The following is a 271,303-nucleotide window of genomic DNA, read 5'->3' as shown; positions in this document are numbered from 1 at the left end:
AATCTGCTGTCAGTGCCCTTCCACTTGTTCAAAGTAATCACCTGCTTTTAGCAAAAGGCACCCAATCCCACTGCCTGCAGTGCAAGCTTTAGTGCTAATGAAGTGTTTGCAGGCTAACCATGGCATCTGAATCTCCTCCTGCAAGGAGCAACTGCCCCATGAGCGCAAGATTTGGATTGATAGCCATCCTGAGTGAATCCAGACTTGCTTCTGATACACTCCAGCACTTGCAGCATGTCCAAACTGTTAGCTACAGTACTACCATGAGCAGTGTAGAAGTCAGATAATCAGAAATTTTTACCATTTCTGTTAGCAAGTAACTGTGTGTCAGATTACTGCAGTAGTAATCAGCAGGAAGAAAGGACTCTGCTTCATTCTACTTGTTCTTACCAAAGTGAGCCACCCAAGTACCTGCTATTCAGACACCAAGTCTCCTCTAACAAGGCCAGATGCACTGCTGTTGGGCTGGCCGAGATGCTCCTTTGCAATAGTAGCTTCAGCCTTCAGGAGAACCCGGTGGTGTTTTGATGCTGAAAACATTTTGTTTTGCTCCAGAGCCATTTCATGGTGAAGTCTCTATTTCCAGACCAAAGCTTCCCCAAAGCCTCTGCTCAAAGAAACTGCTCTCCTAAAAGCTGCTCTTCCTTAAGTTGCTCCAAAACATGCATTTATCCCACACCAAAACCAGAAGTAGCTGACCTAAGCCCTGCTTTGTAATTAGACAATTACAGCCCATGAGGAGGCTGAATAAGCAGTTCAGAACCATGGAGATGCCACTGGAAATGAACAGAACTTATACTCTGCTCCCTTCCTTCCTCCTCCTGTCCTCTCTGGCCTTCCCAACTGAAGTACTTGGGTAAGTATCTGTTTCTGGTATGGAAAAACACTAGTAAGGTCATCATCATCTCATACAGCCCAGCTAAAATGAATTTGACTTCTGATTTTTAAGCTACAAACCATAAAGTCTGTGAAATCCAAGCTGTTCTATGTAGCCCTTGGACACCTTGAACAACGAAACGACAAGACTTTATGTACATGAAACCAAATAGTCAGGCATTACTCAGATTATGAATGAAAAAATATGACTAGAAATCACACTTTCATATGAAAAAGGAAGTTAAGCCATCATTCAGTGAAAAATAGAATCTGTTAAGTATAGAGTTAGATCTAGATCTGTAAGGGCACCACTCATCACCACTGAGTCAGCTGGAACTGTTTGGGGGCAGGAGCTGATACATGCTCTGTTCTACAGCAGGTGCAATACATAATATGCATTAGATGAAGATACATTTTTGTCTGAATGAGGAATGGAAGGAGCCTTCTGGATACAGTGGGAAGAGACAAGGAATAAATCCATATTGATTTCAGGGTAGCTTAATTTAACACACTGAGAAATGATGCCACTTGTTTTACTTGCTGTAATAGCACTTTAAGTAACATAACTCACACTAAAACCGTCTTGCTTAGGATTAGTTTTCTTTCATGAAAGAAATACCCTGTGCAGTGCCAGACAGCCCTGATGGTGTTATGGCAATGCTGCTAGAAGAATTAGCCCCATTACAATTGTCAGTTGTCTTCTGGAGAGCAGTATTTATGAACAGATCTGTACTGAGTGACAGCTCTTTCCCCTTGCTAGATGTAGTCCAAACGTCAGTCTTCAAATACCTTCCTGATTGGATTTGAAGACATTAAGGATGCTCAATCTCTGCCTGTGTTTAATAACTGAATGTCTGCAGTTCTGAGGATACGATGAATGATAAATGAGATTTAAGTGATGACTTTCCAGCTTCTTAAATGGAAGATAATCCCCTTTGGAGCAATGGTTCAAACCACTGCAGATGATCAGCACAGAGGGAGTACAGCCCAGAGAAAAGAACAGAAACACAGAAAGACAAAACTAATCTCAACCACCAATACAATAAAAGATACCAACACAACAAGCTGAATTGTATGTGAAGACTGACTCGACGACTGTTTTAACAGCACGAAAGAGGTGCAAGGAGGAAAACCGATGGCTCCACCTTGCCTGTGCTTCCCATCCCAGCTGCTGCAAGGGGCCTAGCACCCTGTCTGCAAAGCCTTAACCCTTGCTCCATCTGCTCTGAGGCAAGAGGCCCAGGCCCTGGAGGTGAAAAGAGAAACTGCACCCTCTGCTCCGAGGTTCCAGGCAGTCCCTGACTCGCCCCCCACTGGTATCCGCATCCAATGCACAACCAGCTTGTGCCTGTCCTGCTGACAGGGGTTTCCTGGTAAATACCCATCCTTCCTTCCTAACACAGCCCACCGACTGTTGCTTCATTCCTAGTTATCTACTACACAGGAGTACGTGGGTATGTCCCACCCCAAGGACTTCAGGTAAGTGACAGACGTCACCATTTTCCTCTGCAGAGAGGAACGTCTTAACCCAGCCAACATTCTTCCCACTATGTCTGTATGGCATCCCTTGCTCCGTGTGATTTCCTGAGCTCCAACTGAGCCCAAGCAGTCCCACTCACTTTGGGACTACAGCCATGCTCCTTCGTAGGATCTCATCTCTGCTCAGAGTGTGCCTACTAACCTTTCAGCTTCCCCACATGGAGGCAAGTGTTAAAAGCAGCTTTATTTCCCAGCAGTTCTTAAGCTCTTTTGCAACCAAGCCTGCGTTGTTGGGGTGGGTTTGTACGTAAATACACTTGTATCTCTTGAGCTCTAGAAATCCCTGTACAGCCTCAAGGGAACTAAGGATGCTGCAATTCTCTCAACTTCACCACTGTGTCTTTTCCCTTTTGAAGATAAATAACAAAAATAATTGTTTAAATGATTCCTGTTAAAAGTGCACAACTGATTTATTCCTCAATTTTTGCCCTTCCCAACAGATTCTGATTTCTGGTCACAGAAGGGAATGAATTCTTCCTATTTTAGGATCAATTTTGAAGCTACAGATGTCAAATATAAAGGAATAAGAAGAAAACCCTACTCCATTCTATAAAGCTAGAACCCTGTCATAAAAGAATTCAATGCCTGCAACCAAATTATGGTACTTAGCAATTCTTCATATTATTTCCTTCTCCATTTCCCTCTGTGGAGAGAGCTGCTGGTTTTATTTCTCTGTGTCTATAGATGGAGGGGAAAAAATACTGATAATAATACTTAGGGAAAAATTATATAGAATTCAAACTAAGTTTTGACATGGAACATCTTCAACTGAAAGAAGCAACTTGATGCTTTCCATTTCAGGAGAGCAGGCTGTAATAAAGCTAATTGATCTGAAAAGCTACGTATAAAACACCACTAAATGCATGAAAGATTCATGCAGAAGGGAGGCGAGCTGTGTACAAAAATACATCTATCTCACATTCCCTCTGCTCTCAGTCTTCCTGCAATGCAGCTCTTTTTATATTAATAAACAGCGAAGAAGCACAGCAGAGAGATGCCTTTCAAAAACAGTCACTAATTTCCATCACAAACCTTTACCCTTCTGCAGCACTTCATGAAAACTGGAGGTTCACAACCACTTAGTAATGGTAAGAGACAGCAACAAGTTCTGGCTCCTGTTTTATTTAGGAGATAGCACATATTAGAGTGATAGCCACATGTGATATGTGGACGTATCACACATTAGAATTCTAGAACTCTATTTCAAACATCACTTTTGATAAGTGTCTTCATTAACTATTAACCAGCATTTAACTAACCACTAAATATAGCAGCAGATATGAAAATTAACCCTCTATGCTTCTTGGCTATTTCTAGTCCCACCCATTCCCACCTGAATATCATGCACAGACCTGGTACAGAGCATTCAGGGACATCAGATCTTCCAACCAGGTCCTCCTGTGACACTCTGGAAGATAAAGTGTTTAAAGGCCCTAAAATGACACTATCATATCTGTATTATACTATATGTACCATGTATCTCTCACATCTCAGGGGAATGATAAAATGGAATGAAGCTCTAGACTGCTGAAGACCACAGACTTTGTACCAGTAGACATTTCCAAACTAGAACTTTAGTGGAAAGGGAACTCCATCCAGAAATGAAGCTGGAGATTTATTTAGTTTAAGTTAGTGAAATTCTTACTTAACACACAGAATATTATTTTCCACTATCCATAAACATTGGTCGTTAGGTGGGACTTTGAATCCATTCAAAAGGGAGAAGATCAGATGCATGTTACACTGGAACTCACCTAGGAAGGCAGGAACAAACTGCTTCAGCAGGGAACAAATCCTCCTCTAGGAAAGCAACAACATTTGCTTTCAACCAGGAGTTCAGAGTCCCCCAGTAATGGGGATTGCAGGCTTCTGGTCGGAAGAGATTAGTAATAGAGGCACACTGAGGGAGAAGCACCTTTGTATGCTACAGCAGTCAATTCATGGGATCACATTTGTCCACATCAAAGGAACAGAAAGGTACTTAATGGTACATGCAACAAAGACAGCTGATCTTGACACCCTTTCTTTCCAAGCAACAAATGCTTACAGACTGCTGACAAAGAACAAGTGAAGATAACCCAGGAGCTCTGTGTCTGATCACTGAACAGCTGGGAAGCTGCACTTGCTGCAGCTGAGATGCTATGGCCTAACCAACAGAACATCAGAAACAAAGCAAGAGCCAGGAATTGACCCAGGAACCAAAAAAATTAAAGGGAAAAATGTTCTGTTATAGTGACCCAGTCTCCAGTCTCTCCACTTTGTGATTTCCTTTGTTTTGATCTGTCAGACAGCTGTCCTCAGAAAGAAAGAACAACTTTTGTACCTCTGAACTATCTGAAACAGGCACTCACAGCTGTTACAGACAGGTGACATGCAGAACCACTCAAGATGCCTTGTCTAGATTAGAAAGAGAAGGAATTTGCAAAACCACTTTAAGAAGTTAAGCCATGTCCTCTTTGAAAGTTATGACCCTGCCCATCATTTGAAGTTTAAAGTGTGTATTTCCTTGTATTTTTGCAGTTTAAAGCAATAAAGTGTGTCTTTTCTCTGTACTTGATGGACTTCTGCTTGTGAGACCCCTCCTCCCAAACTCTTCCTGTGCCTCTCACCTCACTTTTGCTAAGAGCCAGGAAAACAGCTCTGTGATCCCCTGCTTCTAGCACAATCCCACCTTCTTGAGAAACACACAAGGCTTCAAATGCTAATAAATGGACTGTCTGTGGATCATACATGAAGCTTCTAGTTGTGCTGCTAGGATGTGTGAATAAGCAGAGCTGGGAATTGTATTTCTGTAAAGACAGAAAGAACACGGTCAAATGCTGTGCTGAAGCATTTAAAACCTTAGCCAGCACAGAGATCTACTTCTGGCTCAGGGCATGGGAAAAGCCCAAAGGAAAACAGAGCATGAACGTGTGCACCTAATGCAAACGAGAAATTGCAATGAGGATGTAATAGGGCTGGAGGTGAACCAGACTGGGCATGCATATAGAATAAGCTCTAACTAGCACAGAGCTGGATGTATCCAAACAAGCCAAAGGTTATTTTGGGTCTCAGCATACAATATAGCACTCTCTTCACTATAGAAGAAAATCCGCTACAGTGAAGTCTTTGCAGAGTGTACCAAAATGTACAATATCAAATGAGCTCTGTTCTTCAGCTTTTCAGAGCTGGCCCTTCAGTTGTGTCACAGAGAGCCCCACCACAGACCACAGAGTAGGGCTTACTTGTGCTTAATGGCCTTGTCCAGATTCCCATTCCACAGGGGCACTGCTGTTGGAGGCTGCCAGAACACAAGTAAAGACTGAGCAAGGAGTGAAACAGGGGGGAGTTGTTCCAACTGAGCAATGCAAGGCAAGCAGCAGGCACTGGATCTCAACAAATATGGCTTCTGGGAGCTACAATCAGTAACTCCAGCTGGGCCATTTGCTCAGGCTTCCTGCCAGAAGATTTATAAAAAGAACAGTAAAGAATGTGCAATAGCTTTAAGTATGAATGTCAAATACAGCACAGCCAATATCCACATTTGTTAAGGCTTCCATCCCTCAGCTTTTCTGTAAGGCTCAGCAAGGAATGCAAGGAGTTTCTCCTGCTGATCTAATTTTATCCTCTCGGAGACATCCATCAGCACGAAGGAATGAACTAGAGCCAGTGCAGTTCCTAATTACTTCCATGTCTCAGAGAAACCCAAAAGATAGTAGGGCAGCAAGCACAACATAGCAAAGCTTATAAACCAGCCTCTAATTTGTGTGCTGCTATACATGGAGATCTTGTGATAATTCACTAATAGGTGATTCCAGCCTTTACTCGTGCCTGTCCAAGTACCATAGACATTTCTGTACACTAACTGCAACAAAGAACAGTGGCAAATGGGAATGGCTTGTTCACTTGTACATGACAAGTGAAATATACAGGTGGTTTCTCCATCAGACACATGGACTGGTTCCTCAAATACCATCAGTGACTACTTAGCAAGAAGCATGCTCTACACCTGAAACATGTTAGCATGACTGGAGGTGGGTTTATTCAAGTTCACAGAAGAGCTGGCCCTGTCTGTACCGAACCTGTGCTGGTCACAAGGAGCTTCATTACCAAGGTTCAGCAGCCTTCCAAGCACAAAAAACGAAATCCAGTAAGCAAACGAGTTTCTTCCTTGCTATGACAGATAGAACCTCACAGTGAATATCAAAAGTCACTTGTTCAAAACAACACAGAGCACAAAAATCCCACAGAGCCACTGCTATGAACAGGTCAAGTTTACAGGGAACCAAGTCATTTGATCCCTCAATTAGTATACACATAACGTCTGCTGCTTCTGCAGACACCTGTGTGAGATGGGTACTGAGCTAGAAACGTGTTAAAACAATTACAGGCTTCTGATCTAATTAATACAACAGGCTCTGTCTCCTCCTTCCATCCTCACATCTGTATGGGAGACCCAGAGACAAGTGAAAAATGTGGAGTTGGTTGTTTTAATTTCTTCTTGGTTTGAGTATCAGCCTTAAGCAGCAATTGGTACCCAGGCTACAAACCAGCTCTAGTCATACCATGATCAATAAATCCCCCCCCAACATTCAGTGTACAAACCACCTCTAATGATACCAGAATTGCTGAAATCAAAACACATGCAACCCCCTGACTAAACTGCACACTGAAGTGGTAACATAAAGAAGTTGACATAAATCCATGTTCCCCCCACAAATAGACAAGGCCTTTTAAGCAGCATGTGTACCTTCCACTGACAGGATGGGCTTCTCAGCAAGGTTTTGAAACTCTGCAAGGTCCTTCTTGCAGCGGGGCAGATCTGCTCACCATTCATCCATGGTGCTGGTCTCAGGAAGCTGGAGGCAGTCCTGCAAGACACTGAACATCTGCACGCATTTATGGCACAGGTTCTACTCCCATCTCAAGATGTTGCTGCTTTACAGACATGCTAGGAAAGATCAAGTTCAGGAACTAAGGGTTTAACAATGAGCAGGCAATGAGAGAGCTTGGGGGACGACGACAAAACCTTCTCCTACCCAAAGGTCACCAAGATGCATCCCCAAGAGAAATTTAAAAGGATTCAAATCTCTCATGGGACACACTGTCATTCTGAGCCTTATGACAGCGCCCTTATGAACAGCTCATGACACAGCACACTGTGAGGCAGGCAGCAGCAGAACTGTTTCAATACACAAAGAAAACATAAGTTTCAACCTGAAATTCCTCTGAACTCAGTGTTTTATTGCTTCATGATTATTAGTTGCACTTTGACACAATGTACTTCGGAGTAAATCAGCACCTACTACATAATTTAAAATCTTAGTATCTTACAGCTCGTATAGTTGGCACTATAGAGAAACCCCAGAGTTCTGTCATTTTGACCCAAGATTAAAAGAAAGATAAAATTATTACATCCTTTATTGTTGGCAGGTGAACTTTCACTGTGAAAGGCCCTTAAAAAGAATGAACAGAAACTAACAACGTAAACACCCTTCAAAAATGTATAAAACCAGTATCAGATAAAGCACTCCCATCTCCACACCAGTCTCTTTGCTTTGGTACTTTTAGTACCCGAGTGCACAGTAACCCACTCGGTGCACACTGAGTAATTCCCTCATCTCCTTTAAGGAAAAGGCGTAACATGGTCAAGTCTACACTGACTACTTTGGGTGATGAGAGACTCCCACACACCATCCTCATACCCGTGCAAACAGCATTTTCATCAACGGTGACATTGCCTAAGGATTTAATGCATCCCAAGAGGTTTATAAATACTTTTTTCTTTTAAAGCAATAATTATTTTGAATAAATAAATTACAGCTGCATTTGCTTTGGTGACCAATTATTTATAGGTAGCATAAATTATCTTCATAAGGCAAGTGATGAGATAGCATAAGTGAAGTCCCTGAGGATGAGCATCCCCGTGTTCAACAGGTTTGTTTCACAATGTGCACAGACAGCCTGGAAAACAATCAGTCCCAAGGCATCTGCTTTTTAATCTCCAAGCACAGCTGCATACCGCACAGGAATTATTTCTGTACCTCTTCAGCAGGCAGGAGTATGCCAGTAAACCAGAATACTTAGTAGACGGTGAGAATTAGTTCTCCTAAACCTGGACCAAGTGCTCCACCTTGTGTTAGTCCTTGGCATTCAAACCGAACTTCTCATTGCCTGCTCTGTAACAGCAGGTCCAGCAGAATAGTTTATGATTCCTTCTGCCTGTGAGGAAGTGTTGTCCATGGTGCCATACGACTGCTGCTCCTTATGGGCGAGCACCGTTCTTTCTGTAGGATGAGGATGCAAGACTTGGGGCACATACATCTGAAATGACAAGCGATAAGGATTTTACTAGTTGCTCAAATGTTGGGATATTCATCCCGGATAATTTTTCCCCTTGCAACTCTTCTTTTCATCCATTTTCCATTCTTTCCCTTAACACATAAGGCCTTTTTCACCCTAACAGAGGCTTCCTGGTGCAACTCTCACCTGTACTTGCAGACTGCTGCACAAAGGCCTCTATGAGCCTTGCATCCTTTTTAGTGACTTGGAAGATAAGACATGCTGCACGTCACAACTTCCAAAGTCACAAAGCTGTGGCAACTGACTGCTCTTGGCAGATATGCAGATGTAAGGATCTGCCTCATGTAAAGCCCAGAACACAGCATACAGAGCTGCTTAAAGTATTGTCTCAGCTACTCCAAACACATCATCCAAGGGTACTTCTGGAACACCACCTGGGAACAGTCAAGGAGCTCAGCTGCAGAACTCTCTGGTCCCACAAGGAAAGTCCCACAGTCCATTCAGATTAATACATCCTACACAAGCTCTCTGGTTAGCAGGGTGAGAAATAGAGTTTTTCGAGGAAGCATAAGAGAGTATTAACTCTTAACTTCTTACAGCAGATGTGGTGATGGTTGGTACATCTGTGTCATTTCCTCTTTCACCTTGTGTGTCTTCTACCTGTAACCAGGAACAGGTGAGGAAAGGAAGGGAGGCAATATCAAATTAATAAGTCAAAGCAATATACAGAGATGGTAAGAGCCCCAAAACCTGCACAGATAGATCTCTCTTCCCATCCTCTTGCATACTTCTTCCATACTGTTCTTCCCTCCCAAATTCAGTTCCTGCTAACACTGTGCCTAGCAGCCTACCTCTACTATCAGCCCTCTTTGCCATCTTACTGGAATGAACCTTTGTGAATACATCGCTAGTGAGAAGGCAGAAAGCATCCAACAGGAATAGCTGGTGCTACACCAAGCACATAGGTAGATGCTGAAAGGTGCTGGGTATCCATCACTTACCTTGTAATTCAATGGGCTCAGGTACTTGAAACAGCCAAAACAAGTATAAGCCAAGCAAACGGCAATTGTGATGTTGACAACTAGGAAGGTAAACATGGTTGTAGGTGCTTTAAAGCCTAGAAAAATATCCAGAAAATACAATATAAAAACACATGGCAAAAAACCCCAAACTAAACCCAACAAACAGAACTTTCGCCTCCCCATTTTTAGAGGCCAGGAAAGGTGGCTGCAGTACTTGAACTAGAAACGACTCAGAGCAGCTCTTCTCCTTCCTCAGTCTATTGATCTGTGAAATGCCACACATAGAGTCCATTGATTAATTATTATGATGGTACCAAACTGGATGGCTTGCAAGTAACCCAAATGATAGGAAATATTTACGTTGGAGGGTGGGGGCGTGGGTGGTGGTGGGGTGGAAGAGGAAATCATTAAATTGTATTTAGAAAATGTAAATAAGGGGAGATTTAGATCAGGCCTTAGGCAGAAATTCTTCCCTGTGAGGGTGCTGAGGCGCTGGCACAGGGTGCCCAGAGAAGCTGTGGCTGCCCCATCCCTGGAGTGTTCAAGGCCAGGTTGGACGGGGTTTAGAGCAACCTACTGGAAGGTGTCCCTGCCTGTGGCAGGGGGTTGGAACTGGATGAGCTTTAAGGTCCCTTCCAACCCAAACTGTTCTGTGATTCTATGAAATAACTACAATTCGGAATGAAATATGAAATGAAGACATGAGGGATAACAAGCCCTGTAGAATCGCAGAATACAGGTGATGATTACAAGCTGGAAAGTCAATAGTGTGATACTATCATAAAATATGGGCAGGAAATGGGGGGAAAGGGGGGAAAACAAGTCTTTAGTACCTATACAAAGTAATTTAGTCCTACTAAGCCTTCAACTTCAGCAGCTTTGTCTGTGTAGGACACCATGATAAAATAGGGATGTACTGGGAAGAATCCAAGGAAAAGGAACACAAGAAGAAACTGAGTAAACATGAACTAAGCTGAAAGGTAAGTTTTTCTTTCAGGGTGGGGACTGCGTGTGTGTGGTTGATAAAATGTTAATGAATGAGAACGGTATTATCACTGTACTCTGCAACCAGACTGAAATGTCCACACCAGGCAAACAATACGAAATCAATGACTAAGCAATCAAGCTTTACACACCACAATTGATTTATTTTGCAGATTAGGAAGCAGAGCACTCTTCCCCTTCCTTCTTTTTCTTTGGCACAAGAAGCAGCAGTGAAATCAATGGCTATGAAACCAAAATCTCGGGTTCCTACCCCTCAGACTCGTACTATTTGGCTAGACTGCCCTATGCACCGACAAATCATTGAGCAACATCCTGAAAACTGCATCCTCTATACTGACCAGTAATCCAGCCTGCATTTTCCATTACTAAAGTCCATCACAGATGATGGTTTTACCACAGATGCAGAACAAAAAAGCCCAGTATAATAAAGATTTATTTTTTACTATATCAGGATTTCCTTCGTAACAATTAAAGAGGCACATCAACTGCTGTGTTTGAGATGATTTTTCTAAAGCATGCTCTAATTTTGCTGTTATTTTAAAGGACATAGATTTGTTGGTCTTCCTGGTTACAGAGACATCTCTCAAAACAAGGGGAAAAAACAAGCTCTCAAATATACAAGTAATACAGGGACATCTGCTTAAACCCAAGGACAGCCTGAAGCAACAGTTTTGAGGGCCTCTTACCTCCACAGGGAGCTATCTCTAATGTTAGACAAGAGTCTGCCAACATTATCTGCCAACATTATTATTTCACTACTGGTATGCTAGCAAAACAATGCACGGTCAACCATTTGTCATCACTGCTGAGAAAGCAAAGAGGAAAATCCAGTTGGACAGCAAGGGCCTCCTTCCCAAGAAGGGAAACTCGACTCCTCCCAGCATCACTGGCATCCCTGTTCCACAGCTAAATGCTTCCTTCCTGTTTCATGGCTAAAAAGCCATAAGCTATCACCTACCTTTTCTGATGTCAAAGCTGCTAGTGCACCACAGCCAATATTATTAATGCCAAATGTTTGCAAGATACAGAACATCCCTATTTTTACAATAAATTACATACAAAACATGGATTTTATGTTACAATATGGGGAGGAGAGTCACCATCTCACTGCAGTCTGCCATGTGGAGCTTAATGGCTGATGGAAAGCACAGATCTTACAAGCATTACCCAAAATTTTAGCATTTTAAGGTTTTTTCTAATGCCATCTGTACCACAGAGGCAGTAGCCAATTCACCCAGGCAAATTAAACTTATGCACAGACTACACCAATGCAGATAGTGAAAATAGAGCCCATCTTACTAGAAACAGCTAATTCTGAATTGATTTTGGGTTGGGGTTTTTTACTGTCACTTTATAGCCCAAATGGCCAAATCAAACTCTCCAGATTTAGGGAACACATGATCTCTGGTAAAATGAAGAAATATAAAGCTCCATGCTAACAGTTTGGAGTGGACATTACCAGCTGCCTCCATCAGAGTATCTTATACAAACTTTTGTAAAGCTGCAAATGTTGGATAATTCTGTTCCACAGGTAACCACGATGACTTCCATTTACGGAAACAAGAAGAAAAGCCCACAAAGCCTCTGAAACTTGACACATAATTCAGGTAAGTTGGCAAGCTGGGAGCAGCTTTTGCATGGGAACAGGTAATACCTACCTAGCCGCAAAAAGGAGAAAAAATAGAGCCAGAAAAGGCAGAGAATCGGAGCAGCAAGGGCCTGATTCACAGCTGCAAAGTGCATCTTCTTCTCCAGCTTGGCAGGCAGATATGCATAGTAAAGGTTGTAACGGTCAACCATGTGTTTCAGGAGTATGTATATTAGACCTGGAAGGCAAAAAAGGAGAACCAAGGAGAAGCTGTGAAGGATGACTTGATAAAAAGCAGCAGAAGACTTGGTAAAAGAAGACTTGATAAAAACCTCACTTACTGGAGGAGTGAGGTCTAGATGTCAGTCACTAAACAAGTGACTGAAAATCTAGATACCAATGGCAGACACAGCTGAGTGGGGTACAGCTGCATGACAGCATCCTGCTCCTGAGGTTGTTGCGTCCCCAGCCCAAGACCCCCAGGGTCTCCCCGTCTCTCCTCCTCTCCACATACTTCTCTGTGGCTCTACTTGTCCTCCCAGAGAGGACCGAGAGCTTCTTCCTAAGCCTGGCACGTGAGGCCAAGCCAGTAGGGAAGACTTGGTAACTCCTCCACCACCGCACTGGTAAGTGAGAAAGGTCTAGCAGTGGCTTCACATCTTCCCTTAGCTTTCAACAGATTCATGACTGGATTTCAAGTCAGCTATTTCTTATCCTAAAAGAAAGCCAGTTACTGCTGTGACAGCTATGAACTGCAATAGCTCTGGTGTGCAGCAACACATTCAGATATTTACAACTGCACTTTGGGATTAGAAAGGGAAAATACCAATTCTATAAAACGGTTTCAGTACTACTTATGCCTGATAAACAGGTTTCCAGAGTGGAAATATCTGTAGCTGCTGAAATGATTCTTTATACATAATTCTTATGACAGTCCAGAATCTCTGTGAATAAAAGATGCAATAAAATAAGATGTAGATCATGTCACAGTCACTAAAGACGGACAACTCTCCATGAGTTGTAGACAGATTGCTAAGTTTCCTGTACACCCATACAGCATTTAGTGGCTGGTACAGGAAGAAGAAAGTAGCCAAGTCCAGACATATGGACAACTTGAGGCAGAAATGTTATGTTTTGTTCACGGGACAGAGATAAACCAAGTGAAACAGAAAAATGAGGTCTGTGACTCAGAGATCTGGAGACCTTCTCAGGGCCCTGTAGGACTGCAAACTCCATCTACACCACAGGGCAGCTGTATTCCACCCACATGCCCTGATCTCCTAGTGACCTGATTCATTTTACACACATCATTCCAACTTCAGGACAAAACTCATTTCAAATGTGCCAAAAGGATCTGGAGACCAGAATGTCTCAAGTCAAGTTCAGCTCCTTAAGGTGGACTTCTGGGCTGGGTATCCTCTTGCAGCTTGCTTCTCCCAGCCCTCAAGAACCCAGAGATAAAGATAATCCTCTCATCCCCAAACCGACCTAAATTCTTACGTTTAACTATTAAAAACCACCACCAGAGCCAATACACTCAAACCTGAGAAATAAAATAATCTAATAGACTTTCAACTTCTAAAGCAATACAAGAGCTAAGTCAGTCACCAGCTTCTGCCCTGTTTTTTCCCCAAGAAAGGAAGTTAGATTATTAGGGTTTTAGCTGGAATAAGCTTGCAGAACTGGGCCTTCCAGACCTCCCACATGCTCCCATCTTGCTCACACAGTGCTCACAGCTCATTGGAAAACTTACCAAATGGGACAATGATGGGACATGTAATGCTGTAGGCCATGATGACAGTGAACACACACAACATCCAGGCATACATTGCTCCAAATTCATATTCAAACGCTTGTTGCTAGGAACAAAAACAAAACACTCAAAACTCTCATGTCATCTATCAATGTGTCAGGAGTTCAGAACAGATTCACTAACACAACAATTCACCTTCTCTTAATCTCTCCCCATGAGAGATCAGTGATTTCCCCAAGCGGAATAAATGATGTAATTACAGCAATGAAGTATTCTGCATTTTAAGCATCTGTACTTACAAAAAATACACTGCTTCTTTCATAGCCTTAAAGTAATTCTTCAGGGAATCTATGTTTTCATCTACCAGAAGCAACTGCTTCAAAGTACAAGGCAGAAAATGATCATGCCAAACTCGGAACCTCCATCTTGCTGCAGATTCTATTGAATCTATACTGTTCCTTGTGTTGGCTTTCCCAGGAAAGCCAAAGGTATCAAAAGCTTTGATGCGGTCAGTATTCCCACTTCTTCCTCTTGTGATGAGGAAAGCAATGTAAGTAATTTCAACCGCAGCAAGGGGTAATACACAACAGTTAACAGAAGAGGATATCTAAAAGCATCTTTTAAATATGGAACACACCCACCCATAAAAAGAAGAACATGGGCAGCTGTAGACAGGCTTAAGTTTCCATTTTAACACCTCTGATTTCAATTTGCAAGACAACACATCACCTGCAAGTGGAAGTGCACCACTTAAAATGGAATACAGAAAGTAAGTATACATTTTGCGAGGTGTATGTTCAGATTAGTGCAAATCATACATGTCTGCAGCCTGACAGAAGGAACTAACTATAGACAGGTTGTAATTTCAAAGCCCCCGAAGTTGAGACTCTAAAATAATTATCATAATTATTCTATAAAATCCAAATCATAAAACTCTGACTTGGAGCTATGAAGAGAATAATACCTGAAGTTCAGAGCTTGGCATTTGATTATTGACCATCTCTGACTTGAATAAATACCCCCTCATTATCTGTGCTGCAAATGAAGGGAATATGAACTTGTCACGGACGAGTGAAACAAAGACCAAAAAACCACCCCCAAAATGACAGGAGATGACAGTTAATGGTGTGAAGGATGGAGGCTCCCACTATTTCTGACAAGGATCAGTCATTTAACTGCCTCTTGCTAAGGAGGTGCTCTAATACCTGTTTAATGTTTTTCCTTTCTGCTGTGGACTTGGCCATTATCATGCGTATGGTGTAAAGGATGAGGCCAGGCAGGCGCAGTAGCTCCATCCCATTGCCAACAAAAGCAGAGGCTATCACATAGTTCACAAAGAAGGCTCCCTGATCAGGTAGAAAGACACATCTGCGGGGAAAGACATCAGACACTGACTGGAAAGCAGACAAGTAAATATAGCATATATACAGTGGAGCCCTATTGCCTTTGGAAATCTCTTATGATTAGAAGTGGCTAGAAGACTTCTGATAATTTAGTTGAAAAAGGGTACTACGTGGCTATGAGTGCACTAAGTGGAGTACACTGTACAAGCCTGGCTGAGCTGCAGTTTGGATGAGGAATAAACTGTTTATGAAAAGACACAGCAGTCTGATGGGTGGCCTGATAGCAGACAAGAGCATCATTTGATGTCTGCAACCTGAGACAAGATGAGACAAGACTGCAACAGAATAATTGTCTCCTAGCTGAGTAACTCCTAATTGTATTCTTGTTACTGATTTTGAAACATTTGGAAACCTATGTCCTAATAATCGCATTCTGTTCTTTCCCTCCAGCCATAGTCACAAGAGCTTATAATAACCAATAACTGCAACTTCACAATGCTGATGTGAAAACATTCATGTTACTTAAGAACGAGAGCCAATGGATTTCAGAATGAGAACTGCTGCAGCAATTTGGTCTCACCAGAATCCTGGGAAAGATCCCCTTGTCCATGATATGCACCAATCTCAGAACATTTTCTGGTCCCCACTCACCTACCCCATATCATCCTGTTCTTTCTTCTACAAAATTTGTGAGGTTTTGGGAAGATAACTGTCTATTGAATGACTGCATGCATTAGCTAGCAGGAAAAAAGTATGGATTTCTTCAGAGCAAAATCACTTGCATTCTCCCCGCCCCATTCAGAAGCTCACCACCACCCCACAGGGCACCAACCCCAAGCACATTTTAATGAACACTAACCAAGGTTAGTCAACAGCAAAGAAAAAAAGTCCTAAGTACTCCTTTAGCAAAGAGTTGCTAATACTTACTCCAGCCTAACTGCAGAATCAGATGATTCTCTGTCAAACAGCCAACGGAAAAAGAAATCCAGGCTGAAAGAAAGATGGTTAATGTAATTCAGTCTCCAACAGCTCAGTACTGTGTAAAACTGCTTCTCTTTTAAAGTAGTTCAGATCAGGAGACTGGATAGAGAATTTAAATCAAATTATTTAACCACTACTTTAGCTTTATCACAGTAACTAACAGTCATAAGTAGGAAAAAAGATACAGAATCAAACAGAAATGTCTACTTCATACTGAAGTTCTAATGATTCATTTTTAGCAATTATTATACAGAGGAATCAAACACATGTTACCCAGTCAGCCAAGGAAACAGTCAAATACTATAAAGGTAGAAAGAAAAGGACAGCTACAACTGAAGTATAAGACATAGTCAGGAAACTTGGTTCTCACTAAGATAGGGAGTTTGGGTGACTTTCAATCAGTCATTGATATTACAAGGCCTTAAATTCCTCTGTTAAAAGTCAGCCTTTGTAAACTATAAGGGCTAGGAGGTCCTCACATGAAAGGTGAACACTGAAATCTAATGTGTAATGACAACATAACCATACACACTGTAGGGAGTGGGGGTACATCAACTATACCTCAACTAGCAACTAGAAACCAGAAGTAAGTTATTGCATGCAACAAAAATACTCAAACATTACTACGCTAAACTATGATTCTTTACCTGGTCAGACCAAGGGAGGGCAGAATCAGTACCATGAAGATCAAAAATATGTAGACTTTATGCATCATTATTCTGTTCTCTGCAGATCTACCAACATAAAAGTTATTGAGTAAGAAACTCATACGAAAGACTTCCACACATGAATGATCTTGCCTGGGGAATGTCAGTACTCATCAGACTCTCAGCTTCCCCAACCATATCACATTGCTACAAGATACTCCCAAAACAAATATCTGAAAGATATCTATTAATATTTGATAATATCTTTCAGATATTCACTAATTTGGACCAAAAAGGTTCTCAGTATCTTCTTAGGCAAAGGAGGTATTTCTGAACATTAATCCAGACCCTGGATTAGCATCATTACAGGTCTGTACCACAAGCAGGAGGATGTGTGACAATCTCGCCTGGTCTCTCATCCAATGACACTCACATCTCACAAGAGCTTGTAAACAGTTCTTCAAGTGTTATGCCAAGAGGGATCAGGCTGTTTGAAAAGGGCACCAGTGCCAAGAAACTTGACACTGAGACAAGCTACTTGACTGTCCTTACCAAGGGTCAAGTCTTTGGGAACAACATGACACTACTAATGCTACACCCCTCCCACAGTAGCAGGAATATCTATCTAGTGACATGCTGGAGCCAGAAAAGCGCAGTGACTGCTACAAACAATTCCGACTGTTAAAGGTAGTATCTCACAGGGCATTAAAACCACAGGGGTCTTATTATGGACTCGATGATCCTTGTGGGTCCGTTCCAACTTGAGATATTTACTCTATGATTATAGGATCACGTAGTCCTTGGGCACTGTGGGACGGATCAGTGTAACTATACTGAGGCTTGAAATCAGATCTGTGATCACTACACTTCAAAAAACTATTTAAACTGATTGAGAAGGGCTCAAAGTTCATGTGCCTACTGCAAGCACCAAAAAAATAAAGAGGTGATGAAAAGCATACAACTTTGATGAATAAACAGTACATTCTGGATACGATGGCTTACAAGGGAATGATGCAAGTAATTCAGAAGTAAAAAAAAAGTTTGATCTTAGAATATAAAAAAACCCAAACAAAAACTGCCTGCAGGCATTATGGGAGAAGATTGAGTGAAGCTGGGTTTCAGTGTGCAGTATCACGCTTTTATGTGACTGCACGTAAACTGGGAATGAAACCTGACATGCCAAACCAAGCTGGGCTGAGTTCAGATTAGCAGCATGTCAATGTGCTGGACATCTCTGCAGTCATACCTGAAAATCTGCTGGGCCTTGGTCCCATAGATCTCTTATCACCACTACCAATATCCAACAGCATCTAAGTTGTGTATCAAGATTTAAAATCAGACCATCTTTTTCCACACAAAAATAACAAACAGATGGACGCCCTTTCTGTAAGTAGCATATGAGCAGTTGGAGCACTTCCTGTTGAGATGGCATTCTGGGGTTCTGTGATGTTCTCAGCCTGGAGGGGATCCAAACCCACATCTCCTTCACAGACAGTGAGCTAGTTATGGAATCAGAGGCACTTCCCATGTTCCCGTTGAAGCTATACTCCCTGAGCCTGCTTATGTATTTTTCTTATTGATTAAACACAAAGAGGAGAGAGCATAAGGTCAGTTAACACTTGCTGTGCGGATGACAAATTAAACTCCAGGGTGCTGGATGTAACATTAGCAACAGACAAGAGCATGACATTCCTTGCTGCAAGAGGGTCTGTGGATTTAAAGCTTCATAAAGATAAGCACTTTCTCAATTTATTTTAGTAATTCAGCCGATAAGGCCAAAACAAAGGAAGATCTTCCTTACTTTGTCCAGTGGCACTCCAGCAAAGTTGAGTAATAGACAACTGTTGGTAGCAAAGCTGAGAAGGACCAGAGCAAGAGCGTTGGGAAAAACTGACTGACAATAGGATTCTAGAGGGGGGCAAAAAAAGGTAAAAGTATTACAAACATTTTAATGCAGCTGTGGTGGAACAGAGGCTGCAATATTTTGCTTTTTGTAAATTATAACAGGTTGGACTGTGGAAATTATATTCACATACAGTCTTAAAATGAGCAGGTGCTCAGCACTAGTGTGCAAGGCAAAAAAGAGTGGGATTGGGAATTAAATTCCATGAGAGTGAAGCATCACAAGCAGCTTGTATGTAGAAATAAAATCATGGTATTATGTTTCAGAGTTTAAAATCTGACTTCTCCTCTTCTCTTATAAAAAAAAAAAAACAAAATACAAGCTGGACTTCAAATTCCATTTTTGGCAAAGGTTTTTGATTACAGAATTTAGAATTACGTAAATCTAGAAAGCAGCTTTTTACAACAAACAAGATATTATAATATAAAATCTCATATTAAATTACTTCAGCCTACTATCGAAGCACAAAAGACCTGATTCTGATGCTGCTTTTTAATAAACAGTTATAAAGCAATTCTGATAATTTCAACTGAATTAAGTTTATAGACATTATTTCATTGTCTTACTATTCACCTATCAATTTATCAACATTTTGGTCTGATACACAGCTCTATCAAAACATATGGTGATACTCACATTGAGGTAGTGAATAGGTTTAGTGACATTGAACTTGTCCATAGTTGAGATGATGATGGAAGGGGTAGTAAGAAAAAACAGCACAATAAAAAGAAGTAAATTAATGCAAGCCCATCTGAACCACCATTTCAGTCCACGCACCGAAAGATTCTTCCTGAAAAGACATAAACCCAAGCAGAACAAGCAGAAAGCATTTGCTGTTAAAAACATACACACACAAACACACATGCTGTCAAATAACAGGTGGAACTGCTTTTTCTAACTTGAGCTTTCACAGCCTCAAAGTTATATAAGAAAGCACACAAGTTCCAGTTGTTATTAGAAATAAAGAAAACTGCAAACTTTCTCCACTGTTTGATAATACAGAAGTACTAAACAAGTCAGGACAAGAAAAGACAGAGATAAAAGAAGATCCAGAGAATTTCTGCAAGGAGAACAGCTATCAGAGGCAGAATCTACCAAGAAATTGTGATTAGAGAAAAATGAAAACCCCTTTATCCCTTCCTGCTATACTAAAACAGCATTAAACACTATAAAGAGCATCAAACCACCTTATTAAACAGGTAAAGTTCTTAAATGTCATCTGAAATTGTTCCCAAAGGATTGGAATAATTTGAACCCCAAAGCCAACTGTTTAGAACAGACCAAAGAGGGACAGAGGCTCAGTAACATCTCCAATTATGACAACATTTTGTGAACCTAAGTAACCAACTTGGCAAATCCCTGTGCCTCCTCTTCTTCCAAACATTGGAACGTTAAGATACAGACATTGACAAGTTGATACTTTTTAGCTTTAGTTAACAGGAACAGCAGGTACCAGAACTCTGTGGTGGAAAAACTCCCAGAAGCCTCCCCAAGATCAGTGAAGTACCTCAGTAATGGAAATAAAGATGCAGATCAGTCACATCCAAATACTAGATAATGTCCCAGTTTAGGGTTAAAGAAAAATGCACTCAGCCCCCTTCTCCAGCCCCCATTCTAAACCTATGTTATCATCAATAAACGGAAGCAAGGCAGAAATCTTACCAACAGATATTCTCAGGGTAAGGAGCGTATGTAACCTCCCAGCTTGATATGCACAGCTCCTTGCTGTAAGGTGATGGCTGAGGTTCTCCTTTGCACTTAATACTCTGACACTTGCAGGCATTGAAGTCCTTAAGGATACTGTAAGAGACAAAAAGAAGAGGAGGCTTTTTCCAAATAATTACACCCAAAAATGCTGCATATGTATTGAGAAGACTGGGAAGAGTAATAAAGTGCTTTTGCTTTTAATGACAGATCAAGGTAGCACCGAGACAACAACATATGCGTAACAATGGAATGACCTGGCAAAGCTGGAAACTGAAAGCACTTTTGAACTGTTCAGTGCTTCTACCAACACTAACAACAGGAGTAACTCAGTAAAATAAATAGCTAAAAAAATAAATGAAAATCTGAGAGCACTGGAAGAAATCAAGATAAAGGCTGCCAGTTCTCCAAACACTTCTTTATGGAATTACAGCTGGTGTCTTCAAATCAAGGTAGACCAAAGGATCAGTCTGCACTCTCTTTTCATTACACCCGTATCAAAATCAGCCAATTTGGACAGGACTTTTCAGAAAAAAAACTGTACCATGCTGGTATTCTCACAATTAAAAATGTTACCTGCATTCACCCACTCCTAAAATAATCACAATACTCAAGTTTATCTTCTGATGAGTTGATTGACAATCAATGTACTTAAACAAAATTTAAACATGCCCTGAATTAATGCTTTCAAAGACTTCTAAAAACACAGCAATAGTAGTTACAGGCATATACTCAGACACAGTACAGCTCTGTCTGTGTTGCTGTGCAAAAGAAGTTCCATATAGATAAGCCCTATTACACCAGCACAGAAACAGTATATATTATGTTTGAACAGGCAGACTCTGGAATTCCTGAACGTACTTGTTCCTCAGTTGTGCTTTTAACATAAAGAGAAACACACACGTAAACGCCAAACAAACAAATATAACCCCAGATTTTTACCTTACCAGAATTCTAGTAGTGGTGTCAAACTGCCAGCATCTTGCAGCAGCAAGAATTTAAGAAAGTTAATGATACTTTTTGACAGTTTAGTTAAAAACATACATACAGAGTAAGCTTTAGCACTATCAGCCATGCTGCCAAGCACCATCATTAACCCAGCTTCTACTGGCTTGATTAATGACGGTTACATTAACCTGACTCCATGAACCTCAGTCCTGGCTTCCCATTTCTCCCATCTTATTTCAGGGTTCTGTGGAGCCAAGCCTAGTAAAGGCACCAAATAACTTCCTAATTTGCTGGCAGCCTCAGCTTCACATGTCATCAAATCTAATTTTCCAGAGATTGGAGTCCACTGCATCAGTTGCAAGCTAAAATGATTAAAATCTTTTGAGTTCTTGCTAACTGAACTGCAAAGACGCCTGCAATACAGCCCAAGGAGACTAGCCCAGCAAAATAGTATATGATAAATCAGTAGCTAGAGAAGGAACTTCCGTGCTTATTTCTTCTTTCAATTTCACATCTTAAAATGTCATTTCATGCTTTATATTCCCTAAATGTGGTGTGTAACATTACAAAATCAGGAGGGGAGCAAATTTTACCACACAATTATACTCGGGTAAAGAGCAGCAAGCAAAATCTTCTGAAGCATCTCAAATTTTTGCAAGGAATTCTATACCCTAGACTTCATGGAAAAGAAGTCTGAAAGACTGGCTCTCTAACATAACTTGAGGGTCAAAAGAACGTAGACTATTTAAATCAGAGGCTGTGTTATTTTTATAAGACAAATATAATCCTGCTTCCCTTTGCCCACTTTGTGTCAGTAAAAGATGCTCACAAAGAGCCAACAGAAAACAAGAGGCTACATGCATTTTCTCTACAAATGACCAAGTAAAAAGCACTGAACAGCTTCTGATAGTAGGCCTACACATATATCTGTAATAGCAAGTAAGAGATACATAATGAGTATCTATCACCTATGACCAGGTCAGTCCCTGACTCTGCTTGGTTGAGATGACTAACTAGCAGTGTAATTTGTACCCACTGGGATCATTTGGTAATTGGACCATTTGCACAGTAGAAATGGAGAAATCAGTAACTTGTATTCAAGAGCCAATTAGTCTGGCCTACTATTAACCTACACTGAGGGACTGCATACAGAGAAGAAAAAGGCTCCTTACCCAGTAAGTGTCCAGACCCATTTAGTCCCTTAGATATATTTTCCACTCAATGCTCAGATGCTAAAAGCACACTTACAGGAAAACTTACCAAAAAACAAAGCAGCCCAAATCCACAGGATGATGAAGAAGAAGAAAGGAAAAAGAACCAACATAAGCACACAAGCGACACAAACAGGAGATCAGTTCTACTATTACAGTTCAAAGAGAACAAACAAGACAGCAGACAAAACTTACTAGGTTGCCATAGATTTCTCCTGAAATGTTACAAAAGCCATTCCCAGAGGGTTATTGTGAACAGCTTGTTCCTCTTTTGAATATTCTTCCATCAGTTTGTTTGTAACTTTGGTATAATAATCTACAGCATCCTCCTGTTGGGAAATGGATGACTGTTACATCCGAGTACCAGATGGCTAATATCTTCATTAAAATACAGCCTACACAAACCATAGTCTGTCGTCCTCATTTTACTTCATAGTCTCTCGTCCTGAAATTACTTATACAAGTACAGGCTGGGCAAAAAGCAGATTAAGAGCAACGCTGAGGAGGAGGTGTAGGCTGATGAGAAGCTCAACATGACCCAGCAACATGCGCCTAGAGCTCAGAAAGTCAACCGTGTCCTTGGCTGCATCAAAAGGAGCATGAGCAGCAGCTCAAGGGAGGTGATACTGCCCCTCTACTGTGCTCTTGTGAGACCCTCCTTGCAGTCCTGCATCCAGCTCTAGGGACCCCAACACAAGAGGGATATAGAGCTGTTGGAATGAGAACAGAGGAGGGACACAAACCTGCAACGAATGCTGGAGCAACTCTTGCTCTGGAGACAGGGGGACAGAGCCTGGCTTGTGCAGCCTGGAGAGGAGAGGGCTCCTTAAGAGAAGACCTTAGAGCAGCTTCCAAGTGCCTAAAGGGGGCCTACAGGAAATGTGGAGAGGGACAGCACAAGGGGGAATGGCTTTAACCTGCCAGGGAAGAGACTGAGATGAAATCTTAGGCAGAAGTTCTTTACTACGAGGGTGGTGAGGCACTGGCACAGGGTGCCCAGAGAAGCTGTTGCTGCCCCATCCCTGGCAGTGTTCAAGGCCAGGCTGCATTGGGCTTGGAGTAACCTGGTCTAGTGGAAGGCGTCCCCCATAGCAAGGGGTGGGAACTGGATGAACTTTAAAGTTTCTTCCAACCCAAACCATTCTATGATTCTTCCACAAATTACAAATCACGTCACAATGAGAAACAGGAAGTTTTTCTTGTACTTCAATTTTTACACTAAGATTACATTTCAAAATTTGGGGGGAATTCCATTTCTGTACAGTGCAAGAACTTGAAGGATGAGCCATCTGCAACAAAAGAATTTTCTGAAGCTCAACAAGACATCACACAAAACCTGCTCTCTACTCTTCTAACAATCTACCCAGCCATAACTAAAAATGAACATGATCTTACCCTTTCACATCCTCTAACTTCACAGCAGCAGAATTGACCACATGGTTTAGGGTTGATCTGGACCCGTTTGCCATACTTCTGATGCAGATGTTCATAGTAAGTCAGGCTTTTTTCTGCCTGTTTTCTGGACAGAAAAATACATTCATAACATTTTGCAGGAAAACAGTATCAACATCAACCTTAAGAAGATTATAATCCCCAAGAGAGAAAGTAATGTCAAGGACTGATAGCAAATTAATCAATCACCAAAGATATTCACATACACCTTGACTACTTAGAATAATCTATTTTCAAATCTAATAGCATTATACAGCCAACATTTGTGGTGAGGCTCCAGAAAAAAAAATCCTGACCAATGCTATTTCTTGTATAGCCCGAAAGTTAACACTCTTCTCTCCTGTGACCAGCATCTCTTCCAAAGAAGCAGGGCCCCTGAGTTATTAATTCAATAGTTGAGTTTTCCACTTTGCACTGCATGACAATAAATACATACATAAATGAAGTCAGCAAGTCAAAGCTTATCTTATGCAACACACAATGTATCACACAAGAAACTGACTGAACACCACAACTCACTTTAAAACAGAGCTGAATCTAACTGAAGTACAGACTAGAACTTTGAGAGCAGAATTCATTTCTAGTGTGTGCAAGCTTAGCACTAGTGGTATATGTTCATTAAGGACTGGCAAAGCATTCATGAAATTATTCTGAACTTGCGTAGCTTACAAAAACAAATACCTTTTTTTGAACAGATGTATAAGCTTGGCTACATCATAGCACAGCTGCACCTCCAGCACAGTGCAAGTTGGGTAGGCAGCACTGAAAAAGAAGCAGTACAGGAGAAATATAAGAAAGTACAATGAAGAAACTGTTCCAAAGAGTATCACTGATGTCTAACCAGTATCTCAATCAGTCACCTCATTTCTGAATAAGGTATCATACAGGGGAGACTTCCAAAGAGGCAGTTGCTAAAAATTACTTTAATGTGAGATGTCCAGCATTATTCCCAAGTAAAGGCTGTGTGGGAGCCTGGATGGAAAGCATGGATACACAAGACACTTCCTTAGATTCTCATTTTAAGATCAGCTGACTAACTTTATTGAAATATTCCTTAGACAGAATTGAGAAAAGATTACAAGATATGCTTTTAGAAGACTGACAATATAGTATGAATTTTAAACATTGCAATGGTCAAAAAAACATTTCTGTATCGGCATATAAAACTAGTAGGACAATTTTAAATCTCTTATTCCTAATGATACTACTCAAGCATGGACTTTCTACATGGGCACGTAGTGACAGGACAAGGGGGAATGGCTTTAACCTGACAGAGGGGAGATTTAGATTAGACATTAGGCAGAAATTGTTCCCTGTTAGGGTGCTGAGGCACTAGCACAGGGTGCCCAGAGAAGCTGTGGCTGCCCCATCCCTGGCAGTGTTCAAGGTCAGGGGCTTGGAGCAACCTGGTGCAGTGGAAGGTGTTCCTGCCTGTGACAGGATGTTGGAACTGGATGAGCTTTAAGGTCCTTTCCAACCCAAACCATTCTGTGATTCTATGAACTTACGTGAAATGGCCATGTACTGCCTCTTCTTTTGCATCTTTTGGAAGACCAGTTATAAACAATGTGCACTTAACCTGCAGGAGAAATTGCAATTCCAATTTCAAGAAACCACAAGCATACAAAGGTGGCAGTGACATAGCACAAGTAGCTGTGTTGTAGAGGGGAAAAAAGGTAGGAAATTTTGATTTTGATGCGAGCTGCATCTATTCAAGACAGCACCAGGTTCACCTTCTACTCTGGCAATAGGGTACACCAAAATTTCACAAATCCCTCCTCAACCCCCTTCTCTCCATTTATTTTCACAATTAATTCACTCAGTGGAGCTTTGCTTTCAGCGAGTTTCATCACATTCTAGCAAGCAGGAGGCATGTTAGTAATTTTGGGTTTTAGCATTATCCACTTGCAAACATGCTGTATGATTTTTTTTCCACCCCAAAAGAGAAACTTACTATGTTTTCTTCTTTATATGTGACATACTTCATGTGATGTCTCATGAAGACAACAGTCAGAATAAGGTAAACAACAGCAAAAACCGTGTGCAGCCAAAGAAGATTATTACTGTTGGACAAAATGTTATGAATATGAGAATTAGGAAGAACTAATCGTCCAACTGATACAAGTAGCCACTAAAATGCTAAGCAGATCAGAGCCTCTCATTGAACACAAAAATAAAGTTAGTTACAGGTAGCCAGTCACTCCTATGCAGGTGCATAGGACAGTCATTAGGGTTACTTGCTTATCATAAAATTCTACGGGTAACAGGCTTGCAGAGAATTCTGTGACATGGACATCTTGGGGCAGCATTTGCCTTGTGCCTTGTCCTTCAGATGACCAGTAGCCCACATCATGTCAATCACCAAAATGGTTTCTATTGGCCTTATTATTTACTGTGCTGAGTGAACAACTGAACTCTCCTTGAACACAATCCAATTGATAACAGCCTAATGCAGGGAGTAAATTCTGCTTCTCTGACAGCTCCTTCCTCAGAGCTTCCTGGAGTTCTGTTCTGCAAACACCTCTTAAATTTCGCAAGGAGCATTAAGAATTACAAATAACCTAAAACACAGGAACCTGTTTTACAGATAAATAACCCAACCAAGCAAGAAGTCTCCATCAGTTACTAGGCCTCGTAACATGGTTAAAAAAGCCCCAAAGTGCATTGGCAGAAACTCTGTGAGAAATAGGGTCATGGATGGATGTGATCAAGTAATAAAAGAGAAAAAATGTACAGCTTTGTACTTCAACTATTTTACAGACTGTTTTAAAACACATATAAGTAATTTTAATTGTGATCTCAGATGGGAGAGAGATGCACACACATAAAACACACAAATCTAATGTATGGGAATTGAAATCATCTGAGTTACACATTCTAGTAAAGCTGTCAGCCTTATTTTCCTATTTTCCTTCTCAAGCATGGTTTCTTTTAATGTGGAGATTTCTGAAATTTCTAGATGTGCAGTCATGAGCCAAAAGAAACATGTGGTGTAAGAAGTAAGAGCTGAGAAAGTAGGAGCCAAGCCTCTAGATTTCTTATCAGCACTGTAACTGCATAGCCTGAAGCAGAATGTATCCCAGTTTCAGCTGATGAAGAGTGAATAAGTAAATTCTACCCCATAAGCCACGCTGCAAGTATCAATTCATGTGTTAGACTATGGAAGGAAACACATAAGCATAAAAGTACTCTGAAAGATTTACTTACCCAGTTTGCAAGTTTACTATAGTTGTTCTTCCAAAACTATAGGGATCTTTATCTAAGAAGGACAAAAATAAGCAGCATGATTAACTGGTACAACATTCACATGCAATTTAGAAAGTCAGCTTTTATTCTGTTTTCTTAAAAATATTGACATGTTTCTTTTTAATGCTGAGCATATTCATTATTAAAAAGATGCAGAATCATAACCAGTGCTGGTTTACTGTATTGCATTTTAAAGCTGGGAAAAAAGCCCCAGAATTAGACCACATTCAACTCATCAAGAGAAAGATTAGTTTATTTTGAAAGCCTAAATGCTAGATCTTTCCAGGGTCTCCCTTTCTCCCTCCAATCTCCATTCATGCCCATTAGCAACACTACTCAGGGACTTGAACATATTTCCTTCACATTTTCATTCCATCTTAACTGATTTCTTATCTCAGGTTTTTAAATTGCATTAATTCAGTGTTGACAAAATGGCACTGATAACCTTACTAAGGTCAAGAAGGAAAGAGTTTATATGACATTGTTTCTCTAGACTGTCAAGTATTTAAAGAAAATGATAATGTAAGTGGAAATTGAGTACATGTTCACAAAGGAAAAAGAGCTCAGTGTATATGGAAAACTAAACAGTCTTTTAGCACAGTCTGTTGAGCCACATTGCAAGTCATCACAACAAAAAGAAACTGCAAATGCACAAAATCAACATATGGTGGAAGGGGAGGAAGAAGGGGAGAAACACTAAAACTTCATCTTTGATTTTCAGCTGTATTTCCTATCATCATAAAAGTTAATGTAGGAAAAGAGAGGCTGTATTATCCTTCTTTAGAAGGCCAGACATACTCTGACATTTGAATTAACAGAGAGCATCTACTGGTATCCAAAATACTACAACTTTTACAAACTGTAGCTAGAGAAGGACAGTGCACACAAATTTATGTGTATTACGAAATCTATTTTGGTGTAAACGTACAGGCAGAAACTAAACCAGAACAGAGAACTACATCCTGCAAGTTCTTTCAGGGCACTGGCAATCCCCTCTTCACAAATGACATAAGATAGCAACTAGGGCAGGAGCTGTATTTCATTTGATTCTGTGCAACTAGGCTGACAACACAGAGATGTAAAGCAGGGAAGGAGAAGTGACTGTGAAGTGATAAAGTGTTCTTTGAAAGAACAAAAAGAGAAATAAAATTCAAAGAAGAAAAAAAAACCAAACCAACTCAGCAACGGTCTTTAAGAAAGCAGATCTTAATATAAACAGGAAATTGATAAGAAACAGCTTATAAAAAGGAAGTCAGAGATGGCAGTTCCACAAAAAAAAAGAGTATTAAAGGCATAGGTACTAAATATTCCATTACAAATGAGGGCTAAGTCACAAAGCTCTTTAAAACACAGGTAGAAGTAAACCAAAAACAAAAACTAAGACACATTATTAAGGACAATAGGAGAGAGTAAATTATAGAGACAAAGGTCAGCAAGATTCAGTACAAAAAATAAAATGCAACTATTGTGGTATAACAACAAACAAAACACAAGTAAGCACTCTGCTTGAGAACCCCTGGGAAAACCAAATGAATTAGTGCTTTTTCTTTGCATCACTATTCACCAAGATGATTAATTACGAACAACTCTGCAAACATCATCTTGACAAGACAGTCAAAATAGGCAGATTCATACCAATGCTGTCTTAATGGGCTTGTAAGAGCTCATTATAAAAAAATAGAAGAATGTTTAAACAGAGTTTAACAGCATTCTGTCCACCAGTATTCTCATTAGCAACCTGAATGGCAGACTAGAGGACACATATACTGTATCTGTTGAGTGTGAGTTTATAATGCAAAGAGGTGTCACATTTGCAGACATAACCATGACTAGACAGCAAGAAACAGGAAATAAATCTTTTGTCTAGTCAGCACTGACACAGTCTCAGCAAGAAGATTTATCCAGTTTTGGGCTGCAAACCAAGACAGAAAGGAATAATGGGAGACAGCCTAGCTAGATTTAAAAAACTTCATAGGATGGATGATTATTTTATTGATCTTATGAGCAGCCAAATGGAAAATATTTCTCATTAATGACCAAATTAACTGGTCTGATTTATCAAAAAGATGATGAATTCATAATCATTAAGCAGTTTTAAGGATATTCAAAGAGGAAATGAATAATCTATTCTCCCCAGTGACAGGTCAAAAAATAATGATCTTAGATTGCAGCAAGAGATTTAGACTGGACACCAGGAAAAGATTTCTCAGCTGTGAAGCCAGTTTCCATTGGCAAACACCATCAATAAAAATCCTAAGGAGTGCCTAGATAAACACCAGTTAAGAGGGCACAGGTAAAGCTAATCCTGACTTGAGCCTTCTAGGTCTAGTTGTCCATGTCTGCATGTGGTTTGCCATCTAAAAGTTTTTACAATTGTATAAACCACAAAATTCTTTTCAGAATACAAAATAAAACTTCTTACCAAGTAGATCACCCGACAGGTTGACAGGTAATATGACACACACAGACAAAATGCTGACAGCAATCAGCAAACAGATGATGTGCCGCTGGAAGGCAAGGTAATGTATGGCATCTTCACCACATCTCTCATGGATCTCATCATCACTGCATCACAGACAGAAAAGCACATGATCAGTCTACTTGGTATCTTTAAGGTTCTAGGGTATGGTTTCTGAATATATACTACTTTCTTAGTCTACCCAGTGACATCTCCATCAATCCCTATCAGTTTTCAATATGGTTGTGTTCTTTCACATAGAAATTTAACCTCCAAAAGTGTTTTTTCCTTGTGCAGTATCACCACCCAAAAATTAACATGAGGGAATTGAAGATGGAAACAAGTAATCTGAAAAGCAAATAAAAATCCAAGGTCTTTTTTATCAGCCTGAAAGAGGACAAAGTCATTTGCTGTGACCTCTTGCTTTATGAGAGTCTTAGGGTTGAACATCTAGCTCTCAAAATTTAAGATCACACTGTGATGGGTGTTCATTCATCTCCATAAGGGCTCCCCATGAGGAAAATTACTATACAATCACTTTACTCTTATAACACCCAATTAACAGAAGATATGAACAGGCTTCAGAATGAACTCTCATCATCTACCCTTTTTCAGCAGGACAGATCATTAAAGTAGGAATTCTTGGAAAAGGAAGGAACTGAACTAGCAAAAATGGAGAAAGACAGCTCCAATCTCCACTCCTCCTTGTTCCAATGGACCCAAATTGGAAACTGATTTTTTAAAATCACAATTTACCAAACCCTAAGAGACATAAAGAAAGAACATTACATGCCTAATGCTCAGTTTCTGGGAAACAGTGGGATGGGTTTTTCCCCGTCAGTCATTTCCAGCCTCAACTAAACCACCAATTCTCCACAGAAATCCTTGCAGGGAAACCCCACTTGCTGCCTGAGGCCCTGCTGGCTTCAAACAGGGGAACACCCACACAGTGCTCTTTGAAGAGTGAAAGCCTAGAGCCTAGTTATCAGCTCAGAATCCATATAAATACCATAGATTCACACACTGTCACAAGATCAGGAAGTCCCTGGGCTGCCAGGAGGATAACTGCATCCTGAAGAAGTATTCCCATCAGCTGTGTTTTTATATTCTTTTGCCAGCCCATCAGAGGCACCTGTATCACTGTTTGCATTACATCCTACTAAAAAAAAAAAAAACAACCTCCACCCCAAACCATTTTTGAATGCAACCCCCCTTTTTAATTAAAAAGAGAAATATTGAGCTGTGCTGTTCTTTGCTGTTTCATTTACTTACTGCATCCGAAAAGCAGCTGTCATCCAAGAACAAAACCCCTATAAATCAAGAAGGAAGTTTTTAGGAACTAACATACAAAAACCAGTCTCTAATCTATACAATTAAGAGAAGTGTTTCCATTAAGTCAACCTCTTAGCTAAAACCCTGGCAGTCAGTTGCTCCAAAGTCATCATTTAGAAACATACAGAAAAAATACCTAAGAGTCTACATATTTTTCACAGGGTACTTCATATGTCTGTTTTCAGAGAGTATTTAAGGGTTGTTGTTTTGTTTGTTGTTCTTTTTCTCATTACTTCCATGTTTATCACTTGGGCTTCTTAAAATTTATACAAGCATGCCCAAATCCCAGTGAATGGAAGTCAAGATGAGGCTTCTAAGGATTTATTTTTAATGGATTCTTTTAGAGCAGGAAAAGTGATTATCTTTTCCAAAACCATTTCCAGATACTCTCCAATCTTAAGGATAAACTCCATGAGAGTCTAATACAAGTTAATGAGTTAAATAGCAGTTAGAAACAACACTGTGATGACATTAGCAGAAAGGCTTCGTATATACGTTTACAAATCCTCCTCTGAAACTGTACAGCAGAGATCACAACTCAATGAATGTTCCAGTACAGTTCAAAGAACACCCAAACCCTTCTCTCTCAAAAGACCTCTTCTTTCAAGCTAATAGGAGCCAAGTAAAGAGACGTTTTTATTCAACAGTTTCAGTGACAAAGTTGCTTTAGCATTTTTCAAAAGATGAAGAAAACTACACAAACAGCAGAGCAATCCTGATCAACCACCAGTGTGCTTTTGATGCTCACGCAGTTATTTAGTTGCAAAGCTAGATATTAAGTCAATGCATATATAAAAGGTTAAAACATAGGTTGCCACAATTGCACAACACTTGCATGGTTCACTCTGAAGCTGCAACACAAAATTATAGAGGTACATGAATTCAAAGACTCCAGAGAGACCAACGAGGGAACCAATTAAAAGTCTGGCCACAAAACTATCTTCCACTCCAAACCAGCCTTAATATTAAGAGTACATAGCACTATTACTGGCCTGACATTTGCAATCCAGTTTCCTCAATGTTGTGAGGAAAACAACGTATTATAAAGACCAGCTGGGTATTATTTGCAATAATGTAACTTTTTGAGCTGTTAAGTACAAAATACTTACTAGACAGCCTTTGAAATAATAGTAATAAGTAATAATAAAGATACTTAAAAACAATGACATAAGATACTGGTTTATGATACAGGAATAGTCTGTCAGGAAACAAACAGGTCCTGTAAAAACAGTAAATAATGCATCACTTATTTTTGCATATAGATGGCCTTCCAGTTTAATGACTGATTCATTGGGTTAGGTGGTATGGCAAATTACAACAGATTCCATTAAACAGCTTATATTGGAAAAACTTACCAAAATTCTACAATACTTACCTTATCATATTCAAGATCTTCAGGTACTGATGAAGATGTTGACAATCTGTTGTATCTTGATTCACTAAAATACATTAAATGCTGCTTTTAACTATCTTTAATAACAGAAGATGGAATTCCACAGAATTATTTCAACTTTAACAATCCTGAAGTAACTACAAAAACACTTTTTCACTGTATTTCACAGCTGTGGTTTTCACCTCGCAGCATATGCTTAATTACAGAAATGTGTGCTATGTCTGATCTTGAAAAGGGGGGATGTGAGCTCCTGATGTGAGAGCGTGTAACTGAACTAGAGAGAAAATAATGTTTTATTGGGCTATTAAAACCACAGTAACATAGAAGAATGTAACACGGATTTGGAAGCCTGGCAAGAATCAGATTTGCAAGCTAGCTTCCTGTTCAGATATTCCTCATTACAAAACATCACCTCTTTTCCCTCCACCTTTCTTCCTTCATCTTACAGCCACTGCTCAGAATTTCTCCACACAATTAAATTGCTTACCTGCCAAGCCACTTCCTCACACAAAACAAAGTCCTGCAGCAAGGCTAGACTCTGTAGCCCTCAAAAACAGCAGAGTACCTGTTTTCAGTTGTTGCTAACGAGAAATGTTGCAATGGTGATGTGCCCATAATTACAGGACAATACATGTTAAAATGAAGTGTATTCATAGGTGTATCTGTGATAATTTTGACCTAATGGCTCAAATCACAGTCAGCAGGGCCAGTAACATAGGCTCCTGGATGCCTGACTGCCCAATGATCTGTTTGTCCCATGCAGGCCTTTACAGACAACATGGAAGCCTATACCAGAGCATCTTCATTCTTGCTGACTGAGCCACCTGGATTGAAGCCATCTCAGTTATTGCCATTCCTTTTTTCTCCCCACCATATTCATTTCACAACTGTAATGGATTACACCTAAAACCACATTTTGAGTTTTTTCCTGATGCTTAGTTGTGAATTTACAACTTAGTTCCACCACTAATACCAGGAAGAGGCTTGCTGTTAAAGTTCATCCACTTCGTAAACAGACAGCTAGCTTTTTAACACCCTAAGACATCATCCTGCAAAAATAACATTTAAAAATAAATAATCAAAAGCTTATTTACAGTATTTCTGAAAATCAGCAAAGAATTCCAGAAACCTGCTGGTTTCTGCTAAAGAATACATTTCTTTATTTAAAAACTCCTCAGAAATTTTATAGCACAGGCTGCACAGGGAGCTCTGTGCTTGAGCCAAGATAAACAAAATAGTCAATATCTTTCTATCACAGAAACACCTTTAAAACATCAACGTGTGGGTATGTGACATGTTGGCAGACAAGCAGCCTATTTTCTTACCTCCGCTTCCTCAACCCACAACTGTAAAATGAAATTTATGATGATGTCAAGCACACAACTCTATTACTGAAACCACAAAGAGTAACTTTGAGTGGGGCCTATTTCACACAAAGCAGCACAAAGACATTTTTAACAAATACGTGCATGTGGTTCCAAACATATCTGATACAAATGCACTTCATTTAAGCCATATTTACTGTACTTAGTTCCACATTCCCCCGTTTCAACAAATCAGTCTGATTGCCTATCTTTTTTACCTTTCAGCTTCTGACACCAGAGCAACACGACCGTAGTCCCAGAATCTCTTTCTTATAACAGAAAACAGTAATATTAAAACCTAGAAAAGAAAAATAAGAATTTTGAATATCGATTTTTCCACTGTCAAAAAATGCTGTCCTGGCTCCTAAACCAATTGTCATATGCTAACCAACCCAATGGTGGCCATGCTACAAAGAACACTGGGACCAAAGGATGAGAACACCTGCCTTCCTCTTTTAATTTATAGAGGAGAACTGCATGGAAAAGTACTTCTGAACTGCAAGTATATGAAGGTTGGTGACAGGAAAAGAAGCAAGCAGTACTTGAGAGGAAGTCAGAACTTTCATAAATACACCTTTACACATTCACGACTTAATGACCAGAACTATGATGGAAGACAACAGTGATGTAAACAGGCTGCTGGGGGTTCAGCTACTTTCTCAAGTATGTGACTTATTTTTATCCCTAAAAAAGTAATGTATTATTACAACTCATAAACCCCAGAAACTTGTATTTGATCCCTGCAATGTATTTTTTTCTCTCTTCGCTGTATTTTTACTTTTTAAAAGATGACAAGAAAACAAAGATGACAATAAACCATTGTATTTCACAGATGCATTTCTTTCTTTAAAAATGAGTTGCTTTGTACACTGAAGCAATGAAACAGAAGTAACAAGGCCTGTTTTCTATGCATATGCATCACACACCCTCACCTTCCAGCCCCTCCTACATCCCATACCTGTTTGGCTAGAAAGTGGTGTAACTTACCTGGATCTATGCAAACACCGACTAGCCAGCTGGGATATGCGTCAAGATTATCTATGTGTCAGGATTACACAGCTAATTTCCACATTTCACAATAAATATAATCTTCCTATAAAAGCCTTTCCGCCAACAAGGATTATTAATTTAAATCTTCCTTCTTCAACTTGCCATTAAGTTTAACGTAAGCAGGAAAGTCTCTTTGACAACTTTGGTTGAAATTGCGTAACATGTTTTATGGTTATCAGGAGGAACTGACAGGCAAAAATGGGAAGAGTATACAATATATAAACCTCACTTCCTTAGGAAACCAGCCTAGAAATAATATTCAGAAACCCATCAACTGACAGTTACTGGGGGGATCTGCAGTAAACATGTCATGAAAACAGGAATGCAGAAGTTGCTCAATAAATTGCAGTATTTGGCACTTGAAGAAGAGAGAAGCCTTCTACACTGCATCTAACTACATAATGCTGTTTGATAGGAGAGTTCAACATCAAGGAACTCAAAAGCAGAGACTCAGTATCTTAAAAATCAACCACAGCTTAACAATTAAAGTTCTCCCAAACACTCCAACTAAATCTTACCAAACGCTGTGCCATCAGTCACACAAAACAGTAAATACTGTACATCCTCTAAAAATGGATTTATGGTAGCATGCTGCATACACCAGATCAGTAATACTTAATGCTACTCCATGACTGTTAAAAACATACTCTACATTCCCACAGAACTACCAGCTCAGATCTTAAACAGGTAGGGTTTTTTTTCTCCACAGAGGCTTTCTAGAACTCAGGAACTATGTCATCCCTTCAGTCTCATTTTACTACCACAAACCTCACTCATCAGGCTAATTTGGAGGTCTACAGCTTTTTCATGTGGCTTAAGACCATGTAGATCACAGAAATAACTAAGTTTTATTGGAGTCTCAGGCCTGTCCTGGAGCCTCCAGAGCAGCAATTAATCCTCCTTTTGTCAGGACTGAGCTGATCAGAACATTATTTCCTTAACAGCTTCATAAAATCTAATGTTTAAAAAGTTTGTGAAATGACCAATTTTGCATAGAGTATTCCCTTTGGAAAACCAATCAAGTTATTAAAGATGTTCCCTTCCTGAAAAGGTACCTAGTACTTAAACCCAGAATAAGGAAAAAATGTTGCTGCAGTTAAGACAAAACATAGGACCTTGAGCTACCACTATAAAGCTTACCATGAATCCACATACAGGCCCTCTCTCTACATCTACACATCGAACATTCGGTGGCACAGCCATCCCACATATATGGGATGCTTGTTAAAGTGTTTTGATGTTCCCAGGATGGCCCTAGCACATTTCTTACGTTGAAGATGCTCAGAAACAAATTTCCTGATAAATAAGGAGAATTCTGAAGAACCTCGCTTCTGAGAAGGCCAGAGATATTTTCAATACAAGAAACAGAAACTGGACTTACAAAAAAGAAGGTTACATCAAGCAGCAGGACAGTCGGGATTCCACCAAAAGTTACACCTTGGAGCACTGTGCTGCCCTGGGCAGTGCTGTAGCAGTATGTCTCATTTGTTGAATTGAAAGGTAGACTTCTATTCCAGAAGTAGACTAGATGAGAATGTCCAAGACCCAGGAAAAAGAAAGGGTTCATTTTGTGTTTCCTTTAAAAAAGCAGAAAAGAGAGACAACCATGTGAAAAGCCTGCCTGGTATTTGTGAGATATACTAATACTGCAAGTATAAAAACAGCAGAAAGATTCAACCAGGAAGCTACTTCGGAAAAAAAAGTTATCTTTGACAAACTTTCCCCTTCACCTGTAAAATACTTCACAGTAACTGACAGCCTCAGTTACTAGCAGTGCCCAGTGAGAGTTCCAGGCATCCAACCAACCATATTCTGTACACACACCTGAGGAAGACGACTAAAGACCTACACAAACAAAACTTCTCTGTCTTCTAAGCTCTTGTATCAAACTACTTATCCCTGCCTGGGTTCCGATTTTAGGAGTAACATGGGGCACCAAATATTCCAACAGTGACAGCTGAAGATTTTGCTCCTAGTTGATGAGCATGTGTTGAATATACCAGCTCATGAACTTTGTATTAAAAAATGTCAAGACCTAGAGATTAACTAATTTCCCACTAATGCACCATGAACAAGAAGGAACAAAGAGTATTTCTAACTAAGAGAACAGCAATCTACCTCATTTTATCAACTGACCTGCTGAGATAATGTGGTAATATAAAAGAATGAACAAGATTCGGCTGCTGATACAAATGGCTTTTTATTACCACAGGCAATTGCTCACTTATTTTGGGACTTTCCACTTCAAGCATTTCTTTTCTTGTATCTTACCAACCTGATGGCTCCAATGTAGTCTGGACAAAAGCACGTTTCATGCATAACACCCTTCTGACTGCCAAATTCATGAGGAAAGCATACTCCAAAAAAAACTACCCTCTGAAAGCAAATAAGGCATTCATCACACAGGTCCAGGGACACTGCTTGTGGGATACCAAGCCTTTGTAAGAGGAATGCACGTGTCTGATGGCAGCACTATTCTGGATGCTGAAAACAAAACCAAACCAAGATTATTTATAACTGCAAGTTCTCCCTTTAAACAGCAGGAAATCAGCATGGAGAATACTCCTTCCAAACCAGCTTTTACTAAATACTGGACTGTGTGACATGGTGGGAAAGAAGTTCTGTCCCAAATGACACGTTTCATCACAGGGAAACACATAAACAAACCAACGTGTGCCGGGGATCTATACTTGCTTTCTAAGCATGCAAATTGAGTGTTGCAAAAGAGAAGGCACTATTGAACACACTTCTGAAACCTTCCCCATAACTGCACAGACAGCACACTAAGTTTCATGTAACACACGTATCTTATCAGACACAGTTCCCAGTTCTTAAAAGCTATTATTTTTAAGTAAGCCGGCTGTCAGGAAGATAAAGAGAACGGCAAGACCTGCCACGGGTGGATTTGCGCTGCAGCAACTCGGTAAGAGGCACTTGGCCACCTTTCGAGGCAAGGCGAGCACCGCTGAGGGCTCCATAAACGAGAAACCACCTCCCTTCTCCGGGCTGGGACCCTGACAGCGGCTCCGGCCCGGGGAGGGTGTGAAACGGGGGTGTCAAGGCCCGTTTCCCGGGCGGCACACGGAAAACCCGCAGGGAGTGAATGCCCCAGCTCCTTGCTCGCCTCAGGGTAACGAACATGCGGGGGCAGCCCTCGCCCCACAGGGACGGGACGCCCCCAGGGCCGCCCGCTCCCCGCCCCGAGCCCGCCGAGGGTCCCCTGCGGGCACTGACGAGGGAGCGAGGAGGCGGCCCGGGGAAGAGGCCGGCTCCCTCAGGAGGGCCGGGCGGAGGGGAGCCGGCAGCCCCGGCCACCCGTCAGGGCTCACCTCAGCCCGATCCCCTCCCGGCGGCCACCTCAAGTAGCCTCTGCCCGGCCGGTGCCCGCACAGCGCAGCTGACAAGGGCTGCTCCCGCCCTCCCTTACCTGCACCGCGGTGGCCGCGGCCTCTCCCTTCCCTTCCCCTTCCCTCCCGGCTCGTCACCACACGGGGCGCAGCACCAAGGCACCGTCCCAAGCCCGAAGTTACGAGCTCCAGCAACAAGTCCCGGCAGCCGCGCATGCGTGACGGGTCGGGGCGGCGGCCATTGCTCGCCGTCCTCCTGTCTTCTTTGACGGGGTAGCTCGGCCCCGCAGGCAACTGTGTTTGTTGTGGGGACACGGGTGCCATTTTGTACCTTTCTTTTCCAGACCCTGGAGTGTTCTCCTTAGGGAAAGGACCACGTAGTGAAATAACCGGGGGCGAGTTGCTGTCGTTCTTTGTGTTCCATCTCATCTATCACCAACATGGCATGGCAGGGGGGAGATGCGATCCCCCGGTTTTAGTCAGCGAAGTTTTGTTTCAGACACCTGGAGCCGTGGTGGGAGCTGGGTTTATTCCCCATGCCACGAGCAAGAGCTTCAGGCTGGAGGCCTGTGTATGCCAAAGAACCTGCCTTTAAAGCACAGAATCACAGACATGGTTTGAGTTGGAAAGGATCTTAAAGATCATCTAGTTCCAGCCCCCTGCCATGAACAGCTTGAGCCAAACATTGCCTTCATGAAACAACGCTGAAATTGCATCTGCAATGGTTTACAACAGCTATTTCCGATGTTCATAGCTAAGAAAGTTTTATGCCAGATCCTACAGATAAAACCTTTGGTAAAGAATGAAGGATTTCGAAACTACTTTGTGGTTTCTCAGTGTGGGCTACAGTGCTCTGGTTTGGAGGAAGCCATTTTGTGCCTCTAGGACTCTCGTTATCCACTACCATTGAAAAAACTGAGACCCAAACAGAGCTTTTCATAGAAAAAAATAAAAAATAGTGATAATAAAAAAGAAGATATGTGAGATTTCAAGAGAGACTTCACAGTTCCCAATCTGGTGAAGTGGACAAGCGTGCAGGTACAAATGGAGCAGCCCATATGCTAAGGTAACTCTGAAAGATGTTAAGTTATGATAGTAACATGACTGTTCCACAAAATAGTCAAAGCCTTTTGTCTCCACACAGCTATACTGAGAGATAGCATTCCAATGTTGTAAATTGGAAAAAAACGAAACCTAGGCAGTTTTAACTTAATGTGCCTGTGACAGATCTGGGATGAAACTGATTCCCAGCCCACAGGATGCTGGGCATCAAGGCGTCTCTAGCAGTAGAGATGAAGAAGTCAGGCCACACTTGGAATGCTGGATGCTTAAGAACTGAGCATCCCAGCTGCCAATAAGCCAGTATCTCCTCCAGTTAACAGTCCTGCCCATGCCTCTCCATCTTCAACACTTTATGTTCATGTCTATTCAAACTATATTACTTAGGGCCCTGAATGCATACCTGCTGTTCTGCTCCCTGCCATTTTATTAATCTGCAACTGTTTCACTCCGTCAAATCCTTGTTTCACTTTTCAGGTATGGCTGCTCAATGGAAAACAGCATTTGGCTGTACATGTTACTTGCCTTCGCCCACTCGGTCCCACAGAAGGGGAAAAGTACTATTTACCTGCAGTAACAGAGACATTTTAAGATACAATTCTGTAATTTATCTAGCAGCTGCATTGTAGATAACCTGTGATTTTACACTGTTAGTTAGAAAATGCCATTAAAATTCCAGCTCAAAGCACAGTGGTTCAGATTCACTGCTGGAATAAAGAAATTCCACTGTTGTTGAATGAAGTTAATTATTTTAACTTTAAAATGCACTCTGTTCTTAGGGATATGTTGGTGCTGAAGTTGTTTGGCGTGAGTGTAGTAATTACTCCATCTTGGCTTTTCTGGACTAACTCTTCCTGTGGACAGTGTATTTTAAAACAGAAATCTAAAGTGGATTAGTTATAATTGCTTTCTTTTAAATGAAGTTTTACCGATGTAGCTGCAGCAGAGTAGACCTGCCACATAGGTGAAGCCTCAGCATATGCTCACAGCTCTTACACTGCCAGGACCAAAATTCTTTTGGTTGAGTTTCTCACCGATTTCCTTAGCTGTTCGTACTTTTGATTCTTGCCTTATTTTTCAAAATTCAGAAGGCCTTGCTCTGGCTAGATTATCTTCCTTTGGAGTGTAAAATAGCTGATATTCAGTGATCTTGACATTATAGTCTTGATGTTCTGCATTCTGAAGACTTCTGCCTGGCTACAAAATCATTTTCCCCTCTTTCTCACAAGGGTAACATCAGGCTTTTGTCATTTGGGCTTTTTTTTTCTTTCTCTGTCTAGACAGGCTCTTTAGCTAAGTGGTGTGATTTTGTTTATCTCTAATTTCAACAGCAGAGTCACATTTCCCTCTTCCCTACCTCTTGTAAATAGGGTTTTGTTTACCACTGTCTGTTCTTTTGGTGACAAAAGCCACATACTGTCATTAGTTAGCAAACGTTTCATTATGTTGCTCAAGCAGATGGAAATCCAGCCTCAGCACCTGGGGAACAGGCCAACAGAATTTCAAATTCTTCCATCTTTCCTGTATTTTGCATGTTCCATATTCACTTCAACAGCTCTTTAGCACCAAGCTGAACAAGTGTGCTGGGTGTTTACACTTAACGTGTGTGACTCTTACCTTGCTTTATTAAATGACCTTATGTCTGAAGAACTCCTCTGTCACTTTAGTTTGATTTATCACAGCAGGACTTCCCTTGATGGGTGGACTCCCAACAGGACATCAGTAGTCTCTGGATGTGAGTAGCAGGTGGCCTGATGCTTTACCATGCATGGCAGCTCCCACCGTGGTTTCCTCTCTCTGAAGAAACTCGTCAGCCCAGATTGCTGCTCCTTACTTATCTGCCTATTCAAATATATCTTAATGGATTTAATTCAGGCTTCTAGCCTGGCAGCCCTTTGCTAGCTTTTTCTCCTTCATCTAGCAATCTGTTTACAAGCCTTGATACACCAAAGGAATTGGTGTGGGCATTAAGGAGTCTTCCTTTGAAAGGCCTGAGCATTAATATGTGTCTAATAAAAACAAACCAATAATGAAATCTAGACAGATAGACAGATTTAAATGAATTATAATCATAATACAAATCAGCAAGCAGCAATGTTGGTTTAAATTAACAATGTACACTTGATTTCTCACTATACTTACTGTTTTTGTAGTGCTGCTTCACATTCATAGATAACGTTGATTTTCAGGGTAGAAATAGCCTTGCGTTAAAGTTGTAATGTATTTCTAGAATTCATTATTTTACAAAATACTTAACCAACTACAGCTATCAATATATGGTAGAAATTTGTCTTGCTTTTCTTTTACATTTTGTGTCAGATAGGAAATGGTGAATGGGGCGTTGGTACTGATGCTTGAGCATGATTGATTTTTCTCATGAGCTTTGTCAAGATAACAACTGGAGTTTTGTCAAAATGCACAAGTAACTGCAGTCAGAAATAGCAGTACTGAAAAGTGCAGGAGAAAAAAAAAGCTTATTTCAACATATTTTGCACTTAAGCTTGATTTATGAAATGGTGAATTATTGTCCCTACTTTGCACTGAGCTCATTGGTTTTGATCATCCTGGTTGTGTCTAAAGAGGCATCGCAGTGAGTGCTTCTGTACAACAGCCCAGCTATGAACACTGCCAAACTTTGCTATAGGCTAAGCCAGGCCTATGCCTTACCAGGGGACAATGCATGGACTGCCTCACCCCTGTGCATGGTGTGAGGTTTTATGCCTTTGTTTTGTGGCTGTGGAGGATCTCTTGCTGATTTTTAGGTTTATTACTAGCTCATCGAAATGCAGCCACTGTTGATGTGACACACTTCAGCACAAAACTAGGACAAGGTGATGTGAAACATGGATGACTTCATGTTTTTCTGAATATACCTATTATCTTAATGCCTATCCATGCATTAACCATATGTGTATAGAACCTGAAGGGAGTTAATGTATGGGTGGCATAGCACTAACTATAATTAAGGCAGCTCCCTGAGAGAGAGGGAGATGGAGAAACCATCTGTCACAATGTGGTCTCTCCTAGTGGAGAGGACGGCACCTGGCCACATGACTCATTGGATTTAGGTGAATAACGGAGCAGGTGTGTTTGTCACCAGTGTAAAATATAAGCCACTTACAGCTTGCTCTTGGCTACAACAGATGTTAGTTTTAGTGAAGAATTCTGGTGTCCTGTAGAGCCTCTGTGCTCCACGGCCGTCCTGATCATAAGTAGTAACTCTCGTTGTACCAGTACCAGGGTGAAAGCAAACATGAACAGACATTAAGAACATCCTGCCTTGGGTTCTGCTTTCTTTGGAGCAGAAAGCTGGATGATTGCTTGTGCAGGAGCCACAAAACACCCCAGGAGATCTTGCAGTCTAAGCCATTGGAGGGTGAAGTCAGTAGGGTTTGCTGGAAGCTTGAATTGAAAGTATATATTTTCTAACCAACCTCTCAAATCTTGGTTTTGATTAGAAAAGATTGGAAAAGGGAAAACAGGGTTTAGGTTTTTTTCAAGTACTACTCACTCTGAGCAAACTAGGTGTTACATTGAGTGCTTTATCCACTCTGTCTGCAAAGAGTCCAGTGAGATTCCCAGCTTTTAGACTTAAGAACTGGGTTTCAAGGCTTTGGTAATGGCTCTTCCTGGTTCACTGGCTTGACTTCCCTTCAGATATCAGCATCACACACATTACTTGAACCTTTATAAATGCAATTCACAGTATTTTTAAAGTGTCAAAAGCTTAAGCCTTTATACAGATTCATAGAATGGTTTGGGTTGGAAAGGACCTTAAGATCATCTAGTTCCAACCCTCTGCCGTGGGCAGGGACACCTCACACTAGACAATGTCACCCAAGGCTCTGTACAACCTGGCCTTGAGCACTGCCGGAGATGGAGCATTCACCTCTTCCCTGGGCAACCTGTTCCAATGCCTCACCACCCTCACAGTAAAGAACTTCTTCCTTACGTATTTGAATAGAGATCTGGATTAAATGATTTTTAAAGGACTTCTAAAGTGAGTAATCTTTTCTCCCTTAGGCAGGAATTCCCACTTCCCACTTCTGGACTTAGAGAGGAGCAAAATATCAGAGTGCAGACTATGAGGATTTCAAAGAGCTTTGATTTTATTTGAATCCCAGGTTCACTCAAAGCAAACCTAAAGCAGCAGAATAGTTATGCTCATTAGCTTCTTTGTTCCACCTAGGAGCTTGCACCAATAATTACCTCTGCAGATTTATGTGTGTTGGCCTTTACATCTGTTAAATTCAGATTTTGGCTTTGTGAAGAGCTGAGAAGATCTCTGTTACATTTCCCACTGCAGCAGTGACTTGGCTCCTTTGCAGATACATGCTGTAGCCAGTGAGCGCAGGGTGCCACTAATGACAGCAGGATGAGCAGGATCCTGGTGAGCCTGTGCAGGGGGTCAGGTGCCAGGTACGCCAGGCGCATTGGTGACAGGATGCAAAGTGGCTTAAGCAGGAGGCCGCGAAGAGCCATTGCAATGGCAAACAGCCTTGACTAAAGGTAGTGTGGCTCTTTCCAGCAAGGAAAATCCTGCACCCAGGGCCTGGCTTTACTGGAGCATGGCTGGAAATGGTGAGGTACTGAAGCATCCATGCCACTCGAGGCATGCTGCAGGCATGTGAGTCCTCCCTGGACACTTCATGGGGCCTCTGCTATAGGGGAGCAGTAGAGTTACCTAAATACCAGCCGTTCCTTAGCGTGTGATCACCTTTGGACATGTTATCGCCATACCTTCTGATTTTCCCATTTTCATCCCTCTCTATCCACTCTTTTGTTCCTTTTTCTGTAGTAATGTCCTCCTTCCATTCATCCTTTCTCATATTTCCTTTTCTGTGATGATTTTATTTTCTCTGAATCACTTGTTTTTCTTTCTGTTCCATCTTTCTCTTCTCAAACGGTTGCAGAGGGTATGAAGGTATTCATGTGGCCTGATCTGTGTAAAAGAGTAATGTAGTCACTGCAAGCTCAGCTTAAAGACATGGGTGATACGGGGACCAATGGAGAACTTTCTTCTGTGTACGTAAGCAGTAACAGATGGCAAGAGGGATATCTCTTGTTTTACTAAGATACTCTATGTACAGTTACTGTTAGAGTCTACTGGTGATTAGGGTTTTGTTTATAGAAGCTGTGGTTGGCTGGTGCCTTTGAAAATCAGGTTATTTATTTTGGTGTCTAAATATGGGCTTGAAAATTTTGGCCAGGGCGATTTGCTCAAGGTCATTATTCTGACTCAGGGACAGAACAGGGAAAAGAAAAACCTTTTCAGCTCTCCCTTCCTATTGATACTCTGTACAGTTTCAGTAAAGTAGATGTTTAGATACCCAGATTCAGTAAAGCGGATGTTTATATATCCAGATTATATACCAGATTATAATGAAGTGAGAGAGCAGAATTGATTCAGGAGGAGTTAAAAGCATGTCATGTAAAGTGGCACACTCACTTTGTGGAGTTTCTGGAGTGAGATGGACCCTAGAGCAGAAGAAATGCTCCATGCTGCATGGGAGCATCTAGGCAAACTATTCCTGCCTTCACAACATGGTGCACCTTTTCTTCTACATCCTGTCTGCGTCAGTTTCTGGGACTGTTTGGGCACAGCTGAGAAGAGTAGGTTGAAGCTGTCACTGCTGCACTTGGAGCCCTGAGATGAGCAGACCTGAGGTTTAAGACCCTGAATTGCCAACTGCTCCGGGGAACAGTGAGCCAGGTTGATCATAGTTCCTTTGCACTGTAGTTCCTGTTAAGATTAGAAGGGTTTCATATGTCATTGTAAGACCTTGAACTTACCATTCAATTGATCACAATGAGGGCATTTCTCAGAGGTCATGAAATTGTGTTAAGAAATCAGTTCCTTCCACTGCACTTAGGAAACAAGACAACTGTGTCTTGTAATTGCTGCTGTTTCTGAATCACTTTCAAGGGAAGCCCAGGCAATAGTATATTTTCGTCTTCCATTGTGACTTGGAGCATTTTCTTGTTTAGGACAGCATGTGTTTTAAAAGAGTTACCAGCCTGGGAACACAGGGAAGTCCAGAGGTAAACTTTCCTATCACAAGGGACTGAGAACAAATCAAGCAGTGCAGCCTCCAAAGAAATTTAAGAGCCAGTCCTCCAAATCTCCTGCACACAGTGATTTTCAAATCCCTTCCACTGGATTTGTAGAACCTGAATGTCATTGAGAATGCTGTTTTGCTGTAGTCTGCCTTTGAGGTGTCCTAACATCTGGTCAAACTAAGTAGGAATCTCACATTCATTCCTGGGCCATCTAAGTCTCTGCTTTGATTGTAGTAATTTATTTCCAGTTTTCCTGTAACAGAGGTAAGAGATTCCTCTATTTTAGAATAAAAGCAGAGAAGAGGGACTGAGCACCCAAATTTTGTCCAAATAAATGAAAAATGAATTACGAATTCCTTTTGGGGCATTTAAAAATTTTCGCCACATGTATGATTTGTCCAAAGAGCCTGGATTCTGTACTGGCAACTGCTGCAGTGGTGCTGCATAAATAAAACACATCTTAGTCACTGTCTTTACTATAGTTACTCAGCCTGGAAAGCTGACAAATACCAACTTCAAAGACATGGCATTTCCTACAGAATCCCATGTTGAATCCAAAAGTAAGGTTCAGAAATGCATTTGGTTGCTATGAGGAAATGTTGGTAATTCCTGGATTAACGCTTTTGAATAAGCAAATGGCTAGGTAAGAAAAGAAAAGACAAAAGCAACTGAAGTTTGTGTTTCACGCTTCAAGTGAGCTGGCCAAGTGTGGCTACATTCCCTTTTAAAATCAAGTGACCACGGTGCATCTCCCAGGGTCCTGTAGTATGAATGCTAAAAGGATTAAAAGTAGCCAGGTCACACAGCTGTATTTTACTCTTTACAAGGGCCATGTTAAATCCGAGACTTTATACCCCTTGTTTACATAGATATGAGTACATAGCAGGAAATTACATAATTTGACCTGTGTCATGAAATAAAATACCCCTTTCTGTAAGGAACTGTGTTTTATCCAGTGCTTTCCTACTGAAGTCTTTTTCACTAAAAAGTAATAACATACCCCAAAAAGTTACAAAAGCAATGCAATGATAATACAAGTATTTAAGTGAAAACAGCTTTGTAATAACTGCTTGAGTATAAGTGATCTATCCACACACCCTCCTTCCTGCACATTGCAGCATTGTTTGAAGGCAAAAAAAAAGTAGGAGGATCTTTTAATACTTGCTATTACGCAGTTCTCGAAGGTGTAACAGGGTACCCAATGTAGAGTGAAAGGGAATGGAATGAACAGGGAATGGAATGAACAAGACAAATAATAAATCAGCATAAGTAGGAAACAGCTCACTAGGGTCAAAAATGAGTTAATGATTTGAAATTTTATTAACAGGTCTAAAATCTTTTAAATGCATATCAAATACCCTGTAGCCCTTTAAGACCATTCTCAGAACTCTGAAGACCAGAGATACCTGCAAAGTTCAATGCAGGGTTTACAGCAAGTTAAGCCTGCATCTTTCTGTTTAAAAACAGTGACTACCAAACATGAGGATGAGGGATTATAGCCTGGTTCAGATCACCAGTTCCAAGAAGACTGTTCTGTACCTCTTGAATCTCCTGCCCCCTCTAAAGCTTCTCAGACATTCTCCCCCAGCACCAGCCCAGCTCACCCAAAGCTCAGGCAGGCAGGTCTGGTGCTGTTGCTGCATCCATTCCGAATTCCATTTCATCATCCTTCCGATCATGGCACTGATGTGCTGTTAACATCAAGGAAAACAGCCATGTGCAAGTAATTATTTGAAACTGAATACATCTATGTTCCACAGTGTAAAACCCACTGACACACAATAGCCCCTGAGTCACCTTAGCAGCAGATGTTACAGATGGAAGACAACCATACAAGTAGTGTAGCTCATTTTCCTGCTGTTGCAGGTATCTTTTTCCTATCAGTGTGTTTGCTAAGGCGCAACGCCTTAATTTTAAGTTAATTTTAAGTATCTCAGTGAGGTCTAACGGAAGCCTTTAGGCAGTTACTCCACACTCCATCTGATGCACCAAATTAGAGAAGTCTGAAGTATTTATCAGGTCTATCTTGTAATTTCTGTGCACGTTATGACTTCATTTTGTGTTCTACAGTCTTGCAGTGTTTGTTGTAATCTTCCATGCAAGGAACAGCGTTTTTTTGCACTACACTAACATTACTATATTGTATGACAGCTCACAGAGCTTTAAGCTCTGTGGTTCCTTTTAGATCTCACTCATCTTGGCCTTTCATCTTTATTTTTGGCCTGCAGAACAAAAACATATTCCAGAAAAGTTAGTAAGGCAAATTATTCAACTTTCGTTTACATGCTACTTCATAATCTTTCTGCTTTTTCAGCTTCTTTTGGTAATAGAAATAAATTACAGCTAAAATATAGTGTTATTCTTTATCTATCTGACTTGGGGAAAAAGTGGTTAATTTGCATGGCAAAAAGAGGAAATTCTGTTCAGTGAAGCAAAAGTTACTAGAGTTAAAATTAACTGGAGGCAATACGATCCAGAATTAAGCTAGGATACTTGCTGCCACATATGAAATATGAATAGTATTCCAAATGTATTAGCATGACAGGAAAATAGGGGCATTTATCAGTCACTGGAAGGTCACTCACTACACAAACTTGGCACAGAATATGTAGAGGCAATGGGACAGAGCTGTTTAGGTTAGAAAAGATCTTTAAGATCATAAAGTCCAGTTGTTAACCCAGAATTGCCAAGTGCACCCATAGAGATGGCAGCTGAGAGGGTCACACACTGAGCCCTCATGATGACATTCACTGGAGTGTGTTGGTTAAAGGCCAGCTCAGCAGCGCGCACCACCAAGAACAGGGAGAGCCTATGCAGCCACACCAGCCCTGCCTGGCCCAGAGGTGGGCTCTTACTTCCATCACTAAGGCAGGAAAAACATACTCCTAAAAAAAGGCTGATAAACTTTCACAGTGTCAACACACAGCTGCAGAGAGAGGAAAAAAGAGGCAGCATTTTAACTAGGCAGATAAATGAGATCTCATTAGAAAATTAAATGGTGCTCCTAAAAAATACAGCTATGTCTCAGTAATGGGCACATTCCTTAATGAAGTGGACTGTGGTGTAAAACAAGCAATTTAGGGACATAAGCTTATTTGTCTGATTCAGCATCATTTGCTAAATGTCAGTGGTTTTGCCTTTTCTGTAGCCATCAGAGTGGTAACAAATCCTGCTTCCCCAGCTCCAAATAAGGCACAGATAAGGGCAGTGGGGAGGAGACTGCAGAGGGGACAGAAAAAGCTGTATTTAAACAGTTGTGTTTGCTTTTCTGTTAAAAAAAAAGTCTTGGACATCTCTTTTCTGCCAGAACACTGGTACTTTGCAAATGCTGCCAACACAAACCCTGCGAGCAAGCCAGCTGACATCAGCTGACCGAGGACATGGTGGGACATTGGACGTTTTATCCATTCCTCTTAAAACAAGCAGCCTTTTGTCTGGGGTGTTTGACCAAAACAAGCCCATGAGTAAAAGCAGGAGCCTGCCTGTGGAAGGCATGCTGAAGTCAATCGATCTAAGATACATAGCACCAGGAGTTGCATGAGCTGAGCTTAAGATCAGATGAGGTTTGCAACATTTCTCAAATAAAATGGGGCGTTTACTATACTGGATGCAATACAGGATAAGTGCATAAGGGAACATTATTCCTGTTGCTGCATGGGGCTTCATCATCAGCATTTTGTGAGAGGAACCCAACAGGACATGCAATCTGTAAGACATTTCATTGGAGATAGCCAATGCAGTCTAGCGTACACAGGTGTTGAGGAAAAGCAGGCTCCTGTCCTAGCCTAGATTAAATGAATTGGATAATTTCTGTATAGCTCAAGCAGATGATTGCTCCACAAAACTTGCTAGTGAAATTGGCTCCTTAGCTGGCAGGCAGAACAAACGTTAAGGACTGAGGCTGTGGTTGCAGTGGTTTGAGTTTTGTGCACTATCAGGTCAGAATGAACATGGTTCAGCTCAGACAAGGGACACAAAATTCTGTTTCCCAGAGTCATAGAATCATAGAATACTTAGGGTTGGAAAGGACCTCAAGATCATCCAGTTCCAACCCCCCTGCCATAGGCAGGAACACCTCACACCAAACCATCCCACCCAAGGCTTCATCCAGCCTGGCCTTGAACACTGCCAGGGATGGAGCACTCACAACCCCCCTGGGCAACCGATTCCAGTGCCTCACCACCCTAACAGGAAAGAATTTCCTCCTTATATCCAATCTAAACTTCCTCTTTAATTATTTAATTCCCCTGTCATATTAGCCGGAGTCCACAATGCAGATGTAAAGTCCATGTTTATGGACCCACTCTGGGGGTGGGCTGGTGGTGCATGGAAATGCTTAGATAAGGAGAGGCACAGTCAGGCACAAAGCCTTTTGGCACAAAAATTAACATGGCCAAATTCTGGAACAAATCATGACCAGCAGAAAGGATTTAGTGCAGATCAGTGCTCTGCATTGAGTGGCTTTGCTGTTTGCAGCCTGGCCCTGGGAGCCAGATAAAAGCTGGATGTCTTGTGTTATCTGGCCATGTCTTACGAGCCTTTTCCATGCCAGGTTCTAGCAGAGTGGGCTGAGGCCGTGGGGAGCACACATGCAAACTCATGAGCTATGCTGGCCTCACCAAAATTCTGGGTGCTGTTCTTCTGACTGTGCACACTGAGCAAGCTATTCATGCTCTAATGAAAGAGCAGCTTCTCTAGAGGCAGAGAAGGACTGAAAGCCACTGCCCTGGCAAGATGGTTTCCCAGTACCTTTCAACAGGCATATCCCATTTTCATTCGTCCCTGGGATGATGGTGGTGCCCTGGCATAGGTTGTCCAGAGAAGCAGTGGCTGCCCCATCCCTGGAAGTGTTCAAGGCCAGGTTGGATGGGGCTTGGAGCAACCTGGTCTAGTGGAAGGTGTGGGGGGTTGGAACTGGATGAGCTTTAAGGTCCCTTCAAACCCAAACCATTCTGTGATTCTATGAATTAGCACTAGTTGTTTTGCATCGTCCCTGGAGCCACACAGGCTGGATGGAGTGAGGCATATACGGCCTTTCTTGCCTAAAGGCAACATCAGCGTACAGGTTTGCCTCTTTGCTGGGGGTGGGACAAGTGTTGCACTGTGTTACACCTCCAGCCATACTTGCACCGAGGGCAGGCTAAGCCATGAGTCCTCAGACAGTATTCATGAGTGAATACTGTCTGCTCACTTAGTGATATCTCAGTCTCATCCTGCACTGAAGGTGCTGTGCAGCTTGAGAGGTGGGAAATGGAAATGCTTTTTGCCTTGATCACTGTTTAGAAATTAGGCTTAAACCCAGACTGAGCAACGTGGAGCTGCTGTACGCTGGCAGTGGAGTGGCTTTCCAGCTTGGTGAGCTCCAGGTTCTGTCTGGACTTGCTTGATGCAGGGCATGTCTCTGCAGAGGAGTGGGGGTTCCACCGCCAGCACAGACTGTGCCAGTCAAGAAAGAAGCCAAAGATGCCTGTGAAATCCCACTTAAAGGTGTGTAACCTGGGTTTAAAAAGGATATCAAGTTTGAAGCACTGGCTGGTGGCTGTCATGGTGTGTTGGTGAGGCAGCACGAGAAGGGCATAATGTCATGCATCACCTGCAGTTTACTCCCACTTTTGAAACCTGTAACCCAGCACTTCACATGACCAGCTTATTCTGCGGTTGTGTGTTAGCTATGTAAACCTCAGTGTGCTTCAGACTGGAAAAGAATATGAAACAGAACCTCTGCTTGTATTCCTTTCTTGGCAAATTTATACCTGCATCTTAACTACTACTGGTTTTGCTTCCACACTCCTGGATTCAAAAGACCCTGATCTGGGGGCATATCAGACCAAAATCTACATAGAGATGTGCTCCCATCTCTGTACAACAAACCTGTTGCACAATCAGGGCATTTCTTGGAGCACACAAAAGCTGCTGCCTTTCACACCACACAGGCAAAGACGGTTCTACTATGGGCTCAATTGCAATGCAAAAGAATTGTGTCCATGGAAATTCAAATCTTGAAAATATTCAGATCCTCACTGACATACTGCAAATATATTTGAAACATTCTTGTATCCCAGGATAAGGGCTACATAAGTAGGCTAAGCCTTTCACACTTTCTCTCTGACCGTTGGATTTATTTCCCAAACCCCATTGCATAGATATGCCCAGCAAATGTCATGGAGAGCCATTTGTGATGAAATTAAAGCTTGAACATTAAGATTCTCTCTTCCCTAAACACTGGCTTTTATTAAAGCTGGGAGTTGTTCATATTTCATCCCTTGCAGCCTCTGTAAATCCTCTGTTTGACATTTTGAATGTGCCATACAGGTTCTAATACACATCACACAAAAAGACCTATTATAAAATTCCTGAGTTTTTCTTGTTTGTGTGACAAAGGGGGAATGGCAAATCCTCCAATTGGACCAGATAATCACTCTCCTGTGAAAAGCCTACAATCCACATCTTCTGTTTTCTTCTTAGCTGAGCTTCAACTGTGTTTGGTCAATAATTTTATGTGTGAAGCCCATAAATCACCTTCCAATACACACTGGACAGTGGAGAGTCCTGGTAGATTAGACATCAGCCACAGGAGAGATCACATCACGTCCGGATCCAGGAAAGCCAAGTGCTGCTGGAACATTTCCATTTCATGTTACAGTTTTCTGAAGAGCCCTTTTTACACAGTAGGACCACTCTCTGGAGTGAAAGGTGGATGGATAAAGGTTTACAGGATCCGGTCTTCTGACATGACAGAGAGACCATGACAAATCCATCAACTGCAGTTTCACTCAGGTGACTATCACTGTACAAATATAACAAGTTCATTGCTGGAACTGAGTTATGCAACACAGAGCAGATCTAAAGAAAACTTTGTCAGCCACCTGAACATTGCTTAGGTGCAGTTTGTGCCCCAAGTCTCTGAAGTGGTTCATAGTGTGACTGCATTGGTTTCATGCAATGAGAAGCAGTCATGTGCTGTTTAGCTGGGGAGGCAGTAGAGGGGGAAGAGCCAGATATACTGAGCCTTCCTAAGGGGTTGAGAGTGTCACAGAGATATCACATTGCTTGCAAGAGCAGGAGATTCTGTCAAGAGTTGAAGTTGAGGCGGTCAATGAAGTGTATATTTTTCACTGCTATTTGTGTCTTGGGAATGAATATAACAGAAAATATGGAATTGTTCAGAGGAAGATGCTCTACAAAGGAAAAGATTAAAGAATGTACTGCCTTGGGCTGTGCACAGACTGTTAGTTTGTAGTCTGTGTTTCCATTTTAGCCTTAAAACTCAATTCAGCTAAATAAGGTGCCCCTTTAACATTTAATGGAGGCTTTATCATGGTTAAGGAGACAAGTTTCTTACAAGGTTATAAAGACAAAATGTTTTCTAATGCATGTGTTTAGGCTCTTTCAGGCTACTTTGTTGCCTTCACCTGTGTACAGACCAGGCTACCTTGGCTGATGCTTGTTTTAAGGAGGGATAAACCACAGTGGGCTGCTTTTGTACAGGTTAATTTGTACAGGTATAAAGCCGCCTTCTCTTAAGCACAAGTATTATGAAACCCACAGGAATCCATAAAGAGTGATAGGACATTTTTGTAAAATGCCAGACCTGTACATCTTCCATCTTCTGTGATTCAGGAGCAGCGTAAAAGGTCATAAACCATTCAGCTGCTGTGATTCACTGCACTGATTCATGTGCTTGGTACAAATATTCAGAGATCAAAGCAGCACCTACCCCCCCAAAGAAAGATTTTAAATGATTTTTTAATGCTTGCCATAAAGATGGACTTACAGCTAAAGCATTATTCTCCTGATTGATAGTGGATATTTTAGGTAGCAAGTCCCCTACGGTAAAGATTGATGCTTCCTTTAAGAATCATATGGTGTGGTACCTAAAGCAATGTACTCTGCAGATGTGTTTCCTCCCTGACCTAGCCTGAACATGAGACACTGATCACACAGGGGTTTTCTAGGCAGAAGTTTACAGGGAGTTAAAAAAGAATGGGAACTTCTTCCCTGTGAAGGAATCTGGAAGCTCCCCTAAACTGTTTTGTATTAACTTTGCAGTGGATGAAGGTGTTAAACTGGCATGTGTCTATTGATGGGGAAGTGATCCTTTCAAGTTCTCTGCTTCATCCCCACTTGTGGAATTTGTTGTGCCAGTGGGACGAGGCTGGCTATAAAACCCCAGCATCCCGCTCAGGCAGCCTGCCACCACATCTCTGCTGAGACATCCCCCCCTTCATCTCTGCTGGGCAGGCAGCTCTTCGCTGACAGAGGAGGATGGATGTGAGGTTCACCCAGATGCTCTGCTTGCTCTGCCTGGTCATTACAGTCCGAGCATTTACCCAGGAAGGGTTCAAGGAGGTGTTGCTGAAGCAGCTGGGGCTCTCTGAGGTCCCTACACTTCATAGGAGAGACTTGGTGGATCTGGTTATCCCAGACCATGTGAGGAACAAATACATCTCCATGCTGAAGCGGCAAAGGGTGAAGCGCCGAGCTTTGCCGAGCCTGGCTGGCATCCTCAGGGGGATCCCTGGCAACGCAGGTAATGTTTCTGCTGTCACTGTTGGGAGCTTGGGAAGCATTGTACAGTTGCCACGGGATGCAACAGGATGGGCACAGGTAAACCCACAGAGGGAATGAAGTTTGGGTCTGGCTCCAAACCTGAGCTGGGTAGAAGAGGGGCAAGTAACACGCATGAGTAAGACCTTGCACCTGGAGAGCAGGTCCCACTTACAAGGGGCAGGCTGCTGCTGGGGCTTAGTAAAAGGGAAAAGCTTTGGTACCCAGGTAACATTTTGAGCAGGTGGAAAAGTGATGTTAAAAAAAAATCAGTACAAAGTGCAGATCTGGCAGTTTTTGTGTCAAAAGTCTAGAAAGTCCTCTGATAAGAATCACATCTCTTTGAGGATTTTGAGGATTTCATTCTCCCCTGTATTTTTGATTTGTTTTTGTTTGCCTGTGAAGAATATCAAGGAGGAAATCAGCTCTGCAGGCACCATGGGGTTTGTACAAGGACACTTGTTTCACTTCCAAAAGGCATACATAGCACCCTGGGCAGCAAGTGAAAACACTTTTTCATTGCAAGTGGGGCGATTTCCTGCTCTTATGCCCAGTGCCGGCACAATGTGATGTGCACCTTTTGGGGTTTGCTCAGTTTGGCGTCAAATGATATAGGAGATTTCTTTCCTTCAGATTACAGAGGCTCAGACATAGAAGAATTAGGGCATTTGCAAGACATTGATTTAAGTATGCATTAGAAAAGGTGTGTTTAGTGGCTGTCTCTGCCACAAGGGCTGATGTGGAAGCCTGGAAAGAGTGTGTTGTGATGATAATAGTGGATGAAGTGTGGGGGCTTTGCTCACTGGGATGGCAATGACAGGCTGTCTGTTATGTTCCTTGGCAGGAGAAGCCATCTACTCTGACACCACCACACGCCAGAACCTGATCTTTGACATGGAGGGCAGAATACCTGAAAACAGTGAAGTGACAATGGCTGAGCTGAAACTTTTCAAAAAGCCTCTGGACAGAGCAAACCTGCCTGCCAGGCAGTCTCACAGGCCCATCTCCAATGCCAGAGTCAGCGTGTACTGGGTGCAGCGGCAGCGCAATGGCACCAACAGGACCTCCCTGATAGACTCCAGGTAAGAAAAGGACCTCTCCTGAAGGCAGGACTCTAGTTACAGGGTATGGGTCCTCTGGGCTGGGTTTGGTTGTCATATGTTTGTGCCTCTGGTCAGTCTGATGGGGTTACATCTGTAGAATCAGGCTCTATAGCCTCTAAACCCAGAATGAGTTTATAAGAGCAGATATTAGGTTGAGACTGCAATGTATGATGATTCATTGAAATGATCTATGTCTGTGTCAAACAACGCCAGGTACTGCCAGATCTTCCCCTTCAAAACACTCCACCTGGTTCACTTCTGTCTCATTCTAACTCACAGAGGCAGCTGATATGCTTTCAATTGGCCATCTCATTGCCTGGTTTAAATAAGTAAACTATGCAAAAAGCATCTGATTCTGTAGCCTTGAGCTCTGTGGAAGTTTTACAACCCTTGAAGGCAGAATTAGACATCAAACCAATTTTCTGGGTGGGTAGAAACTTACGGCCCTGATGCAGCTAGGACAGGAGCAGAGGGGAATACTGTGCTGTTTACCAGCCTCACTAATACTGAGGCTGCATGTAACCCTGCACTGCCATATTCTGTATGAGCACGAAATAATACCTTAACATGAGCACGCACAGAGAGTTTTATTTGGCCCTTCAGCGTCTGTTAGATCCCCATGCTCCTTTCTGAGGTGTGTGTTAATTGCTGTTGTGTTCATCAGAGTGCTCAGCAAAAATTACCATGTAATCAGGGCATGTGACAATCTATGGGGAGCAAATTATTCTGCTGCAGTGACAGTGCTGCAAGCCCAGGCTTTGTGTGATGGGCTTTTCTCTAATGCCAAGCCCTTGTCGTGCAGGCTGGTTCCTATACGTGAGTCAGGCTGGAAGAACTTTGATGTGACACAGGCCGTGCATTACTGGCAGCGAAACAAGAGGCGGGAGCCAATGTTCCTGGAGGTCTGGATTGAGGGAGAAAGGGTAGGCAGCTATGCCTCAGAAATGGCCAAAGCCGTGCATTTCACCTCTCAGGACCCCAGGGATAAAGCCTTAAGCAAACCTGAACTGGTGCTTTACACCCTCGACTTGGAAGACTATGGGTACGTATGAAAGGTAAATCTGTACTGCCTCTGGTATAAGAGTGCCCCTGAATTATTGTGCTAACAAAAGGTGTGCAGCTCTCGCCCTCACAAGTAAACTGGAGGAGTTAGAGAGGTGCTGCTGAATCGCACCTCTCCTCTTCCCATATTTGTTGCCTGCCTATTCAAATGAAACCCCATCGCGGCCCCAGTTTCACGTGGCAGGGTGCTATTAACAAGGATGATTATTTCTCTCACATCCCGCTTTCCAGTTACAGCATCAGTTCTTGTTTCTCCCTTGGCACACAGGGGCCCTGGGGACTGCAGGGAGGAGGCAGTGAAGGGGAAATCCACCTGCTGCCGGCAGAAGCACTATGTGAATTTCCGTGAGCTCCCCTGGGCGCAGCACTGGGTCATCGAGCCGGCAGGATACCAGGCTTACCGGTGCTCAGGGGGCTGCCTGCGGGCCCCCAGCGCCCTGCACCGCTTCGGCTATGGGGAGCGTGCCTGTGCCGAGGTGGAGAGCTCCCCACTGCCCATGATGCTGCTGGTCAAGAGGGGCAACCGCACAGAGATTGAGGCGGCCGAGTTTCCCAACATGATCATCGAGAAGTGCGGCTGTGTGACGGATGGCATGGCACTGGTGTGAGGTGTGAGGCCAGCCAGGGTGCTACCCAGGCCCTGGCTCCTCACAGCCCTTCCCAAAGACACCCCAGGCTGCAGCCATGCAGTGATAAAGGTGCTGGGGGGACCCCCACATACCTGTGTGCAAGGGGCAGCATGCGCCCCACTACCCTGCAGAGAGCTTGCACTTAAAGCCGCTGTCCATATAGATGGGCTCAGAAGAGCATTCATCTTCATGTATAACTATGGTACCTATAGAGCCTAATGTTTCTTAGGAACCTCTTGGTGCTAGCCAAATTTCACCGAATTTGATGGACCTGCATCCAATGTATTTCAATATCCAATGTTTACAAATATGTAAAGGGTAGGTGCCAGGATGATGGAGCTAGGCTTTTTTCAGTGATATCCAGTGATAGGACAAGGGGCAATGGGTGTAAACTGGAGCATAGGAAGTTCCACGTTAACATCAGGAAGAACTTCTTTACTGTAAGAGTGACAGAGCACTGGAACAGGTTGCCCAGGGGGGTTGTGGAGTCTCCTACACTGGAGATATTCAAGGCCCGCCTGGACAAGTTCCTGTGTGATGTACTGTAGGTTACCCTGCTCTTGCAGGGGGGTTGGACTAGATGATCTTTTTAGGTCCCTTCCAACCCTTGGGATTCTGTGATTCTGTGATTCTGTATTTCAGTCCCTACCCTGGAGTATTGCAAGCAGCTACAGGCAAAGAAGGAATGATCATCACCAGATAGATAGAGAAGTAATACGTGGGTTCAGCTTTTCATTGTTAGACTCCTGGTTTTGGTCCTTGTCTGTCCAAGTCATGTTTATGATGAACCGGAGAGCAGAAGCACTTACGTGTATATATTGTATACACACACACATGTACATATATATAGTATATGAATATATGTATGCATTGTCTGCATACATATTGGATATATACATATTGTCTACATACATACATGTACATAAAATATTGTCTAGAGCTCAAAAGAACATAGATATGCACGTATGTATCATATGCATGTATACATGTAGATAAAATATTACCTGGAACACAAAGGATCATATTTTTGGCCCCTGCTCCATGTGCTTGGGAGAGTTTCAAACAGAATTTAGAGTTCTGAAGTCAGTGGGAATATTAGGACTTGGTTGGTCACACAAGTAACAGTTTGTAGAATCATAGAAGCAGTTGGGTTGGAAAAGACCTTTAAGATCATCAAGTCAACCATTACCCCAGGAAATCAGACCTTTATTTTTCTTGTTGTGTCTTGCAGTTGTTTCAATTTAGGGATATTTTTGTGTGCTTACAAACTCAAGGCAACAATAAACTACAATTATTAAAGTAGCCATGCGGTTTCTTACATTTATTCTTAGTTATTAAAGTGGAGGGGAAGAAAGTCTGTCATGTTCCTGAATGCACCCCGGTGCCCAGCTCGTGTGCAGGTACACACAGGAACAGCTCTTCTTGGTTGCCTGTGTGATCCTGCCCACTTCTGGCAAAGCTCATGTACCCAGGCAGAGACTGGCACTTGGCTGGATCTGCAGGTGCAGCAGAGCCCACACCACCTGAGCTGCTGCAGAGGTTAAGCCAAGGCTTTCTTAAAGAGAAAACCTAGAAACATACTAGTGTGTGGTGTCCCGGCCCGTGGCAGGGGGCTGGAACTTGATGATCTTAAGGTCCTTCCAACCCAACCCATTCTATGATTCTGACAGACAGGAAAGGATGCTCTGGGTGTGAGCTGCAGCAGTGCAGTGCCAGAGCCTGCAGGCAGTCACCTGGAGCTGTTCTGCAGGAAGAGATTAGCTGCTCATGCTCCTCCCTTCCCAGGTGAAGTGCTTTAACCCTGACCATTCCTTACGGAATGACATTTGACCAGCACATCTGCTGGAAAGAAGCAGTGACAATGGGGTTTGAACTGTACCGAACTGTTGGCCCAGGTGTCACCAGTGATAATGATTTCCATACTTTGTGTCAGACTTCTCAGTAGGCAAGTGGCTCTGGGGGTGAAGAGGTCACTGCTGTCCATCTCTGCAGGATGTGGTCCCCGAGGCCCTGACTGAACCTGAGGGGAGGACTCTGAAATGAGTTTGTCTGACTGGACAGGGTGGCCATGGGCCATGGGCTAGGTGAAGAGAGACCTGTTGGACTGCGGTGGCTTTGAGTCTCTCCTCGGAAAGGCTGGATGTCAAGTGTCCCTGCTGCCCTGCAGGACCCTGGTCACCCAGCATCCCTGCAACCACCATCACCTTGGCCTGTTGGTAGGCAGGCACCTTCCACTTGTGTAAATGTCTGGGGCAAAAGAAGAACTTTAAGGGGAGAGAAGGTGGCAGAAGCACAGACTCACCAGTCACGAGCGCTGGGCTACAGCACCATGGGTTACTGGAATCAGAACTGGGCGAGCCAGATTGATCCCGGGCCATTTCCTTCTCATGACTATGTAGCATCTATCTTAATGGCATTGGCATTCAGTCCCAGTTCCTCTCCTGGAACAGGGCATAGCCTGAAGGCCATGAGCTCAGATATCTTTTGAAGAACAAAGCCGGTGATTTACCAGCACTGCTCCTGGGGAAGAAAGTGTTTGAACTGGTTCCTGCCTGCGAATTAAGAGCATTAACCCTGGCTGCCCTCCAGCACTTGGACTCCAGACATCACCCCCCAGGCCTGGGAACAATCCCATCCAGTGCAGTCGGCACCAGGCTGCAGGGAGCAGAGCACTGCACCAGGGATGGACAGTGGGACCGGAGGGGTGGACAAGGACTGAGCCCTCTTCTTCTGCCCTCCACGAGGATTCTGCACCATATCTGGCTCCCCTTGCTTTACTTCTGGCTCCCTTTTGCTCTGCTGTCCTGTGGACACAAGGTACCTAAAAGCGAGCAGTGGGTCTGTGTGAATGTGGGTGATGTGGGGCGCTGGGGAGGGGGATGCAGTGGCAGAGGAGACCCACTGTTACTCTGGGGCCCCATCCAGGACCATGAGGCTGGTGGTAAGCACAGATCAGAGGCCTGGGGAGGAGATGATTTATAGAGAGCTATAAGCATAGATAGCCTGGGTGGCTGCACTCCAGGCTGGGCATCACTAACACCCATGCCCAGGGTGTGGGGAAGACTCCAGAGATTTCTACAGCACAACCCCCTCAGCAGGATGCTGCGGGTGCAGCACTGCCACCCAGGCACCAGCCCGTGCTGTGGGAAATTCTCTCTTGTCACCTTCCATCCCGGCTGCGTTTGCTGTGATACTTTCTGCGTGCTCCTCACTGCTTTTGTATCGGTACAACCTGTCACGCGTACAGAGGCTGTGGAGCTGTCATGTCATCCTTTCCATCTGAGCAGCACCCCAGTCTGTGAGGAAAGGCAGAACATCTTATGTACCTGGCAGCAGCATGGTTCAGCATTAACATCTATGCTGTGCTGTAACATAGAATCATAGAATGGTTTGGGTTGGAAGGGACCTACAAAGCTCATCCAGTCCAACACCCTGCAATGAGCAGGGATGTCTTCAACTAGATCATGTTGCCCGCAACCACATCCCGCCTGGCCTTGAAGAGCAGTGCAGCGGTGTAGTGGACCATATATAGGCAGAAATTATGTCCAAAAATGTAAAGGTGTTTTAAGGCACACCCAGTGTTGGAACACTGAGCATCCTCCTGTGCTACTGACAGTGCAGAGCACACACATAGCACTCAGGAGGGGGTGTGTGCTGCTCACAGCAAGGGATTCAGCAGCCTGTGAGTCCCAAGGTTTAAAGTTAAGCTCTTGGGTAGGTGCTAGCAGTGGCAGCATGTCTGAGTTACAGCTTACAGCAAGCCTGAGCTCTGACCTGCCTTCACGGTACTGCTCACAAGATGGTCTGTGATGTCCTGCAGTGTTTAGTGGAGCTGGACAGGAGGAAATCTGTTGGTCTTACAAGAGCTTTTCTCATGAGGGAGGCTTGGGCAGGACAGCAGCGCTTTCTCTCCATTATCGTTACATTTTTAGGAGAGATAACAGAAGATTAAAGCCATATCAAACACCACTGCTAGCTGAGTGACACTGCCTTGTCTGATCCTGACATGGTTCCATTTGAACCAGGGCTGCTCTCCCATTTTCTTTCACAAGCCAGGTGAAGTGACAGCTCTATCCTGCTGCGGACACCTTATTTCCTCTCCTCTCTTTTCCCCCCTGCCCTTTGCATTTCACAAGCTCCTACCAAGAGTGTCTGACACTTTGCCTTTCAGGCCAGCCTTCTAATTGCTGGTGTAAGTGGTAAGTCAGATTCCCAATCCACATCCCAGCAAGGGTGATAATCAGTGCAGCTCCTCTGGCTTTGGCTGGGAACAGCTGGAGTCTGGGAAAGGGGAACCCAGGACAAAGCAAACAGAACAGCACAGACAGAGATCCCACAGGACTTCAAGGTATTTAGAGGTGTCTCTGAACAGTCTCAACATCCAGTTCTTGCCATTAATTTAATGGGAAGTTACTGTGCACAGTGCTGGGTCTGCCTTTAAAAGTTTCTCTGCTTGCTGAAAATCACAGCATCACGGAGTGGGTTGGGTGGGAAGGGACCTGAAGGATCATCTCCTGTGGTCGGTTCGTCCTCACTACTTCCCAGATGACTGCCGACTTCCAGCCCAGCAGTCAGGGACTCTGCCACCCTTACAAGGTCTCACTGGTTACCTTATGCTGACTACAATATCACACAGGCCATAAGGTGCCATCTATAGCCACCAGACATTGTGTTTTCACTGATGTGTGGTATTGCCAGCAGATGTCTCACAAGCCAGCTGCCTCCTTACAAACACTGCCCTTCTTTCCATACTTCCCAGGTAGGAATGCTTCTTGCTCCTTTTTGCGCTCCAAGTTTTGTGCCAATTCAGTTCCTTGTGCCTGGTTAGAGGCACGGGGTGAATTCTTCCCTGTGAGGGTGGTGAGGCGCTGGCACAGGGTGCCCAGAAGAGCTGTGGCTGCCCCATCCCTGGCAGTGTTCAAGGCCAGGTTGGATGGATCTAAATCCAGACTAAGCATCCTGGATTAGCCAGCCCCTGGCCCTGGCAGCGCGTGGAAACAGTGGTGCCTGCCCAGCACCTCCTGGGCAGCTGGAGGAGCCAGGGCAGTTGTCACCTCCCTGCCTCTGGTGCCATTAGGTATGTTAATCTGCAAAGCCACCCTCATTGCTCAGCTGGAACTGAGGGCAAAGCTGTGTTAACTAAGCAGGGTGCAGTCCTTAACAACTCAGAGTAAATGTCTTGGAGGAACATTTAAGGCTTAAAAATAGCACCTTCCTGAGAACAAGACACCGCTATGAACAAACCTTTGAAACACCAACACTCTCCAGGAAACAAAATCTTGGATAAGAATGAATTTCATTGGGGAATCAAGGTGGTTAATTTTGGCTGTTCCTGGAATAGGCAGAGTGACCTAATATCCCACTGTGCAGCGGCACCGTGCCCATGGGGCAGGGCCTGTGGTCAGGTATTTGATCACAGGGTTGTGGGTTTCATCTGCTGCTGAAACTGGACACAGCCTCTGCTGTCAGCTCAGTGCCACCTACAGCAGGAAGTGGAAAAGTAAAGGAAGAAATACCTGCATGCTCAAAGTGGTGTTCAGGTCGGGCACCAAAGTAACTCGTGTATTTGTACACGATGGAGTGGGCTGCACAGCAAGGAAAAGGGAAAGGAGCCTTCTGGCTGGAGGCTGCCAGCTATGTCTGCTTTGTGATGACCATTCTAAACTTCCACAGCGTATTTCTCTCTCACTCATTCCCTGCTATTTTTCATGTATTACATGTACTTGTATGTCTTTGCAGGGTGTAGATGGATCTGTATGAGCTGAGGAAAAGCCCTTCCGCAGGTTTGTGCCAGTGTTTTTGCTACTTGATTTTCCTCAGTAACTCTGACATGCAACAGGAACACAAGGCAGCGCTTTGGATCTTATAGATGTTTTTAATAACTGCATAGAAGTGACACTTGAGAAGCATTCTGCAAGTCACACACTTGTTGGGGAAGTGTTTGCGTGGGAGCATGAAGATTTGCTCTTAGAAATATGTTCACAGTTTTGGTGCGTTTACAACCAGAAACACTTTGGGAATCCAAAGCTGCATTAATCCTTGGGAAAAGAAAGGTACCAGCAGGGTACTGCAAACTCTGCATTATCCATTGGACTAGAAATATCACCTGTGCTGTTGTAGGTTAATCCTTCCTGTGGATGTATCCCTGGGCACACACTTGTCTCTGTCCCTTTTTCCACCCCTTTTTTTCCCAAAATATTCCAAGACTCCTTTATAGATTAAAATTTCAGACATGTCAAGCACTTTACTACCACCAAACATCACCTTACCCTGCTGTATCAGTTACTGCGTTTAAGTCACTGCTCATCATATAAACCAGATTTTACTAACGATTGTTACATTTTAGCTGCAAAATGCTGAGTTCATCATGTTTGGATCCCATATGGAGATAAAGAGGGAATAGTTTGTGTGTGCTTTAATTTAGCCCTCAAGTGCCACAAATTTAGCTTTTCAGGACACTGTCCCAGACAGATCCAAAAGTGCTGGGTTTGTGTACGATGGTGCAGCAGTCACCACTGCAAATACCTGCCCTTCCTTGGGATGCTAACAAAGCTGATCTTGTGGATGTGAATTTAGAAGCTGGGGACACTCAGTTAAAAGGATACCATGGACTTCAATTTAACCACATCAAATAAGCCTGCAAATAGGTAGTGTCAAATACACGTTGTGGGTAGAAAAGCTGCAGTACACGCAGTACTTCTGGCTCGCTCAGATAGCGGCTGCTGTGTTAGAAATGAAGTCCGGGCTTCCCAGTTCTCACCGCTGCGCTCAGCAGGGCAGAGCCCCGTCTCCTAGAGCCATGACCCGTGCGGAACGAGAACCGCTCCGGACAGGCAGAGGGGAACACGGAGAGGGGACAGCCCGCGGCCCCGCAGCCCAGGCCCGCAGCGACACCTGCCGGTACCGGGCCCCGCACCGGGGACAGGACAGGGAGCTGCTGGGGAGAATCCTGAGGAGGCCATGATACTGCGAGGGCTGGAGCAGTTCTGCTCTGGAGACAGGCTGAGAGAGCTGGGCTTGTTCCACCTGGAGAAGAGAAGGCTCCTTAAGGGGAGACCTTAGAGCAGCTCCAGTGCCTAAAGGGACTGACAAGAAACCTGGAGAGGGGCTTTTGATACAGGCCTGTAGGAACAGGACACGGGGAATGGCTTTAAACTGACAGAGGGGAGACTGAGATGAGCTCTTAGGCAGAAGTACTTCCCTGTGAGGGTGCTGAGACGCTGGCACAGGGTGCCCAGAGAAGCTGTGGCTGCCCCATCCCTGGCAGTGTTCAAGGCCAGGCTGGATGGGGCTTGGAGCAACCTGGTCTAGTGGAAGGTGTCTCTGCCCATGGGGCTTGGAACTGGATGAGCTTTTAAGGTGCTTTCCAGCACAAATCATTCTGTGACTGTACCGCACACAAACCTGCAGGGCATTGAGCCTTCCAACGTCATTGTATAACACAGCCTGCCTGGAAAGCCGTGTTGGTGCAGGATGAACTGTCAGGTTAACCAGCATTTCGGAGCAGCTGCACCAACCCAACTGTTTAGCAGCTTGCCTGTGGAGTTCATCAGGAATAAATCCTTGAGCTTTTAACACCCTCTCACAATCCAAAACTTCCACACATCAACAAAATGACTTCTGAAGAAAGAGCCTGTAAGACTGCAAAACTGACTGAAGCATCAGATACAAACTGCTCGTGTCAGAAACAACCAATACTACAGGAGTGAACTGATTTCCCAGCATTTGAAGCCCGTTTCCTGCCAGTACTGTACTTCAAAACCTGATGAGCCAAACGGATGGTGTGACATCAGAACAGGAGAGAGAAGCTTTAATTTCTCAAGCGTCTCTACAAGACAATCTGAGAGCAGAATCTAAACACAACATTCTCCAGCATATGGTGGTAAATGTGAGATCTGAGGCACTGAACTGAACACTTTAAAGCCTCTCAAACCAGGGCTGTGGCAGCTGTACACATGAGGGGCCCTCACCACTGCACTGAAGGCTCCCAGTGCTGGGGAGAAAATACTGCTCTAGGATAAGTGATTGCAGTGGTGGTGCTTTTGGTTTTTCAGTCTATTCCATTGGTTTTAAGATAGCAAAGGAATTAAAAACCACATCCTGTATTTCCCATTCAGCTTCAGATGATCACTCTGTATCCTACTCACCTCCAGCAGCCAGCCAGTGTACATTACTTAATTCCTTAAGGATGTGATTCTCTTTTCCCTCACTCAGATACTTTTCCAGAGCAAAATAAGTAAACACCCTTGTTTAACTTCTTCTAAAAGAAATATTTACTCATATTAAGAATTTACATCATGCCTGACATCCCACAGAAAAGTAGTATTTATACTGACCTCATCCATATAAAAATGTTGGTTTTATTCAAAGAAACTTCAGCTTTTAAACCTAGATCTTAAGTTCAATATTTCTCATTTGACAGTTGTATCTGTGCTAACTGCAATTCACATTAAAGGTGATTCAATACAAAGCTAAGAAAGGATTGCTATTTTTCTTAAAATAGGGGATGACAGTGCCATAAAACCACTTTCCAGAAAACATTAAGGCTATTTATGTCCATATACAGAGAGTTTGTTTTACCTGTTGCATTAAGACTTGTTACAATCATTTGCAAAGCTGATCAAGACAGAAGTTTCACTCCCTTAATACTGAACATATTGAAATGACTAACTCCCTATCTAGCGACTCACGTTACTCAAACTTCACTGAGAATAGAAACCAAAACTATCCAGGGATGCCAAAGATTTACATGTGGCCATACAGAATTTCAGTAGAATAAGAAAAATCAAAAAGCACAGGGATAGAAAATTGAAAAAAATCACTTTTTTTTCCCTTTGGAGGGCTTTGCAAATAAGGCAGGATCGATCTGGTCTCTAGACAGACCTCGCACTGAAAACAGCCTTGCTGCTCTTTCCTTTAAAGTGCCTCCGCATTTCAGTCCTAAAGACATCAATCCCATCTTCAGTTTGTCTAAACCCAGGGCTTCCATTTCAGCAGCAGAGTTGAACATCATCAGGTCTATCGGTTCCACCTCCTGCAATGAGAAAAACATCCCGTCAGACTATTATTGTTGTCTTCCTGATTGGTCTCGGGAAGAATAAGCACAGACAGAATGCTTCATTTTATAAAAGACCTTCAATTAGGATTGTCTCAACCTCCTAATTACTCACTATAGTTGAGCAGTGTCTCAGTGTGTATCATGCTGCATATTATTAGAAGTACTTACGCTACCCAGGTAAAGTACTACTGCATCACTGTAGTAACTGAAGCTAGCCAGCAGTAAGTAACTGTAAGAGCTATAGAAGTACTCCCCAAAACCATGAATTAAACCAGCCAACCATCTCACCTAGCACTTTAGTATATAACTCTTGGCTTCCAGAGGCATGGCAAAGCCAACAGCCCCTTCTGAGCCCAACATTGAATATAACTAATACACCCCAGCAGGGGCAGGAAGGAGGACGAACAGTTATTTCTAGTGCAGTTACACTGTAATTATAGAAATATATATAAACCCACTCTCTTTTCAGTAAGATTAATCAAAAGCAAGTTCTGAACTTCACATCTCATCCTGCCACAAGAAAGTGGATTAAAATTACATCTTAAAAGGCAATCAGAATATTTGCAGAGTAATCGAGGGTGAAAGGGACCTCTACAGATTGTCTAGTCCGAGCGCAAGGCCTTGTCCACAAAAGAACATGGACAAAGACTGGATAATTCAAATGCTGGAAAACACAAAGCATGAACACTAAAAAGGACACAAAAATCTATGCCCATTTCACTAGATACTTAAAAGCGTGTATTAGTTTTACGGTACGTATCATGATGGAGTTATCAAAGAGACCTCAGACAACATAATGCCAGCAGTGGGAATAGGACCACTCCATTATGCACTCAGCAAAAACAATTAGCCCTAGCAGAATTAGAACCTTTGTCCTGCTAAGCATACAAAAAGAGACTGGTTGCCTCATTATTCTCATCCTACTTGAAAAAAAAGTATCTATCCAGGGCTATTATAAAAGTATTTCCACCTGCAATAGCAATCTGCCACAGCATTGGTGGAGTTTCCTGTTCTAGGAATAGAGCCTCACAAATACTGAGCAAAAGGTAAACAGTGAAGAATGGTAAACATCCTGTTTAAAATTTGCCAGCTCTAATAGGTACAGTAGATGACAAAGTTCTAATTTATCTCATACATCCTTGGTTGTTTTTCCATTTAACTGTATTAAACTTCCACTTATCAGAATTCAGTCATTGGAGGTGGCAGCTGATGGTAGGCTTGAATCCAAGCAACTCCTTCGCCCAAAAAATGAAGCCACATTTTGTTTTACTGCTAGAATAAGTCTAGATTCACTACCCCTAAAAATGTTTAATAGTAATATCAAGCAAGAAGCAACAAAGTATGGACATCTTTCACTGCCAAATATTAATTGGGCTTTCATCAGTTCAGTGGGAAAAGCCACAGTCTCTCTTGGCTGGAAGACTGATCCAAAGCCTCTTCAGCAAAAGAATCCCAGCCATCCTGCTGTCAGAGGAAGATGTTCCTGTTCCAGAGAAGGAACTTCATGGTCAGCCCTTCTCCTGATGTGGCTGAGGGCTGTGACACCAACCCAGACTGCCAGCGCAGATAATGGTATGGCAACAGTACAGACCTGCTTCCAACACAGATATAGCAGATGATTCATTTTAAAACTCCTCTTCCACCACCCTCTGCAGTTCAGATGAAGCCCATCATTTACACTAATCTTGTCTCTCTAGTGAGGGAGCTGCTGCTTCCAGACCTTCAACAATCCACAAAGAACTGAAGTCGGCACAAGACCACCACAGTTCTCTATGAACTAGACTCAAGCCTTTCCATAAGAAAGGCTAAGAAAGATTGATCAGCCAATTGGTTTAGGGGATGTCTACTTAGAACAACTTCTAATTTAAACACTGAGGTCAACTATAAACATTAAATTCAAATTATGTTATAAAAAAGATTAGCCACACTGGACAGTGTTTGGTAACATGCAAGAAGTATTTATAAGAGCTTTTCATTCTACAGAAGGGCTTTATTTTCCTTTTTCCCATCCATGAAGAATTTTGGATCCAGAGTGTAACTATTTATGTAGAAGAAGAAAAACCAAAAACAAAACTAAAACACCCCCAAGGAAACATGGATCTCAGGAAATACTAGACACCCAAGGGAACTGCATCTTAGTAGAAACTCTAGACTATTACAATCTTAATCTTATAACATTCTTTCTTGACCAATCCAAGCATCTTTCAAGACAATGTTACCACCCTACAATTCAACCTTGTCTATGGAGACACTGTCAATGAAGAACATTCTTTGGCTACAGTTTCCATTAACTTGATACATTCCCTTGTCCTAAGTTGTAGGATGCATCTTCAGTTAAGCTGGTTTTCCTTTTAACTTTGGGATTTTTTTGTGCTCTGAAGCAAACTTTGGAGATTCCATTAGCTTCTTAGGGAAACTATGATCATCCAAGCACACACATCTAATGCACTGAAGTCGTAGACACAAATCCCCTCCCCTTTTATGCAATCCACAAAGGGCAATGTGATTGAATAAAAGCAGCTGAAGAAAAATACACTACACATGTTGTACTGCTTCATACTTACTGTGCTCTGTAACTGGTTTGTTTCCTGTGCCTTCAGAGAAACACTTTCTTGCTCCTCTTCTTTTGGAGCTTGGGCTACTTCATTCTTTTCTTGGGCCTCTTCCTTCAGGGGCTTTGTCATTGTACTATTTCCTTCAGCTGGAATTTCAGGTTGCCCACTTGTGCTTGTCTCTCCTTGCAGATCTCTTCCACTACATTCCGGCTGCTCCAGAGGCTTCTCAGTTGCACTGGTAGCTGGGCTATCCTCTGCTGGCTCCACAGAGCTGCTTGAACATGCACTTGAATTTCCAGCATTTTCATCACACCAGCTGCCTGATGGACAACCTCCATCAGATGCATGAGGAGAATCATCTTCACTGTCATCCTCAGAGTCCGAACTGTCACAGTCATCCAGTCCTTCCAACCCCAGCCTGGCACAAACAGTATGTTACACATTAATGTTCATCTATTTTGTTTTAAAGAAAAACGTTAAAATAATTATTTTTATTGTCACATTTCTCTTCCCAAACCTCACTTCAGAGAGATCTTGTGAACTACTCTAGTTAGGACAGTTTAGTAAATGGAAGAGCTGTTAATACTGAACAGGACCCAGGATACCCCAAAAAACAGGTTGTTGGCTTGGTTTTTTTTTTTGGGTTTTTTTACAGCATTCCCAATACAGAAATGTGTGCTACCTATTGCTACTTGAAACGCTGGAATCACTAAGATTTCTCATGTATGTTACATTAGGTGAAAGATGCCAGGAATAAAAAAAAGAACTCTTTTTTCAGTTCATTGTAAATTTAATTCATTAATGAAAAAAGGACAATGGGAAGGAGCAGAATATAACCGTATTAGAAGGGTTTAGTTCAAATCAAGTTTGCCTACTCCAGCTGGGACAGAACTGTATGAACACAGCAACATTTATAGAGTTCTCCACTTTAATCAGTTCAATTTCCCTATTCCTGTTGAAGTCTATATCTAAGACATTGCTCATTTGCATGTACCTAACCTTTCATCCTGTTCAAGGCTTAATACTAGAGTATGAAAACAAGGCATAATGCTTACCAAAAACACTTTCTTTTTCGAGGTTTGGTCCCATTCTCTCCAGGTTCACCTGGACGCTTCCGAATACTGCTGCTCTCTGGTGACACCATTTTGCTTGAAGAGGCCTGCAATCCTTCAAAACAGAATTAAAAGTCTACTTCATCAGTACACAATTCATATCTTATGAATTCTACTTTCCATTTCTGATGCAATTTAAAACACTAACTGAAAATAACTGCTATTGATGCACATGTGAAGCACTCAAAGATTCAAGACTCAGTAGCAGCAAAAGCTTTTCTATATGGCTATACTAAGGCAAAGAGTGACTTCAGCTTGGAGTCCTCAACTGAACTCTCAGGTTCTACATCCCATTCAGCCTCAAGTTTCACTATCAAGCTGCCAGCAAGGGAACAATCCATGGATTAATAAAGTAACTACAAATAACAGTACAAGAAATAAGGTATTTTCTAGTTGGATTCTATTTCTAGCTTTTACACAAGACCCGTTTATATCTTACCATGTCACTAAAAATGACTGCAGAATTCTTACACCTGAAATAGCAGTACTTACAGAATTTTGCTTAAAAGCAAATAATAAATAGTGAGATAACACCATAGCACAGCAAGACAAAGCATCACTTGTATGTGTGTTATGCTGTTCAATAAGAGAATCAGCAGACAAAGGGGAAATAAATCAAGTCCAACAAATTTTACTGGAATTGAAAATTTCATTCAATTGAAAGAGTTACTGTCGGAATCAGGGTTTATTTTCTGTTTTCATACTGGAGTGAGGCTATAGGGACTTTTACTTTTCAATTTTTGAGGAGAGGAAGTGAGGTTAAACTATAATACCTTTAAGGACTGAATCTTCCAGTCTCTCAGCCATTTCATGACACTGCTGCTGGTAGTCTGGGTTGGTGAAAAAGTGCTTTGGCTCCACAAGTTTCCGCTGCAGCCTTTCCAACCGCCTCTGCTCCTTCTCTGCTTCCCGTTCTGCTTGCTGCTTCACCCATTCAGCCATCCTGCAGACGACAGAACCATGAAAATGAGTGTTTCCAGCATTTAATGTAATATCAGTTTGTTGCCTGGCAATTACTGAATGCTTCTACCACCTGCTAGGATGGGAAACAATGGGAAAAGACAACTAACAGCACCCAGGGGAATTACTGAAAAAATATATAGAGATTCTGCTACAGTGAAAGGAGTAAAGTTTATTTTGGAAGCTAGAAAGAGCAGTAAGGTCACATATCCCCAGTACCACAGTCTGCAGCTTCCAAGAGAACTGTGAGAATTCCAGATGAGAATCTCAAGAGGTGCACATCAGCCTTTCAGAAGCAGGCTGCGGTACAACCACTCCTACTCTGCACTAATGTAATTATAGTCAGAAGAATCCTGTTGGCTTCCACGCCATTTGTGCTTAAGATCTCACTTTTGCTCCTCTGTATTATTCAAAATAAAATGTCATTTCTAAAACAGGCTCTCATTTAAGCTCTTGTTAAGTGAGCTACATGGCCAGTTTATTTTATAGTTCTAGCCCCTAAGAAAATGCCTTACGCTTTCTCATGGTTGACATCTCGAAGTCTCCTTCCACTGAGATCTCTGCAAGCCTCTCTGTTTGTTGTCTTCTCAATCTGAGCACCAAGGGCTCGCAGCATAGACCCAAACCCTGAGAAAAGAGACATCAAGAATTAGCTAAGCAGAAAGAAATGGAGACGAGCTATTACACAACAAGAGTTAATTATGGATAAAGAATACAGTAAATTCAACACCTTCCTCTCCCTCAGTGCAACTGAAATAAAGGGTAGGTTGAAAGCTGGAACATGTCAGAGAACTGTCATTGGGTGAAATGCTGAAAGACTAAGTGGAAAGAAAAGGTACCCAGCATTTACCACTCATCTCAGTTGTGTACTCCTGGTATCGCAAAAGATGGACTGCAGATTTTAGAAGCTAGCCTTAACCACTTCATCAAGGTGATCATGATGTACAGTATTATGCTGGAGAGCCTCCCAAAACAGATTTATATACACTCCTCAGCCACTAATTACTTATAGGCAAGAGAGCTGATTCGTCTCACTTGGTCCCACCTTATGTTGTCTCCAGCTGGAGAAACACAGCTGTTTAACTACCTCAAAGAAACACACTGTGGATCAATACTAATATAATCCAGCCAGCAATTTGGAAGTGCCAAGCACTGTTTTTTAACAAGAAGATGAAGAAATCTATACTTTTTAGTGCCCTACAAGTACTTTTAAGGAGTATTACAGTCACCAGCCAAACAGCTCACTGTATCAGGAGGCAGAAAAAGCTTTGTGTTCAGCTAATAAAACCAACAGCTGTCATTAGTGAGGAGACTTTTTGTAGCTCATGAAACATGCTACTGAATTTTACATTCTGAAGAATGTGGACCTAGCTGCTACACCTAGACAGCTGTGTTCCCAAAACTCAGCCAAGGTCACAGGTGATAATAAAATACTCAGTTCACTTCTAAGCCCACATAATCTGTACTCTGCTGAGATCATACAGCAAGTCCCAATAGTTCTGACCTGGTTTTGTCTGCCTGGTTTTATCAGGCTTTTAAGTTACAAAGTCAAAACAAAAGGAACCCTTTAGAAGGCAAACAAAATTGTTAAAGAACAACTTCAAACTGACCCCAGTGGCACATCAGTAACACCGAGTGAATCACAGAATGCACATCGTATGTCGCATTCTGTTGTCTGTTATCCCAGGATAACTGAATCTGAGGGACAACAGGTGAGAAAGAAGCATCCTGTATTATGAACCTCTACCATATGCACCACTTTTAGGGCACTTAAAGAAACCACACCACCTCCTAAGCTATAGCAACAATATTTATTTCCAGTTCTATCCAAAACTGAAGGCAGCAAAGTAAGCTGAGCTGCAGTCTGATGCAAGGCTGCACAGGTATTCAGCACAGTACAACAACTGGAAAAATCCAAGAACTGGATTCAAAAAACAAACATGACTCCAATTACACTCAAATACTTTCCTAAACTTGCTTCACCCATCATATTCCATTGTGGGGAATGCCCACATTGCCAGTGGCTGTACTGCTTTATATGGTTGATGTACATCCTCAGTAAAATATTAGAGTTTAAATATTTTATCAATATAAGGAGTCTAGCTTAGATTGAATTCTTTAGTTCTTAGGCTACAGAGAGCTTGGAATTTATATGGGGCTTTTTTTCCAAATAAGAGAAGACAATTAGGAAATATAACATACTCAAATCACAGACTATTCACACCTGGAATATTTGTCCTACATGACCACGAATGAAACTTAGAAGCCTAAGAAGCCAGGTACTTTTAAACACAATTTCAACTCTGAAGTCACTCTAATGCACTTTACAGATGTCTACTAATAGAGCTAAGCTGACCAGGGATGCAAAGAAGAGCTATGCCAGCTACTCAATTCTCAGCTTTGCATGCAGACTTTGGTTTCAGCTCAGAGACATTATCACATTCATCCACATTACAAGAGATCTGGTATATCAGGACTGCTGCTATCAGCATAGACTACAGTATGAGAAGTTTTACAGCCTTAGAATCTAATAGATAACAAGCAGTTAAGCAACGAACCTCCTTTGCCACCACAAAGCCTTGGTTCCAGACTATAAACGGCTCCATTTTGCAACACATCCTCATCACTCGCCAGTCGTCCGTTACATTTCACATACAAACTTTCTTCAGGAATGTTCTAAAAAACAACAAAATTGAGTCACATTATGGCTGAAATCAAACATTCTTACGAAGAAATTCAGTAAGAAGCAATGCTTGGTTCCTTCCTACAGGAACAGAGGGGAAGGAAAAATCAGATGATCTTAAACGCGTGAATACCCTCTGTGGTGCTTGTTTTAATTCTTCAGTAGACAGGAATGAAGCACAGCCTAAATCAGCTGATGGGAAACATGAACGGGCAACCCCTTGCTACAAGAGAGAGACATTGAGGTGCTGGAGCAGGTCCAGAGAAGGGCAACAGAGCTGGTGAAAGACCTGGAGCAGCAGCCTCACAAGGAAAGGCTGAGGGACCTGGGGGGTTTAGTCTGGAGAAGAGAAGGCTCAGGGGGGACCTTATCGCTCTCTACAAGTGCCTGACAGGAGGATGGAGGCAGGAGGGGGCTGATCTCTGCTCCCAAGGAACAAGGGACAGGACAAGAGGGAACGGCCTCAAGCTGTGCCAGAGGAGGTTTAGACTGATACTAAGAACAATTCCTTCCCCAGAGGGCGGTCAGGCTTTGGAACAGGCTGCCCAGGGCAGCGCTGGAGTCACCGTCCCTGGAAGTGCTCACACACCGTGCAGACGAGGCGCTCCGTGCCATGGGTTAGTGGTGGCCTTGGCAGCGCTGGGAACAGCTGGATAAGCTTAAAGGTCCTTCCCAACCTTACTGATCTATGATTCTAAAAGCTGTGCTTTGGGAAAACGTACACTAAGTGCTCAAAACACTCCGTATTAAAAACAAACCCCACATTTTTTGAACCGCAAGGAACTTAAGATTGATGTATTTTACACACACACACTATCTATATAAGCGACCACAGCACTCTGTTACAGCAAACCCTCCCGCTCTGCTGAGCGACAGCCACCAGAAGCAGCGTGCCCACCGCGCTGCGAACCGCCACAGCCGCCAGCCAAATCCCACAGCGCCCGGTGGCGAGCAGCCGGCGACCGGGGCCTCCCACCACCCTCCCCACCCCATACCCCATTCCCCACCACCACCACCATCGAGGCCTGAGGGAACGCCGCTCGCTCCCTCACTCACCAGCTCCCGAGCGCGGTGGCGGAGAAGGCCGCGAACTGAGCAGTCTCCACCGGCTGCGGGCAACGACCACAGCCGCGTCCGCGCAGCCAAGGGATCCCGCACCAGCGCCGCCATTACTGCCGCGCCTCCGCCGCGCCTGCGCACAGCGACGCAGGCCCGTAACGGTGGGCGGAGCTGAGGCAGGAACGCTGAGGGAAAGGCTCGGGCCGGGTCTCGGCTTCCTGAGGCTCTGTAATGGCGAGTGAGGTAGCGGCGTCTTTTCTCTGGTGGTTTAACTGGGCTGCTTCATGTCCCTGAGCTAAATTGAGAGCTGTAAAGATTTCTGTGGGGTTCTGCTATGTGTTCGTTTTTTTTTGGTGGTGGTTTTGTTAGTTTTTTGGGGTTTTTAAGTGCTGGAGGCTCAGGCTGCATGTAAGGAAAGCTGTATTTCTGGTATTTCTAGGTCAGTCTGATGTTTCAGTCCTTTTAGGGACCCAATTTATCATTTTTACACCTGCGTTTTTTTATTATTATTATTTTACATTTTAAACTTTGGAATCAGTCTGATGTTTCAGCCCTTTTAGTTTCAGTTTATCATTTTTTAGGCACATACAGTTAAATGAGAATCCAGGTATATTTATCAGGCATTCTTTGAGACTTGAAATGCTGGAGCAACTTTTGCCTAGGATCCCACAGGATAACTCTGATCACACCATAGTCTTACACATGGTGTCCTGGTATCTTGTTTTAGGAAATGGCCCTGCGCACTGTTTGTCCACAGTGTGATGCTCAGAGAAATGTCCCTGTCACCCAGCATGATGCAAGAAGCCATCCCAGGAGGCAGTTTCTCCATGAGAGAGCCTCATTGTTCTAAGTCAGACAGCCATGTGCAGCCTACCAGCGTGTAAAGGCTTTTTACAGCCTGTAATGGGGACTCTGCAAAGGTGACAGTAACAAAAATGGACCGTGGCTCAATGGAAATGCTCATGCAGCTGGGAAGGGGCAGTGCTGCTATTGCAAAGCATTGCAGGTGTAAGAAATCTGATGGAAATGTGCAGCTCTTAATTGTCCCATCACATATGGTACAAATTTCATGTAAGGACTTGCTGGATGATGGAATCCAACTTCTTTGTCCTGCATATTCCTATGTGCATTTTAGCATATGGGTGGGGAGAGGCCCGAGATGCCGATATTTGGGGCAGATTTGGTTACACAGTCACAGATGTTTGTAAATGAGGGTGAAAGTTGAGTTGGAGCAGGAGGCAACACTCAGCTCTTCACAACATGCAGGGACTACCAGTAAGCAGGAGCCTGGAGATTTGGTTAGAAGAAAATGCATGCCTCTACCTGTCCAGGAAAGGACACACACCAAGGTGTGAGATGGCAATCCAGGTAGTGTCATTATTGTGTTCTTACGGTGGCTTCAGATCTCCTCCATGTCTTCAACATAACCATCCTTGTAGAGGATATTTGAAGGTAGGTCGCTCTTGCGGAGACTGTCGCAAGCACTAGTGAAGACCTAGGTGGGCTGTCCTGCTATCTGCAACCTGATCTAGTTGAAGATGTCCCTGCTCATTGCAGGGGGTTGGACTGGATGAGCTTTGAAGGTCCCTTCCCACCCAAACTATTCTGTGATTCTGCAGTGCAATGCACCTCTCACCTTATTTACAAAAATGACATTACATTCAGTGCCTGTTTCTTTAGTAGCAGCTTGGCCAAGGATTATTGCTTCCAACATAATCTGCCCACTTCAGCTCTGTCCTTACCCAAGAGGGAGTCCCCTGGCCAGGAGGGCGCCTGGCACCCTGAAAATCCCCTGTTGGCAAGTGAGATAGGCACTTGTGTCGAAGCCTTCAGCTAAACTCAGGTCTTAAGAATCAGCATTGCTTTAAAAGAATGGGGATTGTGTGTGAGCTGCTTGGCTGTTCAGAAAGTCCCACCCTTTTTGCTTACAAAAGAACCATGCTGCTTGGCAAGGCGTGTGTGTGCATGGATAGGTAGCTCTCATGCCTGATCATCTTAAGTCAATGTAGTAAAAAAAAGAGGATGATGGGAAACAAAGGGGTGGAGAAATGATTTGGCTTGAAGTGGGGACCTCGCTTGCAAACATAAACAAATTAGTAACAATTTAATTAAGGGGATTTCCCCAAGGGTTTGCTTTGGCCAACCCACAAATCAAACTTGGTTCGCCCTTTCTTGCACTATGTTCGTTTTAGCTGAAATATTTTCATAAAGCACTTTGACCCACTCTGGACAATCCCTTACTGTCTTTACTTTCTATAACAACTTCGTATTTCTGAATTATGTGTCTTGTTGCCACAGTGTGACCATTCAAGCCTGATGCCTGTGTAGCCTGGAAAAGCTGTGGTTATTTTGTGCTGCATCGGGCCCAAATTCAGTCAGTGTTGTATTTTAAATCACATGGTGCTGCTTGTTCCATTTATAGATCACATGTGGAATGCCACCTGATGTTAAATTCCACTAGATCCAGAGTATTTTTATTCATATGCAGTATCTGATTGAAATGTAATTGGCAATATATAAGGTATGCACATGTACGTATGCAGATGAATAAGTATTTTCTTACATCTGTGGGATTTCAGTTGCATTCCAAGGCTATGATTCATTTCCTCCTCTGAAGCTCCTGCTATTGGCTGTGAGGGTGTGGAACTTGCAAGTACTGGCCAAATAGGTGGAGTTGTTCAGGAAGGAGTTGGGCCACAGGATTGTCCAGTGGATGTGCTGAATGGGTGTAATTCACCGGTCATTTGATCCACATACTTTCTGAAGGTTTTGAACTGTTTTATCTGTGGTGATGAATTCCTAGCTCTAATGAGCACCAGCTGAATTAGAAATTCCCAGTGAGGAGTACCTTAGCTAACACAGCCTCATCGTAGGGAAAAGAGGACCAAAATAGAGAGCCTAATGCACCCTGGGAGATGTGTGCCAATGACAGCTGCCTGTCATCCATAACTCTGGCACCTGGATTCTGCCTGCAGGTATATGCTAGAGCTGTGATATACCTGTGAGCATGAGAGCTGACAGCAGTGGAGTCCTACTGACATAAATCAGGCCTTTTGAGGATCATGCATTGCCACTTTACAGGTACTTTTGGGCTACTAATGCCATACTCCCTCTGTTTCTGGGTAGCTATATCGAGGTGACCTGTGCAGATCCTTATGCGTAGCCAAGCTACAAGCAAGTGACATCTAATAGGCAGTGGAGTAGTTTTCTTCCAGCTTGTTCCTACAGCAGTACTGAGCATATAGTCTCCATTCTCATGATTTATTCAATGCTGTTTAGCTGGTGCCATGTTAATGTCAGTGGGCAAGTGTTCCTGTATCTCTTGTTCTTGATTACACTTCTGTTCCTAGAACCCATCAAAAGTGTATTGCCTTGCTCCTCAGAAAAAAAATTAAAAAGGCTCTTGTTATAATTTCCCATCTGAAATGTATTTTATTAGGAATGTTATTCTCTTGATAAAACAATTCTCAACCTCTAATTCTGTAGTGGTGCTTTAGACTTAGTTAATAAATCACGCTTGCCACTTTTCATTTAGAAAGGTTTACAGACATAATTAATTAAACCTGACAGTATCCTTCTGGGATAAGTAAGTACTCTGACTTTTTAAATAGTGACACTCAGGCAAACTGGTTATACTACTTTCTTAAGTCAATGGAAGGACCAAGATTAGAATTTAGAATTCCCTGCTATCTTGACATAATTTAAGAGATGAGACTACCCACCCTTTTCTTATTTCATTCTGATACCCATGCTTCTGATGCCTGAATTATTTGGTGTGCTTATAGTATGCAGTGTGGTAGATGAGACTATTTCCTGCTTAAAATCTACACAGAACGCAATTTTTTCAATATCTTTATCTAGAACCACCAGATGTGTAACTGTCATAATGCTGCTATTCATTCATTCATTCATTCACTCACCCTTATTGTTTCCTCCAGTATATTCTGTTTTAATAGTATTAGCAGTGCTTTGTAGTGCTTAATAACTGTGGTCAAGACCAAGATCATATTATGCAAGACTCTACTGAGAGATCTGTGAGTTACTTACTGGCCCCTGACTTCTAATCTGCACATGAAAAATGCCTGTGGGAGTGAAGAACACAAAACCAGTTGTTCGCAAGGTACCCAGATTAACAAAAGATGGGTCAAAAGTTGCTCTGATAAGAGTTCAATGAATCTCACTTCTGAAAATGCTCCTAGACACAGGCAAGAGAAAGGATGAAAGATACCACTTAAAATATGAAACAGATGTATGTTCCTTTTAGCATAGTCTTAAGTGTACACACACTAACCAAGGTAAATTTTGTCTACTGAGGTCACTTCAAGAATTTGAAAACATTTCTTTTAGGAGTGAGTTTCCCATCTGCCAGTTGATTGGTCACGTACTATCCTATGCATGGAGACTGGGTCATCTGGATCTATTTTCATATACATTTTAGTGGTATCCCAAAGCACAAGTTCCAGATAACATATCTGCAAGACTTCAATAAGTTACATGCTTTCATATTATATTTGCATGGGTGATCAGGACAGGATGAAAAGAAACCTTTGTATGCATGTTCTTAGGACAGTAATGAAGATGCTAAATGACATGAGGGAACATTTTTTACTTAAGATACCATGACATCATACTGTGTGACAAAAATGTAATTAACCGTAATGAATCTAAGTTGATATTTGCAAGTGCAGCTTCCTCCAAGTGTCAATAGGCATCTGCTTCAGTTTCTGTGTCATCAGCACAATGGGTACAGACGGTGTGTTAAGATACCTGATACTGGGTTGGGAGCAAGGCGGGGGGAGAGATACAAATGTTGTGTTACTTCTATTACCCTTGTATTAATACAATAGCTACTGTTAAATATACTTACTGTCTCTAAGTGAATGCCCAGATCTCACTCTCCTAACAAGTCTGTGGTGAATAACTGTATTTAACTCTTCTTATAGCCCACAGTTGGTAATAGTGCAGATACTTAGACATAATCAAGATTTAAAGATAGCTGTAAAACTGGTTTTGCCTTCACATTAGTCTCTTTGTTGTGCTCAATATCTTTGTCTCCATCCTATGCAAGGATGTTTAAACTGAGTCCTTTCAAGAAGGAACTCTGCAGTATATATGTAATGAACCTGAGAACCAAGGACCCTTTCTGTTTGGTCATTAGCATTAGCAGCACAGTCAGACTTGTCTTGCTAAAAAGAAGTTTAAATTTGGCAGCAATAATTTGAAATGAATTGGCTGATTAGACGCCCAGGTAATATTGTAGAAACTTTTACTTCAGATTCCAGGATTTCCTTAAGCTTATGTTTCCTCTGATTTGCTAGCCTTAATGCTTAGATTTGGTCTGTTCTGATTAATTGTAACTGAATCCAGCTGGAGAGCAGTGAATGGGTGGCTTGTAGCGTACAATATATTTTATAGGAAAACAATACCAAAAATAGGTCTTTGCCACTTTACTTTTGCTCTCCCTGTAATGAAACTAACTGCTTTTAATTATAGCTTTCAGAGACACTGTGCTAAATTACTTAATCTCTGTGTAAGGACTGGATCCCAGTTTCCTAATTGTCATCTGAATGTTTGGCAAGTTCGCAAAAATCCTAGGCTAAGCGTGAATATATGGTACCAGATGTGCATTATGTACATGGGAGATCTCTATTATCTGTCAGACCCCTTTGCCTTGAAGTTTTTAAGAAACAGGAGAGAGTGAATATTGCATATACTTGCAATGTGAGCTTTTCATCCCGTTGTGACACTGTTTGCAGTAATTTGAAGTTCCTAGACCAAAGCAAGTTACACTCTTCTACAGATGAGCTGAAGGAGAAAAGAGTCAGGCATCCTTATTTGTTTTTCAACTGAGATGAAAGTTGATTTGGAAATGTTCCTTGCTAAAACTGAAGCTGCATTTCCAGTAGTTGGGAGGAGCTCCCAAATTACATTACCCCACCCACATCTGCTTGCTTTCGGTTTACCTGGGGAGATTCTACAAAGAAACTGAAGGAGAAAGGGAGGACAAAAGGGAGAGCACACAGGGCAGGTCTAAAAAGCCAGAAATGTAAAGAGCAGTACCTAAAGCGGGTAAACCTTCAGTTTGGGGTTATACTCAGTGAGCTAACACGTGGTTAGCAGTCTGTGGTGAGTTGGTGGTGTTCATAAATCCTTTTTAAAGCAGATCATGTCACTGATCATTCAGCCCTTGATAAAATATGAGTCAGATGCTCAGCTGGTGTGAATTTTCAAAGCTTCATTGGTTTGAAGGAGAAATGTCTTAAGGATCCAGCCTGTAGTGTACAGAGGCCTCATTCTTTGGGTGCTGAGTTTGACATAGCTTCCTTTTGACTGGCTCATTATAGCCCCACTTATGTTCGGACAACATTCTTGTAATAGTAATATTTATCTCCTTGGGTAGGGAATGTTCTGCTAGCTTAAAGAGGAACTACAAACGAATAATAATGGATGCAGGTTTTGATTTGTTTCCTTTTAAGAGAAATAATACAAATATTTTTAGAGAAAATGCTTGGGGTTTGTTTTGTTTTATACAGTAAGTTTAAGTTGGAGAATACTGACATTATAACACTGCAGACATGTGGCCTCTTGTTGGCTCGATACTAGAATGGTTTACTATTTTGTTTAGACAACATCTTTTCACAACCATGTAATTGAAATTAAATCGTTCATATGGTGTTTAAGGAATGTCACCGGTGTGTTTTGGACTCCCCTCCAGTGTTTCTTCTAATCCTTTCCAAAATGGAGGTAACTATGTGTCATCTGTGAGGAATCTGTAATACAGCCTACTATGCCCCTAGAGGATCTTTCTTAAGTCATATGTATGAGAGGCCTGGAAAAATCATGTCCTCACATGGTTATATTTGAATATTAGCAACATGACAATGATACAGCTGTGCATTTGTTCCTTTGTGTGCCTGTCTGACTTGGACTGTGGCCTAGAAGTGATGTCGGTGTCAGAATATGTCATTGCTTGTTTCTCAAAGCAGGGCTATGAAGAAGTCTTGCCAGTGTGTGAAAGTCACAGTTGGAAAATCTTGTAGATGTTGGTTGTTTTTTTTCTTCCCTGTTGTTCTTTTATAGTGGAAGTTACAGGAACAGTTTGTCTGCAGAAGCCTTCATGCCACTGGAACTGTCTTACATCTGTAGAACTGGGCATGGCACTGGAGTGTGTTCACTGCATGGTTTGTGCAGGCAGCCCTTTACCTGTAAAGGCTCCACAAGTGATTTTGTGGCTCTCATAACCAAGAATCTTAAATGTTGTAGACGTGGGATTACCAACCTTCTAGGCCCCCTGGGTCACATACCAAAATCCAGACAGCCAGCTCGTTCTTCAGTGACCCAAGGGAGAAGGGTGCTGTGTGCTTTCTCGCAGGTGGGAAATGACAGTGGCACCTAGGAATGTTAGCTGTCCATTGTGGGTCAGGGCTAGGCTGAAGGGTGTAACTTCAAGATGTAATGAAGTGTGTAATGTCAACTGCAGTAGCACCTGATAAATTACTCCCTCTCACAGTAGGGATTTATCCTACATAAGCACAGCTCCTCCATTGGATGTGGGACAGAGTGCCAGCGTGGGAGCTCTGCTTGAAATCTCTGTAGCCCAGGGGAAACAGGCTGGAAACCTTCCTGTAGCTCTTTGTTGCTGAGGTTTCAAGTGGTGCTGCTTCTCTGTGTTCACGTGCGTGCTCTGCAGTCTGTGTTAAACCCAGCTGATGTTCTCCACTTCTGTTGCCTGGATTGTGGCTTGTATTTTAACACCACTTGTACACTTCGAGTAGTAGTGCCAGGACTCAGCATGCAAAAATCATAGGGAGTCCTCACAACATAAGATTTGCCAGAATCATGCAATGTTAGCACATGCTAAATTTGTGCATTCTCACTTACCTTCTGCTGCTTGTTTGTTTTCATGGGTTTTGAGCTGTTAGGGGATCAAGCTTGTCTCTGCAAGCACAACTGCCTGATGCTTTCTTCAGCATTCAAATCCAAAGACGAGATTTTGATGTTATAATGTGTCTGCAGGGATTTGGAGCTTTTACTTTTTCTCATACACCAAGAATCATAGAATGCTTTGCGTTGGAGAGGACCTTAGAATCATCTAGTTCCAACCCCCCTGCCATGGGCAGGGACACCTCCAGTCACTGGACTCCTTTAAAGCTGGGCCCCATGAAAGCAGCTTTGCAGTGCCCATGAAGAGAATAAGGCTTGGCAGGCAGCGTTTGATCAGAATGAACTGCCTATTGCCACATCATTCTTTTGCACCCTTGCTTCCAGCTCTCTTCTCTGTCACAAGAGATGTGTGGTCACAGCATTTTCAGGAGCCATGAACTTTGAGCTGTGGCTCTAGCACTGTCTTTATGGTGTAAAAGCAGATATTTGGGCATTTTCAAAGGATTTTTTAAAAAATAGCCTCTGATTTGGGGTGTCCACATCTGGGGACGTAGTCAAGGTCATAGTAGGCCTGATTTTCAGAAGTGGTGAATAGCTGTGAATCCTTTTTGTTCTGATCTGGGACTGTAGATACCTAATTTGCCCTGTAGTCAGGGCAAATTAGGTATTTAGAGCTTAAACATGAATTGTGTTACATAAGTTTCTAAGCGCTAAGAAACTAATGAGCAGCACTACTATTAAGAACTGTTCGTAATAGCAACTGCAGTTTTCATATTGAGATGCCTTATGAGATGTGAATTTGAGAAGAGGAGTAGGAGAAAGGAAGAAAAATGTTCTAAAAATGTGGTAGAGTCTGCAGAGTGTGTGACTTACAAAGGATGTTGGGGGAAATAGGAAGCTTTCATTTATTTAAACAAACGAGCAAAAAACCATAAAGAAACAGAAAACCCCACAAACCCCAAAACTCCGTAGTCTCGGAAGACTGAAAATAATTAATGTTCTTTGCTGTCACTTTAAGATATACTGTCTGCCACTTCATCTTCTCTTTCCCTTTTCTACTCTCAGGAGACTAGTTCTCCAGAAAGTGGGGTTTGAGATTTGGGAGTGCTTGTTAAGAAAGATGGGATATGGGAGAACACTTCACAGCTGTGTTAGGGTCAGACCTCAGAATAGTAATTTCATTTCTGAGACCCTTCCTCAGCTGGCGTTCACAAATGAGGCTCCATGCCATTTCAAGACAATCTTACTCCTGTGCTTTTACAAGAAAGAAGCAGATCTAATTTTAAAAGTAACCAGTCTACAGAAGATTGTTCCAAATAAATTACAGTGCTGGGCATCATACTTGATACTTCGTTCTGCTGTTCCTTGTTGAAGCCTGAGTGCTGTGGTCTGTGCTGTTTGCATTGTACTAAAGTATAGCTGAGTTTCACTCTGATTGCTGCCCCCAGGGCCCTCATGAAGAAGAGATTCGTATCTCATGAGATTACCGTACTGAGCAAAGAAATGAAATAAATAATATTACTCTTAGTTCTGTCAAGTATAGTGGCTCATAGAGCCTTTCAAGGCAGTGTCAGCATGGGCTGGATACTGCCTCAGTGCATAAAAAGACATCCTTTACAAGAACAACACTGCAAAATGAGGCCAATGTGAACCTAATGGGTGGTGGAAAACAGGGAGCCTTTTTTTTTCTTCCCTCCCTAATGCAAGCCTGCAGGGGGATATTTTCTAGTGTGTACGAGTCTTGGGGCAAATCAAGGTCTGATATTCTTCTACAACAGAAGCTCCCTGTAAATCGCTGTAGTAGTAGGGATCTTATTTGGGAACCAATTAGAGCTTGTGCTGGTTGTATCTCCTTGGCAGCTTTAATGAATGTATCGACACAGAAGTACTGGAAATAAAAGATTTTACAGTAGTCTCCATTAGGATGAAGCCCACGGGCTCTCCAGTTCCTTCCACAGTACAATGCAATGCCTCAAAACCCAGAAAAGGTTGTTATGATAACTTAGTCATGTGTGAAGAACCAGGAGAGCTAAACTGAGTTGAATAATTCTATCGTACTGTAACTTTAGGAAGAAATATTCCCAAGAACAATTGTTCTTCCCCATACTGCAGAAAATCTTGCAAAAGCCCACTTGAAATGTGTCTGTCAAAGCAAACTAACTGGAGCAGGTATGGTAAATTTCAAAATCTTGTCTTATTGTTACAGAGAATAAACTCCCTTTTCTTTTTACTTGTCCACCGGTCCTTTCACCCAATGCCTTAGACATATTGTTATAATTAAATTTCACAGCGTATCTCCAAAATACATTATGACATTTGATCATATTTTATCTAAAAATCACAGCTATTCCTTGTCGTCTCATATAATTCTTCGTCTTTGGCAAGGCTGTACAATAACCTCACAATTATCTGTTGTACCCTATTCCCTATCTCCTGCTAGGACTTGGGTTCTGTTTCAGTTAACCCTGCAGTGCACGCCAAACTAAGAGTGTCTGTAAGAAAAAAAGTGTAACACTGTCCTGAGACCTGGAAGAAGAAAAGGAATACGCTTAGAGAAGTCGGTAAGAAGCTGAAGCTCTCCTGACAAGGAGAGGTCTGTGACTCTGTAAACATGTAGTGCTGCTTTCATTGTCATTTTCCTTTATCACCCCTGTACACTGAAACAGAATATAATTATTCCATAATAAGCAAAATGAAAACACGTTATCATACAGAATAAAGCTGTTTAAAAAGCCACCTCTGTTTCTACTCAGGATTTTTGTAGTGTCAGTGTAATAGGAGTACTGGTTTTTGGTGTAATATTTCAAGTCCTGTTTCCACCTTAAGAAAATGAGCTGTTGCATGCAAGCTCTTCAAAGCTGATAAGAAAAATGGAGACTGCTATGATGCATCTTATGGACCTGAAACTGTTCTTAGCTGTGTATCAGGCAATATTTTCAACTTCCAGTCTTTAAAAGGTGATGGACTCTTTTTTTAATAGAAAAATTATATTAAAATATTAAGCATATTTAAAAGGCTATCATGAATAAACAAGCAAACAAGATAGGAATAGGAGTGGAGCTTTGGGATGTTATGCTAGGGTGTTCTTACGTGTTTTCTGTGTAGCACTCCTTACACCAGAAGAAACTCACTAGCCCATGGAAAAGAAACAATTAGGGCTGATTTAATGTAATGTTATTTACTCTTTCATATTCTGCAGGACCTCATTAGAAGGATGACAGATGAGTTCCAGCCGTGCATGTATGTTAATAATAGGCAGTACAAACAAGATTATATTAAGAGAATCCTGGATGATACATAGGGAATTAGAGACAGGAGTCTCTATATAAAAGCAGGCATGCACTCAGTGAAAGTAAGCGCTTGCAAGTCTTCGCAGAAGAGGAACCACAAAGGTAGAGGCTGGGTCAAACTCCTTAAGCTTCCTAAAAATTAGTGGTAATCCAAACAGTGAAGTGCAATCCAGGAGTCCTCTGAGCTATTGTAGGCTTATTTTCACTCTCTTAGAACTTTGTCCTTGAAATTCCTTTTGGAAGAAACTTAAACCAAAACAGATTTACTGCACTGGGGTTGTGAGACAGTAGAAAAATGCAGTTTGTCTCCAAAGTAGATTGTTCTGAATCCCCTGCACACGTGATGCTCAAAGTGTGATCAGAAGGACCTTTGGAGGACTGGTAATCGTGCATTTTAAAATAGCTGCTTCTTTAAAGCCTTCCTAAAGAAACTAGGGATTCCAGGATGTTTTTCATGTGGCACAAGTACTCTTTCCTTATTATTTAAACAGGGGGACTTTCCTTAGAGACCAGTCTTCAGGGAGACACTTTAGCACATGTGTACATTTAAGAGAATTTATCTCCCATTGAAGTCCACAGAGCTTTGAGAGGTACCTAGACGTAAACAGGGGTTTAAGAGTTTTCTTTAAACAGCAGGGCCATGATGTCTGCTATGTGTGAAGTCTTTTAGAGAACTGTAAAAGGCAAAATACATGATGAAAAGACTAAATGAAAATAGATTACCCAAAAAGAAAGGAATAACCTGTGTCCACTACTATTAAACAACTTCTTATCAGTATTTCCAGTAGGTGCCAGTCTCTAAAGATAAGTGCACCATTCAGCTGCTAGTTTGGGATGGTGTATTTTTTGCCTATATATTGACAGTAAAAATCAAATGATTGAAGTGTGCAGTGTGTGGTGTCATGGTTCAGTCCAGCGTATCAAACCACTGTGCATCACACTGGATGCTATTACAATGCTGTAATTTCTGTGGGATACAAATCAATGACAGAAAAGTTCAAAACAAAGAATAACAGAAAACTACACAGAGACAAAACCACTTTGAGGTTTTCAGTGACTTGTACTTTCCTTCCTAAGCGCCAGTGATTAATACCCCTAGTAACTTCCTAGTAAAAACACTGTAACTACTGTATTTTCATCTTGTATGTAGATGATTATTTAGGAATACATTTAAATCTGTACCAAAATGTACTGGTCATACAAAGTTAAGGTTACAAATGTCTTCATTCTCCCAAAACACATCTTAAAAGGAAGAGAGCTGACAAACTTGCCAGCATTTTGTACTGACATTTTACTTTAATTTCCAGGAGACAGTTTAACTGCATAGCAGCCACAGCCAGAAACTGGGTGGTAGGCTCGCCAGGACTGGAGAGAGGATAAAGCAACACTGGGCTGGACTTGCAAGGATGGAGTTGGAACTGGCTGGGAAAGGCTGTCCAGCCTGGGGGCTGCAGAAGGAAACACAGCAGGTATGGGTCTGGGACTGGCTGACAAACTAGGGGAAGGTGGGAATGGCTTGGCATGAAAATCAAGAGGATGCAAGCTAGGGATAAGAAGAAGAAAGGGGAGAAAGATGAAACAGCTAAGCAAATATATTGAATCAAGGGTGGTGAACAGGGAACATGAAATCACAAAATGGCCACAGTCTGGGAGCTGGGACAGGGAATTGAAGTGAGAGTGTAGAGCTTGAGGGCAAAGGGTGGCAGGGGTTTGATGTGTGAGAAAAGAGATGGATCTGAAGGAGAACAAGGAAGGGAGAATTTGGTCTGGGAGGAGATATGTGAAAGCAGGAGTCAAGGAGTGTTGTAGATAAATAAAGCTAGTCTTCTACACTCCTTATTCACCAAAATGAGTAGCTTTTTGCATAAAATAAGTAATACCCCAACTGCCCCTGGGTAATAGGATGGGACCTTAGTCTCTGAGTTGGAACTAGACTGAGTCTTCTGGTGTTCTAGTCTGTGCCTTGGGGTGGGGGGGTTGGAAAGACACATTTTTTCTTTGGTCAGAGTCAACTTGGAGTTTGGTGGTAAACAGTCATTATCTCTTGCGGCGGACTTTCTGTTTCTGAAAGATATCTGCAGTGTTGCTTAGAACCAGCCATACTCCAGACTCACTTCTTGTTCTCTCGTAGGATAACCTCAGAACAGGCCCACTTCATCTGTTCTGCCATGTTTTGTTCTGGGGCTTGTAACCTGTGCTGCTGTTGCATAGGGAGCAGCTGCTGTAGTTGCTTGTTGACTCTGTCACAGGCTGGGTGGAAACCAACAGAATGGTTTGGGTTGGAAAGGACCTTAAAGCACATCCAGTTCCAACTGTCTACCATGGGCAGGGACACCACACGCTAAACCACGTTCCTGGGGCTGATCCCTTAGCTCTTTGTCCAACAGGGCCAGTGCCTCATACCCGTTAAGAGGACCAGGAGCTGTTTGGAGGACTTCAACTTGAAGCCTTAGCTCCAAGGAAAATTTATTCTTTTTATTTTCAGCTTGATAACAGTGAATTGAACTAATCCAACCTGATGTGAGGAAGGCCTGCCTTCCTCTGCCCAGAGTCTCCTGGGCAAGATGAGAGTTTCCCAACAAGGTGAAGTTGATAGAGAGTAGTTTGGAAAATGAGTGCTACTTGGACAGCCCCAATGAGGATGAGTTGTGGAACTCTGCCTCTTTCTGCTGCACGAGAGCTGTGAACTTTCTGTGCAAGGTGCTAAAAACATCTCTGACAACCTCTGATGTGGATGTTCCTCTTTTCTATCCAGTCTTACTTGAGTCTTATTTGGCTCCAACCCGGACCAGCTGTTTTCCATCCTAATCTTCTTTCCCGCGGCAATCTGGACACGTTCACAGCAGTGGTGTTATGTGGGGTGAAACTGAAGCACTGCGGTTGTCCTTGCTGTGCTATTGTCAGTTAAACCAGTGGAATCTCATTAGGCTAGATTGCTTCGTAGCAGCTAAAGGGGGAAGATCCCTGTGGTCCGCAGAGATAAAGGCCTTCGGAGAGGGGGAGCAGAGGCTTATCAGTGCTGCCGGTGACAGAGGAACGTCTGGAGCCATGTTGGTGTGGGGCCAGCTCTTTCTGCGGCGTCCCGTGGGCACGCAAACAGCGCTTGCTTACAGCTGAAAGGGCTGCCCCGGGCTCGGGCCCCTCCCTGTAGCCCTGGAAAAGCGTGTTTATAATGGCGTTAATCAGCGAGGACGAAACGAGGGTGCGAAAGTTGATAACGTTGGAACAGTTTTTCTTTCGGGGGTCGTTTCGGGGCCGGCGGTTGGCAGGCAGCACGCTCTGGCCCTGCCTGCACTGCCTGCTCAGCAGCCGAAGGGTGCCAGAACCGCTAGCGGCGGCGCAGGCAGCCGCGGAGGACTCCCGGGGACGTGAAGAGCCGCACTCAGCCCCCGCTCCCTTGGCTGCAGGGGGGGGGAACGGCCCGCCCGGGCACCCCGGGACAGCCCCCGCGCCCCGCCCCGCCGCCACGTCACGGGATTCCAGCGCACTTCCGCCAATGGTGGCACCGCGCCTCCGGGCCCGCCGCAGCCCCGGGGCGGTGATGGGCGCAGAGAGGAGCTCTCCGGCCGTCACCCCGCAGCGTCCCCCCGGGGAAACCGGCTGCGTGGCCGGGGTTGAAGCTAGAAGAGGGGCAGGCCGTGAGTTGTTAACGTCCGGCGGCTGCTGGCAGCCATGAAGTAGCGCTGCCGGCTATCGACTTGTTCAGCTGGTCAGGGTGGGATGAGCTTCTTACGGTGGGAAGCGGTGCCAGCCTCAGCGCCTGCATTTTGGAGTTCTCATACTTGGTTGTATGAGCTCTCGCACTGTCCAGTGAGGTACCATTCTCCTGTAAAATGCTATCAGTAGATAGAACTACTCCACTAATTCGTTTGTAAGCAGAGCAAAAATCATTTGTAGTTTCTGTTTCCCGACAGCCCTCTCTCATAAACTCACTGCCAGGTCAGAGGTGTGTGTCTGCATAGAATCACAGAATCACAGAATCCCAAGGGTCTGCATAGTGCAGCCTGTTGTATCCATCCGAGCATGGCAGGAGATGACATCGATTTCAGCAGGGTGTCCAGCCCACAGCAGCAATGCCTGTTTCCTCAACAGGTTTGGTTAGCCCCAAGCAAATTGTTCTGCTCACATGGCTGAACTATGTCTGCTGCTGGAGGCAGCTTGGATGTCTCTGCACAGAACTGTGTTACAGCATCATCCCTAATAAATACTTGGCAAATCAAATGTGGCTCCTCCTTATACCTAAGTGACAGACAAGATGGTGGCACCAGTTTCCCTGAGTACAGAATTTGGCTCTATAGTTGAAATGTAGTTAAGGAAATAATAGAATCATAGAAAAGTTTGGGTTGAAAAGAACCTTAAAGCTCATCCAGTTCCAACCCATGTTCGTAAAACACCTTCCAGTAGACCAGGTTGCTCCAAGCCCCATCCAATCTGGCCTTGAACACTACCAGGGATGGGGCAGCCACAGCTTCTCTGGGCAACCTGTGCCAGGGCTTCACCACCCTCACAGGGAAGAATTCCTTTCCAATAATAATCTAAATCAGCCCTCTTTCATTTCAAAGCCATTCCCCCTTGTCCTATCACTTCATGCCCTTGTAAAAAGTCCCTCTCCACTTTTCTTATCAGCCCCTTTAGGCACTGGGAGCTGCTCTAAGGTCTCATTTGAGCCTTCTCTTCTGCAGGCTGAACAAGCCCAGCTCTCTCAGCCTGGCTCCATAGCAAACTGAACAGTCATTGGAGCACCTCCTGCCATTTCCTTTCCCACAGGGCATCTCCTTCCTGACGTTAACAGCAAATGAAGGATGAAGTTGCTTATTAAGCAACATGGCAGCTGATACTACTGCATGGGATCCATTGGTGATGACAATGCTAAACTCACATTGCTTTTCCAACAGCTGCATTTAAAAGCTGAGAGTTTGAAAGCATTGATCCAGGGAACGAGACTTCTCTGCCTTCCCAAAATTGGGATTTTCCTGGTGAACCATTGTGTCAGCAGTTTATTTTCAAGCCGAAATAACCCCAACTGTCCCCTTATAGCATCCAGCTCTTATTTTGTGGAACAACGAGTATGGCACTTCCCAGCAGACCCTCCCTGGGGCTGCTGATGGCGAGAATGTTGGCATTGCTTCTGTGTAAAGAGAAAACAAACCCAAACCCTCAAATCCCACCGAACCCCCCCCCAGATCCCACCCGAACGCTGCAGGCCTGACACACTCCAGGGCATGCAGAGGTGCCTCATCCCTTGGTGGCGGTGGGAGCTAGGCCTGCTCCCCCCGCAGCGCTGTGCCCGGGGCGCGCTCCCCGCCGTTAGCCCCGCCGTTAGCCCCGCCGTTAGCCCCGCCGTTAGCCCCGCGCGCCCCCGGCCCGCGGGGGCGCGCGTGTCAGGAGGGAATCCCCCTCGCGCGCCCGGCGTGCCTTTTGTGTTTGTACACACGGCGCCGCGGGAGGGGGCGGGGCCGCGCGCGGGGCGGGGCCGCGCCTTCCCTCCATTGTGCCCCATTGGCTGGCGGGCGGCCCGGGGGGCGTGGCCCGCGGTCGCACCGCCCCTCCCGAGTCAGCCATCTTTCAATTGTGCTCCGAGCCGCCGACAGCGCCAGCAGCAGCAGCAGCGTCGGCTCCTCCTTGCGCCCGCCCGCCGCCCGCCCACCGCCCTCCTCTCGTCTCTCCTCTCGCTCTCCCTCCCGCACGGCAGCCGCGCTCGCCCAGCGGACGGGGTAAGTCTGGCGCCGCGCCCGCCGCCCCCCGCGCCCCGCCGCCCCCCGGGGGCACCCCGCCGGCCTCCTCAGGGCCTCCCCGCAAAACTTTTGGGGCGCTGGGGACGCGGCGGTAGCCCGGGTCCCTTTCCCCTGCGCCGCTTTCCCGGAGCGGCTCCCTCCGCCGGCACCCCCCGGCCCCGCTTCGCGCCGCCGTTGCCCCCCTGTGCCCCCCTCGCCCCGGCTCCAAACCCCCCGTAGCAGACTCCCGGACCCCTTAGCTGTCCCCTCGGCCCCGCATCCCCCGGATCCGGGCCCGGGAGCGGGCGCGGAGCGGAGCCGCTCGCCAGCCCCGGTAACTCTCCTGCCTGCCTTCCCCTGCTCCCCACAGTTGTTGCTCGGCTTCACCATCTTGTCTCTTTTCTCTGGTCACCGACCATATTTTTTTTCCTATTGCATAAAAAACAATAAAAAGGGAAAGAAATTCGCTGAAGAAACGACCCAAACCCAACGCAATTTTTCGGTTTTTGAGTGCAAACTTTTCCGTTGCTTCCCCCTTCATCTGCACCCACCCGCTTCGGAGTTCCAGCGATTTTTTGGGGCGTTATTTTTCGCAATTTATTTTTCCCTTCCTTTGCAAAAGGACTAGGGCTGCATTTCGTGATTGTTTCCATTTTGTTCTGGGGCTGGGAGATGAGTTTGCCTGTGAGAGGCGCTTGGGAGCGAGGCAGCTTTGGGGAAGCAGTTACACAGGGAGAGGCGGACGGCACCCGAAAAACACAGCCTCCCCCCCAAAATACGTATATATATTTAAAAGAAAGTTTGTTGCTTTATTGCACTTTTCCGGACCTTTTCCGACCGGTAACGCCGGTTTCCCGGCGGCTGCCGCCGGCCCGGGCAGCGCTGCCGGGAGACCCGGGCCGCCGGGCGGGCCGGTGGGGACCTCTCCGGCGGCGGTTGTGGGCCCGGTTGGAAGCGGCGGGTGGGTGCCAGCCCCCCGGGGCTCGCCGGGCGGTATCGCCGATGTCTTGGCAGGTGACGGGCGGCCTGTTGGGGGGGCAGGCGGCAGCCGCTGCTCCGCGCCTGCTGCCGGGCGGGTGGCTCCGCTTCGGCCGCTGCCGCCTCGCTAGCGAATTAGTGGGCAAAACCCCCGTTTTTTAATATTCCGCGAGGGGCGGATGTGTAATTTTTATGTCTGTGCGTATTTTGATACAGTATTTCTTCCGCTGGCGCTCGGTCCGTTGTGCGGCCGCGGCTCCAAGGCTAACGGCTCGCTCCGCGGACAGGGGCGCGGGGCTGCGCTCCCTCCCGCGGGGGGGCAGGTGCCGGCGGGGCGTGCGCAGAGCAGGGTGGACCCCACCGCTGTTACCCCCGCACCCCCCCCCGCACCCCTTCCTCTCTCTCTCTTTACCCCTTACCCCGTTCATCCCCCCCCATCGTTGTGCAGGTGTAAGGCAGCGTCGTCGGCAGGAGCATGGCCCGTACCAAGCAGACCGCCCGCAAGTCCACCGGCGGCAAGGCGCCCCGCAAGCAGCTCGCCACCAAAGCCGCCCGCAAGAGCGCGCCCTCCACTGGCGGGGTGAAGAAACCGCACCGTTACCGGTACGAGCGCCGCGCAGAGGCCGCGCAGGGACCCATCGGGAGTACCCCCCCCCCCCCCCCCCAAAACCATTATCTCTCCCCGCGGTGCCGGGAGGGGCTGGGGGGATTCCACCGCGGCCGCCCGCCGGCTTCGCGCTGGTGTGTAACATCAGCGCGTTCCGGTATCGCTGCCTAAAAAAAATCGGCACCCCCGAACCCTCCCGGTGAACGCGGCTCTCCCGGTTGTGTTTTATTGTTATTTTTATTATTTTAATGATTTTATTTAATTTTAATTATTTTTTTAAATTTATTTGAACTTGTGGGTATTTCAGTGCTACGGGAGGGTTGTGCCGCCGCGAAGTTTATTGTTACCGGCCTGTCTTAATTTATTTGAAGGGGTTTGATCCGTCCCCGGTGCCTTTTGGGCGCCGCTGGACACGGGAGCGGGGGGGGGGGGTGGTTGGGAGGGGGGGGGTGGTGGAGGGAGTTGAAGGTGGGGGTATCTGCCGCGAGAGGGCGCGATGAGTCCATGGATGCTCGGGGACCGATTGTCCCATGTACCTGGGTAGACGGGCAGCGGGTCCTTCTGACAGCCCTCCGATAACGAAGTCTTCCAGCCCGTGCTTGGTGCAGAACGGTAAGAGTCGTGCTCCAGCCCGGAGGATGGTCCTGGGCTATGTAGGTGTACGTATGCCGTGTGGAATAAAACAGATTGGGAAGGAGAAGGTGATCTGAAATCTTAATCTAAGAGGGTGTTGCTGTAGGCGTGAGGCAGAATTAAGTGACTGGGAGAAAAGTAATAGTGCCAGAGTAGGAAAATACAAATTTTCTGCAGAAATAAACATAATGTTAATTTCAGGGATGGACTTTGTGTCTGCAAAAGTATGTTGTTATCTGAATTTGTTGTTCTGACACCAAAACTAAGGGAAGGAAACATGCTGGATACCTTGTACAGATAACACAGACTATAAATTCATTGTATATATATTTATATACATGTCTATATTTCTCTGTGTGTGTATATATATATATATAAAATATATATAGGACAAGACGGGATGAGGTAGCAGCCTCAAGCTGTATCAGGAGAGGTTTACATTGGATATTAGGAACGATTTCTTCCCCAAAGGGCAGTCAGGCATTGAAACAGGCTGCCCAGGGCAGTGGTGGAATCACCATACCTGGAAATGTTCACAAACTGTGTAGATGAGACCCTTAGTGACATGGTTTAGTGGTGGCCTTGGCAGTGCTGGGGGAATGGTTGGACTTTATGATCTTAGAGGTCTTTACCAACCTAGTTGATTCTGTTGTATGTAAATAGAATATATATATATACACATATAAAAATAGAATATATATTTAAGTAGAATATAAAATACATATATATTCACAGAACTGACGTTCTGTGAATGTTGAATAGGAAGGAACCAGTGGCCCCCTCACTGAGGCTTGTTGTCAGGCAGGTGGCTGGGGGGGGTTGTGGGGATACCTGGTGTACAGCTGAATCAGTGAACTCCCAGCCAGGTTGTGGTTTACCATCTCCAGACTCAGTCGTGTTGATGCCATGTTGGTGCCAGCTCTCTAAGACATGCTGCCTGCCTCTTGGAGGAGTCGGGACCTTGGGGGCCTGCTGGGGGGATCCACACTGGAGCTGGTGTGGATCCATCTTATGGATCCATGGTGGGGAGAATGCTGACCCTTTACCAGTGGAACTGGTTTTGTGTTGTAAACACTGGGGCTCTTCTAGTGAGAAGAGCATGTACGATGCTTAGTTCAGTGTAGGTGATGAACCCACGTTTTCAAGGAGATGGGGAACGTGTCTTGGACACTAACTGCTTTTCATGGTTTGATTTCAAAAGGCCGGGTACCGTGGCTCTGCGTGAAATCAGGCGCTACCAAAAGTCTACCGAACTCTTGATCCGCAAGCTTCCCTTCCAACGTCTGGTGCGTGAAATTGCTCAGGACTTCAAAACAGATCTGCGCTTCCAGAGCGCTGCCATCGGTGCTTTGCAGGTGAGTGACCCCGCGGGGCGGCATCGGGGACAGGACCCCCCCCCAAACCTGGACACTGCAGGTACAGGAGGGCTCCGCCCCCCCCGCTCCCATTGGCCAGCCTGTTTCTAGGGTTAGCCCCAGCTCCTCCTGATTGGTGGGCTGCCGCGGTGGGCGTGGCCTCACTGGAGAGGAGGGGCTGATATGGGGGGATGCCCCCGTTCATCCTTCCCCCTCTCAGAGTGGAGCTGGTGATGCCCTATAGATACCATAGGCTAAAATAACGCAGTGATGGGTCAGCAGCTCCTCATAAAGGCTGTAAATGTGGTTGGTTTTGGTTTGTTTTATGTTTTTGGGTTTTTTTTGGGGGGGGGGGTTAGGTGTTTGGGGTTTTTTGTGGTTGCTGTTTTTTCTTCGTGGTTTTGGGGGGTTTGTTTTCTCATTTTGGGGTGCGATGTGTCTTTTGTGGTTACTGGTGGTTTTTTGTTGGTTTTTTTTTTTGGTCTTGGGGTATTTTGGGAGATTTTGGTGTTTTTTTTCCTTAGGGGGGTGGTGGTATTTTTTGGGGTCATTTGGGTTTGCTGTTGTTTTTTTAATAGCCCCCCCCACCAAGTAGTCACACTTGCCAGAACAGCGCATCATATTAAGACACTTTAGATAAATCCATTTCCTCTCTCCTTGAGCTCTGTTAGAGGCTTTGCCTTCAAAAGCTAGGCAGCCTTAGAGGAAAGCGCCCTGTAAAGCTTGTTCTGCTGTGTCCAGATGGAGGTCTTGATGTCCTCAAATGCTCTTTGAAGAAAAACAGCTGGATAAGCCCCATCTAAATGCTGTGTCCTGGTTTTGGCTGGGATGGAGTTAATTTTCTTTCTGGTCGCTGGTACAGTGCTGTAGTTTGGCTTTAGCCTGAGTATAGGGTAGCACAAGGATGTTCGGGAAATAAGTGCTTTTGTATATGTAGTTGATGCTGAATGCTTTTTAAAAATGTATCTTGGCTAAATAACTTATTTATAGTATATTGAAGGTGAAATACCAGTTACTCTTTCTAGCCCAGATTCCTGCATCTAAGTGAGGTTATCTCCAGGGCTCTGTTCTTATCATAAGAACATATCCCCCTCGTGATAGAGAGACAATTCTAATTAAAGATGTGTCTTTACTGTTCTTATAGCTGTTGAAAGATTGTTCCAGAACCTATCTGTAGTTCTAGAATATCTATAACTAGAGGCAGGCAATATAGTCCTTTTCTGATAGAGGACTTCCACATGATAAGGGTCCGGGATGTGCCATGAAGTCCTATAAACTTGAGCACATACTTCAGAAGGTGCTTTTGCTTTTAGTTGTTCTGCCTTCACTGCTGTGAGTGAATGCGGTGGCTTTTAAATCCCGAGGTTTACTTGCGTGTCCTTTTATCAGGAGCTGATTATTGAGTCAGTAGTTCATACGTTTTCAGAAGGCTGGTTTGAATGTTCCTGGGTTTGGATTAAGGACTTGTTGGTATAGAACGTGTTCACATACTATTCCTTTTGCTTTCTGCTTGCATATTTGAAAAGGGGGGGGAAAAAAGCTTAACCCCTTCAGTACAATGTTGTTCATGCCAACATGGCTTATTTGACGAAGTGTCCTAACTTTCCATGCAGTGATTTAGTGAAACTATGTCGGGTACCATATCCTGCTGCATATGGCATGTCTTACTAACACCACAGCCCTCATGTGCTGTAGTAAATATTTTTCTCGTTTCACATTAGATAATATGTTTTTTAAACATGAGCTTTGAAGTTTTCATGTTGATTTTTGCAGTTCTTGGTGGTGAAATGGTTCATATGTGTTCTCTTGCATATATTCCAGAAAGCAAGACCTCAACCTCCTTTCTGTAAGCAGGCTCTATCATTCCTGCGTTCTCACCCCAGCTGTGTGCTGGTCTGATGCTGGCATGCCAGGATGCTTCCTAGGAGATTGTTAGGTGTTAGAATTCTATGTTGACCCAAAAATGTGTAAACAGTTACCATTGTTGTGCTGGGCTCAATAGCAGCTAACTTACCATGAGCCAGAAGAACAATTGGGTCCAACTGAGCATCTCTCCAATCCAGAATCCTGTCTGTAGTTGTTCAGTAACAGGGAAAAAACACTGTGGTCATTTTTGGGGTGTTCCCAGGGTAGGGCTTTGTGCTGACCCCATGATTCTGACAGATGTGAGGTGAGAACCGTCTGTGGTAGTGGGGGCCTGTGCTGTGTCCCACATAGACAGGAGATGCTTAGGCAGGCAGAAAGTACAGGTGTAGGGCAATTGTCTAATGGTAGTTCTCCCATTGTTGCCTTGGTTTTGGTGATAGAAGGAGCTTCTGAGCTAAAGGAGTTGTTCTCTTATTTCTGTGAATTCTCAGTACATTTCTGCTAGGTTTTGACTTTTGAATTAAGTCACCTCTTCAGTATCCTGTGGCAAAGAGCTCTGTGCCCAGACTGTGTTGTGAAGGGATCCTGCTGCTCTTTCCTTAGCATCTGCCAGTTTTACCTGGTGCTCAATAGCTTTTACTCTGGAAGAGGCAGCAGGCAAGTCACTCAAATAGTGTAACCCAGCCTTAAAAAAAGAGAAATTCCTAAACTAGCCTTGTGATAAGTTAACCCTTTATCTTGGGATAGTCCTGTCAGGATATTGGTTTGGTTGTGTTCTGGAGGATGTCTTCACCAAATGGCAGTAGGAGGCAACTTTGCCATAGAATGTTACTTGGTGGTTTATAAGAAAATAGAGGCATTCATGTTTTGAGACTCTAGAGCTTTCAATGTTTCTGAGTGATAAAGGTGGAAGCCTAAACTTTGTCACATTTCACTGTACTTTGCATTGCTACTTCTTCCTTGTGTTCAGAGAGTGACGGTGTTCTTAACTCTTTTCTTCCACACTAGGAGGCAAGTGAAGCCTACTTGGTTGGCCTGTTTGAAGATACCAACCTGTGTGCTATCCATGCCAAACGTGTCACAATCATGCCAAAAGATATCCAGCTAGCACGCCGCATACGTGGGGAGCGTGCCTAAACTTCACCACGATGGGTTTGTCATTCTCGAAGCAAAATCTTCTTCCTGTTATTGGTAGTAATGAACGTTAGATATTTTTTCCATGGGGTTAAAAGGTACCTAAGTATATGGTTGCAAATGGAAAAATAGGGGACAGAATTGGGTATTGGCAAGTTTCTTTCCATTTTCATTTGTGTGTGGATTTTTAATATAAACGAGGGGACGTAAAACAACAATGTGGTCAAAAAATGAAATGTTTGGGTGAACAAGTTTCAACAATTCAACTTTATAAAAAAAAAAAAAAGAAATAATTATAAATAAACCTGTCAAATTTTTCTGGACAATGCCAGCATTTGGATTTTTTTAAACAAGTAAATTTCTTACCAACGGCAACTAAATGGTGTTTGTAGCATTTTTATCATACAGTAGATTCCATCCATTCACTATACTTTTCTAACTGAGTTGTCCTACATGCAAGTACATGTTTTTAATGTTGTCTGTCTTCTGTGCTGTTCCTGTAAGTTTGCTATTAAAATACATTAAATGATGCCTGCTTTTAGTCTCGATTTTTAAATACTACATGTGGGTTATATTTGATTTAAAAATAATCCACCTTCCCTTCTGCTTTTTTTCCTCTTCAATATGTGGCCTAAATACTTGGAGCAGATCTAGGAAACACTGGGGATACTGCCTTGGCTGAAGTAGTCTATAGGTGAGGGTTTCTTTCTCTTAACAGTGTAAAGTTTGCTCATTGTGAAAGCAAGTTTGGTAAGTACAATACTGGATAGAGTCTGGAGCTGGACTGAGCTCTGTAAGCTGCAGTGCTAAGAGAAAGCAGTTTCATTGCTGTTTAGATTCCTTTCTTACCTGACCCAATGCTGGATTTGGAAGCATTTCTGATTTTCATGGTTTGTTAGTATGTGTAAGTGGTGGGGTGTATGGTTTGGGGTTTTCTTGGTATGTTTGGGATTTGGTCATAGTGGGGTTCCTCCCCCCCTTTTCTAAACCCTTTTGCACTCTTACCTGGTTTCTGACTTTATAGGTAATCACTTTTTGGTTGACTGCGTTGTTTGAATCAGACCCTTTCGTATGTTCGAGCACTTAGTCCATGCGTGATTGGTTTCAGTTGGTACACTCCATGAGAAAGACCCTTTTGTACCACTTCTTTTAGTTAGGAAGCTTCATAAAAGCAGTACTTGGGCAGGAGCACATGTTTGAAACTTACTGGGTTTTCTTTATATCCTCCCACAACTGTTGATGAAAGTTCCTCTGAAGAAATCTACTGTTGAAATTATGTTCCATAAAAACGTGGGTTTAATTTTTCACCTGAAACTTGGTTAAGGATTCTGATGAAATGAGTTACGTGGTGTACTTCTTGATAGCTCTTGCAGATGATGAAATGAGTTACATAGAAGAAAATACGGAGGCAGTGAACAGATTCCACCTCTGTGCTAAGACCCCTACAGAGCTTATTTGCTGCTAACTTCTTTCAAGAGGTTCTGAGTGAGCTCTAAACATGAGTGAATTTGTCTGAAGATTTCCAAAGAGGATTAATAGAGATACATTGTGTGATTTGGTATCTTGAACAGAAAGCCAAAAGCTACAGAATAAATCACATTATTCATAACTTGCTTGCTCAAGTAACGAATGCTGTCTGCCAGGGTTGTGCAGAGTAAAGTCTATTTAAATGGAGTAACTTGTCACAGGGAAAACTAATGCTTGACAAAATGCGATCACACGCTTTTGATGCCAAGCAGTTCATAGCTATCAACTAGAAATTAAGGAAGGCTTGTCTTGGCACATCCAGAACAACAGGAATACAAAAGGTGAGCAACTGAGGCCTACCTGGTTTGAGATATCACTTCTGTCTGCTTGGTAACAGCCCTCTTTAACTTGCTGTAAATGCATTTCAGTATAACAGCTGCTTGTTTTGTCCTGTACTTCAGAATTCTGTTTCATGCATCAGTCGACAATACTGCAGCCACCTACACAAAAAGGTAATTAGGCTGATTTGTTTGCTTGTTTAATAACGTGGAATTAAAGTATTGATAAGGAACTTAATTTTTTGTTTCTTATAGACCCAAATCTAGAGATTTTGGTAGTCAAGTGAATTGCTGAGCTCTTGAGAGAACCAGCTTGAGGAATATTCCAGTCAGTTCCAACTGACAATGCAGGTAAACTGTTCAAGGCAGAATAAGTCGTTCCTGAAGGGGACCTATAGGGATGCTCGGGAGGGACTCTTCGTCAGGGACTGTAGTGACAGGACAAGGGGTAACGGGTTAAAACTTAAACAGGGGAAGTTTAGATTGGATATAAGGAGGAAATTCTTTCCTGTGAGGGTGGTGAGACACTGGAATGGGTTGCCCAGGGAGGTTGTGAGTGCTCCATCCCTGGCAGTGTTCAAGGCCAGGTTGGATGAAGCCTTGGGTGGGATGGTTTAGTGAGAGGTGTCCCTGCCCATGGCAGGGGGGTTGGAACTAGATGATCTTGAGGTCCTTTCCAACCCTAACTATTCTATGATTCTATGAGGGGATTAGGAATCTGTGCAGTTGACAACTTTTTAAGTGTGCAGTGCTGTACCTGCAGCTTAGGGAAAAACTATGCCTCTTTGTGAGCATTGGTTGTAATGATTGTGGTCCTAGAGATGCAGTTGGAATGCTGTTAGTGGTATCAATCTGTATTGATAATGTCAATTAGTGATGTCAATCCGTTGATTGACACAAGGTGTTGTCTTGGTTGTGTTCCTGAGGAATCTTAGGGTAACACTTCCGCTCCTCTGTTTCTTTTCCCAAGTACAATGGATTTTCCTTCTTCAGGCTTTTTCCACTGTTCTACTGAACGAAATACTTAATCTCTGTTCTCACCCCCTCCCCTGACTGCACTATCCTTTTGTCTTTACTGGGCACCAGCACGAAAACAAGCACAATTAAATCATCAGCTTTCATTATGAACTCCTTTTTAAAAAAGAAATGGCCATGTCAGTCCAGTTTTGGATGGAACTTGTGGCTGATGCTAATTTTAATGGAGGAAAGGACTACAAAAGGTGATGTTTTTTTTTTTTGTTTTTTTTTTGGTTTTTTTTACATTTATGTGTTTTTTGATGCTGGGAGTTTAGTTCTTGGGTTTATTTGTTACTCAGTTATTGTAGTTAGTTGTATTTTTTTCCAGTAAAATCTTAAGTATTGCTGGCATAACTCATGCAGAGCTGAGAGCTCACTTGCACCTGGGAGTCTCTCAAAGACAGGCTCTGCAATACAGAAAGAGCAGAATGAAAAGGTGGGGACTGGTGTTAATATAAAACCTGTACAGGAGGAAGAAAATAGACCATCCTGTTCAGTCAGCATTATTTCCTTCTGTAGTAGCATTCCTACAAAAAATGCTTTTGGGAAGTGCTGCAGTGTGCATAGCACTGGAGATCTGCAGTTAGGGCATACATGGAAAGGTAGAGAAGATATGCTACAGAATGTTATTTAGAGTTTAGCTTTAAGCAGCTGTGTTGTGATGCTGGCACTCCCTTTGGTCATCTCAGGATTACAGGTTCCTGCTCCTTGGGGTGAAGAAGGGCAGACAAAATGTAAAGATAATGGAAGAATTGTGTTTTGATCAGTGTGGTTTTCCAATTTCACACATTGCCACGTGTCCGCCATCCTGTTTGGAGTGATCAGGAGCTGCTGGGGGCCCTGCTAGCTATCTGCATACGAGGGTCTGGGCACCAGCTAGAAAGAAAACCATTCTGTAATCGGAAGTCTGCAGGTGTTTACGAAAGAGGTATCGCAGCTTGTCACCTTAACTCTCCTGGCCTGGTGAGGAAATAAGTCACAGGGGGAGTTAGGTGACCTGCAGGATGACAATCCACTAAAACATGGTATTGCTCTTGGGTATCCTAAATGTTATTCTTCAGAGAATGTTTTTCTTCAGAGGAGCACACTTTTCCTCAGTTTTGCAAGCACTGCTTAAAGTGTTGCAAGACTCTAAGTATAGAAGTTTAAGGTCGTAAAGATTCTTAGCATGTACGGTTGCCGTATGTTGAAGAAATTGTAATACTTAAAAATGCAGATTCCTGTTAACTTGTGTTATTTGGGAGTTGTGGGGAAAAGGAGTACCATCAAATTGGAATGTGGGCTAAATGCACAGTGACAGAAATCTGCTTAAGTCCCATGCTGCATTCCCTGCGAAAAGAAATCGTGATTTACATGCGAGAGAGATGCACTGATTTGAAGCATTCTCATTCTGTGGAAGAAGTGGCTTCAGGTTCCTCTTCCACATCTGAAAAAAGCCCAGGCTGAACTTTAGTTCCTGCAATAGTTTACCTGTTTTTCCCATAGCAATTCTGCTATTCCCTGGGCAGTTCAGTCGCAGCTGAGATTTTTTGAGTACTAGAAACAAGCTGTGGTCATGTGCACATCCTGTTGGGGAGGAGTTCAGCTGTATTGAGTGGAGGGATGGACGTGACGTGCCTCCTTAGTGACAAACATACTCAAAGTGTGAGCATTTGGGTAAGGCATATCATTACATGTATGTCCACATTTCAGTGTCTGAATTATTTTGTTAAGTCCTTTATAATATGTATGTGATAAGCTGGTTTTTAGGTGTTTTAGATTTGTATGTTAACGGCTGTATTTACTTCCCATTTTCTCAAGGGTAGATACAAAACCTCTCTTTCCTTAAGTTCAATGCTTTGTATTAACAACACAAATCAAGCTTGCCAGCCAGAGCTAAAAATTGGTGTACTGGGAGATCACGTCAGGCACAAGATCAATCTCATGTGGCTGTATCAAATTTGACTGGGTAGTTCTTGAGCGCTTGGCTAACATGGAGCTTAAACTCAGCATTTCACATACTGTTTAGGAAAGTATGTTGCTGAATGTAAAGTAACAAATACTAGTGTACCTATGTGTAAGTGATGCATTGCTGAGCTGGGTTCACCTAGCCCTTTATCCTGTCTGGTGGTAGCTGTTAGTGATGCCACTGTCCAGGGACCAGATTCATTAACAGGTTGCAGCACCTACTTGAAATTAGTGATGCTTTCTTCTTCTTCTGGAAGAAGAGTAAGCGCAGCTATTCCTGTTAAAACAACGGGTAGCTACCAGTCTCTTACACTGGGATGCTTTTTTGTCGGTTGGGATTACTGTCCCAGGACATGCATCTTTGCCCTCTGACTGTCATAGGGATCTTGGCCACTTAATGATTGGGCTCCACTTTTCATTGTGAGTGAAACCACACGCACATACTTCCTGTGCCACTGTTTTTGGTCAATTAGCCAAATAATTCCATTCAGTATATCTGCTTGATCTGAATACCTGCTTGTTAGAGCAGGCAGGAGAGCAGGACTGTCCATTTCCCTAGGAGTACCTAGGTTAGGCTCAGTTTCATAACACATTTAATCCAAACTTAGGCCTGTGCTACCATTCTAATACAAACTTTTCCTGCCACCCTTGCTTCTCTTTGAGACTCAGCGGTACTTCAACTTACCTTCCAGAGCTTAATTTTACATTCAAGGTTTAATGAAGTGCAGGCAGTGCTCAGATCAAAGATGTTGATTGTGGTGTTTACTCCAATTTTGTTTCTTACTGTTGCAAACACTTGCAATTTTTCTTGGTCTTCATAATGAATATAAGGAGTTAAAACCACTTTCATGTAACTTTGAATGAAAGGCTTGAATTTGAGGTGGTCAGGTAAGTTTCCCTCAGTTCAGATTACCCTATTGATACTGAGAAGCTGTTTGCTCGGCCTTTGCTTGTGTATTATTCCCATCACCATGTATAATGATTCATTCTCAGTGAAGAGAATTTTTTTTGCACTAAGTGCGAGTTGCAGACTTGTTTGTGGCAGGTTTGCCTACAAACGAACAAGTATTTGCCAAACAAAAGCCACTGTTTATGTATTTTGCTTTTAATCGAAGGAGGCTTTGTTATATCTTCCATATAATATGGTATCGAAACCACTACATTTATCAATATTATAATTTAAAGGGGACCATTACAACTGCATAGGCTGGTCTGCTTAATGTAAGGTACTGAATTTCATCATCTTTTTGAATTTAAAACATATTATGCTTAGCAGTGCGTGTAGCAGAGGCTGAAGACTTGCTATAAAAGACAGAGTATGCACCAAGAACATCTCTAGGGGATGTGAAGGGACTGCCTGGTTTCTGCTCGGGAGAGCTGCTTTCATATAGTTGATTAAGGCAAGAAATCACTCTTCAACCCCTCAAAGTGTAAGAATTTATTACGTGTCACATGTTTTGGAAGAATGCCTCAGCATAGCATGAGCCCTCTTTTGAGGGTTGTATTTCAAGCAGTGATTGGTTGGTTGGGAGAGCAGAGTCCCCTTATTGCCTGGTTTCATGTTGTTGGACAACTGTTACTCGAAATGCATCCCTTCCCTGCTACCCTGAGAATAAAGTAAGTATCTGAGAGTAAAGTAAGTTGGGCCAGAAGAGTTCAGGTGTATGGCCAAGTATCTACTGCAGATGAGATGAGTTGGTGACATCTCAGGGGCTCTGGCTGGGGAAGCAGGATCAAGGAGGGCCATGCAGGGAGGGACATGGCTCCCCTTGCCCTCGTAGCTGACTTTCTCACTGGGCAGAAGTTGTGACCTATTTCGGAGGGATTTTCTGTGTAGAAAGTTGGTTTTGGGTATTGTTCCAGAGGCAGCTGTTACATCTGGGTGTTTTCGATTCATACCACCCCTTCCCACCTTCCTGGCCCATGAATGGGGACTTTAATAAAGGTTAAAATAATAATGAAATTGCAAAACCACCACAGCAGCAAGTCTGGTCCTTGCAGAAGATAGATACCATGATTCTCTACCCAGGATTTTTCTCTGCATGCTTGGCAGTGATGGGATACTTCTGAATAAATGGGGAAGGGCAGCCTGAATTGTAGCTGCAAATGTGAGGGGCTTTTTTGGTTGCCTGTCATCCCCAGGAATAATACCTACTCACAGCTAAAGAAATACACAAGAAATGGTTTACTTAAGGGTACTGTCTCATTGTGAGAAATGGCTGCAAAATGCTGAGGCTTAGGAATGCCCTCTGTTGCTTTCTGCTATTTCATTGATGGTGATGTTTACTGTCCCTTCATGGCAGCAACACTGGGGATCCGGACACTTGATTAAAAACATGAGGTTGGGGTCGAAGGCAGATACAGTGTGTGCTCTCCAAGCCACTCATGAGTGGAAAATTAGCCTAGATTTCTGTCCATGTCTCTTGATAACACATTTGTAGGCTTACATGTAGCTTGTGGTTTGAGATGCGCACATGTGTTCTCTGCTCTATTGTCCCTTGCCAGCAGCATCCCCCTCATCTCTTTGCGTAGGCACGCCATTACACACAGCAGGATCTCTAACAGCAGGGATGCTTTGTGTTACTCAAAGCTCCTGTGAAGTCAGAAAGGTTTGAGGAAAAAAAAAAAGCCTGGAAAAAGGAAAAACCAAATCCCTATGGCTCTGGAAAACCACATTAGGACTGACTGTTCTTGTCCCCCTACCTTGAAAGGAGCCTCTCCTCACCTCCTCATTGCATTTTATGTGTATGCTGTTTCATGGAAGCATCCCAAGTAAAACCCACCTGGAAAACATCTATTGCATATACATCCCACAGTGACTGTGAGCTAATCCCATATGTCTCAGTGTGATCGATGTTAACCCTTGGTTTTGCTCCCACCATCCTTTGCTCGTGAATAATTAAGCGAGTTGATCCCCTTTCCTTCCAACCTGGATTTGTCAGAGACTTTGCAAGTTCAACTACTTTGAGTTTTCTTTAGCATATGTTGAAGTTGGTGAAGAATACAGTCGTCTCTTCTGCCTTTACTTTGTGGCCTGCTTTGAGGAGAGGACAGGCTAGGACAACACTGCAGTAGTCAGGTGAGAGATGCTCCATTCTTTCCCCTGTACTGAAGGAGCAGGAAGGCTGAAGAAATGGTATTTACAGTCCTGCTCCGGCCTCCTCTGAATGCATCATTGCCTGGCAGCTGAGCCCCTGTCAAGCAGCCTGTGGTGGGAGCGCTGCCAGGTGAACACATGGGCATGGATGCCGGCTGTGAGGAGCGTGAGCATGAATTGTGGATGGCAGGATGGGCGTCCCAGCTGGGCGCATCCCCAGGACCGGTTACTGCTGAAGGGCTGTGTCCCTACATCTAAAGGTTGGAGGGACTTCAAACGGCCGCCATGCCTGCTAATTTGGGGCACGGGAGAGTTGCCAGGCTAAGGCACGCATAGCCCTGAGACCTCAGGCTTCGGCTTAGCCATGAAGCAGGTAGGGAGCTGACAGCAGTGACGCAAGCTTCAGTGTGCTGACTTGCCAATGTGCTTCGCCCAGAGGGGCTGAGTCCATAGGAGAGTAGATGATGGCCTTTTCTTTGTGCCTCCTTCAGTCTGCACCCCACTGAGGGCAGGGGGCACCTCTGCAGCAGATCCTGGATGTGTGGGCAGGCATATGTATGGGGCACAGGGTTGACGACAGCACTACTCGGCCAGGAGAGCAGGGTGAAAGCTGTCCCTCACCGAATGTGAGCAACTGGGGAAGTCCAGGGTGTTGGTTTGAGGGATGCTGTTGTGGGTGCATGAGCTGTCTTTCAGGACATTACTGGAGCAGTTGTCTCGGGCTGTGTTGGCAGGGCTCTGCTGTATATTCCTAGGCTGTGATGGGAGCTGTGGTTAGCAGTGCTGACTCTCCATCATTGCTGAACTGACACTAGGGAGTTGTGCCTTGCTGCTGGCTTGACCTGGGTCTGGGTGGGGAGCTCATGTGCTTCCAGAGGCACAGCACCAACCAAGGGAAAGCATTACATGATGCGTGGACCTGTGATAGCTGTTGCTGGCTCCCTACAGCCCCTTCCTTCAGGTCTGAGTGTGCAATAAAGATGAGCAAAAGCATTTTTCTCTGCCAGAATTGTTCAGGAAGAGGGACTCATCTTCTTTTAGTGAATTTGGGGTAGGTTAGATAGCCCCATCCCCATAACAAAGGTGACCGTCCTCTCTTCCATTCCCTGGCACACTTAAATTGATGTGTACTTGCCCTTGTTCTGAAGTTATAGGGCTGGCTCTCATAAACCACCAGCTCAGTCGTAGTGAAGTTAAGAGCTGCTTTCTGCCTGGTGTCAGCTTGAAGCCTCGCAGACACTGAATCCCTCTAGAGGAGGGCACATCTGTTCAGGAATCTGATCTCATTTCTGCCTTGCAGATTCTCCAACTAAATGGCCCATTTGCTTTTGTGGAAGTAATTGCTTTGAATGCTGTGGAAAAAAAGAAGCCGCCGAAGCCACAGACAGTATCTAACCTCACTAGTGTGTATTCAATAAATTAATAAAGTAAGCACTACTAGGGTAGCCTTCAGGGTCACAATGGGGCAGTACTCTCTGTTTCAGCTGCGGTGGCTATTACTAGCAGAGCACGCTGCACAGCAGCCACTGTCTATAATGTAAAAACCTGGCTAGGGGTGCAGAGAGTGGTTATAGTGCACCCACGAGCATCGTGGAGCCGGGGCATAACAGCTCCATAGAAACACATCTGTTCCCTGCTATGCTGATGGAAGCTGCTCTGGTTACACTGCCAGGCAGTGAGTGCTGGATTTGTCCCCCTGGTCTTGGTTACTTGAGCTACAGGAGGTCATGTAAAATGCGATGCTAATATGAGGACCGTGGCACCTTGTTCCTGAAGCTGCTCTGACCTTCCTGCTGCTGGGCTCTTGTGCAGGCAGGGCACAGACTCTCAGCACAAAAAGCAGCCACTGTGCTCCTGACTGCAGGGAAACCTGGGTCACCCAAACTCTGTGTCAGTGTGACTTGTGTCCTCTTTGTGCAAGTAAGAAAGGCATAATTGCATTCTTGCTAGAAAGCTTCTTCCCTTCCCTGCTTTTAGCACCCTGCCTGTCTCTGCCACATCCGTAGCCCTCCTGGTACTTACCCATCATGAACCAGAAATGCTGCTGCACACCCTGTCTGAAAGGAGCAGCGGGCACATCTTTCCCCACGCACTGACTCCCTCATCTCCCTCTCCTGCCACTGCATCCACCCAGTTCCTGGCCTTTCCTGTGGTGAGGAAGGTGCCTTTTTTCTCTAGGAGTCACAGCCTCTGCAGTGATTTGGCTGTCTAAGGCCATGTCTTCTAAAGCTGGCAGCATCCTGCCCTCATAGTATTTGATTCCCTTCACCTTTTGACTTGGGCACATGTGGTTTTTTTTATATTCTTAAATAATAATAGAGGTTATCTACTATATTACAATAAATAATATAGAATCTATTATATTTTATATATAATTAATACACTTAATTTAAGCTTGTAGTTACTGTAAATATATTATGAGTATGTATATAACAGCATATAGAATCCCAGACTGGTTTGGGTTGGAAGGGACCTTAAAGCTCATCCAGTTCCAACCCCCTGCCACAGGCAGGGACACCTTCCACTGGACCAGGTTGCTCCAAGCCCAGTCCAACCTGGCCCTGAACACTGCCAGGGATGGGGCAGCCACAGCTTCTCTGGGCACCCTTTGCCAGTGCCTCAGCACCCTCACAGGGAAGAATTTCTTCCTGATGTCTGTATAATATAAACAATATCATATTAATTTTATATAAGTACTATGCATAAAAATACATTAATAATATATATTGCTATTTAAGCATATGCGGTTGGGAAGATGCTTTTTATATACTTAATAATACATTATTCATTATAAATACTTATTTAAGATTATTAAAAAGCATCTCAATCTCATCCTGAAGTGACAAGGTGAGAGGAATCGAGTCCTGTGACCGAAGGCTGCTGCTAGCTTTATATGTCTATATTTTATTGATTCTCTTCTCAGGAGGACCGGTAAGGGCAGGTTGCCTCATGTTTGCTTGTTAATTTTGCCTTCTCTGAATTATTTTTTCCAAGAAGCAAACCTTCAGTGGGTTCCTCAGGCAGAAGAGACGTTTTTAGGGACATACAGCTATTAAAATGGCACTAACACTTGAGGCTATTACCCAGGCCACAGCCACCAGGGGCCAGCCCAGGCGCTTTGTTCAGAGGGTGTGACTTGCTGCAACTCAGAGGACCGTGATTTCTCCCCCTCCCATACAGGTACCTGCTCTCTCCTGCCTCTCCTTGCCTCCTCAGAGAGCTGCCTTTGCAGCTGTGAGGCGCATGCACCACCGTCTAATGATGACTCTTTCTGTGTATCTTCTATTAGGTGCTAGAAAACCCATTTCACCTCTCCTACTGAGATCCCAGGATGTGCTCTGCAGAGCAGCTCAGGGCCAAGGTGTATCCTCAGGTTCCAGCCTGCAGAGACGGTGTGCAAGGGAGGTGAGGAATTGGGTACAGTAAAGCTGGTGACAGAGCAAGAGTCCAGTGTGAGCAGGCTCCTGGGCTGATCTGGTGTCATGCAGAGATGTGGTTTCTTCTCATGCCAGCAAAGGTTTTGCCAGGCAGCTGTGTTTTTTTTCTGGCTGATAGAAGAAGATGGCTCCAGTTGGGGACCAGGAGAACCGCATGCACTTCCTCTTTCCAGCTTGGGGAATATGCATAACCAATCCCCAGGCTGGAGCTTGTGTGGGTAGATGTCATTTCTCCCTCTGGCTTCATGTCCCTGCCCAATACATGAGGGAAGGCAGTGCTGTAAACTGTCAAACCTTGCAAAGGGTCCTTGTCATATGAAAAATGGCAAAAATTGGTAGGAAAAGTGTTTTCATTCTGGGATCCAGAAAAGTACCGAACCAAGCTAAAATGACCTCCGTAGTACTTAGCAGCTGAAGAGCTCATACCACAGCCAGCCTGGCTGCGGTGGCACCAGTAAAACCTAGAGGTCACCCTTGATGCAAGATGTGAAGGAGGTGATCCTGCCCCTCTAATGGGCTCTTGTGAGACCCCACTTGCAGCTCTGTGTGCAGTTCTGGTGTCCTCAACATAAGAAGGGCATGGAGCTGATGGAACAAGTCCAGAGGAGGGCCACGAGGATGATCAGGGGACTGGAGCACCTCCCGTATGAAGACAGGCTGAGGAAGTTGGGGCTGTTCAGCCTGGAGAAGAGAAGGCTGCGTGGGGACCTCATAGCAGCCTTCCAGTACCTGAAGGGGGCCTATAGGGATGCTGGGGAGGGTCTCTTCGTCAGGGACTGTAGTGACAGGACAAGGGGTAATAGGTTGAAACTCAAACAGGGGAAGTCCAGGTTGGATATAAGGAAGAAGTTCTTAAGTGCCCAAGGCAAGCCCACCTGTGGCTTACCTGGCAAAACAGCACCTGCCGGGTACTGGGAAATAATGTGGGATGGTGTGGGCTGTGTTTGTGATTCCTGAGCTCTGAAATCCTGTTTTACATCAATGTTTCTCCCACTCATTTTTATTTCTCTTTCTCCCCACCACATCCGTACTGCTCTTCTTCCGGGGAACAGCTTAGGCAGCCTCTGCCGGAGGGAGAAATACTGGTCACTGTCTGGAGCTTGCTTTTGAGCAAGGTAAACAGGGAGCAGACAAGGTCCACAGGAAGCCATTTGGCACCATGTAGAACTGCCTTTATCAGCACCACAGTGCTCCTGTCATCCGCAGGATGCAGCCTGGCACTACTCACTTCTTCAGCTGGCTTAGTTATGATGAGATGCTGCTGCTTTATACCAATAATGTGAAGATTCAGGCAGTACCTGTTGCTACATCCCCTGGGTGCTGGGACCAAAGTGCCAAATCTCAGCTCTTGAGTAAAACTTAGTGAGATGCTGAGTTCCAGCTTTGGAGTGGAGGCAGCCAGAACAAAACTAAGCAAGCCTGTCCCCATTGGTGCTTATACAATGCCACGGTTATGACTGCTGCTTCATGGGTTGAGGAAGAGCGTGTTGGAAGTGTTTCTATACCAAATAAACCCAGAACCAAGTACAACAAACCACAGGGTGAAGCAGAAGCGTGGTGGAGACACAAACAAGCAGAAGATGAGGACTGGGGAAGGGCTGCCCTGAAATGCAGGCAGAAGTGGGCAGACAAACACCCAAACTCCCCCAGTGAGCCCAGGAGCGGGCTTCTCTTTCCCAGTCTTGTCCTGAGAATGACTTTCTCGACAGTTTTAGGCAAGTAATGTCACTTCTGGACTTCCCTTTTCTCTCTTAAAAATGAGGTTGCTGCTCTTATGCCTCCATGAGCAGTCCTCAGAGGACTCTCACTGCTTGCAAGAGCCACCAACCACTGTGTGAGCTTTACCTTGGAATGAGGGGGTTAGCCCCAAAGCGCACCCTCCTCCTATTACAGGTCCTGTGAAAGCTGGAAGAGCCCCTCTGCTGTTGGCAGAGCAGGAATCCAGGTGGGACCATAGGGAAGGGCTCCCCTGGGCAGCTCGGAGGTGAGTGCAGGAGAGGAAATCCGCTTTCAGCACTGTTGCTGCTGCTCTACATGCTAGCCTAGACATAATGGTATTATTGCAGTGCTGGTCAGATTAAAGCAGTGGGGAATACAGCCACCTTATTTAAGGGCAGCTAAGCAAGCATATTTTATTTAATGAAGTGTCCTGGTGCAATTTTGGCATTAGACCTGTCCTTGTTGGTCCCTGTGTCTCTGATGGGTACAGGGATACATGATGCTGATGACAGCAGCTGAAACGGGTTTATTTGATGAGGAACCAGCACCTTTGGCTGAGGATTTTAGCTGCAATCAGCCAGCAACTGTTCAAGATTATGATATTAAAAATATACTTTTTAACTACAGTTAATTGATTCTCATGGGAAATTAGCATGCGAGGGGCCATTTACTCTCTGTTTATCGCTGCACTTTGCTAAATGAACTCGGCACTGCTCTCTGCTACTGTATTTCCACTGTGATCAGTGAGTGTCCTTGTACCTCAGCAATGCCAGGCTTCGATTTTAGAAGACAGAGGCTAATGGAAGACAGGGGCTATCACAGCCAGGGCAGGCAGCAGCCACCCGGCTCTGTGGATACCAGTGGATGACAAATGCTGCCGGATTGTTTCAGTTATTCCATGGATGCTGTGCCATACCCTGCATCCCCATATTTCTTACTGCTGCTTTCCTTTTCCTGCCCCACTGCAGCTCCATCTGGGAAGGCAGAGCCACGTGCGTGTCTCCAGGCTATACATCAAAACTAGGCTTTCTGCAGCCGTGGCTCTGCAATAAACAAGGAGGAGAGCGTGTCCCTGCTTGACTGGTACGTTAAGCAGATGTTCAGTATCTAGACCTCATTTCAGGCAGGCGGAAAAAAGAAGGAAGGAGAAGAGGGTGATTTTCTCCCCTCCCCAACAGCCCAGTGATGCCCTTGCAAACCTTCTGCGATGCGACGCCAGCCTGCAAATTCAGCGTTAACATCTGTTCCTGAGCTGCTGGCTGGATTGCAGGGATGCTACCTCCCAGGGTATTGGAGCGTGTGTGAAGCTGGCTGCAGCTGCAGAGACGGAAAGGGCTAAAAGGATGCTTTAGAGCCACCAAGGAAATGCTGAGAGAATATGCTAGAAGCTGGGGGGTTATCAGGCTGTGTCACATCCGAGCTGGCCGCTTCAACTCCCCTTCAAGCCAGTGTCCTTTGTATTTATTTCATACAGAAGCAGCTCAATTTATCATAACTTCCCTGTGTGAAAGGCTTATTATTGTCAGTTGCTGTTATTATTCTCCAAGGTTACACAGCATCTCGGTGGTAGAAATGCAGCCCTAAGAATGAGCTGAGGCTTCTTGGCTCTTGATCCCTTTTTCACATCCATCCGGATACCTTTGCCCTCACCCACAAGCAGCAGCAACAGGGAAGTGTCCCACTGGCATAGGGATGTAATAACTGTTGTTAATATGACAGGGATGTCAAGGCACGAAATGTGGGCTAATTAATGTGTAATGTGCCCTAGTTATTTGGGGAGAGTATAGGTACTGCTCTGTCTGGACTGGACACAGTTAAGATGAGGTGGCTTGCTCCATTTCATCCGAGGGGTGAGAAGCAGAGCTCAGTTCTCAGCCCTGTGCCTCAGCTAAGAGGTCAGCCTTCCCCTTACCAGCTTAATCACTTCCTTCCCACCTTCGCCTATGCAGACAGTTGTTAAAATACCCCCCCCCCATGTTCCTATTTAAGTTGTTTTAACTGCACAAATGACTTCTATGTAGGTACAAGAAAGACACCATCAAAATCGCACTGATGGCAGAGCATCCATGGGGCAGGCTGGTAGATTCCGAGTGTTTTGTGGATGAAAATGGAAGGGCAGTGCTGCCTTTTTCAAGCTGTCCCAGAATAAATCCATCACTGAGCAGAACTGCTTTAACCTGTGTGCTTCATAAGGAAAAATTGCCTTGCAGCAGCAGCCCAAAGATCACCACAAGGGGATGCCTGAAGCAAAAACCATCCCCGGGCTGCACCAGGATCCCCAGCATTCCGCAGGACAGTGAGCAGGCTGGTTTCCTCCACTTGGCCACTGGAAAAATTCAAAGAGCATCAGTTGTGGTGACCACTATTAAAGCTGGGTGAATGCTTCAGCTTCCCATCATAACAAAAAGGGTTATCCTATAGTAAGACTTCTCCTTAGTCCTGGAAGAGTGACGCTGGAGCCATGCTAGAGGTGAGAAACAAATTTCTGCTGGCTTATCATGGAATCATGGAATGGTTTGGGTTGGGAAGGACCTTAAGATCATCCAGTTCCAACCCCCTGCCACGGGCAAGGGCACCTCACACTAAACCATGTCACCCAAGGCTCTGTCCAACCTGGCCTTGAACCCCGCCAGGGATGGAGCATTCACAGCTTCCCTGGGCAACCGATTCCAGTGCCTCACCACTCTCACAGTAAATATATTCTTTCTTATATCCAACCTGAACTTCCCCTGTTTAAGCTTAAACCCATCACCCCTTGTCCTACTGCTACAGTCCCTGATGGAGAGCAGCTACTCCTCAGCATCAAGGCAAGGATGCGGGCAGGGATGCAGCCGCATCCTGCTCTCCAGCCACGCTCACCTTGCCTTGTTTTCAGCAGGACTTGCAAGAAAGAAGAGATTAAAGTCCTCTGGGCAGGCAAGGTCAGTTATTGAAGCGCCATATGTTTTACATGTGATTGATGGCTCGCAGGCAATGAGGCTGTGCAGCTTCACTGGGCCTAAGGGACTGAATCTGGACCCCATCGAAGGAGCCAACAGCTCCCTCAGCTTCCATTTGTTCCCCCACCTCTGTGCTTCAGAAAAGAATGAGCATTTTACAGGTTGAGGAAGCAGGAAAAGGGAGAAAACAAAATCTTTGATTGATTACTTTGCTAAAAGGTAGTTGAAAATCGCTCCTGCCCATTTTGCATCTCTGCTCAGGGCAGTGACACCGAGGAAGCAGTGAGGAGTCGGTGGGCACAGGGGCAGTTTGGGCAGTTTTCTGTTCTTTTAAGATAAGACAAAAAGAACTGGGGGCAAAGGACTCATGGGAGGAAAGCTGCTTGGGGTACAGAGTCAATTCAGAGAGACAATACAGTGCTTGAGCGCAGGGAAAGAAGTGATGTAGCAGAACACAGGGCTCTGTTTCCAACTGTGTGGAATACCTGGGGCTTTGGGGAGGCTTTTGCAGGAGTTTGCCCTTTGTCAGTGCTTCTGAAGGCAGTGGCCACCCCAGCACCCGCCCGGCTCAGCTCTGGCCACTGTGGTGCTGGGCACTGAGTGATGATGGCAAAGGCCACTGCAGCTGTAGCAGAGCACCCAGCGCTGGTAGCTCACTGGGGTAAACTGGCAACCAGGGCTGGAAAGGAGGAGGTGAAGGGCCACGGAGGTGATTTTGAGTGGCAGGGGGAGAAGCCGAGGGTGTTTGCTCAGCAGACGTGCTGAGGCTGCCCAGCACAGTGAAAGCTGGATCCCTTCCTTCCTCTGAGCCGCTCTCATCCAACAAAACCACGAGGCCAGAGGCTGAGGTTTATGGCTGGTGTGTCTGAAACAAATCAAAGGATAGAGGATTTGGCTTGCCTGAGCGCGGCAGGGAGCGTGCCAAGTCTTTCATGTAGGAGCACAGCCGAGGTGTTGCTGTGTGCTGGGTCAGGGGTGGCGCATCCTGATGGGCAGGGACTGATGGTGACAGCAAGGGATGGGCCGGGGATCACAGATATGGACCAGAATTAACAGAAACAGCATCAAATAGACTGTGCAGCTCAGTGCAACAGAGGAAAGCTGGATGGCACCCCAGGGGTCTGTGGTCCCCTTTAGAGACCTGCAGTTGCACTGTGCTGCTTATCCCCTGCCTTCCCAGCCCCTTCCCCATTCCACCTCCATCCTGTGGCAGAGGTTGGCCATATAAAAGGGCAGGATTTTGGAGACGAGATGAAAATGGCCTTTTATTTCCTTCCATCTGTGTTTGCTCGCTCAGTTGTCTGCCCGAGTTCCTAAATCAGAACTTAGCCCCCATCGCCTCCCTCCTAGTTTCTCTGCCTTGTGATCTGGATTTTCCCTGGGCATTTTTCTACCTCTTGGGCTGTGAAATTTCCCGCTATGGCCATCACTTGAATTTACACACTCAATGCAAAGGCTGACAAGCGGAGATAAGAAGTGTGGAAGCCATGAGAGGGGGATATGGTTTGTATAAAGCATTCAGAAATAATGGGAGAGCATCGAACTGGGTGGCAGGAATGGCTCCACAGCCTGAGCCCACTGTACTGGGACAGCTTTGGGATGGAGACAGGTATGAGGCTGGAGGAAAGCATCTCTCCTTAGCAAGTTGCTAGAGGAGCAGCAGCAGGAACTCCTGCACGAGCTGAGCCAGACAGAAAGAAGCATTGTCGTGTCTATTTTTGGGTTTTGTGCTGCTGCTCTTCACAATCCCATCCAAATACATCCCTTTAATGGATGTTGCCCGAGAGGAAGCACATACATCCTCCTGTGAGAGGGTGCCTGTGCCTGTAAGCCTGTTTTCCCAACACTATAAATTGGTCCTATAAAAGATGTTACCTCTCCCTGCCTCTCCTTAATAACTTGGTGCTGTGGCTATAACAACACTTTGCTGCCTTCATATTTTTCACCAGGACTCCAGCCCCTCCTCCCCGCTCCTTTTTACCTTCTGGGTAAAGAACAGCACTCAGCACAACCAGGCAGGTAAGCATCCCAGAATCCCAGCATCCCACCCTGGTGGCAGCCACTGGGTAGGGCAGGAGTGGCTGGGTACATGGATGTCAACAGAGGGGCCTGGGGAGGATGCTTTGGGAGAAGGTGGGATGCTGGTACAGAGGGGAGGGCAGTGGTGATGGGGCCACATGAGGCTGTGGGAGATGGGTCTGGGTGGCTCAGGTATGGACAGTGAGGTCCTGGACCGCACCCCTGGGGCTGTAAATGCACTGGGTTTTGATTCCCCTTCCCGGGATGATCACTCTGTCACCACATCCCACAGAGAGCCCAGCCCCAAGATGGGAGCTGCGACGGGGACTCAGCATTCCATGTGTGAGAAGAGCATCTTTGCTGCCCTGATCAAGCAAAGGCAGTAAGCGCCCACCCAATGGACGGTGCTGCCCCACACCAAACCAGTGAATCTCAGGGTGAGATGGAGCAGCAAGAGTGCCTGTCTGGTGCTGGGGCAGCCCATCTCCTCCCCACACCCTTGGCACAGTGTCAGGGCCCATGGAGAGCATCATGATGTCCCGTGCAACGCAGAAGAGAATGGAAAGGGAGACTTCCAGTCTCATTTAGAAACTGTAAATGCACATCTCCCCCTGCCAAGTGAACAAGCAGGGAACTGCTCATCTGCACCCAGTTCCCCCCCACCCAGCACCACTGGGACCAGTAGCAAAGTTAGGTCCTGTCTGCATGACAGGCATCCAGGACCTGCCAGGTCTTCGTGCAGCTTGGGACTGCTCCTCTTCCTCGCGTGCGCAGGGGATGTAGCAGAGCAAACTGCATCTGAAAGTTCCTGTTTCCAGGATTTCCTTCCCCTGAGGATCCTGAAGACCTCGGAGCCCTTTCACTGAACACTGCAGATGAGGCTGTGGTCCTTCAGAACTGAAGGTATCCCTTGGGTGCACACAGTGTTAGCAGAGCACAAACCAGGCATCAGGGTGGTGTATATTACAATAGTAAAGGTTTAAAATAAGCCCGTAGAGGTTACTCTTAGAGGTGAAACTTTGATGTATCCTTTGGCCACCGGGTAAAGCCTTAGGAACTATCAGTCGTGGTTCACCTCTTTTTGTCCCACTTGTATGCATGGCTGGGTACCCTAGGGGTAATGTGGCGGACCTGTATGCTGGAGAAGATTAATGCATCTGGGGTCAGTTGTATCTTTAGACTTAGAAACGGGACTTAAACATGATGATCCTCTTGGCTGTTCATTGTGTGAAGGAAAAAGGGAATATTTTGACCACACAGCAGCTTTCTAGTGTCTGAAGGGGGCCTACAGGGATGCTGGGGAGGGACTCTTCATCAGGGACTGTAGTGACAGGACAAGGGGTAACGGGTTAAAACTTAAACAGGGGAAGTTTAGATTGGATATAAGGAGGAAGTTCTTTCCTGTGAGGGTGGTGAGGCACTGGGATGGGTTCCCAAAGGAGTGGTAAATGCTCCATCCCTGACAATGTTCAAGGCCAGGTTGGCAGAGCCTTGTGTGGGATGGTTTAGTGTGAGGTGTCCCTGCCCGTGGCAGTGAGTTGGAACTGAATGATCTTAAGGTCCTTTCCAACCCTGACTATTCTGTGATTCTATGGTTTAGAAAGCAGCAGACCTCGTCAGCTCGTCACGTCCTGGCCAATAGCTTGGGCAAAACCAAGCAGCTGAAATGTCGGCTCTCTCACTCCAGCCGAGATGGTTTACAGAAGATCCCACCCCCTTGCCATGGTTCATTCCCTCTGAGCTAAGCTGTGACCCTCCTGCTGCAACGCTGCAGTGAGTTGCCATCAAGAGCAGCCTCCTCCTTGCTTTATGCCATTACAGGAAAGCACGGCCAAGTATTTGCATGATGGCAGCTGTAATGAGCTGGTTTTCTGATGATGCTGTCATCTTGTCATCGTCCTGACAAATTAACTCTTGCTCAAACCCCCCATTTCAACTGGCTAAAATGGTAACCATTATTGCTCTATTAGTATTTCGGTGTACAGTAGCAACACTGGGAAAATGCCAGGACGTTGTAGGTATTAATGCTTCTTTGCTTGTCAGGGTATGTGGGTCTTAGGTGTGGGATGTGGGTGATTTAAATAATTCCCACAGATTCATCAGCTTCCCGTGTCACATGTATGGGGACAGGAGGAATCACACGCACAAGCATGCTTAACTAGGCAGCTGTCTAAGGGAGCACTTTCATCTACAAGCATTAACCATCTACTGCCAAACAGATCAGGGGAAGAAAAGGCATATTCCCTTGTCAGAGGTTTGCCCTGTTTCCTGCTGTCTTTGATGACAGCATCCTGCATGTGAGAGATGCTCCCAGCATCACGTCAGTGTTCAGTGCATTTGGCACAGTGAAACACAAGGGCTCTGAGTAAATCGAACCTGGTTGGCAGGAAGCTGGTGAGTAACAGGAATAAACTAAAAGAACCTTTGTAATCTGATGGGAAGAGGCCTATTTCACAAACCCCAATGAGCAGGGGGTCACCAGCCGCACAAACCAGAAGAAACCCCAAATGAGTACCCCATAAAATGAGGAGAAATTTAATATAGGGGAAAAGGAGTCACAAGTTTTCCTAGTTCCGTGTACTAAACAGAGGCTTTCAGAGAGATGCTCTGACAACACACATTTAAATATGCAATGGTCATGTATCTGTAGTGCAGCAGGGATCTCCAGCCACAGGTACCGCCCGCAGCAAACGGGCTGTGGGGTCAGGAAAGGAAAGTACTGGCTAAATCCAAACATTTCCATTGCATCAGGAAAACTCTTGCCTATGATTTGCCCAAACGCACCGCCGCACATTGGTCAGCAGCGTTTTTGGGGCATGTGCAATGTCACCCGGTGCTGTTGGACGCAGGGAAGCACACTGGTGGCCACCATCTCCTCAGCTCGCTACAGGCAATTGTAAAGCATCTCTTGGGGCTCCAGACTTTCTGCCCCTTGGGTTGGGATCGCATGGTATTTCTCAGGCCATAAGTAACCCATCTCCCTGTGTTCCCCCTGGAGTAAAGCAGGGGGTGTTACAACGAGGGTCCCCATGGGCTCAGAGGGTATCGGTGGTGTTGCTGCTGGCTGACTCCGCACCAGGCTGTTGGGAAGCGTTTTGCTGCTGTGGGTGGGAGGTAGACTCAGGTCCTCCTGTTTCCCAAGGTGTTTGTCATTCCCAAACCCAGGTCTCTTGACACATCAGGTGTAATTTTTACCGTGGATGCGGGCTGTGAGTCTCCATCCATTGCTCCGTGCTTTAATCTATTTCCCTGGGAGCTGTGTGGGGCCCCGGCACTGCTCAGCCTGTGCTGGCACCTCTCCCATCCGTGTTTCCTGACTCCCCGCGTGCAGGAAGCGGTTTTTGGGATGTTGCGGATATTCTTTGTTTCTGCTTCCTATTTCATTTCCTGCTCAACCCCCTCAGCCGGGTGCGTGTGCTGCTGACAGCCTCCTGCTTCCTTGGTTTGGTCTGCATCCCACCATTTATACTCTGTAATAGATGGAAAAGGCTGGGTTTTGGTAACTGGTGTTAGCCTGGGCAATACCCACGTGCCTGGGTATGGCACTGGTGTGCCTGTTCCTGCCAAAGCGCCACAGCTTTTGGCCAGGCTGCTCCATCCTTCCAGGAGACCCTTCCTGATGGCTCCTGCTCTGCAATATGCTCTCCTTTGGGTGCTGGGGGAGCAGAGCGGGTTTGGGTGCAGGTTGAGGGCCTGACTCCTTCTTCTCGGCCTGGCTAAATGGCTTCATTCCCACAATTAACGCGCGGCGGCACGCTGCGAGCGCCGCCAAAATCCCGTCCCTTTCTGACTGCATTGTGGCTTTTCCTCTGGTTTCCTTTGTTCGGGATTAAACGGCCAACTAAGAAAGAACACAAGCGAAGTCTTTCAATAACGACCTGGACCTGCTGGTGCTCTAGAAACCCCCGAGTGCCCGGGCTGGTGACACAAACAAAAGGCTGTGGCTGACGTTTTCCCACTGTGACTGCTTTTTGGCAGCGGCCGGCCCTGCTCAACCTGACTTGCATGATAAGTGCTGTGCCTTAGCGAGCCAAACGTTAAAAGGCTTTGAAAACTGGGACCCCTTCGTGTCTCAGATTGACCTTTAAGACTGATGGGCACTTCTCCTCGGGCTGTTGATCCCTGCATCGTAGGCACAGGTACCTTCCTCAAGGATGCTCACCCTGCAGCGCTTGGAGGGCATCTGCTCCCCCTACCCCCCCTCCCAAATAGAGATGAAGCTGCTCCTGGTTTCCTTCTCTTGATGTAAAAAGGCATTAAGTTAAGTTTCAGCCTCAACAGCATGGTTTTAGGGTTTTTTAAGTGCACAATTCCTTAGGAAATGTTTCCATGAGCTGTAGCATCAGACGCTGCTGCGAGGGCAGCAGCTGCCCAGGAGTGTTCAACAGGCACTTAAACAGAGCGAGAGCAACTCCCATTGCTGGTAAGGCACCCTTCAAAGAACATTTCTCTCTTGTTGCTTAAGGTAAGGGAGAGACTTCATTTTCCCCCTGCTGATGCTTCCCCCTGCCTGTGCCCTGGGCCCAGGCAGGCATCTCCTTGTGCCTCTGCTGCCTTCACAGCATTTGCTGCTACCAGCTCTGGTTCAGGGATGGGGTGGCACAGATATATCTGAAACCTATGGCTTTTCCTTGTTAATTTTAATGAATAAAGGGGTCCTTTTTTGTTTTGCCCAGAAGAAGCAGCCGTGGGAGCAGAAAGCTGACAGCTATTCCTGGGCTCTTGCGTCCTCAAAGGGGGAAAGGGCTGGAGCTGAAGTGCTTGTTAGGTAGCAATTGGCAGTGCCAGAAAGTGGGTTTCTGCTATGCAGAATGTGTGTGTGCAGCGAGGAGGCCGTGCTTGCCTTGCTGGTGCCCAGGTGAGTGCAGCTCTGGGCTGGGAAAAGATGGGCATGTCCATTGGTCCCGTCTCATGAAGCTGGGAGCGTTGCATTGGGATCAAACCTGCCCAATTCCTTGTGGGCAAAAGGTTATAATTCACTGAGAACCTGCTTGGGAATAAAATAAGTTATTTATTTGTGGAAAGTAGGGAATATTGAGGGGGATGTGACTGGCAGCCTGGTGGCAAGTGGCAGATCGGTTTTATGGCTTATAGTCCATTAATTACCATAGGGTGTTGGAGAGATGCTAATGCTGCTGGCGCAAGGACCAGCCCCACTCTTCCGCCTCAGGTGCTGCTTCATGCACTGTGAAGTCATCTGAGCTTGCATGAACATAGAAATGGGCTGGCCCTGTGGCAAAGGGGTCTCCCTGCTGCTTGTTTTGGCAAACCCTGTGCCGTGTCTTATCCCCCTCAAGCGCCATGAGGATGCTGATGCTCCTGATGGTCACCAGGCTTGGAATCATTTTGGAGCCTCAAAGGCTGGATGGTTATTTTTGTTTTCTATGTGTTCAGCCACTGCCAGCAGTCTGACAGCTGATCTGGTTAAGGTCAGAAATCGGTGAGATTGGATCTTTCCATAAGCCAAAAGGAGCCCGTGGGCAGATGAGCACCAGGCATGTGCCATCACCAGGGGGTTTTCCCATTTCTATCATCTAAGAATGCACCGGGGAAAAATGAGGGGTCTTACAGGGGAATTGGGATGGATAAACCTTGCATTGTCAGGAGTGGACAATTTGGTATCTGTCTTGTCCCATCAACAGCTTCCTATGGGCTCTCCTGTCGTGGCTCTTCGTCCCAGCAGCATTCATCCCTGCTATGGTAGATGGGGAAGCCAAGGCAGAGATGGCCAATACTTACCCGCTGCCCCTGGGCAGGTCCTGTCTGGAGTCCAAAATGTAGTTTACAAATCCTAACTCTTTAACTATAGCCCCATCTAATGGTGTGATCCCAGCTGCTCCCTGCTCCACGCTGGCGGTTGGGTGGATGCAAACCCATGTCCGGAGCTGGGGGCTCCTCATGGTGTGCCAGCGGTTCTGCTGTGCCAAATCCAGCCCTTCGGATGTTCCTGGCCCAGGACACAGCAGCAGCACAGGCTGCCACTGTCACCATGCTTGGCCATGCATGAGGTTCCCCCCTCTTTTATTTGCCTCCCACCCTCCCTGTTTACTGGCATAAAACCCAGCAGCCCCCGTGACCACTCTGATGAGGAACGTTGGGCTCTAGCTCCTGCCACCCCAGCGTGGCCGTGCTTGGATGGATGCTCGGGGAGCAGCAGGATTTGTGCTGCAGGAGCCTTGTCCTCCAAGGCCCTCTTCTGCAGCCAGGTCGGTGTCTGGCGCAGCATTCCAGGGCAATGCAGAGCCAAGGGTGTCAGCAGCTTGGTGCCACCAGTGCTCCTCCACAGCAGGGTGGGCAGTAGGTGCTCCCGTGTACATATAAGCAGCACTGGGATTAATGGAAAACAACTAACGGGAAGCTCTGTGATCCATAGTCTGAAGGGTGCCCTGCACGCACACAGCGGGAGCACATCACCAGCAGCTCCATGGGACATGCTGTCCCAGCCACATGCACTGGCTGCTGTGGGGACCAGGACACTGCCTGCATCGCGGGCAGAGCCATGGGGGCATGGCTGCCTCCCAGCCCTTTCCAGCAAGGAAAATGGGGAAAATCTCCAGCAACACCATGGAACTGGCCCAGTGCATACAGCCGTGTCCCTGGGCTGAACCCCTGCAGTCGTGCAGAGCCGTGCACTAATGTCCCAGTGGCGACAGAAAGTTCACCTAATGGTGATTTTAATTGAATTTAAATGCTATGTATGGTGAAGGCATGGAAAGCCGTAGGAAATTAAGGAAGTGAGGCTCATTTGCAAGGACAGCAAAGAGGACACATGCCCAGCCAGCAGCCAGCCGCTGGTCTGTATCCCCCACCTTAAAACCAGGTGAGAGCAGGGTTTTTCCAAGCCTTGCAGAGATAAATGCTCCCAAAGCAGATTCCCCATGCAAGAGGAGGAGTGCCGGTGGGTATTTCCCACTTTCTCCGTTCATGAGGTTGTTCCCTGAGCTCCCACATGGCACGGTCCCCAAGACCCTCATGCTGGTTGAGTTGGAGCAGGGATGGTGATGCTGGGGCTCTTGGGGAGCCCTGTAGGAGCATTAGAGCATTGAGAAGGAGGTGGCATCACTGGGCATCATCCCTTTGGCTCCAGACCGTGCAGCACGGTGAGAGCGAGCCCCATCTCTCCCACAGCCCAACCCCAGCTCCACGTTACGCACTAGCCCTCAGCAGCACAGAAATCTGTGCACCCAACGCCTGTGCCCTTCTGCTATTTCTCTTTTCACCATCGTTTTTGGCCTTTGCCCTTCCCAAGGGGCTCCTCCTGCAGCAGGGGCTGGACCAGGATGCTCTGGCATGGCTGTGGCTGGCTGGGCTGGCACACACCAAGGCAGGGCATGCAGGAGGCTCCTTGTTTCCCTGTGGTTTCCATTGGCTTCATGGCCACTGGAAGGCCCCCCCACCGGAGGCTGGGGGGGGGGAAACCCGGTGTTGCTCCCAGCAGAGAGGCCGGCTGAGCAGAAAGCGGCTCTTTGTGGGGTGCCTTCTGCTGGGGGGGGGAGCGCTCACCCCTGTTTATCCAGCACTGGCTGGCTGGCTACAAAAGGCTACCTGTACAAACGGGTTTTGGCACCAGCATCCCAGGGAATGCCAAGGGAAAACACTGTCGCCAGGCTCCAGGAAAACAGCGTTACTCATGCGGGGAAAATAACCCTGAGAAACTTACAGGGATTTATTCAGTGTGGCTTCATCTCCAATGGGCAGCAAAGTGCCTGTGAAGAGCAGTGCTTTTCCTCACCTACGTCACCCAGCTTGCTTCACCTGGGGTCTGAGCAGGCTTCAGGGTCCCCACTCCTCACTGAGGGACACAGCAGGACACAGGGCAAGGGACGGTTTCGCTGCTGGGGTGCTCCCCATGCTCTGCTGTGCCAGGGCAAAGCCGGGTGCTGGGGCACTGTCTGAGGGCATGGCAATAGGCACAGCTGAACCGAGCACTGAAACACCTCCTGCCTTGCTCTTCCCATCACCAGCCCAGCACTGAAGTCGCTTCGCTGCGTGTATGAAGCAATACAAGGCTTAATGAGAGAATTCAGGCGTTAAAACCTTCTGGTCCCTGCAAACCAGAACCACATTTACAGGCATCAGGTAAAGCTCCGCTGGTTGCTCTGCAATCTCATCTGACTATCCTGGCACAGGGTAACTGCAAAGTAACTTCCTGGTGGTTTTATGGCATGTAGCAAAGATAAGGGCATGAGAAGTTGGATTCAAGTCAATAAGTGACTGTTTAAACCCTCCAATGCAAAGGGCAGGACCTTGTGTGGCTTACGCTAGCTTGGAAACCCCTTTTTGCCCCCTGGTGTGGAGCTGCCCTTCAGCTCTGAGCACCACAGAGTGATGGCTGAGACGCAAAGGCTGTTTCATCCGGCACAAGAACCCGGCAGTGAGGAGGAACCATCCCATGAGCAGCTGAGGAAGGTTCCACTGCGGCTGCATGGGCAGCCCCTCGGTCCGTGCTACCGAGCCTGTTCCCACCTGCCCTAAACTCGGTCCCCTGCACCCTGTGCTGTAGCTGAATGGCTGCACAGGCGTTGTACTGAGGGAATGGAGGCAGAGACCAAGCATTTGTTCCGCCGGGTGAGCACAGCTGCGCTCCTGCCCACAGCTCCAGAGTGCTGGGGGAGACCCCACGTTTGAGCTTACACAGACAGACAGCAGCTCCGGACACGCTTCCCCAGCGCATCCCTGCCGAGCCGGGGATGCTGTGGTGGGAGAGGAGCCACGGACTGGCACAGGAGTGCCCAAACATGCTGTGAGGGGTAACACCAAGCCTCCTCCCGAGCCCTGGCACAGACCAGGTCAGGAGGGAGCAGTGACCATCACTGAGCAGCCATTCCCTTAAACAAAAAGGGATGAAACCCGAAGTCCAGCACTGAAGAAAACAGTGTTTAACATCTTCATCGCTGACATGGACAGTGGGATTGAGTGCGCCCTCAGCAAGTTTGCCGATGACACCAAGCTGTGTGGTCCGGTTGATATGCTGGAGGGAAGGGATGCCATCCAGAGGGACCTTGACATGCTTGTGAGGTGGGCTGATGCCAACTTTATGAAGTTCAACCATGACAAGTGCAAGGTCCTACACCTGGGTCGGAGCAATCCCAGGCACGGCTACAGGTTGGGCAGAGAAGAGATTCAGAGCGGCCCTGCAGAGAAGGACTTGGGGGTGCTGGTCGATGAGAAAATGAACATGAGCCGGCAGTGTGCGCTCGCAGCCCAGAAAGCCAACCGTATCCTGGGCTGCATCAAGAGGAGCGTGACCAGCAGGTCGAAGGAGGTGATCCTGCCCCTCTACTCTGCTCTTGTGAGACCTCACCTGGAGTATTGTGTGCAGTTCTGGTGTCCTCAGCATAAAAAGGACATGGAACTGCTGGAACAAGTCCAGAGGAGGCCACGAGGATGATCAGGGGACTGGAGCACCTCCCGTATGAAGACAGGCTGAGGAAGTTGGGGCTGTTCAGCCTGGAGAAGAGAAGGCTGCGTGGAGACCTCATAGCAGCCTTCCAGTACCTGAAGGGGGCCTATAGGGATGCTGGGGAGGGACTCTTCGTCAGGGACTGTAGTGACAGGTCAAGGGGTAACGGGTTCAAACTTAAACAGGGGAAGTTTAGATTGGATATAAGGAGGAAATTCTTTCCTGTTAGGGTGGTGAGGCACTGGAATGGGTTGTCCAGGGAAGTTGTGAGTGCTCCATCCCTGGCAGTGTTCAAGGCCAGGTTGGATGAAGCCTTGGGTGGGATGGTTTAGTGTGAGGTGTCCCTGCCCGTGGCAGGGGGTTGGAACTAGATGATCTTGAGGTCCTTTCCAACCCTAACTATTCTGTGATTCTGTGATTCTATGATTCTATGAAAACGGTGAGCTCAGGAGCAGGAGTGTGGGCTGACATAAAGGATCGCTTACTCAAATCTGACCTCCAGGGAGGTGCGCTGGTGTTCAGCCCCCTGGTTAAAAGGAGCAGGTTTCTTGTCAGCTTCATGATGGAGATGGTACAAGGTGAGGATAGTCAGGGTCAGGAGAACTTGTTGGTTTTGCTCATTCCTTGCAAGTTTAGTTTTAGGATACCAAATGATAACTTTGCATATGCAATATCTCTATTGCTTTGCGATATCTATATCAATACTAATCCAAATGGTTTAATATATGTCTTTAAGCCAATCCAACATTGTTACAATAAGACACCTTTGGAATGTGATTGATGCGCAACCGACAGGTCTCAAGACACATGGTATTTGGGGAGGGATTTAGGATACTGCTTCGTACTCTACTTAACCTTCAGTACCTGGAGCTGGATTGTGTGGACCCAAAATCACGTTGCTCACATTTGTAACCCACCCTACAAAGCAGCTGTCAGTGCAAACACCGAGCCCGATGTAAGCTGCTGTGGCAGAGCACAGCTCTGCCACAGGGACTTGCACATCTCTGGGACAAACCAAGCAACCCCAAAAGCCTTCCCTCCTGCAAGCTGCCTCCCCATACAGACAGGCTGGGAGTGGAAGCTGGAAGCTCCTGCCACTGGGCCTAGGCTGCAAATGAACCAGCAGCAGGAGCTGGGCTTATTAATTTGACCTGTGCTTTGAGCTCCTCGGGGAGAACAGAACAGAAATAGCCAGGAAGCAGCAGCTTGAAAGAGAGAAACTGTGATTTCCACAGACCCTGAGGGACAGGCGTTTGAGCTGGGCTCTTGCTTTAGCCGGCACCTTTGAGCAGCTCCGTGTGGATGGGAAGTGATGGCCCCGTCCCTGTAGCATGTGACGGGGCAGCCGGATGTGGAAGGAGAGCAGAAGCTCCAGGACCTGAACGCAGAGGCCAGGAACCAAGCTGCACAGGCTGGCAGGGATCAGAGGTCTCGAGCAGGCTTTTTCCACCTTCCCTTTGCTGTCTTTTTGCTGCAAACGTAGCAGAGGGTGGAAAGAAGATTGGGATCGCAGGGTCTGGTGCTAGACAGAAGAGGGCATCGAGCTGTCAGAAAGGAGCTGGCCCATTGCTCTTCTGTATCAATGAGGCTAACAAGTGCCCTGAGCTGTTTGTCTGGCGGACTGGCCAGCACCCAGGTGAAGTGTGGCTACTTTGACTTCTTTGCCCTCCAACAGGTCTCTGCAGCCTACTCTTACACTTCATAAAGCAACCGCAGAACTAGGAAGAGGTTAAATGCCTGACCTATCATCGTTTGACAGCAGACAACTGATTTGAATGACCCTGCCCATTATGGCTACCTCAAAGCTTGCATCCATTTTGCTGCTCTCAATCTGTTTAAGCTGTGACTTGCCAAGAACAAGGCAGAGTGCTAAAAGCCAAGGGGTTGGAAAGACAGCGAGGAGGAGAAACAAGGATCATGTCACAGAGCAGCCAAGCAGCTCAGGTAGCAAGGTGTTTCAATGGCACTGCTCATCCTTCTGGGACAGCAGAGCCAAGGCAACCCAGCCTTGGCATCTCCCACCCAACCGCCTTGAAGAAGAAGCTGCACAAGCACCATCCATATTAATGCTGCTTCTTGAAACGACATCATTTCTATCAGCTGCCTATCCCCCAGGTTACTGAGCTTTTCTCACAGGACCAGTACATTTGGAACCCAGCTTCACCAACCTGCTTGTGTTTCATCACCCACATTTACTGCTAGCGCCTCAGTTCATTTCAGAAAGCGTTTATGGTAACTCCCTTGTGGGAGAGAGCTGCCTTAAGCGAGCTGTGAGGAGTACAGGGCTTCACTTTTAATTGGAGAAAGGGGAATTTATACATGTGTGAGACAGGTACAATGGGTCCAGCTGGGGAGGCTGGCTGCTGTAATTGCCCTGGTTTTCAATGCACTGGCACATTTCATGTGTAACTGCTTTGCAGCTTACCCAATTTGGTACATTGAACTGCTCAGCATCTTGCTTCTAACAGCACAGCACTTGTTTTGTTCTCACTGAAGGTTGCTTCTGCTCCCCAGATGAAAGCTGGAAGCACCAGCCTGAGAGGCTGGAGGCAGATGGTGCCAATGGGACCTGGCCCACCTACCAAACCATGGTCTCAGCTCCACAATAAAAGCTACTTACTAGTAGGGAGATTTTGGCCAACTAACCTTAGCATAACTTGCCTTTTTGCCTCTGGGTTCTCTTCTCATTCAGTCTAAACTGTGCATGGTGGTGCCTATCTCTTGCCCTTTAGGCCAAGGGCTTTTCAGGACAATACAGCCTGCACTGGGGAATTAAGCTGCAGGGGAAAGGTAGGCCCTTCGCTCCTAGGCACAAAATAGCTTACGAGTTTTAACTGCCCATATCCAACCTTTTCAAAACCAAAGGTTTTCCTGTTCAAGTTGGGCTCTTCCAATATTAACAAATGGCCTCATCCAGATGTTTGTGCAGTGTCTTTGGTCAAAGGGATTTGGCTGCTAAGACCACGGTGTTTGCACGGTACGGAAGGTTTACAGACGAGAGGGAAGATAACAGCCACACGCAGCAATGCCAAGGTTTCCAAGTTAATAAAAAGCCAACAGCATTACAGATAAATGTATTTTAATTCGGATTAAATACTATCTCAAGGTATCTTGAAATCGCACTTGTACTGTACTAACCAACAGCCAGAGGCAATAAAAAAAGTCCGGAAACGTAAAAGTTCTAACATCCAACACATGACAGTAAGTGCTGCCATTTAAAGCGACAAACACCGCTCCCAAGAACAGAGATTCTCCAAGGAAAAAGTTGTAACATTTTTGTATGGACAAAAAGAAAAGAAGATTTAAATTGAAGACCAGAAGAAATATATTAGTGCCTGCCTTTTTAAAAGGGTTTTTTTTTTTCCTTTTTTTACATTAAATACAGTTTTCTTTAAAAGCAAGGTACTTCCTAAACTCGTGGTTTATATACTGTATGTACACAAGAGCAGAACATTGTACAGTGCATTTGGATAAAGCAGCACTAACTAGCTAGAAGCTGGTACGGTGTTGCTGAACCAAATGTAAGAGGACAGGTTTTAGCACTCTAGGAGAAGTATCTCCGTGGTTGGTATGAGGAAAGGAAAGTATCATGTATGTACAAACCGATCATTCAAACAAACTCAACATCATTTGCCATGGAACTGTACATGCTGCAGCTAATCAGTGGAAGTCTTACTGCAAGAACTTGTCTGAGAAACCCAAAGTAACGGTTTTCTTCCAGTAACAAAGTGCATTACCCACGCAGAGAGCACTTATACAAGTCATCACCCCCTGGGGTGCAGGGCTCCAAGGAGAGCGGATTCTTACTGCAGCCTTAAGCAGCCACCTGCATTTTTCCACTATACAAAATATGAAATGCCCCAACCAAACCATATGGAATTGAGATTAAAGCTACATTATTATCTGTATGTGCACTCTGCCTTTCTGCAGACAGTTAAAGATTAAAGCAGGAAGCCTGCACCCAAGTATCACCAGCTCAGACTAAAATGCACTGGCAGTGATTTCCATAGTTAGTGCAACATTAACTCCTATACTTTATCAAAGTGACTTACTGCTCTTCAGATGCACAACGCGCTTATTCAGGTCTTACAAAAACAGACAAACCAGAACATTGCGCAGAAAACTGGTTTCAGGTTTGTAGAGATACGTATTTTTTAAGTCTACCCCATTAAAAAACCACCAAACTTAGAAACAGTTTGTGCCCTGGTTCAAAGTCAATTGCCTCAAAGAGTTGCTTTTTATTCTAGGGTTAGCAGCGGGGCAGAGAGATTAAGGTTTTCCTTGTTACACATACTTTTAATTGTCATTCAGAAGAGGTTATTTGCTGTACTTTCAGGATGCTCTCCATCCTTATCTTAGCCACTACACTGGTTTAAGGAACTGAATGTTTCTTTGATGAGGACAGAAGCGAGACAACTTGTTTCTAAACTGCATCAACTTAAAAGTTTCAAGTTTTAATGGTGTAAAAATCTGACATTCAATTACAGTTAAGAGAAACTTGCTACACAGCAAACTGCATCCAAATCTACCAGTTATTGATGGGACTTTAAATGAACTGTTAACAAGTTATTCAAAGCATCCAGACCTGGAAACATCAGATCACCCAGCCAGTGAGCCAGCAACTCCCTCCTCCCCCTTCTTCATGAGGCTTTAACAAATGCAACTGATGTGACCTTAGCACTGGAGCCAACGACTTCCATTGGTTAACTCCAATACCCAAAAGAGCTAGGGAGATCCTCTGTTAAGCCCAATGCAATATGCATTAGTGTCATGGAGCAGAAAGATCCCAGTGTCTACTTGTTAGAAGTTCACACAAACCATACAGATACTGACAGGATAAAACACAGACTCAAAAGGATCCATTATGCCTGAAAAAAATTCCAACTAAAATGACATCTTCTGCACAGCCCAGCCTCAGACACAGCCACACCTTTATCTAGTGTAATAAACTCTGTAGTAAACTGTTTTTGACCTCCATAGAGAGTAGGAGTTGTCAAATTTAAGAAGATAAACTCCTCTCCCCGGGTACTGGTGGCTGCCAGCATACACTTCTTCGTGACAGTCTCGTCTGTACACAGGCACTATTTCATCAAGCTGAGGCTTGTTGGCATTCTTTTTGGCTTTTTCTTCGCTGCTAGTATTTTCTGCAAGGGAAAAAAAAGGAAGGTGTCAGTTAACAGGGGTGGATGCTTTAGAACAGAAAGTCAGACTGATCTGTGGTGGACAAGGCACTCTTTGTTAGTTAGAAATCAGTTGGGCCAAAGGGGTTCATACAGAGGCACTGGCTAAAGCATTCAGAAGCAGGAGGCACAGTGAGCACTTTATCATGGATTTTACAGTTTGATATTAAAACTCTCCAAAACCAAAGCTTGGTCAGTTTGCAGAGATCATAGAATCATAGAATAGTTAGAGGGTTGGAAAGGACCTCAAGATCACCAAGTTCCAACCCCCCTGCCATGGGCAGGGACACCTCACACTAAACCATCCCACACAAGGCTTCATCCAACCTGGCCTTGAACACTGCCAGGGATGGAGCACTCACAGCCTCCCTGGGCAACCGATTCCAGTGCCTCACCACCCTAACAGGAAAGAATTTCCTCCTTATATCCAAACTTCCCCTGTTCAAGTTTTAACCCGTTACCCCTTGTCCTGTCACTACAGTCCCTGACGAAGAGTCCCTCCCCAGCATCCCTATAGGCCCCCTTCAGGTACTGGAAGGCTGCTATGAGGTCTCCACGCAGCCTTCACTTCTCCAGGCTGAACAGCCCGGATGCCAAACTGAATGAAAACTCTGGTTTTCAATCAGACAGTACCCAACACCGACTGATACTGATCCGACATACACACTACTGTGATTACTTAGGGGTAATATCCAGAAGGCCACAGCTTCTTGTGTTAGAGCAATTCTTTCCAAGCACATCACTTGCCCATTTCAAAATGGTTTTTCCTGGTGGCATGTTAGGCTCCCCCATAGGCAAAGGCTGTGACCTGTGCCCTGGCCACTACCAGCAATTGCTCTACTAAAAGCTGCCCTGCTGAAGCCTCAAGGGAACTTCCTCTATAGAAAAGGCTCATGAAGAGCAGGGCAGGGTTTTGCTTAAGGTTTTCAGCATGCAGATCCACTATGCTCTATTATAGCAAGGGTTTCAATCTAGGTTACTGAACAGCTGAGCTGGACACAAGGGCACAGTAAGGAGTAAGTAAAACTTAGGAAAAGGATGTCCCCACCCCCAACTGCTTTAACTGTGACCACATAAGGTAACTGAAATTACTTCCAGAATTGTACTTCCTATTGTAAATTGAAGAGAAGATTCCAACTAGATGGAAGTTGGGGGAACTAGGACATCAGTTATGTTTTCCCCCATGGCAAGCTCTGCAGGACAGGAAGATTATATAAATAAGCACACTTACCATCTTCTTCATCCTCATCATCACTGGATTCGCTGACATGCACACTGACTGCAGTATTAGGGGAGTCTGTCCATTCAAAATACACCCCAAAACCAATGTCATAATTGTCTGTAGCAAACTCCCAGAACAGGTAAGAGCCCTCCTCGTGAGTTGGTACTCTAACTGTAACAACTTCTCCTCGGCCCACTGTGATCACAGAGTCTGCATCCTGCCGGATTTTCTCCTTGAAGTCTCTTATCTGGGGTCGTGTCCACATCGATGGGGCAGCTATCACTGGAACAGAATCTGGAGAGAGGGGAGGAAAGACTCCAGTTAAGCTTTGTTTCAGTAACTTACGCTGCATGCTTGAGTGTGCCTTAGGGACACTTGAGGACCACAAGCATCAGAGTTGCTTCCAAGTAATTTTTACCTTCATTTCCTTAAGAAACACCTTTTCATGCTTGAAACTTGCACAAAATGCAGTGCAAGTTCAGATATGACACTGCACATTTAAATCCTACCAGTTCACCCATCCACCACACTTAAACCAACAGTGCTTACACAGAATACTCAGAAGACTAATCTACTGTGACAGGTGATGGGGTTACATTGCAGAGAACCCTTCACTGAAAGGAGTTTTAATGTGACAGAACCAGAGGTGGTGTATTTGTGTAGAAACTGTCAGATCCTGTCTAAAACAACTGGACACCTTATTAGGCAGACAGGGACCATGCTAGTGTTGATTTCATACTGGGATCCAAAAAGTCTCTAGGGCTTGGAGCAACCTCATCTAGTGGAAGGTGTCCCTGCCCACAGCAGGAGGGAGGCTGAACTAGATGAGCTTTAAGGTCCCTTCCAACCCAAACCATTCTATGGCGATGATTCTATGGTGATTGTTGATGCAAGTACAGAGGTGACACCCAGAAATAACAACAATGAAAGCACTACCAGGAGGCAACTTTTCCTGTTCCCTTTCCACAGCTTTCTAGAAGCTGAGGAAGGTGGGAAATGAGGGGGGACAGCAATCTGGACTGCATGTAAGTAGGGCAGCGTTCAGAGAGAGTAAGAAGAATTTAGCTTTATTTTCATCTGCAAGGCTAAATCATTCAGTTTTGACCCGAGTTCAAACAAGACTGAACATTCTATGTTTCTGCACAAAATGGCTTTTTGCTGTAACTTACATGCTCCTTTCCTTCAAGTCAAGGGTAAAAAGAGGTTCTGGATCCTGTCCACTCAGCTTGAAATGCCTTTACTGTTTCCCTTTCCCTCCCCACAAAGCTGAGTTTTGCCTGTGCAATACTGTACTCCCTCGAGAAAGATGGGACCCAGGAATCAAAGCTAGCTCTTGCATAACCCAATGAAGCCCAGCAAAGAGCCACAGTAACCATACTTCAGATCCTAAGAAAAGCTTTTACTATGTATTTTTAATTAAGGAAACTAGACAGCCCTACCTTTTGGTCCATTCTCCAGTGCTTCTTCCAAAACCTCTGGATCCAGCTCCTTTTCAGGGCTGTCTGCATGTGTACTGGCCTGCCCGTTAATAGATGGGGTGTCCCCGGGGGCAGGTGCATTTGCCTTCGATGCAGTAGTCAGGGGTGTCCCTGTCGATGCCACAACCACCTCCTGCTGCTTTTGTAAGGCTGCCTAAAATGACAGAAATTAAGTCAATAAACCCAAACCATCCCAAGATACCTTCTGCTGGAAGAGGGAGACAGAAAGACACTTGGAAGAATCTCCCCCTGCACCCCAGGAGGAGGCTCGACACAAAAGCCCATAAGCAGCTTCCATTAACTACTGATAACTGCATCTACTTAGTATCTGGGGAAGTGAATTCACTTTGTTCTAGACTGGTGGACACAACCTGAACTAAAAGATTCGATTTCCAAGTTAATTTGGGCACACACACCAAACTCTTGCACTTAACTGGGGAAGTTCTGCATTTCAGTAATTCCTGGAACACTGCTCTCAAAGTCAAAGTGATGATTCCTTTGCTGGCTTTTACCAGCGGGCTCAAAGGGTTCTGGCCTGAGCTCATCCAGGTCCGAGAGGGCTGGAAGTATTTGAGGTCTATTAAGTACTTGCCAATTTGTGACTTAACTTGCTCAACAGGGCTCTCTATCAAATCCACAAAGGCAGTTATTTGATATGAAAGCAGGATGCTCAAGAGCCACAAGGACTGAGAGTGGTTTGGGAGAGGAGTTATTAAAGCTCAGAGGTGCAGCTTTTAGAACATGACTCATGTACACTGAAACTCTTCAGGTGGAATTTATCATGCTGTCCCTGTACAAAGGATTAAATACACCTAAAATGAGATTATACATGGTAACAACCATCCTTTGGATTTAAGCAGGACGTATTACCCCTTTAGCCTCAAGGCTTATTCCCCTGCTCCTAGTTATCAGTACAGAGAGATTACCCACGCTTTTCCGTGGGGACAGGGAAGAGGTATAATTCACAGCACTATTCTTTAAAGAATAACTTAATAAGCACATGACTTTGATGAATGAACGGAACATAGTAAGAAGACAGTACAGTCCAACATTAGTTAGATTTCAAAGCTGAGCAATTGCACAGGTGCTGCCCAGATCCACTTTCTACGACTGTTCTATAGAGTGAGTCAATGTAAAGTGGCAAAAACTCTTCCAGACAACTACTGCATACAGCCCTTCCAAAATTAATGGCATCATAAGCTGATCCATAGCAGCTATGAGAGAACAGCACCTTTTAACCGCACTAACAGATCCCAAGGTGGCTGAGTTACAGTGATCCAAAAAAAGAAAAAAGAGTATTCCTCAGAAGTCTTCAGGAAAGTCTGAAGCAGAATTAGGTAATTTTAGCTCAGTTACATGCTGCTTTTTCATCCTTTCCTTTACAAAAGTGGTCTAAGTAGAGATGTGAAAGACAAGCTTCACTGCCTATCAGACCTTCTATTTTGTAAGCCACTATAAAGGAAAGGCTGTTTTGCCCAGGTCTTGGAGGACATTAGTCTTCTGTACATAGAAAGCAGACAGCGGTGACTGAAAGAAGCAGTGCCTGATAGCATTGAGGAAAACTGGCAGCAGTGTCTCTGACACCTCAGTCTCAAGGGAGTAGTATCAATTACAGAAGGGCAAGACTGATGAGGCTATAGCTTTTGCTTACCACTAGGACACCAAAGCACTGGTACTAAGGTGTCATTAAGCTTCAAGAGTAACTGTAACAGTGCAGTAAGCCTCCAACTTTCCTATACCACTTCAACTGCATCAAATCATGGTTTGGCTTGGAAAGGACCTTTAAAGATAATCTTGTCCAACCCGCTTGCCATGGGCAGGGACATCTTTCACTAGATCAGACCGCTCAAAGTTCCATCCAATCTGATGTTGAACGCTTCCAGTGACAGAGCATCTGCAACTCCTCCGGACAACCTGATCCAGTGTCTGGCCACCCTGACTGTAAAACAAATTTCTTCCTTATGTCCATCTAAACCTACGCTCCCTGATTAAAATCACTGCCCCTTGTCCTGTCCCTGTAGGCTCTTGCAAAAAGGTCTTTCTCTGTCTTCTTTATAAGCCCCCTTCAAGTACCGAAAGGCTGCAATGTCTCACTGGAGCCTTCCCTTCTCCAGGCTGAACCACCCCAACTCTCTCAGCCTGTGTCCATAGGAGAGGTGTTCCAGACCTCTGAGCATTTTTGGGGCCCTCCTCTGGCCCTACTCTAACAGGTATATGTCTATCTTGTACTGGGGAACCCAGAGATGGATGCAGGACTCCAGGTGGGATCTCACAACAGCTTAGTAGAGGGGGAGAATAACCTCCCTCCCTCAGCCTTCTGGCCACACTCCTTTTTATGCAGTCCAGGATCCAGTTGGCTTTCTGGGCTGCAAGAGCCCATTGCCAGCTCATGCCCAGTTTTTCAACCACCAGCATCCCCAAATCCCATCTGAAGGGCTGCTCTCAATCCCCTCATCCCCAGTCTGTACAGATACTGGGGGCTGCCCTGACCCAGGCGCAGGACCTTGCACTTGGTTGAATTTTATGAGGTTCACATGGGTTCATATGGCTTTCTTCCTTGTACGGTTCTTTGCTGAGCACAGCCCCCTCATCAGAACACATATGACTTAAAATTCAGTAACTAATTTCCTGTTAAGTCTTTAGCTCAAGAACAACAGACCTCAGGCTGGCAGCTATAGGCCATTTAAGATTTAGGTCATGCTTAGAGAGGTCAGACATACAAGAGTCTGAAGTCTGGCTTACATCTGTTTAAGACAGTTACAGATGGACATCTCTGAACTTTAAAATAGCTTGAGGTGTGAATACAGCACTTTCGCTAGAGATGCAAGATTCCCCTAAACAGAGAATGAGCCTTCCAAGCTGAGGCGCAAAACCCCTGCAAAGTAGTAATGTGCTACCTCCACCCATTGACACCAGAAATATAAAAGTTTGTCCTCCTACCCAAATCACGAGTGAGCAACGTGATTAGATACTGACGTGACACAATAGATGCAAAAGGAGGGAGAAATCAGTAGTGCTCAAGCTGACAGGGAGGAGCACTCTCAAACCCAGTAGTGACACGACAGTGCTGCAAACATGTTCAGCTGGAAACACATGGCTGACCAAAGACTGCTGCTCTGCACAGATCTTCAGGGGTGATACCTACACAGAGAGCCACTGGAGTAGCTTTGTTCATGCTCAGGTGCACTGGTATGTACCCTCATTAAATTACACACACAATCGATGCTGCAGCAGAGCGTTTCACATTTGGTCTCCAAGAATAATATTGAACCAAGTAATTACTAATGGCTGCTTAGAATTTTCTTAACTGCTGCTTCAGAAAGTTACTTGGAAGGATCAAATAATGGGGCTCTAGTGTTTGAATCTGAAGCAACATTAGTCACTAGGACACTATCTCCCCTTGTAGCAATTATCTTTTCAAGGAGACAAGTAAGCACCCCCCAGAGACAGCCTGGAACACAAAATCCAAGTTTCGCAGCTGCTTGGCCATACCTGTTGCTGTGCAAGCTGGACTTGATACAACTGCTGCATGTACTGCTGATAATGCTGTTCCTGGAGCTGCCGAATTAGGATCTGCTGCTGTTCGTAGTTGCCCGGATACTGCTGGGCTGCATACTGCTGGAACTGAATGGCAGTCTGGGAGTTCAGCGCTGCCATTATCTGTTGCCTAGATTGGTAGGAGGAGAGCATGAAGATTACAAGCAGCTAAGGGTATTGGGGAAATCCCTGTACTTAAGTGATTTAAGTGGCCTCAAAGACAGCTAATTCAGTTCCTGCAAAACCCAATTAAGACAAATCTACATAACAGAGCAGAGTCCATAGGCAGCAAATGTGAACTTTGCCAAAAAAAAAAAAAAAAATGCTGAGAATATAAAGAAGGGAGCAACAATTTCCACCCAATGCTTGAAGAAACAAAAGCTCTTACATAATTCTCAATCTGCAGTCTGATCAAGAGGTAGCGCTACAAAAAATGCATGACTAAGTTACTCAAACAGCAAGAGAAAAAACCCACATTTGGGTTCTCCAGAAAACCTGCAGAAACCATCCTTCAGCAGCCCTTCTGCAGGTATTGGTAAGGCCATACCTGGTGTGGACAGCACAACAATGCTTTTTGGTCCATCTAAGAACACACCACATTACTATCTGAATTTCCCAGGACATTATGCAAACAAATATGAAAAGCGTAACTGACTGTGGCCTAATTCAGGAACAAAGAAAGGTTCTGCCAAACAGGCCATCTGTGCCTGCAATGAACTCAACTTCAGGAGGAACACGTAAGTCACTTGTGCACACGTTCAGTTTTTCCTCCTCTTTCCAAAGCGCGAACAAAAACTCTACAGTAAAATTACTAGCTCGCTCCAGGGTTTGTCTTGCATGTTATATCCACCAGTGACAAACTATCAATGCTACAGAAGAAGGAAGCAGCATCACATAAATGCAGGTGTAATTCTTTCCTCCCCACTCTTCTTCCTGCCCCAAAAATCATCCTTTGAAAACTCCAGAATTAGACTGGTTTAGTATACTAAAGGGCAAGGCTCAATTACTCTTCCCCAAACTATGACCAGTTTAGATACACTTGGCCTGTATATACATACCCACATTCCTTTACTGTCTAAACTCTTTATCTCTGTAACCTGCTACGATCACTTAATACACATCTGTTACTCATGTTTAAAATAAAACTCTCTTAACTTCAAGGTGTACATTAGCTCTTGTTACCTAGCACTGTGCAACAGTTCCTATTGTATTGTCTGTACATTTATGTCTGTATTTGACACTCCTCTGGCTCTCACCATGTTAAACAAACAGCAAAACTTCTGGACTAATTATTTGCTCCCTCCTCAAACACAGCAAACACAGGATCTACTTCAGAGCCACCTCCTGAAAAGCCATCTTTCTTGTGGAAAATGGCTGGTTACTGAAGCAGCTTTGATGATACAGTATTTTCTTAATTACATGTGCAAAGCTAGATCCACATTTTCAGCACATATAGATGTGATGGGAACAATGAAGTATAACTAGAGCTGTATATTCTAAGTAAACGATTTAATCCAGGCTACAAACAGAGGTTTAGTGCATTTGACCATGAATGCTGAATCCCTTTTAGAAAGGTGGTAAGATCCAGTGATTGCCAGCGTACAAATGAGACCTGCAGACACTTCACATTTCCCACAAAAGCAGTACGTTTAAGGACTTAGTGTTAGGCTACCACATTAGAAAATTCCAGCCACGCATTCAAAACACCCCACTGAACTGCAGTTATCCTTTTTTCAAGGCTCCATCTCCTGTGAAAGGCTAGAAACTTTCAAGTCACAGTTCAAACAATGCTTCCAGCTGGACATTTAACTCTGCTCGGCTGAGTGCAGCGTTAATCATTTAAGAAGCAGAGCAACAAGTTTTCATGAGGTGCAGCCCTTGAATCCAAAAACCTCCAGAGCTTCTCTTTAAACAAAGCTTCTCTGGCACTTTGATCCGAGAAGGCTGCATACAGCAACGTGTAAGGATAATCATTCTCTACATACTGTGTCCCTCTTAGCTAAGGATGAAAACGCCACTGCCAGACTCAAGTGCTCTGAACTTCACATATTCAATCCTAGCATAGCTATTTAAACAGTTAATACAGTCGTCTCAAGTGCAAGGCAGCTATTTTCTCTGATGTGTTGCTTGTTTCAGTTACTCACTTCTGTTGTTCCATGCGAAGTCGTTCCTCCTCTATTCTCCTCCTCTCTTCTTCTTCCCTTCTAAGTCTTTCCTCTTCATCTCGCCTACGTTTTTCTTCTTCTTTCTGTAAACGCTCACGCTCTTCCTCTTCGCGCCGCCTTCGTTCTTCCTCTTCTCTTCTGCAACATCCACTCAATAAGCTACTTCAGCATTCCTACAATCCTAGGATGAGTTATTTTCAACATGCTGTAACCTGCCTTTTGCCTACCCAATAAGGTTTTTCGCCTGGTATCATCTCCTCCCACTGAAATTGGCCTAGAGAAGTGTCTTGTTGGACATAAGAAGAAAACATCACTGTTTAGTTTTACTGCACTCTGCAGTACACTCTGCAGTAAACTCTGTATTACAATTTGGTATTCAAACCTGTTACTATACTATCTCTAGCAGAGAACAGTAGAAGAAAATTGCCTGGAAAGCTTAAACACATCTGCCAAGCTTTAACATCTGTTCAATAAACACTTGGATACTGTATTTTAATAATCAGATGGTATGTAAATGACAGTAGAAGATAGCCTTTGTCAAGCTGCGAACCCATGCTAGAAGAGGAGTTTAAAGCACCTGACAGTTTCACGTTCTGTGTATGGTTAGTCCACAGACATACTGGTGCAGACATTGCGAAGTGTGTACTTCTTAAGCAGATGACAGTATCAGCAAAATTAAAACAACTCTTTCTATTCTAGGAGCCTTCACCTCAGAGGCAATCATTCATTACTGGCAAAGTAAAAAGGCTTAAAAGAGATCAAGTGGTAGCAGAACCACCTCAACCTCAAGCACTTCTCCTCCCAGGACAAACTCAGCCTAAGCTAGCTGTGATACTGTCCGTAGCTCAAGAGTTATACGCTCCATACTCTCCAACAAAGGACTCAAACATTACCTTTTCTTTTCTTGTTCTTCTTTCTCTATCTTGTGGGAAGTGACATATGTTGAAAACAAGTGACAGCACCTATTCAGGAGCTTAACAAATTCTGTCATAGCTTTTTGCTTTGACATGTTTCCAAGGGCAGCCCATTCCTTCCTGAGAGAGAGAAATCAGCTGAAACAGCAGAAGGCTCAACTCTTTTGAAGTCAGCAATGAACTCTGAGAACCCAGCAAAGCAAAAAAAGTTGGGAGACCAGGGACCAGAGTTTATCATATGCAGTTTCAGAGCACCACCAGCTTTCTCCCCAAAGTGCTTTCCTCTGCCTGCACCAGAAGAACTCCGTCAGACAGGCATAACTCAGTGCTTAGATGAAATCTCATACATGCCATCAACCCTACTTAGAATTCTGAGCTACATCCAAAAGCTTCCCAGCTAACAAATGAACCTGAAATACTTTTTTACCCTCCCTCCACTCTAGTTTGAGGAAAAGAAGGCATACATTTTACTGGATGAACAAACATGGTAACAACCACTGATTATAGTGCTTCAGTTAGTTGAACGTAACAGCCTGCTTCTTCCTAATGGAAAGCTACATCCATCTAGGCAAAAGCAGTGCACTGGGTCCAGCTCCAAGAAGCCAGTGCTGTGTTGCACATTACCTTCACACTAGAAATAGCAACAATGAACACTGCAAGCACAGCCTGAACTACAAGCAATGCAAGAGAGACACTGGGACTGGCCAGATCTCATAAAGGTTTACTCAGAGTCTGAATGCATCAGGTATCTGAAATCAGAAGTTATCTTTGGTGAAGGCTGCTACCACTAGCAACAGGCTTGATGTGCTGTAACCCTGGTGGAGGTTAGGATGAAAAATGGCCCTGCACATTAATGCATAGCCACGAAACCTTACACTGCTGTGAGAAATTGGACTGTCAGCACAGCAGCTTTTCCTAATGCGATTCAAAAAACCCAATAACCTTCTGTTAGCACCTTTACTGAACTGTGACTCAGATTTCTAAGATGCATTTGAAGAGGCCACTTTCACTTTCCATTACCATACACACATAGAGGCAACCCACATACTTGTCTTCTTACTGCGGAAACTGGATGTTATCTTCAGACAGGAAAAGCAGAGTTAAGACCAAGAAGAGCACCAGTCCTTTTACCTTCTATCATTCCCCAGAACATCAAAGAATCCAACTTCAGGGCAAGTGTCAGGGTTGCAAGGTCCCAGCAGAACCTGCTTGTGCAGTGCCACAAGTTTGAGCTTTTCTTCGTATGTTGGATGAAAAGCTTTGCCATCTTTTTCTGTAGGAAAAAAAAAACACCAAACAACAATTTCACTGTTGTGATTAATCGATTAAGCATGGGACAGCAAAGAACATTTTGTATAACCACTACCATTTCCTTCATGAAAAGATGAGTAAAAGTCAAGTCACAAAAGGTTACACAAATTCAAATGAAGTACAGACCTGTCCAGAAGAAACATAGAATCATAGAATAGTTAGGGTTGGAAAAGACCTCAAGATCATCCAGTTCCAACCCCCTGCCATGGGCAGGGACACCTCACACTAAACCATCCCACACAAGCCCCATCCAACCTGGCCTTGAACGCTGCCAGGGATGAGGCATTCACATCTTCCCTGGGCAACCCATTCCAGTGCCTCACCACCCTCACAGGAAAGAATTTCCTCCTTATATCCAATCTAAACTTCCCCTGTTTAAGTTTTAACCCGTTACCCCTTGTCCTGTCACTACAGTCCCTGATGAAGAGTCCCTCCCCAGCATCCCTATAGGCCCCCTTCAGGTACTGGAAGGCTGCTATTAGGTCTCCACGCAGCCTTCACTTCTCCAGGCTGAACAGCCCCAACTTCCTCAGCCTGTCTTCATACGGGAGGTGCTCCAGTCCCCTGATCATCCTCGTGGCCTCCTCCGGACTTGTTCCAACAGTTCCATGTCCTTTTTATGTTGAGGACACCAGAACTGCACACAATACTCCAGGTGAGGTCTCATGAGAGGGGCAGGATCACCTCCTTTGACCTTTTGATGATGCTCCTTTTGATGCAGCCCAGGATACAGTTGGTTTCTGGGCTGCAAGCGCACACTGAAGCTGCTTCATGTTCAGTTTGTCACTGACCAACACCCCCAAGTCCTTCTCAGCAGGGTTGCTCTGAATCTCTTCTCTGCCCAGCCCAGGTGTAAGACCTTGCACTTGGCATGGTTAAACATACCTACTTCAGCTGCTGAAACTGAATTGTGATGTGTTTTTCATCATACCATCCAGCCACTCTTAGCTAGCAAGTTATCACATAAATATTTATGATAATTAGTTAAGCATCATACCACACGGATCTATAGCTCTGAAATACTTAAAAACCTTAACTGAAATCACATGTCTCTGCCAAGTCTGCTGTAAAGTGGCTAGGAAGGGTTTTCCACAAAGAAAAAGGTGATGTTAACTTTACAGATTGCTCTCCTTTCGTGTTCTTCGCCTCAATGGGAGTGGAAAAAGCAAGCCTTCAGGCAAGAAAAACTGCAGAGAGGAAAAATTAGAATTAAACGAGAGTTTTCCTTGAGGGAATTGGATTGCTGCACTTTGCCAAGGCAGCTGGAATAAATGAAAAGTCTTAGAGGTGACTCCATCAGCACCAATGTGTATAGAGAGTTCTCCAGCTGCAAGACACAGGCAGCGTAAACCTGAACATAACCAGAATCCCAATGGCTCCACTGCAACACCTTCTGAAGCAGATCTGGTTAGATCCTGCCACGCACTTACTGGAAGAAGAGACTTGCATCGACCTAAAATTATACACGAATTAGTCAGCTAGGGCTTATCTCAGCACATTTAAAGTGTCAAAACAAATCACAGGAAAAAGCACCGCTACACGCAATTACACTGCTCATTAAGAAAAGACCTTTTTCTTGAGCAAGAAAACAAATAAACAAGCATAATCTCCTTTTGGAAGGGCTAAAAGGAGGGAGTTATTACCAGAGGTAAGCAACAGCCATTTCACATGACTGTACTACTAACCGCTCCCCATGAAGTCGGGAGCTGTGGGCAGAGCTGCCGCTCGCTTCCAGCTCTCCTCTGGAACAAGTTGTTTACAGCCCCAGCCCGAACAATCCAGCTCACACCTGAATTTTAAGGCTGACATTTACATGTTGCAAAATTGCTCAGTTGATGCTTGTGAATAGAGTTATTACGAGGAAAAGCAGCAAATCTCAGAACGAAAGAGGAGGGGCAATGCCTCTGTCATGGCTTATTGAGAAACTCCAAGTGCACACTTCTGAAAATCAGAAGCCAACCCACAGTGAAGGTGTTTACAGCAAGAAGCTGTATTTTTGACAGACTCCGTACATTGCTGGTCTTAGTTAAAACATCACAATGAAACACTACATCCCCGCCATTTGTTACGAAGCCAGAATCAAAGAATTAGGAAGGTAAACATTTAATTACTTATTACCCATTCTTAGAGGACCACTTCACTCTTCCACTATCTCAAGCATTCCTTCTTCTCCCAGTGTCACACAACTTAACAGCAAATATAGCTTCCAGCTTCAAAAAACCAGAAGCCTTTCTCTACAAAAATATCTATTTCCAAAAATACCTGGTGGGGTGGAGAAGAGGGGGATGCAAAGACTGAACCAGACTCTGCTCAGTGGTATTCAGTGAAAGGATAAGAGCAACAGACACAAACTGAAATACGCCCCATCCCTGGCAGTGTTCAAGGCCAGGTTGGACGGGGCTTGGAGCAACCTGGTCTAGTGGAAGGTGTCCCTGCCCATGGCAGGGGGCTGGAACTGGGTGAGCTTTAAGGTCCCTTCCAACCCAAACCATTCTGTGATTCTATGATAGGAAATTCCACTTAAGCATAAGAGCGATTGGTTGGTTTGGTTTTTTACTGTGAGAGTGCTCAAGCCCTGGAAAAGGCTGCCCAGAAACATTTTGAAGTCTCCACCCTTGGAGATATTCAAATGCCAAACAGACGCAGCCCTGAGAAGCTCGCTGTGAACACAGGGGGCTAAATTCTACAGTCCCCAGATGTCCCTTCCCACCCCAGCAAGTCTGTGGTCCTTAAGAAATGCAAATCTTAACGTCCAAATCTCTCCCTGGGTCTCAGGTCTCCTGCTCTCTGGCTTTTCCTTAATTCTTCACACTTCACATTTAACTCAGAACTTGCTTATTAGGTAGCAAGCACTTCCCTTAGCCTCAATGAGCAACATGCACTTTGAAATCATACTTTGTATCCTGGGGCAGGGTGCTTAAAAGACAGTCCATCGATAAGGGTGCTACACGGAAATCTTCCCAGGCTTCTGAGCAAAGTGTGTATCTCAAGGGGGGCCCTACGGCATGATTTACCTTGCGCAGCCTGCATACCTACAGCTGTCTGCCAAAACCCGGAGCTATTTGCTATACCAGACTGCTGCCTAAGCCAGCTAACATCATCAGTATTTGAACTTGTTTCTGAAGAGGGTTAAAGGGACTAAAACCAATGTTTCCCATGCTGTACACCACATAACCGCGTTTTCACAGAACAGAGAAGTCAGACCTCAAGCCTTAACTATAAAGGGAAGCCAAAAGCCTACATTTACAAAGAGCGGCAACCCAAAGGAAGAACAACAAGCATGCTAAATAAGAGAGGAAAACAGACAGATGAGAAAAAGCAGGAGACAGGCGTTCAGTAACTTGTAGATAATGCAGATTAGAAGCAAACTCTCAGCAAAACATTTGGAGCCAGTCAAGAGAGCGCAGTTGTACATTAGCTATTTTTCAGTCGAATTCTTCAGCATGAACCACAGTATATAATCATTTCAAAGATTTGGAATTGCTGTTGTTAAACCAAACCAGAGGACCTGAAGCCATCTGCGGAGTCAAATATGCCAAAACCAGCATTAGTGAGTCCAGACAAGTAGAAGAGCCAAATTTATTCAAGCATCCATGAATGTCCCATTTAAGTATTACCCACACATCTAATACAGCTGCCAGGAAGCTGAAGAACATCAAAGAGCTCTGGGGAACACACTGAGAAATCCAAAGGATGTGCACAGCAGTAGTGTGGCAACTATACATCCCTCGCTATGCCACTGGTGTGTCCGACCCAACAGGGCCAGAGAACGTCTCAGCTCTCTTACAGATCAGAAGACTCCTTTTAGCTCAACAGAACCCAGCAGCATGTGCTCACAGCCCAGAAAGCAATCCCTTGACAGTGCCTTCTTTGTTTAGACGCCTGCAAAAGAGAGATCCACTGAGGGCAGCTCAGTTGAATAACCCTGAAAACCAGTACTTAAGCCACTAACGACCCTCCTTATGCTACAGGCACTTCGCTGACCACCATTTGTGTTGGCATGCAAACACAACAGAAATTGAAGCTATAACTAGTAACAAAATGCAGGTAACAGAGGCCTATGTCACTTGGTGGCACTGCACCATTGACATGAATTGGTATAAAACCACACATTTAGACTCAAGGGAGTTTAAGAAACACACTTAAGAGACTGCATCATTTAAGATACTGTTACTTCTAATAACTTCAGATTATTTCTTCCCCTGTAAAGAACCATGGCACAACATGCTGCAGCTTCCATCCCAACTTCACCGACTGCACTCACTCTAAATGCCCAGTTCCCACAGGATGGCATTGAGCAGAGTCATCTAGAAGAAGCTAGAAAACAGTTTGTGAACTGCAGCTTTGCACCGCATAGCTTGTAAAAGCAGAAGTCTCACATTAATGCTATTAACTGGTAAAGTTTTAATGAGCGAGACCAAAACTGAGAAGCACGAGAACTGAATCACTGCCTGCAGAATCCAGTACACACCTACATTCCTAATTCTCCTCTCATCAACCAATTCTGCATCAACCAAACCAGTTACCAATTCGCCCTTCCAATTAAATGTGATCACAGCTCAACTTCACGTCAAACATAGATACGTTACAGGGGTTTTCACACTGAAAACAAGAGCCTCCTTAACTCATGAACTGCAATAATGCCATCAAATTAACCCTGAAAACAAAAGTGAACTCAATTTAGAACAATGTATTGCTGAGGTCAAAGATGCATTCTTGTTAGGATAAGAGGAAATAACTTGGGGCAGTCAAACAAAATCAGAATACTTAACATACCAGGAGAGCCTTTAGATACCAAAACGATATGGTTTGTATACTGTCTACTCAAACGTGCTGCACTGCAAATCACTTTAGACGGTGCGAGAACACTTCAGTGACTGTCACACAGTAGCGGTTGGGTGCAATGGTACTTCAATGACAGGATGTGGAAAACCATAAAGCCATTTGGTATTGGAAGAGATCTGCTGTCAGAGCCATGCAAGGCACACCCTCCTACGGCAGGACACAGCCCACACCTTAAACAACTTACCTTCCCTGGCATAGCTCCTACCACAGCAGAATAAGCCACCAGAGACACTTCTGTTCTGCCAGCTGCCCAGGACATGTAATTACAGACAGTCCAAGAGAGAAACACATGCACCCTTCCCAGTAACATGCCTATGTTCTCCGTTATACACTGGATCCTACACAGTGGAGCAGCTTCTTAATGGCAGCCAAAATGCTGGTTGACTTGAGCTAGGCTTGAAAGAGCAGCAAGGGAAAGAGTGCATATTGTGAGGAAGGCTCTTGTTTTCTCACAGAAAGATAGACTGGAACACTATTAACCATCAATTTTCTATGCCTCTGTTAATCTGAAAAGCTCTCTTCACAAGCCATTATGGATGGTACAAAAAGCAAGCACACATCTCCTGCACAGCCTAGGGCCTGATGGTTGAAGTGACCCAGGGTCAAGCATTTTAGATCTGCTTCCGTCTTTATCAGAGACACGATGAAGTAGCTTTTGAGTCTCCTCAATATCTTAGCCTAGTTTCAGTTGTGTTTTTCACATTGTTTATGTGCACTCCCACCCTGTCTTTGTCTTCAAGCAATTCTGTTACATGCAATATGCCACCACAGACAAGTGTTAGCAGCCATTATAATAAGCAAACCCAAAGTATTTTATCAGATTCAACTCTCCTAGGAAGAAAGTGCATGATGAGTTACATCCAGAGAACTCAGCCTGCCCAGTGAAGCAGAAAGGAAGATGCTTAACTAGAGATTGCTGCTTACCCTCTGACCTCACACAGGGACTCCTCTAGCATCCCAACCCAAGCTCCTTCCACCCCAGTCACCACTGTTAATCGAGATACTACTGCGCCGCCCTGAGTCACTTGTTTGTTCTGTAGTGGCTGTGTGAGTAGGTAACATCGTACACTGAGGCATGGATATGAACTAGCTTTAAGACAGAGTTTTTCAAAGACACCTCCCCTCTCCAAATCAGTATAGTTTTTAGAAGAATGATCAGAAACAAGACCTCAGCATTGATCTATCAGCCACGGGTCAACCTTCAGATCTCCCATGTGCTGCTCCTCGAAGAAAAGGAGAAATCCATACTTGTTCCTTGGCATCTACAAGGCTGCTAAACAGCTATGCCCACTCCCACAGTTGTTTTGACAGAGGATGCATGAAAACCATTTGGAACCGAGACCAATTATTTTCAGAGCCATGCAGATATAGAACAAGCTGGCAGAGTCAGTGACCTGAACTATTACAAACCCCTGTAACTCGCCACCACAGCTATAAATAAAACTCCTCATGTTATGCCACCTTCAGCAAAAAAAAAAACAACAAAACAGATGAAAATACGAGCAACGACTTCAAGTGACTTATCCCAGCCGTAAGGAAAGAGGAACGAGGTCTTCATCCGGAAAGTCTGATAACTCCATATAGCGTGGAAAATCCCCTTCTTAGGAGCAAAGCTATGCTTTACAAGAAATTGCAGAAGGTTAAAAAATGAGCAGCAGTAAGCTGAAACATTGAAATTCAGCTTTTAATAAAAGGAAGGCAACAAAACCCCTGGCTGAAACAATACAGCCAAGAAACTGGAACCTAAACACTCCATTGAAGAGGAGACAAAGGTAAAACGTAAATGTCATTAACACATGATACCCAGTAGGCACAGGTTAGCAATAATGTAGATAAGCTCATTCACAATGTGTAATTTTTACACTGTAAATAGAGGTTCCAGTAGAATATTAAACCCAAGACAAAATAAGACCACAGCTGACTGAGAAAAGGGATTTGCTACTGCAGAGCCATTTCCTTCCACATCATGTTTTAAAAATAAACGTTCATTAAACCAAAGCAGAACTCTTTCAAGCAGCTTGAAAGAAAAGAGACAGAAGTACAATGCTGCCACAACCTGATACCTGGTGGCAGCCGCTTTTGACACAAAAAAAGAGGAAAAACATGAAGACCCTTATGAATCCTTATGGATCTTCCAGCTTAAAAGAAGGTATCTCTTTATGTTAGCGTGCTAACAAAAAACCTGCTTTGCAGAAGGGCATCAGAATAGGGTCAAAGAATGAATGTTCATGAAACCTGCTTAGAGCTTTACAGCTCTTAACAACTGTCAATGTGCGAGTCAGCCGAAGTGAAGAAAACAGACAGCTCTGTCCTTGCAGCACGGTTTCCACCTGCCAGTGTGCTTGCCCTCAAAAGAGGCAGCTTTCCTGCAGGAGTCATCCAACAACCGACCGCCACCAGTGACCTCTCCAAGTGCAGAGCTGCACCTTCCGCAGCGCAGGCACGTCGCTGGGCTCCCAGCTCTCAGCGGCAGCTGCCTGAGCTCTAGCAGTGACACACGGCTGTGAGGTGCTCAGCTGCTACAGCGCAACGGAGCGCTAGAGCGAAGGCAGCTCTTCCTTCGAAACCACAGTCCATTTCCTCCTCTTAGGAAAGCAAGTGTGGCAAGGTCCCTGCACAAACAAACCTGGCTGCAGGGGATCCCGACACAAGCGCTCCAGCTCTACACCCTGCGTGTTTTACGGCTCCCTTGCCAGGCTGCCAGCCGGAGTCCTGACAGCACTGGAAGCAACGAAGACGTGAGCATCCTGTGGATGGCACAGCATCTCACGCCAGCACCCGGGCAGTCAGCAGACCCGATGACACTCAAAGCGCACACTCTTCGCCTACGTTTACACGGGTTTTCCTCACATGCCACGAGCGAGGATTCCTCCTTTCTGCTCTGTTTTTAGACAAACCCTCGGAAGTGCCTCCCCGGCCCCCCGGAGCGGGCACACCGCAGCCGGGAGCAGCCGCCCGGCCCTCCTCTCGATCCCCTGCCCCGTCTCACCTTCCTCACCAGGAAAAGCGCATCCCCACACGCCACCTCCGCCGGCCGTGACACGAAGCTCGGCCCAGCCCGCTGCCGCACCGACCCCCGGGGCCGCCCCTCGCTGCTCTCAGGGGAGCCGGGGCTCCGGCTCGGCGGGCACACGGGCGATGCCGCGGCTCAGGACCCCCGGCCCGGTGCCGGCTGGGGGTGTGCGGGCCGCGCCGCGGGCGGACTCACCCTTGAAGAAGCGCAGCGCCAGCCCGTACAGCTCCTCCAGCGCGAAGCCCCAGCGCCGCTCCAGGCTCAGCGCCGCCTCCTCCGCCGCCGCCTCGCCGCCGGCCTCCGCCTGGCCCGGGGAGCCGGGGCCCGCTCGGCTCCGCCCCGCCGCAGGGTCCCCCTGCTCCGGCCGCGCTTCGCAGTGCGGCACCTCGGCGTTGGGGCTCAGCGTCAGCCCGTCCACCGACACCTCGAGCCGGTCGGAGCTCAGCACCGCCGCCATCCTCCGCCTCCTGCTCCGCCGCGGCGGCCACGTCCCGACTTCCGCTCCCCTCCGACCCGGAACATCCGCACCAGCCCCGGCTCCCGCCCCTCGGCGGTGGCCGCTCCCAGCTCCGCCCCTCGCCGGTGGCCGTTTGCCGGCGCCGCAGCAGGGCGAGGACGGGGCGCCCTGAGCCGCTGCGGTGCCTTGTGCCCCCTCTCCGTGCTCCCGGCGGCTGGAACTCGGCTCCCAACGCCCGGGTTGCACCCGCGGCTGTGGGCCTGCCCCAGCCCGTCGGGAATAAACCCATATCCCAGCGGGCAGGAGAGGACGTTAGTGTGTGGGGGCGAGCGTCGTGCTCTTTGGAGTGCTTTACATAAAGGAATGATGATTTTTCCACAGCAGGCCAAAAGGCTTTGTTAGAGCGGAGGGTCTGACACCGACCTCCCTTGCTGCTCTTGCAGGAAACAGGCTTCAAGCCTCGCACGGGAGAGGAAAGAAACAAGGCAGAGAAAGGAAAGAAGAGTATAAGGCAATTGCTTCTCCAAGAGCTGTATCTGCGATTAGCGCACTCCCTTGTGACCATGAACCACCGCTCACTGTGACACAGTCCCCGTGTGCTGCGAGGGAGGCGGTCCCTCCCAGCCGAGGGGGTTTATGCCCAGGGCACCCGAGCCTCCCCACAGCGTTTTGGGAAAGGCTGCATTAGCATGAGGTGGTTTGGTCCCGTTTCCCACCCAAACGGAGATGGAGGAGGCGGTGCCTGCCTGGGGGTTCCCAAAGCCGATGCAAAGGAAGGGACCTGTGCAGCCCTGCAGCCTTCGCGGAAGCCCGTTGCTGGGGTTATGTGCAGTCAGTCACACCGCCCTGGAGTTTATGTACCGTGCAAGGGAGCTCCAGATCCATCTGCTAATCTCTCAGGAATGCTGAAGAGGTTTTACTATCACGCTTACAAAGTGCTCGGTGAAAGGGAGAAGAAATGTAAAGCTTTAATTTAAAGTACTCCATTCCCCATTAGTATTTCGTGAGAGAGTGAGCGCCACACAGGGTGCTGTTGACTACAAATGGGGCAGAATTTGATTCAGATGCTAAATCATCCAAGTTTTAAAAGGCATTTTACAACCAATTGGAAGTCTTTTGTAGTTCCTTCACTAGCATTTTGGTTTGGTTTTGTGGTTGGGGTCTTTTTTGATTGAGGATGCTGGCACAGGGTGCCCAGAGAAGCTGTGGCTGCCCCATCCCTGGCAGTGTTCAAGGCCAGGTTGGATGGGGCTGGGAGCAGCCTGGTCTAGTGGAAGGTGTCCCTGCCCGTGGCAGGGGGCTGGAACTGGCTGAGCTTTAAGGTCCCTTCCAACCCAAACCATTCTACGGTTCTGTGACCAATTATAACACCATATTGTTTGCTCTCCGTTCTGACTACTTGGTGCTATCTCATGGAGCAGACTTATAGCAGGACGGATGATTTTAGCTCCTCATAGAAGCCTGCTTTACAAGTCTGTCACTTCGGAATCAGATCCAATTTCATTTTGTTAGTTCATTTCTAAAACCACTTGTATTAAAATGTCTGTTTTCAAAGCTTTGATACAACATGTTTCCTGCTCGGCTTGAGCAGTCTGTGCTTCATAAGTATTTTCTTATGGCATCAGTTCTAGGGTTTAATCCTTTGTGAGATTAAAGTTCCTGCTTTAAGAAACTCTGAATTCTTTATCCTAAAATGCATCCTTGGAGTAAAAGGAACTGAAGTTCTCGCTGATCCCTATTGGATTTCTTTTATGTTTCACCAAAACAGAAGGAAATATTTACTTCATTTTATCCACCAGCAAAACCACCCCTTAGTCTGCCTATGTGTTTGGAGGCCAAGCTAAATCCAGGATGCTCCACAAGCATCTTGCTTGACAAGCTGATTTTGGGAATAATTACAGAAAACTGACTTGTCTCCTGACAGGCTTTCTCCCATAGCAAACGTGAGACTATTCCTTTCTTCTTGTGCCAGCTTTGCTATTCCATGCTACAGACACGCAAGCTGGCGCCAGCGGAGCAGGTTTCTCCACGGAGTGCAGCATAGTCTCTTGGAGAGATCCCAGCTGGAATGTTGAAGTAAGACGTCTCCGGTAGCGCTACGCCTGACTGAGGCATGGCCAAGGCACAGTGCTGCAGCCTGCTCTGCCTCTGTTCAGAGAGCCACCAGGCAGTGCAGAGCTCTCTGCCTGCCTTCCCATAGCACAGTGGTCTGGTGAGCATGGAGTGATGTGTTACATCGACGTCCCTGTTTCATGGTGCTTCCAAGTTGGATTTATCAATACAGGAACTTGCTGTTACGCAGCAGTGTCAGTAAATGCTGTGATGTGCAACTGGTGGGCAAGCTGCGCGCATGATCAGGTATAGGAAGGGGAATAGCTGTGAGATGATACATTAGGAAAAAGGGAAGTTCAAATTTTGAGGAGTCTTCTCTTTTGAGGAGTCTTTGAGGACTTCAGGAAGTCCTGGTCTGGGATGACGTAATAACAAAGTATTTCCCAAATGATGGTGACAGAGAGTTTGCAATAGCTTGAGAACACCCTTAGCTCAATTCACATGCTGAGTTCAGCCAGTAAATTGTTCATTTCTATCTTGTAACAGCTGGTTCTGCATGTGAAAAGAAACACAGAAGAAATACAAGTCCCAGAGAGGCAGTCTAGTCCAGTGACAGTGCCCTCCACTAACAGATGTAGACCTAGAAACTTTACATAGACTAAAGCAATACTTTGATTCGAGCTGCTGAATGTTTAACAGTTAAAAACACCAACCTACTCATTGCAGTTACGCAGTGAGCCGTGAAAACGTTCATAGAGAACTCATCTCACTTGAGCAACCCTTCTGCTCTCCATGGTGTTTGAAGGTACCCTGCCTCTCAGGCACCCATGGGTGAATCCTGGGTGCTCCCTGCGGTGGCGGCTGGCCTTTGGAGGAGTTCCACTGGTGTGCTGGTGGCTAATAGAGGAAGGAGCCCTGCTTTGTAAGAAGTGGCCTAACACTGTGTTTGCTTGAGTAATGGCTGCTAAATACTTGATTATCTCAGGTGAACACCTCCGAGCAGCTGGGCCTGGCACTGTGCTATGGGCTCAGAAATGCAAATCATTCACTATGACAATACTGCTATCAGCTTCTCAGGCATGGCTACATTAAATAAACCAGGTGTGAAGATCACTCCCAGCCTTGGTGCTACTGCACCAGCCCAGAGCTCCCGTAGCTGGGAGAGAGGAGAGTGGGCTGCCTGTGAGGAGAGGCTATGTGCATCTCCAGGAGGGGGACCAGCTGGTTGGAACAATTACATTCCCCAGGGTTTGGCAATTCAATTACATTTGTGAATAGTATCAGTATTACCTTTTCCCAGAACGTGACAATTCTGTTCCTCTTTTTACTGTCTTTGTTTTGCATCCATCAGAGTTGGACTGGCTGAACAGACCAGGGCCAGAAGGAAGAAAGTGAGTTCTTTTACTTTAAATTACTTCATCTTTGTCTGTCTTTCCTTAAAGGATGGATACAAGCTGTTTGGTAAGAAGCTGTGCTTACACTATAAAACCACCCATGGACGCACACTGGTACAGCATAGCAAACTCCCAACTCTACTAGCAACATGAAGGAAAACAAATTTCATTTGTGCTTATGTCTGTACATTGCTCTGGCTGATATAATCTAGACTAAAGAGCATATTTTTTCCCCCTTATAGTACTTTTGATCACAGTAATTTTATAGAAATTGATATTTTGGGTGGTTTTTTGGAAGCCTGTTGGAAAATAATCTTTGTCCCAGGAGTTACAGCCAGTGTTGCCCATTTTGGTCACTCCTCAACCTCACCTACCACAAAGGCCAGGGTGACCCTACTGTATGTGTGACAGACAGCAGATCTTCACATGTTCAGGACACATTAAACTCAAGGATCACAATACAACCATGTGCAGTAAATTGGGTTTGGACCCATTGAGATTGGCAGATCTGGACAACAAAGGGTATAATAGCACCACAGGATTCACTGAGAGAAAATTATCTGAAGGCATTTAAATCTCTCCTTTTTCATTACTACTTGTTTATTCAAGTGGCGTATGTCTGTGGAGAAAAACAAGCCAACTCAAGGTTTTACGTTTCTACTTCCCAGTTAAGCAAGAGAGCACTTGGAATCCACTTGTGCAAGACCTCCACCATCCTCTCAGGATCCTCCACCATGCTCTCCTCTGGATGGAGTTGTGTCAGTTTTACTCAGAACTAATGAAAGCTCCAAAACTAGAGAGAGTTGAAAGAAAGAGAGAAAGGTGGTTTCCCAAGTAGAAACCTTTATGCAGTTTGGGTAGGTGCCTGGATATAACCACAACTCCATTCTCCTCCTTTAAAGCATGGTCTAATCTTGCCTGGCACCCAAGAGCAAACAGCGCCATGTGCTTCATGTCCTGTTGGACGACTCTGACTGACAATAGTACAGCTGCAGTTTTGCAGATGACATGAGGCTCCTTCAGCAGGCTGGGTAACAGTTGTCTGCTTTGGAGCTAACACCCTTCACTGGGCTGCTACCGTGCATTTATGGTGACACTGACTTCGTAAATGATTCCATGAGGTGCAGAACAGCAGTTAATTGGGAGTAGGGTCTGGCAATATGTTTTTAGCCATGTCAGCAAACAAAATGGGGTTTATTAACAGAGTGCTAGAGCAACTCCTGAGGAAACATACACGTGCTAAAGTCCATCTTCACTAAATATTCCCATTTTGACCGGCAGCAAACATCCCATAGCACCAGCTACAGGTGATCATACAGGTAATCCACAGTTGCACCAGCTACAGGTGATCATAAAAGAACAGTTCAGTCTGATAAAACAAATGGTATCACTTTTAGTATCTTATGCTGATACGACTGAATCTGCAGCAGCATAACTGCAAACAATCACACCTTTTACAGGCACACAAGCTGAGAGCAGTAGTGCAGCACCGCTATCAAGGAGTCTTTGCTAAACAAGATAGGGCCAGGAATTGGAGCACTTCCTGAATTTAACCAACTCCACTAATAAAGTGATTTTACACAAGAGAGAACAGGGAAATCGGCGCAATTAGCAATTGCATTTCTGGCTATCTGCCCAGAAGGAACCTGTGAATCAACAGCCACCTGAACGATTTCCATCCGTGCCAATGCAGAGCACCTATGGATGCTCTTTTAAAACACCTCCAGAAAGGAGCGGTGCCTCTGGGTCAGGGTCTGACCCCAACTAGGATGGGTCCCCAGAGGAGATGGCACAGCCTTACCCTGAGCTCTGGTGTTCCAGACACGTCCCTCCTCTGTGGTGTGCTACGTACCAGCTTCTTCCCTCCTGTGTCCTTTCCTTTTGGCTTCATTTTCAAATGAAGAGTTATCTACCTTCTGGCCTCCAAGCTGCCCAGAGGCATGGGAAATGATAGGCAGAGAGGGGATTTCTTTGTGAAATTGCTCCTGGGAAGAGCAGGGCTATGTGTGCAGGACCTGGTGCTATTCATGTCACTCCTTCCATTCAGCAGGCGGGATAACGTACCTTTCAAAAGCACGTGTTAAACCTGCCCCTCTTCACCTGATCATCAGATGTGCTCTTCAGTGCAGAGCATGCAGCTGGTTCCCATCTGTGGCTCGCTGTTCTGTGTTGTTGTTTGGGGATCTTTTTCTCCTGCTTTGGGTTAAATTGAGAATGAGGTTTCATGCACCGGATGCTGTCAGAAGGAGCTGCCCCGGTCTGCTCCCAGTCACACACCACACACTCCCATCGACATCCTTGTTGCCAGCTCTTTGGGTTATTGGACCTCTCAGCAATCTCCTTCACCTTATCAAACAGGCAAACAACCATTTGCTTCCTAGGTTGATTCTCTGCTGGAATAGAGAGCAAGCCTGGTTCACCAAGGGGTCAGGAGAGCACTGGCGGCAGCAGGAAGGCAGGATGGGAAACAGGATGGGAGCAGGTTTTCTTTTTGGGTAGCTTGCAGTTAGAGCCATGAGCTAATGCCAAATAGTGGTGGATGTTCTCCACTCACAGCTGCGTTCTCCTGCCCTTTCCCTTGCGCTGAGCCTAGCAATGGGGTGGCTTCAGGGTGAGTTGATTCAGCTGGCTGATCTGGCTGGAAACTCCTCATTTTCATGGCACGGTTCACCGCTGTTACCGGCCAGAGGAACAGATTCGCCCTGTGGCCGCACAGCCACTAGATGCAATACAACAAAAGCAATGCAAACAGGAAACAGGCAGCAACTAGCCTGTAGATGAGCTCAGCTGTAATGCCAAACTGCAGCCGACGGAGCAACCACACCAGCCCAGCCACCCTGCTGTTCCTGCAGGCCTCTGATCCCTGGATAGTTTGCTTCCCTACCTGTGCTCCTCCACTCTAATGAGCAACTTTCCAGTGCATGAAATGTATTTTTATCTCCCCTATTCTGTGTGAGCAGAATTGCACCCCAGCAGGCAATTTCAACCTCTTCTGATTTGTGGACTGCTAGTAGAGAGGCAGATCTTGCACAGTGGGACTGAATCTATTGACTTCCATTCCTCTGGGGCTTTTGTGGACCTTGGAAGTTGCTCGCAGTGGCAACTGTAGACTGACATCTACTGCACAGAACAAGTGCTGAGAACGACACAAGTCCCATCAGCCTGGCAACAGTGTTTTGACATCATTTTCTTCTCTTGTTTTCTTTCTTTCTCATCAAGGATTATGAACTCAGAGCAGGTTATGGACAGAGAGGCTGGTGAGCAAAAATAGAAACTTTGAGCTAAAACCTCCTCACTCCAGTTTCCTGATGGACAGACAGCACAGGACAAATAGCTGAGACAGGACTTCCCATTCTCTCTGCCTGTGAAGAAGCTGTCCTTACAGGAGATAAGAGTAACATCCCTCCTTACAAAAGTCATGCAGGATAAAAGTAATGCAAGATCCTTTGCTGCAAGTTTGTGCAGAGGCTGCACTAGTTACAGTGCCTCTTCTTGGGTTGTTCCTCTTGGGGAGACTGTGGCTCCTCTCCCGATCACTGCAGAAGGCTGTGTTCTGATCCAATTGGGTTCCAGTGGCAATACGGCCACTGAAATGCAGCCCTCACCCTCTCTCTCCCTCTCTTTAAACTGGCTTTATTCACAGATCTGGTTCACAGCCCAGACCTATAAGCAATCACAGAATCATGTAATGGTTTGTGTTGGAAGGGAACTTAAGAACATCCAGTTCCAACCCCCTGCCACAGGCAGGGACACCTTCCACTAGACCAGGTTGCTCCAAGCCCTGTCCAACCTGGCCTTGAACACTGCCAGGGATGGGGCAGCCAGAGCTTCCTTGTGCAGCCTGTTCCAGTGCCTCAATATTCTTACAGTGAATTGAGTCAGCACAAGTGTCAGGGTGAAGGGCTGCGAGGAGAGCAGTGGGAGTGAGTGTGACGGCAAAGGGAAGGTTGGGCAGATTCGCCTTAAGCTGCCCAACCCTCAGTTTTTATCAAGCCAGAGTTCAAGACTGGCACATTCAGGACACCCATACCCTGACCCAGCCCTTTTGGCTTAAAACATGTACAGTTTATTTACACACCTTCTGGTTAGTATCTTGCTGATGCTTGAGAGGAATTGCTGCTGAACAGGTCCTATGTTTAGGGAGAAGTGAACCCTCTTCCTTTTACAAGCTTTGCTGCAAGGTAATGAAGTCTTTGGATGAGGAGGGTAATGACATATTATCATAGAATCACAGAATGGTTTGGGTTGGAAGGCACCTTAAAGCTCATCCAGTTCCAACCCACCGCCATGGGCAGGGACATCCTCCACTAGACCAGGTTGCTCCAAGCCCCATCCAACCCTGCCTATATATTAACATATAATTTACAGTAGTCATGGAGTCACCTGCTGGGGACCTCATCATGTATCTCATGTAAACCAGGGTCTGGGATGGCTGGCACGTGAGGGAATTTCATCAGGGAAAACCAGAGCAAGAATTCCCAAAGGAAAAGCTTAACCAAGGTGTTTACATCTTACCAGCCAGCTTTCTGAACTATTCTCAGGAGAGAGGTATCTGAACGCCTGATTCAGTGGTGATGTGCTCCTACACACCCGGCCTAAAATAGCAGGGGTTAACGACACTCAGAATGCCAGTGCGAGGCCCCCGAGATAAAACGCTATCATGATGAAAGGAGCAATTCTCTTGCTTCCTTCCGTCTGCAGGATCTGTATATGCTGGCCTCCACTTCAGGAGCCTTACCAGTGCAATTATGTGAGTTAAGAGCTGTCTCTTTTGCTGACATAGTCATGCTGATAAAAGCCCTCGTTTAGCTACAGCTACACAGACACGGGCAGGAAGAGCGTGTCTTTAACCTCACCGAGACACTCACAGCAAAAGGAACTATCTCCAGTATAGACAAACCCGTAGGCTCAAAAGTATGTGAATGTAGTATCTCCTTTTGTGTGTTGCTTCTATTACAGGCCTCCATAGAGTGCCCATCATTGTAATCATTGAGTAGCCTTTACATAACAGCAAAACTACACCAGCTAGAGAACAGGCTCTGATATTCCCAACAGCAACTGACATTTGTCTCCAGATTGAAACACAGGGAAGGAAATTCTTTGTGAGACGGAGTCCCAGACATCACTAATAATGTGCCCAGTAGCCCGTTAGCCGCAACAGACAGCAGGTTCTTGCTAATCCCCTCTATTCACAGAGAGGACAGCAGCAATCTTTGCTGGTTGAACCTTATCGCGCTGGTGCAAGATGCCACATTCAGGTCAGTAGCTATTTGTTCCAACCCCCTCACTACACTTTGCATGAGCAATGTCATTATCTCACTGTTGATCAACAGAATAACCCAGTCCCCAGGCTTTAAAAGTCGTCTCAGGAAGGGGCTGGTCCTGATTCAGATGTCAGCTGTATCATCGCATTGACTGCAAAAACGATCCAAGTTTTCAATTCACTTTCTTTAATATTAGCAGGAAAACATCTGTTTTGAAAGAAAAGTAAGTTTGTTTTTTGCCCCCAGTGACACACTGCAAGCTCCTGCCTTCTAATGCCCTGCAGGAGTTAGTTTGATGATTCCTTCTGACACCCTAAAGCTTCAAGACTCTACAAAGAGGCGGTGAAAGGATTAAATGAATTACTTGGTCACTGTGGAAAGTCATAGCCACGGAGTCGGAACACCAGGAGGCTGAGGTTTCTATGGCTGTTGTATGAGACAGGCAGCTTCATGTTGTCACCCGTGTAGGACCGCAGCACTGTTTTCTTTTCTTCTTTGAACAAATGGGCTCATGGCCAATGATTTACCAGTCTTACTTCTAGAAGTGTGGAAGCCACTTAGCTGTTGCAAAGCCTCAGGCAAATGTAGACAAAAGCTTTGCAAGAAGTCTCAGCTGTCCCTGTTTAGAATGGAGGCTGCTCAACATCTAAAGAACTGAGCTCTTGGTTATCAAGGGATGTAGTAAAATCTTCAATAATCTGCAGACTTTTAGAGGACAAATAAAGGCTCTGGCTGGGAAGTTACTGAATGCCCAAGGGTTTCTAGTACTCCGTTTCCTACGTGCCATTAAAAATCCACAACCTTAAATCCCGCAGCAACTCAGCTCCCCCTGTGATACCATTACGTACACATGGCTGGACGCAAAAAATGTGCCAGCTCGTACCTGAGAGCACAGTGCTACACGCTGTAGCATGTTAAATTAATCTCTGTCTGTTGACACAAGTCACCCTTCTTCAGCATCACTTTATTTATACAACCGTACAGTGTGTGCGTGCTAGTGCCCAGAGTCACGGCCGAGCCCATCCCATGCGGGATGTGTTTCCATCCCAGCGGCTTTGCCTGATGCCAGATCATTCCTCACATTGCCCAACTGTCCCGTCACCTTTGGTAACAGCCATGCTGGCAGCCGACCATTTCCTTGCAGACTGGTGAGCTCACCGCTGCTTCAGACCCGTGTCAGGGGAGTCTAAACATCACTTAGGAACAGGCTGTTCTTCACCCACACTACAAAGGCTCTGTCTGCACTACAAAACCAAACCCAACCTGCCTGCAGCACTGCAGCCACTTTGCACCGTGTAGTCTTGTCCAGGATGCAGGAGGGACCTGGCACTCAGGCTCTGTGAGGCAGGAGGGTGCTGTTCCTCAGCCTGGCTGGTCCCCACTATAGACCCCACCAAGTCAGGGCTCAGCCCAGTGGGACTTCAGGCAACCACTACAGCAAACTTGGCGCTCGTGAGACTCACATTGCTACATGAAGTTCCACTGTCATTCACTTAATAGAATCCCAGAATGGTTTGGGTTGGAAGCTCATCCAGTTCCAACCCCCTGCCACAGGCAGGGACACCTTTTACTAGACCAGGTTGTTCCAAGCCCCATCCAACCTGGCCTTGAACACTGCCAGGGATGGGGCAGCCACAGCTTCTCTGGTTCTGCTCCAGTGTCTCCTTCAACCTATTCCTGTGTTTCACTATCCTCACAGTGAAACCTCTCTCTATTCATTCTAGATTCATAAATCATGTTCTCTTAAATAGTCCTGCTGTTATGGGAAATTCTGGCCTGCTTAGTGTGTTTTCAAATATATGTGGCCACAACCAGTTAAGGACAAAACCAGGTTTCAAATGATGGATAATACTTAGCTGGATTTGCCCCATGCAAGAGCTTAGATTGTAACTGTAAGTGAATAACAACCAGTGGAAATGCCCAAAGGAGAGGCCTGCTGCCCTGTTGTCACTATGTAGGGGTTGCTGATAGCACAGTCAAGTGCTAAGTGAAAGTCAGACCACATTGCAAAGCCAGATAAAAATACCTTTCCAGTAACAAACTGTGTAAAATCACCCAGTTTGTTTCACCTTGAATTCCTCTTGGTCTCGGGGGACTTCATGTCCCAAATTCCTTGAACTATATAATAAGATGATTGCTATAATGTTTTATTTTGGTTGTGCGCACATGAAATGGGGCAGACTGGTAATACACCAGAGACTGTGCAGAGCAGCAGCTGCTACACTTCCAAAGAGCATTACTGAGCTTTTTATAGTTGGCTGCAGTTGACATCATGGCTAAATAGAGTCTCACTCTAAAATATATTCCACCCAGCCTATGCAACCTTAAAGCCATGCATTGCTGGGAGGAGATGGGGTCACAGGAAGCAGTGCAATGCCAGCACGGAGGTAAAAGCCTGGGGATGTGTTTCCTTCTTTTTCTGTGTCACAGAATCATAGAATAGTTAGGGTTGGAAAGGACCTCAAGATCATCCAGTTCCAACCCCCCTGCCATGGGCAGGGACACCTCACACTAAACCATCCCACCCAAGGCTTCACCCCACCTGGCCTTGAACACTGCCAGGGATGGAGCACTCACAACTTCCCTGGGCAACCCATTCCAGTGCCTCACCACCCTAACAGGAAAGAATTTCCTCCTTATATCCAATCTAAACTTTCCCTGTTTAAGTTTTAACCCGTTACCCCTTGTCCTGTCACTACAGTCCCTGACGAAGAGTCCCTCCCCAGCATCCCTATAGGCCCCCTTCAGGTACTGGAAGGCTGCTATGAGGTCCCCACGCAGCCTTCTCTTCTCCAGGCTGAACAGCCCCAACTTCCTCAGCCTGTCTTCATACGGGAGGTGCTCCAGTCCCCTGATCATCCTCGTGGCCCTCCTCTGGACTTGTTCCAACAGTTCCATGTCCTTTTTATGTTGAGGACACCAGAACTGCACACAATGCTCCAGGTGAGGTCTCACAAGAGCAGAGTAGAGGGGCAGGATCACCTCCTTCAACCTGCTGGTCATGCTGTGTCCATTAGAAATGGTTTTGAAAGACTGATTTGAAAGAAAGAGAGAACAGAGTATGACAGTGTGAAACCTCTCATCTCAGGACCCAGCATTCAAACCTGGCCCAGGTCAGTGGTGATGGTCCTAGCGAGTTTGTAGGGCTTAGTCCCTCACAGATGACCGTCCAGACCAAAAGAGACCAAGTGCTTCTACACTGCTACCACCAGTGCCACTGTGATGCTGCTGGAACCTGTGTAAAAGCAGCTGCATGGTGAAATCCATTGGTGAGGAGCATCACACCCCCAAACCCCTTCCTAGACCAGACCAGCAGCTTGCAGCGCTTCCAGGAGAGTGCTTTGCACCATACTCACTGTTAAGAAAATAATGAGTTTGGGGGGGAACCTTATCCAGAACTCGGGGGTATTAAGGATAATGGTCCCCGAGGATGACACCTGCAGCACAGACCTCCCAAATAAAACCTCTGCATTGCTTTAAATGCTCGCAGCATAGCACACCACTGCCCTGAGGACCTTCTGCAGTAGCACGAGGGAGAATAGTTTGGGAACAAGTCGCATAAACCTGAAGATGGGGACTCACCACACCAGTTGGGAGCAACTCCTGCCTATACACTGCAATCTCTGTAGCTAACAAGAGGGGATTAGGGACTAAGGAAGGAGTTTGGGCTAGCATGGCCCTCCACACTGCAATGCTCCATGAACTCACCTGAGCTACTATAGCATGTAAAAAACCACATACTTCCCCCGCCTGCTAGAGAGATACAGGATGAGATACACAATGTGCTTCTTCCCTATACCTGCCTGGCATTTCTGCCCAGATAGCAAAGATACCAGCCTGTGAAGTGGAAATCACAACTACTAATCCAGTATTTTCCCCTAAAGTATCCAAATTGTTGCCTGAGTTCCTTCCAGGCTCCCTTTTTTCTTTCCATCATCACATCTGTTGGCTGACAACAGATGTGATAAGGACAGGAGCAGCCGCTTTGACTGCTGTATGTAACTGGTTCCCTTCCACATGGGATATTCAGAAGACACTTTTGGCTCAATTTCTTTCAAGGGTGCTGCTCAGGGGACTGCTCATGTGGTACAAGACATGCAAACTAGGGAACAATAAAATAAGGGAGGCTGAAACATTGCCAAATGAAGGTTTAGTGCAGAGGTTTCACCAGCGCTGATCGTATGAGCTCTAGACCCCAGAGCTTCTAAATCCACCCTGTGCTTGCGTGTGTCTCAATATCTATACTACTTTGTTATCGGGCATACTCCATGGGAATGGCCTGGGCTTCCTGCAGTACCTTTCACAGCTTCACATGCACTGCACCTCCCCTCTGAGTCTGTGATGGAACAGTGTTTGGTTTTCAGCTATGGCTTCCCCTAAGATCCTAAAAGACCTCATGGGGAAATGTCCATGTGTTTCTCTTTCCCTGGTCTGCTGTTTCATCTTGCAAGGACCCACCATCCTGGCAAGAAGTCCATTTAAAAGGCCAAGCTAGGGATATGTAGCCTACCTTCTGCAACATGGGAGGAGATGGAGCATCACCGCAGTCTGAGAGCCTTCCGCAGGCACTAGTTAGATGGCGTGCCAAAAACGTCACAGGCAAGAGTTACTGGCACAGCCCCTCTCACAACGTGTTTACTGGCTCAAGGGTGTGATGGCACAATCTGACCTTAAAACCACATGCACACAAGCCTCCTCTATGCTGGAAAACGCCCCATCCTCACAGCCAAGTGCATCAGCACGTATCCAAGCGCAGCGGCCAGGAATGATCAGCACTGCCTTCCCCCTTCCAAAATGTCACATGAACTTCTCCAACACGTGACACCAGCAACCACACAAGCCCTCCCCAGCCTCACCCCAAGGTTGTTGCTGCCCTCTTTATGCTGTGCTCCCAAGTGGCACTACACAAAGGGACCAGCGGAGAGTGTCATACCTTCTCCTCATCAAGGCACATGTAGCCCATTTACTCCCCGCAGGGCAAGTGAGAGCGGTGCCCTGCAGCATCCCCACAATGTTACCAGTGCTGCCCTCTGCCCTCCTGCGCTGTAATAAAACACAGTTCTAACAGAAAAATCTCTGTTTTAACAAGCACTGCTTGTTTCCTTCAGGAAGGAGGTGCAAAATAACACTTTGCTGTATAGCAACAGCCACACTAGGAGTATTTTGTCCATCAAGAAATAGGTCTAACGGAGGCACATCCTCACTAAAGAAGTGCCAGCCAAAGCAGGTACATTTCTGCTGCGCCTATCTGAGGTGCTGCTAGCTAAGGTATACTGAGCTTTCCCCTTCCTACTCATTCCATGCTCAGTGGTCGATTCCTAAATGGTCCAAACATCACCCAGAAAAACAATGGCAATTATCCAAACTATGGTTATTCTGCAAGTGCTCCAGAGAGCACCTTCTTTGATGATGCATGACTTCTCTGTGCCTACATGGAGAAAAGCAGCAACCCAGACCCACAGACATAGACAGGAGTGGCTCTCCTTTTGTTGTGAAGAAAAAGCAGATCATTCCTACCACGCGATGTGGTTCATGGTGTCTGCATCTGCTGAAAACAGTGGCAGGAAGCTGAGGAGTGATCCTGGGAAGTGTGGATAGGGAAAAGCAATCAGGCAGCCCTGCAGTGACCCGGTCTGCTGCAGCTCTTTGTGCACAGGCATTTTACATGGTCCTAAGTAAAACTCTCACCTGAAACCAGCCTCTCCACTTTGGTCAGCCAAAGGAATCTGGTGAAGCTGCAGTGCTGTAAGGTTAGTTAATGGCCTGGAGAGCAGGAAGCTGGCACCGATTCTGCTCTGGGACAAGGATCTTCTAGGAACAACCCTGTGTGTCTGCCAGCGTGCCATGCACTTGCCTTCAGTAACAAGGCAAGTTACAGTGGTACTTGATGTGTACGTTTGGACAGCCCAGGCTCGGCTATACCCTGTTAGTAGCAACATGCTGCTGTGGAAAGCTGAAATGCAAAGACCACCTTTGAGATGAAGGAGGTCTGGAGACTTTGTTTGGATGAGGGAAGAGCACAACATACAGGGGTTTGCTGTGTGGGTACCTGTGTGGTTCTTCATGTCTCACAGGCAGAAATCATCCTGGTCCCTGAAGCAGGAGCCTGCTCTGTGCAGCCAGCGGGAAGATCGCCATTTGTCTGAAGAGATGCAAACCCAAGGTCTGCGTGCAGGGAGGATCAGCCTTCAGTCTGTCAGGATTTTCACTGTCAGCAGGTCCCTGCTTCTGCACTGCTCTGTACATGCCAGCACTCCTGCTACCTTATCTGGTAAGAAACACAAAACACAAAGGACAGTTCAAACAAGAGATATTAATCAAAGGAAACTCCTTATCTCCTCACTTCAGCCCTTTGCAGACCCTGACTTCTTCTGTCCTGGCAAGATCTGCGAGCAATACAGCCTTTCTGAGATGCTAGACAACGACGAGTGCTGCTGTGCTGGCACTGACCAAGACACACAAGGTACAAACCACCCAGGTGATGCTATGGTTGACACTGGTATTGTGCCCAGTTTCACAGCTTCCAGCCACTGGCATAAAGACTTTGCCTACAGCCAATGCTCCAGGCATTGTCAGTGAGCCCGAGGGTGGGGACAAAAGACAACAGCAGCGGTGGAACTGCAAATAGAAACCTACATTACAACACTGCTGCACCCTTTTTTGACCACTCAGCCTTGCAGCAAACTCTTATCACTCCTTTATATCTTACCTCCAAGACCCTAAGGCAGCCTACCAAGTGTGAAGATACGGCAGCAAAGGAGGATCGTAAAGATACGGGCCATGGCTAAAATGGCAGTAGAGATCACTGCCTCCTGGAGTCACTCTCGATCTGGGATTGCACTTGTCTCATCTGGAGTAATAAATGTATTTGCTCTTTGGCATGTGTCCAGTGGCCCAGAGAAACTTCCAAGGGGGCATGGAAGAAAAGCTGCCTAGAAGAAAAGTCTTAAATCCCCCCCATAGCATGTGTTAAGACAAGCCTGGTCAAATGCAAAAGAGAAGGGGAAAGAATCACGGGGACTAAAAGATAATGGAGAAAGAGATAAAAGTATCAATAAAAAGGAAAGAGAGGAAGACCTTTAGTCAACAAAGGAGAGGATTAGACTGAGGAGGTGACAAGGCTGCGCCCTTGACAAACAGGGCCAAAGTCAAATAGGAAAATAGCCCTGCCAGAACTAAAAGCAGAGGAGCTGAGCTTGAATCACAGGGGAGGCAGGGACGCGGCCTAGAGAGTGCATTTGTGGGGAGGAGTGAGGCAACGTGTGGGATGGGATGGGATGGCTTATCTGGGATGGTTGAGGCAGGAGGATGGGATAGTGGGGGAGGAAGGTGGAGGTACTTTTCTATGCTTCTGTGTGAGTCAGACACCAGAAAACTGTGCCGTGGGCTTACAAGAATCAGGATAGCACACAGAAATAATGCCTACTGGGCTCGTTGCGTGGTTTTCCCTTTCTTACTCTTTTCTTCAGTGTGATTTTAAATAGCAAGGAAGTATGAGTCAATTGGAAGTGTTATTTCATCAAATGGCATAGTAACCGCTGCACTCCCCTGCTACCACCACCCCGAACTGCTGATTTACTGCTCAACTGCAAATCCCCAGCTCAGGTGGAACTTCCCACCTTCATCTACACGTTAAAGCCGAAAATCTTCCCAAACTGTACAGAGGCCTGAATATCTTGGGAATGAAACACCCCAGAAAAGAATGCGAGAGCAAACCACAACGGCCTTGTTGCACATGGGAGCCCAGCAGTCCTCTGCCTCCAAAACTAACTAGAAACGATGGGAAACATTTAGAATGAATGATAAAACTGAAGCCAGAGCACTGCCCTTGGCACAGGGAAGTCAGCTGAAGAAATCTCCAGTCCATGGCACTCAGGGAGGGAAAACTTGTGGGGTTTAATAGCACCAGAGCAGCCAGTGGTAGAGAAAAACAGTGGATATGTATTCCTATTGTAACAGGCATCTCACCTTACTGGGTCTATGTATTCTATGTATTGCCTTCCGGGTTTGAACCATCAGAGCAAAACTTGCTTCACGTTTGGATCCTTTTCTCAATAACCATGAGACACAAGCTTTAGCAACATTCCCCCCCCAAAAAAGAAACCCCAACAACAAGAACAACAAAATTAAATTCTCATAAAAACCTGTTCATTTCCGCAGCTCACACACTCAGATACCAAACACTTCAAGACAGAAACAGAGAATCTCGTGACTGTCACTTGCCAAGTCAAGGTAGAAAGAAGACCTCACCATGCGCAGGGGATGATGATAGGGGTTTGAGCCTGCCAAGAAAAGGTACAAGACAATGCTTTGGCACTTCTTGCTAGTGCCAAGGAGCCTGAAAAAGGGAAAGAGGGGACTGTTTGGAGCTCTTCTTTCTGTTATTCAGTGCTGTTAAGAGAGGATGTGGTCTCCCCTGTCACCCCTGCTGCGTGTGCGTATTCTGGCTGCACCCTGGAAAGCCACCTCTCTATGTAGGTGCTGTAAGAAAAGGAGGTAAACAGGGCCCTGTCTTTTTCCTTAGCTCTTCCTTATCTTCTTTGTTAGGTTTTGGGTTTGGGTTTTTGTTATCTGTCGTTAAAAGAGTTTTTGCCTTTGCATGTGCAGCAAATCAATTAAACAATACTGGGCATTCACATAACCTAGTAATGTTATATATACAACCGTCTGCATCAGCAGTTGTTATAAAGTTCTTCATTAAGGAAAGTATCTCTAAGAATGGGGTATGACCTCGTTGAGAGCATGTCAATAAGCTAAGCAATGTGATGAGCTCTATTAGGTAGAAGCTTTAGGCTCTCTCACAGTACCACATGCTATAAAATCAGAGAGGGCACAGAGGAGCATTGCATGAAGGAACAGTTTAAGCCTAGGGCTTGCTGACACAGCACTGTTAGCGGGACTGCTTACTCACTGCAGGGGCAACAGCAAATCAGGTACATGCACCCTGCCACTGTCAGGGCATCTCAACGCTCAAAGGCAGGCTGGAGTTTAAGTGTGTCTGAATTCAAACCTGCCCTTTCAATCAGCCTCTCCTTTCTCCATGTAGCTTTCTCCCTATCACCCTTTCCTTTCCCTCCTCCTACCCCACCATTTGCTCTTATCTCCCTCCCACTCCCAAATCCTTGATCTTCCACTCCCTCCAAAGGTAGGGAGCCAGCTACCAGACAGATCTGCTCTTGCCCCTTTGCTACCTCTGGGTCCTCTCTGAACCCGGGCATCTCGCCCCAGATCTGTTCCTGTTGGGATGTAGCATATGCAGCCCCTTGATCTTTTCATATGCATTTGTTAGGTCCTTACGCCTCCCCCACAGCTGCTTCCTTCAAGGCTTTCTGTGTGTCTGAAGCTCTTATCAACTCCTCCGAGCAGAATACACGAATGGCACCACCAGGTCTTGAAGTCACGTCTCACACCTCTCAGGAAATGGCTTACACCACCAAGTCACATCCCCCTCCTAAGCGCACGGCTAAAGTCACAAGATACTATTAATTCCTTGTTGACAAAAACAAAGAGAGACAGCAGTTTCATTTTCAAAGGAAAACAGATCATGCATCTATAGATGCAATCAGATCCTAGCCCAGGAAGACAGCCTTTTATGTACACGACCCATGAGGTGGAAATTTCTGTTCTCACAGAGAACAGAACCGCTTGCCACATCACATTTATTTTAACACCATGGAAGATCTGTGCATGGAGCTGTTGGGCAAGATTGGCCCTTTGTGATCTGAAATACCTGGTGGCACTGGCTGCATGAGCAGCGTCCTGTGGTGGGGTTTGATGTCACCAGGCTCTGACATCATCCTGGCTCTCAATGCCATGGGCTCCATCACATAGCTCTTACCTGGAGGTACAAAAGCCCTGACAGTGGTTCAGTCCAGCTGCTTGGTCACAGGTCACTCTTCAGAAGGCAGAAGGAGCCCTCTACATCAAATAAGCTTCCTGGGCTAACCACGAAGGCAAACCCCCTCTTCTCGACACAGTGCTGGTCCCTGTCTTAGGGGGGCTGGGGGGGTGGGATATGCTCAAGGACTTCCCTAGGAGCAGAGGGTGCTGTGCAGGGTGAGACAGTGAGGACTTCGTCAGCACCCTGCCAGGGCTCTGGTGAGGAGGAACATTCGAGGACGCAGCTGAACATCCAAGACGGACAAGGCAGCTCGGGTCTCTCAAGAACAGGCCCCAAGACATCTGTTAACTATGCTGAAGCGAGGACTACAGGCAACCCACCTTCTGAAGCTCTGCCTTGTTATAGCCACGAGGGCTAGAAACACAAGCACTATGAAGTGACAACTGAAAATGAAAAACATGACATCACCACGAGACCTCAGAACTCTACCTAAAAGCCTGTCTGTGCCTCAATATATATAGATCTTGGTATGCATAGATTGGGAAGACCTGATAAACCTCTAAAAGCATTTGGAGGCTGTAAAGAGCTTTGTCACAGTGACTGGAAGCAATTGGAGGGAAATTAAGCACTCATCTAAAGATTTCCTTTTAGGCAGAATGAAAAACCCTCAGAACCTAAGCCTAGCGTGCATTAATGATTTTTGCTATCAGGTCCCTGCCAGAAAAGCTGGAAATTATACGGCATTTCCATGCCAGCAAATGTGTGCAACCATAAAAATGTGTCTGGTCTAAGACTAATTTTAGTTGCAAGATAGTTCTATAGGATTCACTGTTTCATACAGCTTAAACTTAAGCTCAGTCTTAACAGCAAAAAGGTGAGTTTGTTTTTTCTTGAACTTTCTCTAAGTTACCAAAATCAGGTTTGTGTGAGCACTGTTCCTTTTCTGGTCAGGCTCCGAATATAATCTTTGAACTGGGTGGATGGTTTCAATTAAAACGCATGTAGAAATAGAGATCTCCAAGATACCAAGTCTTTGCGAGGCGACAAGAAAGCGCTAAATTTGCACTATTAAAAGCTTCAATCTTGGGTTTAGACACCAAAGAATTCACATTAAAGACAGCCTTCGAAAAGAAAGCAAGCTTTCTTGGAATGAAATGACACTGTGCAAGTGCCGTCTCCATGCAGGGTCCTAGAAGGACCAAAGTGACATGGCAAGTCAGAGGAGTCTGAACACAGCACAGGCTGTAGTAGTGGTTACAAACCATGGCATGGCAAGGCAAACCCACATCGTGTCTCACCCCCTCGAGGGCTGAGCAGCAGAAGTGCTGGTGTGTGTTAGCTATCGAAAAGGGTGCGTTTGTTTTGGCAGCAAAGACACGACTGAATGTCACACTGCCGCCTACTCCCGCCGTGCGTTCTGGGATGCTCCCCAAGCCTCAGCTCCCTGAGTCACATATGGCAGGATCTCAATCTGCACGTTTAGAAGATGACTTTGTGGCCTCAACAGCCTGAGCACCTCCCCCAGCTCGATATGCAAAAGGCTGGAAAGCCAGAAGGGCAGAAAACTGCACAGGGCCCATCTCCCCTTCTCCAGAACCTCAGTGTCTCAGAGCCTTTCTCTATCCTTGCTGGCAGCTGTGACACAGAATCATAGTTTAGTTTGGGTTGGAAGCGACCTTCAAAGATCATCTAATTCAACCTCTGCAATGACCTGGGACATCTTCAACCAGATCAGATTGCCCAGAACCACATCCAGCCTGGCCAGGGATGGCACATGATAGCATGATCTCCACCTGAAGCTTAAAACCATGCAGGTACAGGCACATTTCATATTGTGAGAGTCCCCTCAGCACAGGTACCTCAGCACAGAGGCTCTCCCAGCATGGACAAAAGCATAAGGAGCATCTCTCTTGACAAATATGGTGAAGATTAATGTGATTACATTACTCCAAAGGAGGTTATAATCTCCAATTTATACACAGTCTGCTCTTCCCCGTAGAGAGAGCTATCACAATTTTAGCCATCTGAATTTTAACACCACTTCTGGACTTATGTCATAGCTTCTGTGTTTTGAGGGAAGAAGTAAAATCTTCCTTTATGCCTAGGCAGGACACAAATAAAAGCAAGTGTGCAGAACAGGAAGGGACAGAAGTCTGAATGTCTTCCTAAATGCTTCCAGCCCTAACCTAGGTATAACTCCACGCAGATGCTAGCACCTACAAGGCATTGGAAACCTCCTTGTCAGACTACAAGAGGCGCAGCAGGATGCAAAACTTCTTGTGGAGGAAAAGAAACTCCATACACCGTGCTTTTCCCTTGTGCAGGAGGCAGGCAGCAGCACCTCTCAGGCATTGCTTTTAGCACATCGGTGGGATGACATTCTGTGGGAGCTGTGGAGAGGTGTGCCAACGTTGGGAGGGGAGAGAACTGGCAGAAGAAAGCAAAGAGCTGTCTTTCAGGTTGTCCTGCTTGCGTAGGAAGAGCCAAAAGCATCCTACTCTGATCTCCACCTAACAGCACACTCCTTTACAATTAGAGCAGTATCCCCCTTTGTCTTTCTTTGATCTTAGATCCCTTTCAAATCAAGCCAATACAGAAGGGTGGCCACCAGGATCCCACAGAAGAAATCGGTGTGCGATGCTTTGAGCAACAGGAAAGGGAAAACACAGTTCCTGGGCTCTGGTCTTACTCCAGAATTGCCTGTACTGCTGGTATGTGGAAGATGACTCACCACCAAGGTAGATCAACACGCTGGTGTTAAACAGCCAGCCCAGAAAAGGAAACTGAGGCAGAGGGAGTGGAAGCAAACAGAGGTCAGCACCAGAGACATGCAGCCAGGCAGCACAGCCAGGCCTACCTACTGCTGCCTCCACTGCTCACGAGTGAACAGCTGGAACATCTGCTCGAGAGTGCAATTGTCTGCAGATGGGTAATTCAGTGACAAGAGAGTGAACCCCACATGCTGGAAGCTGTGTGTGCAATTCTGGGCTCCACTAAGGGCACAGAGCATTCTGGACACACAATTCAGTCACAGTAGCACAGGTTTACCCAGCTTGTTCTATAGAGCTGCAGAATACCGCCTTTCTATTCTGAAGCACAGTACTGGTGGTCAAACTGCACTCCTATACAAGATCTACTGCAGCAAAGTTTAGTATGTACAAGTCATTTTTCTTACACTGTAACTGTAAAGTGGACTTTTTGGGGGTTTCTTTATGGTCTGTAATTGTTGACCTGTGTCTCTTAATGACAGCTTTCAGGCCTAGGAAACATCTCCATTCATTTCCTCATCAGGGGAAGCATGTTAGCTGCTGTTACAAGACAGCTATTGGAACACCCCTGATAACCTAAACTGCCAGGGAACTGAGGCGGCTTTTGGCCCAAAGGATGTCACAGCAGTCAGAGATCAAAGAGTCAGCCCATTTCCAGATTTATGAGTTGGGAATAGGTCTATTAGCTCCCAGTACTCACTCTTTCCTCAGTATGGATTCAACATACATTGATAAAGTAGTTGTCTTAATGGGAAGTCTGACACTGAAAACCACAATGCTCCTGGAACAGCCTGTCTCTGTTTTGTTCTGTTCTAGCTCAGCATCAGAGCCAGGCAGTGGCATCCCAGAAGCACCCCCAGATGGGATCCCATTATTTCCCTCCTGCTCTGCCTGGCAGTGCCTGCTTGCTTGTACAGCCATCCACATGGTGACCCATGGCAGGGAATCCCAGGTCTGGAGAAAAAGAGAGAATCCTGCTGTTACTGTACAGTTGATTTAACTTGGATTAGTTCTCTGATCACACCATGCGAACTCAGAGACAGCTTAGCAACCCACCTGGCTAAAGGGAAAGCAGCAGGATGGGGTGATCAGCGGGGGGCCTGTGGTGCCAGCAGCTACTTGAGCTTGGGCTGCTGCTGCTGCTGCTCAGAAGAAAAACAACACAGGTACTTGTGTGAAAAACTCACATTTCCTTGAGAAGGCTGGGCTCTGTCTAGCTACTTAATCCATCTTCACCAAACCCTAGACAATAAAGTCAACATCCCTGTAAGGGCGTAATTCAAAGCAGGATTAAATCCCCCCAAAACCTAAAGGATGTCACCTCTATTCTGCGTTAGACAGGGAAGAAAAGTCTGTTTATGTTTTTCAGCAAAAGATACATAAAAAAGAGCAAACCACTCATCAAATAAATGTAATATGGAGTAATTCCCCTTTGGTACCACCCGTGGCATCTTCTAAATCTGCACAGAATCTGCAGAGCAACTCAACCCTCCCCAAGTCTTTTATTAAACCCTAAAATGCTGCGGTCCATGCTTTTCTGCATCACCACTCACTTGTGCCCTCTCGTTACACTGTTGAGAACCCCGCACAAGTCTCATATTTCTGACCATCATCTGCATTCCACAGGTTTGTTTGGAAACAAACGACTCAGAAACTTCATTAATGAAAGCACACAGCCTGCTGCACATGTAAACGCGGAAAGGCACATTGGGAATTATTAAAAACGGCTTTTAATGATCAGAACACCATTCTTCGGTATAAAGTCACTTTTCACACAATTCCTGTAAGGAAAACGGGAGCAAACCGTTTTTAAGGCACGTTGCTCACTGTCAGACACATCCCATTGGAACGTATGTACCTCTCCAGCTGGGAAACGGTTATCGCGGAAGCGCCAGGGCTGTGCGAGAGGGAGCATGCAGACGTTGGCAAGGGGATGCCACCAGCGCCCGCGTGTGCGCCGTCTGAGCCGCTGGGGCTGCCCAGGTGCGTTTTAACTCGCGTCTTAAAGAGATGTTTTCGCAGCAGGCACGGCAGGAGGCCGCGCAGCTCGCAGCCAAGCGCCGCAAACAGAACGGCCGCGGGAGGAGATAACCTTTGTTTACTCCGAGTCTCACACTATGCGGGAGCAGGAGCCCTCCCTCGCCAAAGCAGAGAGCTGCCGTCGAACACCCACCTCCGCTCCGGCGGCAAACACCGTAACCCCATAGACCCAGGTGTTGTGTTAGGGATAACCCAGGCTTCGAACCTCCAGCACACACCACGCTGGTCCGCTCACGGGGTGGACGCAGACCCTGCTCTGTGCCAGCGTTTCGCGCAGGGCGCCGGGGGCCATCACCCACGGGTGCCACCCCAAGCGGGCACCCCACCAGCAAGCCCTCGGCGGGGTGCCCCGGCCCCCGCGCCCCCCTTCCCCTCCCGGGGCCGTGCCGCCCCGCTCGGAACCCCCGCCCCTGCGGAGCCCCCCTCCCCGGCTATAAAGGCGGCGGGGCAGCCCGAGCCCCTCCTGGCCCGCAGCCATGGCCGCGCTGCGCTTCGGGGAGCCCCCGGCCGAGCCGCCCACCTTCCCCGCAGGCAGGTGGCCGGGGGGCGGCGGGCCCGGCCCGGCGTCGCCCGCCCTGAGGGCGCTTCCCCCGGCGGAGCCGTCAGAGGGTTCGCCGGCGGCCTCGCAGCGTCGGAAGCGGACCAGCTTCACGGCGGCGCAGCTGGAGACGCTGGAGCTGGTGTTCCAGGACACCATGTACCCCGACATCTACCTGCGGGAGAAGCTGGCCGACGCCACGCAGATCCCCGAGTCCCGCATCCAGGTGAGGGGCGCCGGCCGCGCCGCGCCGCCCGGGGCCGCCCCTGCCCGCCCGCCTTCACCGCGCCGCTCTCTCCCCAGGTCTGGTTCCAGAACCGGCGCGCCAAGTCCCGCCGCCAGCGGGGCCCGCCCCGGCCTGGCCCCGGCGCCGCTGCCGCCGAGCCGCCGCCGGGCTTCCCGAGGCCGCGGCGCTTCGCCGCCCTGCGCGGCCCGGAGCGGCCCCGCTGCGCGCTGCCCGGCGCGGCCCCGCTCAAGGAGGAGGCAGCGGCCCCCTACGAGTGGCCGCCGGCCGCCGCCTTCCCGCCCGGCCCCGGCTTCGACGGTTTCCAGCCCGGCGGGGCCGAGGCCGCCTCCTTCGCGGGGTCGCCGGCGGCCGGGCCCTACCCGCCGGGCCGCGCCTTCTGCGGGCAGTACTCGCCCGTGTCGGACGCAGAGGACACCAGCGGCTACTCGGAGTCGGGCTCGGAGTGGGAGGAGAACGCGCTCGGAGCCTTCCGAGCTCTCTGAGCGCCCGGGTCGGGGGTGGAAGCTACACCCCCGGGCTTGAGCCGAAGCTCTCCCTCGCCAGACCCCGTCCTGGGGTGCGCTGCTCGGGCGGGGAGCGGGCACCCACCGCGCTACCTCACCCCTGCCCTGCGACTGTGCACTTTATCCAGCGGTAACTGATTTCACCTATTTATTGAAGAGATACGGGTCCGGGCCGTCAGCTGAGGGCATCCTTTGACACTCTATTTAAAGATTTCCGCCAGCATGTTTTGTATTTCTGTTTTATCTTTAGTCAAACAAGCTAACCGAATCCACTGTGTTTTGGGGGTGGGAGCTGGGCTTAAGAGTGGGATGGGCTACAGGGATATTTTGACTGAGGGGAAAAAACCCCAGTAATAAAGGTTTACATTTTTGCTCTCTGTGTAAGCCCGTGTGTGTACCTGGGGTAGGGAGAGGGCTTCTTACCTTGGTCAACGTCGGGCAGGGAACAGAGGCTGTTAGGTACACCAGCTGCAGGTTCTCTTCCCAGGTCCTGGAGAGCCATGTCTGGAGTCCGCGTGTAAGAGACCTGAAGGTGCCTGCGGGACAGGTTACAAACAGTGCCTTAAACTGTGTTGGTATTTGCTTCAGATCTGCTCTAGACAACCAGCCCCATCCCTGAACGAGAATGTGAATTTATGGCTTCAGTCATACGCAAACCCTCAAATTGTTGTCTTGCTGAGACAAAAGCCTCACTTCTGCCACTTAAGCCAAGGGTAATGTTAAATGACAGAAAGTAGGAATATTTTGTCAACACTGTAAAGATTCTTTAGCTCTGAATTAGAATACTGGGGACCACACATAAGGACACTGTTGCTGTGATCAGTAGGGGGCTGGACGTCTGCACTGAGAGCACCAAAATCAGCAGTAACAGAAGCCTGTCCAGTAATTCAGGCAGTTTATTTAGGAAGGCTGTATTACTATGTATTTATTTTGAGGGTAAGGCCAATTCTGCCTCCCTACAAAGCAGTACTTCACAGCAAGTTGTAAGACTCCAGTTACAGATGAGCACTTGAATGCCATGAGGTTTTGAAGCAAAGAACACACGACCTGTGCACTGGTGGCAGGAATGCCCTGCATTGAGAATCCTGCCCCACAGAATAAGGTTACCAGTGCACAGAATCCCTCAGTGTCACCCCATAACGTACCTGGGCTTGCGACATCTGGGGCACTGAGCCATGGTTGAACTGCAGGCTTCAAAGGGTAAGTACCATTGCAGGATTGCTGATTAATGTTCTCCCTCCAAAAACAGAGCTGCCCTTAAAACATGAAGTAAAACCCACCAAACAAATCAAGTTCAGCTGCCACAAAGCAGGCTTGGGTGCCTAAGGAGCTCTTTTGTAGGGGTTGAGAAGCATGCACAGGAGGAGACAGAAAATGAGAGAATCATTTCTAGGGGGCACAGGGTAAATTCAAGTTACTAAGAAAGCAAACTAACCTGTTCTGCTTCTGCAAGCTTGAACTGCACTACAGTAGTTGCAGTGAGTTCTTGAGATCCCTACTATGCTTAGGCCACATTCAGCAGAAACAGTCATATCTGTTAAGTGTATTTGATCAAAACTCAGCACTAGCTCTGACCAACATGCCAGTAAGCAAGGAGAAACGCAGCCTCTTGAAGAGGCATGAATGAGCTGGCCAAACAACTTGTGAAAGTACATGGTACATGGATATGCTTATCACAAATTACCTTCCTCCTGTTTGTTGGAACTAGATGATATTAAGGTCCTTTCCAACCCTGACCATTCTATGATACTGCCCTGCAGTGATTAAAAACACCCCACACCACCACAAAACATGCTGGAGTTCATGGATTCATTTAAGAATCCACATGTAAAATCTGTCATACCTACAGGATCAGGATTACAATTGGAGTGTGGTGGTCATTACAATGTATTCTGTATCCAGTTAGGAAATAAGCTTGTCATGAAAAGCAGGTTCCCAGCAGCATCACTCCCCAAACTCGCAGGATACTAAACTTATGTGCCTGAAGTTAGGCCCTGGCACCTTTCTCTGTGCACATAAAAAGGGCGGTGGGAGGTGACCTGCCTGCCTTCTTTACCAGAAGGTAACACCGCAGAATGATGGGTAACATAACAACAAAAGCAATTGCAGGGAGCACCAGTGTTCTGTTGTGTTACGAGAGGTAAATTTCCACAGGTAACTTGGCAAAATTAGTGTTTAGTGTTATTTTGCAATATCCCTTGCAAAGTTCCTAAATACCTTTAAACACAGCTACTCACCTTGTCCTCATAACATTTCATTCTCAGCAATTAAAGTTAATTTCTCTTAAAAAAAATGACCAGAGACCATCTGCAAAAAAGTGTGCATTTTTGTGAAATATATCAACTCTCATAGGTCAATTTATTCAGAGTTACAAATTGCATTGAGAATAAAAGATTTATGCATTTCTCTTAATTAACAGAACAAGTTTAGCTAAATAGAAACTCTGCACTAAAGTTTTGCAGTGGCACAATACCAACACAGAATACAGAAGCATCTTTAAACTATACAAAATTTTAAAATTGAAAATAATCCTGTTTACATATTCTTTATACATTAACATATAAAAGACCTCATTTAATGAGGCATCTAAAAGAATCAAAAAACCATCTCTACAGCTATCTCTGAAAATCTGTATCTGGAAACCATTACACAGAAGCTTTACAAGACTATTTAAACAAACCAATACACACTTTTTACAAGATTAACATTCCAAAAGGTACTCTGTAGGCAGGTTGTCACTTCTTATGTTTGCAGTTTACTTCACTGGTTATCTTCCATTATAGAAGTCTTTGTATTTCTGTATCTGGTGGGTGTTGGTGGATAACCAGTCATTTCATGTGAAAATTGTGCAAAACAAACAAAAATTTGGAAAAACAGTATGCTTAACCAGTCATTCATAGAAAATACCAGCTAAAGCACTTACTTTGCTCCCTGTGAAGGGTAAAAAGCCATCACCAATCTCTTCCTGGATAGTTATCTGTTACATTTTTTACATTCCTTCATCAGACTCCTTCTATAAGTTACGATAAATTAGAAGTTCCAACAAGTCACTGACTGATCGATAGACCTGCCCAGCATCCTCAAGTTTACAGCTTCTCTTTGCTGTCTGTTCTGTATCCTGTTGCTGCTTCTTTAGATGGGGAACACAGCCTGTGTTGTACCCACATTACCCAAAGGCTGAAATAGCACCTCTCATACTTACACAGAAGTGTGTAGCTTTACGTAACAAAGACCTGCCATGTGGCTACTAATGTGAGCCATTTCCTCTTCGCCAGGTCTAACATACCAGGAGAGTCAACAGCAAGAGGTGTGCAGAATTCATCTGAACTTTTAAAACCTTAAATTCAATTTAATTTGAATTTAAGTTCAAATTATAAGAAAGTATGTCCTCAAGTTTATTCTAATAAATGCAGTTACTAAGAGATTACCAGTTAGCAAAACTACTGTATGTGAATAACAAACAGATAAATCTAATGTAATGCTGGCCAGTAATGCTGGTTTTCTTAAGAAGCAGATAGAATATATTTTAAAGGGTCCTTTGTGAGAGGTGTTTTGTTTCCCTTCTGGCAGTTAGGATATTTGGTGAAGCCTATATAAAGGAAGAGGATTTTCCAGAACTACTTGCTGTACACTTGAAGGAAAATGTTCAGTCTCTGTTGGTGTTATTAGCTGCAAAAGCATGTAGATTTCCCATCTGGCTCAGACCACTCTGAATATGTGCAACATGGATCTCAACGTTATTCTGAAAACAACTACAGGAAGAAAAGAAGAAGGAGGAAAAGAAAGTGTTAAACCCCATATTTAAGAGTTGTATCTGAGTATTTTCACAGTGAAAGTCAAGGTATGAACATACCCAATACAAAAATTCAGGTGAATTAGAGTAGTACAAACTAATGCAACCTGATAGAGATATGTGCAAAAACAGTGTTTGTACAAACAGCTGCATGGAGTCAGCAGAGTTACTGACTTGGGTACTTAGAAGATGACTTTAACATGGCCAGAGTTGTTTAAATAAAACTATTAGGCAGAGATGCTAAAACGCCCAAAATAAGTACAATGAAATGGAAACATCATCACCTTCACAGTGTAGCTCAACCTTTGGCTGAATCCTTCCCAATGTGCAATTCACAGTGTTGATTATAGAGAAGCTTTGTTTTTACTACTGAAAAATGCTAGAAAACAGCATTTCTCAGGAATTATTCTTAAACCAAAAGGCCATCCTACTATCTTTTGCAAACGAAACCAAACCCAGTAATTCATGTGTGCAGCCTCCCATTACTATGCAGCAATATGAGTATGGAGAGCATAAGGAAATACTTAGCATTTAATTTTCCAAATTATGTAATTTAGAAGTGTTATAATTATACATATAAAATCCTGGTCACTCCTGCTGGAGGCTGCAGTGTGCTCCAGACAAGTATCACCACATTCTTGCTATTTTTACAGTGCTTCCTCAGGCACCTGCTTGTGACAACTGTTGAAAAATGGCCCATCTAGAGTAGATGGGCCTTTGATCTGGCACAATATGGCTGTTCATCTGTTTCTTGGTTTAGAATACTGCTAATGGAAGCTGGTCAGAAGCTGTAATTGTCTCATATGCCAGCTTTTGGTATTTACAGATAAGAGGTTGAGTAACAATGCAAAAGGAATACTGAAATTATACTGTTCTGTGGTTTAAAGAACTTATTAGTGGGATTTCAAAGTCTGAAAGTGTTCCAAAATAACTTATTAGTTGTCACAAGTGACTGAAGAACAAGAAAGTCTAGTTGTTGCAGCATCAATTCTGCCCTTTTTTTTTCTACTCAGGTTAATTCACCGATAGGTTCAAACAGAAAACTGCTAATTTCACACTCCCTTTAAGAAACCCTCTATTAAATGGGACAATTCCTATAAGCTACCAGATTAAAGATCTTAATTATAATCAATGTTCACCTCTAAAATACAGTAAGAATGTCTTGCTGGCATAAAATGTGTAATTAAGTATTAAATATTAAAAAGTAATACCTGATATTTGAGTAGTCTATTGAATTCTTAATGTCATTTAATGAATCTGTTAGTGATTTAAATTCAAAGGAATTCAGATCACCTCCTTCTGCTAGACACTGTAGGAGAAGAAAACAAAAAGTGTTCTCATAGTTCGGCACAAAGAAGCTGTCAGAGCTTTAATACTACGTAATTTATGGGAGAAACTATTTTTTGCAAACATTTTACCTTAATTTGCAGTAATATTGCTGTAAGTCTAGAGATAAGATCAGTTAAGTTTTCACTCTCAACACAAAGCTGTCCTGTTGTTGAGGAATTTGCTTGCCTGACTATCTCCTGAGCCTCCTCTTCACACCTGCGCCTCAGATCTGTTGGCTGGTCGGCAGGCTGGAGGCCTTGGTCAGGAGCAAGCTGCACAGATATAACAAAGAGAAATTAAGAGTAAAGATCTCCTTTGCATTTGATGTATTTGTGAAATGACAAATGATTTAAGAGAGGGTTCACAGGTGAATAGTACACATTTTTTTTTTCTTTATGTGTAAGTATGCATTTGAAAACTGGCCACTGGCATCAGCAAAAGTACATTCTGGTAAAACAGAGACAAAGGCAGAGACAGAGAGAAAGAAGGAATCCAATACAGCTACTGCTAGTTTAATTTCAAAGTGACCCTTATCTACACTTTATTCCCAGGAAATTCTGACTTTTTTTGGTACTTAGGTTAAGCAAATGCAACAAATACATACAGATTCCAGCAAAATCTTACCTCATAACAATACTGTTGGACTTTATGCAAAACTTTATTTAAGTCTTTGTTCAATTGTTCTAGATCTAGAACAATAGTTGCGTATCTCCTCTGAAACTCAATGCCTATTGGCATAGAATAGGATTTCTGTGGAAAAGACAAAGCCTATTAAAGTTAATGCAATACTGTATGTTTGTATCTTTTGATACAGGAGTATATTTCTGTTTGTTTATCCAAATGGCTATCAGAAAGGTGTTTACTGTATTATGTACATGGAAACTCTCTTATAGCCTGCAACCAAGACTAGTGCAGTGATGTCAAGATGCTTTACTATTAATAAGCTCTCATTTAAAAAAAAATAAGTGGAAAATGTGCAGTTGTATGTATTAATAGTTCCTCTGAAGGCATCCACTGCCTCATGTGTATTTACTTTTACTGCCTGATAATAACAGACTACATTCAGTTCCGATTTTGGTCAGTTCCATTTATTTCTGTATTGGATCAGTCATTAAAAAAATGCCTCCACAAAAGCATTGTTCTAAACCAAACAGTGCTGTTAAGCTAACAATTATCAAATCACAATTGTATGAATTATTATCAAAGTCTGACAATGAAACTCTACCTGAATGAACTCAAAGGATACTATTTTATTCATGTTCACATATGTTATTGATGTTCAAGTGGATGGGTGCCAGAAAAAGATTTTTGTTCAAAGGAAATACATTTTAAAGGAGAAACAAGAGATTTAAAGGAGATACTCAGTGGCACAAACGTAGATGGGATTTCCAAGTGACAAAGAGGATTAGAAGACAGGCTAAGAATACGGCCCAATAGGAAGGTATCATGTCCTCTATTTTTATCAGGACAGTCTTGAATAGCAACGGAGGTTGCTTTATGATTGCTGGTTTACAAAGGAAACAGTGCAAGGGAAGAATTTCCAAAGTATCTCAAAGTCCTTATGCAGGCTACAACTGAGCTCAAATAGATTGGATTTGATATTTATTTCTAGATCCCCTTCTTCCCTGTTGCTTTTTCGTTCTTTCCATTTTTTGGAATATCAAGGAAAACAACAATACAGTTAATTTGTGGCTTAACAGCTGAGTGACACAATATCTGGATTCTTGTCAGAGGAAGGCTGCTGTCATTCCTGTGAATTTCCTTATCTATGCAAAAGTATTAGTATCTCAATAAAAACAAAAAGGTTTTAATTTTTTATGAAAAGTTGGTAAGTTTTCAGTTAGAGTTATAGGTTGCAATGGTATGTTTTAGTCTTGCTTCTTTTTTGTATCTATTATTAATATGCAAAATTAAAAGACAAACATTTTATGCACAGGAAAAAATAATGTAGCACCTGAAGTGATAACAAGATTTTGAAGAGCAGCATCACAGCACAAAAGAAGAAAATTACAGAGATCTAGGGATGGGGCAGTAGGAAGCAGAATAAAAAGGCACATGTGCACATGATCACTGAAGGGACAAAGAGGGAAATCTTGCCACAATAAATCAGATCATTCAACATTCAAGTATTTTACATGAAAAAAAAAATAATCAGCTTTTTGGTTTCGAGACATAAAAAGGCCTCCTCTTCCTTTCCACAAACCTTCAGCCTTCAGTCTGCATGTTTTAAGAGACAGCTGTCTGAATGGATGCTAGCAGAAGGTTGAGACTGATAGCTTTCCACTTTCAAGTTGATTGATAGCCATGGGTGGTAGGAGAGGCATTCTTACCATTTTGATTTACTGACTGATGATTAGATAAAGCCTAGCAAGAAAAAACTATTCTGCTGCTGCTAATTATACTCTAGCTGCTCTGGTATTGTCATTTTAAATGCCTGTGAAGAGCACTCAGAGCTTTATATAGAAAAATCTCTGAACTGAGATACTGTTTTGGCCAGAAAGCTAAATAAATATCTACTACCCACAAAATTATGATGAATGCCTTGCCATATAAACTTGTATAAAGGATTCTCAAAGTGCATAGTATTTCCTTTCTATACCTGACAACTGACATGTTGACATTACTGATGTTAACATTCATCAGTTTCCAAAGCATAATGCTGTCAAAGGAGAACCATATTTGAAACAACTGACCTCTGACTTGTCTTTAAAAAACATAATTAAAGATTTTCATATTATCGAAAGCAGTAAAATACAGATTTTATCTAGACTCTAGTTTTAATGATACCTATTTGCATTCGCTGTTAAAGCATATCCTGCTTTAAGAACTGAAAAGAGAACATTCTCACCAGCTTTTCTGCTTCTGTATTCATCTCTCTCAATTGCTTGATGTGTTCCTTCTTGATCATGAGGATTTTCGATAATCTGGTCTAAAACAAAGGAACTATTTTTAGAATTCATAGGTCCTTAAGCAGTTCAGAAATGCTGTAGAAATTCAAGATAATAAAATGTGTGTTTCTTCCATCATTTTATATTGTATTTCTCAGTTGCTTATCAAGTTAAGACGCAGAAATAAAAATTAATGAAAATTAAATGATGGATTTTCCAGAGATTTTTAAAGCATTTTCAAGTGTCCTAGATTGGAGAATGCTAAAATCCATCAGCTGAAATTCCCTATGGGAAGACTAATATAATTTATGGCCAGCTAGAAGCTGAAGAATCAAGACTCGTCTTTTGCAGCCTGAAGGAAAGTGAAGGCTATTATCATCAAATACTACAATTAATATCACTCACCTCACCATACCCTTTTTCACACACTTCTCAGCCTGTTCTCAGCCATGCCCTTGACTGAGCACCAGCCCTTTGTGTACACTCTTGCAGTTAAACCTGGTGTAGAGACTGGATCTATTTTATACTTAACAACTCTGGGCTTTCCATTTCCCTCTTTCATAATGGGAATACCCTGTTTCTCCTGCCTTTGGGACCTTGCAGGCTGAAGTGGAAATCACAGGAAGTGCTCTCAACACACACATCACTCCTAAAACTATTCATACTCTCTAGGGCCCCAAGAGAAATCCTAGCTCCACTACAACCAGTAACAGTTTTATTACTGATGTTACAGAGCCAAGATTTCAAGTTTTATAAATTTCATAGGGGATAACTGCATCCTAGCAGTGCAACATGTGACTGGGAAAAATAAGGATTCCTAGTTCAACATACATCTGCTTGTGTATAATCCCCTTCGTTGATTTTCAAGTTCAGTCCTAATGCAGCCAGGATTCCTGACCTCACAAATCCTAACAGAAAATTATTCCAGGACCTCTTTCAACTAATTATAAACATTCTTGGAATTTCCATGTTAAACACATTCTTGTTCATTTCACAGTAGTTTGTTCTGCCAAAGCTGTTTTTCAGCTAAATATAGGCTCTCCCTCCTTTATTTATCCCTGTTTATTCAGAGACAGTAAAAGCATCTCTTCTGCACTGTTTTTTTACCAGACTAATCACAACCCAAGTCTTTCCAGTTTTCTCTCCCATAAAAGGCTCTTTATCTCCTAAATCTGCGTATCTTTCTGTACCTTTATTCCATTCACTGCCATCTTTCCAGTATTCTAAATGACAGACCTGTAAACTAAGCCTGTAAAACTGCATCAACACTTGCTTCTACTACAAATACTTTGCCAGATGCATCTCATGAACGGATGGGCAAGCCATGGTCAGACACACAGAGGCGATAGCAGTTAAGCTATTGTCCTGGGTTGAGCTATCTATCACTCTTCCAGTTCTATCTGCTCATTTCTGTCCTTATGCTGTCTCCCAATGGCTGTGCTGAGTCAGCACTTCAATTTTTGCAGCTACATGAAAAACCCCAAAAAGTTACTCATTAAGCTCTGCTGTTGCCACACATCTAAGTCCTTCTCCTTCATGAAGCTGGTGAGCCCCCACCTTAATGCAGAATATATTATTTGTCCCCAAACTTGCAAGAGATTTGGTGCCTAACTTCTATTTTGATTTCCAGACATATTCCAGAATGCAGGGCCCTAGTTCTCCAGTTCATGAGCTTGGATTTTATATTACAGTCATCGTATTCCCAGATATACTCCAGTGATCAATATAATCTGATTCTTTCTACAAGAAACTCTGACCTTCCACTATGTCTATGATGTCTACCAACTTTCTCTTATTAGCACATTTTATTAAACAGATTTGCATTTACATTTGCTTGTATCATCAGTGAATAGTTTAACTCAGTTTTATCTTCCTTGAGAAATTCCTGGCTAACAGCTCTATTCTCAGCACAAGTCATCCTGTTTATGTTATAATTTGTTGTTCCCATTAAACTGGAAATCGGTTTTCAGTAAGATGCTTTTCCACATTAAAAGAGATGAAGGAACAACCCAACCAGTACGCTCAGACTCATACTTTAGATTACATTTTTTAGTCAAGAGTGCATTTATAAGAACACAAGCGTTTCAAAGTAATGTGTGCAGTAAGACACCAATTTCCTTTTCTGCATTAACACGCTCCCTCTACTGGACACGCAACAACCCTGCAGACAAGCTGGTCTGTCCTAGATGGGTTCCTTCCCAAAGAGGAAGGGTGGGAAGCTGCAGCAGAGCACTTGAAAAAACATCCTCCAAATTTTAATACTGACTAGAACGTACGAATGTAATCTATCGATTTTGACCTACATTATAGCCTATGAAATATTTAAGGCTACATTACACATTGCATGTAAGCATGAAAAGCTTTTTGGTTTTAATTTATTACTTATTTATTGCTGGGTTTATTCTCAGTATCATAATGTTAATTTTTGAGCCATTCTTCTCCTAATACATGATTATCCATAGTAAAAGCCAGAAAGAGCAACATTCTCTGATACCAAAAAGTACACACGTAGAAATTAATATGAAGATTTAGAATCATGGAATCACAGAATGGCTTGGGTTGGAAAGGATCTTACATTCACCAAGTTCCAACCTCCTGCCATGGGCAGGGACACCTCACACTAAACCATGTCACCCAAGACTCCAACCAGCCCGGCACTGAACACTGCCAGGGATGAAGCATTTACCATTTCTTCGGACAACCCATTCCAGTGCCTCACCACCCTCACAGTAAAGAACTTCTTTAGAAAAAGCAAGACTCAGTGGTGTAGAACTATGATTAAAATAGTTGTTGCAAGTCCCAGTGTTTGCTTACAATTGCAAGTAAAGAGAATAACCCTAACATTTATTTGTCAGGGTCTCCACATGAGTTTGGCTATACTTTCTTTTGTTCCAAGTTAATTTCAAAACTCATAAAAAGAGAACTAAGGGGCTGGGTTGAAACCTCATTCAAAATGTACTGCATTTTTTCCCTGTTTTGTCAAAAATAAAGTTTTCTTATTAAATTGTTCATTCACGGCATCATAAACAATTGCCTGGCAAGAGTGCTCCCAAAGTGTTCTTTGAATCAAACATTTCCTCATCATTTACTTCCTGAATCGGCATTAAGTCAGAATGAGGGCTTTGACCTTTTTACTGTACCAGTGCGTATGAAAGGCTAGAACATCTTTAATAATCACCTTTAATGTAAAAATACATCTGGACTGGTGGATGCAGTGCAATCAATAATCAGTATTTAACAGTCTCATGTATCTCAGAACACCAAATTTCAGTACCATCCTTAAACTTCTAATAAAAAAAGTTGAAGATGCTTAAGATGCTTGAAAATAACGCACGGTCCTTCAATTAATGTTTCTGGGGTATTTTTAAGCCGTGTGATTCTTCATCAAAAACCTGCATAAAGTAGTAAGTTGCTCCCATAAATAAAAGCCAAAACTCTGTGGCTTGATTTTGTTCAAAATCTTTCAAAAATCTTCAAGCAATAATACATATTAATGGGGTATCTTTGTAAAATGCCACCGTTTGTAACGCAAGAAAGAGACCTGTACTTTTAAAACTCGGATTTCATTATAATAAGTAATAATATACCACCAAATGTGACTGAGAAATCACACATTTTCAAGTTTAAAGTACAGAAACAATATCATAAACAGATCAACTTAACACACTAAATAGTTGCAAAGCTCAATACACCTTAATTACCCAGTTTCATCAGTCATTCTCAGCGGCTGAAGGAGGATAGCTGCAGACACAATTCAGCAGCACAGACAGTACCTTTTGGACCTTTCCCAAAATTAGCTTCATACAGTAAGTTTTGTCTAAAAGACTGAAGAGAGCATTCTATCAAATAAAGTTAATTATGTTGAATGACTGAAATACCAGTTTCATGTGAGCTACAGACACAACTTGATTCTTTTGACTGATTACGTACACTTTAAAATTTGAGATGTGTCTAGCAATATTATTTCTTAGTTATTCATATTCTGAACTCAGATCATTCCCATCTCCTTTAGCAGGTTTAAAACAGCTTTAACTGGTAAAGAATCACAGATCTTAACGTAAGGCAACATAAGCAACTACATTCTTCCATCATGCTGATGGAACTTATCTTGCTTTGATGAGTTTTGATACTCAGTGAATCTGATCTTCCTAACATTACTTGTCTATGCTCTTCTGAACCCATGTACAAAAATCACTGAGGAATTACTCCGTAATGATGAAGACAAGAACACAGTTTTCTTATCTGTAACATGTATGTTTGTTTTCAGGGAAAGGAGTGCTGCTTTTTGTCTCCAAAAGGATAGACATTACATAATACAAAATACAGTATTATACAATATACAATAACACAGATGGCCAAATGTTCTTTGCAGAATGCCACTATAACTTAAATAAACAAAGTCTTAACACAGTCCTAAGCCTGCAGGTAGAAATATCATCTTTTTTAAGACCAAATGGTAGAGCTGGGAAAAGTAAGACACTTTTGGAGACAGAATCCCCTCCTGTGGTCTAAAGAGCAGCATATTTCAAAGCTTATGAACAAGTGAGAAAATTAAGAAAGGGTGAGGGGGAATAAAACCAAGTAGTATTAGCATCTTCTCAAAAAGCAATTTGCATATCATCATCTCTCTCACAAATCAACAGACGCTCAGAAGAGTTGGCAGAATAAACACAAAAGGACAATACGCAACAAAATTAAGAGTTGTGGTTAATGCTTACCACTTGAATAAGGAATTCTACTGGAAAACCTCCTAGTGTTTCACTATCTGTGCCTGAAATTTTGTTTTTCCATGAAGATTGTCCTAGTAAAGGATCACTGTCCTACACAAAACAAAGAACATTTAATTAATAGCTTATTTTTAGAAGGATTTTCTAAATTTTTGATCTTGCTGAATAACCTCAGAAAATTCATCTCAACACCTGTTGAAGGTAACAGCTTCAGCATGTATCAGGAAATACTTCAATGATTAACATTACATGAAAAAAGTAACTTACTGTAATTGGAGACTGGAGTGAAGGTGTATATTGCAATCGGGGAGGGGTCATAAAGAACCTTGAAGGCCGTTGTTTCTGTCCAAAGGCAGCAATTGGCATGGTTTCATGAGGCTCGTTACTCTAAGACAGGAAAAGGAAGGATGTACTTCAGCTATCATGAATATTACACATCTTTTGGAATATGTAATTTATTTCTGGAATCTGAACTTGCCAACCCCATCCACGACCCAACACAGCAATGTCAAAAGATTAACATTATGCTTTGGGCTAGCAGGAGCTTTAAAACTGTATTCCATTGCTGGAGTTTTCAAAACGTTATTGCATCATACCAAATAATTCTAATCCAAAAATTATATTGGCAAGTTGCAGACAAATCATGGCTGAATCATGGAGTTCAGCAGAGGCTCCAAACTCAGATCATGAGAGAGACTAGACTAATTATGGGCTCTTAGCAGATTCAAGATTATACAAGACACAAAAGAACAAAAGGTCCTCTGAAAATCTTGTGGTCTAGGTCAGACTGTTTGGCAGGAACAATTCCTGGAGCTCATAAATTGGTAGGAACACGCATGAGGTAGAAAATAATCCCAAACTGTCTGACCACAGCAACATCCCCACAGGTGAGTGTTGCTCATTACCATAAAAAGTTTCAAAATGAGGTTAAATCAACTCATAATACTTGCTTGCAACTACCACAGGCCTTTCCAGGCTGTGGCAAATCACAAAGGGACAGGTTTTCTTGAATCCTGTCAGGATTCCCTAGCACAATTTTCTTTGGGATCTTACATGACTTGTTATATTTCTTAATATTAAAGTCAGGCTATTATAATAGCCTACAATAGTACGTCTAATAAATTATTCCAGTTTGAGCCATTATGTTTTTATCATAGAGGGTTACCCTGCTCTATTAAACCATAAACAGAAGCTCATTTCCCTGGAATTTACCATGCATATTATGTCTGTTTCTACTTTATGAAAATACCACCTAGATACAAGATTTTGAATTTTCTTCCTTTTGATTAAAGCATGCCATTGTAGATTTTTGTATTTTATTTCATACTATTTTAAAACGTGCCATCAATACTTACAAGAACTTCATAATCTGGGATTGTGTGTGTTCCAAGACCTGCCCTGTCAAAAGTCACTCTGTAGGTAGCATTAAGGGTATCTACAGCATCTATTTGTCCAGTGAATAATCCATCATGGACACCTCGCAAACGTGCTTTAGGTAAGAAAAAAAGAACAACAAACCAAACATTATAATGTTCTGATACCACTGAGAAAAAGACTTAATACATCTTTTGGAAGTAACCGTTTATAGATATATTTAAAAACCACAGATTAAATGAGAAAAAAACATAAACCCAGAAAAAGAATTGTATGCAATAGAAATATTATCCAAATGCTTATCAAATTTATTTTTCCAAGTCGAGCATTGCCCAGATTTAATCCTTAGCACTACACTTGTGGCTACATAAACCACTATTTAATACCCAATACCTTCTGACAGACAAATTTTGCAGGCAGAACTCAATTTCCAGCTGATTTTGCATACCATTTCTCTTTGAGCACTTTCACTGATGACTGCATATTGAGCAAAAGACAATGAGGAACACAGCTCACGGACACAGCTCTAGGAGAGCGAGAAGAGGCAGTGTTGTGCATGCCTGCTCTTCAGCAAGAATTAAAGGCAGTGTTGCTGAAGAATGAAAAAAGTAATGAACAGTAACGGCTTGAGTAGGAGATGCCATGCTTAAGTGAAAAGCATCAGGATCACAAACAGGATGGTAAAATTCAAGTTTTTATAAGATCAGACAAAACTTGTGGAATGAGAACTTGTTGAATGTTTTTAACAATATTCCTTCTTCAGTTGTGTAAGTTTTTTTCAGTAAGGCAATGCCATGTTCAACATACAAGCCCAACTGTATATGTAGTATCAATTGTGTATCTGTTTCAAAACCAACATCTTTGTATTTGTGGAAAAATAAAAGCTTAAGCTGTAAATTAGGTTAGATTTTAACCTCCCAGACAACACTCAGTTCTTTGCATTTAAGCACAGCTGTCTCCATGATTGGATAGATATACTTGAAAAAAATTACATCTACAATTTGACCCACAGCAATAATAAACCAATCATACTATCTTTGTACCTCAAAACTGTATCACTGCTTTAAAAACACAAGCTAATCCTCACATGCACCTTCTCAATGAGTTAGCAATAAACCCATGCAAATTGTGATGTGTTAACTATGTGCACTAAGTATATTAGGGTTTACTAAAATCTTTGCAGAACACTTAGGTGGTGTTTCATTTGTTTTGAAGAAACTACCTGTAACTTTTGTTCCTATTACAAGTGGTAATGGGATTTCTTCTGGAAGATCTTTGAACTGTGAAATGTCTGCAACTTTCCGCTGCTGTAAAAGTCTTATTTTCTGTCGTTTCTGCTTTAACGCTGATCTCTCTTCCTCAAAGAATGCAGAGGAACACCTATAATACAATTCAGTAAAACTATACTTAAATTCAGCACTGAAAGCATACATATGTGAAGACACATCAAATAAATAGGCATTATTTACAAATCAGGGAGAGGAAAATGAAAATGCTTGGGGTGAAGTGTTCAAGAGAAAGGAATTCATTGAATGGATTTAGGCAGTCTTATTCCCCAGAATTAATCACTCCTAAAATAACAGTTTATTTAAAAATAATACTCCAAAATGCCAGCTGTTGCATTCTGGAGTATATAGTACACAACATCAGAAGAATATAGCTTTTTAGGACTTTCTTTGCTTATAGGGATCCACCTGTGTCACAACAAGGCTGAAGCAGGTCCCACATTCAGTCTACTCTGAATACCTGTTCAGTGCATGTGAGGAGGACTTACTGTGAGGTCCCTGGCTGCCATCACTTCCTAATACACAGTAGATCCCTTTCATGTGTGCTCATTATCTCAATTAAACTGAGTACTAAAGGGCATCGGACTCAGAACATAAAAGGGCACTTCTCTGTCTCATCTTCTTACATCTGTACAGAGTACAACTCAGCCACAAAATCTCTATTACACAGATGAATTGTTCTGAGATTGATCGTAGTAAATGTACGAACATGTCTGAACTTGGGCTATTGTACAAAATCCGATAGTCTCTAGCCGTCCCCTCCATCATTTTGTGTGTGGGTGTGTGTCTTAAATGTAATCTAAAAGATGGAAGACTTACTCACAAAGCTGTTCCTTGGTTTTATTCATTTTCACTTTTAACCTACTGAAAGGGCATGATGCAGGAAGGAGATACTGAAAGCCTAAAGACATTAAGGACTCGATCCTCTCTCTCATTCCTTATTAAAAAAAAAAGTTTATGATTCTTGTGTCAATGAAAGAAGACACTTAGGAGTGCAGAAGCTATTGTAGGCCTGCTTAATCACAGCAGCAGTTCTTTATTAAACAATTTACTCCTTTGTTAATTGCTTTACTGCAGTCAAATCCAATTCAAACATTTGCCACAGAACTCACACAGTTATATATTGATTACTGATCCTATTTTATGGGGTTATGTTAGAAGATATTGACAACTCTTTTACTAGCTCCCCCTTCGACACTGCAAATTGTTTTCTGTTTTAAATCCCTTCAAGATTACTTATCACTCACTCCGTACTGAGCAGCCAGCTCCTACTTCCAAGTCTGCTTCCACTCCTCTCATTATATGCCAAAATAAACATTCTTACGTTTTCTTCTGTATTCACCTCACTTGGAGAGTTCCACAAAGCCATTTCACTATTCTCCAAAATTTCTCTTCCTTGCAATGTGTATGGGAAGTCATAAGCACTAAACTGCCAGGACACTGAGACTACTTTCTTTCCAACCGACCAGCAGTCTCACGCTCATTTGCCTATGTGCATACATCATTTGCTTTTTATCTTATACATGGCTCCTAAGATATATGGACAATTAACACAGTGAGATCTTAGTCCTAAGTAAGACACTAAAAATAAGAAAAAGTAAAAAGAATGAACAGGAGCAAACTGAAGCTGTTATGTACTTCTGTCAGGTATGTGCACTAATACACTGCACTGAAGGTTCCTTTACCAGGCTGTCCAATCTCTCACCATAAAAGTCATCACTAGTTTTTGTATAGTCTAGAAAATGCGTGGTAGCAACTGTAGGTGCACGTCGCAGTCACCAGTTTACTACTGAAGAGCACAATGTGTTCACCTGCAGTTATGTATTGCCTAATGATCCTCAATTAAGAAAATATCTGGAAAGGGATATCACAGAGAGAGAGTGATGGTGGTTGGAAAACTTATGCAAAGCTGATTTGCATTGTCTCATTTAAAGATGCTATTTGCTTCATATTTACTGCTGAAAGGAGCAAGTATGAAATAATGCTTGTCATGGGCTAGGAATATGAAACAGCAAAATGCAGGTCAGAGCTTTCTAATTCCATTGACTGGAGTAACTAGTTACAGCAAGATAAAAAAAAAAAGGGGGGGGGGGGGAAGGGGAAAAAAACCCCAAAGCAATATAGACTTTAATATTAGTCCTTCTAATCACGTCCAGGTTCTTGCATCAGGAACATCCGTTATCACCTGATGTTCTTTGACCCATGCTCTTAGAAATACAAATTCAAATGTTGATATACTAATCACTGACCCTGGAAGCTCCCTACAATACCAACTACTATTTTACTGCTAGCTCAGACATTCTTAAAAAGTCTCCATTCCCAATGCTGTAGGTCATGAATGTAGAAAGTACTTGCAATGTATTTCTTGGTTTCTGTTAAAGGAAATCTCCAACCCCACATCCCCCATATGCATTTCATAAAGGTTATCCCATTTTCATGCCATTCCTATGAAAAAAACCCAACAGATTAAAACTATGGTACAGATCACATTGTAACCTCTTTGTTTTCGATTTCTTCCTCAGTAATGAGAACTTGAACAGAGGAGTCATCACCATCATATAGTGGCAGGACAAGCATATCTGAACTTAATTTCATATCCATTGCTATTTCACAACCCCAATGAAGTTTATACAGAGTACACAAGACTAACTATTACCTCTTCCTTTTCTTGGAGCATATCTTTCCCCACAGTCTAGCGGAATCTTACAAGCTTTGCAGGCTCCCATGAAGAATACTGTTGTGCCAATCAACCCCACTGTTGATGGTGTGATAGGACATTTAGTGTAGCAGCAGACATAAGAAAATATTACAATATATTTAAAACAAATTAAAAAAAGAAAGAGACGATGACCATGTGCACAACTCTCACACAGACACTACCATCCTCTGCCATCAACACTGTGGATGCAAAATGTCTTAGCTTTAATTCCTTCATGGGAACATAGCAGTATTGACATGGTATTTAGTTTACTGGCATATGATGAGGACAGACAGAAGAAATTTCTAACAGAATAATAATGTATAAAACCAACTTTGCTTGAGAGGCAGATGAAAATTACCTTGAAAAAGCTTCCAAATTATTCAAATGATTTGGAATAATTTAAAATCTGTCAGAACTGTTAAGGCCAAAGACCACTATGGCCATACTAAAAAGACTGTCAATATTTGATGATTAAAGAAATGAAACGCAAACAGGAATGCTTATTTTATGTGGATAAAAAGCAAGAACTCAAAGTTTTGGTTAACAAACAAAATGAGACAATATCCAGTCAAATATTTGTACTTCAGAATTCAGATAAAACAAACTTCTGCTTATTTAGACCTGTGGTTTCTTAGGCATGAATCAGTCTTCTTAAAAAGTAACTTAATAAAAAACCCCAAATCAAGCTCACTCCCAAAAAAGAAAGCAAGCAGTTTTATCTTTGGTCCAACAGACTGCTGAATGAGGCAAGCTGATCTTTCATACTGGTACCCACTTTTGGCAAAAGTCAAATGAATAAGTGATGATATAACCTCCAGATACACCATTTCCCTCTCAGTGGGAAACATGATGATAAAAGGAATGAAAAGCTTTCTCAGTTAAGTTCAAATGATATGAATGCTTTTCCAAAAGGACCTATTTTAAAGCTGGCTCTGCTGCTTTCCCTTGACTGGTAATTTTTAAGTTTCGTAAAGTTGCTTGTAAGTACAGGAGATGAAATAGCCTCCATCAGTCAAAGTATAATCTGACACAGTACAGTGATCCATGAAACGAGTTCGGTGCTTTACTGTTTGTATTTTCATAAACAAACCAGTCTTTTATTTCTGCAACACTACTTACACATTTGTCTCCTGATCTTACGCAATGATAGGATGATTGAGCTTGGGAGAGACCCTGCTCCAATCCTATCCAGCAGAGACACATGCAGGAGGCTGCCAAGGACATGTCCAGACACCCTTCAAGTATCTCTAAGGATGGAGATCCTATCATCTCTCTGGGCAACCTGTGCCATGTGCCCAGTCACCCTTAGAGTAAAAAGAACTATTTTCTTATGCAAAGACTGAACCTCCTGTGTTTCAGCTCTTGCCCATTGCCTCGTCCTGTCTCCAGACAATGCTGAAAAAAGCCAGGCCTCATCTTCTCTATGACTTACCTTCAGGTATTTCTACACAGAGATGAGATCCTCCCTAAGACTTTTCTTCTTTAGGCTAAACTGTATTAGGCTAAGGTTCTATGTAAAGGCTGAACTGAAATCAGTAGGTTTAAGAATGGAAAATTCTAAATTATAGAAAAAACTATGCTCTGCATTAAATTCTGGCTTCATTCTACAAAATATAAGTATTTCATGGGTGACTATCTCCTCTCTCCCTTTTGGCAGCCAAGCCAGGAAAAGTTGATGATCTATAAAATGGTATTAAAAATAATAAAATAGATGAAAATGTGCACTTGTTTTCCCCATGGAGAGCTAGTTATAGCCAGGAAAAAGGAAAATCTTGAAAAATTGGCCTGTCTTCTATGTCAGGAAGCACTGCAGCCTAGAAGATACAACAATAATTTCAACATATCCTAGCTTGGACACTTAAGTTATCCAGAGTGGTAAGAGAACTTTTCAAGTACAGGCTCATGAGAACTACATGGACTGGACACATGCATATATGTAACAGGGTATGTGGGAGAGTGGGGTGTGTGCTCAGAGAGCTATTATTTTGCTTTACTGCCTGTATGCAAAAGTATTTTAAAAGGAACAATTCCAGTGACATGAAAGCTACATGCAGTTATTAGCTGAAAAGAAGAAAAAAAAAATTACCTCCGTGGTTTTCCCATTAATCGTCTGATTTTCCCCCATTCTACTCTTGTCAGTTTTCTGGTTTTCAAATTTGGAAAAGATTCTTTCAGGCAGACACAGAAGTCATTATCGCCTTCAAATAGAGGTCTGTTGAAACATAATTGTCCTCTGTTAACTACACTTAATAAACCTTTGTCATGAGATTCCAAACCCCATCCATTATAAGAAATACATTGAAAACAAGAAGTATAAATTAGTTGTATAAACAAGACACTCCAAAGGCCAAATTTAACCTGAAATAAATTCAGCTGAAAACAAAGTTTCCAGGAGTATTATTCTACTTGAGCTTTACTATCAGTCATGTTTAAATATGTTCCTCTCTTGTTACTACAGGGAAACATGTATTCTACCTATTCTGGAATGTATACAAAAGCACCAAATGAAACTTCAGCAAAGGCAGTGCAGTGCCATGAGGATACTGCAACACACTGAAGGAAACCATAAAGTTATGGCGAGGTGCTGAGAACAGAGGAAGAGACATACTGGGATATACGACACTCAGTGATTTCTCAGTGATACTGAGAAAGACAGTACCTTTTTCATAAATTCATTTAATTATAACCCTGATTCTCAACAGAGGGTTCCAAAATACAGGAAATTGAGCCAAGATGTCATTCTCCACAGCTATACACGTGGGACTTTTATTGTATCATACCATGACTCCACAATGAAGCAGAGGATCAATATTATAGAAGTGACAGTTCAGATAACCTACCTACACAACTTATGAATTTCTCTTTGATGCTATGATCTGTCTGTATCCGTCTGTTTTATGACTGCCTTTTACTTTGTAGTACCACATCCTTCTTGGGCTGAAGAGACAAGGGAGCAGCAATGGCTATACCCATCTAATAGCAGGTTAATCATTAAAGACCATGTGCAACTGAAATAGATCTCACCCGGTGAGAACAAAAGAATAACTGCATCCTAGATAAAGCCACTTTTCTCCACTCTCTGCAGGGTGCTGGAGTTTAGAGGGGAATATCCTCAAGCACAGAACAAAGAGGATCTTGGAAGCCACACTGCTTTCAAGTGAGTGCGTGGGTTGGCAGTAGAGAGGAAAGGTGCATAGAGATATGGAGACCCAGGCAAGAATGGAAGAGAGTATTTTCTCTCTGCAGTAGGAGTATCTGCAGCTGTGGCTTGAAGTGAAAAGGAAACCACAAAGAATGATCAGTGAGGCTCAGGAAACAGACAGGTGAGTGTATAAAAGAGTTTTACTGTTGCTAACATAAGATACCTGTGTAAATAACAACTGGTTTGAGAAAGAGAATCTGTATTTGATTGTTTTTACTATCACCTGTCCCTAAGCAGGGAAAATGTAAATCCACGGCATCCACAAGATTGGAGGCTCTGGGAAATGGTATAAGCAAGCTACAGCTGCATCTTGTTCTGAGGGCCTACAATCACTATAGTGGTAAGTAGCTCTTTAAAAGTCTGTGTGTGTCAGAAGTCAACAGGATTTTCCTCTGCAGCAGCATAGAAAGAATCCAGCTGAAACAGCTTCAATAATCTAATAACCACAAATGACAGCCATAGAAATTAAAACATTTTAAAAACTTCATAGCAGACATGGCATTTAAATTGAGGATTTCAATTTTGGATGAGACAATTTGATTAAAATATTCTGAGACTTGCATAGCAAGCTGTATTTTTTCAGTCGACAGCTCTGTGCTTTAAACTTTTTCCTGTTACGTCTAGATCAAATATCACTCAGAACAACATACAAATTTTTTCTTCCAAAGATATGTAGTTTCTCAGTAAACTGTGTTATAATATCTTAACATGATTATATCTTACTTAGCATTAAAGCATACATGGGTAAATTTCAAAGAGTTTTTCACAATTACCTGCTAAACTCAAATTCTAATCTACTGACAGACTTTAAGTTCCACAGACAACTACTGGAGAATAAATAATTGTCTCAAAGTTCTTGGATTGTTGTAAAAACCGTAATTATACATGTCACATTATTGAAATTAATACTAGGAATAAATAGGGTTTGGGTTGTTTGGGTTTTTTTTTTGGGGAGGAGTGGGGAGGTTGTTTTGTGCTCAAATAAGGAGGGAAAAAAAGCATGTGAAAGACAAATTCCTCTTTCAAAGGAATTAAATCCTACAGTTGATGAACTTAAAAGTAACTAAAATGGACATGTAATTTTCTACTTGTGGTGAACATATCCTGAAACATTATTCTGTTGCTATGACTGCCTTCTCAGCTAAGGAAAACAGCCCCAGCAATCATGATTAAAATAGGAAGGAAAAACAGTAATTATTTTGCTACGAATGAATTCCAGAAAAGAATGCTTGATAACTCTGAAGCTATTCTTTAAAATATTACATACTAGTGTTTCATCTGTTAGTCAACTGGTGTAGAGTTGAAGATTCCATTCACCAAAAATGATTTTTACATTTTAGGATTTTTAGGTTTCATGATTAGCAACTAAAATAAAATGGATCTTTTAAATAACTGGCACCATTTTGCTAGTGGTGTTAAGAGAACAAGTGCCAAAGACTCTGAGGGACAAACTGCAGAAACAGTCTAGGAGATAGAGTAGGAGATCCAAGAAGGATGCCAATATGTAGACAAAACCTGAATAGTTGCAAACCAAAACTCTGTTAGAGATCACAACAAAAAAAAGGGTGATGGAGAAAAAAATACCCAAAATCAATGTTTACATCTTTTAGGGAAGCAGCACCTTATGAAGCAGCAGTATCCTTCCCATCCCCCGTGTATAACATTGATCCAAGGGTTGAAAAAAGTCCAAGTGTTCTGGTACCTTCATGCCTAAGAGGCTAAAAACATTATGAATAAAATCTTGTATCTGGTAGAGGCAGAGGTGATAAGAAGAAGATTATTTCCATGAAGGACGGCTCTCCATAGAAGACTACCCAAGTAGGTTGCTCATTATTAAAACAACAACAAAAGAAACACAAATCCCAAATAACAAAACGACGACAATTTTCAATAACTAATACTTTAAGAATAAACTTCGGAGTATCTAACTACTGTACGGAAATTTGCAGCTCAAGGTCAGAAAACTACTTGATTCTATACTGTTAAGAGAGAATGATATAAACCAAACATACTTATCTATATTTGAATAGAACCATTCGTATATGCACCACTTGTGAGCTTTGGGAAGTTTGAGCAGGTTACGAAGCCGTAAACCAATCTTCTGTGATGCTTTCTTGTCTGGTGTTGGCATTGTTGTATTAAACTTCTATATAGTAAGATAAAGGAAACAGTTAAACGCAGTCTAACATTGTTAAATATTCAAATAATTACACTAGATTCTCTTGACAAAAGTTTGCACATTAACAACTGTTCCATTTTCATCACATATACTGTTTCATGACAATGTTTTGTTGCAGATCTGTAATAATTCTTACTGCATTGTATCATCAGCAGTGCATCAACTGAACAGACGCAAACTTTAGCAGGATCAACACAGCAAATTATCTCTTCTACACGTATCTCTTCTAACACAAACATTTTCCAACACTGGAACTGCATTATTGGTAACAGCAGCATGGCACTGAAGTATACACAGACTTCCAAAGTTTGAGGCACCACTGAACATTGTCTTCAATATCATATGTGATGATGTGGCTCAGATACCAGCAACCCCAACTGCCTCATTTGCAGTAGCGCTTTTACTCTTGCTAGTTCTTCTTAACCCAAGCATAAAGCTAGCACAGAAATGTGACACAGCCAAAGCTTTGAGCAGTGCCTGATTCATAGAAATCTGCAAAAGAAACTAGCACGGACATTAGCAAGTTTTGATTTCATTTAAAAGCTATTTTATAAATTGCAAGAAAGACACTGTCTTGGGTTACATGCATAATACATAGACATGCATATAAACAAGAGTGTAGAAAACTAATTCCGTACTTCTGTTCCAGGGTTGGCTGTCTTACTGAGACAGAAAAACTTATTTGCAACAGAAGCACAGCTTTTGAAAATATTCGTTTAACTGAGCCCCAATGCCATAATCAGTTGTTAACCTTCTGCAAATGCTCAAAAGCAGTTTGACCTTTAGTAGCACCAATAACAGGATAAAGCATAAGGCAGGCCTTTGCTGGCTCCTGCTGGGTGTAATCACTATTCTACGTACAGGTCCCCTTTCTCCCACTGGAACTCCAGGAAACAAAGCCCAGCAGGACAGCAAGATGAGTGAGCTACAGCAGCTGCAGCCCCTCACACGTTTATCTAGCAACTGCTGGACTTCATGAACCAGACATTTAAGTACAAACCAATCAGGCATACAGTATTATCCAGCCCTTTCTACCATTAAGAAATCACAAATAGAGAGAAATGCCATGGCCCTCATCTCTAAGCCTTCCCTGTTCGATGCTGCACGGTACAGTTCAGATGCAAATAAGACCAGTATTCAAATAGTATTTTTAAAGTGTGTCAAATTCAGGCTTATAGACTTGAAGGTACAGAGAAGTGATCTGGAAGACAAAGGTACTAGAGAGCCAATTCTTTGGGACTAAGAGATGTTGCCCTGTCTAACATAGCAATCGAAGGCTGAGAAAAATAACAGCTATCCTTGATATAGCATGAAAAAAGCAGACAGTCAAGTGGAAAAGTAGAAAAAAAAGCTGTTTGAATTGGAAGACATTATCATTAGAGGATCAATAAGGTAATAGATGGCCATGAATCCATTTAGGCTATAAATCTACAGCAAGTTCCTAACTGTTGAAATACATTCGTTCTCCAGCAGCCTCCTAAATGATGTAGTCAGTGCAAAAGAAGTAGACAGTTTTCAACTGAAGATGAGTAAGTTTATGCAGACTACAGGATACAGCTGTTTGTGGGATCAAGATGGGCAATTAGTCTGGAATCCTTAGCACCGTATGCTTATGTCCAGGATCAAAAAAGAACAGATACTCTCAAACTGAGGAACGCACTTGCGTGAAGAAAAGTATAAATCTGTTTTGAATTGTGGCCTACTCCTATCAACATCTTTCCTCACGAGAATATTCATAAACTGGTAATGCAACTTGAGAAGCAAATATATTCTGATTTTCAACTAACACAGATAGGCTTGTTGCCCTATGTGGTAAAAATATCTGCATACATGTAGATACCTGTAGAACCAACACAAAGTTCTGATTTCTTTTGGGCGACCTTATGTTTATTTGCCTGTCATCTTCACAGAAGAGATGACTCCATTTTGAGTTTCTGAAGGGCTGCATGTATCAAAATTAAGATTAAATTACAAGAAAAGTAATCTGATTTCTCTGTTCATGCACAGAATTCACAGTGAGAGAAATGGAATGCCTTCTCTCTTGCCACCTACTGGTTTTAAGGCACGTGGTACACAATAAATAGTGCCTCCTAGCAGTTAAAGATCTAAGGGCCAAGAGAAGAAGGAATGTGAGATTCCAAGCTTTCCAGTGCTAACTATAACCCATTACTATACTGCTGGCCCAGTTCCACGGAAGTATTTGGAACCTAACTCCCACTTGTTTCCAGAGGAGTTAGGTGTCTAAACACTTGTGTATCTGAGCTTCCTTTGATTATAAGCACATCTGTTAAACAGTTTGTTCTAAATTCTGGGTCAAAAAAAGCACTTATTCAAACAGCGTATTTGTTCTGGTATGTTCTCGGTAAAAACATTAGCTGGATAAAATTTGTTGGAAAGGATTTCTTTAAAGTCTAATAAAGTGTTGTGGGTTTGTTGTTTTTTAACTCATTGGAAGTGTCTACACTGCAAACTGCCAAGAAGATCAAGTCTGAAGAAACTAAAGCTTGAATAAGTTATGTGAAAATATCAGAAGAGAGAAGAATTTAGAATTTATGCTAACTTAAATTGACTTGTGTGCTAATTGACTATGGCTCAAATAGAATTAGAAGGCTGATTGAATGCAAGAAACCATATTGCGAATGTGTGTCATGAAAAAAGACATTTCCATTTAGTTATTCCTCAACATTTTAACCTATGACAAAACACTTGTATTTCAACAAGGACGAAAGAGTAAAAGCTGCTTTGGTAAGCAGCTTTTCCTTCCATGAAGACTTTGTGGCACAACACAGGAGCCAGCCACAGCTGAAACGTGTCTCCTTTGCTTTGCAGTACTGCACCCTGTAGCATTCCTTGTACTTCCAACTATTTACAAAGGTGATGAGTAAAGGCAGAACAAATGCAGATTTCACTTCTTTCAGTACAGATGGTGAAAACACTACAAATTGATCTGGCCATGTCATCTGTTACACAATGTGAAGAATACTGATGACAAATATAAGCTTTAGTAAGAGTTAGAAACAAATCACAAAAGTAAAATAAAATTTCACTAACAAGCATCTACCCTTAAGAAAGATGTTTAACAAGTTTGTGTCTGATTACAGTATCTATTTGAAAAGAAATATTCTCTATTAAATTCATCAGTGGTAGCAAAAAAAAAAAATCTGTCCTATGCCGTGAGAACAGCTGGAGCTTTCCAGGGAAATGCACCTTTCCTACTCCAAGCTATGTGTATTTTATAAATATAGCCACATAAGTCTATTTCAGCAACAGCAGTGCTGTGTATGTACTAGACACTTAAGCACATTCAGCACACAAAAGAAAACATTCATTCCTTGTAGATGTTACAAACCAGGAAAGAGAAGTATAGGGAACAGAGGAAGGTAACTAAATGGTGCCCACATCATATTAACAGAGTAATTTGTTTATCATATTGTTATGGATGCTGTTTTTCTCTCTTCACCTACATAAATCTTTTCTTTATGTCTTCCAGTTCACTAACCTTAAGAACAATCTTAAATTTCAATCACAATGTCTTTATGGGTTTTTTTAATAACATCTCTGCCATCCCTGACAAACCATCACCCTAAAAGAGGTCAGAACTATCCTAACTTCTGAGCAAGAAAACAATAAATACTGTTCCAACAATAAAAACTCTTCCAGTGCAGAACTCTGGGACTTGTTCATCACAGCATTTTGCCCATAGGATGAAGAGCCAGGTTGAACAATTTTATTTTAGTCTTGACATTTGAGATGCTGGTTCCAGAACAGTATTTTTGTCCTAAGTGTCTACATAGTTCTTCTTGGTTTTATGAGATTACACGAGACGAAAAGCAACACAGGAACACAAATGCAAAACCAATCTAAACAAAGGTTGAGTTCCTTCAACCTTACACTAAAGGCTATGATCTAGATCAAGAGAGCTATTTTACAACCCTCAACAGAAGCTGCCAAATTCTATTCCAAGGAAGTACCCAAAACGATGAGAGCATTTCATCAGTCTGGATTGCCAGTGCCTCACACAAGAATAAAATAACAAGCATGGCAAAGAGGTATCATCCTCGTGAGCTAAATAGGTCAGGCATTTTTGGAAAGATTTTTCAACCAAGAGTACAACAGATCTGCAAAACTTGCAGTGTTCAGGGAACTCAAACGAGTACAAATGACTACATCACATCTCAGCAACGTGGGCCACTGCTAAGACGCGAGATGACCCTCTGACCCTTCTTCCAGCTTTCTACAGAATACTGAGCTGCATTCAAAGTTCAGCTCCTTATTTTTAATACCTACAGCCAGCATACTAAAGATTGACAAGAGTTTTCACACAAATGTTATGCCTACTGACTTTGATTCTTCAGCATATGTGATCTTCTAAGATACGAGTAAGGCTTGTTTCTGTGAGAGGATGAGCATTCCTGGGGAAGAGCTGAAAACTGTGACATAAACCTCTGCAGGAGGCTAACGGCCATCACAAAGCTCTAGTCCTCTTATGTCCTCTAGCATGAGCACATAGCAACATGCGTGTATTTATATATATCTGCATCAACCCTAGCAAAATAAATACCTTTCTCTTTGTCTACAGGGAGAAGGTGACACAACAAGCTACATACGACAGGTATTAGTCACACTGCTTAATGCACTACTGGATGCTGCTCTGGTGTTTTGACTCTGTGCAGAGTAGGCAAGTGCAATAGTTTTCAAACATAATGTTTCCCTTCCAATAAACAAAGAGTTCACAAAGATAATGATTTGAATAAAAACCAGATGATAGCTGGCAAGCTGCGTGCAACTGCTGTAGAAGGCAGCAACACCAGAAGAGTATGGGAGGAAGATCTACCTAGCAATTGAGACAGTATTTCATGTACTCTCCAGGGTGTAGTATAAAGAGCACATGGCATTACAGATGTAAACAAAGCTTTGGGTGCATTATAACTGATGGCAAAACCAAACCAAAAAAATCACATGATTTGGAAAGGTAGAGGAGGCTGCGAACGGTCAAGAAAAGCTTGAATGTGATACAAGGGAAAAAGAAACAACAATGGAGCATTTCAAAAAAAAGAAAGGGAAATGGTCAACCCAACCACCAGATACATGCCCTTGGAGGCTGTGGGCTCATCACCTTTCATTCCTCTACCCCGAGCTTGTTCTTTAATGTAAGGTCTCCTGTGGTACCCCTCAGAATACTAAAAGACACTTCATTGACATTCTTTTATTTATATGACAATCTGCCCCCCAGAAGGCACGATGATGGAAGCGCATTATGACATTATCCCTTCCTTTCCTTTACAAGTCACTTCTCAGCCATAATTAGAAGTGAGGCATTTCATGAGATAAAACAAATGGTTAATCAGAATTAGCGATTCCTAAGTTCAAGGTTGTAGACACAGTACAAACATTTCACACAGCACTTGCATTACAAAAAAGAAAGAAGATGACCTTGAGACATCTTCAATAAAGTCAGCAATGTAATTTGATCATTCATTTACAAAGCATGTTTTCAGCTCATATTCAAACTGCACAGACTGCTTGGGAAGGACATAACATACAGAAATTATGAAACTAAATCTCGTCCAATTTTTTTAATCCTTAAATTTGACTCACTCAAAGGTATTTTACCAATCCTGAAGTTGTCTTTTTATTGCTTCTTACCATTTCTGCTGCAGAACCAGCATTCTTGCTTTTCCAAATTGGTGTTTTCTGCAGAGAATTGTACTTTTCATTCCAAGAACTGGATAAACTTCCCTCTGTTGTGAAGAAATCATGTCTTTAATATAAATATATGTATGTCTTAGCATAACTACTATCCAAAAACTAGCATAGCATCATCAACTACCAATACATTTTTGTTACTTGCAACATCGTCTTTGGATTCAACTACAAATGGATTTTAGATTTCAGTGTTTTTATGAAATCATTCTGAACACTAATTGAAAGAGATTTTAAGTACAAGAAGAAACATGAACAAAACATTTTGTTCCTCCTGACAGCATTTCAAGATTCCTTGAAGCCTCCTTTGCTGGTACCACTTGCTTCCAGTGCCAGGCTGACACACATCTATGGACAGCCGTATAGCATCTGTCACTGAATCCTGGAGAGGGTAAAGCTCTACAAGACCTGACCTTCTTCTGGTTCTAAAAACAATTTAAGTAGGTGCACACCAACAAGTAAATCCAATTTTATTGAAATAAACCTATACAAGTTACGTATTCAACACACCCATTGTCTTTGTGTAACAGAAGTCTTGTAATAGATAAAGAAACTTGTTGGGCAGATTCTAAGTCTTCAAAAATTGTACAAATGTTCATATAGACAATTTCAAATAAAAAGATACAAGAAACAGACTTTTTATTTAGCCCATAACTTCCTGACAGAAAACAAAACTGAATTCCTTCCTACTGTAAATTCTGTCACATGTACAGGTGTCACTAAGAACCCTCCCATCTCATCCTCAAGAGAGGAAAGATTACCTCAATCTTCTCATCAAACCTGATGCTTAGGCAGCACTTAAGAAGAAAAAACACATTTCAGGAATTCCACTCAGAAAAGCAGTGTCTAAATACACCACAACATATGTAGTTTCAACCACCAAGAATTATTAGCTTATAGAACTAACAACTATACACAATAAAATCAATCACATTTCAAAAAACCCTCCAAACCTTCCTCAGTGTTATTTTCTTTAACTTTTTGAAGCAGGAAACTAAATAAACCTGAAAGTCAGACTGGGTACAATTAAACAGCACATTCATTTCTTACCTTTCAAGCTCACAAGTGCTTTTGCTGAAGAACCTGCAATGTATCAAAAAAGTCCACATAAATCACAAGTTATTTCAAACCATACAACCTATGCAGAGTCTACCCATTCTTAAGTTTATTCTTAGGCAGAAAGTGGAATTTAACATTGAATCTTTCAGAGCAGAATGAGTGAACCCAGTGTTCCCTCCACGGCACTAAATACAGCATTATATGTTTATTACCCAATGAATCTTGAAAGCATATTCATGTTTCGCGGGTTCCCCCTTCCCCCTTCAGTTTCACATCTACAAAACAGCTTCAGATGCTGAGCACTTTTGTTTAACACAGCAAATTGGGGAAAGTACATGTCATTTGGGATGGAGAGGCAGAAACAGGGCCATCAGGATCATCAAATGGATGAGATATTGGCTTTTCAGCATGGATCACTATTCTGAAAAATCTTGGGGACTTCTGAACATACAATCATTTTCCTCTATCAATCAAGAACACTCCATTCAGTCAAGGGTGAGTATGTCAACAGTGGAAAACAACTCAGCAAGAGGCAACAAAGCTTTACGGGGGAGTGTGTCAGTCTCATAGCTGAAGTGCCTGAGATCCTTTGTTAATCACCAAACTCAGATGCTTCACCTGTGAAATGATGGTTGGTCAGCAGAGCAGGGCATTAGTTGACTGGCATCAGAAACAACAGGTAGAGAATTGATGGTTGGCACAATGTTACTGCACTACCTACTAGCTTTATAAGGTCACCACTCCCAAACAGCTTTAGTTGCCAAGGAGTTTTCCACATGGGATAGTTAATCTTCAACAGATGCATGCTGGAATAAGGCTGCTCATTTGTTTTCATTTAACCTGCAACTAAAGTAATGTAACCGGAAAAAGGCATTTATATTTAGGAATACAAGCGTCCAAATAAGGAATTCCTGATCTAGGCAAGTTCAAAGTTAAACTAAATTATTTTAACATAACAAGCCACAGAAAATTATTAACACCAACAGTTCTGTAGCTTATCACCTCAGAATACATGTAGGATATAAAAATGACAGTGTAAATATCTATAAGCTTAATTTTACCTTGGAGGCAACAATGATACATGGGGTTTCTTGTCAAACTCTTCTATACTGATTTTAGGGGCTACATACATTAGCAGCAAACTTCATGGAATATGGTACATTCTCCCTGCTTTTTCCATTTAGCATATACTACCAGGGCCATCAACCCAGAAACTAGGATGATCTTCTAAGCAATAATGTGTTACAATAAAAAATTATCAATATTTAATACAGATTTCAGAAACTATATAAAACTATATAAACTATATTTCAGAAATTATAAAAATTGCAAAAGTGATTTGGGATCGATTAAGTTTATTCAAACTATCCAAAATTTTAGTTTAAATATTTATTAATTTATAGTGTCCCAGCCTCACATTAAATGCCAGTGATTTTGTACACAACTGTTCTGAATAACTAATGTATAATCATAGGCAGTCCTTTTAACCAGCATTTCAATTACAGAGATTAATGTAGAATATACACACTTGAATGTACATAATATATGCTTGAATGTAAATACCTATTATGACAATGACACAGACTTCATTTCCACAAACATCAAACACCAAAAACAGATGGGTGGAAAGGAATAAATAAGGCCTATGCATCACTTAAGGTATTACAAACAAAATCTACTTCTAGCTCCTCCAGGTTCAGAGGATCATGGAGGTGACTTTCTTCATACTGAGAGTAAAAAGAACCTCAACCTAGGGAGGAAGTACATCCAGCAGTGGCTCAGGAATTAGCAGACCTGCTTTCAGTAGCCTACACTATCATACTACTTAAATGCAAACTGTACGATTGGCTTAGTCTTGCCTTTAGCATCCTACTGAGTATTGCTTTGCATATGTTAGGGAATTCAATACTTGAACACAGCGTTCACACTTGACTAATTTTAAAAATTAGGCAAGTTTTCAGAACTAGAACTAAAGACATGCCTTACTGTGATAAAGGCAAAACACTTCAATCTTGTTTCTCCCAAAGAAGGTCAAGATCTGCATTGATCACGAGTACCTACACAGGAAGATAATTCAGACAGTAAAATAGCTTTGCAGCCTTTCTTTATAAGGAAAGGCATAACTAGATCTATTTGTCAGAAAATGGCATTGGGTAAGTTCAGGTTAGCAATGAATGCAAAGTTTAACAGATCTGATGTAACTATACCAAGAAAGGTCATGCACTCCCTACTATTAAAAAAATCTTTAATCCAAGCTTACATTGATTTTTAAAGAGAAAACCATAGGTAAAAAGGAAGCATGGAATTCATGCACAGAAATTCCAAACAGAAGTGTCCTAGCATGCTTAATGAAGAATGTAAGATGATTATAATGGCCTTTTCTGGCCTAAAAAATACCTGTAAAATATGTGCACCACAGATGTGCAGTAAAAATAACTGCGTGCTAGATTCTGAGGCATTTAATATTACAGTAGCAGGAAGCTCATTAGTAACTAAAAGTCAGGAATAAGCGTATTTATGTGTTTTATAACACTTGCAAGAAGCGATATTCATGAAGACCATGTAAAACTGAATTAAAAAAATACTAAAACTAAATCAATTTTAAAATAACCTTAAGTCCACTGAGTTTAGCATGATAAGGATCCCGATGTTTTCATGCTAGAAACCAGACGAGCTCCAGCGGCTGCAGGGCCTGGTGATGGACAGCTCCCCTCGCCCTGAACCACAGCTCTCCTTGCTCCAGCTGCCAGGAATCCTTCCCATAGCCCCTGCTTTCTTCTCCCAGCACAAGGGAGCACGTACAGAGATCTCCCGTGAAGAGAATCTAAACACCCTCCTCTAACTGCTCTGCAAGCAGTATGGAACACTTAAAAGGAACACTGGGAGACTGCCCTCCAAAAAGTATTTGTAATGTGGAAATAGGCTTTGAAGCATGGGAAAAGAAGTGCAAAAGCTTTTCTCCTTTTCAATAATTAAAGTTGAGTTCAAGTTTAAAATCAACCAACTATTTACTGCCTCCCCTCATATGAAAATATCATAACTGAATAGAAGAGGTAAAGAATGACTACAGTTCAATACAGGCAGTTATGAATGCCCTGATGTGTATTTTCAGTACCAATATGAAGCAAAGCAGTTTAAATACAGCTTCTCAACAGCTGATCTTAAAATTTAAACAGGAACACACACAAGCACATTATATTTGTAAAAGTGTTTTCAGATTCTTTTATAATGAATTCCTAACAGCTGATTTTTGAAAATAAAGGTTACAAGTAACCACAGGGATGTTCCATAGCTACTGATTTTACTAATGTGTGGGCACAAAGGGGCATATTTCAAAATTCTAGGATCCAGATCAGCAATTATACGATGTAAAACCTTTTCTCTTCAGATCATTACACTATTTTTCCTAAATTTTGCACAAATGAGCAGTTATTTTAACACTAGTTGCATGACTACCTGAAAAACCTATGTAATTAAACTACATTGCCAGCACTACACATGGTGTGATGGGAAACTCATGGAGAAGGAAGGAAAACCACGAGCCTTTATTATGGATTGAGTCATTAACCCTCTGAGAGATCACTCATCTACACAAGCTCAGCACAAGCTGTTTCAGCATCTCAAACAACTGGCCACTAAGAGGACAGCTTATTTAGGAAATCAGAGGTTGTAGTGATACGACAAGGGATAATAGGTTCAAACTTGAACTGGGGAAGTTCAGATTGGATATAAAGAAGTTCTTTGCTGTTAGGGTGGTGAGGCGCTGGAACAGGTTGCCCAGAGAACTGGTAAATGCTCCATCCCTGGCAGTGTTCTAGGCCGGGTTGGGCAGACTCTTGGGCAACATGGTCTAGTGTGAGGTGTCCTGCCCACGGCAAAGGGCTGGAACTAGATAATCTTAAGGTCCTTTCCAAGCCGAGCCATTCTATAAAAAACATGTATCAGGGATAAAAGTGGGTGTGGGGAGCTTTTAAACTCCCCCAAAACCTGGGGCTTGTTGAAGAGGTAAATGCATAAATAAATGAACAATAATTTATTGCTTCAAGAAGGAATCAGCATTTCCCTCGCGTTATGAGCCCATTAATAAACTGACGTGTATTTTGTCAGCTTAGAGAAGGCTCTGAGGAGACCTCACAGTCTTCCAATACCTTAAGGGGCCTACAAGAAAGCTGGAGAGGGACTTTTTACACAGGCTTATAGTGACAGGACAAGGAGGAATGGCTTTAAACTGACAGAGGGGAGATTTAGACCAGATATTGGGAAAAAAGTCTTCCCTGCGAGGGTGGTGAGGCACTGGCACAGGGTGCCCAGAGAAGCTGTGGCTGCCCCATCCCTGGCAGTGCTCAAGGCCAGGTTGGACAGGGCTTGGAGCAACCTGGCCTAGTGTGAGGTGTCCTGCCCACGGCAGAGGGTTGGAACTGGATGAGCTTTAAGGTCCCTTCCAGCCCAAACCATTCTGTGATTCTGTTTCCAAATCCTTATTAGCTATTGGATGGAAGCCAGTTTTCCAGACATGTGAGCCCTTTTACAGGACTTGCGCAGACAGTAACCACAATACCAAAGCCCTTTTTTTTGCAACACTGCATTCTCATGATGAACAGTATATTGATACCATAGGAACACACAATTTTAAAGGTACAAAGCAGAAATGATCCCAAAATTATTGGGTGTGGGTACTATTTAGCAGACACAAAACTGATCTTGAGCCTCCTCCCAAATGCTGTAATTTGATGTGGCTCTCAAATGCCTTAAACGTCCGGAGCACAGTGGTGCTAGACTCATGACCCCTAAGGAATGGATAATGAAAGTGGCAAGAGATGTGCCGCATCCTTCTTCCAGCTACCCAGAAAAGCATCAGAGCTGAGTAACTGGCTGTGCAGGGGCAGGGGGACTGTGAACCACACCATGAGGTTGTGCTAAGGGTGAAGACGACGGCTCCATCTCTGGCAGTGTTCAAGGCCAGGACAGACAAAGCCTTGGGGCACATGGTCTAGTGTGAGACATCCCTGCCCATGGCAGGGGGTTGGAACTGAGTGATCTTAAGGTCCTTTCCAACCCAAACCATTCTATGGTTCTGTGATTCCTACATGAAGTGCCACGCTTCTGCTGTGACCCCTAACCATGGGATAAAAGGCCATGCAGAAAGATCCTTGTCCCCCTTCTTATGCCTGTCCTAACACACAAGCCCCTAAACCACCACCGGCAATGTCTACCAGTTTACAGTATTTGGCAATATACTGTTTTCAGTATCTGTACTGTAAAAGATACCTATCACTGCTTCAGTCTGGCTTCTTTCTCTGATTCACCTGCCTCTTGGTGTTTGCCTGCATAAAACACAGTAACACTGCACTCTGCAGTAACTCAGTGGTTTACTCCTGGCATCAGCCCCATGCTGATGATCATTTAGTAAGGTAAGCATGCTCCCACTTCCATCACAAGTGGCATCTCACTCTCACTGTTACAGAGCTGATTCCAGGTGTCCTCCTCATTCAGACTCGCTTGTGCAAAAGAAAGCACCAGGATACAGCTTTGCTGTGCTGTTGTCCGCACAGCTCTGCCACTGCCAGAGCTAGGAAGGTCTTCCAGTCACATTTGTACATGATTTATGTTTTACCAAAATCTCACCTTGGCTCTACTGCATGTATTTTATAACCAAGTAACCCACAAATCAGATTGTTATGACTAGTACCAAGAGAAAGGGCAGCTTTATGTACTCTTTAATACACTCAACTGTTCTCCTCTTCTGAGACAAATAGCTGTCTAGTTTCCAGCAGGAAAACTACCCACCATTTACCTTCACTGCAAAAGTACCGGGGCGGGGTGGGTAAAGGAAATGCGTTGACTAGAACTAGTCACTCATCAGGCACTAACCCAACAGTCTACAGAAACAAATTTTGGCTCTAAAATATAAATCAAATTATTAGTATTGGAAGTACTTCTGCAACTGAGACCTTCCATGTTCTGGAATTTGTCAGCTAGGGGATTTGCACAGAATTGGCCTTTCTTCACAGTGCATTGCTCCATCCCGGGTTACTGCATCATACTCCCCTGGCAGCACTAGTAACAAAAGGCCTCAACTACAAGAACCACATGTAAACTTACACACTGACACCTTCATTTTTTACCTTGTTGGTGCGAGCTCTCTTATCCATTTCAAAAGGATAGAGCATCAGCTCTAGAGAAGAATGTAATAATAGTAACTTTAGCAGATAATATAAGCATATATTATGAGACCCAACTGTGCATTACATTCTTCTCCCTCCTGGGTTAAAGAATATTCACTGCCCAGCTGCAATACAGAAATTGCCACAGGGCAAGTAGGTGCTATCAGAATTCTCTGTGAGAAATTCCAATTCATCAGGTTTCTATTTTGAAAACAAAACTGCATAGTTCCTACCAAATTGCAGAATCCCAGTTTTCTTGTCACCAAGTATGCTGCATTTACCTATAATTCTTCTTACGTGAAAAAATCAGTTATGGTCTCGTACTTTACTACAAGCTATGCTTAAAAAAATTCCCAGGGACAATACATAGATCTGAAAGTCTGTTAGCCATTAACTATTCTAACTTTTTTAGAAACTTATTTTTACCCCACTATGGAAGATGCCAAACCCAATTTTGCAATGCTTACTTATTGTCCTGTATAAATTAAGTTGCAGATTGAAAGCTGCATGAAGTCAGTGTTAAATCAGTCAGGACTAAGTTTACATCTAAATACAGGACTGGAAATGGAAGAACTACATGAGGCTACAGTTACAGTTCACCAAAATGGGAACAAATAGGAATGGAAGCACAAGGCAAACTCTCTTTGAAACTTTCACATTTTTAGCTTTTTAGTTCACCAACACTACAGAAAATATGAAACTCCCTATTTGATGAAAAACCAAAATATCACCTACTTGAACCAAACTCCAGTAAATACAAACCTTAGAGGTAAGGTCAGCACAGGAGAAGCCTGTCACCTTCACAAACACATACACTGTGTGTCTGCTTCACCTGCCTAGCAGATACCATAACACTGACACTGCTGGCAAGGGTCTGCACTACAGCACAATCCCAAGTGAAACTGAGTCACATGCTCTGTTCTAGTACCTGTTCCAGGTGAAGCAACAGATCTGTCACATCTTCCTTATGCCACCATAGGCAATATAAAGGTGGCAGAGTTGAAAAGTGTGGGTTTTTTCATACTTCACATTAACTTCTTGACACACAATGGTGCCCGCCTTGGAATATGGGTAAGGTAAAAGGAAAAACAGTAACTTGAACACTGTCCATTCTAGTGCACAAGTAAAGTTGATTCAATAAGCAATAAAACACAGCTCATTATTAATTATCATTGTTTCAGTTGGTCCATGACTTGTATTAATCAAACTGTAATACAGTACAGCATACATGACTGGGCGGTACCAAATTGTGAGTGTTGGTTCTAGCCTTAATTTATGAAGATCCTTCATAAATCTGTTAACATGACACCAGCCACATACGCATATGATAACCGATTTTTCTCCTGACAGTTGTTGGAGTTGTAACAAAGACCCCCACAAAGTAGTCAGGAGGAAGATTTCACCTCCAAGTCACCTCTCTCTGAGAGTGTTCTGATGTAGAAACAGCTGGCATGTTCATTAATTTGCATAGCAATGCACAAAACAGTGTCACTAAAAATGTAAGTCTACCCTGTTGGACGCGCATGGATTGAAACTATTAAACACCTTAGTTTTAGCTTGGCATATATCTACAGTTGCTAAGAAGTCATATCAAGATAGCATGTAGAGACATTTTACATTGAGTAATTTCCTGTTCTATAATGCTCAAGAACCTTGACACAAATCCACATATACAGCAACACATGTCTCTTTCACCTATACCTCAGTTTTTACCTACTCCCCACGTGCACTGAAAATGACATCCCCACAAACCCTACGTATAAGTATAGATCTGTATGTACACAAGCACGAACACAACAAGCAGACATGTATTTCCATACTGTCTTCCGACACAGCCAGTTTTCGCCTAATGACACACACAACACAGGGTCTTTGAGCTCTCCCCTCTGCATTTATCAGTGCCCCCTAGATGCAATGCGCACGCCCTAACCCCCCTCCCCGTCCTTCAGGGGTACGCGCACTGTACACAGCACGCACCATGGACACATAAGCCCTCCTTCCCCAGCCGGAGGACATAAGGGACAGGAGCACCAGGCCACTCGGCCCTCCCCGGGGCACGCCGCTCCGTGCCTCGCACTGCCCTCACCCCCAGCCGGGCCAGGCTATCAGGTGCGCCCCGCCCGGCCCCGCTCCCCACGCCGCCGGCCCGCACCCCACCCGCACGGCCGGTGACGCCCGGGCAGCACCGCCGCCTCAGCCGGGCGGGGCGGGGGGCCCAGCCCCAGCACCCCCGAGGGCATTGGGGGTCGCACCCCGGGGAAGGAGCTCCCCGCCCGCTGCCTTCCCCGCGCCACCGGCTGGGCCGAGGCCGAGGCCTCACCCGGGAGGGGCGGCAGCGGCGGGGCGACGCCGGCGAGAGGGGGAAGCCGGGCCGGCCCGGTTGCCAGGGAGGAGGCTCGGGCTCCGGCCCCGCACAGCGCCCACGGTGAGAAAGGGAGAGAGGCGGGCCGGCGGCGGGGCGCGGCGCGGGCGTCCCGGCGGGAGAGGGGGAAGGCGAAGGAGGGGAAGAGCGGGTGGTGCGGCGCCGGCGGCGGGGGCACCGGCCGGTACTCACTCTCGTCAGGCAGCTGATCGAACTCCGCCATCTTGAACGAGCCGCGCCGCTTTTTCAAAGGCTGCCTGGCGCGGTGCATTCTGGGGGAGGAGACGGGGCCTTGCGCGAGGCGGCGCTGCCGCCCGCGGCACCGGGCGCGTGCGCGGCGGCGGGCGCTGAGGGAGCCCCGCGGCTGAGGGGAAGGGAAGGGGCGGCGGGGAGAGCCGTTAGCCTGCTCCCCGCACCGCTCCGCTCCGGGAGCTGGGACACAAAGTGTACATTGCCCTCTCCGGGCCTCCTGGGTGCCGGGCGGCTCGAGGCTGTCACTTGGTCCAAAGGGTCACCGCTAACTTAAAGGCTTTAAACAATCCCTGTGTTGTATCGATCTTCCTTCAGAAAGTAAGGCTTTTATTTTCTGAACTGTGCCCGTTTTGCGTATCTCTGCTTTTCTTAGGGGATGGCTAACCGCAGTGACTGCAAAGGTGAGGCTTCAGAAGTAGACTAAGAATGAAAAACCAGCCGGATCGACCCTGCCCTTGTAGGCACGGTCCATAGCACCCCGCCGAAGAGCCAGCTGAACCAGAGTTGAGGTCGAGGCCTGAAGGTCAAGTTCTCACTTGTTCTCACCCAGCGCAGAGCCAACCAGCCCCTGGCAGTGGGTAGCTGTGGCCTCACACGTGCCCTGTCCGGGTCTGCCCCGTAATGCAGTCCCCCGGCACCATCGCTGAGAGCTAGTTGGAGGCAGCAGAGCTAGCTGCTTTGTGTCAGACACCCTTAGGGCTCGGGTCTTTGTGTTCAGAGACCCTCAGCTCTCTGCACCACAGTGCATTTGTAAGCTTCTGCACCAAGAAATCGAAGTGGGGAGGTATCACTGCAAATCACAAGCACCTTAAATGCTTATGGACCAGACTTTGTGTTGGGCTTTGACAACAGTGCCTACTACTACTTACCCCAAACAAAATGCCTTGTATTTTATACATATATATATATATGAAAATGCAAATTGAAGTTCAAAATAAAAGTATCAGTCAAGTCTAAATCTGTGTCACATATTGCCGACAGCACTGTGGTGTAATGCAAAATGGATGCTATGCCTGTTTGCGTGGCTTTAAAAGCATGCAGGTGAAACCAGTGATTCTGCAAAACACAGCAAATGTGGATCTGGGGACACGGAATAGAGTTTTTAATTTGTGTTCTTAATTTGCTAATGAACTCAATGACTGGGCATTCTGGCAGGTTGAGAGGGGCAGATATAGGTCACGTTGTTATACAATTAAGAATAATAGAAGAAAATCAATCAATGCTGCCCTTGTGCTTAAGAGGGAAAAGCGAGTTTCTAAGAGAAGAAACAAACCCAGTAAAATCCTTTAGAAATGTCCCCAGGGCTTTTTATGTACATTGTAGAAGAATTGTTAGGGTTTGTTGTTTTGGTAAAAAGACAAAGCACTTCCACCCCCTTTTTCAGGTCTTTTTAAAAGGCTGCTAAACCAGCCTTCCCTCCCTTTAGTCCCCAAAGGGCCCAAGACATTTCACTGAGAGCTTTCCGTACTGCACAGCACAAAACAAAGCCACTACAGTTGAGACACAAAGCAGTGTAGGCATAACACTAGTAAGAAAGAGCAATGGAATAGTGATCTGTGCTATTTCAAAGGCAAAACCCCCACAACATTAATCCCTGTGCAGTTTTCCCCTTTAACAAATCACCTCTGCCACCAACAAAGCCTGACATGGACCAGGCCTCCAGGCTCAGGTAGACAGTAATGTGTAACACCACCAGCAGTTGCTTGTATTTCTTCAGACTCCTGTTGGTCTGAGGGTTGTATGTTAAAGCTCAGCTATGAGTGGTGACACTGAGACTTCCACAGCTGACAGAAGACACTGATCATCAGCACAGTTTTTACTGCTGGGCTTTGTAAATCTTGTCATCAGGCCTCCCTGTGCTGAAAGTAGTGGTTGCCCAGTGCCATCCTGACGCAAGAGCTTTCACCAAGGCAAAGGGTTGTCAGGGAAGAAAAACTTACAACACAATCATGTTTTGCAACAGTCCTTTAAGGATTTCTAGGAGAGAGAGGAAAAATAAACCCCAAAAACCACAGTGCCTTTCAGGGCTTCTTTGGACATTGTGATAGAACTAGGAAACAGATTAAAGAGCCAAGAGAGACTTCCCAACACCTTCTGTTTAACATCTTAAAAACTATTGGGTCAGAAGGTAGAATTCAGCTCCCAGCAGCAGGACACTGGGTATTCCTTCCTTTCATTCCAGCAGCTGCATTTGGAAAACATTTAGCAGAAGCTATTACCACCCACTGTTCTGAAAGCATAACAATTGACACATTATGAGGATTCCTGCTATACAAGACCTTCCACATCTTGGCCTTTTATGACTGATGCAATATCTTTACATTTTGGTTTTCCATTTCTCCTGTGTGTTTCCCAGTCGCACAAACATGACCCTGTGTGACAAAGCCACAGCCAGTGCTGTTGGACAATACACAAATACCCAAAGTTTCAGTGCATCCTTTCACCATGCTGGCACACCAGCACTTTGAACTTGTGTGGCAGTGACACAGCTCTTCTGACAGGCAGAGGAGCCAAGAGCATCTGTGCTCATTGCTAACAACCTGCCATTAGGTGCTGCCGACTCACCTGCCTTCCACAGATGGACGGAGATCTTTAAACCTGCTCTGCTCATGCCATTTGCCTTCCCAAAGGGTCATGTTCGGCAACTGCTCTTAATGGTGTGCGCCAAAATACTGCAGAAGGCACTTCCACACTCCCATTTCTCCTTAATTACTGCAGATGATATTAAGACATGGGTTACACCACCTACTAATCAACGTGTTCACAGTCTTGTCAGCACAGCGCAGGTAATGCTGTGTCCCAGAGATGGCTAGGGTGTCATTTTCTCATCTCCCCTAGGCAGGCACTGGGAGTAGGAAGAAAAGCACAGACAGCTGGCAGGAGAACATGCTCTCCAGTCACTGAAGCACATTCCTGTGAAGTCTGAGTCTTGCTGCATTAATCACATTATGGAATTAGAATTTGTAACGAGGAGGCAGGGGAAGCAGTAGTTTCCCGTTTCAATTGCTGGGAAGCCATTCCTTCTCCTCACCTTCAGACAGTACTGGCATATCTCTCCCTGTGAAAGCAACCTGCAAAGCCCACCAACCGACATGCTACCTCCACACTGGAACAAATGGAAACCAGCAAGTCATGCTGGCTGGGATCTACACCTGCATTTCTCCTCACAGGTGCCAGAATGACCATTTCTGGAGAAGTAGGCTGATGTATTTGAAAGTAAAAGGTCAACACAAGCTCTCTCGGTCAGATGCATGTACTCCACAAGTGGAAACTCTTTTTTTTTATGGGCATAACAGAAGGAGTGACAGTATTACAGACTAAGTTAGAGACCTCACCACATAAAAGTAATTTAAGTAAAATGCTAAGTGGGATATAAACTGGCCACAAAAAAAAAAACCCAATACTTCAGCAAAAATTATGTCCCCAGAACACATAGAGGGAGGTCTGGAACAGTCTTCCAGAAGGCAAGCTGAAGCAAAGACCTCAGTAGTTACAAACACAGCATAATTCATTTAAGAGTGAGTACAAGACTGAATGGTACTGAGAAAGTTTGATGTGCCCAGAGGCATTTTTCATATATGAATTACTTGTTAGTTTGGGAATTTTTTACCCCCTTTCCTCCGATTCGAAACACAAAGAGGCATGTGGGGATTTCATTAAAGGCTGTACCAACTGATATAAAGGTGGTTTTATGGCTGAAGTACCAGGTTGGGTGACCTGTGCTGTGTTTTTTCCCCTCAGCCACTTCTTTCCTGCATGAACTCAGGCCTAAGTCACAAGCAGTTTACACTGACTGCCGATCAGTAAGCCCAGGCTGGCATTCTTCAGATTACCCCACTCATACAGACTTCATGAACTATCACAACATTTGTGAGCCATCATACAACAGAGCCTCCAGCCATGCTAAATAACAGATAAAATGGTTAAATATTTATAAATTGCTTTTTGTAGCTGAACTGTAGCTCAGAAATCACTCCTCAACATACCCCCTCTGGAGAAGCAGAGGAGGTCATGGCACCTCATGTTTTGCCAAGAAATGGGACTACATCTATTCATCCAGCTCTGCTTCATGCACATCCTCCAAAAGTAACACCTTCAGTGGTTGTCACCACGCTGCTCTTCTCAGCCTGGCCCTGGGGACAGGCTGTCTGTGTGCTGGGTCACAGTGGCACCAGTGCCTCCTTTCAGAGGCAGGGCTGCCCTGTGGTCCCACAAGCAGGCAGCAGAAGCAGTGCCTGAATTCACATTAGATTTCACTGCAGGACAGTCACATCAGGGCTCTTCTACAGTGCCCAAAGGGCAGCTGCTGCTTCTTCATAAAGTCCTGTCCCACTGCATCTTTTACTGCTGTATTTGCAAGGTTAGACAGATTGGGATATACTTGCTCATGCTGCAATTGTAACTGAGCACTATATATACCCCATAAAGGACCCCTTGCACTGTTTAGGTTGGAGAAAAAGGGAACTTTGAGCCACCTATGATACAGTTTGAGTGAGGGAACATCAAAAACATTTTCCTTTGATTCCTGGTTCTAAACTGTAAGCTGTTTTTTTTGGGGGGTGTGAGGAGAGCAGGGAACCAAAAACCAATCTACCTCACAACTCGACTGCACCAGTTCTCATGTTGTCTTTCAGAGACTGACAGGATTATACTTAAGTATACTGAGCAGACCTTTCTGTTGGAAGCAAAACAATCATTAGCCACTTGTTAAACTACTGAAGCAGAAGATAAGGGCCACTCTCTTCACTTCCTCTCAAAATCCATTAGCACCATCCTCAATCGATTCTTTTTTGTTGAACTGTCCTCAAGCCATACGACTTACCCAGTTCTTCCACATCTTCTCTCCCCAGCAGCAGCTTTGTTTTCCATCTACTACTCCTCATCCTCCTCTCCTTCGGGGATCCTGAAAACATCTGCACCATTAGCAACCACTTTGGCTTCAAACTCCTTTTTCAAAAGGCACTGGGACACGACAACTATTTCAGGAAACAGATCTTCCGTTTCCATGCAGGTTACTGAAGTCTATAAAGCTGCAACCATCAGAATGAGCTTGAACTGTTCCTTTTTGGGAACTGTCATAGTGGAGAGATACTGAATGCACAGTGCTGCCCCCGGGGATTAGCCAACTTGCCCTAATAGCTCAGTAATTTTTGCAGAGAAAGAACTGATGTTGCTGTATAGTTAAGTACTCCCATACTGCTCAATGACTTACTGAAAGTGAGAAGTAAAACACATCACTAAACATTGAAATTACTGTTAGTTTATATTGACAAGACTGGGAATTCAAGACTGCCCGCAGACTGGCAACAGACCTCACTCAAATTCATGATGAGTGAAGCTTGAGCCCAAACTCAACTTACGGCTTCATCAGGACATGACTCTACAACAACCAACTTACATCATGTTGAAGGTAGATATTTAAAGGAGGTTTATTGGGCTAATACTAAATTCAAACAGCCACAAGTTCATTTTCCATGTTTACCACACCAACTGTTGACAGATGAAGTCTCACTGGAAAGTCCAAATTTTCATCTTTCCACGACTTCCTGAAACATGACTACAGATTTCAATATCTGGCATTTGATCTTGAGAGGGAGATACCATGTTTTAAGAACATTCTGCCAAATACATTTAAATCATGACTCAAACCCAAAACAATGTGGAAGCTGTGAAACATAAAGCTGTTAGTATGAAATTAGCTTTTATTTTTTACCTCAAAATAAGTGAACATTTCTCATTTATTCCAATGAAAACTGAAAAAAGATATCTTAAACAAGGGGAAACCTTAACAGAGCAAATACCACAACCAACCTCAAGTTCCTTTAGTTGCTATTGCCCAGCTCTGTTTGGCTAAAAACACAAGCTTAATTTTTTTTTGGGGGGGGGAGAGGTAAGTTTGCTCAATTAAAAGAAACACTTGAAACCCCCCAAATTAGAAGTGGTATATAACAAAACCAGGTACTTGTTCTCATCACAATTCAGGTCCACGTGTTGCCACACGTTTATATAAAACTTTCACTAAGTGTTGTACTAAATAGGACTTAGTAACCTCTTCTGCAGGTTAGCTCTTGATATCTTGGTACGAGAAGTCAATGCGTAAGCATGTCAGAAGTCAACGCTATAGTGTAACTACAGTATAACTCTAACAGGGCTTCTAAATACTGTTCACCAAAGTGATGTCTTATAGTTGAATTTCAGTTTCAGCAGGTACTTCAGATTCACCTGAGCAACGTCATACACAATATACCTGGGAAGAAGGTTAAGGAATAATCACAGTTGCTGATACTGGTAATAACACAGAAAAATCTGAAACCACAGTCAAACTTCACCTTTCAACTTGTGTTACCACACAGCTGCCCATGTGATTAAGCAGTTCTAACTGCTCAAACCACAGATCTTTAAATTTGACTTCTCTCTGAATCTGAAAATGTTTTATGCAGTATTTAGAAACGAACAACTAGCAGTAACATGGAGAGTTAAGGATGGTGCAGCAGGAATCCTGAGTGACAGACAGGTGAAGGTGAGTTTTTGTCAGCCAGAGCCATAACACACATCATCTCTTGTATTAGCTAAACAGTGGAGCAAAGTAGCCTAGATGAGATCTGCAGTTACAGACCTACCATCTACAGTTGTAATTGCAGTTCTATTGCTACTTTCCAGCACAAAGTCATTAATGTCCTTTTAATTTCCCACTAAAACTCCCCCAAACTGGGATCACAGGGAAGAGCTCTACAATGGTTGGCAGTGCTTGCACATTCCATCACTGCCCCACACAGTCAAAGCTTATCTATTTCTCAGTGCTTTAGGAATCACTTACCTCCAGTCCCAAATTCAGGTGAAAAGCATCCCCATTATATACAATGTAAAACAAAATGAATGCACATTATGTTACCTCAATTAGCTCACCAAGAGAGAAGACAGTTTCTACACAACTCAGAGGTTGTATTAACAGGTTACCTGCTTCACTGGCAGTGAAGAGATTGACCTGGGACCTTAGACATCTCATACTCTTATGACTGTTGAGCACACATTAATTTGGGGGCATTTCTGCCTACAAAGAGGCTTAAGGGCTGCATCTCTGATGGACATCTGAGGTTTACCTCAATACTTGCGAAGGGTCTGGGGAACATAAAGAAGCTGTGTGATGAGAGACTCCCATTAAGCCACAGAGCTGGCTCCCCCATCTCCTCCTGGCCAAGTCGGCCAACCACAGCACCACAAGGAAGAAACCGGACTGCAGAGATGTGAAACCACAGGCTGCATTCGCCCGCTCCTTGTCTGGCACGTCTCTGAGCAAGACACTACTGGGCAGTGCTGCCCGGCCACTCCAATGCCTCCAGGTACTGAGTCCTGTTGTGTCAACAGCTATTTGCTACGTGTATTCTTCCCTCTTTTTGCAGAGTGACAATTTAAGTGTGAAGACTGTAAAATCATCTCCCTTGGAGAAGAGACTAAATTGTTTGCGAGCACTCCCAAGCAGATCTAAAAGAAGCAAAACCACAGTGTGCCAAAACTCCAGGGTAGCATTAGTAAGGTCCTGCTAAACTCAGCAACACTCAAACACAGCGTGCAGCCAACATAATAGCAAAGGATACTCATTATACAGAAGACAGGTATCATTAATTCCTGTTGAGATCCCATTCCCTAAGGGAACCTCTACACCACCAAGCGTGGTAGTGGCTGTGGGATCGGGTGCCGTTTTGCCCAAGCCTAGAGAGGGAAAAAACATTAGTTACAAATCTAGGATGCAAACGCAGACTTTGCACATACAGAAAATGACTCATCAGCCAAATATTACTTCACATACATTTTCAAATGCTGATCAAGCGCAAAATGTGTCTTAAAAAGAATACAGAGAACACAGCCTGTTTATTCAGTTCAGCATCACCAGACTTCTCGCAGTCGTGCTCTGCTACCTTAAAAGCCAGAATTTCAGACTTTTGGCTGTTTAATTGTCTAATCTGTATGATCAAAGCTAAACCAGAGCAGACTTAAAGCTTTCACATCCTAGGTCCATTACTGAAAACATGCACATTGTAGCATTTTCAGAGAAATATAGCAAACCAATTCTCATTCTCTTTAAACTCTTCGATACAAATGTGGTTTGACATCCATAATCGTGTGAGTAGTATGAAAAAAAAAAAGCTAATCACGTTTTATTCTATTTTGGACAACTGATTTTTAAGCCTCTCAAAATGAATAAAGAAAAGCCACTCATTACTGAATGTTACTGTCCTCACTCCCCCGTTTCAGAACAGAAGACAGTCACGCTCACCATTTTTTTTGCTTGAATTAGAGCTAAGTCTTTTCTCTCATCTTCTTTTTCAGGGTAATACACTGATACATATTGCAGATAGAAGTGTAATGAGAACAGCTGTTCCATCTGAACTTTCATTCTCAGCTTTTCCCTTCTCTCCAAGCTTCTAAGGCACTTTGAAAGCTAAACAATTATTCTTCTGATCTATCAAACTTCTCATCTTTCTTCTAAAATACACAGTATTGTTAGGATGAAAGCAAGTAAAAAGTTGAAGAGCGCACTTCACATTTTCTCTTGTGTAATATCAAATGAAAGATTCCTCCTGAACTCCAGGCAACACATTAACTTTGGTCATAACGTTCAAAGTGCACCAACTCCCATCTCAAAACACCACATACACATATAAAGATGCAGCTATACAGCAACATTATGCAAACTCTTTAAGGAAGTACAGCTCCTAAATTACTATAGCTCTCTTTGCTAAGCAGAGAGCCATAATGTGAGTTTGCCATCAATAACAGATTACCAGTGACAACTACTAATGCTTACCTTTCACGCTGTGCTTTCCCTTGGGCAATTTTGTGATGTGAGAAGCATTCTTCAGCTCGTACCTGGACAGCACAAAGAACACAGAATAGCATTTTATATTTGTCTTAAACTACCTTGGTGAAAAAAAATCACACTTCAGGCTTCACTTTATTGTGAGTTAATACAAAGTTGATTCAGATTCTAGTCTTCTGGACTTAACAGCCTTCCTTTCTCTCAGTCACTAATTTTATTGGTATTTGATGTATATTATTCATATATAAAATCATATATATATATCAAGCACAATATTCTAAGACCTGTTAAAAACGATGTTTCTCTCCACCCAGCACCAAATAGCTCTCATTTTAAGAAAAACAAAGTCTTCTTCAAAGAAATAACACATACTCTTTCTCCACACTGAAGAAAAGGCTGGCAATTTTAGCATCACCTTCTATGACAATACATTACACATGTTCAGCAAATACTCTTCATAAGTTACTTACATATTTCCAAGGGCAACTTCGCCCAGTAGTATTAAGCCTATGGGATCAGCTTGAGATGTGTGACAGTAGTTGGCACTCTTGGATACCATGTCTGCAAAATAGATGCCCTTCCCGAACATGTAGCCAGTCTGCAAGCAGAAAAAAAGAAACCCAAAAGATTGGGACAATAAAACAGAAAGGCAGAACTACAACTCAAGCTCTTGTGGGCACCAGTCAGCACCCCACTCTGGACACAAAGTGTTGTCTGCATGCTGGGAGATAACACTGTGCCCTCCCCACATGGAAATTCTCCCATTTAGATTGCCTCTGACTGTGGCCACCGGTGGGCACAGGGATGCAGGAGCAAGAGAAGCTGTTTCACATACCACAGGAGCTTCAGGGGGAGCTATCCGGAGACCCTGGGAGAGGATACCAGCGAAGTTGGTGGTGCGGGAGCCATGCCACAGCAACTGGCGGTTGTGAAGCTGCTTAAATGGCTTGTAACGCTGGCTCTCCCCTTCACGCTCAATCCTGAAGATCTTCAGGTCAGGAAGGGATAGGAGAAAAAGAACAACCGAGCAAATGAACTGTTACCTTCATGCAACTAAACCATCCCATCCACAATACACACTAATCTGCTAGGAAAATTGATCTGGCTGGTTTTAGTACTTGCAGTTTGCTATGTCATGTTAGCAAAGAGGAGGGAGCATCAATCACACAGACTTGTTATTGATTAGTTCTCTGCCTGCCCTCTGTATTTTCATTGAGACCATAATTTTCTGAGAAGTCATTAAATGAGCTAAGGCTCAATTTGAGATTATTACTCCTCCACCTCCTTTTGAGGCCAATTAAATGAAAATAAGAACACATCCCCAAAGTGACCTCAGTAAGCTTAGATTCATCTCTGCCTAGGCTTTTTCTATTCTGTGGCAATTGGCTTATCAAAGTATCCCTTCAAGAAAGGAAACTAGAAAAGCTACTCAAGAAAAAAGGGAAACAGCAAACCAGTAAGTCAACTTAGAAGAGTTCATCTTCACAAAATTAAACCCCAGTATTGCCCAACTTACATCCACAACTTTGAGATCATATGCGTTGTGAGTAGCAGCATGAGTATTCTTCACATATTGTTTAATAATCTTGGCTTCTTCTGAATCTTTGTCAACAACCTGCAAAGAGGCAAACAAGAGAAGTTTCTTTAGCATACAAACTAGCAGGGTTCTTATGATGACATCCACCCTATGCTTGCAACTCCCCATTTTAAGCCTCCTTTATCATTTAGGTGGAAATGATAGAGGTACAGGTATACAGACAGTGCTCAGTCACAGTATATGAGACAGGAAGGCACCTCTGGAAGAGCAGGGGCAGCTGGAGGAGGCTGCTAAGGGCTGAGTTCAGTCAGGCTTTCAACACCTCCAAGAATGGAGCCTCCACAGCATTTCTGGGCAGCCTTTTCCAGTGTCAGCTTGTTTACTGTGAGTGGTCAGAGAAGAAAATCCAATCCAAACTCTATCAACAACAGAAGCTTTTCTTTTGTTTAAATGCAGTTTCCTGTATTTCTGTTTGTGCTCTTTACCTCCTGTCACTGGAAACCACTGAGAAGAGTCTGCCTCTGTCTTCTTTACTCCCTTCCCCAAACCAGGCATTCATAAACACTGAGAAGATATCCCTTGAACCTTCTTTTTTCCAGGTTAAAAAGCTCCAGCTCTCTCGGTGTCTCTTGTACAACACATGCTCCAGTCCCTTAACCACCACAGTTGTCCTTCATTGAAATTATGCCAATACATCTGTCCACTTACAGTTGATATGATTTGCTATACTCCAAACTAACAGGATATCAGCTTGTATTCAGTCACTCATTTCCTTTACCTTAATATCAGTTCGAAGTTTTTCATAGTTGATGTCAATTGGGTCTTTATCTCCATCTTCATTTCCACCTCTGAGAAGGCTGTAAGCCACCTCAATATCAAGCAAGTTGTCCAACATCTGCACTTTGGCCTGGATAATGTCAAGAGGTTATTTTACTTGTGCCTTTGACATGTTCAGAGTACCTCTGGAATACCCCAGTATTAAAGTCTATGTGAATCATTGGCCATGCACTGCTCTCTAACAACACAACAACCCTACCTTTTTAACATATATATGTACTTAAAATATATTAAAACACACATACATATTTAAGCCATAACATATAACTTATCTTCTAATACCTCATACATATAATTGTTTGTATCTGTGTACACACATACATGCATATAAACAAAACAGTATTCTGAAGAAAAACAAGCATAACCTCATGACATTAAAGTAAGACTTAAAGCCTCACACATTCTCTCTGTTGGATGCCTGGTATCAGACCTGTTCCCTACACACAACATATTGTTTCCAGTTGATACCTGAATGTATTCCAAGTTGTTTAGGAGAGGTGGTTTCTTCATCCCAAAGTCATGAGGAATCAGAGTATAGAAGCGGTTGGAGAGGTCCAAGATCTGGGATTCTGAACCACTGTCAGAAACTGCCTAGACAAGACAACAAGCACCAAAACAAATTATTGAGTAAGACAAGTCTCCGTAGCAATAGACACACAAGATACTTGAGGACTAACACAGAAACAGCAATACAAATAGTGCTAATGCTGAAACTCTCACACAGGACTAAGAAGAGCAATTCTGTTTGCTCTGCATGTCACAGCACTTGCACTGAAATACATAGAACTTCTGGTATGAGAGAAATCTAATGGGGATTATCTTTCTGGAAGGCAAAACAAAGGCTTCTGGATATGGAAGTGGTGCATGTCCTTGGCAAGATTCTGGTCTATTCTAACAACTGAAGTAAAACTTCCTGTACCTCTGCTTTGCCAGGGAGCCCATGATAAAAAAATGGGACATGCTGGTACACTTTTGCAAGCAGCACAGGCAATACTATGTAGAAATTCTTGGAACTGTCCAGATCATGATGTGTAAATACAGTAAATTTCATCAAAGCAGACCCTTTCCCATGCCAATTTAAACTTTATTCTCATCCTCTAACAGACTTCTCTGGGGTGGAAACGCCAGTTCCATTTGCTTAACTGCCATTTAAGTCTGGCTCAGCCTAAAGTTTGTGCTACAAAGGTGTGAAAGATCCAAGTACTGCCCAAACTGGTACAACAGTGAAGGGAACTGACTGGCTACCCACAGAAGCCACATCCTCTTCTCCAGCTAGAGAGAGCACAGATCTTTATATACACAGCTCAGCATTCACCCCACACTGAACCCAGAACAACTTCTGAATTCCCTTCCTGCTCTAACATCTCTTTCATGCTCACCTGCTGAACCTCATTGAGGATGGAGTATGCGCTCTGGATCTGCCTCTTGCTCAGTTTTCCCAATGGCATCTTCTGCAGGTCAATCTGATGAAGATTTAAATGATTAAAACAGGATTTCACTACACTGAAACTACAGCATTCCATCTCTGGTTTCTAGGGAGCTAATCTCTCCATCCTGCTGGTACTGACCACACAAAGAATGGACACATTTCAGACTTGGTATTAATCTCTGTGGATCCAGGGATTATGTCAGAATATGTGCATGATACTGAGAAGACATCCTGTACACAAAGGAATACTGCAATAGGAAACTGAGCATACATGCTAGAGCAACACAAAAATAGCGTACCAAGCTTCTGTTTTGAAGTTTAATATTAACCTGGTGTCAGATGCATTCCTCAATCACTTCAATAACCATATGGTTCAGGCTGGCAAAGAAACAAACTGAATGAAGTAATTCTTATTCCTAAGATCATAATCTTATTCATAAGATACAAAAACTTTACCCAACAGTTATCAAGGGTCAAATGCAAAGAGGATGCAAGATGCTTCGTATTCATTAATGGAAAACAAACAACCAAAAAAAGCAATTAAGTTAAAAGCGATGTCTTGGTTGCCTGCATTTACCCACTGGTTTAATTTATATGTTGCTTTTGTTTGTGTATTGATGCATCTTGGAAGAGTTTTGGATTTGCATTAAATCCTTGCATAGTTAAGGACGATCTGAATTAACAAACATTTGCCAAAAGTCAAGTCCAATGGAGTCTTTTACAAAGATCATACATACACCCTCTGAACTCTTGATAGTACTCACCACCCACTCTGCAGGCCAAACTAGCTTTTACGTAACTTGATAGGTTTAAGATTCAGCTCAAGGACAGAAGATCCTGTGCAACCATGTATATTGCTTACTGTCCAGGTAAGTTCCACATTATTTATTCACTATGGAGCTAGGAAACCCAGCAAATCTCCTCTGCAAACTGAACTCAGAAGGTTCTTCCAAGCAACACAGCCTGGTGTGAAAACCCTGAAGTGATTTTGCATGGAGATTTCCATCCTGTACTGGGCTCGGAACTTTAGCTGCTAAGCATACATAAAGCCAGATACTAAGAAAAACCAAGATGGACTGCAAGAGAGAAGAGACACTTCAAAACTGACCATGTCTTGGGAACACAAGACACATGAAACTGAGATTAAAAACCTAATGAAAACCAATCTGCAATAGATTTCTAGCTCCCAAACTTTTGGGGCAAATTCTTTCTTGTTGAGTGCCATGTATCCGTTTATTAGCTGAAAAATCATGAAGGACAAGTCAAAGTGAAATGGGCCATTTAACTGGGATGTGCGAATAGCTGCAGACATCTATACTAGCTGCAAGTCGTATAAACATATAAACTTAACACGTAGATGCACTAACACAGTAACACCTATAAACTAACACATCCCCCCAAAACACGATTTAGGAGAAGTACATCTCCTAGAGAGCCCACAAACAGCTACAGCTAGAGGGTTGGAACTTGTGCCTCCTTTGACTCATGGGAGGTGAACAGAGCCAGCCTCTGAAATAAAGTTAAACTGCATCCAAAGCTTTATCATTAGAGGCATCAAAAGAGAGCAGCAGCCAAAGGGCTGGGTCTAAAATAGCAGCACTGCAATTACTGCCAGATGCACTGAGGGCAACATGAGGAATTAGCTCCACATCACAGATGTGTGCACCAATATGTCAGGGAGAGACAAGGGAGATGTTTGCCTTCCACCCAGGCACAGCACTGAAACAGACTCAGCCCTCTGGCCATTTAATGTAAGGCAAAGACATAGAAAATTGCAATAAACTCCTGTATGCTCGGGGAGGTAAAACTCTTGAAAACTATATTAGATGCAGGAAGAGAAATGCATCAGATAAATCTATTGTTGTTTAAGGGAAAGACTTAGAGTTTGCTACAGTTTTGGCAGAGTGAGAGTGCCTGGATGGAACGAACTAGTTGAGACCAGGCTGATTAAAGGAACCAAGTAGCCGTTTCCAGAGGATGCACAGAAACCTCTAACCAGGAAAACCATTATTTCCTCTAACAGAAAACAGCTGTTTGGCAGCAGCAGCAGTACAGAAAGATAAATCTAATAGGAAGACAGACCCATCTGGACTCCCAGGTCTGCTATAGATCTGCAGATGGTGTGAATTAACACAGTATCAACAGAGTTCTACAAAACCAAGTTACATAAGATGATGATCAGTTCAGAATCTTCAGCCAGTTCCAGCTACAAGGAGTTATTAATATTTCAGAAGACTTTGATGTAAAAAAACCACTGAAGATATACAATTAACCCAAGGGACTACAAAATGTTGGGCAAGCCATCTGAAAGCTTGAAGATAAGCTATACAAAATGGAGCAAAGCCTGTTCTGAAAAGCAGATACACAAAATACTGAATACAGACGGCAAACAGGTGCTTAAATATGAAGACCTGGGGCAGGATAACTAAGCTGGCTGAAGAAAACTGGAATTTGTTATTTAGAATTAACCCAGCTTGAATGGCTGCATTAACACAAACTGCAGGATCTCCAAAACCTGGTAAAACAGTTTCTATGCAAGGAGAGACAGATAATGCTACCAGGTGACTGACTCTCTGAAAGCTTGTTAGAAGCATGGATCAAGGAGTGTGGAAGAAGGAACAGATGAAAACAGGGTATTATTAGAACAAATGAGAAACACAACAACAAAACCTGGAACTGGTCCTGTTCAGAACAGGATCTGGACTTTGTAAAGGCACTTCATCAGTGCATGTATCATCTGGCAGCTCTTCTCAAGTCTGAGCTGCATGCTCATTTGCTACCTAAATTAGTGGTAGTTCTGCCCCTCCACCTCAAAATATGGTCCACCACTCACAAAAAGAGAAGTGCATTCAGCCTCACATCATGATCAAACTGGTTATCTGTTAGTACCTTAAGAGTCTTAAGGGCATTCACTGAACAGTGGTCCGTGTATGTATGTGTCGCTGGGAGGAAAAACCCAGCAAAACCCATGAAACAGCCCCAAAACAACCATCACTCAAGGAACAAACAAACAAAACCTCCAACCACATAGAATAATTGCTGATCCCAGGTCTGGCAGATGAGTTTCTCATAGGCATTGCTAAACTGAAGACACCGATAGAGACATTCCACCCTGAAGAACAAAGAATGCACCCCTGTTTTATGCATGTATCATAACTAAGTTATTGCTTCCAGTGCTCGGCAAATTCTGGTCATGCTCTTGCCCTTATTTTAAGGCTGATCTAAAACTCACACTGACTTTGGAGAAGTATGACGCATTGCAAAGAACCTTCTGCCAGCTGTGAAAGTCTCATGGTCAGAAGTAAAGGAACATGAATGCGTGTACCCACCTCAAATTCCACCATCGCTTTCTTCATGCTCTCCACATCAAAGATCATCTTAATGAGGTCTTGGATTGGCTTAGCCAGTTTTGATTTTGTCCCGGCACCTACTGTCAGTTTCCTGACAGCTTCTTCATCCTGGGAGGTAAAAATAGTGCCAGAATTAGCACAATCACAAAGGATAAAAGTAACAGGCTGGCTGCCATGGTAACAACTCAAACCCAATTGAGCGTATGCATACTATGACTAGCCTGAAGTTCATGGGAGCGTGGGACATTGCTCTGACATTTTGGAACAAAGTGGGTTTAAAAATCCACCTATTCAGTAATTTGGCACATGTTATTTCAAGAGGTGTAAAACATAAGTAGAATTAAGGGAACAGGAACTTTCTGTGCATCTCTGCTTCACCTCAAGCAAGGGCGTTACTTACTTCTTCTGCAGGCTTTCTGCTGCATAGAGACCTTGATATGAAAAAAATGACTGTTTACTTTGTTGCTTTCATGACAAAATAAGAGACGTAATAACTACTTCCACTGAGTTTTTGTAATAAAGCCTGTCACAGATGAGTACAGGAATCATCAATTAGCCATAATACCATCTACATGCTTTCATGGGTAGAGCAATAAAACATCTGCAGAGGCTTCAGAACACCACTGTACACTGCAGTGTAACAGCCACTTTGCCATTGCAATAGTCAGATTTCCAGAAATAAAGCTAAGCATCGAGTACTTCACACTGAAAGATGACAGCCAGTAATTTGGCCACAGAAAAATGCAATGACTGGAAATACATTCTCTAGTTCTTATGCTATTAACAGCAGACAACTATTTAATCTGAAATTGGTTTAAGTTCTGGGTATGCCTTTAAATAAACACACAAAACCACAGTGGGTAGAAGGAACAGAATTCTTATTTAGCTTAGTTGTCTAAATAGCCAAATCTTACTGGCAAGGAGTAACTCCTCTTTCTCAGCCTGCTCATTATGGGCACTAAGCAGAACTCTGCATAGGAGTTGCTTCAGCATTTGGATGGATTTTGGATACAGAGGACATATGAGAAGTGTCTATTTTAACTAAAGGAGAACAGTGTTTTCAGACAGGATGTATGTGAGATGGCTGCTGAATTAAGTTCAAATTAACATCCTTAAATTTACAGAGCAAACAGGAATGAGCACTCAAGAGACTTCAGACCTGACAATGGAAATCTACTTAGCTTCCCAACGTATCTATTTCAATGCATGACACTTGTTGATCTACAGCCTTTTCTGTAGCAGAGAAGATGCAATAGTTGCACCCGCACTTCACTCCTCAGGTTTGTTAAGTGTGACCCAACAGTGAGCGCAGAACACAACAGCCATAGCAAAGCAGCTCAGCAATGCTCCGCTTGGTACAGGGACATTTCAGTTACCTGTCCATAATCGATTTCCAGCGGGTAGAACTTTTTGGGATATTTAGTGAAGTTCTTTGAATGCCAAGAATTGCCAGTTTTCTCTTCATACAAATTCAGGAAGTGTTCAACAGCATCTTCTTTTGATGGCATCTGCTCCAGCTTATTACTCCCGATTACAGTGCCCACACGACCCCAAGATCTGAACACCCAGTATCTAGAGAAGTGAAACACCAGATAAACACAGACATAGGGTACCTCTATCTTCAGATCTCAGTCCTAATAAAACTGATCCTGCAACAACCATGCATGCAAATCAGCCATTTCACACCACTGAGTTCATGGAAGACTTTCTCTATCGGTGACTGCAGAAGAGCAACACAGAGCCACCAGAGAGCCTACATTCAAAAAGAGGTGTGAAGAAGTGCCCAGTGTTAACACATCAGGCCTGCAGCCCCTAAGCATAAATGAGTGCACAGCAGGGAAAGAGAGAATGCTATCTCTTCAGTCTTAATGTTCCACAAACACCAATCTTCAAACTATTAGGGTCATATATTTGAAAACCAAACTCAACGCATCTTTAAGCCTCAAGTCCCAGAGCTCAGATTTTCAGAGAACCCATAAGTAACTCAAGTATTTGTGTTACTGACACCACCTTGGTGCTGCTTCTGTATTTCTCAAGGGCAGCCACCAGTCACAGATCACTGTGGCCCTTCTGCTGGCCAACTAGCGCAGCCCTGAAGACACCAACTGTATGCGCCTTGCTCATCCCAGGTTGCAGGAATGAACACTACCACATGCAATTCCACAAGCTTACTCACCTCCAAACTTTGGCTTTGTCAACACCACAAAGCAATGTCTCCACAGAGTGCAGACATCTCCATGGGTAGTTTGTTTTCAGTTGTTCTGTAGGTTTTAGTGGCTTCAGGGAGTTTTTTGTGGTGTTTGTTTTAATGAATATCCCTATCTGTATTTCCTCACAAACACATTTTCACAGAACCATAGAATGGTTTGGGTTGGGAGAGACCTTAAAGATCATCCAGTTCCAACCTGCTACCATGGTCAAGGACAAAATCCAGTACTTACTGGAAAAAGGTGAACAGAAGTCTTTCTAGATGAGACTAAACCCACCTGTTCTCTCTGTCATCCTCCAGCAGCTGCAGTTTGTAATAGGAATTTGTTCCTTTCACAATATCTACGAGGCCCAGGGTTGCACTAAAAATCTTTCCACCTTTTTCAAAGACATGAGCCGAATCCTCCAAACCTACAAAGAAATAAATCAGAACACAGAGGAGGTTACCGTCTTAGGTCTTTCTCCTGCATTCGTGCTCACCCAAGTGTTTCATGAAGTAGTGTGACTCTTAAGAGAAACACCACAAAATCCGTGATCACATGCTCATTCAGAACTACTTGAAGCATGTCTTCTTCTTAGTAAGTGGTGAGCACACACTTTCAGATACACTGGAGTGAATATCAAGCCTAACTAGTGGGGAAAAGTAACTTTTTATAAAGGACCACCTAACATCTGTATTTAACACTGTGTGACTGGATGAAGGAATTCTCAAGAGAGATACAGCTCTGCAGGTGCCACGTTAGCAAATGACCTGAAAAACTGAAGGCTGGCCTTGGATGCAGCTATAGGTTTGGAGAGCAACATCAGCTGCTCCCTGAGGAGTCCAGGGGCAGATGCTCACACCAGACCTATGGCCTCTGCCAGCTGTGCCTTTATTCACCCCACTGACAGATGCTCCTGAAGCTGAACAAGGTCCACACCTTAGTGCAAGTGGTCCTTCTGAAAGCTGCACTAGAACATCCTAGAATACCCACCTCTGGATGTCAAACAATACCTTCCTTCCGCAGCAAGAAAACATGGCTTAAAAAAATCACTCAGCTTTTACGGAACCCTTATCCTCCCACAGAAACACACATCCTGAAGACTGTGTGTGGTGCAGGAGCAGCCACTGTTATCACTCACCAGAATCGGGATCTACTGCTGCTCCACCCTTAACTGTTAGCTTCATTTTCTTTTCAGACTTGCTAGGTCCTGCAGAGAAAGACAGTTATTTTTTTTCACTTGAATCAGCATTTAAATCCTCCATTTGCATAATTATCACCCTAAGGAGACTTTAAATTGGGTTCCCAGTACATGAGCATGGTGACTCCAATGGTGTTTTTTACCTGGCTTTAGCAGCTAATTCACAACCCCCACCCCGCCAATTAAATGAAAACCAGGATCTCCCCACATTCTGTCTCCTTCCTCCTGGGTGGGCCCTCTCCTTCCCAAGGGATGGGCCATAGCACTTTTTCACCTGCAGAGCAGATAAGTCTCTTTTGTGGTTGTGTTTCGGTGGAATTCAAAAACCTTACAGTGCACATGGGGTGTTGAGTCCCAGTGGAGATGGTACTGCTCTGAGATACATACCAATTGTATGAGAGAAACCTACACTTGGAAGACAGAGAAGAAGGGATTCCAAAAATAGGCAAGCAGATCCAATGGTTCTGTTCACCATCCAGCATTAATAATGCAAGCTCACTATGGCATTGGTGAGGAATGCCATTGATGCTGGACAGTTTTGCTCCTCTGTTAAAAAAATGTTATGTTCTAAACCAAGTAGAACAAAGTGTCACTGCTCTGGACCCCAGCATCCTCCCACCTGAAGTCTCATTACTTAAACTCATTATGAGAACAAGGGCAGAGAACTCAAGGAAAGGGCAAGGACAGGCTATACCCAGATTTGCTTTGTGCATGCACAGCATTGAACAGGCCTGTGGAGAAACAACTGCTTTGTTTGTCACCTTGTTCCTCTTTGACCTTCCCAGCACTTTTCATGCTTGAGGGCTTGCTGCACTTCCCATCCACAGCCATTTCCTCGTGCTCCATTTTCACCTCTGCACCCCAAGGTGAAAGCGCATGGAGAGACACAAGCTCCTGAAAGTCCTTGCTGGAGGATTTCACATCCCGAAGAAACTCCTCTGAGACCACACGGACTTTGGCTTCCTTCACCTCTTCCATCTTCTTGCTCATTTTCTCCACATCCTCTGCAGGGGCAGGGTGGGAAACAGAGGGAAAAAACCCATCAGTCCATCAGTGGGGTTTCAAACTTTAACCCTGGCCATGATTCAGGGCTCTGTAACACTCAGTGGAAACACAATTCCACCACATTTTGGATTCACCATGTTCTTTGAAGAGCAAAATCCCCATTGTCTCCAAACTGCAGCTTGGGCTACAGCAGGAACACTCCTGTTTTACCTGGCTGCTCCAGCAATCCCCTTCCTGGAGCTGGGGTTGGACAGTCCTGGCAGGTAGGAGCAGACCTCCTACCTCAGCAGCCAGTTTGCACCTCAACACCAACAGCTGCCAGCAGACAAAACGACTGCCATCAGGCTCCCACAGTCCACAGTAAGCTCTGCAGCTTCTCCAAGGCAATCACAGACACAGCTCCCAGCACCAGACATCCCAGTAAGGGTGGCCTGCATACAGACCTGAGCTGCTGCAGACCCAACAGAGCCTGTCAGCACAACCTGCAGGGTAACTTGCTAGGTAAGTAAAAGCAAACAGCACACATCTGTCCTTACTTTTCCAAGCACACTAAGGCATGTGTGCACACAAACCACTCCTGTAATCCAAACACTGATCCCCATACAGCTCTGAGGACACATGTCCTCTGTAATCCTCTCAGCTCCGTTACCAGTGCTACCAGTAACCACGGCATGGCTGCTCACTCTGTGTGCTGATGCACAGCGTGGCCTTGTTAGCTGTGGTCGTCATCTTTCCCCCCAGGTCCTCCACAATGCTCTTCACCTCCTCCTTGTTCTTTGACAGCTTTCCAAGAACCAGGATCTTCATGTTGGTCAGTGGTTTGTCTAGGGTTCGGAAATAACACAGTGTGTTAGCAACAGGCACAGAGCTCCCTGGACAAGGAACAAGCACAAAGGGTCAGCATCCCCACACTGAGCACTATCAGCCCAGCTGGCAGGGACACAAGGGTCCAAGCAGGTCCCCTTCACCAAAGCTCAGCACCCACCAACAAACACAAGGGATGGAAGACAGGGAAGATGGATATGTAGGCACATTATTTGCCTGACAATTTGTTGTTTGTTTTAAATGTCTGCTTCAGCTCTGTGCTACCAGACTGTCTTCTGCTTCCCTCTTCTCTTGATGCCTGGACAGCATGAAAGAAACTCGCTGTAAGATGAAAGCTCCTGCTTCTTCAAAAGGAAATCAGTTTTTGAGGGGCTAAAGAGAGAGAACTGTCTCTCAAGCAACAGTGTTCCTACACTGCAACATGTTCGAGTCTTGGTCTTAACAGACAGTACAAGGTTGTACAATGCAAACTCCGTAACAAGTCACGAGCAAACTGGCAGCCATCTGAGGCGCCATCATGTCATCGTGTTAACACTATGCAATGCAGCTGGGTCCAGGACATGGCAAGTAGAGTACATCTGCACTGCTAAAAATAAATGCTATTAACTCTGGTTGACCAACTGAGAGTTTTGTTTCCTCTTCTCCCTCCAGTTCAGATGAGTTAGGTTGCTAGCAAACAAAGTAACCTGGCTTTAATTCTGGTCAATGTTTTGAGTTTAGTTTCAGGGCACACTGGAATCAGAGCCAGGACCTGGGTCATTTCATGTCATTTTCATCACTAAAATAACATGATGTGGCTAAAATGAGCTGTGCAGAATTACTCCCACCCTTTTCACCAAGTAACATACTCCCCTGCTCTCAAAACTATGGCCAAGGCTATCAAGGCTGAATAAGAAAGAAGTCAGTATAGGCTGTAGTGGACAGGCTACATCAACAGCCTACAGGGAATTTCTGGAGTCCAGATATTTGTGGGCTGGAGAAGGTGTTCCTGTTTTCCGTAACAGGAGCCAGTGACCAGCAAAGCCAAATCCCAGTGGAGGATTTAAAAAACAAACCCGAAAAACCTTTTGCCCTTAAAGCCTAATACGATGTGGAATATGTGGTGTTACGGAAGTCCCTGGATGCTCCTCAAGAAAAGAAGAAGGCATTTCACAGCAGGTCTTCCCTGGGATACATTTGGCAACACCAGCCTTTAAGTTTCTGATTCATTTCAAGCATGTAATTTCCTCACCACCACCAAATACCCAAAAGATCTGTTAGAAAACAACCAGCACCTCAAGCCCATGTCCCCAGGCAACCCACCATATCAGGGTCTACCTGCGTGAGGAAGACAAAGCAGGTGAGACCCTGCTCTGCTGTTCTTCATTTACCAGAAGAGCTCTGCCTGCGTGAGGGCAGGAGAACAGCATGCCTGGTCAGGCTGGGAATGGCGTAACACACCATGACGAATGCCACTGACCCATGCCCAGGCAGCTGCTCACCTCTGGGGGCAGACACAGTCTCTGACAAAGGAGCAGATGCAGAGGGAGGAGGCACAGAGTTTGCAGTCGCAGCGTCTGGAGGGAACACCCTGTCCTGCTTCTTACACTTGAACTTCTTCAGGTAAGGAATTTCCCGAAACTCCTGTGGGATGGAAGCATAAGTAGGGCTTAAAACCGACAAATACTATTGTAAGATTTAAAGGTTAAGTTGAGGACTGGCCAGATGCTGGCATTTACTGCAGGTCTTGGAAAGTATTTCTGAGACGTTCATACTGGTCGGCAAATACCCACTGTACTGACTGAATTAAGAGGGTAAATGATGGGTTTCAAATCAAACCAGCAACATTTCTTTCAATTTAGTGTTACTCGGAAAAATATGGTTTAGCTCTGCATTAGCTGCCTACCTCTGGAGGGGTGTAGCTGTTACAGGACTGCCACACTGCTCTCCAGCATCCAACACTGACTGCTGCTTATTGATCTCCTTATAAGAGGTAACATCAGCTAAGAAACATGCTTCAGATCATCAAATCTGGAGTAAACACCCACCTTTGGGATTACCCAGTCTTTCCTGTTGGGAGTCTGCGTTTTAGCAACACACTTAGTCCAGGCAGTGATATCCCCTGAACAGTAGTATGAGTCACTCTTGAACACAAATTGCCCTTTGCACTCCTCGCAGGGAAGCAGAGCTCCAAATGCCATCCCATCTGCTACTCGGTCCAAAATCTAAAGCAACAAAGAATACAAAACAGGTCATGGCAGAAGGAGGCTGGAAGCCCATGTACTACATTACACTGGGATGCACAGAAAAGTAACTGTCAGGCTGCTAGCACACAGACACAGATGTCTCCAGTGCTTGCCACACACACAATGCACATAATCCAAGACTCTTACCAGCACCCATTAATTTTATGATATGAAGTTTCCCTGGTCACAAAGTATCTGCTCACACCCCTCCTATTCGGATTCAACATTCAAGGAAGCTGTGCCAGAGCAGCCAAGGAGGAGGCGAGCTACTGCATCTGAGCACATGAGTAGGTAGGTGGGAATGGAGGCTCAGACAAGTCCTGCTTTTCCTGCCTAGAGAGGATTTCTTGGCCGTTCTGAGTCTAGACACTTCCCACATCCCAACCCACGCTCCTTACAAAGAGTCTTAATAAACACAAATACTTCAAGGGATGTGTGGCTCCAAAAGAGAGAGGACTTTCACAAGTTCCACAAACTGACTGGTTTTAGAAAAGTTACCAGGAAGGAATTTGTGCAGGTTTTGTGTCATTTTTGCATAACTTAGCAGCTGAGGGAGGCAACATGAAGTGCCGTAAGTAACCTGCCCTGGAAGAGCCAGCAAAAAACCCCCCACATGGACCAGAATAAAGGCACATCACTGAGCTGAAGGTGTGGAATTCAGCATCACACACAACCACACAGCCCTTCACAAGCAGTAGTAACAGCAATATCGTCAGAGTCCTGGGACAAAATGCCTGGGCTTTGCACTGCGTTTCTTTCTGTAGCGTTATGTTAGGAACGGGCTTCGGGCTTGTGGACCTTGCAGCAACACTGGCTCGGGTCAGCTTCACCAATTTAAAGACCAACTCACAGCATTCTCCCCTGAAGGAACTTCCTGCTTGTTGGCGATCAGCAGCTCTTTGAGGTCATTCGTGGAGCAGACCTTCCTCAGCTCATCCTTGATGCCCCAGATCAGCTCTGTCTGCTCCTGTTGACAAAATCCAGCAGCTTAGCTACTTGCAATCGATTGCTTTCTAAGAACACTCCTGAAACTGCAGTATGTGGACAAGGTTTTAGCAAGCCCATGGTATCTTAAACACAGACTGCGAGATGAAGAGCACCAGGAACCAGCAGCTCTACCAATAGAGAGAGTCACTTATTTTACCCAAAAAAACTAAATAGGTTTTTAAAGCCACGTGCTTCAGATTTCAGTACGAATACATGAGCACATTGCAGCTTCAGCAAATACCATCTCAAGATTACATGCAGAAGGATATCCCTATGGGATTCTGTATAAACCAAGGCTTCTCCATCATGTACATGTGAAGACAGGCCAGAGAGTAATCTTTACACCTCTATTCCACACAAGAAGGTACAAGTGATACTAAGACAGCTAGCCATCTTTTAGGCAAAGTGGAACCCATCTTTCTATCACACTTTACCCATAGCAAGCTCTCAACAGCCTCTGCAAACATCACCTAACTGGTTGACACTGACAACAGCGGGGATGCAGCTGCACTTGAGCACTGCATTAAAACAAAACCCAGAAATGCTGATCAGCACTTTTCTTCTTTTAAGCCACGTAAGCGTAAGAGGAATTCCTACCAGATCAGTTACCTGCAGCAGGGCAGAGGAGCCTGCACATTCTCTGGGGCCTTTCTACAAAAGGTGGAAGGGTTGGGCAGCAAAGCAGTATCCTAAAACATCTCAGATACTTTCTGCATATTATTTGTACAGTCAAAAACACAGTTTACCCTGGAATAGCTGATTGTCTGTGTTAAACGGTTTAATTTTCACTGTCAATGACCATGCTTGATAAAGTGCTGTACAGAAAAGTGAACCCAAGTTAACCCTGACCCACAAATTGCCTTCATCTGTCCTAAACATCTGCACTGCAGCAGCACAACCTTGATAACAACTCAGCTAAGTTCTGGTGCTAATTCAGCTATTGCCACACAACAGAGAAGAAAACTTCTGTTCAAAGGCACACCCCATTTTTCTACAGCTCCATTAATGAAGATTTCAACCGCAGCAAAAGCGGCTTGTTCATTTTTTTTCTTGGAAAAAAAAAATGCCAAGCTTTCAATATACAAAATTCCTGATGTTCTACTGGGAATTCTTCCCACGTTATTCTATAAAGTGAACAGTAAGAAGCTGTGATCTGTCACACTTTGTACCCAAGAACTGAGCACAGCTCCCCAGAGGGTGAAAAAGATGCGATTTCTCATTAATCTCGTTCATTAATCTCATTCAGCACATTACCTCTGTTTACAATGAGCTATTTAAGGGCTTCTAACCTCTTCTGCAACAATGCTTGGGCTCAGAGTTTCTGCCACCACCACCAGATGATACAGGAAGGACCACAGAATCAGCCTCCTGAGAGAGAAGGCATTTAACCTAATCTATCCAAATCCAATAAGCACAAGTCCTGGAGAACTTCCTTCCTGTGTTTCGGGAGAAAGCAGCAGGGTGATTCCCTTCAGCAAAGCCCCAGTGACAGGGCACCTCCTGTGCCAGGACACAAGGACTGGCTGTGCTGTAACTGAGCACAAGGCAGAGCCCCTGTCTAGGTGCCTGTCATGGTTTAAACCCAACCACAAACCTCGTCCACTCACTTCCCCCCCTTCTTGCCCTCCCCCTGCTTCTGGAGGGACGGAGAGGAGAATCAAAAAGAATGCAACTCCCACGGGTTGAGATAAGAACAGCCCAGTAACTAAGGTATAACAGAAATCACTACTGCTACCACCAGTAATAATGGTGCTAAAGGAAATAACAAGAGGAAAGAATACAACACCTCAACACCAGCTGACCGATAACTCACCCCACTCCCCCCAGCCAAGCACCGACCGATACCTCCTCCAACCCTGCAGTCCCTCTAGCCCCCTTCCGGGTCACTCCAAGTTACATCCTGGGCATGACGTGCTGTGGTATGGAATACCTCTTTGGCTAGTTTGGGTCAGGTGTCCTGTCTCTGCTCCCTCCCAGCCTCCCCTCCTCCCTGGCAGAGCATGAGGCTCAGAAAATCCTTGGCCAGACCAAACATTCGAGCAGCAACTGAAAACATCGGCGTTATCACCACTGTTCCAAGGCCAAAAGATCAAAACACAGCACTGTACTAGCTCCTAAGAAGGAGAAAACTGACTGCTGCTGCTCAAAACCAGGACAGTGCTACAGCTCTTCAGCTAGTGCCTGACATCGCGCTCTTCTAATGAAGCCATTCTGAGGATGTGATCAGCTAAAACTCACCTTCAGCTGTTTTTCCTGCTTTGATTCTTTCTCTTTTTCTTTTTTCTGTTTCTTTTTTGCAGTCACATTCCCATCTACCTCTTCTCCTTTTCTCTTTCTAACAGGGAAAAACAAAACAACACACATGAAAGGAAGTTACTTAAATGCCTGTCCAGCAGTTACCAGAGCTCAGTGTTCTGACTGCTGCTATCTGCAGAGGCTTGAATATGCTCTGTTTTGGCAGACAAACTCATTTCTCAGATTCCTCAGTGCTACACTGCAGACATGTACTTGGCTCTGTGACACGAGCTGCCTCAGTCAGGTCAGGTACAGTTAAGGAGCTTTTCCACAGGGTAACTGTATGGTCTGGCAGAAGAGCACATGGAATACTGCAACATTTTCAGGTGTATTCATCTACCCCTGTATCAGTTACACCAAAGGCATGCCTAAAGATCACAGCTCTCCAAATACGAGGTGTAGTGATGCAGGTTAAAAGACACTACAGTGTCTTTCAGCTGAATCAACAGCTTGATTTTTCAGTTTAGACAATCCCTATTGCAATGAAGGACAGCAAACATTACAACTTTAATAAGACGGCACACTGGGAGACCAGGTATGTCTCTGCTAGTTCCTCTTCAGGCTGGAATGAAGTCAGGTCAGGAAGTTTCTCCTTGCTGAGAGCAGTTTCATGATGTACTACTGTGCAGTTGTGTCTGAGGAAAGTCATTTAGCAGCTGGGGCTCTAGAGCTGTGCAGGGAGAAGAGAAAACGCTGCTCAACAAAGACTGGAAAGAAGAGGAAGCCAAATGAAAACTGGGGGACTTTGGCAGACTTCAGAATAACAAGAGACCTCAGAGGAAGATCATTTATATTCCCAGAGTCGGGTCAACCCCTTGGTCTGCCTGGCTTCAAGATATATCAATATCAAATCACATTGGTGTGTTCCCCCCACCAAGAAGGGATAATGGGAAGTTTTGCCCTATCTGAGGCAGGATGGACCTGCCACTAGAGGCAGAGCATGAACACAGCTTGGATCTCACACTTTTTCAACAGAGCTGCTGTTGTTCTGAAACATCAGCCAGGTTTCCTCTCAAGAAAGCATCTGTCTTAACTTTATAAGCTGTGGCTGATGGTTAAGCCATAAAGTTGACATTCTCAATTGCTCCCTGCTTACAGTTTTAAACACTTCACTTTCTAGTTCTTTGCTACCGTTAGCACTAACCCTGTATGACAGTTTACTAGCTATAAAGCTGCAGGAGGATGTCAAAAGGTCCTCTTCTCCCAGACACTCACGCCTGAGAGACCTGTAAGTTCTAGTAACTGTCCTGGCCCTAAGACTGGGATAAGTTCTCGTCTTGTCTGCGGTGGTCACCACCTGCACATCAAACCAAGGTGCACTCAGAGGACACAACAGCCACATTATGCTACCAGCAACTGCTTGTGTTCTCAAACAGGCAAGCAGGAACCAGCATCGCAGGACTGGATACGGCGCACACACAGCCATGTCTTCAAAAGCATCCATGCCAAGCAAGTCCGCTCTGCTTCCCAGCTGCAGCCCCTACAAGGGCAAGACCAAAGCACCCAGTGAGCCCTGCCACAAGGGCAATGACTTCTACATTTTAAGAGTCATGGGTACACAACACAATGCGGGAAGAACACATCAGCCTGAATGCAAAGTGCTCTGCTGCACCTTCCCAAGCCACGAGTAATAACCTGAGTACTTGGGGTAGGTGCCCAACCGCTGTGCATCTGCGGTGCCTCTCCCTCGGCAGCCTGCCAGCGCTCACTCCCGTGCTGTAACTTGTCTCCCGGTCTCCAGAAGGAGGAGAGCCAGCACACGAGCCTCTGGAAGGCAATCACTCTGCAGAGGGGCCCCAGGGAACACAGCCAAATTCCAGCAGGGACTTGCGCTTCTGGCAGCTTTCCCTTCGAGTCAAGGGGACAGCGGGTCGCTCTCCTGGACACAGGGATTACTGTACCTGTTCCAGCCACTTGAACAAACTGCAGAGCAGGAGGGATCATCCTGCTTGCACAGAGGCATAAAACCTTCTCTTTTGTCCCTGGCTGTGCCCAAGGCTTAAAGCAAACACTAATCAATTTATACAGCCTGGAGAAGGGAACAGCAAAGCTGAATTCACCTCAAATGAAGACAAATTTCCCCCAAACCAGCATATTTTAGAACAATCTACAAAACACACTCACTGACACACACCATTTTATCTTCAGTCCTTGGGACCAAACACCAGGAGGTGGGTGCTACTGCATACACCCTTCCTCCAGCTGGGGAAGGGACAGTATTCCCACGTTCAACAGGTATGGCCCAACAGCTTGCTTAGTACTTCCCAGCCAATAAAACCTTCATGGAGGATACACAACTACAACATTTATTCCAACTTCTGAGAAGATGAAGAGGAAAGTGAACCATCCTGCTCTAGCCTGGCCCTTCCTTAGCATCAGGTTCATCTCCTGACAATGAAAATGATGGCTGGAAAGGACAGTCACAACGACCCTGGATAAAGCAGGAAGGCAACACAGGGAGGAACAAGAACTCCCCTTTTCTCCTCCTCCTTGTAACGCACAGCCAGATGGTTGGTGAGTACTCACCGTCTGCCTCAGGAAACCCCTGCAGTTAATCGGATACTGCATGACGCATCTCCAGAATGACACCTTGCTCCTGTCTGGAGCGCTAACCCCACCCGAACAAAAGAGGCAGAAAATAAAGGAAGGAGCCAAAATGCCACATGCTACTGAAGAAGCACAGTCAAACAGAGCCTGCAAGCTGCTACTTCATTCCCTACATCAGTAAACAGGCAGTCTTTCCACAGAGAAGCTACTGGCAAGGACACAAGATCCTCCTTCCTCAAGCTTGAAAGTGCTGGTGCTCAGGCACAACAGCCCACAGTCCAGGGGAAGGCCAGCATGTCTCACCTAGAGATGACCAAGGAAAGGAGCCAGGATCCTTGCAGGAAACCTTCCCATTTTGCCCTTCAGAGGGGTTTGCCCAGCACCTCACTTCTCTCATCTGCAATAGGCATGTCACACTGCCACCCTTACACACAGGGCAGTCCCAAAGCCTGAGCTCCTCCTCAAGAGTACCAGCTAGACACACAGAAGCAGCACACGAACCTGGATGTGTCAAATCAGAATCGCAGAGACACCCGAGTCATGATATAATCTGGATGCAGCACAATTAGAAACACCTTTAAAGAGCACTTTGAGCATCTCACCTGCAACAGATCCCTTAACATCATTTCTGTCATTATCAGACTGAATGCATGACATGACTTATCTGAGGTAACTGCATCTCATTCAATCTTCTGGGGTGTTTCATCTGCTCCAGAAGTGCTGTGCTTTCTTGGCAGGCACTCACCAGGTAGGAAGCACACCACCCCTCTCCACTCATTCTATTTACACTCTCAGTTTTTTAACAGACAACTGTTTTTCCAATTGACCCTTAATACCTTGGCTAAAGCACACAGCTCAAACAGCAGAAGTAGCGGAGCGTAGGAGCCAGCCAGCACCTTCACAGTTGAGGGGCTTGTTCCTGCAGTGCTTAGAAAGCAGGGAAGATGAGACCTCCTGCTGCTTTTCTGGCTTTAGGTCCCGATTCAATCACCCTGCATCACCATACTGAGCTTTCTTCCATTGCAATTCTAGGCTTTTATTTACACAGTGACTTGGCAAACCATGCTGTGCCCTGTCCATACAAATGCCTTCACATTCTGCAGGGCATCCCAGAAGTGGCCCAGAAAGGGAGAGTCAGGGCAGACAAGAGAAACACATGCACAGTCAAATCCCTAGAGCTTTGCTGAAGGCATGGGGAAAAGCTACGAATAACCCTATTAAACTCACACACTGTTCTAGGACAAAGCAGAACACGCACCTTGGCACAAAAAGCAAAGGACTGCTCGAAAAGCTGCAAGTGCATTAAAACCCTGTACTTGGACTTACATGCTGCAACAGACCCTGAGGTAAAATGGCTGTATGAAAAGACAGCAGCAGGCTGCCAGGCAGATGCAGACAGCTTGTCTCAGTCTCATGAGGCTGAATTGTAGAACCTGACCAGCTCCTGCAGCACTGCAGCACCCTCCCCACAACACCTGCACCACTGCTGAACGTTCTGGAGCAACTGTTTGCCAACCAAGAATGAAGGGTGGAAGCTGCAGCCTCTTAACAACACATAGATCAGTTGATGTGCACTCTGCCCTGTTACCTATGGCTGAGGATGCAATTAATACACACAAGGCTCTGAACAGCACACCACGACCATCTGGCACGTATCTGGAGGATCAATACTGACAAACACTGCACAGATTTGATGTGGTTATGGCTTCTCAGAACCTGACATCAGTCTCACTGGACCGTTTCACATAGAGCTGAATTCAGTACATGGGGAAGCCCAATGTTTTACGATAGGACCCAAAAACCACCTAACATTTCTTCCCCATGGGGACAATGCAACACTGGCTTACGTTATGAATCATGACTCCAGGCAATGTCACTTCAAAAACAAGTAACAAAAGCTTTCATTAACAGAGAAGGATTGACCAAAGCTAGCAAGTCACCTGGAAGCGCTTCTCTGTCAGTACACGTCCTGTCAAGAACCTCCATTAAGAATTTCAATGCAAGGCAAAGAAATTTCAGGCATACCACAAAAGATTCAGCAAACAAAAACATCCAAGTGCAAGCACCACTTGGTCAGTAAACACCATTATTAGATTCAATGCCTGTCACAGATCAGCAGCTCATAGATAAGATATGTCAAATCAATTCTCAAACAAGTGATTAGAGCAGAGAAACCATCACTGATAACAGCATCACAGAGGGAGGCACAGAGCCCTGTATCCATTTGTATTAAGCACGCATTATGTTATGGTTGAAAGCCCTACATCAGCTTTCCAAGTCACAGCTGCTGGTCTGTGCATTTTCTCAAGGCAATTGCAGAAGGCAAGAGGACTGCACACTCCCAGGGATGGGGAATTTGTCTGTTGTCATCTACCTAAGGTCACAGGAAGGACCAAATCCTCCTGCGACCAATATCCTAACAGAAACAACGGTGTAACAAAACATTCGTCATGGGTGTATCTGAAGGCAGTCAATGGCTCCTCTGCACTATGCAATTCCTTACACTGCCCACATACCCTTCACTCTTGGTAGCTGGGAGCTGCTTCTTCAGAGTTTCTTTATCTTCCGCTTTCAGGATGCTGAAGCCGAGGAGCTGGGTGGCCCCATACGCTGGGAGGAAGCCCAGCTCAGCTCGGCGGCTCACAAAGCAGTCTGGGTGGTACCAGTTATCGATCATTCCCAACTGCGGCTTTTCAGGATGCACCATCTTCTTGGAAATCCGGATATGGCCCTGATGGAGGTTAAAGCAACACAAGAGCAATTGTTAGGCCATTCTGGAAGGAGCTGGGTGTTAAGAAGTTACCGACATGATGCTTCCTAAACACCTGTAAAATAGCAAGCTCCTCTATCAAAGCCTGCAACTTTTGCTCAAGCCCTTTCACCACAGTTCCTCTACTTGCTTCAATACCCTTTGTAGGCTGAACACACAGCTTTTTAGACAGTTTTCTATTCAAAAAGCACTCAAAATGGGTAACCCTGTAGTCTTTACTCCAACTCCCAGTAAGCCTGACCAAGCAAAACTCACATGACCAAACCCCATGCAGGCACCTCTGAAACATTATGTCCCTACCTCTCAAGCACCAGCACTAATACGATTTCATCCCATCTTACTGCAGATTACTTTTCAGATGCCCCACGAATAATTGTACTGGGTGCTTTTAGAATGCAATACTTCATGCTCCAACAAGGAAATGTCTACACAAGTCAGCAATGTTTCTGCAGATACAAGCACACCAGCACTGGTGTTTGGTCCTTACCAACTCTACCCAACTGGTCTATTCATAGCCTCACAACTTCATTTTGCCAACTGTCTTTAAAAGTAGACCAAGACACGTATCAGCTACAGGGCTGCATCACTGCTTTTGTCTGCTTTCCTGGAGTTAATATGGATGCACCGCACACAAACAGAGCTGGTCTGGTGAAGTAGGAGGCAAACACCTTTGCACTGCTGCAACAAGCAGGAAAAGCTGCAGTCAGCAGCAGCTCTCTTGCCACAGAAATGCTGGTGAGCAGTGTTCCAGTCTGCTCTAAGACCCAAGTGAAAGGAAGCATGAGCAGGTTTGAAGCCAGACTACAGCGCCCGAGGGATGCCTTTACTGTCAGCTGTCCAGGATACAGCTGCTCCTCAGACACAGAAATGCAGCTCTGCGAGTGCTTTCCATACGCAGGAGAGACAGGAAGCAATTACAAAAGTCACTCCTTGAATTGGAAATGGTGGGAGAAAAGACAAGAGATGGAGAAGAAAAGTCTTTTTACCTTTTCTATTTTCTGTTCACAGCCTTTGCAAGTGCTCCTGTTAGACTTGGCATATTCTGCAGCAAAGTCATTTAGGCTCTTGTCAGCTTTGCCACCTCCTTCCTGTTCCCCTCCTTTCCCTGAAGAACAAAGCAAATACAGCGTTCGGCTTTAAAAGGCATTCCCTTATTTTCTTATTCTGTGTCCCAGATTGTTAGCAGTCTGGATTAATAAACCTGTGTTCCCACGACTCATCTGTCAAGAATGTGAGCACAGAGCAAGGTAAGCATTCCATGTTCAAAAGTGCTTTTATAATAGGAAGAGTTCTTCAAAAACAGCCAAGTCGCAACTGTACAGGATTGCTTATTTAGTGTTTTTAAAAGACTTTCAAGGGTGCACAGAGCTGAACCTTTTTACTTGTTCCCTGAAAGTAGTGTAAAATGAGATCTTACTGAAGCCTTGACTGTAATGGGAGTCACAAATAGCTCTGGTTCGAAGCAGAACTCCTCTTCCCACTGCCAGTTTCTTTCTGCATTTCTACATTTCAACAGGCAAACATCAATCTACAACTGAGACACAGTGAGTTTAGTCTGGTCTGTACTTAAATCTTCCCACTTGCTCCCCTGACTCACCAGTTACCAGTGTAACAAATTCAAAGTGCCACTGGAACCATACCCTGCAGTGAAGGTACCACTAAAACAACATACTTATAATAGCATTTGTTAAAGAACTGAGAACAAAATACACCAATTGTGATAACAAGAAATATTTGGCAGTACATCTGCCAGCTGACTTGGCTTTTTCCCTCATTGATTCAACACGATACTGCCAGTGTCCTAGCCCTGGAGTGTGGAGACACCACCCCAACTCTTCCACCATCACTTGCTGAAGAGACATAGCAATCAAATAACCACAATAACAGCTTGAGAAGAGGGAGCACGGTTCCAGCTGAACCGCCAAGCACCAGGAGACCTCTGCTTACCTCCTCCAGGGCCTCCAGTCTCAATGGCTTTCTTGATTTTCTCCTGATCTTCCCACCGGAGCTCCGGGAAGCCATCAATGTCTGCATGGGACACGATTCGAGCCCGCTTCCAGAAGCAGCTGTAGTGGTGCCAGTGAGGGACTTTGCCATCAAACATGGGAGACTAGGAAGAAAGCACATTGTGGCAGGATGAAGCAACGGGACAGGATCAAGGAGGGGAAAACAAAACAAGATAAAAAAGACTGAGTAAAGTGATTTTTATATGTATATATATTTAGGAGATTGATACTATTTAGGACAAAGTCTAAGAAGAAAATCTAATACAACAGACAAGCTGCTGGAGAGATCCCAGATGGGACAGACAAGGATGAAGCATTTACCTAGCTTAACCAGTTCATCACCCTGCTGCTTAGACCATCTGTTTTACTCAAAACAGAAAGGTCATAGCCTCAGCGTGGCCATACCAACCCTGAGCAGACAAGGAGAGGTTTCTTCTCTGAGAATCGGAGCATCTGCAGGCATGCGCAAAGCAAAACGGGAAAAGTAACAGGAGTCACAGCACGTGGCTCAGCTGCTACAACCCCCTCTGAGGCTGCTGGCCATGCTCGGCAGGACCTCGGAGTGCACCACACCATCCCTTTGAGAGCCACTTCTCCAGCAAGATGATGGGGTCCATACCCTACAGCCTGTCACCAAGCACAAGACAGGAAGAGCAGCTCCAAGGACTGTGGCCTGGAAAAATTCCTGAGGGAGCTGCAGAAGCCAAAGGCAAAACTTCAGGGAAACACCAGAGCCCAAGAGTCCTGGATCAGGACAGAAGCATCACCCAAACGCTTCCCAAAATGCAGGTCCAGAGCACCCTGCCTTGCACCAGCCTCATCGTGGAAGTGCTCCACTGGCTCTTGCCTCACACACATTAAGTACCAACCTGGCATCATTCACTCTGGAGACCCATCAGACAAAACAGCTGTGCAGTGGTTTGGCTCCGAGTTACACGCAAACAACTGCTGTACTAATAATACTGAGTACTGTGTAATTGTTATTAGCAATGATACAGAATTAATGACCTAGGAAAGCATCTACATATCACTCACCAACAGGAGGGAGATCTCCAAGCTGATAACAAGAGCATGTATGAGCAGGAAGAATGAGGAAAGGGTTCTGATGACCACAGCATGGGACTAGAAGAGCTGGGAGCCCCAAATACAACTGACCATCAACCAAAACTGTAAGAGGACATTAGCATTTCCAGATGGACTCTTCCCACAAGCCAGGATTATCAGTTACCCTCACAGCACTGCAGTAGCTCCCAATGCATCTGGAAGTCACAGGCAGCTCTGGCACTGAAAGTTGGAGCTCTGGGCTCGTGTTTGGAGCTCTCCTGAAGTCCCTCATGGCTCTGTCCCTAAACAAGGCTTTGGGGGCACAAGGCACTGCAGGTCACGGAGAGGGGCAGACATGGCTCAGTTTTTAAATCAACCATGCAAGCAGGGAGTAGATCTTTGTATGGGAAATGAAAACTCCAAGTGAGCTAGACCTTGTTTACACAACTTCTCCCAGCTCACCTATCTCTAGACCATAGTTTCCTAAACAAACTACGGAAGAAGGAGAGACAGATTCACTTTCACACTACACATGCAGATAAAAGACACCGCTCAGCTCCAGCTGGAAGCAAAAGTGGAAGCTGTGCTAGACCTGCAGGGCCTGGGTGCCGAACGCTGAGCATCCCACTGCCATTCAGAGCTCTTCACTTGAGGAACCAAAACCAAACAGTGGTTATAATAGAAATGGCACCCACATAACAACTGTCTGGGCATCCCTTTAATTTCTTATGCATGATTTGCAGACCTCAGTGCACTGAAGGCAGTGCAAAGGCTGTTCTGCAGGGGATTTCCCCAAGAGGAAACACAGGGGATGTGTGCTCTGGTGAAATTTGGGCCTCTGAGGGGGATGCTCAGCAGCAGGGTGTGAAAAGCGCTCTGTCAGCACAAGAGCTGGCAGTGGGGAGAAGAAGCCCTTTGCAGAAGTAAATTATAGGTGGTTGGTGCAAGACCAGCAGCTTTGGGGAGATGGCTGACCAAAAGGCAGTGGCTCTGTGAGAGATGGCACGGTCTCAGCAGCCCCCAGGAGATCACCCAATAAAACCAACCCTACGAAACCTCACTCCATGAACATGCTGTGCTCCAGCAGGCTGAGGAAAGGCCACAACATCTGAACTTACTGGGGAAGGCAGGAAGGGATAACAAATGCGAGGGAACCGGAGAAGCAGCAGTGGGAGCTGGGGAGGAGATTGGACACTTCCAGAGAGCAGCAGGAGAAACAAAAGAAAAGGCATCAGGAACACGTGTGAGCAAACGCTACAGCTTGGCACCGAACGGCTCCACAGCCTTCCCAAGGGATGAGGCTTTGGGGAACAAAAGCAGAGGAGGGGATTTCCCCCCTGAGGAATCAGCGCCTGCCTCCAACCCGGGCAACTCAGGCAAGGGGCAACTGAGCCCTTCACCTCCAAGCGCAGCCTCTCCCGGGGTCACAGGCCACCCTCGGCCGCTGTTCTCAGCCACTGCTCCTCAGGCGATGGGAGCCAGGGCGCCCATCTGCAGGGCTTCGCTCCAGCGTCCGCACCCCGTATCCTTGCTAGTTCTCCAGATACACGTCTCGGCATCGTTTTACCTTTCACCAGACACTGCGACACACGCCAGATTCAGCCCGCTGCGGCTCTGCACCACCCGAATGCTGCAAGAGCTCCTTCATCTCCCTCGCCAAGCAGAGGCTGAGGGTCACCCGACTGGGAATGGCGAGGGAGGCTGCGCTTCCCTCCTCCGCACACCCATCCATCCATCCATCGCCCCAGGGGAGCGGCGCTTGCCTTCCCTGCAGACACACCGATTCCCTCGCCATCTCGCACCGCAGGACGCGATTTCAGGCCGGATAAATCGGCTGCCCAGCTCCGTGCCCGGCTCCCAGTCCCCCGAGGCCAGACGGGGCCCTTCATTTTGAGAGGAAACCGCATCAGTCTCGCCCCCAAAAGGCAAAATAACCCGCGGCCGGCGTAACACGGCTTCGCTTTCAGACTGCCAAGCGCAGCACAGCCCCGCTCCGTGCGCCGTGCAACCCCATCACACTGCCGGCAGCCCCAGCAGAACCCTCGGCTCGCCTTGCCCTCTCCGCGCTGCCAACAAAGAGCGCCGTGCGCGCCCCCGGGCCGCCCCTCCGCCGCGCTTCACCTCCAGGCGCCCTGCCCGCCGCGCAGGCCCCGCCGCGCGGTACCTGCACCATGAGGGCGAGGCGCAGCGAGTCCTTGGCGATGCTCTCGCCGCACTTCTTGCAGGAGGCGCGGCCGCTCTTGGCGTACTCCGCCCGGTACGGCTTCTCCGCGGGCTCCGCCATCGCTGCCACACACCGCACCGCGACACCCCCTCCCGCCAACCTCCCCTCGGCCGCGGGGGAGCTAGCCGAGCGCCGAGCGCGCCCCGCCGCCACAGCGCCCGGCCGGATCTGCCGCTCGGCAGCTCGATTCGGCGCGCCTGGCGCCGCCTGGAACGTTCCGGTTTGGTACCGTGTATCAATGGGGGGTGGGAGCGGCGGCGCGTCACGTGTGGCCCCAGAGTCGGGCTCCGCAGGGTCCTACAGCCCGGTCGCCCCTGCGCGGAGCGGTCCGTGCCCGGAGGCGAGGCCGGCCGGCGGCCGTCACCCCCGGGGAACGGCAGCTCCCGGGGCACGGGGGAGGCTACAGGCGAGCCCCTGCGGCTCCGTAAGCCGGGGAGGACTCGGGGGTTCGTGTCGGCTCCCCAGCCACCCCAGGCAGAGCCTGCAGAGGAGAGCGGAGCGCCCAAGCCTGGGGGGATCCGTGCAGCCCCTCCGCCTTTGCTGGCCACACGATTTCACCCAAGGCGGAGTTCCCTCCAGTTTCGCTGGGATAACAGTATGGTTGCTGGAGAAAGCAAGAAAGAGCTCTTGGATGAGTTCAATGTTGTCTTTTCTCGCTCTTACGGGAGGCAATATCCTCTAGCATCAGCAGAGGGCATTGATTCCGTAGCTTCGCTGGAGAAACGAAGAGGAGAACACTGGAATTGTTCCAATCCCTGGATATTTGTCCTTAGTTTTATAATGATTTTGGAATTAGGGTTCAGCTAAAGCATGGTCCCGGGTGGGCTTCAGACACCTCGCAGGTATCAACTGGACTTGCACACCAGCATCTCGGCAAACCTGTATGGCCCGAGATGGTAACGCGTAACACATCTCCAGTCCTTCGCTTCCCACCTCCCAGGCTGTCACACGTTTGCTATGAACAAAGGAATCCTTCAACCCCCTGTAGCCAGCAGAGTGCCGGGGATGGAAGGTACCCTGGATGCATCCCTGGGGAAGGAGGAAGAAACAAATCACTGTCCATCACTAGATGGTGCTGCGCACACACCATCAGGTACAAGCGCTCACTACAGCAGCCTTCGCTATTTCTAGTTACTTCTCACAGTCGTGCAGCAGACACAGTGGTTCAGGGGTGGATCAGTCCCACACCGGAGAAAAGTGAAAGACCCAGAGGGCTCTGATCTACAGGATCTGAGCAGGAGCTGGAGGTGGCTGCACCGCATCCATTGTGTGCCAGGGGCTCTGCCCAGTCTGAAGGTGAAAAGTTGCATTGACCCATTTCAACAAACCTGCTGCCATCCTGCTCCACCCGCAGTTTTCCATGAGAAAAGCAAATTACACACAAGGAAGCGCTGGCTCTGTCCTGAGCCTGTTTAACTCGGATCCTGCCTCTCCCAAGAGCTGGCACAAGAAAGGCCAAGCAAGCAGTAGTTGCTCTCCCAGGTGTTTGCCAGCCTCCTGAGATTTGTGGCACAGGGATTTCCTGCATGCCATCGTCCTGGGGGGAAGTTTTCTTCCAAGAATTTGTCCAGCTTCTCTGACAATACTTTTTTCTTTATGTATATATATGGTATTTATTTATAGAGTTTGAGCAAGAGAGAAATGGCTTCTTGTTAGTGTCTCCTCTGGCTGGGGCCATTTCTGCTTCTAAGGGAAAGGCAGCCCTGTCTAAATACCAAAGCACTGCTTCACAACCTGCAGCCTGGAGGCCAGCAGGGATCTGTGAGATACCAAGGAGCAGTCTACAGAGCCATACACAGACACACACAGGCTTGTTTTCTTTGCATAAAAACGAGCAAAGAAAGTGTCGGTAACAAATGGTTGTTCAAAGTTTAGCCTGTTTTTTTTGGTTGAGAATGCAAACCACTAAAGTAATGCCACACAAAATGGGGTTTAGTGGATTTTCCTTTTGAAAGGGGTAGATGGTTCTTCTGCACGAATGAGCTGAAACACACCACTTGAAAGGATCAAGCTCAAAGCTCTGGACTTTCCACCTTTTCAATCTTACTTTGAAAATGCATTACTTTGTATGGTTATAACCAGTGTAAGTCTTGCCTTGAAACAGGGATGTCTACACAAAAAGAATGATAGTGTTACGATTCTTCTGACTGCAATGCAATTTCCTCTCTAGGCAAACTGTCCCCTTGATTTGTGGTGTTGGAGCTGCCAAACCACATTAATCCCTTTCATGAATCTATGGATCTCAACAGATCTGCCTTGTTCTGCCTCTGTTTCCCAAGTGTGACATGTGGATCACAACACATCCCTTCCCCACTCCTAGGCCAGGGGTGGGGCGGACCAGTGAGTTAGTGCTCACACAGGGCCCTGGGTAACACAAACAGCCCTGAGGATGCTATGTTTTGTTATCAAACTGAGAATGCTCTGGCAGCATCTGCAAGGCCAGTTTCCTTGGGGACCATCCCTTTAAGTAAATTCCATATGTCAAGATCTCTGGTATTTGGCTGCTGGGTTTTACCAGAGGCTGCAGAAGGAGCAGGCACAGCTAAAGAGGGAAAGATTTTGATGGTCCCATGGAGGCTGTCTACATCCCCTTCTAACAATATTCCCATCTCAATGCACTGCTGATTTTTGGGATCCCAAAGTGCTGGCAGCGTTCAAGACGAGGTTGGACGAAGCCTTGGGTGGGATGGCTTAGTGTGAGGTGTCCCTTCCCAAGGCAGGGGGGTTGGAACTAGATGATCTTGAGGTCCTTTCCAACCCTAACTATTCTATGATTCTATGTGGACATCTAAGACCAATGATTTGCTTTTCCTCTTTTACCAGAGCAGAAATGGGTTACAGCATCAAAATCCCAAGAGATAAGTTTTGCTTCTCTCCAAATACTGATTCTGAGATAACAAACTGGCTGCAGGTGCTTACAATGAGCCAGGAAAAATCCATATCACACTCACAGCCATGGGCTCCCACAGTTCACTGTGCTGCGGACAGGAGCGTGGGTGAGGAAGGGGATCTAACCAAAGGGTCTAACCAAAATGTCAGGATATTTGGTGGTTTTCTTAAAGCCTTTGTTTCTGGGCTCGTGATTATATAGGGATCACACCTTTAGGATGCTCCCTCCTGAGGCCCTCTTCTATTACCTGCTTCCCTCCCCAAAACAAGCAAAGAAGGAAAGAGCAACCAAAGAAAACCCAGCTCTGACAGTGCTGACTTTCATTATGTGAAACTCAATGCCAAGCATTCAGATGCCTGATTTGTGACTTCAGGACACCACAGTAATCTGTCTTTTCCTTTTTGGGCCATTTTGCACTAGAGTCCTCTAAAAGCCAGAGGGAAGTGGGTCAAATTCCTGGTACCAGGAAGCCATAAGATATCTCTTTAGTGTCACAGGATTAAATGCTTCTCCTCACATTGTGCTGACAGGACCCTGAGACTAAATTCTCCAGACTGTGTTGCTTCAGGCTCCATTTCTGACATGCTTGAGATGCCTTCCTACAAGATTTCCACCCTGCTGAGCATGTCATAAAGGGTGAGAAAATGCTGGACATATATATGGAACATGATTGCTTATAGCCTGCAGAGGAGTCAAAACTGTTCTTGCTCAAGTCTGGATTTGTTGCCTGCGGGGAGATTTTACATTATCTGCCTGTGATATTGGGCAGCTTGAGAGTTCTGTAACAAAACCCCATTCAGTGCTGGGTTATCCTGTCTATGTGGATGATCCACTTCTTTCATGCTGCTGCACTTAATCAGGGTGGCTGGTATGACCCTGTTTGCATTTAGGCAACAGGCTACAGTCAACAACTGCTATGGCTCAGCTATGTCTTCCTTGCTTATGCGAGTGATTGTTGACATCAGTGAGACTATGCCAATGGGAAAGGGGTGCAAAATCATGCACCCCACATCTAACCAAGTGTCATATTGTCTTTTCTTCCCACTGAGTAAATCAGAGAGCTTATCTTCCTGTCTGGGGGTTCTAAAAAATGCTTTGAAGAGCTTAATACCACCCCACGGCTCCTCTCTCCTGGATGATAACTAACATATGCAATCTCTTAAACTGAACTTTGAGTGTTCCTGCGGGACAGAGGTGAAGTTTTGGTGCCCAGAGCTGACTTCCTTCTCAAACCTCCCGAGCAATTTTGTACTACAGACCAGCACAGAGCTCTCTGGGAAGCAGCTCTCATGGTTCCCCCATTCCTTAGAAAGCTTCTTTAAATAAACCTGTTTATTATAGCTTTCCAGACGCCTGGGAAAATAGATGTGGGAAGAAGCAAGGAAGGAGGGGGTGATAGAGGAGAAGCAGCATTTCAGACTGGCTGGGAGTTTAACTGGACAGCGTTGCCTCAGTAAATACAGTGGTAACAAAGCAGTGGTGCGACTTACACATCCTGAGCCTGGGGCAGATCGTAGTCTGAAGTCAGTGGCAGGGAGCTGAGTGCAGCCACAGTGCTTGCTGTAGTATCTGGGTGCTTGCCAGGCTCTGAGGTTATTCCCTCTGACATTATCCCCGTATAGGGAAGACTGTGCCATTATCCCTGTTTTACAGTCCCCATGAGGCAACCAAGACACAAATGACTATTTGATGAGAGTAGAGAGTGGGAAATTAAAAAGGGTGAAAAGAAATTTGTCTCCTGGCAAGTTAATTAAACCACAGCATCTACAGCTAAAGGCAGATGTTGTAGCAAAGTAATGCTGAAAGAACTCATTTAGAGCTCTCCTAAGTGCCAAATGTTAAAAGAGACACAAAACGTTGAGCTTTGGAGATTAAACCCCGACCTGATTAATGATGGTCATGAGGAGACATAACACGGGGAAGAGATGATCCTCAGTCTCACTGCAGGGCCCCTTTGAAATGCTCAGTCTGGTGAGCTGGAGATGGATGAGCACTCGCCAAGTAGGCAGCTGTGGTCTCTTCTTGATTTCTGCTACCTGCCAACAAGAATAAGTAACCACATCCAAGCAAAAAGCAGATGACAGCCCTCCCAAATCCAGGACTAATCCCACAGCCATTTGGTCAGCCTCGGGCACAGTTCATGTACACAGTACACCTTGCTATTTTGCGTGTGTGGACACTTCTCAGAAGCTTGCTCCCCAACCTGCGCTCCCAAGCACCATCTTTCCCCTATGTGATGCAGCATGGCTGTTAAGCGCCCTGCCTGTGTGGATGCCACTTGTAAAAACCTTTGCTGCCAAAGAAATTAAGCACCAGCTGCAACACTCGAATTGTTCAGGAGCAGGAACTGGGAGAGAGTTGGGAAGTTCATGCCCTGAGATCTGTGCATGCCAGTCCCATGCTATAGCATTATGGAGAATGAGCTCCGTTAAGGGTGGCAGTTTCCCGGTACAAAGCTCCAATCAAATACATCTTGTCTCCATGTAGGCTTGAAACCAAGCTGTGGCTCCTCACTAAGGGACCATGTTACTTGGCCCCATGGCAGATAACCACCCCTGGGATGGCAGATACCTGCCCTGCCTGCGCCAGCAGTCTAGGTATCCTCTGTTCCTGCACAGCTGCCAAAGTACACTTTGGGCAGCACAAGATACCACTTAAGAGAGTCTGGATATGGCTCCCAGTTTGGGTCCTTGAAAATGAATAAAGAAAAGCAAAACATAAGAGCCTGAAAGGGACAGAGCGGACAGTGACACTCTCAGTAGCATTGTGCTAATGAGCTACAGAAGAAAATGACATTTCCACTGTCCTATGCGTGCTCCTTAGGCTGTACAGGTCTATAGGCCCTTTCCACAGACACCACCAGCCTCTGTAACAAACCCAGTTTGCGACAGCAATTTCTTACAGCATCCTGGGTTCTGTTAAAGCAGTGAAACTGCACATGGAGTTGAAACATGCCAAGTTACTGACCCAGCTAGTCCTTATCATTAATCCAAAACCCAAATCCCATCAGATTTTGATGGACACAAGCAGTTGAGATCAGCTGAACACAGACTTTGCTTTGCTTGTACCCACACCAGCTCTTCTTGTCAGGCAAAGGGCTGACCTGCATTTGCTCAGACACTGCAGTTCTGCCCAGGTGAGCAGATGATTTTTCAGGTCTCTGAGAACCCATTACATGACTAATTGCAGTAATTCATTAAGTGCTACAAGTGAGTGGTGACAGTGGAGGCTACACTACCCCATAGCTCATCTCCCTGGCCTCTTGATGAGGAGGTTTCCTGTCAGACCTATCCTCATTGCTCTCCTTACAGGCCCACTCTCATTGTTGGTTGCCTTCAGGCACAAATGCATCTGGTCCCTGAAGCTTTGTATGTTCTTTTTCCTCAGTTGCCAAAAAACTGCAAGATGCTGCTGGTCCATAGGACCCCAGGTTTAGCCAAGAGCTCAGCGCTGCTTACACTCATTTAGAAGAGCTGTATATTTTCTGCCTTGGTTGTAACTTGGTAAAAAGCCAGACTAGCTCCTCTGTAATCAGCTGGTTTCAGTGATCTGCTTGCATAAAATGCCACAATGGGGAGCACTGACCATGTCATCTAATTGAGTTTGCTTTCTGACGTGTTTCTCAGCCCTATTACAATCACGCAAGTCCATGTCAATGGATATCTCCAAGTACGGATTTTGTCTTGACAGTCTTCTTTTAAACTGTATAATCCTGACAGGGAATCTCGGTTTTCCTTTGTGACTAATGAGAGTTAGGGGGTTGCCTAAAGGATAGTTTGTTTCCTTGTCTTAATGAAAATGAACTTTTTTAAGGGTATCTGACACATTCACAAATCTGCAAGATATCCAGCCGCTAATTCAGGCCCCTTGCAGGGTTCTCACTCCAGAGATCCCACTTACACAACTTGCTCTGTAGTGATTGCACAGAGAGGGAAGGCTGGAAGCGGAACCCAGGGGTCCCGATGTCCGACCTCAGATAACAATGTCAACACCGAGTACCCATTAGAGCAAATCAGGTACAATCAGACTAACTTTGTTTGCTCTGTGTTTGTAGATAGACTATATATAAAGCACACCAGGGACCTAAAGCCCACAGGACAGCGATAATATATGGCATAAATTAAAGGAAGCAATGATCAGTGACTGCTTGATAAATACATCAGACCTGCCAAAGGCAACACATTTCAGAGGAAGATGTTAGTTTTCAGTCCAGCTGCAGCAATCTCTCTGGGTACTGGGTGAAGTTTACTGAGGATTAGCAGCCCTGGAAACTGAAGCCCTCTCTTTGCCCAGAGGAAAGCTGCATGAGGGCAGTAAAAGCCAGTTTTACCACCAATACATGTTATTCCTGTGCACACTGACCTCTTGGCAGGGGTAGGAGGGGAACCAATCCACCTCTTTGCTGAGGCCATGGGCAGCCAGACCCCAGAATTGAGTGAGCTGAGACCAGGAGCCCTGCTTCATGAGGCTCAGCACATGTTCATCTGCTGGCAGCTAATTTAGGGTACAATCAGCTTTCAGTTACCTGCAGAGAGCTTGCATGGCCCTGGCTTCCCACAACACCAGAGGCTATGGTCCAGTGCTGTGAGGGGCGATGCAGAGGACAAGCAGCTCGTGCCTGCCTTGATGTGCCTGCCTTGAGAAACTGGCCTTGGCACTTTTCAGAGGGGAAGGCCCCAGGTTTGCTCACCAGATCTTGTCTTCAGATACTTTGCCTTATCCCAGCTTTTGCTCCGTCTGAAAGAAGGAGTTATTCCTGCCTGACCCAGAGTCAGCTTTGGCAGACGCCTCGTTGCTATTCTCAGCTTCCTCAGGTTGTGTCCCCTGTGCTGTGTCAGCCTGATTCCATGGTCTATAGCTACATTTCAAATGTGGCTTTTGGAAAGTGAAGTCCTCCTTTACAGTGTCTGTAACACAATCAGCTGGTTGCAGGGAGCAGGGCAGAAACCAGAAATCCTCTATTTCATTAAAGGACGAACAAATCAATGACCTCTGGAATTGATCGTGGAGTCCCAGTCTTCCTCTTTCCAGGGTTGCACATGCAGTTGCTAATTTGTTGTCGTGTGCACACTTACCTCAGTGGCTGCTTATTAAGACAGGCCCATTATCATTACTGCAGATAGGATGAAATGCTCAGACCCCCACTGAACCAAAAGTCTGTAGGAGTACATGACTCCTACAGAGTAGGAGAACGATGATACCCCATGAGAATGGGGTATCATCACTTCCATTATCTCCTTCTTTAACATCAGGAATTGAGTGACCGAAACCAGCAGGAAACATAGCAAGAAACTTGCATTTCCTAGCCAAGGGAAAGCATATTGAAGTCAATTATCTAGGGCATGAAATGCTCATGGTACTCCCAGAGGAAAATGCTGTTTAGTTTAATGGTCTTAATTAGTTAGCATGCGTCATGTTTCTATTCACATCGCCAGGAATCAAAACAGCCCAGTATATGACAGTGTACCCTTCTCAGGGCAAAGTAAGAGGAAGAAAGAAAGGAGATGTATAGCAGCACTTTGATTTACACCAGCTTTTTTGGGCTGCCTGACACCTTGGAGGTCAGAGCATCCTGGCCAGGGAGGACCTGGGTGCGAAGCAGCCCTAGGGTTGCTTCTACCTGCAGAGCCTGGATAAGCAAACTAAGCCCATAGCTGCTCTAGCTAGCAAAGCTTTCTGCCCTCCCTAGTCCTGATTCAAGCCTCATGTGCATGGATCTTACATGTCTAGAGTTAAACATACACTCAACACGTCTCGTTGGGTTCTTAAGCCTGATGCCCAACACATTTTCTTTATAACTTTGTATTATGCAGTTATCTATCAAGGTGACACCAGCCCAAAATGTGAGCTTCAACAGAAGAGACTTACTAAAGCTCTTCAGACACTTGAGAGTACAGTTCCCAAAAGGCCCCTTACTTACGGTTCTTTAAGGTTTCCTGCTTCACAAGAGTTTACTCTTATGATCCCATATTTGGTGACCAGTGCAGGAAGCCGAATTCAGAGCTGGCCTTGAAGTCTGAAAACATTGACAGAATTGCAGCCTTTTACTCTGTGTTTGACTACTACATCAGCCAGTCCTAAAGGGATCTGCATTCCTGAGGGACCATCACTTAACATCACGTATCAAATCCACCTGGAAGGACAAAGGGCCAACTCAGAGGTGACCACCTCAAAGTGTTGGGGCACTCGCAGGCTTTTGAAAAAGAAAACTGGACAATGGATTTGGAAACTTGTTTGGGGAGGAGTTTCCCTTTGGCTCTTCTTAGCGACAGATCTGGTCTGAATTCCTTGATCTGTGCAAGGCTCTGAGCGATGTCTGACTCTCAGATCAAACATGATTTCTGTATGGTTTTGTTCCTCTCTTAAAGGTCATCTGAACCAGTGGCTCAGACTAATTCCCCTGGAGTTATAATATCTGAAGTCTCAGTGCAGATAACGCAGTCTGCAACTCTGCCCATCTTTCTTATGTGACCCAAATTCTGTTAACTGAGAGCATTTAGAGAAGACAGAACCAGACTCTTTGGAGAGGTGTACAGCAGAAGGATGAAAGGCAACAGAGCCGATTTGAAACCCAAGAGATTATGACTTTGATAGTAGGAAAAAAAGGTTATCAGGAATGTGATGAATCACTGGAACAGGTGCCCAGGGAGGCTGTGGGATCTCAGTCCTTGGAGATATTCAAAACTCAACTGGATGAGGCCCTGAGCAGCCTGCTCTTGCTGGCTGTGATTTGAGCCGAGGCCAGCAGTGGTCCCTTTCCACTCGCCCCAGTCTGTGACTCTGTTATGAAGCCTGTTAGTAGCACGAGTTAAAAAGTAATAATTTCTACATTTTCTTCAAAGGGGCAGTAATTCTTGTGATCCTGGTGAAGAACCAATGGGCTAATATGAGATTTGACATGTTACCAAGGAGAGTCAGGAACTCCATACGAGCATAGGGACAAAATCCTACCAGCAGCTGAGCACATGCATTGAGCTTAATGGAACTTGAGGTCTTTCATCGTTTGTAAGATCAGTTTTTAAGGAAGAGAACCAGTAGGAGATCCTTTTCACACTAAACTGCATGTCAAAATGTCTAGCAAGTTCAGTGACTGTGAGCACAGATGCCTGTTTTCAAGCTCAGAATATGTGTTATAGTGGAGTCTGATAAAGACTTGTGCAAAGTGCTTCACTTCATCCCTTTTTATACCCAAAACCAGAAAGCACACCCAGAAAGGTGGCACTGTGGCCACTTCCTGAAGGGAGGCTGAAATCGCATCCATTCCCTTCAGTTCCCTCCCTGGTGGCTCAGTTGTTCTGGATGGCTTTCTAAGATGACTTTCTTAGCAAAACCTGTTTCACACCAGGTTTCAAATCCCACTCAAGCTTTTCTTCTTCATGGAGGAAAGACAAAACCCACCAGCTTGTCACATTTCAATCAAGGAACGTGCAGTGCCAGGGGATGAAGCATCACGTTCTTCACTCTTGATGAGGCTAATTAGAATCGACTAGGTTGGAAAAGACCTTTAAGATCATCAAATTCACCCTTTACCCCAGCACTGCCGAGACCACCACTAACCCATGGCACTGAGGGCCTCATCAGTAGTATTTCTTCTAAAGAAGATTAGGAAAAGAAAATAGCCATCAGGTATTTAAAACAGAAATTGCCTGAACCCACACTCAGAGCAGTGCTGTGTGAAGGAACTGGACTGCCTCATACAACTCCAGAGGTCCCCAAATGCTTGTTTGGACAGCTCATTCACGGGTGAGGAGGAAAGCCCATTCACTGAAGGCAGCTCCGTTAGCTTGCTTTACGGGCAGCAGAAATCTACTTTTAGGAAGGTACGAAAGAAAAAACTCACACTTGGAGGAAGTACGTTTCTGCCCTTTTGAGCTCCTCTGACCTTCACTGTAGGAAAACCAGCTATAGGAGGCTCAGGAATTCCTACCATACGCTGCAGCTGTGGCCGTAGTCAGGAATTTAACCCCATCTTTCTGAGTAGGGGAGGCTCCAGCAGTGCAGCCTGGAGATGGCTTGGAAAAGCACTGAAAGTATTTTGTAATACAGTCTTACGGCACAGGACACTGAGGCTTTGTGCGACACGCACTGGGATGAGTGGAACTGCCAAAGGAATAGACCTGTTGGTGTCTGCTTGTTCAAAGTACAGCACACACGATGGCCTCCCTCACCCTGGCAGAGACCTTGAGCACAAGACATGCTGTAATGCTTTGCAGCCCAGGCCCTGCGGCAAATGCACTTCCAAGGAAAGACTCTGGCAGGGCATTTCTCTCTGGTTCCACACAGCTGGCCAGGCTGGCTTTTCTACGGGGTGTGAATGAACGGATCTCTGTTGTTTCTCCCTCTGGGGACAGGTACATTAGAGCTTGCATCCTTGTTCTCATTCTTTCCCACCAGAAGTTTGGCTTCACCAATACCCCCACTTCAAGTCACAGTGGCCGATGCTCACTTACAAGGCTTCACGCTCTCTGCACTCCAGCATACCATGACTGCAAAGCCTGCTTCCTCTTTACCTCTGTGAAGTGAAGAAGATACAAACACAGGTTTCATAACAAGTCACAGCCCTGGGACAAGCCGCTGGCTTGCACACGCTGCTGCACTAAATCAACCACACCATTATTCAAGGCCTGATTTGCTGGGCAGCAGCACAGGTCTGGCTGGAAATGACAATGCCTGTGGCTGAAAAAAAGGTGTCTGCCAGGCTCAGAGGTGTTAAGGATGCTGGTGATCTGCCCCTCACCCCCAGGGCTCTGCTTACTGTCTGTGAGACAGGAGGGCAGCTGGTGCCTGAGCTCTTCTCCCACCAACAGCACATCCTGCAACCGTTTCTTTGAATCCAAGCAGAGTTTAGAGCCACTCAGCCCCAGAAGTGGATTCACTTGGTGAACCTGACCCCCACCCGTGATGCATTACCTACAGGTGCTGTGCTCTGTGCTTTCTCTATTTGCACATAACCAGTGCAATCAAAACACCACTGCTGGCACCAAACCAAGAGATTCTACTTCTCCATCTAGTGAATCTTGTCCAGAAAACTCAGTTCTAATACAACATTCCTCCTATGAGAGATGCAATGCTTTTGGAGTAAGAAATTGTCACCTCTGACTTTCAGAAATAGGTGTTTTAGTACTAGCAGTATGAAATAGATGCTACAGAAAATAAGATGCTACTTACCTCAGCAGATAAGTAAGAGGAGAACTTGGAGGAGGATAAAAAGGAACACAGTAGGAACACAGAGAAAAGATAAGGACAAATGACAGCGTAAGATACAGAGCTGGGATGCAGAGTGGCACTTTCCTCACATCTTAGAGACCAACTTCAGTTTGCGGCTCAGGCTCTAGTACCTCCTCAAGCTCCAGGATGTACCTTTATGGCTGACAACAAGTTTTGCAGAGGCCAAAACAAACTATGACTGTAGCTTGACAGTGGGGAAATAAGCCTGTGAGCCCAGAAAGTTGGTGAGGGAGAAAGTCTGTGGCCTGGACGCAGTTCTTCTCATGTACTCCAAGAGATTCTTTTTTGGTGGGATGAAGCTAAATTCCATGGCTTAATGGTCCACATGGATTTGTGGAGAACAGACGGGAGAGGTAGTACCTAAAGGCTGGGTTCTGTGTTCTTTGATTACTGCATAAAGGCTGGGTTCTGTGTTCTTTGATTACTGCCTAGCAGCCTTTATCTCAGACTCTTGGAAACACCAGCTTTCTATCAAAAGGAAATGTCACTGCTTTAGCTAATAGACTTGTTTCTTTCCTTTGCGAGAAGCTCTAATTGACTTGCTTTCAGTTTAGTTAACTTTAAAAAGGCATTACATTTTCCATATTGGCTCACAGAGAAAATCTCTCAACAAGCAGAGATGCTTGTCAGGAGAAAGAAAAGGCAGACCAGGCAAGAGAGAGAAAAGCAGAGCAGGCCTCCCTTCCTTGTCATACACAGGAAAGGATTTATCTTGGAGTAGCTCTGCTATCTGACTGCATACATGATTTTGTGTCTGAAAGGAGCTTTTTCCACCCAGCCCTTCCTGAAGGGCTCTGATTGATGGGAGAGCTGCCTCCTGCACCCACTCTCTCCAGCACCCACATGCTCCATTCACAGAAACACTGACTCTGGCAGGCCCGTGGCTTGCTCCTGTGCAGAAATCAGGGGAACCTGCCAATTCCATGCAATCCATGTTTTATGTTTTCCCCCAGCTGAATAATTCCCCAGCTTTACAGATCAAGCAAGAGGCATTAAAACCGCTTTGCAGTACTGAATGTCGGGCTCTCTAAAGCAAATGGAGGACTTACAATTATAACAAATCTACTGAACACTTGTTTAATTTCGTGTCTCTGTTTAAACTCCTTGACTGCAGACTTAATGCATGAGCTTATGCTCCGTACAACAGCACTTCCGATATTTGCAGAGCTGGGGCCATCTGAGGCACTGCTGTACTACATGACAGATCCCAGCCAGCTCCTGCCACCCCATGGCAGCCTTGTAGCTGATGCCAGACCTGTTTGAGAAACCAGTGCTAACGTAAATGAAGTGTCACCTATACCATGAACCACATCACATCCAGCCTGGCCTTGAATGCCTCCAGGGATGGAGCATCCACCACCTCTCTGGGGAAACTGGGAGCTGAAAGAAGCTATAGTAATGCAAGGGCTATCATGAACTAGGCAAGACAGCTGAATAGTCAAGTTCTTCTCAGAATGAGGGCAAACAAATGTTAACAGGATGCCCCAAGGTTATACCCCTTCCCAACCCAGTCAGTTTGTACTGTGAAGTGGGAAGGTTTCCATCTGTGTTAAAAATGGGAAACTGCTTTCATCCAGGGAACTATCTGGTAATCTCCTAAACCATTTGCTGCCCGTGCAAATCATGAACAGAACATACGAATACAGCTACTTGCTAAAAATAGCCCCATTTTCGGCAGCAGAAGAGCTGGCAGTTCCTTCCAGTCCTGTTAAATATACTGCTTCAGCATGACTTCAGCAGAGGGCTGCCACCAGCGTGCTGTGGGTGAGTGGGACTGCCTTGTCCCTGCACAGGATTTCCTCCAATACATGACACAGCTTGTGGGCCCCACAGCTCAGAAGCAGGTAAGTGACAAGGTCCGCAAACGCCACTGCAGGAGCCACCACGTACCTTGTGCCTGTGGTTTCTTCTTTGCAGCCCTGCGTATTCCAAGTCCAGTTTAAGGATATATCTCTGACTATTAGGTCCAAGTGAACAAAATGTTCCTTCTTATTAGTTAGGAACCTTCTGGTTCCTTTGGCATGCAAGCCTGCTAGTCTGAAGCCACAAAAATGACATGCTGATTGCTGCTGATATCTGCTAAGGAAGAGCAGCAGCAAGTCACATATGTGGGGGAGCTCCAGGTAGCCAGTGATCTCCCTGGGTTGGGTGTTACCCCCTGGTAAAGGAAAATGACCGTGACATATTAATGACTGCTATTTTAGTGTGGGATGTTTTGGTTATAATAAATAGTTAAATATAAAAATATATAAAACAGTTTAATAGATATGTATTATGTATATATGTATAATATATTAATATATGTAAAAGTAATATACAATTAATGTATGTATGCATAATATATTAATAAATATATTAACATATATTTAAAAATATATGGTTTTGTATTTTTATATTAATATAAAAATATTAAAACAGTTAAATAAATACGTGGAAGGCTTGGATTTTAGAAAGTGGTCTGCTACAAATCCATTTTTCTAAATAATATAGGGAATCACAGACCAATTTGGACTGGAAGGGACCTTAAAGCTCATTCAGTTCCAAGCCCCTGCCACAGACAGGGACACCTTCCACTAGACCAGGTTGGTCCAAGCCCCATCCAACCTGGCCTTGAACACTGCCAGGGATGGAGCACTCACAACCTCCCTGGGCAACCCATTCCAGTGCCTCACCACCCTTACAGTAAAGAATTTCCTCCTTATATCCAATCTAAACTTCCCCTGTTTAAGTTTTAACCCATTACCTCTTGTCCTATCACTACAGCCCCTAATGAAGGGTCCCACCCCAGCACCCCTATAGGCTCCCTTCAGATACTGGAAGGCTGCTCTGAGGTCCCCACGCAGCCTTCTCTTCTCCAGACTGAACAGCCCCAACTTCCTCAGCCTGTCTTCATACGGGAGATGCTCCAGTCCCCTGATCATCCTCGTGGCCCTCCTCTGGACTTGTTCCAGCAGTTCCATGTCCTTTTTATGTTGAGGACACCAGAACTGCACACAATGCTCCAGGTGAGGTCTCACAAGAGCAGAGTAGAGGGGCAGGATCACCTCCTTCGACCTGCTGGTCACGCTCCTTTTGATGCAGCCCAGGATACGGTTGGCTTTCTGGGCTGCAAGCGCACACTGCCGGCCCATGTTCAGTTTCTCATTGACCAGCACCCCCAAGTCCTTCTCCGCAGGGCTGCTCTGAATCTCTTCTTTGCCCAATCTGTAGCTGTGCCTGGGATTGCTCCGACCCAGGTGTAGGACCTTGCACTTGTCGTGGTTGAACTTCATAAGGTTGGCATCAGCCCACCTCACAAGCGTGTCAAGGTCCCTCTGGATGGCATCCCTTCCCTCCAGCATATCAACCGGACCACACAGCTTGGTGTCATCGGCAAACTTGCTGAGGGCGCACTCAATCCCACTGTCCATGTCAGCAACGAAGATGTTAAACAAGACCAGTCCCAACACCGATCCCTGAGGGACACCACTCATTACTGGTCTCCAGCTGGACATCGAGCCATTGACCACAACTCTTTGTGTGCGGCCATCCAGCCAGTTCTTTATCCACCGAGTGGTCCATCCATCAAATTGATGTCTCTCCAATTTAGAGACAAGGATGTCGTGTGGGACAGTGTCAAACGCTTTGCACAAGTCCAGGTAGATGACATCAACTGCTTTACCCTTGTCCATCAGTTCTGTAGCCCCATCATAGAAGGCCACCAAATTGGTCAGGCAGGATTTCCCCTTAGTGAAGCCATGCTGGCTGTCACCAAACACCTTGTTGTTTTTCATGTGCCTTTTCATGTGTCTGTAATTCCCCGGGTCTTCCATTTTCCCCTTCTTGAAAATGGGGGTTATATTTCCCTTTTTCCAGTAGTCGGGAACTTCACCTGACTGCCAGGATTTTTCAAATACGATGGCCAGTGGCTTAGCAACTTCATTCGCCAGCTCCTTCAGGACCCGCGGATGGATTCCATCAGCTCCCATGGCTTGTGCATGTCCAGGTTCTTAAGATGGTCTCGAACCAGATCCTCTCCTACAGTGGGCCTAGGGTCTTGATTCTCACAGTCCCTGCATCTGCCTTCCAAGACTTGGGTGCTGCGGTCAGAGCCTTTGCCAGTGAAGACCGAGGCAAAGAAGTCATTCAGAACCTCAGCCTTCTCCAAATCCTGTGCAGCCAGTATATACATCTGAATGTTTTGTTATTTCTCCTTGGATCAGTAAATGCTGGGATGGAAATACAAGCTTTTGCTGTGCTTGGAGAGCAGGAAATTGGGCCGAGCATCAGAAGTGCCCCAGGTGCCAGCACTTTCCCTGGAGACTGGATCCAGCAAGGATCCACTGTCAGTGGAAGCACATCTGTTAGCCTTGGCTGCTCAGATGTGCCAGCCAAGGAGACACAGCAATGAAAGTGTACCAGACCCAGAGGCTTTACTCTCTCCTGTTTAATTAGATCTAATTTTGCAGAAGTGCTGGACAGAGGGCAGCAAGGCAGAACCAACTCTGGATTCTCCTTGTGAAGCAAGGGCTGGAAGGTGTTTCCTCCAGCTTGTGCTAGTTCCCAAAGGTACATAGGAAGTGCCTAATGAGATTTAGCAAAGGGCAAAAGTCCCCATCAGACCAGTGTAACTCAGTGGCCCAAAGGAACAAAGTGTGACCTTCACAATTTTTTTTCCCCATTCTTTTTTCATTTTATCCCCTAATCTGCTGTTTTCTTGCCTTCACTGCTTCTGCCAGGTGTATCTGTAAAGTGGTATTGTTATAGTCCAACATCTAACTGGAGAGTAAAGCTTTAGGGGAAAAGAAAGAGTTTACAAAACATATACGCTACGTTAACCAAGAAAGAATCATAATCATAGCATCTCAGGTTGGAAAGAACTTCAGGGATCATCTGGTCCAACCTTTCCAAGCAAAGCATGACCCAAACTAGACATCCCGGTACCCTGTGCCTCAAATTCCTCATGTTCTCTCCAGTGCAAGCTCCAGCTGAGCACTCATTTTATGAGACAAAGCCAGCATTTTGAAGAGATGCTGCCTTGTAAGTACAGACCAGCCCCAAGGTTCTACAGGGGATGAAGGGAAAGAAAGAAACAAGCTTGCTGATCGTGAACCTAAACGCCATAAATAACCCAGTCTCATTAAAGCTGTGGTCAGCTCCTGCTGCCCTCCCAGCAGAAGGAGTTTGGGAGCCAGGAACTGACAACTCACATCTGCCCCTGCACTATGGCTGAGCTCAAGTACCATAGGCACATCGCTCTTCCACACCATGAAGGCAAGCCTGGCCTGACAGCAGTGTCTGCTCATTTTAAAGGTTATTGGAACATTTCCATTCCTTGTGTTGCTCCCAGCAAATCCAATATCTGGTAAGCTTTCTCGCAGTAGTTGAAATGACATATTGATCACCAGTTAAGCCTAATGCTACTTGCTGCTGCTAGCTGAATACAGCTATCCAACCTGGGGGCTGCAGCAACACAAACAACCCCTGTTCCTCAAAACCTCCTTCTCCGGGTTTAATATACAGACATGCAAAGAGCTAAATATTAAAGCTCAAGAGATAATATTCAGTGGTGTTACACTGAGACCGCACAACAGGCAAAAATGAGCTCTGTCTTCCTAGTACCACCTTGTTGCGTGGTGGCTCTGCGCATGCACTGCGCCTCCTCCACTGCCCTTTGCACTGTTATCCAGCAGGATAATAGCCTCTCCTTGTCGGTTGTATCCCAACCATGTGGCACCTGTGCCAAACATTCAACATTCCCATTGCTGCTATGAAGATGTAAAACTTTATATAACCGTGTTTAGGATGGCCAGCTCCCTTAGTCCACTTGGGCCAAGATTTCAGGAACATTTATGGTGTTTTGGGGCTAAATAAAACTCTCCCCAGTTCAGTTTGGGGCTGTGGTCCCCTCTGCTTCACGAGGGTGATGGAGCCCAAGAGCAGTGTCCCGGCATTGTCACGTGTTTAGGAGATGGATGGATCAGCTTTCTTGACCACCTGAAGTAACAAACATGCATCACAGAATCATAGGATAGTTAGGGTTGGAAAGGACCTTAAGATCATCCAGTTCCAGCCCCCTTGCCATGGGCAGGGACACCTCACACTAAACCATGTCATCCAAGGCTCTGTCCAACCTGGCCTTGAACACTGCCAAGGATGGCGTTATATATCATATGTATCATGCACATACACATGTTAAGCATCACTCAGCGTTTCCCCTCAGGCGTGACCTGTTTTGTCCATATTACTTAATTTCTTCCCCCTGAAAATACCCTCCCTTTACAAGCCCATCCCATGCGCTGCAGACTACCAGGTCCCGCTGCAGCCTGGCTGCGTGCAGCACCAGCAGAGCTCTGGTCTTGCCACCCTTTAAGAAAGATTCCAACACTGCCTCTCTGCACACATACAAGGGCTTCCTAAGGGTCGGGGGTTTTATTCTGCTTGCTTATGAGCCCACTGCAACCTTGCAAGGGATTTTCATTAATTGCAAGAGATTTGATGATTAGAGAAGATCCCATTAATAAATTAATATGTTCCATCGAGGTACTTCAAAACATTTCCATCAACACCAACTTCATTTCACATCATGAGTGGGCAAGGCAAGAAGCAGGAGGTTCTCTTCCACAGGGAGGAAAACCAAAGCCAAGCACTAACTGCACACCAGTGGGAGAAGTCAGGGCCCCCCAACTCTCAGCCCCTCGCTCCAGCTTGTGGCCTGAGCTTCCTTCTGGTGACAAATCAACTGCATGTGCGTTATAAGGGATAACAATGTTATATAAGTACGGAGTAGTAGGATTATGGGTGTGGGGGAGAAAGATCTCCTGGGGAGAGGGGACATTTTGCATCAATCACTCCCTCCCCCACAGCCACCCACCGGCTGCAGGGATTTTCAGAGCACTAAAGATGATACTGTTTGGTACATTTCTACGGTTTCTTACTCCAGAGGATTATGGTAGAAGCATGGCTTTAAAGACAGAAAGCAGGCACACAGCAACTAAGGGCTGTGTAACCGGCGATGGAGCTACACCTAAGTGACAATGTGTGCACTTGAGACACCATGGAAGAGACTGTAGCTACCACCTGATATCTCATTGCACCCCACTGGACAATAACGGTGTCAAGTACTAGGACTGCAATTCAAAAGTGATGGCAATTTGAGGGCAAAGTAGATCAGTGAAGCCCGGGAAAGGGCTGTGTCAATAGGAGATGAGATACCAAGATACACATTTCGCCAGAAGATGTGAGGAAAACCAAATTCTATTCAAGAAGGCTAAAAGTATGTTAGGGCTGGGCTAGAGGAATGATTGGTCCTATTTTGGCACTCTAGAAAAGTCCTTGATGTTTTCTAGATCTTTCTCAAAAGAACAGTGAGATTTCTGTCTCTGTCCGAATTTTCCTCTTAAACCTTCAAATATTTGTTTTCCTGTCCTGGCCCATAGATACAGAGAGAAGGGAAAGTGCTGAGACACCTTTTTGGGCCAGAAGCATCAGGGGAAGGGAACAGCAGCCCTGGACTACTGTAATCACAGTGGCTATGGCCAAGTCTGGCACAGGGTGGTAGTGTTTGGGCTGCTCTCATCTCTGCTTATGTTTGGGCTGTGCCTGAAGGCCTCATCCCTAGAGAGGAGAATATCAGTAGTGTAGAAGAGGGCAAAGAAATGCCGAAATGAAAGAGGAAAGTCTGGTCTGCTGCATGCTGTACCAATCCCTTCTGGGCCATAAATCCATCATCTATAACTTTAACAAATGGCCTGAATCTGACAGTGATGAAATGCAATATAATTTGACCAGCTGCTGAAGAACAAAAATGCGGTTTCCCTTGCTCAGTGAAAACCATAAGAATAAAAGAAATACCCTAATAGTCCCTCCATCCCATCTCAGGTGGCCTGAGCCTGCTCGCTGCTTAGCCCATCAGGATGCACAGCTGCTGCTTAGGGATCCTACAGGTTATAACTGCAGAAGTTCACTCCCTGCTGTGTAGAGGTACACATTATTTATCTGTGAAACCCGTCCCCACGCACCTTCACTCTGGTACTGTGCTGTCCTGGGTTCAGCAGTAGCAGTCATTTTTCTCCTTCTCAGTAGCTGGCGCAGTGCTGTGGTTTTGACTTTCAGCCTGGGAACGGTGCTGATAATACCGATGTTTTTAGTTGCTGCTCAGTAATGCTTACTCTGACCAAGGACTTTCTGAGTCTCATGCTGTGCCAGGGAGGAGGGGAGGCCGGGAGGAAGCAGAGACAGAACACCTGACCCAAACTAACCAAAGAGGTATTGCATACCACAGCACGTCATGCCCAGTATAGAAACTGGGGGCAGTTACCCAGAAGGGCATGATCACTGTGTGGGTCGGCTGGGTGTTGGTGGGCGGGTGGTGAGCGGTTGTGTTCTCTTCCCTTGTTATTTCCCTTATCATTATTATCATTGGTGGTAGCAGCAGTGGGTTTGTGTTATACCTTAGTTACTGGGCTGTTCTTATCTCAGCCCATGGGAGTTACATTCTTTCGTTTCTCCTCCCCATCCCTCCGAGAGCAGTGGGGTAGGGGAAGAAGGGGCTGGGAAGTGAGAGAGCAACTGCATGGCTCTGATTTATGGCTGGGCTTAAACCATGACAGGTCCCTTCCAATCCAAACCAGTCTGGGATTCTACAGGTGCTGGTACGGAGCCCAGGGAGAGTTTGTACAAGCTGGAGGACCCAAAAGAAGGATCTCACCTCACCAAACTGATTTTTCTGCTAGTTTTCCCTCCAGCTTTCCCTGGTTAAGAAATAAGTAGCCAGAGAGGGTTTAGGTAGCTTCACTGTTAAATCCTATTGGTATATTCCTGCTTTATGCTAGTGTGAGTCAAGCAAGACAGAAAGTTTGTCTTGTGGAAGCTAATCTTGAGTACCTATTTCTGTTACTTCATAAATCTTAAACATTTGATTGGGTTTTTTTCCAGGGGCAGTGCTTACTCTT

The 271,303-nt window shown here is 44.6% G+C and overlaps 8 protein-coding genes and 2 long non-coding RNA genes across 14 annotated transcripts; 4 read left to right on the top strand and 6 right to left on the bottom strand.

Moving 5' to 3' along the window:
• Positions 1–7,617: 7,617 nt before the first annotated feature.
• On the bottom strand, positions 7,618–38,680 carry TMEM63A (transmembrane protein 63A). Of its 2 annotated transcripts, none has more exons than XM_065679769.1 (23): positions 38,525–38,680; positions 36,479–36,674; positions 34,266–34,345; positions 32,666–32,729; positions 31,231–31,268; positions 29,923–30,065; positions 27,462–27,513; positions 26,209–26,317; positions 25,763–25,833; positions 24,936–25,016; positions 24,198–24,321; positions 22,998–23,131; positions 20,602–20,739; positions 19,576–19,729; positions 18,838–18,944; positions 17,037–17,123; positions 16,336–16,398; positions 15,271–15,433; positions 14,066–14,171; positions 12,383–12,550; positions 9,699–9,814; positions 9,295–9,357; positions 7,618–8,718 (listed from the first exon to the last, which is right to left on the bottom strand). In XM_065679769.1, the coding sequence occupies exons 2-23, from the start codon at positions 36,662–36,664 to the stop codon at positions 8,548–8,550; spliced, it is 2,418 nt and encodes an 805-aa protein (XP_065535841.1). In that variant the 5' UTR covers positions 36,665–36,674; positions 38,525–38,680; the 3' UTR covers positions 7,618–8,547. The 2 variants fall into 2 exon arrangements, with proteins under 2 accessions (XP_065535841.1, XP_065535840.1); XM_065679768.1 differs by lacking the exon at positions 38,525–38,680 and adding an exon at positions 37,373–37,545.
• Positions 38,681–53,655: 14,975 nt separating this feature from the next.
• LOC136014778 (left-right determination factor 2-like) lies at positions 53,656–57,188 on the top strand. Its single transcript, XM_065679770.1, has 4 exons — positions 53,656–54,093; positions 54,955–55,192; positions 56,016–56,255; positions 56,544–57,188. Exons 1-4 carry the CDS (start codon positions 53,829–53,831, stop codon positions 56,881–56,883), a joined length of 1,083 nt encoding a protein of 360 aa, XP_065535842.1. The 5' UTR covers positions 53,656–53,828; the 3' UTR covers positions 56,884–57,188.
• Positions 57,189–65,150: 7,962 nt separating this feature from the next.
• SDE2 (SDE2 telomere maintenance homolog) lies at positions 65,151–74,497 on the bottom strand. Its single transcript, XM_065679767.1, has 7 exons — positions 74,329–74,497; positions 73,148–73,265; positions 71,105–71,216; positions 70,403–70,572; positions 69,573–69,684; positions 68,527–68,935; positions 65,151–65,938 (listed from the first exon to the last, which is right to left on the bottom strand). The coding sequence occupies exons 1-7, from the start codon at positions 74,440–74,442 to the stop codon at positions 65,723–65,725; spliced, it is 1,251 nt and encodes a 416-aa protein (XP_065535839.1). The 5' UTR covers positions 74,443–74,497; the 3' UTR covers positions 65,151–65,722.
• LOC136014776 (uncharacterized) lies at positions 74,486–89,461 on the top strand. Of its 3 annotated transcripts, XR_010612867.1 has the most exons (4): positions 74,486–74,574; positions 84,656–84,776; positions 86,813–86,974; positions 87,991–89,461. It is a non-coding gene; the product is annotated as an uncharacterized LOC136014776 (long non-coding RNA). The 3 variants fall into 3 exon arrangements; XR_010612868.1 differs by lacking the exon at positions 84,656–84,776 and having other exon boundaries at positions 88,261–89,461; XR_010612866.1 differs by lacking the exon at positions 84,656–84,776.
• Positions 89,462–91,113: 1,652 nt separating this feature from the next.
• On the top strand, positions 91,114–98,321 carry LOC136014774 (histone H3.3A). Its single transcript, XM_065679765.1, has 4 exons — positions 91,114–91,219; positions 92,646–92,800; positions 94,639–94,792; positions 97,667–98,321. Exons 2-4 carry the CDS (start codon positions 92,673–92,675, stop codon positions 97,793–97,795), a joined length of 411 nt encoding a protein of 136 aa, XP_065535837.1. The 5' UTR covers positions 91,114–91,219; positions 92,646–92,672; the 3' UTR covers positions 97,796–98,321.
• A 29,916-nt stretch (positions 98,322–128,237) lies between these two features.
• Positions 128,238–164,245, bottom strand: ACBD3 (acyl-CoA binding domain containing 3). 2 transcript variants are annotated; one of them, XM_065679763.1, is made up of 8 exons: positions 164,057–164,245; positions 140,803–140,944; positions 139,651–139,791; positions 138,737–138,895; positions 136,548–136,722; positions 133,017–133,209; positions 131,587–131,871; positions 128,238–130,319 (listed from the first exon to the last, which is right to left on the bottom strand). In XM_065679763.1, the coding sequence occupies exons 1-8, from the start codon at positions 164,070–164,072 to the stop codon at positions 130,108–130,110; spliced, it is 1,323 nt and encodes a 440-aa protein (XP_065535835.1). In that variant the 5' UTR covers positions 164,073–164,245; the 3' UTR covers positions 128,238–130,107. The 2 variants fall into 2 exon arrangements, with proteins under 2 accessions (XP_065535835.1, XP_065535834.1); XM_065679762.1 differs by lacking the exon at positions 164,057–164,245 and adding an exon at positions 149,036–149,383.
• Positions 164,246–171,259: 7,014 nt separating this feature from the next.
• On the bottom strand, positions 171,260–173,516 carry LOC136014773 (uncharacterized). Its single transcript, XR_010612865.1, has 3 exons — positions 173,370–173,516; positions 171,673–171,758; positions 171,260–171,570 (listed from the first exon to the last, which is right to left on the bottom strand). It is a non-coding gene; the product is annotated as an uncharacterized LOC136014773 (long non-coding RNA).
• On the top strand, positions 173,126–174,012 carry MIXL1 (Mix paired-like homeobox). The gene is made up of 2 exons (XM_065679764.1): positions 173,126–173,420; positions 173,498–174,012. The coding sequence occupies exons 1-2, from the start codon at positions 173,133–173,135 to the stop codon at positions 173,921–173,923; spliced, it is 714 nt and encodes a 237-aa protein (XP_065535836.1). The 5' UTR covers positions 173,126–173,132; the 3' UTR covers positions 173,924–174,012.
• Positions 174,013–176,283: 2,271 nt separating this feature from the next.
• LIN9 (lin-9 DREAM MuvB core complex component) lies at positions 176,284–212,997 on the bottom strand. The gene is made up of 14 exons (XM_065679761.1): positions 212,904–212,997; positions 204,177–204,209; positions 203,070–203,164; positions 197,257–197,390; positions 194,129–194,254; positions 189,278–189,435; positions 188,037–188,170; positions 186,949–187,068; positions 186,673–186,774; positions 181,915–181,995; positions 179,691–179,816; positions 179,156–179,338; positions 178,949–179,046; positions 176,284–177,696 (listed from the first exon to the last, which is right to left on the bottom strand). The coding sequence occupies exons 1-14, from the start codon at positions 212,980–212,982 to the stop codon at positions 177,591–177,593; spliced, it is 1,575 nt and encodes a 524-aa protein (XP_065535833.1). The 5' UTR covers positions 212,983–212,997; the 3' UTR covers positions 176,284–177,590.
• Positions 212,998–218,367: 5,370 nt separating this feature from the next.
• Positions 218,368–250,375, bottom strand: PARP1 (poly(ADP-ribose) polymerase 1). Its single transcript, XM_065679760.1, has 23 exons — positions 250,193–250,375; positions 246,926–247,088; positions 245,965–246,083; positions 244,725–244,939; positions 239,605–239,701; positions 237,230–237,346; positions 236,182–236,358; positions 235,636–235,777; positions 234,013–234,153; positions 233,086–233,328; positions 232,265–232,333; positions 231,421–231,553; positions 230,311–230,506; positions 228,914–229,042; positions 225,535–225,618; positions 224,624–224,746; positions 224,097–224,225; positions 223,298–223,396; positions 222,617–222,769; positions 222,252–222,379; positions 221,770–221,831; positions 220,559–220,673; positions 218,368–219,210 (listed from the first exon to the last, which is right to left on the bottom strand). Exons 1-23 carry the CDS (start codon positions 250,310–250,312, stop codon positions 219,129–219,131), a joined length of 3,036 nt encoding a protein of 1,011 aa, XP_065535832.1. The 5' UTR covers positions 250,313–250,375; the 3' UTR covers positions 218,368–219,128.
• Positions 250,376–271,303: the final 20,928 nt, after the last annotated feature.

The sequence above is a fragment of the Lathamus discolor genome, chromosome 5, assembly GCF_037157495.1.
Source record: "Lathamus discolor isolate bLatDis1 chromosome 5, bLatDis1.hap1, whole genome shotgun sequence".
NCBI classification, from domain to species: Eukaryota; Metazoa; Chordata; class Aves; order Psittaciformes; family Psittacidae; genus Lathamus; species Lathamus discolor.
The sequence above is the reverse complement of the archived record's forward strand: the minus strand, read 5'-3'. Positions and strand labels throughout refer to the sequence as shown.

Coding starts and splice junctions, on each gene's coding strand:
- TMEM63A (XM_065679768.1), bottom strand. CDS start 37,416: ATGCATGAAACGTGCTTTTGTCCAGACTACATTGGAGCCATCAG. Junction 27,514..29,922: donor CCTGTCGGGTGATCTACTTG/GTAAGAAGTTTT, acceptor TGTCCTTCTTAG/ATAAAGATCCCTATAGTTTT. Junction 23,132..24,197: donor AAGTTAGAGGATGTGAAAGG/GTAAGATCATGT, acceptor ATTTCCCAACAG/GAGGATGCTGTAGATTATTA.
- LOC136014778 (XM_065679770.1), top strand. CDS start 53,829: ATGGATGTGAGGTTCACCCAGATGCTCTGCTTGCTCTGCCTGGTCATT. Junction 54,094..54,954: donor GGGGATCCCTGGCAACGCAG/GTAATGTTTCTG, acceptor GTTCCTTGGCAG/GAGAAGCCATCTACTCTGAC. Junction 56,256..56,543: donor CTCGACTTGGAAGACTATGG/GTACGTATGAAA, acceptor CTTGGCACACAG/GGGCCCTGGGGACTGCAGGG.
- SDE2 (XM_065679767.1), bottom strand. CDS start 74,442: ATGGCGGCGCTGGTGCGGGATCCCTTGGCTGCGCGGACGCGGCTGTGG. Junction 73,266..74,328: donor GCCACCGCGCTCGGGAGCTG/GTGAGTGAGGGA, acceptor GTTGTTTTTTAG/AACATTCCTGAAGAAAGTTT. Junction 68,936..69,572: donor CGAAAAAGAAAGTGTTTTTG/GTAAGCATTATG, acceptor TGTTTGTGCCAG/GCTGGGGTTGGAAGGACTGG.
- LOC136014774 (XM_065679765.1), top strand. CDS start 92,673: ATGGCCCGTACCAAGCAGACCGCCCGCAAGTCCACCGGCGGCAAGGCG. Junction 92,801..94,638: donor AAGAAACCGCACCGTTACCG/GTACGAGCGCCG, acceptor TGATTTCAAAAG/GCCGGGTACCGTGGCTCTGC. Junction 94,793..97,666: donor CTGCCATCGGTGCTTTGCAG/GTGAGTGACCCC, acceptor CTTCCACACTAG/GAGGCAAGTGAAGCCTACTT.
- ACBD3 (XM_065679762.1), bottom strand. CDS start 149,297: ATGGCGGCGGTGCTGAGCTCCGACCGGCTCGAGGTGTCGGTGGACGGG. Junction 136,723..138,736: donor CTTCGCATGGAACAACAGAA/GTGAGTAACTGA, acceptor CTACCAATCTAG/GCAACAGATAATGGCAGCGC. Junction 130,320..131,586: donor TGATGAGGATGAAGAAGATG/GTAAGTGTGCTT, acceptor TTTCCCTTGCAG/AAAATACTAGCAGCGAAGAA.
- MIXL1 (XM_065679764.1), top strand. CDS start 173,133: ATGGCCGCGCTGCGCTTCGGGGAGCCCCCGGCCGAGCCGCCCACCTTC. Junction 173,421..173,497: donor TCCCCGAGTCCCGCATCCAG/GTGAGGGGCGCC, acceptor CTCTCTCCCCAG/GTCTGGTTCCAGAACCGGCG.
- LIN9 (XM_065679761.1), bottom strand. CDS start 212,982: ATGCACCGCGCCAGGCAGCCTTTGAAAAAGCGGCGCGGCTCGTTCAAG. Junction 186,775..186,948: donor CACTCCAGTCTCCAATTACA/GTAAGTTACTTT, acceptor TGTTTTGTGTAG/GACAGTGATCCTTTACTAGG. Junction 181,996..186,672: donor TAGAATTCCTTATTCAAGTG/GTAAGCATTAAC, acceptor CCTTTGTTTTAG/ACCAGATTATCGAAAATCCT.
- PARP1 (XM_065679760.1), bottom strand. CDS start 250,312: ATGGCGGAGCCCGCGGAGAAGCCGTACCGGGCGGAGTACGCCAAGAGC. Junction 229,043..230,310: donor TGGAAATCGATTATGGACAG/GTAACTGAAATG, acceptor TTTACCTCCCAG/GATGAAGAAGCTGTCAGGAA. Junction 219,211..220,558: donor ACCTGTCTTCTGTATAATGA/GTATCCTTTGCT, acceptor CCTTCTTCCCAG/GTATATTGTGTATGACGTTG.